General features: G+C 45.7%; 1 protein-coding gene across 1 annotated transcript; it reads left to right on the top strand.

Moving 5' to 3' along the window:
* Positions 1–92,492: 92,492 nt before the first annotated feature.
* ASPDH (aspartate dehydrogenase domain containing) lies at positions 92,493–279,150 on the top strand. Its single transcript, XM_086930103.1, has 8 exons — positions 92,493–92,535; positions 141,263–141,334; positions 194,845–194,989; positions 195,126–195,210; positions 209,169–209,318; positions 246,839–247,065; positions 271,361–271,518; positions 278,976–279,150. Exons 2-8 carry the CDS (start codon positions 141,283–141,285, stop codon positions 279,011–279,013), a joined length of 855 nt encoding a protein of 284 aa, XP_086786229.1. The 5' UTR covers positions 92,493–92,535; positions 141,263–141,282; the 3' UTR covers positions 279,014–279,150.
* Positions 279,151–288,358: the final 9,208 nt, after the last annotated feature.

Genomic DNA, 288,358 nt, shown 5'->3' with positions numbered 1-288,358 from the left:
GCAATAGACAAATTGTCTATTAGAGAGGGTCTATGACATCACAGAGAAAAACAGCAGGCAGGGGCAGCATCTATCAATCAAGCACACCTGCGGGGGCCCTGGGTGCAAATTTCCCACCAATGGCGGCACCAGCTTTGGTCGCGACGACCTGAGGGGATGAGGGGGGAGGCGGGAGGGGTTTGGAAACACATGTCAATAACACAATACACAAATAAATACATTAATACAAATATAAATAACAAGTTAAATAAACTTAACTTACCGTCCAGCAGACAGACTCCAGAGACTTCGTCCTTCCCGATTCCCGCCGTCCTCGCTTTCAAGTCCTGCAGGCAGTACCAGCACGTCATCAGGAAGGCGGCGCAGCAGGCAGCCTCCCTCTCCACTGCCGCGTTTTTCATTGGTGCGGCCGGCTGCCCCAGGCTACGTCATTTTCTCTCTGTATGCTGCTGCTGCAGCATACAGAGAGAACAGGGAGAGTTACTCGAGGGCAGGGGGGAGTGGCTTGGGGGAGTGGCTTTCCCACTGTTGGTAATACTGTCTGTTTGGGCCGCCTCAGGCTGCCCATACAGTCAGTATTAACAACAATGGGCAAGCTACTCCCCCAAGCCACTCCCCCCTGCCCTGGAGTAACTCTAAACAGGAAGTTCTGCTTTCTCGCCGTGCGAGAAGGCAGAAACATTGGTAGTTATATAATATGATAACTACCATTGTTCTGCCTTCCCGCACAGCGAGAAAGCAGGGGGCGGCGCCCAAACGCCCCCATGGAAAAACCGCCACTGCTAGGGAGACAGCCGAAAAACGCACAAACTCTTGCAACATATTCAATGGAGCTGCTTAGTGTCATTTCCCATTTTGGCGTCAACATCTTTGGTAGGTAGTCGATGTTGCATAGATACATCCTGACCCTGGAAATTCATAAAATGCCCATCAAAACACAATCCGATGTTTTCGTCACACGTTTTCCTCATAACAAACATCACACTTGCAGTGCAAAGTTTTACGCTAGTACAGTGCCACTTACTAGAGGTCTCCCGCCATGACTGCTACACCACACACAGCCACAAGAGGGATTTTACATCTGTAATGCAAGGAACAGCATACTTCGGAGCAGCGGCATCAGCTCTGGAAGATGCATGGGCTCAATGTGTGGAATACAAATGTAGACGAAGTCGGGGTGGGGGGCGTATCTTTAGGACACTCACAGCCCAGTGCCTTCTTTTATGGAACGGGTGCTTTGTAAGCCTGCGCCCCCTTATCGTGGAACGAGCGTGGGACTGAGAGCAACGAGCAAGCGTGATCAACAGAAATGCTGAAAATAGATGACCGAATACTCGTGCAGCCGTGAAAGTCGGCCGTGAAAGTGAAAGCGTGGCCGTGAGATGCGCTCTGTGGTGAGTGAGGGGGAGGGGCAGTTGTACCAAAGGGAAGGCAGATGGCCGCGAGTGCACGCACACATGAAGCATGGGAGACATGTCCGGGTGGAGCAAAAAAAAAAGCTCTCTGCATTGCTGTGACAGGGGGGCGGGGAGCGGGAGCGCATTCCTTAGAAGACTGATGCGGGGGCGGGGGAGCGGCAGCCTTTGAAGTCTGATGCCTTGAGGCTCAGACAAAGGGTATGTGTGACGTGGCTGGCGTACATGCACCTGTCTCACATGAACTGTATGGGATCCGCAGCCGGTTTGGTAGACTTTTCTTTTCCACTTACTATAATTCTCACCAGCAATGCGCAAGCGCATTGGCAGGTGAGACCTAAAAAAACAGTATAGGTCCAATAGCAAAATGGCTGCACATACTGGTGACGCCGAGCCGGGTAGCTCATGGCATCACAGTGCTTCAAAATCTCCATAGCGGCAATGATTCTTGAGAGGACATCACCTGGGATCGAACAGGAACATTGCAGAGACGCTGACGACGGGTAAGGCTGCAATGATTCTTGAGAGGACATCACCTGGGATCGAACAGGAACATTGCAGAGACGCTGACGACGGGTAAGGCTGCGCGCGCTGTGCAGAGCTCGTGAGAAAGTTGAAAAGAGCTCGTGCCAGCATCTTCAAATGGTGGTACGGCAGTTGAATAACACCACAGACAAGTCTCAACCAACAGAGAAGAATAATAGACAGAAGTTGTCTATGGTGGGAATGGGTAGCAAAAAGCACTGTTGTATAAGTAGGAGCAGAGGCAGTGGTTCTTCTCAGCTCACAAGGGTCAGAGGGTAAAGTAGGTGGTAGCTGAAATTAGTCATTCCACAGGTTAACAGCAGTTTAAGAACATGCTATCCCAAGCCAACAGGGCAGGTACATCTTGTTTCAAGGCAGCATAACATAAGAGGAACTGCACACAAATTCCAAAGTAGCTGTACAGGGACACCTCTTTGAAGGCAGCAGGACAGGCAAGTAGCAGGACAAGGAGGCAGTAAAAACTGGACACTCTCCTGGGAAACTGTACTTCTTGAAACACTGACTCAAAGTGGCAGGACAGGGACCACTGTCCCACAGGAGCAGGAAAGGGAGCAGGAAAGTAGAGCAGGGACAGGCACAGAGTAGTTGGGGTGACCGATGGAGGAGTCACTGATTGGGCTCACTCAGGGCTGCCAGTATGCTTTAAGTCTGTAGCTTGTAGTCATAGAAGGTTCTTTACCTTTGAATTTATTCAGGATGCAAGTTTCAGTAGATCATCAGGTGGAACACGCAGGTTCTTTGTCAGATCGTCGCCAAAATATTTTATTATAAAGTAATGTCCATTCCAGGTGGTATCTTCATGTTTCTTTATTAAGATGTTACACAGAGAGCCCCAACAGGAGCGGCCTCACTGCTGCTCAGCCCATCTCCAACTGACACTCACACACACGAACATTCCATTCACCAACATTCTCCCACACATGAACTCAGGCTGACAGTTTCATACATCATGGAATGTTAGAACAAGGTTCAGACTGCACTCACGACTGGACACCAGTCTTAAAACTCATGTGCTTTTTACTACTTATAATGCCAATACACATACTTCTATGCTAATCAAATACCTCCAGGTGAGCATGGAGGGTAAGGAAAACTGCTGTCTTTTTTACTGTGGTGTCATGCAGGGCTGCTAAGAAGGTCGCAGAAAGGGCACACCATGATGAACCTGGGACTTAACGGGTCTGTGACAAAGGTCATTCCAGTGCTTCTGGCATTCTTTCTCCTACTGCACTGCACTTCAGTCCATGCTGATATCCCTCTAAATGAGCCTCTGCTGCCATTCTTAGCTGGTTCTCTAAATGTCAATATAGCCAAGGGCACTTTATTAGGACCCCTCTCACAAATGATCTCTAATTCTTCCTCTGTAAATGGGGTTGACTCTCTCACTTTGTCACTCAGCCATGTTGGATATTTGGATTGTTAAAAGTATAAGCAGCATGGAATAAGATGCTGTTGTGGTTAAGGGATGGTCAGAAATTAATACAAAAGGGCTCACAACCTCTTTCTGAATGTGATTTCTTGTTTCTTGCAGTAGGTAGAGATCTCTGTCCCGCATGGAGGGGAAGAAATGTTTGCATTGGGTCGGAGCAACCGCATACAGGAGAGAAGCCTTGTATGTCAAAAAATCCCCCCAAAATTGTGTTTATGGGGAGAATTAAATATAATGAAATATTAAACATTTTTACATTTATTTTTAAATAAGTAGAAGATTTTGATATGTTTATACATTAAACAAAATTGATGAAGACATTTTCATAAATGTTAAAAAATATTACATTCTTGCAAAATGTATTCAAAATGTATTATTGTTGAATGCCTGTGTTTTAGAAACAAAATAATGTATGAGTTTTAAATATTTTTAACAATTATTTATTTGATAATAAAAAGCAAAATAGTAATTTGGTTTGTAGTTATATTAATATGCTTTTGCATAATATTTTACACTATACTACACAAAAAATGTAAGAATATGTAATATTGATTGTCTTTGTAATATGTTTTATTTCAAAGAGGATATTGAAATGTTAAACATATGCAGCATCCAACACCTTCTACCCATATTGTTAGATTGCATTGGGTATAGTAAATGTCACCTCTTTAGTGTCCAACACATTCTTCAAATTGGTTAGATTGGAGTGGGAATAGTAAATGTCACCTATTTAATGTCCAACATTTTCATTGAATTGGTTTAGATTGGAATGGGAATAGTAAATGTCACCCCTTTAGTGTCCAACACCTTCCCCAATGTGGTTATATTGGAGTGGGAATAGTAAATGACTCCCATTTAGTGCCTAACACCTTCCTTGAATTGGTTTAGATTGTCATGAGAACAGTAAATGTGCCCCTTTAGTGTATAAAACCTACCCTAATATGGTTAGATTGGAGTGGGAATAGTAAATGACGTCCCATTAATGTCCAACACCTTTCTTGAATTGGTTTAGATTAGTGTGTGATTAGTAAATGTAACCTCTTAAGTGTCCAACACCTTTCCCAAACGGCCCAAATGTGATTTTTGTTTGCTAAATTTGAGTTTTCAGGGGATTCTGGGTAGACAAACATTGGGGGATACACACAAGCCACACCTCCCTCTACTCTTTTGGGATCTAGTTTTCAGAAATGTGTGGGTTTTGAAGGTTTTCCTAGATGGCTACCGAGCCCGGGACCAAAGATGCAGGTGCCCCCTTGCAAATCCAGGTTGTTTTGTGATAGATGATTTTTATGTCTCCACAATACGTTTTAGGACCTTGACTGTCACAGGTACTCACACAGTGAGGTACCATTTTTATCCGGACACCTGGGGAAATGCTGGGTGGTGGTAAATTTGTGTCAGCCCGGTGATCTAACAACTTTCCCACACAGAAATATGAGAGAAATGTGATTATTTCAGCTAAAGTTTTGCACGTGATTCTGGGTAGGAAATCTTTGGGTAATCCACGCAGGTCACTCCTCCCTGGACTCCCCCCGGTGTCTAAATTTCAGAAATATCTGCGATTGGTAGGTTTCCCTAGATGTCCACTGAGCACGGGATCAAAAACGCAGGTGATTTCCTTGCAAGTCAAGGTCTTTTTATATTCTATAATTTTGATGTTTCCACAATACGCTTTAGGCCACGGGCACTCGGCCTACCCATACAAGTGAGATACTATTTTTATCCGGAGACTTGGGGAAATGTGGGTGGGTGGAAGTTTGTAAGTATGGGCGAAATTTGTGAATTCGCAATCCGCGAATTCGTGCAAAATGGCAAAAAAATCAGCGAGTTTGTGAATTTTCCCGCAAACTCGCGGATTTTTGTGCCACTTGCACAAATATGTGACCACGTGTGCCTGTAACTTTGCCAGCGCGCCAAAAGGCGCCGAGGTCCCTTGAGTGAGCTAGCCATTATAGTGGGGACGGGCGGGAAGACGTTTCATTCCGCTAATGTGTGGTGGACGGGGCCAAACGGGCGGGGCTTCTATGAGAGTTCACATGCATCTTGTTTATAAAGGGTCAGAGACCGAGTGTTGGACTTGGCTTTTTCCCCCCAAATTTTTCGCTTTTGCCCCCCTAATTTGAAAATGTCTCCCCCATGGGATTAAACCTGTATAGGCCATGAGTGGTGTGAGACGCCTTGTTAAAATTGTAATGCTATGTAATGATGTGAGCACTTGTAAATTTCCCCATTTTAAAAATGCACCTGACTAAAATGTACTGTGCTTAAAATGGATGCCATGGCCATGGGTTTTGCCACTGGACTGCCATAGGTCAGCGGTCTAGATAATATCGCCCAGCTACCCATAGCTTTTGGAGGGAAAGCCTGGCACCCAGGGTGCTCACCCCCTCCCCTTGAGCCAGTTTAGGCCAGCTTTGCCAACATTCTAGAAGGTTCTGGCACTGCCTGGGAGGAGGGTATAAGTAAGGGGGAAGTGTCACCAGAGAGTCAGTCAGCGCTGGGACATGGAAGAGAGGGGACCTGCTGCGTGGAGCTAGCGCCACATGGGCCTGTGAGCTGGGCCCTTCACCCCTAGAATCCCCCCTCTGCTATCCCTTGGGCCCCTGACAAGGGAGGGCCCCTACCCAGGTCCCTGACACTGTGGGGACCGGGAATTACGCCAGCGCTGCGAGGAAGAAGCGCCCAGGAGATGAGGAGTGGGACTGTCTACCCCCTCTTGTGAAGCTGTGACCCTGTGGAAGTGCTGGGTCGTGAGGAGCTGCCTGGAGGAACTGTTGCCCCTTGTGAGGTACTGCCTGGCAAGCGCTATTCTGGGGAGGTTGATGCCCCCAAGGAAGTTGTGGCCCCCGGTGGAAGCTCTGACGCTGGGAGGGACTGCCTGCATAGCGCTGTTCCGGAGAAGCGCTGGGGCTGGTGTGGCCCCGGAGTGCTGCTGGCCCTGGAAGCTGTGTGGGCCGAAGGAGGAGCTGTGCTCCGTGAAAAGCGCCCTCTGTCTGAGGAGAATAGCACCGCGTGTTGGCGCGCTGATTTGGTGTTCAAAATAATTAATTAAAAGGGAGCCTACCCCTTATTGCTGCCGGAAATCACCGCCGCGGCCCGGCGCTGTCGTGGGGACCCCCCCACTGCTGTGGGCATCGTTGCGGTGGCCCCCAGTGCCAGGAGAGTGCCGCCAAAGTGAAGATAGGGCTGCGTCAGGCCCTGAGGCTGCTGACACTCGCGTCACGTGACGGGGGCATCCGGCCGCGTCATCGGCCCGCCTCGCCAACGCCGCGCACGGATTGGCCCGCGCGGCCAGGCCTCCCGAAGGCCGCGCAGGGATTGGCCGCCGGCCGGCAGCCCGGGAAGAAGAGCGACGCGAAGCCCTGGGTCCCTGTGAGGGAGGGGGACCCAGGTGAAGTATCGATGCGGGGCCCCCATGGTCGAGGGGGAGCCCCAATAGGAACGACCGGAGTGGGAGCTCACCCCGCTGGTCTGTGGCCGCCGTAAGTGAGGAGGGGGGCCTCGAGGCACAGGATCGGTGCCTGCCCCGCCTCCTCCTCAGAAGCCGGCCAGAAGGTGCAGAGTGCCTGCGGGGCTCCCGTGAGGAAGAGGGAGCCCCGATTGTGTTGCAGGGGCCCGGGGAAGGACGGAGAGCCGCCCACCAGACTGCCCCGCCTGCAGGGCTCCGTGTGAAGGAGGAGCCCTGCCATCGAGAGGAGGAGGGGGCCTCGAGGCACTGTTGGTGCCTGCCCCTCCCTCCCCCCCCTGGCGTAATAGTCCCGGAGGACCCCCTCAGCAGAGGGGCAGAGCCCACAGTAAGAGGAGGGGGGCCACGAGGCACTCTGTTGGTGCCTGGCCCCTCCACAGTGGAAGTCCGGCTGCCAGGATGGTGTTGCTGCCTGCTGGGCTCCCGTATTGAGGAGAGTGCCCAGTGTGTTCCCTCCGCCAGCAGTGAGGGAGAAGAGCCCCGGAATAGCCTGGTGAGTGGGGCCTTATGCAGATGGAGTGGAGGGCTGGAGAGGGCAACGGGGTACATTGCCGGTGCCTGCCCCGGGGACTGTGTTGCCTTATCAGGTGCCCGTATGGCAGAGGGCATCTGTGACTTGGGCTCCAGATGTATTGAACTGCCCTGACTCTCCTGTAACTAACTTCCCTACTAGACAACTCGGGAGCTAGCGGGTTGCCCTTATTGCATATTTTGGGGTAGAGAGCCTTATCCCCCCCTCATTGCAAATATAGGTCCCTACTGTATGGGTTGCCCTGAGGTCCCCAGTTATTAAGGAAGCCTGAGGAAGGAAATATCTAAGGGAGCCCAGAAGTATAGGGCTTCAAATGGTGGCCTGCTGAATGCTACCTGCTCATGCCAAGGCTTGATACGCAGAGCCAGGTGATATGCCTAATGTAATGCACATTTTTACCTGTTGCCTGATGTTCCCTTGATTTAGGCCTGCTTCGCCTGATGTTTGATACCCCTAGTTTATGGTAGAGGACGCCTTGCTGTTTTACTACAGGTGTTCCTGGTCCAGAAGTATGGCCCTTACCTGATGTTAATACTGGGTGTTCTGCCTAATGTTGGTCTATAGGTTGGCCTGACGTGTCATTCCAGGCCCCTGATTATATCCCCCTGCTTATTTAATACAGGTGTTCCTGTTTGTTGGGATTTACTGTGATGCCCTGATGTTTTTCCCTTACAGGGGTTGGGTTGGCGTTATCGTGCATGATGTATATCTATGCCAATGTGGTATTTTGCAATTACAGCCTACCCCTAAGAATGAGAGTCTGAGTTGGCCCGGCCAGATTGGCCCCAGATCTAATGTAATTTTAAAAATTCTTCTTTATTTTCAGCTATGGACTTACAGACTCAGCCCTTACTTCCCATGTAAATAATCCCCCCTTTATACACTTGGCTCTGGCGCCAATTGACGTCCTGTTGTGACACTACTGTTTTGCATTTTTGCCTTGGAGGTTGGAAACACTACTAAACTACTTATCTTTTTCCAACTCAAACTGGTGTCCTGCCTCTTTTGTGGTGTGCCTGGTGTGTTGACTGCGGGTACTGCGTGAGTGCATCACATGTCCTCCGAAGTTTGGCCTGCCCGCCTGGTTCCATGCTACCCCCTTGGAGATTTAGGTAACCACATTTCTTACACCGAGCAAAGCAGCAGATGAGGAGAAAGCAGCCTCCTGGTCAAAAGAGCTACACGGGGATGGTGCTCGGGAAACTCATGGATGGAAAAATACGTTTGGGACAGGACCCCAGAATCCTTCAGATGTCCAAGATAGCTCTGCTGCGCGTGTTGGTACAAAGCCATTCTGATCCTGCTCAGTGGGTTCAGGCACATGTAGCTGCTGCTGCTGGACAATGTCCCATCTCATACTAAACTGCCCCGTAAAGGCAGATGCTGGCGCTGGGCAGTAGGGTGCAGTGGCATGCGGGTGCTCCACGCCTGGTACATACACATACCGGTGCCAGGGGGGACACTTGTTTATTGGTGCTGTGTAGCAAGTTATGACTTTACATTTTGACTGCACCAGATGGTGGTCCCACCTACACGGATCAGGAGCATCCAGGCACCAGACTTCATGGTGCAAGAGCATAATGGTGCTGTGCGGTACGGGTATATATGTACTGGGGGAAGAGATCTCCCAGGCAATTGAGCACGAATGATGTTCACATTGAGAGGGCTCCGGGGCAGTTCAGCAGCACAGGGGCCATAACCCCTGGACAGCTCAGCAGAGCAGGGGCTCACACCCACAGGGCAGTTTAGCAGCGCCACCCTCTGGTTCATTACTGCCACCCTCTGGTTCATCACTGCCATCCTCTGGTACACCACTTCCACCCTCTGGTTCATCACTGCCACCCTGTGGTTCACCACTGCCACCCTCTGAGTCACCACTGGCACCCTCTGGTTCATCACTGTCACCCTCTGGTTCACCACTGCCACCCTGTGGTTCATCACTGTCACCCTCTGGTTCACCACTGCCACCCTCTGGTTCATCACTGGCACACTCTGGTTCATCATGCCACCCTCTGGTTCATCACTGCCATCCTCTGTTACACCACTTCCGCCTTCTGGTTCATCACTGCCACCCTCTGGTTCACCACTGCCACCCTCTGGTTCACCACTGTCACCCTCTGGTTCATCCCTGTCACCCTCTGGTTTACCACTGCCACCCTCTGGTTCATCACTGTCACCCTCTGGTTCATCACTGCACCCTCTGGTTCACGACTGCCACCCTCTGGTTCATCACTGCCACCCTCTAGTCCATCACTGTCACCCTCTGGTTCATCACTGCCACCCTCTGGTTAACCACTGCCACCCTCTGGTACATAACTGCCACCAACTGGTTCATCACAGCATCCTCTGGTTCATCACTGCCACCCTCTGGTTCATCACTGCCACCCTCTGGTTCAACACTGCAACCCTCTGGTTCACCACTGCCACCCTCTGGTTCATCACAGCATCCTCTGGTTCACCACTGCCACCCTTGTGATCATCTCTGTCACCCTCTGATTCATCACTGTCACCCTCTGGTTCATCACTGCCACCCTCTGGTTCATCACAGCACCCTCTAGTTCACCACTGCCACCCTCTGGTTTATCACTTTCACCCTCTGGTTCACCACTGACACCCTCTGGTTCATCGCTGCCACCCTCTGGTTCATCACAGCACCCTCTGGTTCACCACTGCCACCCTCTGGTTTATCACTGCTACCCTCTAGTTCATCACTGCTACCCTCTGGTTCACCACTGCCACCCTCTGGTTGATCACTGCCATCCTCTGGTTCATCACAGTACCCTCTGGTTCACCACTGCCACCCTCTGGTTCATCACTGCCACCCTCTGGTTCATCACAGCTCCCTCTGGTTCACCACTGCCACCCTCTGGTTCATCACTGCCACCCTCTGGTTCATCAGAGCACCCTCTGGTTCACCACTGCCACCCTCTGGTTCATCACTGCCACCCTATAGTTCATCACTGCCACCCTCTGGTTCACCACTGCCACCCTCTGGATCATCACTGCCACTCTCTGGTTCATAACTGCCACCCTCTGGTTCACCACTGCCACCCTCTGGTTCATCACGACCACCCTTTGGTTCATCACAGCACCCTCTGATTCACCCCTGCCACCCTCTGGTTCATCGCTGCCACCCTCTGGTTCATCACTGCCACCTTCTGGTTCACCACTGCCACGGTCTGGTTCACAACTGCCACCCTCTGGTTCATCACAGCACCCTCTGGTTCACCGCTTCCACCTTCTGGTTCACCACTGTCACCCTCTGGTTCATCACTCTCACCCTCTGGTTCATCACTGCCGCCCTCTGCTTCATCACAGCACCCTCTGGTTCACCACTGCCACCCTCTGGTTTATCACTGTCACCCTCTGATTCACCATTGCCACCCTCTGGTTCATCACTGCCACCCTCTGGTTCATCACAGCACCCTCTGGTTCACCACTGCCACGCTCTGGTTCATCACTGCTACCCTCTAGTTCATCACTGCCACCCTCTGGTTCACCACTGCCACCCTCTGGATCATCACTGTCACCCTCTGGTTCACCACTGCCACCCTCTGGTTCATCACATCACCCTCTGGTTCAACAATGCCACCCTTTTGATCACCTCTGTCAACCTCTGGTTCATCACTGTCACCCTCTGGTTCATCACTGCCACCCTATGGTTCATCACAACACCCTCTAGTTCACCACTGCCACCCTCTGGTTCATAACTGTCACCCTTTGGATCACCACTGCCACCCTCTAGTTCATCACTGCCACCCTCTGGTTCATCACAGCACCCTCTAGTTCACCACTGCCACCCTCTGGTTCATCACTGCTACCCTCTAGTTCATCACTGCCACCCTCTGGTTCACCACTGCCACCCTCTGGATCATCACTGCCACCCTCTGGTTCACCACTGCCACCCTCTGGTTGATCACTGTCATCCTCTGGTTCATCACAGTACCCTCTGGTTCACCACTGCCATCCTCTGGTTCATCACTGCCACCCTCTGGTGTATCACAGCTCCCTCTGGTTCACCACTACCACCCTCTGGTTCATCACTGCCACCCTCTGGTTCATCACAGCACCCTCTGGTTCACCACTGCCACCCTCTGGTTCATCACTGCCACCGTCTGGTTCACAACTGCCACCCTCTGGTTCATCACAGCACCCTCTGGTTCACCACTGCCACCTTCTGGTTCAATACTGTCACCCTCTGGTTCATCACTCTCACCCTCTGATTTATCACTGCCGCCCTCTGGTTCATCACAGCACCCTCTGGTTCACCACTGCCACCCTCTGGTTTATCACTGTCACCCTCTGATTCACCATTGCCACCCTCTGGTTTATCACTGTCACCCTCTGATTCACCATTGCCACCCTCTGGTTCATCACTGCCACCCTCTGGTTTATCACAGCACCCTCTGGTTCACCACTGCCACCCTCTGGTTCATCACTGCTACCCTCTAGTTCATCACTGCCACCCTCTGGTTCATCACTGCCACCCTCTGGTTCACCACTGCCACCCTCTGGTTCATCCCTGCCACCCTCTGGTTCATCACTGCCACCCTGTGGTTCAACCCTGCCACCCTCTGGTTCATCACTGCCACCCTCTGGTTCATCACTGCCACCCTCTGGTTCACCACTGCCACCCTCTGGTTCATCACAGCACCCTCTGGTTTACCACTGCCACCCTCTGGTTCACCACTGCCACCCTCTGGTTCACTTCTGCCACCATCTGGTTCATCACAGCACCCTCTGGTTCACCACTGTCACCCTGTGGTTCACCACTGTCACCCTCTGGTTTATCACTGCCACCCTCTGGTTCATCACTGCCACCCTCTGGTTCACAACTGCCACCCTCTGGTTCATCACTGCCACCCTCTGGTTCATCACTGCCACCCTCTGGTTCACCACTGCGACCCTCTGGTTCACCACTGCCACCCTCTGGTTCATCACTGCACCCTCTGGTTCACCACTGCCACCCTCTGGTTCATCACTGCCACTCTCTGGTTCATCACTGCCACCCTATGGTTCACCACTGCCACCCTCTGATTCACCACTGCCACCCTCTGGTTCATCACAGCACCCTCTGGTTCACCACTGCCACCCTTTTGTTCACCTCTGTCACCCTCTGGTTCATCACTGTCACCCTCTGGTTCATCACTGTCACCCTCTGGTTCATCACTGCCACCCTCTGGCTCATCACAGCACCCTCTGGTTCACCACTGCCACCCTCTGGTTCAACACTGTCACCCTCTGGTTCACCACTGCCACCCTCTGGTTCATCACCTATTTGATCTCCTATTACCCACAGGCTATTCTTTATTTAGGAATGACAGAACTGACAACACGGGGGGAGGTGGTGCAGTCATCTTTAGAAACACCCTCCAACTTAAGGCCTCTCCTAACAGCTCCTCCAAAACCTTTGAATGCCTTTCTCTTGAGCTTCATTTGCAACACCGTTCACCCCTCAGATTCCATGTCATTTACCGCCCGCCTCGTAGTGGCCCTTCGTTTATGGATGAACTCACCGACTTCATCAACGACAAATACTCGCGAAGTGACAATCAGACCTTCGTTGGTGACTTCAATCTCCACTGGGGTGTACCGCAAGACTCCTCTGCGAACTCACTGGCCACTTTCCTCTCTGCAAACAATCTTATCCAACACTGCACTGAATCAACACATTCTAAGTGCGCAATCCTGGACCTTGTTATTTCTAAAGCAGGCATGCTTTCTACCACTACCCTAATTCATGTAGATTGGTCTGACCACCTCCTCATCCCATTCTCTCTTCAACTTTCACACTCTATAACTCTTGGCCAACCCAAGAGGGTCATCTCATGGTTCCGGGATGCCAAAAATATTGATGTCGGTCCCCTCTGTGAATCAGCTTTGTTATCACTTCCAAGGCTAGACCCGAACATAGATGTTGACGAACTCACCTCCCAATGCCTCACAGTTCTTGCAGCTGAAATTAATAACGTCGCTCCACTCAAAAGCAAAAGGTTAAGGCCCACTCCCTCAGCACCTTGGTTCAACAAATCCCTGTATGAGGAAAGGAAACAGCTAAGATTCCTGGAGAAACAATGGAGGCAAGTGCCCTCCACAGATAATTTGGCCACGTTTCGTTCAGCAAGATCCAAGTACCATAAGCACATCTTCCTTGGGAAAGCGACGCACTTCAAAACCCTCCTTGACTCCACCAAAAATAGACCCAAAAAACTATTCGATCTCATCAAAATGCCTAACTGCTCTCCCCCAACCTCCAAGGTGGATGATTCTACAAAGAGAGCAGCGGATTTCGCTATTTTCCTCGATGAAAAAGTGAAATCACTTGTGGATCAGGTCGCTCATCCTACCCCTCCAGAGGAGCGCAAATCCTTAGCCATTTGGCAGAGCTTTGACCCCATATCTGAAGATGCCCTTCTCAAGTGCATATGAGAAATGAAGCCCTCCAACCATTCTCTTGACCCTATCCCCAGTGCCATTGCCATTGACTTCTATACCCATTCCCTCTCCTATAGGACCACTCTGATCAACCTCTCCCTCTGGCAAGGCTCCCTTCCTGCCTCCTTCAAAACTGGGCAGGTCACCCCTCTTCTTAAAACACCCACTGCTGATGCGAATGACCTCAACAACTTCCGCCCCATCACTAACCTTCCCTTTCTTGCGAAGATCATAAAAAGATGTGTAGCAAAACAACTCTCCCGTCATATCAAGGACAATGATCTTCTTGACAAGTGTCAGTCCGGCTTCATCCAAAACTGCAGCACTGAAACATCCCTACTGCAAGTGGTTGATGACGCGTTGAGGATACTCGATTCAGGGGGGTCCTGTCTTCTAATTCTCCTCGACCTTTCCGCAGCCTTTGACACTGTCAATCACAACACCCTCCTCAATATTCTTCAACAGAGAAAGGGCAAGGAGGGCACTTTGCTTAAATGGTTTGCATCCTTCCTTTCTGGCAGATCCCAAATAATCAAAATAGCGAACAGTCTTTCACCTCCTGTGGCGGTAGGTCAAGGTGTTCCCCAAGGCTCGATACTTGCTCCCACATTGTTCAATCTCTATTTAGAACCACTGGGAAATCTCCTAAGTAAATCCGGGATTCACTATCATCTCTATGCTGACGACACTCAACTCTACCTCAAGATTGCCTCTACTCACGATCTCTCCATCCTAAGCTCCACTCTTGAATCCATTCAAAACTGGATGTCAACTCATCAACTGATTCTGAATCCCTCCAAAACCGAATTCCACCTCTTCTCCTCCTCACTCTGTCCTCCCCCGGTTCAATCATGGATGGATCAGATGAATCTACTAAACAATAAACCCATCATTGTCGACAGCGCCAAATCCCTTGGTGTCATACTAGACAAAAAACTCAATCTAATTCCCCACATCAATTCCATTGCAAAATCTGCTCGATACCAACTGCGCCTTCTTTGGGGAATCCGTCGCTTCTTCCCGGAGCGGACTCTATAACCCTGGTGTAAGCACTGGTCCTCTCCAGACTCGACTACTGCAATTCTCTTCTTACTGGCCTCCCCAAATCCCACTTGTCCCCACTTAAGTCTGTTTTCCACTCAGCAGCTCGTTTCATTTATGGGGCCAAAAGAAGCAATCACATCACACCAATGTTATCTACCCTCCGCTGACTTCCCTTTGAGGCTAGAGCTATCTACAAGACCGCTTGTATCACCCACAAAGCCCTGCACCCCTCCTCTCCTCCCTACCTGGCGAATAAACTGAAACTCTCTGGAGGCTCTAGACCTTCACGCAATGCGGAGAATCTACTGCTTGAACCTCCCACTGTCAAGAAGGAAAGAACGATGGCCCAATCCTTTTCAGGCAACGCAGTGAGAATCTGGAACTCATTCCCGCCTCAGCTTCGGACCACCGACTCCTCCCAGCCTTTAAAAGGGACCTCAAAGTTCTCCTCCTCCAGAGACACCTCCAAAAGTAACTCAAGTCCTCTCTTTTATCTGAAGGAAGACCTCCCACTACTGAAAATGTCTACTTTCCATGACCATGGAAGTGCCTTCCCAGTGTGTTCTTGTGGTTAGAGTGTTTGCCTTTTATTGAAGTATTATCAATGTACTTGGGTTTGGTACCCTCTTGCAACTTGCACTCACCACTTTGTCCCTGTAACACTCGGTTTGCTTCCTCTCACATGTTTTTTTACCTTTGATACTTGCACAAGTGCCACCTTTGCCTACGTAACGTTTGTTCTTGTGCCTGAGTGTCTAGCATATATTGCAGTATTATACCTCAAATTATACTTTGTTTTCTCTTGTAGCCTGCAAACTTGTCACTCTTTCCTCCTGTGCTCTTTTTACTACCTCATGTATTTTTGGTTGATCACAATTTTTACTACCTCATGTATTTTTGTTTGCTCACAATTATCACTTTACCGTATGTAACGTAACGTTTGTTTTAGAAATCTGTTGTTCGTGTAATGTTCTCAGTTTGTATCATTGCTGTTCCTATTGTGAAGCGCTCTGACGGCTTCTGGTAAAGTCTGCGCTATATAAAATTGCATAAATAAATAAAATAAATAAATAAATCACTGCTACCCTCTGGTTCATCACTGCCACCCTTTGGTTCACCACTGCCACCCTGTGGATCATCACTGCCACCCTCTCGTTCACCACTGCCACCCTCTGGTTGATCACGGCCATCCTCTGGTTCATCACAGTACCCTCTGGTTCACCACTGCGACCCTCCGGTTCATCACTGCCACCCTCTGGTTCATCACAGCTCCCTTTGGTTCACCACTGCCACCATCTGGTTCATCACTGCCACCCTCTGGTTCATCACAGCACCCTCTGGTTCACCACTGCCACCCTCTGGTTCATCACTGCCACCCTCGAGTTCATCACTGCCACCCTCTGGTTCACCACTGCCACCCTCTGGATCATCACTGCCAGTGTCTGGTTCATCACTGCCACCCTCTGGTTCACCACTGCCAGCCTCTGGTTAATCACTACCACCCTCTGGTTCATCACAGCACCCTCTGGTTCACCACTGCCACCCTCTGGTTCATCACTGCCACCCTCGAGTTCATCACTGCCACCCTCTGGTTCACCACTGCCACCCTCTGGATCATCACTGCCAGCCTCTGGTTCATCACTGCCACCCTCTGGTTCACCACTGCCAGCCTCTGGTTAATCACTACCACCCTCTGGTTCATCACAGCACCCTCTGGTTCACCACTGCCACCGTCTGGTTCACCACTGTCACCCTCTGGTTCATCACTGTCACCCTCTGGTTCATCACTGCCGCCCTCTGGTTAATCACAGCACCCTCTGGTTCACCACTGCCACCCTCTGGTTTATCACTGTCACCCTCTGGTTCACCATTGTCACCCTCTGGTTCATCACTGCCACCCTCTGGTTCATCACAGCACCCTCTGGTTCACCACTGCCAACCTCTGGTTCATCACTGCTACCCTCTAGTTTATCACTGCCACCCTCTGGTTCAGCACTGCCACCCTCTGGATCATCACTGTCACACTCTGGTTCATCACTGCCACCCTCTGGTTCACCACTGCCACCCTCTGGTGCATTACTGCCACCCTCTGGTTCATCACAGCACCCTCTGGTTCACCCCTGCCACCCTCTGGTTCATCACTGCCACCCTCTGGTTCACCACTGCCACCCTCTAGTTCACCACTGCCACCCTCTGGTTCATCACAGAACCCTCTGGTTCACCACTGCCACGCTCTGGTTCACCACTGCCAACCTCTGGTTCACTCCTGCCACCATCCGGTTCATCATAGCACCCTCTGGTTCACCACTGTCACCCTCTGGTTCACCACTGTCACCCCTTGGTTCATCACTGCCACCCTCTGGTTCACCACTGCCACCCTCTTGTTCACCCCTGCCCCCCTCTGGTTCATCATTGCCACCCTCTGGTTCATCACTGCCACCCTCTGGTTCACCACTGCCACCCTCCGGTTCACCACTGCCACCCTCTGGTTCATCACAGCACCCTCTGGTTCACCACTGCCACCCTCTGGTTCATCACTGCCACCCTCTGGTTACCACTGCCACCCTCTGGATCATCACTGTCACCCTCTGGTTCATCACTGCCACCCTCTGGTTCACCACTGCCACCCTCTGGTGCATCACTGCCACAGTCTGGTTCATCACAGCACCCTCTGGTTCACCACTGCCACCCTCTGGTTCATCACAGACCCCTCTGGTTCACCACTGCCACCCTCTGGTTCACCACTGCCACCCTCTGGTTCACTCCTGCCACCATCTGGTTCATCATTGCACCCTCTGGTTCACCACTGTCCCCCTCTGGTTCACCACTGTCGCCCCTTGGATCATCACTGCCACCCTCTGGTTCACCACTGCCACCCTCTGGTTCACCCCTGCCACCCTCTGGTTCATCATTGCCACCCTCTGGTTCATCACTGCCACCCTCTGGTTCACCACTGCCACCCTCTGGTTCACCACTGCCACCCTCTGGTTCATCACTGCCACCCTCTGGTGCATCACTGCCACCCTCAGGTTCATCACAGCACCCTCTGGTTCACCACTGCCACCCTCTGGTTCATCACAGAACCCTCTGGTTCACCACTGCCGCCCTCTTGTTCACCACTGCCACCCTCTGGTTCACTCCTGCCACCATCTGGTTCATCATAGCACCCTCTGGTTCACCACTGTCACCCTCTGGTTCACCACTGTCACCCCTTGGTTCATCACTGCCACCCTCTGGTTCACCACTGCCACCCTCTGGTTCACCCCTGCCACCCTCTGGTTCACCCCTGCCACCCTCTGGTTCATCATTGGCACCCTCTGGTTCATCACTGCCACCCTCTGGTTCACCACTGCCACCCTCCGGTTCACCACTGCCACCCTCTGGTTCATCACAGCACCCTCTGGTTCACCACTGCCACCCTCTGGTTCATCACTGCCACCCTCTGGTTCACCACTGCCACCCTCTGGATCATCACTGTCACCCTCTGGTTCATCACTGCCACCCTCTGGTTCACCACTTCCACCCTCTGGTGCATCACTGCCACCCTCAGGTTCGTCACAGCACCCTCTGGTTCACCACTGCCACCCTCTGGTTCATCACAGAACCCTCTGGTTCACCACTGCCACCCTCTTGTTCACCACTGCCACCCTCTGGTTCACTCCTGCCACCATCTGGTTCATCATAGCACCCTCTAGTTCACCACTGTCCCCCTCTGGTTCACCACTGTCACCCCTTGGTTCATCACTGCCACCCTCTGGTTCACCACTGCCACCCTCTGGTTCACCCCTACCACCCTCTGGTTCATCATTGCCACCCTCTGGTTCATCACTGCCACCCTCTGGCTCACCACTGCCACCCTCCGGTTCATCACTGCCACCCTCTGGTTCATCACAGCACCCTCTGGTTCACCACTGCCACCCTCTGGTTCATCAATGCCACCCTCTGGTTCACCACTGCCACCCTCTGGTTCACCACTGCCACCCTCTGGTTCATCACAGCAACCTCTGGTTCACCACTGCCACCCTCTGGTTCACCCCTGCCACCATCTGGTTCATCACTGCCACACTCTGGTGCATCACTGCCACCCTCTGGTTCACCACTGCCACCCTCTGGTTTCTCACTGCCACCCTTTGGTTCACCACTGCCACCCTCTGGCTCATCACTGTCACTCTCTTGTTCACCACTGCCACCCTCTGGTTTATCACTGCCACCCTCTGGTTCACCACTGCCACCCTCTGGTTCATAACTGTCACCATCTGGTTCATACCTGCCACCCTTTGGTTCACCACAGCACCCTCTGGTTCACCACTGCCACCCTCTGGTTCACCACTGACACCCTTTGGTTCACCACTGCCACCCTCTGGTTCATCACTGCCACCCTCTGGTTCACCACTGCCACCCTCTGGTTCATCACTGTCACCCTCTGGTTCATCACTACCACCCTCTGGTTCATCACTGCCACCCTCTGGTTCATCACAGCACCCTCTGGTTCACCACTGCCACCCTCTGGTTTACCACTGCCACCCTCTGTTTCATCACAGCACCCTCTGGTTCACAACTGCACCTTCTGGTTCATCACAGCACCCTCTGTTCCCAACTGCCACCCTCTGGTTCACCACTGCCACCCTCTGGTTCATCACTGGCACCCTCTGGTTCATCACTGCCACCCTCGGGTTCACCACTGCCACCCTCTGGTTCACCACTGACACCCTTTGGTTCACCACTGCCACCCTCTGGTTCATCACTGCCACCCTCTGGTTCACCACTGCCACCCTCTGGTTCATCACTGTCACCCTCTGGTTCATCACTACCACCCTCTGGTTCATCACTGCCACCCTCTGGTTCATCACAGCACCCTCTGGTTCCCCACTGCCACCCTCTGGTTCACCACTGCCACCCTCTGTTTCATCACAGCACCCTCTGGTTCACAACTGTCACCCTCTGGTTCACCACTGCCACCCTCTGGTTCACAACTGCACCTTCTGGTTCATCACAGCACCCTCTGGTTAACCACTGTAGATTATGGGGAGAAAGCACACCTGCCCAGCCTCAACCGGGGGCTGGTTAATGTGTTACTGAATTTGAGCTTCATGTTCGGCACCTGCTTCCTTATCCGTAAGTGCTTCCTGTTGTGGTTTAATTTTTCTGACAGCCTGGAGCATTGTGCCATACTTGTAACTATTCTCTGACCCTGCTTCGAGGGTCAGAGCAGGGTCAGAGAATAGTTGCAAGTAGGCAACAACTCTGGAGGCGCCACTCAGAAAGCACTTACAGGGTTACAGCAGGTGCCCAAGTTGAAGTTAATTTCTTTGTAACCGTTTTGTAAATGGTTACAAAGAAATTAGCTTCAACTTGGGCACCTGCTGTAACCCTGTAAGTGCTTCATGTACTTCAGTTTTTGAAAATCCATCCCGCACGTGATTTCGCGGATTTTTCAGCAATTTCACGAGATTCGCGGACCGCGAAATTGCAAAAAATCAGCAAATTCCGCTAACGGAATGGATTTTATGCCCATGCTTAGAAATTTGAGACTCCCTGCAGATTCCAGAACTTTCCTTCACAGAAAATTAGGAAAATGTGTTGTTTTATTTTACAAAGTTTGGGCTTTGCAATGGATTCTAGGTAACAACACCTGGCAAGATCCACACAAGTCACCCCATCCTGGATTTCCCTTGATGTCTAGTTTTCAAAAGTGTATAGTTTTGCTAGGTTTCTGAAGGAGCCGGAAAAGCTATGGTCCAAAATCCACAGTTTGGCACATTGCGAATAAAGGTTCAGTTGTCACTGGAAAAATGTGACGTGTTCATGTTGCATTTTGTGCTGTTTCCTGTCGCGAGTACTAGGCCTTCCCACACAAATGAGGTACCATTTTTATCAGTAGACTCGGAGGAATGCTGGGTGTGTGGAAGTTTTGGCTCCACGAAGTTTCTAGAATTTTCCATCACAGAAATGTGAGGAAAATGTGTTTTTTCCCAAAGTTTGAGGTTTCAAGGGATTCTGCGTAAGAGAACCTCATGAGAGCCACACAGGTTGCCCCATCCTGGATTCCCCTGGATGTCTAGTTTTCTAAATATACAGGTTTGCTAGGTTTCCCTAGATGCCATCTGAGCTAGGGTCCCAAATCAACAGCTAGGCACATTGCAAAAATGGGTCGGTTTTCTCTGGAAACGTGATGTGTCCACATTGCATTTTGGGACGTTTCCTGTCGTGGGCACAAAGCCTCTCTACACAAGTAAGGTACCATTTTTATCAGGAGGCTTTAGGTAATGCTGGGTGGGTGGAAGTTTGTAGATCCACACAGATTCCAGAACTTTCCATCACATACATGTGAGGAAAATATTATTTTTTATAAATGCTTGAGGTTTGCAAGGGGTTCTGGGAATCAGAACTTGGTGAGAGCCACACAAGTCACCCTATCCTGCATTTCCCTGGATGTCTAGCGTTAAAATATTTATAGGTTTGCTAGGTTTCGTTAGGCGGAGGCAGAGTTAGGGTCCAAAATCCACAGCTAGGCACACTGCAAACAACGGGTCAGTTTTCACTTGTGTGGCCTACCCACACAAGTGAGGTACCATTTTTATCAGGAGACTTTAGGAAATCCTGGATTGGTGGACGTTTGTGGCTCCCCACAGTTTCCAGAATTTTCCATCACAGAAATTTGTTTTTTTAAGTTTGATGTTTGCAAGGGATTCGGGGTAACAGAATCTAGTGAGAGCCACACCAGTCACCCCATCCTGGATTTCCCTGGGTGTCTAGTGTTAAAAAATGTATAGGTTTGCTAGTTTTCCATAGGTGCCAGGTAAGCTAGGATCCAAAGTCCACAGATAGCCACATTGCAATTGAAAACGTAATTTTTCGCTGGAAACATGTGATGGTTATTGGTGACGTTGGCTGTTGGACTGTTTCCTGTTGCAGGCACAAGACCTACCCACACAAGTGAGAAACCATTTTTAATGGGAGACTTAGGGGAACACAGAATAGTAGAACCCAGAAACCGGTCCCTGGATGCTTGTTTCCGGTTCCGGGAAGACTTGGCTTAGCAGTTCAGGCTGGACTGTTCCCATGGGGCACAAAGTCACGACTACTTTGTATATAGCTTGGTCTGAACTGGTGTGGCGAAGTGAGCTTAAGAATGATGATGGATTCATCCCAGATCTGTGACTGGGGGTGAGCGTCTGAAGGTTCCAGCGCGCCTTCCAGCATCTCCTTATGTTTGCATTGTTCGCCCTAAGTAGGCAGGGTTTGCCCATATGTGGGTCCCTTGCTCACTTTATCTCTGGAATCAAGCTAGCCTGACCGATGAAGGTTGTTAGCCAGAAACCGGCCCTAGGATGCTTTTTTATGGTTCAGGGAAGACTTTCCTTGGCAGTTCGGGCTAGACTGTTCCCATGGTGCACAGAGTCAAGACTGAGCTAAAGAATGATGATGGCTTTAACCCCGATCTGTGACTGGGGGTGAGAGTCTGAAAAGTTTCTGTGCTCCGTCCATCATTTCCTTGTGTTTGCCACAGTGGAAACACCGCCATGTAATGGCTGTCGGAAAGTGATAATGGGGGGCCTAAACCGGGCCTACGTCTGTCGCAGGCCACTGCAAAGTGACGCTGGGGGTAAAGGTGATGCCCTCACTTCCTTCCATGCAAGATGTGCCTTGCACAACAATGTGCATGGCACACGGTCCGTTTTTGTTTCTGTTGATTGAAAAATAAAAACAGAAGTTACATTTTAAATGGTACTTTGTTCATAGTTTGTGGAGGTTGAGGTTTGTGGGTAATTGATGTGCTTTACAAATATCAATCAAATCCAATCAAATGTAAAAAGTGTTTTTTAGTGTTTATTAATGTTGATTTAGTTACTCTGGAAATAATATTGTACTTTATTTTGTGTGGATTTATGTTTTTGGCATATTCTATGTTTATTTAAAGGTAGCAATATTTTTGTTTCTGATATTTTTGTTTTCAATATATGTTAAAATCCATAACATTGATATTTGCGTTCTTTATATTTGTGGTTTTTATAATTAAGCATAGGGAGTCAATATATTTGTTATCTATGCTTAATTTCTGATATTTTGTGTTTTGATATTTATTGGATTGATATTATATCAGTGGTCTGTATGTATGATCTAAAGCATAAGCATACTATGTGAAATCTTGTAGTCAAGTGTTGATAATAAAAAGTGTTTGAATGTTATTGAAAATGAAGAGGCAATTTTGTTTTTAACTAGGCCATAGCATGTCTGTTTGTGTTTTCTCTATGGGCAGTTTGATACCACAATTCATCATTGGCAAGAGACTGTCCAATAACATAAATGTTGCGACCAAATTAGCAGCTCAAGAAAACATGAGTTAACTAGTCAGTTCTGCACCAGTATAGCCAGATCTCTCCTCAGTGCCCTTCCCTGTGAACCTGGCTGCTGGAGTAGATCAGGGAGAAAGTATATATTTATGCCCTTGCAAACAGATTACAACACTTTTCAATCAATCAATCAATCAGCCAGGGGTTTGTAAAGCGCAGCTACTTACCCATGAGGGTCTCAAGGTGCTGGGGGTGGGGCGGTGCTCTAGGGTGCTGGGTCATTTGAAGAGCCAGGTCTTGAGGTCCATCTTGAGCTGGAGCAGTGTGGGGCTATGCAGGAGGTGGAGATTGTTCCAGATCTTGGCTTCGAGGTAGGAGAAGGACTTTCCACCAATTCTGGTCTTGTAGATACATGGGACGATGGCCAGAGAGTGGTTGGCTGATTGGAGGTTTCTCTTGGGTGCGTGGAAGGAGAGGCGGTTCTTTAGGCATGCTGTTCTTATGTTGTGGAGGGCCTTGTATGCGTGCGTGAAGAGCTTAAATGTTCTTTTTCTTTCAATGGGGAGCCAGTGGAGATTGCGGAGGTGTTGAGTGATATGGTTGTGATGGAGGATGTCTAGGATCAGTCTGGATGGTGTATTGTAGGCGTTATGGAGCTTGCAGAGCAGTTTTTTGCTGATTCTGGCATAGAGAGCAATGCCGTAGTCTCGTCTGCAAGTGATGAGGGCATGTGTGCTCGTGTTTCTATATTCGGAGGGTATCCATCTGAGCGTTTTTCCGAGTATGCGGAGGGTGGTGCCACAGGTAAGCATGGGTGAATTTTGCGAATTTGCGATCCGCGAATTTGCGGATTTGTGAATTCGCGATCCGCAAAATTTGCGAATTTGTGCGAATTTGCGGATTTTTGGTTTTTTGCGTGTTCGCTGGGTTTTTTGCGTGTTCGCGGGGCTTTTTGCGTCATCGCGAGCCGCTTGCATAGCGAAGTTACCCATGCAGTTGTTTATGGGAGAGGGAGAGAGAGCTAGATAGATAGATAGATAGATAGATAGATAGATAGATAGATAGAAAGAGAGGGAAAGAGAGAGGGAGAGAGAGAACGAGAGAAAGAAAGAGAGGCCGGATCTCTGAAGGGCCAGATTCCTGAGTTGCCCCTACAGAACATACAGCTTTTTATTTTTAGCAAAACGCATATGAAAATTGTGCTGTAAAGGTCTCTTTTAGTTTAACCCCTCCTGACAACTCAAAATGGGTGTATTTGCCATCCTCTCCCTTTTTCCTGTTTTTTATATCTGTAAGTGCTTCCTGATGAGGTTTAATTCCTTGGACAGGTTCCTCGTTGCCTACTTGTAACTATTCTCTGACCCTGCTTCAAGGGTCAGAGCAGGGTCAGAGAATAGTTGCAAGTAAGCAACGAGGCGCGAGGAAGCAATTAGCAGCAGGTGTCCAAGTTGAAGTTAATTTGTTTGTAACCCTTTTGTAAAAGGTTACAAAGAAAATAGGTTCAACTTTTGCACCTGCTGCTGTAACCCTTGCTTGGCTGAAAATTCGTCCCCGCTGATTCACGGATTTTACCGCGATTTCGTGAGATTCGCGGATCGCGAAATCGCGGAAAATCCGCAAATTCGCCCGCGAAACGGATTCTACGCCCACCCTTAGCCACAGGCCAAGGATGTGGCACTGATCTGTCAGTTCATGGTGAGTGATGAGTCCAAAAAGGTGCAAAGGTTTCGTGCATAGTCCGTTAGGATGGGGGGTTTCAGCGGGTGAGGGCCACCAACTGTCATCCCATGCTAATCCTAATTTAAGACAAAATCCTAACTCAGGAAAAATACTAATTTAGGACACAATCTTAATTTAGTATAAAATCCTAATTTAAGACAAAATCCTAATTTAAGACAAAATCCTAATTTAGGACAAAATCCTAATTTAAGACAAAATCCTAACTTAAGACAAAATCCAAACTTAAGACTACAAAATGCCTTCTGTGAATACCAAAAGTAGTAAGTTTAGGATTTTGTTGTAAGTGCGTACTGTGAATTGGGCCCATCATGTTCGTGCACAATGGAGGATGTTGTTATGTTTATGCACCAATTAACATATATGAATGAGGAACACTATTCAATGTTATTGGTTATTCATGGGAGGTGGATGTATGGCGTTTTGGCTCTCATTTTATTTATTTATTTCTTTGTTTATTTGAAGAGTTGTATATAGCGCTAGCCAGACCCAGAGGTATCAGAGCGCTTTACATGAGTTACAGCAAGTTACAGGTTACATAGTTACATCACTTAAATCAGAGTCTCAGGGGGAGGAGGAGAGGGAGGGAGGGAATACACAACGGGAAAAACGAGGAAAACAATGTCAGATGTCCGACTGGGTAGGTGACCGCCAAGGGGGTGAAACCAGGGCTCGACTCCTCTTTAGCTACATTTGACAGCTCCACCGCGCATTGGCCAAGGTTGCTCGTGCATCAAGGTGAGTACAAACAATTTTGACGCCCATGGGACGTCGTCAAAGTTCCAACAGAAGTTCAGAGGAATGTTATTTATGAGTTATATATAGTGCTGGCTAGACCCCTAGGTATCAGAACACTTTACGTTAGGCTACACACTGGTACAGAGAGATTGAAAACAAATAAACATTAAGTCAAAAATTAAGCAACAAATTGGGAGAGGAAAGAAAGGTGAGACAAAGAGAGAGGAGAGGGGAAGGGGGAAGTGTGAAGGGGGAGGATCAGGGAAAAGACAGCAGGAGAGGCGAAAAGACGGCAGGAGAGATGAAATAGGAAGTCTGCCCTAAGACCGAGGAGGGAATCCACAGCCCATCAACCCAATAGCTAAACAGGTAGCTCCATCGGGCATCAGTCAGATAGCTAGGTCTCAACTGATGAGGGAAAGTTCACAGAAGAAAGTCCAGTGGATAGACAGGGTGGGAACTATGCGCAAGGACGGGCGAGGGCAAAAGTCAATAGCAGGAAAGAGGAGATGAGTAGAGAGGAGGTGGATAGAGGGTATGGTGAAGAGGAGAAGGAGGAAAGGTCCAGTAGAGAGACACAGGAGAGTTTGCCCAAAGACTGGCGAGGTAGGTGATGGTCAAGGATGGAAATCAATTGCCCATCTCCCCTTTAGCTTGCGAGGTAGCTCCACTGTGCGTCAGTCAAAATGTCTAGATCTCGGCTGCTGAAGAAAAGATCTCCGAGTCAAGTGTCATGGAGGGTGAGCTGGGTCGGGTGATTGCTGATCCAGAACAGGACGATGACCAATGATTTTAGTTCAGGAGAGATACTTGATCCCGTGGAATGTCCCACAAGCTCTTTTTGGGAGTGCCCCGGTACCTTAGGAGTCCCCCGTAACGGTAGTCAGGACTGGCCCCAGTCGTCATCTTGGGGACAGGCACTGCTTATAGCGGGTCCAGGGGCCACAGAATGAAGAGAGCGCTGGAAAACTTTGAGTTCCGCATTACACAGGAACTAAATATTGCAACGAGAAGAGTGTAGATATGCATTGTGGGATATTGCGGCTGCAATTTTAGGCAGATACAGGCAGTATTTTGGGAGTGATCACTGTGTAGGGCGAATATAGCGCGACTGAGGAGGTAAAGCAGGTAGAGACTTTGCCTGTCACCCTTTTTTGGTGGCATAAGTGCACACTGACAGTCTTACTACTTCGAGGAAGAGAGGCCCCCTTCGGACCTCCCCTCCCTAATGCACCTCAAAGCTCCGGAGCCCACGAACAGCGTGCTGTGTCTCTCAGAAGCCTGTCCTCCTATTAGGAGTTATTGGCCATTTTACGGTCAGGCATGAAACTGGAGATACCAGGTATTTTGCTTATTTTTTTCACCTTGCGGCCAGTGCTTTTATCGCTGTGCCCATTATAAACCTGTCTCAAACATGGCTTTTCTAAGGGGGACCCCCCCATGGTGCTGTGTTAAACCGCTTAGTAAAGGTGCCATTTTAAAGTCAGGCATCTATTCACAGGCCCACTGGGAGCATGGAGAACACAGGTCACCAGGCCCCCACCAGCCATTTATGTCTGTGGGAGACTCATTCCAAGAGAAGAGTTCAATCCTGATTAGGGCCAAAGGGGTATACACCAAGCATCACGAGTATATGGGCCTATCAATGATAATTGCACTTGTTTGAGTGGTGTGAACAGTAGCAGCTTTGCCATTACGGTGAAGGAGCATCACCCTCTGCCAGCAGATGTAAAACTTGAAATATAAAATGAGAATAAAAGAAGTTTTTTGTAATTTAATTTTTTTCTTTACAGGGCGAGTCGTGAGGGCTGGGCCATCATGATGACAGACATGGATGAGGAGAGATGGGCACTGCTGCAAGTGCGCATGTGCATTTGGCCGACTGTCTTAGGATGGCCACAGACTTGCGAACTGAGATGTCTCCAACTCGAGTCGCATTTCTCGGTTGGAGACAGCAGGCACAGGCTCCCAGTGTTCTGAGAGCACAAATCCTGCCTACTTAGGCCAATCCCGGCGCTCCCCTTATGCTGCCAGCAGCAATAGAGCAGCGTCTGGATTGGCCATAGAGGAGTCTGGGAACCTGTGCTGCAGTGAAGCCAGAGGAGCAGAAGAGTGGCAATATGGCTGTTAAAAGGTACGTTTCTTTTTGCATTGTTTTTGTGGACCACTCGTTCCCACTACTGGGCAAGGCTGAGCCAGGCACGGGGGGGGGGGGAAGGGTCACCGCGTAAGTTGATGACGCAGCAGTGCCACCCCTTGAATGACCTATAGGGGATGTCGCCGGAGCATGAACACAAAGGGGTTGTGGGGAGCAGAACACTTTCTTGTTCTTTTGCTCTTCCTCCCCATAGGAAAGGCAGCCGGGCCCCTAGTGGTCAGTAACTTGTTTTTCCTTTTTTCGTTACAGGTTTTCGTTGCGGCGGTGTCGGTGAAGCCAAGTTCCAGAGCGGTGCCGCAGGAGCGGGTAGTCGTCTTTCGTGCAGGTTGCATTGCGGTGGTGTCGGTGAAGCTGAGTTCTGGATCGCAGCCGCAGGAGCGGTTTGTCATTGTTTGTGGATGCCGTTTTCACATTCAAGGTGGCGTCCTAAGGTGGTGGCCAGCAGGCCGTTGGCATCTGGATCCCCTCAGGTTTTGAGGTATTCTGACGAAGCGGAAAAGAACGAGCGGCTTAGGCCGGTACGAGTGGGAGCTGCAGTAGTTAGCGAGGGAGGCTGCACACATCAGATTGGTAAGGGTGCGTGTGCGCAAGGCAGCTTGGGAAGTGTGCTGGGTGCGGTCCACACGTCGGGCATGACTGGGGCAGAAAAATACTAAGCATTTTTGGTCCTGATCAGCTGGGCAGTCCAGAGTGGCAAATGGTGAGGCCAGGGGGCAGCCTTCGGGTAAGACACCGTTTTTGGGCCACTAGTCTTAAACTCCTGGTTTGCTATAAGGCCTTGACAAAGAGGTGATAAGGAGAAACATTTGTTACAATAAGCACGCATTGGGGTCGAGGGTCAGCCCCCTTTAGACAGTTGTTAAATACAGGATACCAAGGGGTGCAAACTTGTGTGTACTGGAATTTTTAAAAGGGCTTGGTGTGTACGACATTGGGGCACACTGTATTGGGGTAATCCTGCGTGATACAGAGGTGGGGGGCACCTGCTGCGGAACAAGTATTGTTGTTTTCCTTCCAATTGTAGTGCCAGTTGACAAACACAGTGAAGGTTGAGTGGACAGGGCAGTTTCCTGCTTAGCGCATTACGGACGCTGGTTGACAATGGAGGAGCCTGTTGGGAGATCTGGTGGGCAGCGCTGGCAGGCTGGCATTTTCATCGCTTCTGGGAGCCACAGAGGGTTTGAGTGGGCGACTCACCTGAATGATCAAACATAATTTTAAAATACAGGGTAGAAGAGAACTTGGCCAATTGGATATAATTGGATACATGACAGAAATGTTGGAGTGTTTTCCAGAGGTTGGGTCTGAAATGGCATGCTACCAGAATAGGATCACCGTCGGGCATGCAACAAAGGGTGGCGATGGTCGGAAAGAATATGATAAAGAATATAGAAGTGCAAAGGGCCAGGACCCGTCATTAGGATGGAACCAGACTGATATGTTCATTCATTTAAAGCATTTAGTTCAGGGCCCATCTGACAATCCATGGGGGCTGACACAGGAAAGTGGGCATTTTCAGCCCTTTCTGGCAGGCCCCGTGGGGAACACGGGGGCAGCGCAGGGAAATCAGGGGGCACGGGGAGCAAGGGTGTCTGTTTTGATTACAAGAGAACCTGTAGTAGAGCACCAGGTACATGTAGGCTCAAACATTTCTGTGGTTTCTGTGGTAACGCGTCCTACCCTGAGTCTAAGTGTTTCAAGAAATCAAGAGAGAAAGGGTTCAAGAAGTAGAAATGAGGAGGCACCCCTAGAAAAGGCTAGATCCCCTGTGAATGTCCGCACCATGATTCCCCGGTTAAACATGTACAACTGCCCCGAAGCTGCAGGGGCGATCAGGGAGGGGTTTGTAGGAGGTTTCAGAATCCGGGGCAGGACTACAATGGGTTGGCACACTGCAGGAATCAGCTCTCGGTTAGGTCCATTGAGGGCATAGCAGCAGCAAAAATTCAGAAGGTAGTAAAACTGGGTAGAGTGGCGGGCCCATTTGACAACGTCCCAATGGATGATTTTGTATGCTCACCACTGGGGGTGGTTCTGAAGATGGTGCAAGGCGAATTCCGATTAATCCACAATCTTTCAGTGCCGAAGGGTAATTCTGTGAACAATGCAACTTTAGACACATTGTGTAGTGTTAAATATGCATCTTTCGACCAGGCAGTAGACATGCTCAGGTCCTTAGGTCAAGAAGCCTTATTGGCAAAATCTGACAATGAGTGCGCTTTCAGATTACTGACAGTAAGATTTTCACCTTCTGGGTTTCCAATTCCAAGGGAAGTATTAGGTGGACAAATACATGCCAATGGGTTGCTCTGTATCCTGTGTCTATTTTGAGAAATTAAGCTCCTTTCTGGAGTGGGTTTTCAGGAGGGACATGGGCCACCAATGGGTACTACATTACTTCAATGATTTTCTTTTCCTGGGGGCACCATGCTTGGGTGAATGCAGGAGAGCATTGTGAAAATTCTGTACCCTTATGCAGGAGTTCGGCGTTCCATTGACTCCCGGTAAGACAGTGGGCCCAAGCACAAGGATTGAATTCCTAGGCATTGAGCTGGATTCTATCCAAGGGGTGTCTAGGTTACCAGCTGAGAAGGTAAATGATTTCAGAGAAGCTTTACAGCACTGCCTAAACAGAGAGAAGGTTATGTTGCACCAGTTACAGCAGGTTGTGAGACAGTTGAATTTTGCACCACGCATAATCCCAATGGCATGCCTATTTTCCCGCACGACTGCGCAGGGCATGTCAGGTCTCAGAGAGAAGCATTATCACACCAGGCTATCCGGTGAGGTCAAGCAGGACATGCTCATTTGGAAGGCTTACTGCGCAATTTCAATGGTAGGGTGGTATGGCTTAGCTCGCCCAGGTCCAGTCCTGAGTTTGGCCTGATGACCGACTGTAACGACCGGATTTTCGGGCCGGAAGATACGATTCTGGGCCGGAAGATACGAAGTTTAGCAGTTGGTCATGTTAGCCAAGGGCAAGCACTGTCCAAGTGTCTCCCATCCCCCACCATGGATCAGCTGACACACTGCAGCCAATCCCTGCCATGCAGCATGTATGAATGCAGAGCAGACACAAACAAACCCTTTCAGGATGTCACTGAATGTGTTTGTAGCACTGCCCCTTGCCATGCAGCCAAACTGCTTGAGGAGGAGGAGGAGAGCAGAGAGGATCTTCAGACAGAGGATCAACCTATTTGGAATGTCCAGCCAAGATGTAAGGGCCAGGTACCATTTCCCTCCAGAAGTCCTCTTGGATATGGAATGTGAGTGGGAGCAGGAACTTGACTCTGTGACCTGCTGCTCAAATGCAATACCAGCATATCTCAAGATCCTTTCTGCTCTCCACTTCTTTTCCACTGGATCTTTCCAAAGGGTCTCAATTGACCATGTGGGCATTTCCCAGGTGAGCCAGTCGCGGTGCCTGCATCAGGTACTGAGATGCATCACTGCTAGAGTTCCCAACCACATATAAATGCCACATACACTGGCCATGAGACAAAGGGCAGCAAGAGATTTTTATCTCCTTGCACAATTCCCACGTGTGCTGGGTGCAATTGATTGCACCCATGTGGCCCTTCAGCCACCCTGCCACATTGCACACATCTTCTGCAACAGGCACAGATGGTATTCCATCGATGTGCAAGCTGTCTGTGATGCCAGTAGGAGTTTCATAAATGTGCATGCAGTGTTCCCAAGCAGTACCCATGACAGCTTCATATTCTGCATGTCACCTCTTGCCCCGCATATGGCTGCTGGAGAATTTGCAACATGTGGCTATTGAGTAAGTACCAAGCACTAAAAATGAGTGATATGTGTCATTGAAATGTCTGAATTCCCCCCAACTTTAACCATTGTACAATAGGAATCATGGCCCAACCGACACTGCATGTACAAACGTATAGATCATGTTCTGTGCAAGTCAAAGAGGGAAACTGCCCTTTCTACCCTCCTCCTCAGGCGACGCTGGGTATGCACTCTTCCCACATCTCCTCACCCCTTACAGGCGTGCGAACACTGTACCTCAGCGTAGGTACAATAGGGCACACATACGTACTCAAGCCATCATAGAGCGCACTTTTGGTCTGTTGAAGTCGCGATTCAGATGTCTCGACCGTAAAGGGGGTGTGCTTCTGTACTCCGCAGAAGTCGTGTGCAAGACCATATTAGCCTGTTGTGTTTTGCACAACATTGCTTTGGCGCATGGCTTATACATGCCTCTGGAACCTCGCCTAGCTCTGAATCTGGGAAACCGGGCCATTGCACATGACCGACGTCAGAGCATGCAAGACAGTGATCAGCTCATTGCCACGTTTTTCACATGAGCAACCCGTGGTGTCACGGACAACATGTGGTTAGCTGTCTGTTGTCAATGATGAAACTTGGATAGACACGACAGTGTCAATAAATCCCACCCTGAGATGACTTTGCAAGCCACACTAACTGCATGCAAATCACAGCCGCTGACAGTAGTCAAAAGGTGGAGTGTGCCTCAGGTAATGTGCCCATGTCAGCGATAAGTGTAGTGGACATCCCTAAAAACAACTATTCACGCAGATGACAAACAATACATGTTCTGAGAGACATACCTGGACCTCATGAGGATGGGTCACCAAATCACAAAAGGCCATAACCCTTGCATACTCAGGCCTGTGACCTCAACAGATTTGACTCCCCCACAAATGATGGGCCCAGAATGTTAGTGATGATGTCATGGGAGAATCAGGCACCATGGGGCAGATTTACAATATCTGCTGAATCCCTGCATATCAGCAGGGATGCCCCAGTTATTGTGCGTCACGTCAGACACCATGCAGCGATGCGGTGCGCCATGGGGCAAGTATAGACAGAAGCGTGGCGTTGCATCGCAAGCGCAACGCAGCTTCAGCAAGGCTAGCGGTGACCCTATGCCTAACATGCTGCGTCAATCCTTACGCCTGCTACAAGCAGGTGCAGGGTTCTGACGCAGCATGGCCATTAAAGTGACTGAGTGAAATCTTGTAGATTTCACTCTGCCACTTTTCTGAGGTGTTCCTGTGCTGGAACGCCCCCCCCCCCCCGCCCCCCTGCGCAGGAACGTCCAACTGTGGCGCAGGGCTTTACAGCGTGACACATTTCCCATATGCGTCCGTTGAAAATACCCCACAGCATAGCGGTGGCTTTGCGCTGCTGCTGCGTCACAAAAGTGTCGCAACTGTAGCGCAAATGTGGCATGGCATACAGGGTTTGTAAATCTGCCCCCATGTGTCTGTGACATATCCACACTGCTGTACACCAATGTTACGTAAGACATCACACAACTCTGATAATGAGCACTCAATATGGACTACATGTCCCATAATGCAAAGTAGGAGAAAATTAAACTGGGGTTTGATGTTCTGTCAGCACCCCCCTGTGTGTGCAGAAATGTCATGAAATGGTATGTTACACCTTTTGTTACATATTCATGATTCACACCTGCACTGAAATTTCAGTTTTTTCTACAGCAGAACAGCAGGATGGCAGTGGATTTGATTACTGATTGTGGATGGACAGGATGAATACAAAATGGCTGCCAAATACTTCCTGTGATGTATTCCCTGTCTCCCACTTCTTGTATAACAGCTCCTGTATGATATAATGTGTTCCAGGTCATTTTCGGCCCAAAAACATAAGTTCCGGTTTCGCGGTGTAATGCGCGTGTGCGTAATGACGCTCCTGATCCGGAAACTACGTTTTTGGGCCACAATATCAGAAAATAAACTGGAACACATCATTTCATACAGGCAATGTTATACAGGAAGTGGGAGACAGGAAATACATCACAGGAAGTAGTTGGCAGCCATTTTGTGTTCATTCTGAGTCATCCTCTATCACTGATCAGACCCTAGGCATCCTGTTGCTCTCATCAAACTTATTTCCCCAAAATGGCTGAGGAGTATGAGGAGAGAGCACCCCCTTTCTCAGAAAGGGAATTGGACATCTTGGTGGAGGGGGCGCTGCAGAAATTTCCTCAGCTATATGGGGACCATGAGCACCAGCTGAGCACTGCAGCCCGGGCCAGGCTATGGGCCAACATCGGTGAGCGCTGCAGTACAGTGGGAGTGTACACCAGGAGTGCTAGGGTGTGCCTCAAGCGCTGGGAGGACCTAAAGCGCCAGGCCTGTCACAAGGCTACGGAGCTGGCTGGCCTGTCTTTCCAGCACCATGTGTATCGTCCTCACCTCTCCCCACTGTACAGGAGGGTCCTGCGAGCAGCCTGGCCGACCCTCCATGCTCAGCTGTCGATCGTGTTTGCATCCTCGCAATAGTGGGGGTGATGAACGCTGTGAGGGGTCAGGTTGAACTTGTCACCTTCATGTAAGTATGTGGGTGAGGTACTGGGTGATCAAGAGGTGCAGGTGCAGATGGTGTCTGCACATTTGTTGTCTGTGCCTGGAAAAGGGCTGGTTGTGCAGGTGGTGGAAGTGACTGTACAGAGGTTGGTGGTGGTTGTGCAAGTGGTGGGAGTGACAGTACAGCAGTTGGTGGTGGTTGTGCAGGTGGTGAGGGTGGCAGGGGGTGACAGTACAGGGGTTGGTGGTGGTTGAGCAGGTGGTGGGGTGGTGGGAGTGACACTACCGGTGTTGGTGGAGGTTGTGCAGGTGGTGGGGGGTGGGAGCGACTGTACATGGGTTGGAAGGTGGTTGTGCAGGTGGTGGGGTGCCTTTTCAGGGTGCCGGTGTGTTTGTGTCCCTTTGCTGTGGTGCTGTGCAGTTGGTGTTACAGGTGTTTGGATGTGCTTTGGATTACTCTCATCAAACCCTCCATCATCTTCATGGCAAAGGAATGGTGTCTTGCAGTCTCTTCCCTTTGGATGGATATCAGGTCTGTCATATTCCTGGACATTTCCTGCTAAGTTCTATCCATCCTATCCAAAGCTTGGCACACCCTGTCCACCACCTGAGGGATTTGGACCATGTCCTGCAGGGATCCAGATATGTCTGACAGGGTAGCCCCTATGGCACGAATGTTCTGCCTCACATCTGCCTGCTGTCGGTAGAAGTCCTGCTCCCACTGGCCACCATCACCACGTGCAGGCCCCCTCTGCAGGTGTCTTCCAGGGATAAAAATAGCAGGTCCAGCAACAAGGGGGTGGCATGTGGAAGACTGTGGGCAGGAGAAGGGTGCCCAGGGGATATCTGCACCACAACAGGGCTGGTACTTCCCACAGATGGTGGAGAGAATGGCAGGGATACACTGCATAGGGAAGAGCGGGTAGGGGAACCACCATGTCGGTCCAGGACGTGAGGGCTGTGAGGGAGTGATGTCTGTGATTGGATGTGTGAGGGCCGTGGCTGCTTTGATCTATTCAGAGGACATGGTATTGTTTGCTTTGGAGGAGGCAGACGAATGTTGCTTGGCAGAGGATGTGATGCCGTGACATCAGAATCGTCACCCACGGAGTTGATGGATATGTGGTTAACATCCTCCTCAAAGACAACGTCCTCATGATCTTCCTCCTCCTCTTGAGCATGACTTGCTGCCGACATCAATGCATGGAGGATCAGGGGATTCTCCCCTCTGATTCCCCGTCGGCCAGCACTTGTCATCGGTCTGTCATCCTCTCCCTCAGCATCATCTGAAACACAGAGGTTGCAACTGTATTAGTGATTGACCAGGTATTACATGTGGTGCAACACCAGGGTTGTAATAACTGTACTTTGCATCAGCAGATGAAGATCATGTGATCTGGTTAGGGTACCACCACAAATGACCGCTCACACCATAGCACTGAGGTTTTACACGGAGTTGTACATAATACTTGCAAACTTACCAGCTCCAGCCACAACTCTCTGTCCCTTCGCGTTCCCCCCAGGTGTATCCTGCTGCACCTGTCTCCTCATAGATGTTGTAGACATAGCTGTAGAGGGTAAAAACAACATTCTCAATGATCTGCATCACCAATTGACAGACAGGCATATGTGACACTCCTGGTTTGTATTTCACTTTGTAAACAACAGCTGTTGATTCCATGCATACGGGGATCTTGGTCTCTGTCATGGCTTAGTAATCTAAGCTGGTGACATACCTCATGCCCAATTTACCTGAAGTACAGGTGCGCGAGGGTTTCACTGCTGCAGCCAGGATGTCATGCATCCCCCTGGATGGTGTCCGCTGCAGTTGTCTCATCCTGTCAGCACCTGTGATGAGAAATACATGTCCATATTTTAGTACAACAGATTGTAGCTATTAGCCAACATGTTATTCTCATTAACCATTTGCGGATAATCAAGGACGATGTGCAGCATGTTTACCTCATTGACTTTACGTGTGGGCCCCTGCTCACAAGCAGCATTTGCCAGCTGTTACATCCATGCAGCACTGACATCAATAAGATGACACATCAACTGACAAACTTGTATGAGAAGGTTACTGATATTTCAAGGAAGGGGATAAATGACCCGGACTCATCTGCATCACACTGATTTCACCTTTATCATTGAGACTAATATTTTTCATGGGTGTATGTTGTCTGTTAACAAGTCAGAAAGGAGTTCATGTGTGAGATGTGCAGTTGTCAGGGACATGATGTTGCACATTTGTGCGTCCCTACCCATGAGGTCACACAGCTTATTTTTGAATGAGAGAATACAGATTACTAATGTCCATCTTTTGAGTGTCCTCTGTTCTCATACTCCATTTCCAACATCATGGTACTACTTACCTGACAATGGATGGTGTCTTGTGCAGCAGACATCCAAACCTCATATGTCAAACACTCACCTATACATGTGAATACGAAAGAAGGGAGGCAAGCAGAAAACAACATTTAGTTATGATCACACATTGCAGATGATGTGAGAAGCTTTGAGACTTCCCGCCTCCACTGGATTATCGTGTTGCTCTTCAGCCAATTCATTTTGCGGGTGTAACTGCATGAAGAGTCACCTTAGCAGCCTCTACACCCATCTCAAAGGTACACAACTAGTACCAGTGTGTGCCTCAGCCATACGAATTTCATTTTTATTTAACCATGTACATTTTGCAAGGGATTGATCATATCATTGAATTGCAAGCCTGTTGTGTTTTGGTCAGTTCATATGACACATTGTTCTATTGTATGTCCATTCTGCACACACTTGGCATACATTTTGTGTCAGCCTCTCATTTGCCACCAGGGTCTGATCTGCCATGTGTTCAAATGCCCTATGTGAGCATATTGTGATGCAGGACAACAGTGTTATACAACACATACGGTGGAGGTGAAAGGCACAATTAATGAGAATTCAGCCAGGTTGACTTAACTTGGCCCAGTACCGGAGCAGTGTGTGGTCCCTGGACAGATGTTACGTCCAACCTAGTAGCAGAAGTCAGTGTGCGTCTTTGATTCTGGGAGGACCGCATTGTACCTACAATGATAAGTGTGTTTTGCAACTTTACATTTCTGCTGCCACATGTGATGCACTCAATTTCTGGCACAGAGGACGAGAACAAGCACACAGCCACACAGCCACACGCCACAGCCCCTGACGTTGCCTTCCTCACAGAGACCTGGATGAACGCCTCTTCAGCTCCCGACATCGCCATCGCTATCCCAGAGGGCTACAAGATCGTCCGGAGGGACCGCAACGCCAACCAGATGGGAGGAGGCATCGCCATCATCCACAGGAACACCATCCGTCTCACGACCAGCACCGACAACACCCTCACCACCGCCGAACACCTGCCTTTCCAGATCCACACCGACCCGAACACCACCCTCAGAGGCACCCTGATCTACCGACCCCCGGGACCACGCACACAATTCAGCGAGGACATCGCCGACTTCGTCAGCCCGCATGCCCTCCCCTCCGCCGACTACATCCTCCTGGGGGACCTCAACTTCCACCTGGAGAACAACAACGACCGCAACACCAGCACCCTGCTCGACAACCTCGCCAATCTTGGACTCAAGCAGCTGGTGTCCACCCCCACCCACCTCGCCGGACACACACTCGACGCAGTCTTCTCTTCCAGCACAGACATCGACTTCAGCCACGCCACAGAGCTTCAATGGACGGACCACAGCTGCGTCCACTTCACCTTCAAGAGAACGACGACCCACCACCACCAGCAACAGGCCGCCCGCAGAAGCTGGAACAAGATCACAGCAGACCAGCTCGCCACCTCCCTGAGCCAGCACCCTCCTGCCACCCCAGCCAGGCCGCCGACAACCTCACGAAGTGGATCAGCAACTGCGCGGACGAACTCGCCCCGCTGAGGACCCCGCCCAGCAGATCCGGCAGCAAGAAAGCCCCGTGGTTCACCGACGAACTCAAGAGCTCCAAGAAGAACTGCCGAGCCCTCGAGAAAGTCTGGAGAAGGGAACCTACACCAGACAACAGGACCACCTTCAAGCTGGCCACCCGGAAGCACCACCAGCTGATCCGCGCCGCCAAGAAAACTGCTTTCAAGGACCGGCTGGACAACAACGCACACAACTGCAAGGAACTCTTCAACATCGTGAAAGAGCTATCCAACCCCAGCGCAGGAAACAACAACATCACCCCATCGCAAGACCTCTGCAACTCCCTCGCTTCATACTTCCACAACAAGATCGCGGACATACACAACAGCTTCAACAACCAACCAACGCACACCAAGACCGAACAACCACCCCCCACCACCACCCTCCACGCCTGGACCCCGATCAGCACCGAAGACACCATCCGCACGATGAACTCCATCCACTCCGGATCACCGACCGACCCCTGCCCTCACCACGTCTTCAACAAGGCTGACGCTGTCATCGCACCCCACCTGCAAGACATCATCAACACATCCTTCGACACCGCCACCTTCCCTGAGAGCTGGAAGCACGCCGAACTCAGCGCTCTACTCAAGAAACCCACAGCGGACCCCACCGAACTCAAGAATTACCGCCCCATCTCGCTCCTCCCGTTTCCAGCCAAACTCATTGAGAAGACCGTCTACAAGCAGATGGCCGCCTTCCTCGAGACGAATGGATCCCTCGACCCCTCACAGTCCGGCTTCCGAGCCAATCACAGCACCGAGACCGCCCTCATCGCTGCCACCGATGACATCCGAGCCCTGATGGACAACGGAGAAACAGCGGCCCTCATCCTCCTAGACCTCTCCGCGGCATTCGACACTGTCTGCCACCGCACCCTAGTACAGCGCCTCAGCAACGTCGGAATCCAGGACAAGGCGCTGGAATGGATCATCTCCTTCCTCGACGGAAGAACACAGAGAGTCCGCCTACCACCGTACAAGTCAGAGGCCACCGAAGTCATCTGCGGCGTCCCTCAAGGATCCTCTCTGAGCCCCACCCTCTTCAACGTCTACATGAGCCCCCTCGCGGCCATCGCACGCCAACACAACCTCAACATAATCTCCTACGCCGACGACACCCAGCTGATCCTCTCCCTGACCAACGACCCCGCCGCCGCCAGAGCCAACCTGCACGAAGGGATGAAAGAGGTAGCCGAGTGGATGACGACCAGCCGCCTGAAACTGAACTCGGACAAGACGGAGGTCCTCATCCTGGGCTCCTCACCCTCCGCCTGGGACGACTCCTGGTGGCCTCCCGCCCTGGGCACCGCACCCAAACCGACAGACCATGCACGCAACCTGGGCTTCATCCTGGACTCCTCCCTCTCCATGACCAGGCAAGTCAACAACGTCTCCTCGGCATGCTTCAACATCCTACGCATGCTACGGAAGATCTTCTGGTGGATCCCCACCGAGACCAGGAAGACCGTCACCCAGGCCCTCGTCACTAGCCGACTGGACTACGGCAACGCCCTCTACGCCGGTACCACCGCCAAGCTCCAGAAGAGACTCCAGCGGATCCAGAACGCCTCAGCCAGACTCATCCTCGACATCCCACGAACCAGCCACATCTCCGGACATCTGAGAGACCTTCACTGGCTCCCCGTCAACAAAAGAATCACCTTCCGCCTCCTCACCCACGCACACAAAGCCCTACACGACCAAGGCCCGAGCTACCTCAACAGCCGAATCAACTTCTACGCTCCCAAACGCCACCTCCGATCAGCCAACCACGCCCTCGCCGCCGTCCCCCGCATCTGAAGAGCGACTACAGGAGGAAGGTCCTTCTCCTACCTGGCCGCCAAGACCTGGAACTCCCTCCCGACCGACCTGCGCCTGACCCAAGACCACCTCTCCTTCAGGAAGAAGCTGAAGACCTGGCTGTTCGAGCAGTAGCGGCACCCCCCCACCCCCAGCGCCTTGAGACCCTACGGGTATGTAGCGCGCTCTATAAATGTCATTGATTGATTGATTGATTGATTGATTGGGCACTGACGTTGCAGAAGTGTGTCATACATAATGTAATGAGTGATCCCACATATAACTTAGAATGGGCCCACTACCTTGATGCTACCTATATCACAATAACATGCCTACGAATCCAGAGGTAAGGTCCACTATCGTGTTTTGTTGATGCCCAGAAAATAATCCATCCAATGTATGCAGTACATGACAAGCTGTGTGGACTGTGCAATTTAATGTATATTAGAAAGATTTGAAGTTGGACAGTGTATGCATTGTCAATACTACAGAGACTGGTATCACACTGCTTGTTCATCATTTCCATATCTGTGCAAATATGATTTCTCGATTAGGTCTACAGACACTATTACAATATAGTGGGCACACCCTTTTGACTTGTTGTGGCCCTCGATTACAGGATTGGTTTCCCCGGTCTGAGACTGTTGGTGAAATACATGTTGTGTACCACAATTACAAAGGTTTAATGAGCCAAGACATTTTATATTTTGTCTTTCGCTGTTCACAAATGTCATATGGTAAAGGTGAATGTCCATTGACAACTCCAATTGTAATGAAGCAAATTTTGCATCTCTAGTTGACTTACATAGGAGGGCACTATTTGTCCCTCTGTCGTCTCCTGACAATGTATGCATTTTGACCATCTCCTGGCCAGTTTGACTTACCAGTTAGTGTGGTTGTCATGCCTTCCTCTGTATGTTGCCGATTCCTCCCATTAGATGCGGTGACCTCTGCTACTGCAGTTGTCTGTGTATTCGTTGGATGTGTCAATGGTTGAGAAGAGAGGAAAGTAACCAAATGGGAAATGTGCTTGTGGAACTTTTCAGCGATTTGCCCATATCTTCTGCATGCTAACAGTGTTGTGAAGTACTGCCGCAGACGGGGCGGGTAGGAGCAGTGGTGTGTTGGGGATGTAATGGCGTGGCAGAGTGGAAAATGGACAACAGAATATGTGTATGACATATTTTGATCTGATGATACTCTCACCTTCAGATTTGTGATTTAGGCTGGCACAAGGTGATATACTTCTTGGAGAATTTGTAGCAGGTTTACAAGCCCCTTGAATAACTGACTATATTTTTATATACACTTTGGACAAGTTCCATAATCACAATTACAGTGTAACACAGACAATCTTTTCATGCACTTTTTCTTTTCATTCCATTTACCTGGTACCACGTAGCAGATGTCACTGGCAGGCAGCCCATGGACCAAGTGGGGGTGTATTGTTGTGAGGATATCCTCCTCCAGTGGGGTGAGATGGATGCAGGGAGGATCCTGCTTAATTCGATCCTGGAGTATTTCTCTTTCACCCTCTGCCTTTCATCCTGCCGCTTTTTTTATATCCTGTACTGTGCGCCTCTCCTCCCCTAATGCTGAGACAGCAGTGGCTAACTGCTGCCATAGGGCTGCCTTCTGTGTCCCACTGGTGCAGTAGGGTGGGAGTCCATATAGGCGTTTGTGGTGCCTTACTATGAAATCCACAAGCATGGTAGTCTCCTATGCTTTAAAGTTCCTTTTTCTCCTCATTTCCATTTTTTGTGGCACTGTGAGCGTTGTGGACACAAACTCTCTGTGGCCAAACCTGTTCCTTCAATGTGTGCTGCTTTTATGTGTTTTGTGGTGCTGGTCAATTAGTGTTAATTGGCTTCAGCTGGAGCGTGGTGGGGGATGGTAGACACTGGCAACATTCATCATGGTAAAATGAAGCTATTGGCTGGGATTGGCTGCAGTGTGTCAGTTGTTCCATGGTGGGGGATGGTAGGCACTTGGACAAGTGTTTACCCTTGGCTAACATGACCAACTGCCAAAATTCGTATCTTCCGGCCCGAATCGTATTTTCCGGCCCGGAATCGTAAATTACGGCACAATGCCGGAAATTGCAGGCCGGAATTGTAAATTCCGCCGCAGAGCCGTAAATTCCGCCCCGGTGGCGGAAATTAAGGCCCGTGTGCGGACATAAAGTTAGTAGTCCTAAGTCTATTCTGTGAATACCGAAAGTAGTAAGTTCATTCTGTGCATACCAAAAGTAGTAAGTTAATTCTGTGAATGCCAGAATTAGTAAGTGCATTCTGTGAATACCAAATGGTAGTAAGTTTAGGATTTAGTCTTAAGTTCATTCTGTGAATCGGGGCCTGCGTTTATTGAAGGAGATTGTTTTACAGTGTATGAAATTGAATGTACTTTTTAAAGCCAAGCACATGCCAGGTATATTGAATCATGCAGCTGATACATTGTCTTGTTTTAAAATGCAGGCATTAAGGTCACTCATCCCAGATGCAGCTATACACCCAACACCTTTCCGAGAACATCTTTGGCAGCTTGGTGCCCCCAGTTATCGGACCACGTGGCAGATAGCCTAGCATCGAGAACCAGCAGTTCGTACGAAGGGGCGTTTGGGTCTTTTTGACTTTTCTTTGGTGGCAAACGTGGGAGCAAAAGTGACACAACCCAGGGTCAGTTGTGGCGTATCTTGCTTTTATGAGGGAGCAGGGGCGCACAGTAGCAGGGGCCAGGTGGCATATTAGGACAATATCATTTTTTGCTACAGTAAAAGGAGCAGGGGATCCCACAAGGAGCTTTTTGGTGTGCCAGGCTTTGAAAGGCACAGGGTCAGACTGATTTGCATATAGCCATGTCTGAACTGGGGTGGCAGAGTGGGCTAAAGAACGGTGATGGATTAAACCCAGATCTTTTGACTGGGTGTGAGTGTTTGATTGATTCAGATGCTCCGTCCATCACCACCCCCTTTTGTAAGGCTTTGAAAGGCTGGCAACGCTTGCAGGAGGGACACCTGAATGTCAGGAGATCTATAGGACTGGAAACTTTAGCTAGTTTGATAGTAGCCCTGCCGCGGGTTTGTGAATCCACAAGTAAAGTGGCGTTGTTTCAAGCGGCATTCTGCCTCACATTTTATGGTGCCTTCAGGATAGGAGAACTAGTGCCAAAGAACACAAGGGACTGGCAGGGTGGCCTACAGGTGGGCCATGTAAACATAGGCAGGGACTCTGTGTTGATCTCCGTACATAAGTCCAAGACATATCAGGGAGGCAGGAGTGAGAGCATAGTGCTAAACAGGGCAGAGGACCATGCATGCTGCCCCGTTACAAGACTAGAGGCCTTTGTGGCACAACAGGCGAGAGACACCGAGGGCTTCTTTTGATACCTAGTGATGGGTCACCCCTCAAAAGAGTCATGGTTCTGGCCATGCAAGAAGCTGGGCTGGATTCAGCTAACTTTGGGACCTACTCCTTCAGGATAATGGAGGCCACAGAGGGTGTGGCCAGGGGTTTGAGGGACGAGCAGGTCAGGAGGATTGATAGGTGTCCTCTAACTGTTATAAGAGATATGTGCGGCTGCATATGCTTTAGCTCATTTTGCTGGTGTCTTCATGTAACTGTGATTTTCTTCACCCTGTGATTCAGAGAGAAAATGGCATTAGTCCACTATTACAGAGTGCTGTGTGCAGTTATATACGTCTGTAGAATGCCGGTGTGGCAATACACTTTCTTCATCCTGTAACTCAGGGGAGAAGGCTGCATTAGTCTCCAATCAAGAGAAAAGGAGGTCACCCTGTCAATCAGGAGGACGGTGGACAGCGAGCTACAATTGAGCAGCACAGGTGATGGCTCAAGTTTAATTTTGGGCCCAGGAACAGCAAGAAATGTGGGTTGTGGGTCATTCATATGTCCAGCATTTGAAAACTTTCTTTTCAGGGGCCTACGAGGCCAGGGCACGTCAGTTGGGAACAAAGATCACATTTTATGGACAGGGCGGTCTGTGTGTGGGGCAATTCAAAGAACTGGTGAACCACGCTTTAAAAGAAAGTAAGGGACCACCTGCAATCTGGCTCCGGCACCTAGTCGGTAACAACTTGGCTCGACTAGGGCGGAGGGTGCTAGTGGAGGACCTGCTCATTGAGGTAGGTTGATTGGCAGAGAGGTGCCCCGAGTCTATGATTGTCTGGTCTCATGTGATCCCTAGGTTTCAGTGGAGAGGGGAGAGTCAGTACGGGTGTTGAATCACACGGTAAAGCGGATCAACAACAAATTTGATAAGCTGTTCAGGACCCCTAAATTGAGGTTAATAGGATATAGGCACATCAGGCGGGTTCATTTTTTTTCTGCAGGATGGGGTTCACCTCTCATACAAGGGAAATCAGGCCTTTATAGAAGACATCTTCACTTGGGTGGAGAGTATGAGATGCAGGACATGACCTCCTAAAGGGCTGAGGGGGAGGCCAGATAGTCAAGCAACTACGCTGGCCTGTGGCGGTAAGGTAATTGTTGGACCTGGTCCTTATTTCATGGTCATCCCTGAACTTTTTGCCTTCCTCCTGTATTTTGTCTGACCTGTTTTTGTTGGTTTCATGAGTGCATATGCTCTCCCTTTTGTAAATTGATGTATGGATTAGTGATTCCATTATTGGCTGGTTTTGCTTTACTTGTCAACCCTAGTACAGTGCACTGAGTGTGCCCAGGGCTTGTATACCAAATGCTGCTAGTGGGCTTGCAACACTGGTTGTGCCACCCACAAACGCAGCCTGTAAAAGTGTGTCTAAGGCCTGCCATTGCAGAGCTTGTGTGGGTCTGGTACTGTCATGTTGACTGGGCATGTGCACCCACTTGCCAGTCCCTAAACATTCCCTTTTAATCATATCCGACACCCCTATGGTAGGCCTAAGGGAAGGGTGCATTGTAAGTATAAGGTAGGACATTTCCTGGTGTGTGTGGCATGTCCTAATAGTGAATTACAGCCATTTTCGTTTTTCACTATTGCAAAGCTGCCTATTCTCCATAGGCCAGAATGGGGAGTTAGATTATTACATCTTATAATCCTAACTGACTCCGGGAACATGGTAGAAATGGAAGTTTAGTATGCCTGAACTCAGAATGATAAAATACAACTTTTAGTGAAGTTAGTTTTAACATTCTGTGTTTGAAAATACAACTTTTAGAAAGTAGGTATTTTCTTGTCTAACTATTCAAGCCTGCCTCTGCTAGGTTGTGTATTCGTTGTCTGGAGTTTGAGTGCCAGGGCTGGGGGATTCCAGGAGACAGGATGAGTCAGCCCAGTTGTGAATAGAGAGATCTGCATCTAGATGGGAGGGAGGAGTTGCACCTGGGACCTGAATAGGGCTGTGCCTTCCCTCCACAATGCTGGCTCCACCTCCTGTGGTGTGTCTAATGCCTCTGCCCTGCACTGTGAAAGAAGAGAAGGAGTCATGTCAACAGAGTGCTGCAGGGCTGTGCCTTCCCTCCAAAATGCTGGCTCCACCTCCTGTGGGACGTCTGAAAGTTCTGCCCTGCACTGTGAAAGGAAGGAATGAGTCATGTCAACAGAGTTCTCCGGAACAGGTTTGGACTAGGCAAAAGACCCTCTGCCCGCAGAGGACAAAGGATTTTGGGGTGTAAGTACTGGGACCCTGATCCCAAGAATTTAGATTTCTTTTGGACAACAAGAAGAAACCTTTGCTGAGTAGTGGAACCAGAGAGACTGAGGAGAGACTATCCCTAAGCTGAAGTGCTGCTTGGGGAATTGGCCTGCAGTGGTTGCCTGACTGCCAAAGGAAGGAGAAAGGAACTTTGTTTACTTTATTTCAACTTGTAAGGATCTCCAAGGGCTTGGAAGAGAGCTTGCCTCCTGCTGAAGTCTCAGGGACTACAGTCTTCACCCACCAGCTCCCCAAGAGTCTTCATGAAGTGCCTGCAGTTGTGCTGGACTTTTTGAGGACTTGCGTGTCGCAAGGAGCTGGAATCGCGACTCAAGAACAGGAAACGTGTCGCCAAACTGCCGCTGTCACAGCACAACACGAAGCGTCTGGCATAGCCGGAGAAGAGGATCAACGTGGCAGCAGACGCCGCCGCATCACCAGGAAGCGTGTTGCAGGAGAAGAGGATCGACGTTGCATCAGATGCCGCCGCATCTCCGAGAAGCGTGTCACAGGGCCTGTCGTGGCTCATCTCTGGAGAAGAGGATCGAAGTCGCAGCAGACGCTGCCGCATCACTGGGAAGAGTGTTGCAGAGCCTGTCACGGCTCGCATTGTTGCAGAAGCAACTCGCATCACCAGCAGAGAGGATCGACGGCACAGCATATGCCACCGCATCATTGGGAAGTGTGTCGCAGGGCCTATCGCGGTTCGCATCGTGTAAAGCATCTCGCATCGCCGGAGAAGAGGATCGTATTCGCAGCAGACGCCGTCGCATCACCGGGAAGCGTGTCTCATCAAGGAAAAAGCACCATCTTTATTTCTTTCCACTAGATCTTCAACGCATCACCGTCCTTACGTGTAAGGGACTACTGCATCACCTTCCCTGCAACACTTTTGTTGCCCTGCGTGTCGTATCTTAAGGTACATCGATTCAAAGTGTCGCATTTTAAGATCTAAAGAGAACTAAGCTAATTCTACCATTTTAAGTACAGTATTGCGGATTTTTGTAGTTTGTAGTCTTGTGATTAGTCTATATAAAGAATACTTATTTTTTATATAAGACCTGTGTAGTGTCCATCTGTAGTGTTGTCACTTGATTACTGTATATGTCCACAAATGCTTTACACACTGCATCTGAGATAAGCCTGTCTGCTCGTGCCAAGCTACCAAGTGGGAGAGCAGGGGTTATTTTAGGAGTGTACCCCCTTACCCTGACCAGAGGCATGCCCTGGTAACCTTGCGCCTTGATTATAGCAACGCTCTGTATCTGGGGGTCACGGGTAAATGTATACAAAGGCTGCAAGTTATACAGAACATGGCTACTTGGCTAGTTCTTATGCTCCCTAGGAGGGCCTCCTCGAAGATGGTGTTAGCTTCCCTGCACTGGCTGTAGATAAGGGAGAGAGTCCTGTTTAAGGCACTGTGCGTCTGCCATCGTATCATTCAGGGGATTTGTCCATCCTATCCGTCTGATTTATTGAGGCTCTATGCTCCAATACACCAACTGAGATCGGTGGGGACGGGCCAGGTGTGCCTCCCTGCCATTAGGAGAGCTCGGATGGGCGGCCGCTCTTTCCGCTTTTTGACAGCTCAGCATTGGAACAAGCTCCCTGTGAGCCTACGGTTGGAGGGCTCGGAAGCTATTTTCCGGTCAAAGCTGAAAACTTATTTTTTCCTTACAGGATAGGCGTGCTGGGCCAGGCTGGGTAGGGGTTGTGGCAGTTTTTGCACTTTAACGCGTGGGACACACTTGCCGAGTGTAACCATGCGCTCTATAAATGCATCTATTAATATTATTTTTATTTGTCACAAGTACCTACCTGTGCCAACTAGAGACCCCGAAATCTAACATTGGTGGTCAGCATTGAGGATTCTGGACTTGCATTTGTGATTACTAGTGAGTGCAGACCAAAACGCAACCACATACTATTTTTTCCTGTTTCCATTTGGAATTTGGTTTTTGGAACTCTGGTAAGGTGTTGCGCCTGTTGGACCTTGTCAAAATGGAAGTCAACTTTTCTCAACTGTTCATCTACAAGGGAGCTAAAAGTATTTTGCAAGGAGAGGGGGCTGCCTTTGAAGAGGAGATCGATAAGGCAGGATCTTGAGGCAGTCCTGGCTAGTTATGAGGTGCTACTTTGGGAAGCAATACTAACAGATGACTCTGAGGAGGAATCTGAGGGGGAGGATCCCCAGCCACAATACCAAGAGGGCAGTGGCCCTGAGGAGGAACCATGTGGGAAATATTGGCTCGTGAAGAGAGGAATCGGATTCGTGCTCGTGACCGGAGGCTGAGGCAGCTAGCCCGGCAGTGCAAGGAAATTGAGCGTGCTGTAGCTGAAAAGAAAAAGTGTGTAGCTCAGGAAGTGGGCTTGGCTGAGTTAGAGGTGGAGTAAAGCTCAGATGGTGGCAGCAAAATTGAGTTATCTAGTGCTGAGGGACCAGTAGATATACCCAGAGATGTGGCACCTGACTTGAAGGAGGGGGGTAACATACACTAGGAGGTTCAAGGACATGAGGTAGCTCCAGTAGTGCACAGTGTCCCTGAGGAGAATGGGGAAACTGGCGCAGGGGTTCATGGTCCTAGTGGTGGGAGGGACACTCTACTGACTCTAGATGAGAGGTGCAGGGAAAGGGGCTCCCCCAAAGTTGAAGCCCTGGTATGTGAGTGTGAAGACCGCCCAGAAGAATGTGGGTTGAGTGACAGAGATAGTCAGATACTGTCTCGCCAATCTCAGGAGAGTGGTGTGGAGTACATGTGCCAGACACTGGATGGTGAAGTGAGGGATAGTTTGGTTAACCCCTGTGGGGGGCTGTGTGATCCAATTGTTGGGAAGCATATTGTAAGTCACTGTTTTCCAGAGCTATGCCAACACCTGTTGGAGAGTGAGTTCTCTGACCCCAGGAAGCTCACATGTGAGGCAGGCCTTTTGGTGGATTCCAGAGGGTGTGGAGAGGCATGAGGGAGTAACTTTGTGGGGAGTGGCTCAGGTATCTTCCAACCCAGAGTGGTGGAAGTGGTGCAGAGTAGCCCAGCTAGATCCCATTGTAGCGGGAGGGGTGTAGAGGCTCACGTCCTGTCTCAGTGGAGAAGGAGAGAGTGTGGGGTTGAATATTCCAAGGTGCCCGAAACCCAGTCTTAGAGCCTGGATGGTTCTGTATGGGAACACCAGGTGGGAAGCCTAGGCTGTCCTGATGGGCCACCCGTTGAGGGGGATCCCCTAGTGTCTGGTGAACTGGGAGTGTGTGTAATCAGGCCTTCATCAGTTCTGGTGTCTGGCAGTGCCTCTCCAGTTGGGAGGGTGCAAAGGTCCAGACTGAGGTGTGAGTGGGGGAAAGAGTCCCCAATGGAGGAACCAGTGGGTCAGGGGCCAGCCAGAAGGGCTGCATCACCAGTGAATGGCCATGGTGACACCACTTCTGTCCTGGGGGATCTTCGCTCACTGTCAGATGGACAGAGGTCGGGAGATCTGTGCCAGGCTGACTATCACACAACACATGAGTTATGTGTTAACCTCAGGGGGGGCCTGCGTGCTCCAAAGGAAGTCCTGGTGCGCCAGGCAAGTGTTCAACCTCAGGGTTTGGTCCCTGGGTTGGGAAGCCAGGTCAGGTGCTGTCTGACCTGGAGGAAGGGGTAACTGTAATGAGTGTCCAGACCGAGGTAGCTTCTAAGGGTACCACTCCAGTTGGGAGGGTGCAGTGCTCTAGTAGGGGGTGCAGAGGGAGGTAGTCCTCGTCCCTGACCCCGGTTCAGCCCATGGGTTTAGACCCTAGGTTGGAGGGCCAGGTTCAGGGTGTCCCCCCCTGACCTGGAAGCCCAGTTGCAGGATAGAACCCCTGAACTGGTGAGCAAAGTGTGCAGGACACCTGCCACAGGTGCCCTGACTATTATGGAAGGGAGTACTGCTCCAGGTGGGAGGGTACAGAGCCCCAAGGAGGAGGAACGGGTATGGGAGAACTCACCCGTGTCTTGTCCAGCCGCTGGGTACAGGCCTGGGGCTGGTGGGTCAGTGTCAGGATGTCATACCGGACCTGACAGGAGGGAGAGTGGATAAAGGGTGCCAAGCACCTGGGGCTACTGCCCCCGCTCTCTGACACCACAGAGGTTTGAGAGCCGTGAGAGGCATAAGGCCTGGGTCTCATCCCTGACTACTGTCAATGGTCACTGTGACTTGTGGCTGTCTGTTGGGACACAACTGTGAGCAAGTTAAAGTTGGATGCTGCAGAGGTGGTGCCCATAGGTGAAGAGAAGGGTTCCCGATGGATTAGCATAGAGGACCCTGAGAGTATGGACAGAGGGATTTAAATGGTTTCAGATTGGCATAGAAAAGGAAAATGCCCCTGCTGTTGCGGGCCAGATCCATGTTCTATCGCCCAAAGCAGGGAAGCCCACCAGGGTAGTGATTGGTCTCCCCTGCATTTTTGCTGGGAGGGGGTTGTGTTGGACTGGGCCCTTTTTGCAGGGTCATCCCTGAACGTTTTGCCTTCCTCCTATATTTTTTCTGACCTGTTGTTGGCTATTTTATGACTCTGGGCACTTTGCCACTGCTGATCAGTGCTAAAGTGCATATGCTCTCCCTACTGTAAATTAATGTATTGATCAGTGGTTCCATGTTTGGCTATTTGGTTTATGTAATGTAATGTAAGTATGCCCTTATATAGCGCGGCTGTCACTCCAAGGAGCATCCTGGCGCTTTAAGCCCGTAACCTAAGATGGGAGGCCGGCAAGCAGTCAGATTTGCACATCTGTCTCTTCTATACTGAGACACAACTGTGTCTAAATCAGAGTCATACAGACCGTGTCTGACAGGTTGAAAATCCAGGTTTTCAGAGCCTTACGGAAATTGTTCTCCGCAGAGATCAGGCGCAGATTGGTTGGGAGTTTATTCCAGGCTTTTGCGCCCAGTGTTGCGAGGGATTTTCCTCCTCTTGTTGCGAGTCTGAATTTAGGAATCTGTAACAGATTCAGGCTTGCCGATCTGAGGGAGCGTGTTGGTACATACCGTTTGAACCAGGGGAGAAGGTATTTGGGTCCTTTTTGGTGGAAAGCTCTGAAGGTAATCACCAAGATCTTGAACAGTATGCGCTTGTGAATGGGTAGCCAGTGTAGGGCCTTGAGAGCAGCCGAGGCAGATGATCTCCTCGGCCATTTTAACACCAGGCGGGCAGCAGTATTTTGGACCATCTGCAACTTATGCAGGACAGAGCGATTGAGTCCTGCATATAAGCTGTTGCAGTAGTCCAAGCGGGAAGTTACGAGTGCTACTGTCACCGTCTTCCTGGCTGTCAGAGGAAGGAAATCAAAAAACTTTCTGAGTCCTCTGATGATGTTAAAGCAAGACCCTGCCACTGCCCCAGCCTGCTGTTTAAAAGATAGGGCACTATCAAACTTAATCCCTAGATTTCGGGCCGTAGCGATGGTATCCGGAGGGGATTCCGCATCTAATGGCCACCATAGGCTAGGGGAAAAGGGGTTTTGGGGGCCGAAGGGTATAATTTCGGTCTTCCCGGTGTTACATTTAAGATGGTTCTCACGCATCCAGGTAAAGGTTGCGGTGAGGCAGTGTTTTAGATTTTCCTCTGCCTTTCCATTTTCCCTATCTAGAACTAGAATGAGCTGAGTATCGTCAGCGTATGATATGGTACAGATGTTAAAGGACGAAATCAGCTCAATCAAGGGGGTCATATATAAGTTGAACAGTACAGGGCTCAAACTAGAGCCCTGCGGTACCCCAGTTTGTGTGACTTTCTCCTCAGAGCAGTGTTCTCCCAGCACTGTGACCTGTCTACGATGGTCAAGAAAGTTCTTCAACCAGTTCAACACAGTGCCCGCTATACCCGCCGCTACCAGACGGCTGATCAATATTGAGTGGGACACCGTATCGAAGGCCGCCAATAGATCAAGTAAGACAAGGACTGCCTTCTTCCCTTAATCCAGGCCCTTGTCTAGTGCACTGAGTGTGCCCAGGGCGTGTAAATCCAAATGCTGCTGGTGGGCCTGCAGCACTGGTTGTGCCACCCACATAAGCAGCCTTGTAAAATGTGTCTAAGGTCTGCCATTGCAGAGTCTGCATGCAGTCTGGTACTGTCATACTAACTGGGCAAGTTCACCCACTCACCAGTCCCTGCACCTTCCCTTTTCTTCATATCAGACACCCCTATGGTAGCCCCAAGGGCAGGGTACATTGTAAGTATAAGGTAGGACAAGCCCTGGCGTGTGTGACATGTCCTAGTAGTGAATTACAGCCATTTTCGTTTTTCACTATTGCAAGGCTACCAGTTCTCCATAGGCCAGAAAGGGCAGTTAGATTATTACATCTCATAATCCTAACTGACTCAGGGAACATGATAGACATTTGAGTTTAGAATGCCTGTACTCAGAATGATAAAATACATATTTTAGTGACGTTGGTTTTAACATTCTGTATTTAAAAATACCACTTTTAGAAAGTAGGTATTTTCTTATCTAACTATTCAAGCCTGCCTCTGCTAGGTTGTGTATTCCTTGTCTGGAGTTTGAGTGACAGGGCTGGGGGAATCCAGGAGACAGGATGGGCCAGCCCAGTGGTGAATAGAGAGATCTGCATCTAGATGGAAGGGAGGAGTTGCACCTGGGACATGAATAGGTCTGTGCCTTTCCTCCACAATGCTGGCTCCACCTCCTGTGGGCGTCTGATGGTTCTGCCCTGCACTGTGAAACGAAGGAATGAGTCATGTCAACAGAGTGCTCCAGGACTGGTTTGGACCAGGCAAAGGCCCCTCTGCCCTCAGAGGACAAAGGATTTTGGGATATAAGTATTGGGACCCTGATCCCAAGAACTTAGATCACGTTTGGACAACAAGAAGAAACCTTTGCTGAGGAGTGAAACCAGAGAGACTGAGGAGAGACTATCCCTAAGCTGAAGTGCTGCTTGGGGGATTGGCCTGCAGTGGTTGCCTGACTGCCAAAGGAAGGAGAAAGGAACTTTGTTTACTTTATTTCAATTTGTAAGGATCTCCAAGGGCTTGGAAGAGAGCTTGCCTCCTTCTGAAGTCTCAGGGACTACAGTCTTCACCCACCAGCTCCCCAAGAGACTTCATGAAGTGCCTACAGTTGTGCTGGACTTTTTGAGGACTTGCGTGGCGAAAGGAGCTGGAAGCGTGACTCAAGAACAGGAAACTTGTTGCCAAACTGCCACTGCCACTTCAGAACACGAAGCGCCTCGCATCCCCAGGGAAGAGGATTGATGTCGCAGCAGATGCCGCCGCATCACCGGGAAGCGTGTCACAGGAAAATAGGATCGACGTCGCATCAGAAACCGGCGCATCTCCGAGAAGTATGTCGCAGAGTCTGTCGTGGCTCATCTCCGGAGAAGAGGCTCGACATAGCAGCAGACGCCGCCATATCCCCGGGAAGAGTGTTGCAGGTCCCGTCGTGGCTCGCATCGTTGTGGAAGCAACTCGCATCGCCAGCAGAGAGGATCGACATTGCAGCAGACGCCGCCGCATCACTGGGAACCGTGTTGCAGGGCGTGTTGCAGCTCGCATCGTGTAAAGCATCTCAAAATGCAGACGCTGCCGCACCACCAGGAAGCATGTTGCATCAAGATAAAGTAAATAAAGACAGGGCAACCCAATAATCCCCAAGGAACTGGGTAAATATGCAATATAGAAAAGGTACCTTGAGGAATTATTTCACTGTTATTTAATATTTCTCACATGCCATCAATATGTGCATTCAATTAAATAAACATCGGAACCATGGTGTCAATCATTTTTCAGCTTTATATCATATGTTAATAATTTGCAACCAAATAGAAAAAGGCAACATAAACCACACTATTACAATCAATATCCTTCCGATAGTGTGTTATACTGTTGGTACTGTATGTATTATATACATATATACATATCGTGCTCCTGAAGCCTCAGTTAGCTTATGCAACAGTCTATAAACATGAATGTTGTGGTTATTATTTGTAACCAAACAGTATACAGGCGTCGACGTTTCGGTCTTTACACAGCGATTTCCACCAAGACCATCCTCAGGACTGTATGTTGCTCAAAATATCTACAAAATATACAATATGTACAATATATTAGACCCCGTTCCTAATGTCCAATATAATTGATTGTCTGCTAACACTAACCGTCACCACACCCAGTGTGACTACACATAAAATACATTACTCACTATGTTCCAAGTAGAAAAACCTCAATCTTCATAGACCAATATGGAAGTCTTAACCATAGACCATCCACTTTCAGTTGTTCCTGTACAAACAAGTATATATCAACACTTACATATATACACTCTGAGCATATGCCTTCATATTACTACAACCGTCCAACCTTAACTCCTCTCCATACAAGACACTTGTTCTGCTTACCTCCTCAAAGAGATAGAAACATTTCAAACTGGCTAGGTGAGTTTTCGTATTTCCACCGTGTTCGATTGGTGTGGTTCCAATCTAAAGTATAGAAACGGAGGAAAACTTCCATAAGTCCCTGCACTTACCTAGTAAGACTAACGTTATCTCTGTAACCCGCCATTTGCACTTACTTCCACAATGAGTATCGAGCGGGATTCCAATTTACTCCGTCTCGCTTCGAAAGCCAGCACACACTGGTAACGGAGGAGACTACATCAAAGTCGCGGACTCCGCGCATGCTCAGAACGGGGACGTCGCTTTCGTTTATGAGGCGGCCATTTCTAAATGGTTTTCATACCTGCGCTATCCCACTAAACATAATGTAATACCCACAATCTAAAGTGTAAAAAAGTGTAACCGAATATAGATTTGTGAAAAATACTTAAAATATATACAATTCGAATCCAGTTAACGTCTCAGTGAAACCAACTATAGATACAGAAGTCGGCCTTACAATCGGGACCAGTCTAAGACAACCACCATCCACAAGATAAATTACAGTGTACTGATGACATAAGGGACATAATCACAGGGTTGCCAAATTGTGCCATTCAACATGTTGGTTAAGACCCAGAACCATCGTCCTGCACATCCATATCCATCTGTTTTCTTTAATGGTTAGCAGACGATCTACATTGGTCCTTCTTTTAGACCCCTTAATCACCTCTAATACAAACCATTTCATGTCCTGTGGACCATGTGACTTTTCAATATAGTGTTCTACCATGGGTGCTGTCAACACTTTACATCTAATCCTAGATTGGTGCTGGGTTATTCTTTTTTTCACCTCTTGGGTTGTCTTCCCAATGTAAGCTAAGTTACATGGACATAGTATACAGTAGATGACGTTCTTAGTCAAGCAGTTCGAATGATGTCTCATCGTAAATTCTTTACCGTTTAGTGTACATGATTTGGTAACAGCAGTTGTATCACAGGCTACACATTGTCCACATGGATAATGGCCCACTCTAGGTGTCAAACCCCATTGACTGTGTATGGTATTTATCCTTGGTTCTCTGTATGTTTTAACCAGGAAGTCACGTAGGTTCCTAGCCCTTTTAAATGCGAAGTATGGACATTTCAGCTGTAATTCACTTTTCTGTATTAGGTGCCAGTTTCTTGTTACAATCTTTTTAATTTCATTAGATTCAGTTCCAAAGGTAGTAATACAGGCTATGGTATTGTCTAGTACCTCTTTTTGTTTGCTTTGATCCAAAAGTGATGTCCGGTCATAATACCATGCTCGTTTGAGAGCTCTTTTTACCAGTCTGTTAGGATATTGTCTGGCCACCAGTTTTTGTTGTAGAATCTTAGCCTCCCTGAAATAATCCTCCCTTTTGGTACAGTTACGTTTGATTCTTAAGAACTGGCCAAAAGGGAGGTTATCTCGTAAGTTCCTGGGATGGTGGCTGGAATACTTTAAAAGAGTGTTACGTGACGTGGGTTTCGTGTACAAATTTACCACTAAGTTACCATTATCATGTAGGATGTTCAGGTCTAGAAAATTGACACTTTTGTTACTATATTCAATAGTGAATTTTAGGTTGTCATTTTGTTCATTTAACCATCTGTGAAATGTTAATAGATGATCCTCACTTCCTTCCCAAACTAGACAGACATCATCTATATACCTAAGGTATTTAGTAATGTGAGTTCCAAATGGGTTGTTATTATGAATGTTTTTATTCTCAAAATCTGCCACATACAGATTAGCTATGTCGGGAGCGAAAATCGCTCCCATCGCCACTCCTTTTATATATACTCCAATATCCCACAGAGAGAAGCAGTGGATATACTTGAAAAAATCCTTAACACACAGACCCGCCCTATGCAAGTACCAGTGGACTTTGTCATCCAATGTGCCAAAATAGCTCTCGAGTGCAACTATTTTCTATTCAATGATGACTTTTATGGTCAAAGAAAAGGAGTGGCGATCAAACGTAACTGTACCAAAAGGGAGGATTATTTCAGGGAGGCTAAGATTCTACAACAAAAACTGGTGGCCAGACAATATCCTAACAGACTGGTAAAAAGAGCTCTCAAACGAGCATGGTATTATGACCGGACATCACTTTTGGATCAAAGCAAACAAAAAGAGGTACTAGACAATACCATAGCCTGTATTACTACCTTTGGAACTGAATCTAATGAAATTAAAAAGATTGTAACAAGAAACTGGCACCTAATACAGAAAAGTGAATTACAGCTGAAATGTCCATACTTCGCATTTAAAAGGGCTAGGAACCTACGTGACTTCCTGGTTAAAACATACAGAGAACCAAGGATAAATACCATACACAGTCAATGGGGTTTGACACCTAGAGTGGGCCATTATCCATGTGGACAATGTGTAGCCTGTGATACAACTGCTGTTACCAAATCATGTACACTAAACGGTAAAGAATTTACGATGAGACATCATTCGAACTGCTTGACTAAGAACGTCATCTACTGTATACTATGTCCATGTAACTTAGCTTACATTGGGAAGACAACCCAAGAGGTGAAAAAAAGAATAACCCAGCACCAATCTAGGATTAGATGTAAAGTGTTGACAGCACCCATGGTAGAACACTATATTGAAAAGTCACATGGTCCACAGGACATGAAATGGTTTGTATTAGAGGTGATTAAGGGGTCTAAAAGAAGGACCAATGTAGATCGTCTGCTAACCATTAAAGAAAACAGATGGATGTGCAGGACGATGGTTCTGGGTCTTAACCAACATGTTGAATGGCACAATTTGGCAACCCTGTGATTATGTCCCTTATGTCATCAGTACACTGTAATTTATCTTGTGGATGGTGGTTGTCTTAGACTGGTCCCGATTGTAAGGCCGACTTCTGTATCTATAGTTGGTTTCACTGAGACGTTAACTGGATTCGAATTGTATATATTTTAAGTATTTTTCACAAATCTATATTCGGTTACACTTTTTTACACTTTAGATTGTGGGTATTACATTATGTTTAGTGGGATAGCGCAGGTATGAAAACCATTTAGAAATGGCCGCCTCATAAACGAAAGCGACGTCCCCGTTCTGAGCATGCGCGGAGTCCGCGACTTTGATGTAGTCTCCTCCGTTACCAGTGTGTGCTGGCTTTCGAAGCGAGACGGAGTAAATTGGAATCCCGCTCGATACTCATTGTGGAAGTAAGTGCAAATGGCGGGTTACAGAGATAACGTTAGTCTTACTAGGTATGTGCAGGGACTTATGGAAGTTTTCCTCCGTTTCTATACTTTAGATTGGAACCACACCAATCGAACACGGTGGAAATACGAAAACTCACCTAGCCAGTTTGAAATGTTTCTATCTCTTTGAGGAGGTAAGCAGAACAAGTGTCTTGTATGGAGAGGAGTTAAGGTTGGACGGTTGTAGTAATATGAAGGCATATGCTCAGAGTGTATATATGTAAGTGTTGATATATACTTGTTTGTACAGGAACAACTGAAAGTGGATGGTCTATGGTTAAGACTTCCATATTGGTCTATGAAGATTGAGGTTTTTCTACTTGGAACATAGTGAGTAATGTATTTTATGTGTAGTCACACTGGGTGTGGTGACGGTTAGTGTTAGCAGACAATCAATTATATTGGACATTAGGAACGGGGTCTAATATATTGTACATATTGTATATTTTGTAGATATTTTGAGCAACATACAGTCCTGAGGATGGTCTTGGTGGAAATCGCTGTGTAAAGACCGAAACGTCGACGCCTGTATACTGTTTGGTTACAAATAATAACCACAACATTCATGTTTATAGACTGTTGCATAAGCTGACTGAGGCTTCAGGAGCACGATATGTATATATGTATATAATACATACAGTACCAACAGTATAACACACTATCGGAAGGATATTGATTGTAATAGTGTGGTTTATGTTGCCTTTTTCTATTTGGTTGCAAATTATTAACATATGATATAAAGCTGAAAAATGATTGACACCATGGTTCCGATGTTTATTTAATTGAATGCACATATTGATGGCATGTGAGAAATATTAATTAACAGTGAAATAATTCCTCAAGGTACCTTTTCTATATTGCATCAAGATAAAAGCATCATCTTTATTTCTTTGCACCCTATCTTCAACGCATCACCGTCCTTGCGTGTAAGGGACTACCGCATCTCCTTCCCTGCAACACTTTTGTTGCCCTGCATGTCCCATCCTAAAGTACATTGACTCAAAGCGTTGCATTTTATGATCTAAAGAGAACTAATCTAATTCTACCATTTTAAGTACAGTATTGTGGATTTTTGTAGTTTGTGGTCTTGTGATAAGTCTAATATAAAGAATAATTATTTTTTATATAAAACCTGTGTGGTGTCCATCTGTAGTGTTGTCACTTGATTACTGTATGTGTTCACAAATGCTTTAAACACTGCCTCTGAGATAAGCCTGTCTGCTTGTGCCAAGCTACCAAGGGGGTGAGCAGGGGTTATTTTAGGAGTGTACCCCCTTTCCCTGACTAGAGGCAAGGGTTCCTATTTGTCACAAGTACCTACCTGTGCCAACTAGAGGCCCCCAAATCTATCAGTCGTGATTGGTAAGCATAGTCTTCGGTCCTTAGCGGTCAGCACCATGTAACTTCAGGGGCAGTGACAGCTGGTAAGTAGGCTGTCGGGTTTCGGTGCCGGGGGAGTCATTCTTCCCAGTGGGCCTCTGGCCACCCTCGCACGTGCATGTGCATCAGGGTGTCAATATGCAGAATTCTGCAGTCCTGGTGAGGGAGTATAAGGCTCAGGGCGTAGGGGGGCTCCGGGGGACAGTATCTGTCCGATAAGCTGTACCCCCTGCGCCACCTTACTCCGGTTGATTCTTTGTACTGCTTTTTAAATTTTTTAATTGTTTCAATTGCACTTTTGCGGTTTTTAAGAATTTTGAGGGGGCCTGAAGCCTTTTTACCTACCTAGGGTGTGAATGAATGAATGAATGAATGAATAACTGTTTTATTGTTTGGTTACTCAAAATCATTACATTAAAACAAACGTATAAAAAAGGAGTTACAAAAGTTAAAACAGGGAATGTGTTAGCGAAATAGTCTATGCATTTACGGAGTCTCTATTCCTTTAAGCCCTGAGTGGCCATCAACTTAGACTGTGTCTCTTGGATGAACTTCCCAAATGAGGCCATTTCTTTTACTGTAGACAGTGTATATAATTGATGGACCGCCTCCTTTACAGTGCGGGTCCCTGCTTGTCTTAGAATGGGCCTAAGGTAGAGACTGCGTGCTGCACGCAGGGCCGGGCAGCAAAATAGCAGATGAGCGTGGGACTCACGTTTGAAATTGCAAAGCCTGCATTCCAGTGCACCCAGCTCTGCCCGTTCAACAGCATATAGTTCTTTAAGGGGCAGAGGGTGTAGTCTGTAGGCTAGAATCTCATGGAGAGCTGTGCAGCCCACAGCCTGCGTGAGATGGTGCTTGGGATTGTACACAATATGCGGCAGGCATAGGGTCTCGTGTAGGTCTCTTATCGCTAGTGACTCCAAGTCCAATTCGCGGGAGCGAACCTGAACTTGGGTGTGGAGCTCTGTTCTTTCTGCCTTCCCGTCCCGGTCCGACGCGGCAGTCAGTGCTGTTGCGCGGAGGACGGGGAAGGCTTGAGCCACACTTCCGGTTCTGTGCGGGGCAGGTTAGGGGGCTAGTCGCAGGGGAGGCAGGGCCATAAAGGGCACATGCCTGAGCGAACGTGCGCAGCAGACATGCGCAGCGGGTGTGCCGCCGGCGCGCCAAAGGCAAGCCCGTCTGCGCCCGTCCGCGCCCGGCCGGGGCCTGGGGCCAGAACCCCTGGCCGGTCAGGGGTAGTCTATTGGTATTCCTCTGAATCGCTCATGGCCTTATGTCCTCCGATTATGGAGCAGTGCAAATACAGTATACTGCCTGGAAATCAGTGTCATAAGTGCAGTCACTGACAGTTTATATTAGTTCACCAACTGAAAATCAAAATGGGAGGCAAACCCCTAGTCTGTGCCAAATAAACTGCCGGTCACTGACGAAACATAAACTTGAAGTTTATGATTTCATAGAAGACGTCCATCCGGACGTGCTTTTCCTAACAGAAACATGGCTTAGTGAGGAGTCCAATCCTGATATATTGGAAGCCCTCCCTCACCACTATGGCATCATCAGGGTTGACCGAATGAGGAAGAGGGGCGGGGGAATAGCAATTATACATAAAAAGTATATCCAGTGTACCTTAGAATCCACTGAAATCAAGGATGCGAATCTGGGCTTTTCTCCATATCAGCCTCATCAGACTGCTGTCTAAAGGGTTTCCTCATTTATCATCCACCTGGTCCCCAATCTGATTTTGCCTTTAGTCTAGTTGAACATATGGTGACAATGGAGCCCAGAAAGTCCGGCAGGAGCTGGCTGACCTCCAACTTATGTTCAAATCTGACGCTCCTACCCATCAACACAGCCACTTATTGGACCCGATCTTCGCCAATTGGGATGATTTATTTATTTAACCTCCCATTCCGATTCCTTGGTTTGACCATTTCCTCGCTGGTCCACATAATACCACTACCACCAAACAGAGTAGGAAATGGGTTAATTTTTCCACGTCTAGTTTTAACACAGCTCTCACTAAGGGGGGGGGCCTCCTGGGGGCAGTGATATTGTGTCGGCATGCGCTGCTCTGGAAAATCGTATCCTAGAGGCACCGGATACTACTGCTCCTTGGTCCTCTAAAGCATCTGGCAGGCAGGGAAAGACTGCACCTTGGTTCAGCAATGATCTGAGAGTGGTCAAATCAGCCTGTAAGCACCTCGAGAGGATCTGGAGGAGAAACTTTGATGGCTCTGCTAAGCTTGAATATAGATCCAGTCTTAGGAAATACCATGCTATGATCAGGCAGGCTCGGGCTACTTTCTATAATAATAAGATTATAACAGCCAACAAAAACTTAAGACATGGCTCTTTCCAGCGAATAATTCCATTGTCTGATTTCTATTTCTTCATTTTTTTCGGATGGGACCTTGTCGCAGCGCGGGGACGCACAGGCTGTGCAACCAGGCTCTTTATAAGTTTAAATTGATTGATTGATTGAGTATTTGTGGTTTACCGGGATCGGGGGCTGCCAGTTATTGACCTTGCCATAGGCTCTAATGGGGACACGCAGAAAGTGAATATATGCATTGTTAGATTTACGGTAGGAGTGTCTTGTGTATTAGAATTTGTTAAGATTAGCCAAGTTACAGCATTCGTCTATCAATGTATCTGTACTTTCTGCGTAATTTTGTACATAAATGTTAATAATTCATGTTTTTTGATTTTGTAATAAATACGGCAAAGGGTTCACCACCCCCAATCCAAACTGGACGTGGTCTTACTGATTGTCTAGGAGGAAGGGAGGTGGCATCCATCCCATAGATTTGGTGGGTCCTAATGAAAAGGCGACTCAGGTAGTACCAGGCCATATGGGTGTAAACCTGTGATTACTTCCCTTGAGGCTTAGTGTTGCCCTCCTCCCCGTTTATTTCCATTTCTTGCATGTACATTCATGACATTCACATTTTGGGGGATCTGAGGGAAACTGCAATTTTATGGGCACCTTTTATGCTATTTTAAAGCTTGCTCAGTGTGACCACGGTTTTCCCAATTTCTCCTCTTTGGCAGGTGCGTCAGTCTTGCCTCCCTTTGACCCCACTGCTCCTGTATTACTTCCCCAGTGCACAGGCAGGGATGTATAGTGCCACCCGCCTCCTTTATCCTCTCTTTTCCTGCTACCTTCCGGCTGATGAACGAGGAAGTAAAACAGCACACCCGCAAAGGGGTTTGCTGTTCCACTGAAAGGAACAAGCGAGTTACACAGAAAGCCTTTCCCCATCTTGCACAGTACACAGGCCACGTCTGCTTAATCATGGTAAAATATTAACCTTGTGTTATACAGGGACCATTAGCGCATCTCCAGTTCCACTTTACATTCACAACCAGGCGGCCGCGCGCATGTTACATAAAGTGAACATACTCTCCAGAGCCCAGGACGTCACGTGCCGTTCAGGAAGCCGAGGCTTTCCATTCACTCTGGCACGGATGTGTTGGTAAGGGCCCAAGAGACGTATCAGGATGTTAATAGAGGTGCCCACTAAAACATGCGGAAGTCTCTCGGCATAAGGCATGGTAAACAACGACATTTGAATGAGCCTACAAGTACGAGACTCTACCGTCCTGACTCTTACAGGAATGGGCCAGAGACTCTAGGAGGCAGATTTGTCAAAATTGCGCCCCCACAAATTCACTCAAAGAGACGCAGAGCAGCACAAAGTCTTAAAAGTGTGTTTACTTTCTTTCAAGCACGTCTTAGAAAAGTGCCATGTGTCGAAATGCATGGACGGTGCTAAATTTGTCAAATAAGGGGTCAAAGTTTTTCTTTCGCCCAAGGCGCTGCTGAATGCTGGAGTTGCAGAATACCAAGGGTGCTTGGTTTTGATTCCACCTCGTGCCGCTTTTTTTGTCCACACTACACTTCCTAGGTCTTCATTTCACTTTGGAGGTTTTTTCCATCCCTACGTTCTCCTTCTGTCAATTTTTTCCCTGTTTGTTTCTCTTCCTCATTGTATCCCCTTTTCTTTTCTATGATGCTTCCTCCAAAGACATGATGAAAATTCACTCCTGGTCCCCAAAATCAGTGTCCGTGCCCACCACCATCTACCACATGTACAAATTAAACACTAGCATTGTGATACTATAAGTTGAGCACATATGACTGTTGCAGGGGAGGCCTGTTTGTTTGAAATTGGCTTACAGGTCTGTGTTGTTGTTTCAGTTACCTGTCATGATGCTTAGTTTTTGTGTAGTGTAGCAATTAAATTATTGTCCTCGCAACACTTTAGGTTCTTGCAGGAATAAAAATGCCTCTCATGGTGTTGGTACATTCAAACCTCCCCTCCCCTGCCAAGAAACTCATCAGTTGTAGTGCAGTTTAATTGAATTCTGGGGAAAATGCATGATGGGCGAATGGTGCAGATCACATATACTGGTGGCACAATTCTGTAGTCTATAATGTGATTGTACACTCTACGGAGACGCTTCCTCAGTAATGATCTTCGTTTCTCAATTGAAAACATTAACACAAAACTGCTTTTAAAAAATTGTGAGATTAACAGTAAGAGCGAATGATTGGTAATTATAAAGTATGAGGCAGTGTGACAATCAATCTGAGTGAATTTATGGAAGCAAGAAAGAGTGTTTGTAAACATGAGAGAGAGAGAGGGTGACAGGTAAATGAGTGAAAATGGGTGAGAGTGAGTGAAACAGTGAGATAGAATAAGTGAGTCAGAGTGAGACTAAGTGAGGTTATGTGAGAGTAAAACTGAGAATGAGAGTGATTAAGAGTAACAGTGAGTGCAAGTAAATTGACCGAAAGTGAGAATGTATAAGTGTGGGAGTGGGAGTGAAAACAAGTGTGAGTGAGTGAATGTAAGTGAATATGAGTTAGAGTGTGTATGAATGAGAGTGGGCCACAGGAAAGTGAGTGAGAGTGAGTGTAACTGTGACTGAGTATAAGTGAGTCAGAGTGAGGGAAAATACATGAGAATAAGTGCAAGTGTGTGAGAATGATAATGAGTGAGTGAATGTAGGTGAGCATGAGTGCGAGAGACATGTGTGAGAGTGTGAGACAGAGTGTGTGTCTGCGCGTGAGCTTATGTATGTGTAAAATCTCCTCATTTAGTGCACCTTACTGCTCATGCACTGCTGACTGACTCAAACATGATGCATCAGGAAACTCTTTCCCTTCCCCATCCCTTCTGCACTGCCACATACCTGAAGGAAGCTGTGTACTCTAAAAATGAGGTGCTTGACCAATCAATAGTTCTTTGCGAAAGTTCTTTAATTCTGTGGCTCCAGGAAGAACAAGCAATACTCATCGCAAGTATAACAGTTGTCGGTGACTATACACAATGGAGAACTGGCCTTCACCGCTGGTACATTATAGATAAGGATCCATTTTTGCATTTGTACTGATTTTGTACAGATCAGTAGAGAGAGTAAACAATCTATTTTTCTGTTTGTATTTATTTTTAATATGGAAAAATACAGAAAATAGGTTTTCTTTTGAGTGATCTTTGATTTTTTTATATCATGACTTCTAGGCCAAAAACTTGCTGACTGACACATTAGGAGAATTTAACAAGCATCTGCAATGCAATTGGTCTCTCACTTACGCAAGTCTGTGCTATTGGCATTGTAAATGACAATGCCTTTTATTTATGTTTTGTTTTCTAAAACATAAATAAAAAGCATTGCCATTTACAATGCCAATAGCTTAAACTCTCGCAAATGTGAGACCTATTGCTTTCCAAATGCTTGAAGGCATCGCTGAGTGGCCCCCTTCTGTCTCCCATGGCCCCAAAGAGCTCCCTGTTTGCTATGAGTTAAATAAATAGGCCGGTGGTCAAAACTGTGCATGAGAGACCCTCCTGCAGTAAGAGGAAAACATTAAAGAAAATAGTGCTTACAGACTAAAGAAGAAATACCGTTTAACAACTGAAGTAAAGGGGCCAGCCCTCATGGGAGGTTACAAATGAAGACAAGGTGGTACTAAGGAGGGACTAACAAGCCTAATAACGAATCAGAGGCCGGCATTTACAAAGGACAATGACACATACCAATGACAAATACGGGCAGGGAGAGGACGGAGCTTCAAGTACATACTCCAATTCAGCACAGCTCATGCGCTCTGCCCATGCTCGACCTAAAAAGGGACACATTTTCCTAATAATACTTTAAACATTTGCAGCTATGCTTGTGTATTATATGCAATGCCATGTGGGGTTTTACATAAGAGTAAATCATTATATATGGCTTGTTGGAGCACTAAAACACACAAGGCATCCAATTGGCAATGTCCTTTTATCAGTTAAATGAATGCGGAAATGTACTTGCTTCTGTAAAAATGTTCTCTGAATCACAAAACAAATTCAGATAAAAAGGGGCATAAATGAAATATAAATATTATCAGATGGAAAAACATTAACTTTCAGCATGATTCAACAGTGGACAAGCTGGTTTACATCCTCAACTTCAGGAATCAAATCCATAGGCTTCACACAAGACAAACAAATTTACATTGACAGCGATCTGTCATCTGAGAAGGGCTCTTGTCTCAAGCCCTAGAGACCTCAAGGAAGTAAGGGCTGGTAGGCTTTTTTATAAGCACATGCTTAGCCGCAGGAAGCATTTGCTTCTCACCAAGGAGTGGGAATTACTTGAGTTGGCAGAATTGGGTAACGCTAGGACAAAATCAATGACATCCAATTTAGAGATACTCTTATTAATCCCATTTTACTCTGTAATACTTCACTGAAACTATCCATGCAGATTACACCTCCCAGCAGCCTCAGTCACTGGGAGGAGACCTGCTACCTGGTTTTCCCTCCACTGCCGGCAATATCTCAGAGCGCCAACTCCTGCATCGCAGGACTTTATTGAAAACCTCCATGCAGACTACACCATCCAGCAGACTCTGCCACTGGGAAGAGCCCTACTGCCTTATTTTTTCGACCCCAGCTGGCCATTCTTGGAGAGCTGACTCAGTAACACGTGACTCATGCGGTGGGCACCCGGGCCAAGGCCAGGCCTGTCCACACCTGTCTGAGCCCGGCAGAGGCTGGGCTGGGCCACCCCTCTTTCCCTGTAGTTTTCAGGTAAGTTACCACGCCTACCCCTCTTGAATGTGTCAGCGCTCAGCATATGCCCCATAGCCTGTCTGACACTGATTTATTCTCAGTAGTCAGCTGTCCTGTAGTCTCCCTCGGCCCCATGCAGCCTCGGCCCGCTACGCAAGCCCTTCTCTGTCAACCTGCCCTCCATTCTTGCCTGATTTGCCCCCTGTCCTGCCCCGCAGACCCACCTATGCCCCCTCTGACTGTTCCACAAGCCAGTAGCCCCCCACAGTCTCACCTCCTGCCCCTCTCCCTGCCATGCCAGGTACCTCTCCTGCAGAGATTCACTACCACTCCCTCACCTGCCAGTGCCCCATTTCCCACCAGCATGGGTACCGCAGGGTTACAATGCAGCAGACGCACGCATATGGCTCACCTCGCTCATGCCTGGACCACACCCAGCACCAAGACCCCAACCCCCACGAACAGCTACTGCTTCACCTAACATAAATTTCGGGCCCTGAACCTCAGATGCCAGGAGACAACAACTGCTCCCCCTCTTCCCCAGGACCACCGAAGGCCATTTTTCCTACTGGAACTGCCACTTCACCTGCATCACGGGTGATACCACCCATGCAACACCCATCAGCCACACCACATTACACATGCACACCAACAAGGTCGATGCCATGACCTCAAGAAAGATCTACTGCTTTCTGATCAGCACATGCTCACTTGGGAAACACGCTATGGAGAATTAGGACACCATCAGGAGGCACACTCTCGATGCTGTCTTCATTACAGAGTTTTGGCTGAACCTCACATCTGCTCCAGTCCAGACATCGCCAGAGCCACCCCCGACCGATACAAGATTGCACACCAGGACCGAACCAATAGAAACAGCGGTGGCATCGACATAATCTACAAAGAGAACCTTGAATGCTTGACCACCAGAGACGACTCCACCCCCTTCATGGAGCACCTCAGCTTCCAACTCCAAATAAATAGCAAAACCACCACCTTCAGACCACTGGGACCCGGCCCTGCATTCTGCAACACCATCCCTGACTTCATCGCCCCTGTTACCATCAACGGAAATCTGTACATTTTCTTAGGAGACCTCAGCTTCCACCTTGCGAACACCGTTGACACCAACACGGCCAACCTCCTAGAAAGTATGGCCAACCTTGGACAGCTTGTCAGCGATCCAACCTACACCGCAGGACACACACTCAACTCTATCTTCTCAGCCAGCAACACAGTAAAATACACCCACATTGAGAAGCCCACCACTGCGTCCACTTCATAGTCTCAGAACCCACCAAGTCCCTGTCTCCACCGCAAGTGAGATATAGCACAGCTGGGAAAAGGTATCAGAGCAACAATGGATCAATGCCTTCAGCTTCGCCTACCCAGGACCTCTGAAGACATAGAACAAGCAGCTGATAACTTTGCGAATTGGATCAGGGTGGCAAGCGGTGACAAAGTCGCACAGAAGAAATCCACAAACCCCAAGAAACAAACACAGGAACCCAACTGGTTTATGTAGAACTGAAAATCCAGAAACGTGACTGCAGAAAGAAGGAAAGAAGATGTTGCCCCATTAAGACCATTGAGGACCAAAAACACTTCAAAGATGCCCTCAAACAATACCAGCACCTCCTGAAGAACACCAAGAAGACCGCCCAGCCACCCGCATCAAGGACAGCTCCAACAACAGCAAGGAACTTTTCAACTTAGTCATGGAGTTCACCAATCTCTCGGCCACCGAAAACATTAAACCCTCACAAGCTCTCTGCAACACCCTAAAAGGCTTTTTTCACTTCAAAATCAATACCATTTACCAAGACTTCGCTCCCCAAACCGCTGTTGAGGACAGCATTAAAGCATCACACCAACTGATGTACACCAACACCAGCACTAGCTCACCTCATGGGACACCCTCACTAAGAAGGACACTATATCCATCATGAGATCCATCCATGTTGGAGCCCCAGCAAACCCCTGCCAACGTGATACCTTCAACCTCGTCAATCAATCCATCAGCAAAAAACTCACAGGGGTCCTAAACGCCTCACTGAACACTGTCCACTTCCCCCAGAAATGGAAACGTTGACGTGATGCCACTGATAAAGAAGCCATCACTGACCCAGGTGAATCTAAGAACTACTGACCCATCTCCCTGCTCCCTTTCACAGACAAGGTCAACGAGAAAACCATTAACATCCAGCTCACTAGACATCTGGAGAACTACAACAATTTGACTTCAGAGTAAACAACAGCACTGAGACAGCCCTAGTCTCAGCCACAGATGATATCAGAATGTTGCTAGACCACGGAGAAACAGCAGCCCTTATTCTCCTCGACCTCTCAACAGCTTTCAGAACAGTATCCCACCACACACTGATCAATAGACTACACCAGATTGGAATCCAAGGAGCAGCCCTCAAGAGGATTGCATCCTACCTCATAGGAAGAACACATAAGGTAATCCTCCCTCCCTACTCCTCGCTCCCCATGAACATCACCTGCGGTGTACCTTAAGGCTCATCCATCAGCCCAACCCTGTTCAACATATATATGACACCTTTAGCCAATATTGTGAAGAGCCATGGATTCAACATTATCTCCTACACTGATGACACCCAACTCAAACTCAACCCTGACAAGCCAGAAGTTCTCAACTTTGGGAAAGGCACAGATACCCTTTGGAACAATGAATGTGAGCCATCTGAGCTGGGCTCTACCCCCAAACCCACTGAACACTCCCACATCCTTGGCATCATCCTCGACAGACATCTATTCATGAAGAAGCAGGCCAGTGCCATCTTCTTCACCTGCCTCTTCACCCTCTGAATGCTCAGGTAGTTCCACAGATGGCTCCCAGCCCACACCAGGCGAACAGTCATGAAAGCTCTCGTTACCAGCAGACTAGACTCTGGCAACTCCCTCTATGTAGGAAGCACTACCCAACTCATGACTACATTCCAGACTACAATCCAATTATAAATACAGTATGCATTTCCTAGTGTGGGATGACCAAGACAGATGGTTCCTAGGAAAGAAATATGCTCCAATAGGACATGGGCCCTCACACACCTGAATGGGTGTCATGCTTTCATCATCGGGCTAGCTACTCGTTGGGTGGGCGCTGCAATGCTTGCCAGGCAGAAGGTCACGGATGATGTGAGGTGTTTTCCCCTTTCTATGCATGCTGCAGAATTCATCAGGCATAGAAAGAGGAGAAAATGAGGAGAAATGTTAACATTTTTCCTCATTGCGCCTCCTTAACCTCATAAGTGCTGCGCCCGTCCAACGGCCGACTGCACCACTACCTCGGGAGTGCTGCCGTCGGCCTTTGGACGTTCCAACTGCACCTGCGCAATGGAACGTTCAGCACTGGAGCTGGACGTTCTATAGCAGCTAAGGTGTTAAGCCTCTCCTGGGGAGGCATGGGATACTGACACATTCCCATGTTTACAAAATGTTGTAGATCTGCGAATATGGCAGAACCCATGGGTGCTGCGTGGGACTGTAGTGTAGTTCCTATTTTCCCTATAGGCCCTGCGCATTGGAATAACATAAACAGCAGTGTAGACGTAGGACTGTGGTCTTTTAGGTCTCTACTGACTATGTTAGAATTAATTTAGGTTTGCGCCAGCTAGTTCAGAGGTCACTGGAAACTTTCTTGACTGAATAGAAAGTGATCAGCTTCCCTGGCTCAGGCAAGAAGGGATTCAGCTTCCAACAACCGCATAAACATGACAACTTTGCTCCCCAGAATAAGAGTAAATCTCTAGAGTTGTGTGAAAACAATAGACAATTATTTCACTCAGTCAGACGTGCGTTCTTAGTTTCACCAGAGTGCAGAGAAGAGAGAGACGGGCGTTTTCAATAAAGGGTATGATTTATTGAACAGTCTTCCTTCTCATGCAAGAGAAATGGATTGCCACAATTGCAATACTTAATATAAAGTAAATTACGTACAGTTAAAGGAGTATTATGAAATAATACTGTAAAAGCATTGATATGGTTTCTTAGCCATAAGATAGTTAAAATGAATAAAATATATACAATATATACATTCATATATGCATTGGCTAACGACCTCAACTGGTGCTTCTAACTACGCCTACCCCGGTGTACCTGACCTAAGCCTAATACGTAGGAGGGAGTAAGTAAGTAGCAGTTTAATTTAAGTTGGTTTTGCCAAGAGTCTGATCCAAGAATTCTCTCTAAGGGTTTAGTCAGCACCGTACCTTTGGAATAGAATGTAGAAGGTCTGGTATCTCCCTCTCAGGACCCGATATCCCAGTCACCCGCAAGGGTAGGCTGGAAATGCCGGAGCTGGATTTTCTCGGCAGAAGAAAAGACAGCGTCTTTCTCAGCGCGTCAAAGAGGAGGGGCAGTGTCAGTGGGCTTCTCGCGTCTGCTGGGCTCTCTGCAAGGGGACAGCTGTTCTGCTCCAGAGTTCACCACTGTGTGTTTGCTTAAGGCAGCGTTGGCATATTTATAGCTGAAAGGTGCCGGGTTTGATGTAAGGTTGGACATTAAGACGTCAATAAAGATGTCACTAAGAACTGGTCGTTCTTACAGTGCTCGCAGGAGTTCTATTACAAATCAAAACAAAGCAAGCGGGGCTTTCCCAGGTTGCTGGGGATTTGGTGTGTCGAAAGAACTCGGTGTGCTCTCTAGGAATCTAAGGAAGTAGCTTCTGCTGTGTCATGGACTGCGGAGGCGATTTACTGAAAATATGGCTCTGATTATTATACCATTATAGGGATATGTATTGATTATAGCCGTATAGGGGCATAAGGTCACAATATTGATCGGGTTCCTAGATAAAACACAACACCCACTCCACGGTTTAATGTCCATCAATTACTAAAAACTTAAGCAATAAAGATGCATGTGTATTCCAACCCACCCCAAAACACATTTAGCATTTGAAATGGTGTATACGAAATACATGAAAATGATAATAGGTACTGTACGTTTTAAGCAGTATGGTCATTCAGAAAAATTGCTTATGTATATCAACTGAACGATTTGCGAAAAATTACACATGAAATGTCTCTCAATACAGAAAAGAAGGGCAAGACTATTTCATCACATATAAATACAGTTGCTGTAAAATGAGCTAGAGGCTGAGGTAATATTTCGTCTCTAGATCTACTAAAAATAGAAGCTCTGTTCTTTATGAATAGTTCTACTTTAAGCAAAGTACGTGTGCCAGAAAAAAGGTAAATATTTTGGAATTTTGGAAAAAATAATTTCATGATGAGCGGGGGGAAAAATTAGTTCCAAACGCTTTTCAGTAGCTCTTGTTTATCAAAGCCTAAGGCCGAATTCAGAGTTCGACCAAGTTTGATAATGCTGTAACCTGGCAGTCGTGAGAATGATTGCTATCATCGATTTCAGGATCAGCAATGCTCACAGAGGGTCGTACCTGGGTGATGTTGCTTTCATTTCTTGCTTCACTGCCACAACCTAATCGTAGCGCAGAAGTCTCAACGAATGCCGTCATCAGGATTGGTAACCGCTGGGGACAACACGATGCATGAGCCGTTACAGGACTTAGCAAAGTATCGATATCCATTGGTACTGCTGATTGTAGTGCAAGACAGGTGTCTAACACGCATTCCTCTCCGCATAGCATACATCGAAGCACAGGTAAGAATCAGGTCTGCCATATAGGTCTGAATGTAAGAAACCAGGTCATGTTCGGATCTCTAAGCCGGGCTAATCCAAGGACTTTAGTTATGCGGTCCCGATACCTTATAGCTAGGATCGTTTCTTCCATTGTCGCTGGAGTCATGTCTGCGTTTTGGCTTGCCATATCGGAGCAGAAGGGTCAAAAATAAAATCCCTGCTACGAGTCCCAAAAGTAGTGGTAGGCCGCCAAAGACCGAATGGACAAAATTGGGAAAGATGCCCAGGACTGCTTCGAAGGGTGTTAACAGTCCCGAAAAAATTGTCTTAAATACATACGAGATACCCCTGGCATCCGACATATTTAGGATTTGGCTTAACATTTCTACGAAATGCACGGGGCAATTTGTTGATAAAAGTGTATGTATCTCTGCAGTTGTCCTTGCAACTTGGAGATCATAAGTCTCTTTTGATGACGTGATGGGCACTGTTGTCTGTAAAAGCACAGACTTCATTCTGCTTAAAGTATCAATTCGTATAGAAGAGATATTCAACGGAGGCCAAATCGGAGCCTCTGAGTCTCCAGGGCCATTTGGATACAATGCTTGCATACAGCAAGTGACCATGGAACTGACGCTTTAGAGATATGCTTTCCCTGGCACCATGCCACAACAGCTGTGGTCCTTTATTAGAACGTAACTCCCGTTAGAAAGTTGTCTAAAGAATGGCTTTATCTGTGTTGCAGGTGTGCCGTGCTGGTGGCATGAAAGGTTATTTGAATTCCCCTCACAGGCCCCATGCAAGTTAATACCTTGGCACAAAAGTATACCACTTAGTGAGTGTTTACACTCATTACCACTAAGAAATACATTTTTGTTATTGTCACTATAACATGTGTGTGTATAAGGTAATTTCCATGATGACTTAATTTATCCTTTACCCAACCTTTCATACTGGCCTGCTGGTATATACTCTTGGCAATTTTTAAATTTTTGTTAGTGAATTGTGATTATTCCGTGTATTATCCATTCAATGACAGATCTTTCTGACATTGTCAATGGTAATCTCTCAAGTTTTTCAATGCTCAGGATTGTATAGTCTGCTCCTTTCTGTGCCAAACTGATTTGTTTATCAGTAAGGTTAAAGATAGAAAACAATGACGTTGTGTTGATTAAACGCCATGGCACATAGCCTGAACGCAGGTTTTGCAACGTCCAGCCTAGCTGTACAATAGAACGTAATTGGGACTGGCCATGTTGTAACATTAGCAAGTCCTGGTCTATTATATCGATAGCAGATGATACAATGCTGTCCAGTGAATATATTCTGGAGGACAGAGTCATTAACCCATTGTCCACAACAGAAAGTGATTTTTCCAAATTGATATGATCAATTTCTCGTATTTTCTCTGCTGTCTCAATTTGAGTCACTTTCCATGCCTCGTTGTAAGCAGCGTATATACTGGCCGCTATGAAACGTTTTTGACGCTGTTTTTGCGTGGTCTCATTATGGAATTGCGCAAGTCAGCACCATCTTTAAGTAAAGATAAGTGTTGCTTAATTTCTGCCAGTGTGGATGTTTGTAGCCATTCAAGGCATAGTTTCCCTAAACTATATGTTGCTACTATCCCTGGATGTTGTCTCTGGGAGTATCTAGGGTCTGGTCTGGTCATTTTTAACCCCTGTATTTTGTTCAGGAATCTGTCTTGACAGTTATTTGTGTCTGTAGGCCAGATTAACCACTTTTTCCAATCAGGATGTGTTCTGTTTTCATGTAAAACTTGGGATACCTCTACCTCAATATCTGTGGTTACATTATCAGGTATTGGCTTTGGAATAGACGGTTTGTTAAGGTCTTTAATCTTGGCTAGGCCATAACAGGTTGTTTGTTGAATTGTGTCATTCAAGAACATTATTTGTTCTGGGATCATGCAGGCTCGAAATAATGCTTCTAGGCCTGGTACCTGCCAATCTTTTGTACCCCAGATGGTTTTTGTTTCAATGTTGTTTTTCCAGAAATCAAAAACAAATGTAATAATTTTTTCATAAAATGCTTCTGCATATATCAATTTAGTATTTGTCAGCATGGTTTTTGTCCCTGTTTTATCTAACAGTTTATAATAAAATGTTTCTGCATCACTTGTGTTAAACCGTGAGAAGTATTGGAATTTCTCATAGAATGTTTTTGAACTGCTTTTAGGTGGAGTAGCACAATGTTCCCATTGGTTATATTTAAAAACATTTCTCGGTTGAGCAGATTTATGCAAATAGTGATCTGCATAATGGGTAAAACAATACATCTGTTCATAATTCGATGAACCTTGCAAATAATCATGTTCTGTAAATTTTGCTGATAAAACGAAATCCGACATCATATTATTTATGCTATTAAAGTCCCAATCATCAGAGAATGTACTTGGTTTTACAAAGTCACTTAATGAAACCTTAAACTGATGAGGATATTTCAAGAGTTCGACCGGTCCATATATTTTGTAATCTATTTGGTCCCAAACTACCCCGCTGGGTATTGGAATGGCTGTGACATTCACTAATGATAGTTCTCTTTTCTCGATGTGAGATAACTTGTGTGGCTTCAGAACTAAGTTGATGTTCTGACTTGCTGTATCCATTGTACTGTAATACATTTTCCTAAAATGAAAACTAAAATTAGGCATAGTTGGAGTATAAGTACCCCTGATACAATCCAACGTTCAATCAATGGTGCATTTAGATATGCTTCTTGGAGTTGATGAAAGAGTTCTGTTGCTTTGTCTTAAACAATTTTGTTTTTGGCGTTTCTTCTTGTTCACTTGGATCTTCAGAAAAGTTATCGAAATTGATAAAGTAGCCAGATGCAGTTCTGTCAATTGTGGAATTGTCTTTTCAATTTGCCTTTCATTAGCACATTCAGATGCTACATCATTGTAGACTGGTGTTTCATGACGAACTGTTTCAATTTGGGTTTCAAGACGCACAAGTTCCATGGCATTGTCGCATAGTCCTTTTTTGTTCACTGTAGGTTTATCAAATGTGATTAGTCTTTCAGTTTGAACCTCTTGGATACTAGCAAATTTGGGTATTCTGTTATTTCTTGGGAGTCCACTGGGCCTACTACTTATTATTGGCCTCATGATTGTGGTTTTACCAGGTCGATTGATACAACTCGGTTCTCCTTTTTACCAGCAAGGGGCGGTAGTACCACTGATCTTGTTCCGTTGATTGCTAAGACAGGTACCGCTTTTCTGTAAGAAGGCCCAAATTCCTTCTTAACCGCTATTTTCTCTCTGACCAGATCCCTAATCTTTGGAATCCAGACAGGTCTTGCTGGGACAGGTGGTGTGTCTTCAGTGGTTGTTGGCTGTTGTTTTAACTTTTTGTTGCTCAGGGCTTTTCTTGTTTCATTTAAGTCCTGTAAAACAGCCAAACGATCTTTGATGTCAAAGCATTTTTTCTTATCTTCTACCACTGAAGCATGATTATCTAAGTCTAAGTCCTGAACATACATTCTAGTTCCGAACAATAGTTTGTACGGGCTGAAACCTTTTAGAGAATTTCTTAGCATGTTCTTAAGACTACGTTGGACACTTGTTAAATGCTGGGCCCACCCATCACCCGAACCTAATACCTTTTCCGTAATAGATTGCTTTATGTCTTGGTTTTTTCTTTCCACTACCCCGTTTCCCTCAGGATGGAAGGGACAAGAGAACCGCAACCCAATGCCCATGCTGGTCATGGCCTCCCTATAAGCTCGAGAGCTAAAAGCAGGACCCTGGTCAGAATGAAGCATGGCAACTGTGTATGTGCCGATAAAGACTCGCACATCTTTTATAACAGATCTGGCGTCAGCCGAGCGCTGGGGCCACATCCATATGAATCTCGCACAGGAGTCCACTGCGACCATGATATATTTATAGTTGCCATCCCTTTGTAAGGGACCACAGTGGTCCAGGTACACACATGCTAATGGTTTATCTGAGATGAGAAGGGGTGTCTGCGCTGGTCGTTTCACTGTTGATACTTTCATTTTTTGGCATATTTCGCATTCTAGCACATATTTCTTAGTTTGTATTCTCATGCGCGGCCACCAATATCTCTGTTTTAATAATGATATTGTGGCGGAAACACCAGCATGTGCAGAAGCAAGCCCTTCGTGTGCCGCTGTAATTAGTCTAACCTGTGTTCCATGTTTGGAATTACTCTATCCCCCACTCCAGGGATTCGAGCAAAAGGAAAATTATTCGTATCTGTACTTTTCTGGAAAGCCTTTTGGGAGTGTTTTTCTATCATCTTTTACTGACGCACTGACAGCTTGTAGTATATCGCTGTCTATTTTTGTTTTTGACCGGGTGATAGCAGCTACGGAAGCCGTTTGCACCGCTGCCTTCGCGGCTTCGTCAGCCAATGAATTCCCTGCAACGTGAACGCCATCACGTTGATGACTCAGAGTGTGTATCACGTAAGTCTTTTGTAGTTCCTTCTGTAAAAGAACTGCTTGTTTCTAAAGCATTTTATGCTTGATTGTGGCACCTGTGTCGTCTTTGTAATCATTTTGAACCCAGTTCTGCAAATCATTATTGTAAGAATTGACGCAAAAATGCGAATCGCACACGATGAGTGTCGGGAATTCACGTTCGGCATTTTCGAGCGCCATCTTTAAAGATCTGATTTCAGCTCGCTGAGCCGAACATTTTCTCAGTGATTCAGTTTTTTGTTATTTTCGGTCTGAATTTCTGCAGAGCCAGCGACCTTTAACAATCGCGCAGGCTGCATTGTAGGATTTATCATCTACATTGTAATGCTGTACAAATCTGTCTGTATAGATTATACAAGAGTACTGTTGGAGAGGGAGAATTTCGATTGGCAGAAGATATTCTTTTTCATATTTTAAATCATTCCGTTTTTTCATGTTCGGGACAAAATAGTATGTCACGTCTTCTGCAGCAAGAGAATTTTCCCACTGTATCCATTTCGGATCTAGTGCCACTGTTTTTAGATTTACTGGGCTGAATAGTGCCTCGAAGGCTGATTCTGCTGTGAAAACAGTTATTATTTTGCCTTGGGCTAGGGCTCGTTCTCTTGCTACAGCAGTTTGAACTGCCTTTACAGTATTTTCTGTGAGACTGAATGTTTTTTCTGCTTGTGTGTACAAATGTGATTTGTAAGCTATTGGTACCGTTTCTCCCTCACTAGAGGTCAGGTACGTGAATCAGTATCTTCCTGGGATGATTCGGATTACAAGGTTGCGTGTATTATCACGTGTTTCTAATTTTGTTTTAGCTAACATGTCTGTTTGCAGTGATCTAAAAATTTCTGTGTGTTTTTGAGTCCAGTTGATTGGTTTAAAATCAGGTTTTATTAATTCATAGAGAGGTTTAATCCTCTCTGCATAGTTTAGAATGTAAGTTCTTCCGAAATTCAGAAAGCCTAGAATCGATTGTAAGTTCTTCTGCGTTTTCGGTGCTTGGAGTACAGCGCACTTCTCTAAGAAGTTGTCTGCTAGGCTTTTGCCTACACTTGATAATTCGCATCCTAAAAATAGGACAGTTAGATTGGCAGTTCGTGACTTTTTAAAGTTAAATTTGTAACCCTCTGCTGCGAACCCAAGTATTATGGTGTTCACTCTTTTCAAGTGAGTATCCAAGTCATCGTCTGTGAGATAGATGTCATCGACATAAGATAATGCTTCATCATCATACATTTGTAGAAACTCTGTTACTCTGGCTGAGAATAATCCTGGGCTGTTCTTGAATCCCTGTGGGAGACTACAGAAACTTTTCTGTGACCCCATTATTGAGAAAGCGGTCAAGTACCTGCTTTCTGGTGCAATATTTTGACAAAAGAACCCATTAGAAATGTCTAGTGTTGTTTTGTATTTTTTGCGAACTGTGTTATTCATTAGTGCCGCACTGTGCGAATTTTGTACCGCAAATATTTTGCAACATGAGTTAAGATGTCTGTAGTCCAAGACTACACGATATGAATCGTCTGGTTTGGAGACAGGAAACAAAGGATTGTTCATTTGAGAGGTGCATGTTTCAATCACCCCTCGGTATTCATGTTGATCTAAAATCTCCCTGACCTGTTTTTTAGCTTCTTGCTTAATTGGATACTGCCTTTGTGCAGTTGGTTGACATTTTAACTGGATTTTGTGAGGAGGAGAGTCCTCATCCCATCCTACATGATTTTTATATAATGAAGGTGCTTGGGCTACTGCCCATTTCCTTGCATATATATATATTTAGTGTGAATTGGAATATGATTTGAGAAGGCAGGCATAATAATTTCTTCGCCATGAGGGCACTCCCTGACAAACTCTGGTGGCCAGTCTTTTTCAGCTGTGTCCTCAGTATTCTCGGCATGTTCGATTACTCTAATACTGGCTACCTTCTTTCTTGGAAATTGTAATTTTTTACTTTGAGCAGGTTCCTTGTCTTTGGACTTGGTGTGCTCTTCCCTTGGTTCTGACCGTCCTCTTCTTTCCGATTTCTGCGAAAAAGATCGAGAGGGACGTGTATCATTACTTTGATATCTATCAGGCTTTTTCAAGTTATCCCTATTTCTAAGGTTATAGTTTTTCTCAGAGGGCTCCCTCTGGGGAGACTGCTGTTCTCGATTTGGAGTTCTTTCTCTCCGCCGAGGAGACCTTCCTCTGGACTGGAAACCTTTTTCTTTGGGAGTGGATTGTTAATTTCCATCCCAGCTCTTTTTAGGAGTGTTTAGATTATTTTTAATAAATAATTTTTCAGGATTTTCAAGTAGTTGGGGTTTTACTGGTTTCCCACCCAAACTATCTCTACCTAATTCTTCATAGCATTTCTCTATGATTCTGGCAAGTTCAATTGGTTGATCTGTTATATCTGTCTCTTTCAATTTCTGGCGGATCGCCACAGATGCTGCTTCTCCCTTTATATTGGCTCATAATATAGCCGAGACCTGATTGAAGTCTTTCAGTAGTTTCATACCAAGAGTTAAAGCAGGTTCTGGACCGTATTCATTCTGAATTTGTTTTAGCACATCTGGTATTACCGCCAGAGACGGAACACCGTGTGTTTTTGTGTAAATGGAAGCAAAGACTGTGCCCCAAGTGTCACAGTCCTCCACATGTGGTGCGACCCCCATTGGAAGGCAGATAGTCAGAATTCTGTGTTTCTCAATAGGGGTAGTATTCAGGAATACTGCCTCTATTTAAGTTATTTTCTGTGCTAGCCAGAATGGAATTTGTTCCCGTTTTGCGGGTGTTTTACCAAGACATGATTGTATGTTCTGTGGTGTAATTTTATTTGTGTTCCCCTGATGAGGGGTCATCTGTGTAATATTAACAGCTGGTTGGACTGTTGCTGTCCGCATTTCATATTGGACTAACTGTGAATTTTAATCAGTAATTTTAGCTGTACTAAAAGTTCTTCGCCTGACATTTTATCAATGTCTGGATGTGGTGTGTAGCTGGCTAGAACCGGCCACGTTGCTCCTGGTCTACCTAGTAGACCGAGCCTGGTGATGTGATCATTATGTTTTAGGGCGCCTTTAAACCAGAGCAGGTGCTCTTGGTATTTTAATGGAATTTCAATCTCCTCAAAAGGAGCGTATTCTTCCGGAGGTTCCTCTATTTTGTAATAGTGGAACTCGTGTGTTGTAGCGTTAGCCGCTGGAAAGTTTATCCATGAATAGAATACCTCTGTCTGCCGATATTCCTGTGCCTCTATCAGGAAAATGACTGTACCACCTCGTGCTGTCAGTCCGTTTTCTTTAAGTTTTAAAGTTATAGTTTTTCTTATGTTGACCGGAATGAGGATAGCATTCTGGTCATTCTGTAGGAGACTCGTGTTCATCCTCTAGGAATTGATTTGCTAATATAGCAGCATCCCTTTCTTCATCACTGTCCGGCATTTTACTGTCAGAAAGTTTTTTGTTGCAGATCAGGTTTCAAGGAAACAAAGATTACGTGCACAGTATTTTGGAACACTGTATCCTTCAACGTTGACTAAACCAAAAACTCTACATAGGAAACCCTTCTTACTAAGTTCCGGCGGATTTTAACATTCACCCACTCCAGACGTCTATTGGTGTATTTACGGGAGAAAGGGTCTGTGTGAAAAAGCACGACTGAGTTACTCTAACGTCTTGCATTAGTTTTATCGCCTTACTAAACATTGGGCGCCACGTAGTGTAGTTCCTATTTTCCCTATAGGCCCTGCGCATTGGAATAACATAAACAGCAGTGTAGACGTGGGACTGTGGTCTTCTAGGTCTCTACTGACTATGTTAGACTTAATTTAGGTTTGCGCCAGCTAGCTCAGAGGTCACTGGAAACTTTCTTGACTGAATAGGAAGTGATCAGCTTCCCTGGCTCAGACAAGAAGGGATTCAGCTTCCGACAACCGCATAAACATGACAACTTTGCTCCCCAGAATAAGAGTACATCTCTAGAGTCGTGTGAAAACAATAGACAATTATTTCACTCAGTCAGACGTGCGTTCTTAGTTTTACCAGAGTGCAGAGAAGAGAGAGACGGGCGTTTTCAATAAAGGGTATGATTTATTGAACAGTCTTCCTTCTCATGCAAGAGAAATGGATTGCCACAATTGCAATACTTAATATAAAGTAAATTACATACAGTGAAAGGAGTATTATGAAATAATACTGTAAAAGCATTGATATGGTCTCTTAGCCATAAGATAGTTAAAATGAATAAAATATATACAATATATACATTCATATAAACATTGGCTAACGACCTCAACTGGTGCTTCTAACTACACCTACCCCGGTGTACCTGACCTAAGCCTAATACGTGGGAGGGAGTAAGTAAGTAGCAGTTTAAGTTAAGTTGGTTTAGCCAAGAGTCTGATCCAAGAATTCTCTCTAAGGGTTTAGTCAGCACCGTACCTTTGGAATAGAATGTAGGAGGTCTGGTATCTCCCTCTCAGGACATGATATCCCAGTCACCCGGAAGGGTAGGCTGGAAATGCCGGAGCTGGATTTTCTTGGCAGGAGAAAAGACAGCGTTTTTCTTAGCGCGTCAAAGAGGAGGGGCAGTGTCCGTGGGCTTCTCGCGTCTTCTGGGCTCTCTGTAAGGGGACAGCTGTTCTGCTCCAGAGTTCACCACTGTGTGTTTGCTTAAGGCTGCGTTGGCATATTTATACCTGAAAGGTGCTGGGTTTGACGTAAGGTTGGACATTAAGACGTCAATAAAGATGTCACTAAGAAGTGGTCGTTCCTACATTGCTCGCAGGAGTTCTATTATAAATCAAAACAAAGCAAGCGGGGCTTTCCCAGGTTGCTGGGGGTTTGGTGTGTCGAAAGAACTCGGTGTGCTCTCTAGGAATCTAAGGAAGTAGCTTCTGCTGTGTCATGGACTGCAGAGGTGATTTACTGAAAATATGGCTCTGATTATTATGCCATTATAGGGATATGTATTGATTATAGCCGTATAGGGGCATAAGGTCACAATATTGATCGGGTTCCTAGATAAAACACAACAGGACCACCCACAGCAACACCCATGGCACTCCCCTTTCAAGCAAAGTGCTGTGTGAATAGGAGCTGTATTTCCAAAGCCACGAAAAGCCACGCAGGGTGGATTTATGTGGCCTTTTAAATATGAATCATGACACTGCGTCACCGGTGCGTCAAAAAAGTGACACACTGGTGGCTTGTAAATATGCCCCAAGTTTTTTATCTTGTCCTGGGACCAAACAGGTGGGAATGATCCCTTTTGGTCCAAATCAGGGCAAGTGCCGTTTTGTGGCTCATGTGCCTTTAAGGGGGTTATATATATCTATCAATGGGGATTCTGTATTTCTGCTTGCCCTTGTGCTAGGACCTCTGCACAATCACTGATGCACTTTTTATTCTTTCGTCTTATACGTATTATTTTACACTGTTCCTTAAACCGATTTTAAGAGGTTTATGATTTATGAGAAGTGCTGCAGCAACTTGGCAGCCCTGATGTTTGTTTTAGCGTCTGCTTATTTTTTAAATCAGCGCTATGATCTAGAAAAGCCATGGATGGGCTGTAAGTTACTGCTTTGATGAGGAGCATTACTTTTTAGAAAATGACATGAATTTTAACTGTTTATTGTCTTAATACTGTACGAGTTGTTACTTTTGTTTTTTTATCTGTTGTGTTGATTTTCAGGTCTCGCCTGGGCAGCGCTTGTGCTGTCTCTTTGAGACATGCTGTATCCAGGATATGGGCATAAAGTTCCACCCACTTTCTGCCCATCTTTTTAATTGGCTCCTGTCACTGTCCTTTGTAAATGGTGGCATTTCATTGGTCAATAGGCTTAGTAGTCCCTCCATAGTACCGCCTTGTCTCTTCTTTTAACCTCCCATAAGGACACCCCCTGTTACATGTGTTGTTACTCCCTAGGTTTTCATTACAGCCTCAAGGCACTATTTTCTTAAAAGCCTTCAGGCAAGACACACACTTGGTCCTAAGTAAAAAAAAAGCCTTCAGGCAAGACACACATGTAGTCCTAAGTAAGCTGGCAGTTGTTACTTCACTCACTAGAACATCTCACATTTATATGAGACCGTCTATAAATTTCCATTCATCAGCTCCACACAGAGTACAACCTAATCCGAAATTATTGTAATAATTATTTTTTCACATTTCAAAGCTACTAATTGTATATAGGGACATAGCTATTTGAATGTACTCATAGTACTGTCTTACATGCAATGCATTATGGATAGGGTGGATTTACCATATCTTCTGCAGGGTGCAGTACCATAAGTGACCAAAAGATGTCCTCTTTTGGCCACATATGGTACTGCACCCTCCAACATGCCTAGGTAAATAACACCGTTATTATATATGGGGTAACCCAGAGAAAGTCCTAGGACCTGGGTATTGAGTGTTACAGATATGGTGGTCCTAGACGTGAACTTCCACACACAATATTTGATATTATTTCAAAGAAACTTTCTCAATTCTTATTCTACATGCGAAATCAATCCTGCAATGAAGAATTCTGGAAACAAAAAAGGGAAAAAAAATAAATAAATAAAAACACAATAGCCCAAAAACAAACAGGTGTCCAGTATACACACAAAAGAATTGTTCAATCGTTTTAAAAGTAGAGGAGAGAAGACTCTACTGTTTATTCTCAATAAAATTCCTCCTCATGGTGCAGTACATAAATATGCAGTTATTAGGAAACAAAGGGGTTACCAAAAAAGGGTAAGGTGCATAGAGTGAGAAGTTCAGTGCTCGTGTGAAAGAGAGAAAGGACCGAGAGGCCGGGGGATGATGGATTACACAATTGTCTTTGAGTCCAAGGCTAAGATAATCCTTGGTTTGGTTCAACAGGAGCCTGCCCTCAACAGTTTTTGCAAAGAAATGTCAATCTTTTTGTCTTTGCGGCGATCAATTCGCTCGGAGCTTCGTATCTTCAGAGGGGGTGAGTGGGCAGGGGCATAGGAGATGCAGGCTCAATGCAGGGGAGATTGTCGACGTTTCGACCCAAGGATACGAAGGGCAGTTTATATCCTCATGGACGGGTCTTCATCAGGACGGGAAGGTGAAGGGAAGGAGCTAAGTTACATTATACTCATGTAACCCCAGCTGTGTGGGCGAACACCTGTAACAAAAATGTAAGTGCTAAGTATTTCAAACCAACAACATGAAGGTTTTGGACTGAATGACAGTACTCCAAAGGCACTCACCCTTTAATGGTGTGCCATTATGCGAAAAGATCAATTCGGTTTATGAAAGCCGTCCAAACGTGCTCTCGAGTACTGGAGAGAGAATGAAAACACATTGCCATCAGTGCTGTGTTTCCTCAAGTACAGTTGGACATGAAAAACATGGACTGGACTGAGACAGTACTACACACAGTGACATTACATAAAAAGCGCTAGAAAACGCTGATTGCACTCACCCTCGCTGTGTAGGGCGATGGATGGTAATTGATTAGTCGGTCGAACAGTATACACGCTGTGTCTGTAGGCAAGAGTGTATAGTTCGCTAACTGGATCAATAGTCCAAAAAGAGAGAGGTTGAGTAGGAAAGCTCAAGGATGCTTATTGCCATAACATACCTCCTCAGTAGAACTGCGCGGCCTATCAATGGGGCTCTGTCTGTTGGCGACTGCTGAGAGATGCTCAGTCGGCGCCAAATTAAGTAGTGGACGTGACGGCAACGTGCACGCCACTATGACTCACGCTAGAGTCAGGGCTGTTGCCTAGCAACATATGTGGATTGGAGAGAAGACAGACTCCAGGCGTATTAGAGGTTTGGAAAACATAGTAAACAAAGGAAACAACTGTATGTAAAAGAAATAATTTACAGGGTATATGTTATACAGTACATAATTACGAGATGCAGGAAGAATTATATACATGTAGGTCACATATTCACATACAGTTTCCTAAGACTGCCCGTAACACAAGTAAAACCAGCAAGTTTACATTAACCATTGTACAGGGTAGCCATTTGCCTTGTTGTTTCCTCATACTCGTTCAGACCCCGGTTGACTGTGTCAAATATATGCATCCATTTGCATTCTCGGAGGCTAAGGGTATTTGCAAAATTCCCACCCCTTACATTCACTTGGACTTTCTCCAGAACCCACCAACGGATGCTTTCTGGCGGGGGACCGAAGGTCAGAAAATGTTCCACCAGGGGGGCGCCCTGTACCTTGCAGCGTATTCTGCTTACATGTTGCAGAATACAAGCTTTAACCTTCTGTATGGTCTGGCCAACATATAGGAACCCACAAGGACATCTGATCGCATAGATAACACCGGCCGAGTTACAGTTGGTTTGTTGGCGCATGGTGTGGGTGTAGTTGTTATGCGTACACTGTTTGATTTCCAGAGTCATGGGGCAGGCTTTACACGAGCCACATTTATAGTGGCCGATCACTGGTGGAGTATTCCAAAGGGTTGTTTGTGTATTGCTGGGTTTGCTGTGAAGCAGGGATCGGACTACATAGTCCCTCACGCTCTTCCCTTTCCTAAACGCATGCATCGGAGGGTCTGGGATCCCTATCTCATCTGCCACTAAGTGCCAGTGGCCGTTTATGATTCTCTTAATGTCACTACTCCTGGTGTTAAAGGTAGTAACACAGGTCATTCTGTTGTTAGTATCCTTCTCTCTCGATTTGGGTTCGAGGAGGAATTCTCTGTGGCAGAACCATGCTTTTTTGCGGGCCTTTTTGAGCAATCTGCGTGGATAGCCCCTGTCTGCCAGGCGCTCAATCAATAGCGATGATTCATTGAAGAAATCAACCTTCCGGCTACAATTCCTACGCAACCTCAGAAATTGCCCGTAAGGTAGGTTATCCCTGAGGTTGCGAGGATGATGGCTTGAGTAGCAAAGCAGGGTGTTCCTTTCGCTAGGTTTTCTATAGAGTGTGGTTCGCAGGTGTCCCTCATCTTCAACTATGCTGATGTCAAGAAAGTTAATCTTATTATCACTAAAGTCGAGTGAGAATTGGATGTCGTTGGATCGGCTGTTGAGCCAGATGTGAAAGTTTCTTAAATGTTCCTCACTGCCCTGCCATATCATCAACACATCGTCTATGTAACGACGCCATAGTACAATGTTGTCATGGAAAGGGTTGGTCCCGTTAAGTACAAAGTTATGTTCGTAGGAGTTCATGAAGATTATGGCCAGATCCGGGGCAAAACTTGCCCCCATGGCTACGTCCTTCGTTTGAACATAGTAGTCTCCATCAAAGTAGAAGAAGTTCTTCTTCATGGCAATTTCTAGGAGATCCAGAATGAAAGTCGTCGGGACCTGACAAGGTCTCGGCCTCTCATCCAGAACCCCTTTGATGACTTCAAGTGCAGCCTCTTGTGGGATATTGGTGTAGAGTGAGGTTACAGCCATTGTGACCAACAAGTTGTTAGTTCGGTCAAAGGGGTACTCATCCACCAGTTGTATAACCTGCATGGTATCTCTTAAGTAAGCCGTGGTTGCCTCAGCAATAGGTTTTATGAATATATCCACATACTTACAGAGGGGTTCTAACACTGAACCACAGCCGGAAACGAACGGTCGTCCCGGGGGTTTGTCTAACCGTTTATGCACCTTGGGGAGCGTGTAGATCGTGGGTAGCCTAGGGTGGCTGTTGTTAAGAAACTCATATTCATGTTTGGTTAGGAAACCATCCTCTAAGGCCTTGCTAGTGATAGATTTTATGTCAGCGCTTATCTCTTTAGTTGGATCTGCCTGTAGTTTTTTGTAGTTGCCTTCCACCCTAAGCTGTGAGATTATCTCAGACTTGTAGTCATCCCTACTCTGTATGACAATTGCCCCACCCCTGTCGGCTGGTTTGATCACAATATCAGGGTTTTGTTTGAGTGTTTCGAGTGCCCGTCTCTCTTGCTTGCTGGTATTGAATTTTGTGTATTTCTTTTTAGCTAGCACCTGGTTGATATCTCTCATCACCACTTGCTCAAATGCCAGAATTTTATTCGACATCATTTGTGCTGGTGGCGTAAAGGTGGAGGGTGGCCGTACACCGGTATTGCTGAGTATCGGTTTGAAAGGGATTTTGTTAAAATGATGTTTCAATCTCACCTTTCTGAAAAACTGGTGCAACTCAGTTTTCAAATTGAATGTGTTGGGAAGGCTGGTGGGGACAAACGAGAGGCCCTTTTCAAGTATTTTTGACTCCTCTGGTTTCAGGGCATAGGTAGACAGATTTATTATCGAGCTGCTTTGCCTAGTTTCAGGTTGGAATGCTACCACCTGTAGTGTTTCTGCCGGGTTCTGATTTCCCCATGTTGTTCCGGTCTGAAGTGGACCTGTTTCTTTCCTGTTCCACCCCTTCCTTGATTCCAGTTCGATTGTCCGCGGCCCCTGGGTCTCCCCCAGGGACGGCCTCTGCCTTGGTAACCTCCCCATTGTTCCTCCTCTAAAAAAGTGTTTGAGTAGTCAGGGTATGAGTTGCTGCTGGTGCTAGGTCTTTCCTGCTCGTTTTCTGAGTTGCTGGTGGCAGAGGAGTCGGAAAAGGTGGTGTACCTCCTGTATCCACCCCTCCCCCTAGTTGAGAACCTCCCCTGGGACTCCTGTTTGTAATAACCCTCTGGCAGATACGGGTAGACCGTTTTCTTATCGTAAAACTTCAGATCCTTCGCTAGTTTGTCTAATTTAGTCGACTGAGTGAAGGTATCGAAGTCTTTCAGTGTTTTCTCAAGGCGTTCCAACGCTTCTTTAGCGTTGTTCAAAGACTTGTCGTCTATTATCTCCTTTCTAAGGTCTGCAATTTCTTTTATCAGGCGCTCTACCTCTTCAAGGGCGGTCTCAACTCCAAGCACCATCCAGTGCCTGGAGCAATTATTACTGATAAAGCTAAATTTACCCTTGAAGTTTGGGTTGTCAATGAATATGGCCGGTTCGTTTCTCACCTGCAGACCTATAGGAATTACATTTGCCTGCAAATATTGGGTTAGTACATGGCCATGTAGTCTAGTGCAAATTAACTTTTTCTCTAGTCTCTCAACTTTATTGATTTTATCATTCAAAGTGAGGTCAATGGGAGTTGTGGAGCGCCCCAAGAAACTACCACCCTTCTGGGCCTCAATGAGTTTGTTGATATATTCCTCACTATAGAAATTGCAGACCTTAGAAAGGAGATAATAGACGACAAGGCTTTGAACAACGCTAAAGAAGCGTTGGAACGCCTTGAGAAAACACTGAAAGACTTCGATACCTTCACTCAGTCGACTAAATTAGACAAACTAGCGAAGGATCTGAAGTTTTACGATAAGAAAACGGTCTACCCGTATCTGGCAGAGGGTTATTACAAACAGGAGTCCCAGGGGAGGTTCTCAACTAGGGGGAGGGGTGGATACAGGAGGTACACCACCTTTTCCGACTCCTCTGCCACCAGCAACTCAGAAAACGAGCAGGAAAGACCTAGCACCAGCAGCAACTCATACCCTGACTACTCAAACACTTTTTTAGAGGAGGAACAATGGGGAGGTTACCAAGGCAGAGGCCGTCCCTGGGGGAGACCCAGGGGCCGCGGACAATTGAACTGGAATCAAGGAAGGGGTGGAACAGGAAAGAAACAGGTCCACTTCAGACCGGAACAACATGGGGAAATCAGAACCCGGCAGAAACACTACAGGTGGTAGCATTCCAACCTGAAACTAGGCAAAGCAGCTCGATAATAAATCTGTCTACCTATGCCCTGAAACCAGAGGAGTCAAAAATACTTGAAAAGGGCCTCTCGTTTGTCCCCACCAGCCTTCCCAACACATTCAATTTGAAAACTGAGTTGCACCAGTTTTTCAGAAAGGTGAGATTGAAACATCATTTTAACAAAATCCCTTTCAAACCGATATTCAGCAATACCGGTCTACGGCCACCCTCCACCTTTACGCCACCAGCACAAATGATGTCGAATAAAATTCTGGCATTTGAGCAAGTGGTGATGAGAGATATCAACCAGGTGCTAGCTAAAAAGAAATACACAAAATTCAATACCAGCAAGCAAGAGAGACGGGCACTCGAAACACTCAAACAAAACCCTGATATTGAGATCAAACCAGCCGACAAGGGTGGGGCGATCGTCATACAGAGTAGGGATGACTACAAGTCTGAGATAATCTCACAGCTTGGGGTGGAAGGCAACTACAAAAAACTACAGGCAGATCCAACTAAAGAGATAAGCGCTGACATAAAATCTATCACTAGCAAGGCCTTAGAGGATGGTTTCCTAACCAAACATGAATATGAGTTTCTTAACAACAGCCACCCTAGGCTACCCACGATCTACACGCTCCCCAAGGTGCATAAACGGTTAGACAAACCCCCGGGACAACCGATCATTTCTGGCTGTGGTTCAGTGTTAGAACCCCTCTGTAAGTACGTGGATATATTCATAAAACCTATTGCTGAGGCAACCATGGCTTACTTAAGAGATACCATGCAGGTTATACAACTGGTGGATGAGTACCCCTTTGACCGAACTAACAACTTGTTGGTCACAATGGATGTAACCTCACTCTACACCAATATCCCACAAGAGGCTGCACTTGAAGTCATCAAAGGGGTTCTGGATGAGAGGCCGAGACCTTGTCAGGTCCCGACGACTTTCATTCTGGATCTCCTAGAAATTGCCATGAAGAAGAACTTCTTCTACTTTGATGGAGACTACTATGTTCAAACGAAGGGCGTAGCCATGGGGGCAAGTTTTGCCCCGGATCTGGCCATAATCTTCATGAACTCTAACGAACATAACTTTGTACTTAACGGGACCAACCCTTTCCATGACAACATTGTACTATGGCGTCGTTATATAGACGATGTGTTGATGATATGGCAGGGCAGTGAGGAACATTTAAGAAACTTTCACATCTGGCTCAACAGCCGATCCAACGACATCCAATTCTCACTCGCCTTTAGTGATAATAAGATTAACTTTCTTGACATCAGCATAGTTGAAGATGAGGGACACCTGCGAACCACACTCTATAGAAAACCTAGCGAAAGGAACACCCTGCTTCGCTACTCAAGCCATCATCCTCGCAACCTCAGGGATAACCTACCTTACGGGCAATTTCTGAGGTTGCGTAGGAATTGTAGCCGGAAGGTTGATTTCTTCAATGAATCATCGCTATTGATTGAGCGCCTGGCAGACAGGGGCTATCCACGCAGATTGCTCAAAAAGGCCCACAAAAAAGCATGGTTCTGCCACAGGGAATTCCTCCTTGAACCCAAATCGAGAGAGAAGGATACTAACATCAGAATGACCTGTGTTACTACCTTTAACACCAGGAGTAGTGACATTAAGAGAATCATAAACGGCCACTGGCACTTAGTGGCAGATGAGATAGGGATCCCAGACCCTCCGATGCATGCGTTTAGGAAAGGGAAGAGCGTGAGGGACTATGTAGTCCGATCCCTGCTTCACAGCAAACCCAGCAATACACAAACAACCCTTTGGAATACTCCACCAGTGATCGGCCACTATAAATGTGGCTCGTGTAAAGCCTGCCCCATGACTCTGGAAATCAAACAGTGTACGCATAACAACTACACCCACACCATGCGCCAACAAACCAACTGTAACTCGGCCGGTGTTATCTATGCGATCAGATGTCCTTGTGGGTTCCTATATGTTGGCCAGACCATACAGAAGGTTAAAGCTTGTATTCTGCAACATGTAAGCAGAATACGCTGCAAGGTACAGGGCGCCCCCCTGGTGGAACATTTTCTGACCTTCGGTCACCCGCCAGAAAGCATCCGTTGGTGGGTTCTGGAGAAAGTCCAAGTGAATGTAAGGGGTGGGAATTTTGCAAATACCCTTAGCCTCCGAGAATGCAAATGGATGCATATATTTGACACAGTCAACCGGGGTCTGAACGAGTATGAGGAAACAACAAGGCAAATGGCTACCCTGTACAATGGTTAATGTAAACTTGCTGGTTTTACTTGTGTTACGGGCAGTCTTAGGAAACTGTATGTGAATATGTGACCTACATGTATATAATTCTTCCTGCATCTCGTAATTATGTACTGTATAACATATACCCTGTAAATTATTTCTTTTACATACAGTTGTTTCCTTTGTTTACTATGTTTTCCAAACCTCTAATACGCCTGGAGTCTGTCTTCTCTCCAATCCACGTATGTTGCTAGGCAACAGCCCTGACTCTAGCGTGAGTCATAGTGGCGTGCACGTTGCCGTCACGTCCACTACTTAATTTGGCGCTGACTGAGCATCTCTCAGCAGTCGCCAACAGACAGAGCCCCATTGATAGGCCGCGCAGTTCTACTGAGGAGGTATGTTATGGCAATAAGCATCCTTGAGCTTTCCTACTCAACCTCTCTCTTTTTGGACTATTGATCCAGTTAGCTAACTATACACTCTTGCCTACAGACACAGCGTGTATACTGTTCGACCGACTAATCAATTACCATCCATCGCCCTACACAGCGAGGGTAAGTGCAATCAGCGTTTTCTAGCGCTTTTTATGTAATGTCACTGTGTGTAGTACTGTCTCAGTCCAGTCTATGTTTTTCATGTCCAACTGTACTTGAGGAAACACAGCACTGATGGCAATGTGTTTTCATTCTCTCTCCAGTACTCGAGAGCACGTTTGGACGGCTTTCATAAACCGAATTGATCTTTTCGCATAATGGCACTCCATTAAAGGGTGAGTGCCTTTGGAGTACTGTCATTCAGTCCAAAACCTTCATGTTGTTGGTTTGAAATACTTAGCCCTTACATTTTTGTTACAGGTGTCCGCCCACACAGCTGGGGTTACATGAGTATAATGTAACTTAGCTCCTTCCCTTCACCTTCCCGTCCTGATGAAGACCCGTCCATGAGGATATAAACTGCCCTTCGTATCCTTGGGTCGAAACGTCGACAATCTCCCCTGCATTGAGCCTGCATCTCCTATGCCCCTGCCCACTCACCCCCTCTGAAGATACGAAGCTCCGAGCGAATTGATCGCCGCAAAGACAAAAAGATTGACATTTCTTTGCAAAAACTGTTGAGGGCAGGCTCCTATTGAACCAAACCAAGGATTATTTTAGCCTTGGACTCAAAGACAATTGTGTAATCCATCATCCCCCGACCGCTCTGTCCTTTCTCTCTTTCACACGAGCACTGAACTTCTCACTCTATGCACCTTACCCTTTTTTGGTAACCCCTTTGTTTCTTAATAACTGCATATTTATGTACTGCACCATGAGGAGGAATTTTATTGAGAATAAACAGTAGAGTCTTCTCTACTCTACTTTTAAAACGATTGCACATTTCTTTTGTGTGTATACTGGACACCTGTTTGTTTTTGGGCTATTGTGGTTTTTTTTTTTTTCCCTTTTTTGTTTCCAAAATTCTTCATTGCAGGATTGATTTCGCATGTAGAATAAGAATTGAGAAAAATTCTTTGAAATAATATCAAATATTGTGTGTGGAAGTTCACGTCTAGGACCACCATATCTGTAACACACAGGTAAATAACACCGCCATTTATAATGCCAATAATTCCAATTTTGTAGACATGCAGTGCTGGTGGTGTCTTGCTCACTAGGGACCTCTAGGAGCAGCTTGAGGTATTGTGCCTAGACATGCAGTGCTGATTCTTTGCTCACTAGGGAGCACAAGGAGCAGCTTGCGGTACTGCAGCGAGACATGCAGTGCTGGTGCCTTGCTCACTAGGGAATTCTAGGAGCACTTTGCGATACGGCACCTAGACATGCAGTGCTGGTGCCTTGCTCACTAGGGACCTCTAGGAGCAGCTTATGGTACGGCACCAAGACATGCAGTGCTGGTGCCTTGCTCTCTAGGGACCTCTAGGAGCTGTTGCTGTGCTGCACTGGGACATACAATGCTGGTTCCTGGCTCACTACGCAAGAATTTACAATGCACTAGGTCTCGCATTACTGAAGGTATGAGCTTTATTATTTGCAACACCAATACCTGAAACTATAAGTAATGTGTGACCTATTGCATTGCAAATGCTTGTTATCTTTTATGGTTTTTCCAACCTAATCAAGATTGATTCATTGTTTGATTCTAGATGCCCACATTAAACTTCTGGTAAACTTGAACTAGTTTTACCTGTATCTCCTTCCTATACATAGATCCATGCTTGCAATCAGGTTCTCTTTCATATATGCACTTGCACATTACTCAATCATGTATCCAACACCCACCAGTTCGTACGCTCTTCCATGCACTCACTCACCCATTTCTCGCATACATCTCTTGCCACTCACTTACTTATTCTTACATTCACTCAGACATACACCATTCAATGAATAGGCATCAAAAAAGCAGGACCTGTTTTCTTTGTAAACCCACATTTCTTCATGACACTTTGAAGCAAGCTTCTGGTGTCATTTATTCTCCTAGGTTTTAGCTTAGTTTTCAGAACAAAAGTAAAGTTTCCCTGATCTCACTTATTTTTGCAGTACTCTTCCTACACTCTCACTACAGACTCCTCAATCTCCTCTGAAAACATCAGACTCAGTTTCTGATCTTGAATCTACATATTTGTGAATCGCGGCTGTAGCTTGGTGGCATGGCATTCGTTTGCAGTTTTTATATAGCGCGAATTCGACCCGAAGTCATCAGAGCGGTTTACATAAGCACCAGTTGCATTACAAACAGACACATTCATTTTCGCCACGGGGACATCAAGTGATTTGCCCGGAGTCCCAGGATGCTTGAGCCTCCCGCCAGACTCGAACCTGTTCCCCCAGCTTCAAAGTCGGTTGCTCTTTCCCCTGCAGAGAAGCTGTTATTCTCCTGGAATTATATAATTATTAACCACTGACTCCAAAGGCCGCCCTGCTCCTCCCACAATGCTTTGCAGGTCAGTGAAGTGCACTGCCAGAACCGGCAGCAGCCTGAAGTACATACACGCTGCTTCTAAAGGTACGTTTACCACGTTGAGCCTTAAAATCCACCCCTTACATCGCATGGGGAGGTTTGCACAAGAAACCGCTGCGTCTTCGAAAACGGAGAAGAGAGCTTTCGATCGATCTGCGAGGGGTACTGTACGATCCCTTTGACTTGCATCAGAGGGATATTTGAAAGGTGCCATCCGGAGAACGAAACCCAAGCAGACATCTAGCAAAGCACGTTCTAGAAGGTTTTGCGCGGCTTTGTGAGACTAGTAGTGTTTTCTATTTACTGCATGGCCCCTTTGAGAAGCAGAATCTTAAAGTAGCTAAAGGCACTGGGCTTGTTAAGGAGGCAGCGCGCAGCATCCTTTATCAGCACCAGAAGCTACTGCAGCGTCCCGCCCCCTGCTAAAGCATGGTGCCCAAAGGGAATTATCTTTCGCATGAACAGCTTATCCCAGTAGTTGCCCCCTCACCTTATTGACCACTAGGTGCTCTAGGCAAAGAGGAGTGTGGGGCGCTAGAGGGAAACCACTGTATTGTAATGTAACTTCCTTTATATAGTGCTTCGCTTACAAGAGAATTTTGTTTTGTTGCAGTTTTATATAGAGCGAACTCGACCCGAAGGTATCAGAGCGCTTTACATGAGCACCAACTTTATTACAGACACATTCATTTCTGTAGGCATGGGGAGATTAAGTGATTTGCCCAGAATCACAGGATGTTTGACTCGAATCTGGTTCCCCAATTTCAAAGTCGGTCGTTCTAACCGTTAAGCTATATCATCTGCTGAAAGACATTATAGAGCGGTTACCACGTTACACTGCAGAAGGGGGGGTTACTTGATCCGAATAATGTTGAATGGTAGTGTATCCTACCTGGGAAGCATGTTTGGGGTTGTGTTTGAGTGACAAGAGTGGTACTCTTATTTTGTCTGGGTTGCTGTGCCTAGACACCTGATAGGTGATGAGAAGTGAGACAGAATAGGTGTACTTTAATTTCGTGTTGATAAGGTCTTTAGCATCTGACAAAGAGTGACAGAAGCAAGCAGGGGATACATTGCAGGTGCTCCATTTTTTCCCCTCAGATGACGTGCGTGACATGCAAACATGGCCTGGATACAGGCAGCCATTTTAAAGAAGCCGAGTTTATCCAGGAGTGATGAGAAGTAATCCACAGGCATGCACCGAAGAAAAGCAGTTGTCAGCGATTAGGGTTATTTATTTGGGTATCCCTACCAACTCATTACACCCACTCTGATTAGGTCAAACGGCTGTTCTGAGAGCATCCCTGTCCAAGCACTAGTAGCTGTAGAAAGAGCAGCAGACAGTCCATAGAGAAGTGTGTGATAAATCCATAGAGAACTGTGTGCTAAGTTCAAGAAGTACCAACAGCCATATAGTAAAGAGCATACTGCTATAAAATTCCCAACCAATGCAGAATAATAGGGACAAATATGATGAGCATATAATCAAATGGACATCAAGTTCACTAAAGTAAGTTAAGGGGAACCGGAGATGTGAATTTTTTTAATGTTTCAAGACGAAAACACCTTTAAAAAATCAACCACTTTGGAAAGACAAAAGTTAGGGTTGGAAAGAGAGCTAGGTGCAATGGTCCTTTAGTATTTGAGTCCTTGTTTGAGACCTCTCCTCACAGCAAAAGCTTGGAGTTAGATGTAAGGATTCTTCTTCCAGCAGGGCTGCCTTTTTCAGATAGAGTCTTCTAAGGTCTAGGAATGTTCTGAGGAGGTGATGGTGAAGGGATCAGAGTTATGCTGTGCACTAGCTAGGGACTGAAGGAATTCTACCACACAATCCTACATTTTTTCTTACAGCCCCCAACCTCTTTTTATAGCACTTCATTTTTGCTTTACGTAAAAGTTCTGTTTCAAAAAAGAGGGACTCATATGCCACCAGGCAGGCCTGTCATTAGCTTCTTGGCCACTCCTCTACCAGACAAGGTCAGAACTGGTTATCCTCCTATTGTGGCTGCAGCCTGATTAGGAGGCTCCTGGAGATAAATAGAAGAAGCACTCTTCCAGCCAAAGATGTGTATTTAAGCTCTAGAGTTGGGATGATTGGCACAACATGCGTTAAGCCAGTTCTGGCTCAGCAGCTTAAAGTACAATTTTACAAAGATTCGTTTCTGCTTGAGTTATCAAAAATATGACTTCAACATTGGGTCAGATTTTAAAAGCCAAGCAGGAAATGACTTTAAAACATTTTTCTAACCCTTTCTCAAGCAGCGGTGGAAAAGAAAAACTGTATTACCACTTAGGCCTAAAGGTCTAGCTTGGGCTACATAGCAAAATAGTTTGGGGGTTTATTTCATTGTGCCGGAACATTAATCCCAATATGCAGTGTGCTCTGTTTTTATATATTAGCAACAAAACCCCCTACGCTTACAAGGCACACTTTAGGGATGACTTATGAATATATAAAAATAGGCTTTTGCTACATGACAAAAGCAGTTTTCCCTGCTATTTGTCACTGCTGTACATTTAAACATCAAGATAGTGAGACCACGGTGGTGTTCATGACAGAAATCTATTTCTGTCATGTATGTGGGTGTTGTAAATACACACTGCAGCCCACATGTGACATTTCACTTTTTATCCCACAAGTACACTTCAGGCACCATTTACACTGGACTTGAATGTAGGGTGACCAGATTTTCCGAACGAAAAACCAGGATGGGCACAGACACAGAAATATAACTAAATGTCCTATTTACATTCCCTCACTTTTCTGTGAAGAGCTCCAGGGTCAGGCGGCAGGTGAGCCTCGCCTTGACTTATGGGCTCTGCAGCCCTGAAAGACGCTTCATTAACTCCTACAGTGCTATTTGAAAGCGACAAGGCAGCACAGCAGGCAGTCTATAGTAGCAAATTTCTGTCCCCGGTTTTTGAGTGAGGGCCGGTTGAAATGTGATAAATGTGTTTAATGTGCAGGTTCACCTGACCCTCTCTTAAATAATGGTACATGTATTTGTTTTAGAAGAAAGTGTCAGGACACCAGGACAGTCTTTTGAAAAACTGGGGGTGTCTGGGCAAATATGGGACATCTGGTCACCCTACTTATATGGAAGTTATATAGTCCCCATAGGGAATTTCATTGTACAGCACATGATTTACTACTGTTTAGCAGTGATAAAGTGCAAAAATTCCTGAAGGCAGCAAAAATAGGGTGTAAAAGAAGATGAACAGTCTGGGGTGACCGCCAGAAAAGACAGATTTGCTCCACAGGCCACCTCTAACCGAGAGCTAGGGTAGGATAATCAGTTCCTTGATGAATTTCCCTGCTCAGGTGATCGAACAAGGGCAATGTACCACCTCAACGATCACACATCCATTCTATTCACCTCCAGCCAGATATCCTGCGCAGTATAGACGTATTTTTTATGTTGAGTTTTCTACAGCGCAATATAGATCCAAAAGTATCAGAGGGATTTACATGAGTATCAGTTGGGCTACAGACGGACACACACTTTTTTTTGTTAGGTATGGGGAGATTAAGTGATTTGCCCAGAATCACAAGATGTTAAGCGTCCCTGCCGAGACTTGAACCTGGTTCCCCAGCTTGAAGGTTGACCACCATAGCCAGTGACTGGAGGAACTATATTGCACAAACATACATATTTTCTTACATCCCTCAACTCTTTATGCAGCACGTACTTACTGTAAAATTACCCAGGAGCCTCTTTTACAAGATGGTGGGACCCAGATGCTACTAGGCAATCCTGCCTTTAGCTACTTGGCCACTCCCTTATCTACCAAGGTGTAACGTGGTTGTCCTTCTGACTGTGCCTGCAGCCTAATTGTCTAGGAGGGTCACAGGAATGAATTGAAGAATCATTTCTTGGCATCTCCAAGTCGAAAGATGTAGTGCTAAAGCTACTCTTTGTTCTACCAACTGCTACTATCCACTTGCAGATAGCTGATCTCCACTAACTGGTCATCAGTTAAAATCCATTGTCCTTTCCGTTGCCCAGAGACAGGGCTTTGTCCTCTGAATTAAAATTGTTACCTGCAGTAGCTTTGGAAGTGTAATACGTTTCAGAACTAGTTTTCCCACCTATTGTGATTGGGGATTAGCTGCCTAAGAGTGTTATGGGAATAAATAAGAAAAGCACTCCTTGACATCTCCAAAAAAAAGAGGTAGTGCTAAGGCTGCTCTTTGTTCTGCTCACTGTTTCTCTCCACTCACAGATACCTAATCCCTGCTAGTGGTCAGCAGTTAACACCAACAGGCCTTTTTTGGGTCCAGAGTCAAGATATTGTCTTCTGAGGTGGAGGTGTGAACTCTCCCGTTAAGAATTTGCATTCCAGCTTTAGAGGTATGATGAGTGGCAGAACTGGTTTATGCCAGTTCTGGCTGAAACAGCCTAAATTAAAAGTTTTCTAAGTTAGATTTCTGCTTAAGGTTTCAAAACTATGACTTAACCATTATGTCAGATCTTAAAAACTCATTGTTAATCCCAAAATGCATTGGGACGCACAAACAAACAATGTTGCTGAAATTCTGTAATTTGTGATGATACAACATCTTTACATGAATACTGATTAAATAATCATCGAGCAACAATTCACCAACGGCATTTGCGAAGTTTTATTGAATTGTTATTATTGCATGTTTACAATGTTAAATTGGAATCTCCTATGATTAATATAGTAGAACTGTTTGAAAAATGTACCATGTACACTCACTTGAGTGAAAGGGCAGTGCATTAGGCTCCTGAGAAATTCTCAGGAAACTCCTTCTGCTTTTAGATCTTAAAAACTAAGCAGGAAATAACTTTGAAGCATTTTTCTAGTCCTTTTCCAAGCAACAGTGAAAAATGAAGGTTTTAATCCCACCTAAACCTACAAAGCAAAGTAGCTTTTTGGTTTTGTCCCACTCTGGGGGCACACTAACCCCAATACTTAGTGTGCACTATTTATTTATATTAAACACCCTGTCCTGTCAGCTTACAGGGTACACTGACTTATGTGTACATAAAAATAGGTGTATTATACATGGCAAAGGCAGTTATCCCTGCCATGTGTCATTGTAGTGCATTTAAACTGGAGCCTAGCCTGAGAACAGTGGTGTGTCTGGCAGAAAAGAGTGTATTTGCATCATATATATGGGTGGTGTAAAGATTCACTGCAGCCTTCATATAAAATGTAACTTTCCATGCCATAGGCATGATCAAGGCCTCCACTGCCACCAGACACTTACCGCCACCCCAGCCTTCAACACCGCCGACGCTAGCACCGGTAACACCCTAAAATACATCCTCCTAAAAATACGCTCCGTGCACAAACACGGCATGAAAATCTGGAACCTACTCCACTCTCTCTCACCTGACATCGCCTTCTTCACAGAGACCTGGACCAACGCATCCTTCACCCCCAACATCAGCACTGCCATCCCAGATAGATGCAAGATCCAGAGGAAAGACCGCCCCAACTACCCAGGAGGGGGCCTAGCCATCGCCCACAAGAGCACCCTCTGCCTCACCACCTCCAGCAAACCTTCCCCTCCGCCGAACACCTGCACTTCCAGATCCAGACCACCCCCAAAGCCACACTCCGAGGAACCCTCATCTACCGAACCCCCGGCCCCTGAATGCCCTTCGCCACAACCATCACCAACTTCATCGCACCTCACTCCATCGCCTCAACAAACTACACTTCATCGACAATCCACCAGGCGCCACAGACGGCCCCCTTCGCCTCCCAGAAACACCAGCCAGCCCAACATCTCCAACTGGACATCGATCACGGCCAAAGACACCGCCTCGACCATGAAAAACATCCACTTGGGCCCCAACTGACCCCGGCCCCCCTCCCATCTACCACAGAGCCGTGGCTGACATCGCACCCGAAGTACAATGCACCATCAACATCAGCTTCAAAATAGGCACAGAAGTCAGACCTCTGCTCAAGAAGCCCACAGCTGACCCCACCAACCTCAAAAACTATCGGCCCATCTCGCTCCTCCCCTTTGGAACCAAAGTTGCAGGGAAACATTCAACAGGAAATTGACACGATTCATTGAAGAGAACGCCGTCCTCGAGCTGACCCAATCCAGATTCCGAAGCAACCACAGCACAGAGACCGCCCTACTCACCTCCACAGATGACATCCGCACCCTCCTGGACCAAGGCCACTCTGCAGCCCTCATCCTACTCGACCTATCAGCGGCCTTCGACACAGTCTCCCACCATACACTAGTCACCAGACTACATGATGCAGGCATACAAGGAACAGCCTTGGACTGGATCCGATCATTCCTCACCAGAAGAAGCCAAAGGATCAGACTCCCACCCTTCCTCTCCGACCCCACGAGAATCACCTGCGGAGTCCCACAGGGTTCATCCCTGAGCCCCACCCTCTTCAACATCTACATGGCCCCCCTCGCAGCCATCGTCCGACAACACAGCCCCAACATCGTATCGTAAGCCGATGACACCCAGCTCATCCTCTCCCTAACCAAAGACCCCACCACTGCCAAACTCAACTTCCAGAAGGGAATGCAAGACGTCGCAGTCTGGATGACCAACAGCTGCCTGAAGCTCAACGCCAAGAAGAGAGAATTCCTCGTCCTTGGTACCATCCCTTCTGCATGGGACAGCACCTGGTGGACGACTGCCCTTGGAAGCCCACCTACCCCCTCAGACCACGTCAAGAACATCTGCATCGTACTCGACTCATCACTCACCATGAACTGACAGGTCAACGACGTCACCTCCAGCTGCTTCAACATACTCTGCATCCTCCGCAAGACCTTTAAGTGGATCTCCCTGAGTCAACAAAGACAGTCACCCACGCACTCATCACTAGCAGACTGGACTATGGAAATGCACTCTACGCCTGCATCAACAAGTCCCTACTCAGCAAACTCCAGACAATACAGAACACCGCCTCCAGACTCGTCCTTGGCATCCCAGACACAAATACATCAGTCAACACCTACTAAGTCTCCACTGGCTCCCAGTGGAGAAAAGAGTCGCTTTCAAAATCCTCACTCACGCCTACAAATGCCGACACAACAACAGACCCAAATACCTCAATGACAGAATCAACTTCCACGTAACCAGAATAAACCACCAATCTCCCAACCTTGCACTGGCCAAAACCTGCGCATCCACAGAGCCAGAGCAGGCGGATGATCCTTCTCTCACATTGCAGCCAAGACCTGAAACAAGCTAACGGCAGACATCAGACGTGCCCCCTCCCTGAACACCTTCAGGAAGACCCTCAAGACCTGGCTCTTTGGCTAAACATATCTGCAGACCCCCCCATCCCAGTCAGCGCCTTGAGACCCTCACGGGTGAGTAGCGCGCTTACAATTCCCTGGTTGATTGATTGATTTACATTTAACCTATAGGGAAGTTTAATAGACTAAATAGGGAGTTCCAATGCATAACAGATGATTTAGATGGGAAGCACAGCTACATTACTACTGTTTAGCAGTGGAAAAGTGCACAAAGTTCTAAAGCCAAAAAAATAGTATCTGGAAAAAGGCAAAATATTGTGGGTTGTCCATAAAAAAGGTATTTTTGCCTCTGCAGCCATAGCAAATGCTCTTTAGGTATACACAAGGGCAAGAGAGGAGTGGCACAATGAAGAGGGAATAGAATGTGACCCATGGTCAGCCATTGTGAATGATGTAAAGACTGTCTAAGAACAATAAGCAGTGACCTACAGGTCTTCACAGGATAAAAATTGCCATAGGCAATGCTCTTTAAAGTCTACATCACAGTGATTAGAAATCTTTTAAGAGTAGGCCACTTTGCAAGGCCTGGAGCAAGAAGAAGCCTACTGATCCATGGCATACAGTCCAGTACTCCCTTCCCAGGCCAGTCACCATTAACTCAAACATCTCCACATCAGGCACCCCTCTCTTAGAAGATTAGACACTTAGGGCCAGATGTAGGAGCCCTAATACCGGTCGGAAACGGACGATTTTGGCCGTTTCCGACCGGTATTAGGGTTTTCAGATGTAGGGCATGCATTTACAGAATCGGTATTTTACCGATTCTGTATTTACCGATTCGGTAAAATTACCGAATCGGTAAATACAGACTCAGTAAAATACCGATTCTGTAAATGCAGATGTAGCTGGCACATGTCAGAGTGCCACAGGGCTTTAAGAATCGGTATTTATACCACCCAATCCAATTGGGTGGTAAAATACCGAATCCAGGTGTCACATGCCACACAAGTCCGGAATTGGGGTGCTAGAGGGTGTCAAAGTGGCACCCCCTGCACCCTTGCAGGATTCGGTATTTACCGAATCAGTAAATACCGATTCGGTAATGCCCATTGATTCCTATGGGCTTCAATGCCCATAGGAATCAATGGGCATTACCAAATCGGTATTTCCAGATTCGGTAAATACCGAATCTTAACGATTCGGTATTTACAGAATCTGTAATACCCACATCTCCCCCCTTCATATTTACCGACTCTTAAATACCGAATCGGTAAAATTCGGTATTTAACAGTCGGTATATATGAATTACCTACATCTGGCCCTAAGTTGCTCACAATTGCCCATGGTGCAGTTTGTGTACATTGTATCTCCTGTTTTCCATCTACTACAGTGATGTTAAGTGTGAGAATTTGGCCTGGCATATGCTGTCCACTAGTTATACTGGGGACATTGCACCAGTCCAAACAACCCTTATTGATGATAGGTTTAAGATAACCTTTATTGAAAGCTATCCTAGTGGTAGCTATAGAGAGCAGCCTTCAGGCTAAGTCTTGAAGGAGTGTAAATCAGCTTGGTTTACCAGATTATAACCTCTTGAAGGACCAAATGAAATGGGAACCATACAAGGTGGATTTCAAATATATGTATTTATTACTAAACACTTTCTACTAACCTCTTTATGAGATTAGAGAACAAGATACACAATATCAACATGATAGAGCTTCAGTAAATAGCACAATATACAGTGGGCCCCAGGGGGAGAACAAACCATATATTAAGAAAGTGGTATAAGAAGCATGACTTGACTAACCGCCGTCCGGGTGCATGGGTGCCAAGTGGTGTCGGGAATCATCTCTGTTTTCAATGGTGAGTTGCTGCAAAGTGCTGCTGCTGTGGAAAGGAAAAGTGTCCAGTGTGATAGAAGCCTGGATCCGAGATGAAACTAACCTGAAAGCAGAGGGGACAGAGTCTGGGTCACTTCAGGGGGACCAAGGGCATGGCAGACCAATGCCCACCAATGTCGGGTGTTTCAGGTGCCATGAGGTGAAGCTTGACTCCACTGCCATGGGACCAGTAGACGTCAATGATGACCAGAGTCTGCAGGCGGGCTGTCCCACGAAGGATATCGAGTGCTGGGGGACTGGTGTCCATATCAGAGACCAACAAGCCTTGGCAACAGAACCCACACACTGAGAGTAAAAAGGCTCCGGGATGGACCAGCAAGGTCCAGGTGACTCCCCAAGCGATGGAGAGTCAGGACACTTCTGGAGCAACCAGGTAAGCCCGTTTAAAGTTACAGTACCCTTCTCAGCGACCCACAAGTTGAGGACAAGGGATCGTGAAGGGACCTCGAGGGGAATCACTAAATACCAGCCCACACGTCTCTCGTGGAGTGTAGGCCAGTAATCTTCGGTGGAATCACTGCTCGGGGTCTGGATTACAAGTAGCCCAAATGCACAGCTTCAGGGATCGCCAAGAAGCATATGCAGCTGCAAATGGTCACGGTGACCAAGGGTTCGGGTTGCAAGGTCCCCACGTGGGCTTTAGATCTCAGGTTTGCTGAGAGCACGGATCGGCCTCGGGGAAGTTTGGAAACCCACCTCCTGTGTTGCAAAATCTTCGGAGTCCTTCAGGAGCTGCGTAGTTGCAAACCAGACAGATGCGTCTTTGGTGCCTGCCTTACAGGGGAGTAACTCCTTTACTCCAAGGGAGATTCTTTGGTCATTCAACAAAGTGTAGATAGTTGAAGTTCTGGGATTCTGTAGCAGAGTTTTGTCCAGATAAATCTAAAGTCCTGTAGTCAGGGGTTCCTTCTTTATACTCAAGGAAGGGTAGGACAAACTGTGGGGATCCACCTATGAGAGGTTCAGGATAGAGGGGTGGTTACACCCATGTCCTTTGTCCAGTTTCATGCCTGCAACCAGTTTGAGCTGGACTATGCACAGGGACACCAAATGTTCCCACAGTGCAGACATCAAAACACTCTTAGAGTGCACCCACCCAGCCCCAATACACTAAAGCCTGTCTGGGAGGTAGTTACAACTCTCTGTGGCAGGAACCTATTGTCCAGCCTCCCACTTCCGGAGTATCGTCCAGCAGCAGGAGGCCAGACTCGTGTCTGTGGCTGCAGCATCCTGTTTGTGATGCCAGGGTTCTGTTAAGCTGGTACCGGTTGTATCGATGTAGTCACGTTTCTCCCTCTAGGAGGGTGGAATCAAACATCCGCCGCCAGGCCTGCGGGGAGGTATGATTTCAAGGTGTTTGAAACCGTTCCAAAGTTAGCATTTATCGCGAGGTTATAATGCAATTAAGAGTATATGGTCTGGCCATAACACAGAACAACCCTGGATAATAGATTCCGAAGGCTACAGAGGGGCCCTGCTCATGCATGAGCACCCTCTTACACAAAGCCCAGCACCCTCTCTTCAGGATTGATAAGGCCTGCCACAGGGGCGACTGGTTTATATGTGTAGTGATATAAGGTGGATATAGGGAACCTATATCTAAGTAAGGGGTGCATACATCACCTTACACAGGCTGCTGTAGCAGACTTGTGGTGTCATTTTGAGTGGTCTCTCAGGGGCAGCATAATACATGCTGCAGCCCCTAAAAGGCCTGTGAGGTACCTATGTCCTGGGTATATAGTTCAATTCAAAAATTGAAGGGACTTATAAGGGTACACCAGAATCCAATCTGTGGTGTACCTAAAGTACATGCAATCAATTTAGGGAGAAAGCAGATAGGCTGGGGTACTGAATAGCAGGATCCCAGCCAAACTAAGTTGAAAACCAGCAAAACACCAGGAAAAAAGTGGGGGCAACCATGTAGCCAGATTCCACCTTCCTACATTAAGAAGCCATTCCAAACAACACATCTGGTGTGGGGTACGGCTTGGGTAGAAAATATTATGCAGAGAGAACATGAGCAGAAACTTATAGTCTGGAGAGTGCACACAATGGCAGTTGCTCAGACAATGACACATTTTTAACCTACCTGGGCTTTATCCCATCAGTTAAAGCCCTCTTTAATCCAACCTTATCTGTGCATGCCTTTGAACATCCATTGACTAAAAAAGGAAATAGGTGGGGCCTGGCTCTTGATCCTTAAGTTAGCTCTGGCGGTCTGGGCCAAGCAGAGCTTGAAAGTGTGTTTTGTAGTGTTCCCTTACGAGGTGAGATTGAGGTCATGGCTATTGTTAGAAATTGTGGGGTCTCTAGTTGGTAGTGGCGGGCGCCCTGTCCAAGAAGGGACCCTTCCTTCTAGTCAGGGTCAGGGAGTTACACACCCAAGATAAGCCCTACTCACTCCTTGGTAGCTCGGCACAAGCAGGCAGGCCTATCTCAGAGGCAATGTGTAAAGCATTTGTACAAAACACACAGTAACACAGAGAAGACAATACAAATTGACACCACACCAGTTTAGAAAACAAAGTATATTTATCTTAACCAAACAAGACCAAAACGACAAAAAAGCCAACATACACAACTCAAAATTTGAATTTTGCAAGGTTTCAAGCAATTGTGTCCATATGAAGCTATAGATGCATGGTTTTTACACAAAGTACATCAAATGATTCACAAGGCAAAACAACCTCAGAGGAGAGAAGCGTTGAAAAGCATAAGGATGTGTTGGTTCCTAGGTCTTTGGGGAGGCAATGCAACAGGTCTGCTGAACACTGAAGAAGTGATGCGTGCAATCCAACAAGTAGGGGAAAGCAATGTGACGAATTTCAAGGCAACTCCGGTCTGCGGATGATACGTCGGCGATGTGTATTACACAGGTGCGATGAGTGGAAATCTAGATGCCCTGGAGAGTGATGTAGAGGCAGCAAACAGGCACTGTATCGGTTTCTTCAGCCTCAGTCCTATGATGCATTGTTTCTTTTCGCCGCACAGCAGGGCCTGCGTTGGAGTCAGTGCAGTGGTCTCGGACTTCGGAGACTGGTGCACTGAACGGTTCTTTGGGCCGCTGAAAGGCGATGCTTCAATTTCTTGAGGATAGGCCTGGTAGGAACATTGCTGTAGTTGTGTCGCGCCCGCGACACAACTCCAGCACTGTGCCAACCTTACGCCGGCTACACACATCTGTTTATCCTTGCGCCATGATGCGCCATGATGCGCCGAATTTACAATGAGGTGTATCTGTGGTGGTGCAAGGGAAATTTGTGTCACGCATCTTTCCTGGCGCATCCCTGCTGATTTGCAGGGATGCGCCAGGAAACGTAAATCTGCCCCTCAGTATTTATATATCAGGACATGTAAAACACACCTCTATATGTGCTACCGTTCAGGTACACTGCACCCTGCCCCTTGAGGTACCTTGTTGCCACCTTAGGGATGCCTTACATGAAGTAAAAGGGACGGTTAGGGCCCGACAACTGGGTGAACTTGCGAGGTCGACATGGCAGTTAAATAACTACATGCTCAGACAATGCAGTAGCAGGTCTGAGATTCATTTGAAAAGGCAACTCGTGTTGATGCCCAATCAGTGATGCAGGCCCACTTGTGGCATTTGATTTACAGGCCCTGGGGACACACAGTGCACTTTACTAGGAACTTACCAGTAAATCAAACAGGCCATTCAGGGATAACCAGTCATAATCACAATTTGCACCAGGAGCACTTCCACTCTGGCACTGATCATCAGTGGCAAAGTGCCAAGAGTATCTAAACCAGCAAAAACAAAATCCAGCACACAGTCAAAAAATACAGGAGGCAGAGGCACTAAGACAGGGGAAATCTTGCCAAGGATTCCAGGTCTAATAGCTATTCTCTCCTTTTCTCCACATCTCATGGTGCATCAGGGCTAGCATAGACTGAATGTGATCTCTATTTATTTCTCACTCTAGTTTGTCTTGATGTGCCTGTGTTAGTGTGATCCTCTCCTTCCATCCTTCCAAAGAATTCTCATGGGTTTACTTAGCGCAAATATCTGTGCTTTGGACTATTTTTACATATCAGTCAGCTTCTATGTCTCATCTACAGAAATTTTTAGCTGCTCTCTTGTGGACAATACGAATAGTTACGGTGGATACTGGGTCAGCCCTTTGCTTGACAATGGTTGCCTCTTTTGTCCATCTCATTTGTTTGCATCTTATTCAATAGCTTTCCTTCCTCTACTTGTATTTGTCCCTCCCATGGAACATAGCGTCTTTACTATTCTTTTGATTAGATGACTTGTGTACATTCATGGATCCACATCAGGGAGCTACATTTTACTTTTTCATTTGGCACGCAATGGAAATGCAGGCGTTTTCTTGTTCTCTCCACATTGTACTACTTCCGCGTCTCATCCTGCCCTTTCTGTGTTCTCTGTGTCGCCCTCCCCAGCTCATCCGTTGCTTCCCTTCCCTCTCCCCACCCTGCTCAGCTTTTTGTCTTTTTTGTTAATTTAAACACCACCCCCATCTCTTCCATCGATCCCACCCACTGTTCGCCTGCGTCTGCTTTCCTCCACTCCGACCTCCTTTACATGTGGTTCCTCCTTCTAGTGTCTTTGGCACACATTTTATCTTTTTAATTTGCCGCTTTCAGGTTAGTATCCACTGTCTTAGAATGGTACATTAAAACACAAAAAAGATGCCCACTATGTGGTGATGCACGAGGGAAAATGTGTGTTGATGCTTAGGCTGTCATACCGTCTTGATTGACATGTGCTCATGTGCGATAAAGGAAGCACACGTGCAGCACTTTTTTTCCATTTCCAATGCTGTTCAGCATCGGCTTTAACCAATTCGTTTTACTTGTTAATGCTGCATACCATCAGCAAAAACATTGAGAAAGACAATGGTTACACGTTGGCAAAGCAATAAGGCCAGACATATTTGCTTTGCCAATGCTTATTAATGTAGCGCTTTAAGCTTAGGCCAACATTGGGGGTGGCGCTTGGATGTGGACAGAGATGGAAAACTGCACTTGCCCCTTTGTTTATTCCTTTCCACTCACAGGAGAGCCACGCCCCTGCAGTAGTGCCATGTTTGTGCCAAGCAGCGCAGCAGGCACACCGAAGAGATGTACAGGAAACAGGGAAGGCTGTGCCTGCTCCTCCGCCTACTGATGGGCCTGCTTCTGGTACAATCACTTGCAAGCCTCTGCTGCGATGCCCATGAGTGGGCCTCCTGGTGGTGCAAGAGTGATGCTCTGACCCTTCCCCACACACGAGGTCTACCCTGCAATCACTCGTGCAGAGGAGAGCTGACATTCTCTGGTTAGTTTCCCAGGCGCCCTCATGTCATGACGCGCCCCGGAGTGTTTTTCAAACTTTTTCCAACACTCACTTAATCATATATGTGATGAGAATCGTTTTTTTATGAATTTCCAAGTAAAACTTTGGTTCGGCTGATTCGAATTGGATAAAGAAATTATGGAATACTGGTTGTTAGAATTTTATTCCAGCTTCTAAAAAGATTGTCTGTTCTATTATCATTTATTATGTACAGAATAAGCATGCAGAGAAAGAAGTCTGTGTAATCACATTGTGTTTGAAAAGGAGTTCCAAGTGAACATCTGTTCTTTGTTGCTATGTTTGTACTCAGGTACACGTGGCTCTTGTTTCTTCTGTACATGTGGCTCTTGTTTCTTCTGTACTACTATTATGAGCCGGGGGGCATGAAAGAGAGAGTCAAACGAACTGGATCCACCTATTTCCCAGCAGTGCAGTGCAGCAAAAGATGCAGTTAGAGGCCAAGGAAGTCAGCGAGCAGCAACCTACACTCTCTCCCCAGCTGCCTTACACCGAGAGAGAGTTCAGCAAGGGACATGACCTCAGTTGAGCGAGGCCCCCAGCCTCACATGCAGAGGAAGATCTCAGCCGGAAGCAATCCCCACATATTGCATCGAAGGGACTTCACCTAAGGGTACATATCTCGCAGTATGTATGCAGGCTAGGCAGCAGCAAACTGCAGGCACCTTGATAGAAATGGGATTTCTGGTTGGCTGAGGCTTGCGCCAAAGCCCGGCAGAAACCACCACTCAAGACAGGGCAAGGGAGTTACGTGCCAAAGATAACCCCTGCTCACCCCCGGAGTCAATGTGTAAAGGGTTTGCGTGCGCACCCAGCTACAACACCCAAGGCCCACCACAAAGGAAACTCCACTCAAGGTTATATATAAAAATAGCCTTTGAATTATAGCAAACACATTAGATAATAAACACAATTTACACTGTGCCACTGGCACAAGCGGAATTTACAAGGGATTAAATACACATGACAGGGCCACATGGACCACTGTCAGGAATAAGCACTTGGTAAAAATAGCACTTTTTAGAAATAGCACTTTGTAGGAATAGCACTTTGTAGGAATAGCACTTAGAACATAGAATAGTTGTAGCACCAAATAGCAACTGAAGCACACAACCAGTAACCACTGGTAAAAGGTAAGTACAAACTATGCAATCCTAACCACTTTAGGCATATATCACGCAGGGATCCATGAACCCACTAGCATAACTATACTAGGTAAAACAACCTCCTAAGCATAAACATAATTTAGAGGTATAGGCATAAAGGTATTCCATATTATGCATGGATCACATTAGGCAAGTAATCACATTTGCGCAAAAATCACATAAGGCATAAACATGTACCCCAAGCAAGGGCACAACACATGAAACTGTCCCCAAGCCAATTTGGCTTATCAGGGGGCTGAAACGCCCTTTGTCCACAATGTCAGGGCTGGGCTGTGCAGGCAGCCAAAGAAGAATGCGCAACAGGCCAAAACGATGCAGCTGCCCACTAAGTGCTGGGCAGCTGGGGAACTGAGCCTGGCACCAGCGTGCACCCTGGCTCTCCTCTGGGCTCTCAAATAAACAACAGTGCCCCCAAAACAACATAGGAGCCTCGTGGGCTCTGAGTCAGAAAGAATTGCCCCCAAAGTAGATCTCTTGGGTTGCGGTACCGCCTCACACCTCCCTGCCACACCGGAGCGCGGGGTGGGTTCCCGTCCGCTTCCGGCTCTTCCTCTCGGGCTTTTGCGGGTGCGGGGCTTCCCTCGGGACAGCGGAAGTCACACCCCATGTCAGGAAAGGCGCCGCCTGACTTCCGGGTCACCTTGGCGGTGATTCCTTCGGAAATAAATACGGGGTAGGAACCCGATTAAACCAAAGGTCCCTGACGGGGTGGGTACCCGCTAGGGGATAATTAGAGAAATAACAGGTCGGCAAAGTCGCGGGGTGGGCACCCGTGCAATTTAGGTCACAGTCACCACGGCGGCCGTAACGCGGGGTGGGTACCCGTGTTGTATTCCCAAACATGCAGCTGCCAGCTAAACAGCGTAGCACTTTTCCACACAGTGCAGGGTAGGCTCCTGCTTTTGGAAAATAAAGTCCCAATCCAGCAGGGCAGGGACAGAGCGCTCACCAGGAATAAATAAAGCTCTTCTTTACCTCACTACAGAAAGTAAAGCGCTTCCAGGCGCTATAGTCCAAAAACAAAATCCTTTAGAATGTGGGGGAGGGTAAAGGCTGGGCCCAGGGTCCAGCTCACAGGGCCCTCCAGCAGGGAGGCAGTCCCCTGTGGTGGTATCCTCCTTGCGCTCAGCAGCAGCAGGCCCCCCTTTCATGTCAGGAACAAGAGAACACCTTAAATGAGGTCACAGTCTCTTTTTATACACACATTCCTTTGTCTCTAGGGTGCAGGGTGGGGGAAAACCAGATGCAGCTGGTTCTGGAGCACTCTGTTGTGCTCAGCCCCTCCCCCCATTCACAGGACAGGTTAGGGACATCAGTCGCACCACAGGGTGCGGAGCCAGCATTGTGTAGGGAAGGCCCAGCCCTATTCAGGTCCCAGGTGCAATCCTCCCACCCATCTGGATGTAAATCTCTCTATTCACCAGCGGGGCAGACCTATCCTGGCTCCTGGAGCCAGGCACACAAGCCAGCTCCAGCCAATCACAAGCCAGACAGTCACTTCACATTTATTACACAGACATGCCAGCTCTAGAAGTGGCACTTCCACACTAGACACATTAACGCCGCACACATCATCGTGCAGCAGTCAATCTCACGAGTTAGCACATACCAAACTCGACCCTGCACTCCCCACGCATCAGGAAATACCATGGACACACACAGTCCCCATGCATTCCTATGGGAGGGCAGGCCAATCTCACAACATGCACTCAGAGTTCGCCCTTACTTTATACTGGGACACAGTGTTAAAGTGCGCAAAGGCCAAAAACAACTAACACCAGGTCACATGTAAAAGCAAAAAGTTTAGGGGTGAACCTGCCAGAAGGGCCAAGTCCAACACACGTTCTACTGCACAAGTGAAATACAGCACCCTGCGAGAGGCAACCACCTTCGGTTGCACAGGAAAATTTAACGAACTGCAACAAGCTCAAGCTTTATAAAGAGGTGTAACAGGAGCACATACCTTGCACTGTGCACCAGGCATAGAACAGACAGCAACCCCTGCCACTCCCTGCACTTGGAAAGTTCAACAAGAGGAATCAAGCTGATGCTACTTAGTAAAAGTTTTGTAACAGCCAATCCCCTCCTAGTGAGCTGGGTTCATCACCAGCAAGTAATCACTATAGGGTACCTGAGAACCTGCTGCACAGATGGACCTTGGCAAGGGGTGATGCTGACCTCACATAGGAAGAGAGCAGCAATGCAGCCTCTTCCGAGACCCAGAGGGAAGTACCCTACTGTAATGTAATATAATGTAATGTAAGGTGCACTTGTATAGTGCGGCTGTCACCCAAAGGGTATCCTGGCGCTTAGATTACTGAGCTGCGGGAGCATCAGAATAGGCACGGTCTACTCTCTAGGGAACAATCTGGTTTTCAATTCCTTCCTGAAGCAGGACAAGGTGTTCAGTTGTCAAAGCTCCAGGGGAGGGCATTCCAGAGTCTAGAAGCAGTAAAGCTAAATGATCTACCTCCCCTTCACACTTTCTTAACATGGGGGACGCAGATCAGGTATGCAGAAGATGAGCGTAGAGATCTAGCAGGCGAGTACCATACACATTTCATACTGTAGCATTAGACAGGCACCATACACTGCACATTGGAGAGTGCAGCAAGAAGCAGTCTCCCTACACGGCACATTGGAGAGTGCAGAAAAAGACAACCATCAAGCACCTATACCGAAAAGGTAGAGAATGCAATCAGAGGCATTCACCCTCCACCACGTAGGTGGAGAATGCATCAAGAGCCAATTGCTACACACTGCACAGTGGAGATTACAGCAAGAAACAAACACAACTGAATGCGCAATGGAAATTCCAGTAAAAGGGAATCACCCTTTATTACAAAAATGGGGAATGCAGTTACAGGCAACCATCCTTCACTACACATATGGAGAGTACAGGAAAAGGCAGTTACCCTACAGTGCACATTGTAGAGTGTGCTAGAAGTAATTTTTATCCACTGTACAATTAGGGAGTGTAGTGAGAGGCATTTTCAGTAGATGGCACAGATAGGTAAAACAAACAAGAGGCATTTGCCTTACACTACACTGCATATAGTTAAAAGTAATCACAATAGGCTGCAAAAGCGGAGAAGTCTGCAAAAGGCAACCACCCTACAAAGCACACGGTGGAATGTGTCAAGAGGTGGCCACCGTACACTACACAGGTGGGAAACGCACACAGCGACAATTTCCCTAAATCATGAAGATGAGGCGTGCAGTCTAAAGCAATTTTCCTGTATCGCACATGAGGGGATGAAGCCAGAGGCAATCTCCTTCCACTGCTGGAAGAGAATGAAGACAGCAATCGTGCTAAAACGTCAGTTTTAAATAATTCAAGTGACAGTAAGAACAGCAGAGGGATGCAGCATTATGTAGGTTAAAGAAAGGGCAGGGAACTTTTATCAGAAGTGTTTCCACAGAAAAGGCAGGAGCACTTCGAGTAAAACTGTGCAAAGCCAATTGGCCATGTCGGTCAGAAGTTTGGGGGAGGGGGCATGTTGCCTGATAGTGATAATATGGCGCACTATTGAGACAGTAATATCAGCTTGAAGATATATTGCGACCATATAATTTACTTCCAAAATATTGCCAAGGGAATTATTGCTTGTCTGTTACAAGAAACAGAGGGGCATATTACCAAGCAATAGCGATAATTATCGCTATTGCTTGATTAGAGACAAAAATTTACCGCTGCGCTGCGGCGCTTTTTACCGCAAATAAACCTTGGTATTACCAAGGTTTATCGCAAATGCGATAAAAATCGCCGCAATGCATGAATATCGCTGAAAAGTCAGAGATATTCATGCATTACCGAGCTAATGCTCTTAGCCATGTTATCCACCTACCATTGGATAACATGGCTAAGAACTGCTCAGGGCAGGTGTTAGCTTTTGGAGATATTTGCGCTTAGCGCGAATATCTCCAAAAGTTGGTAATAGGAGATAGCGATGTTAGCGACTGTTTTCAGTCGCTAACATCTTGGCACGCCCACTTTGCATATCATTAGTGATAAATATCACTCTCATGCAAAGTGGGGCCCAAGATGATCGCTATCTCCTACTAGCTGTCACTAACTGGTGTTAGCGACAGCTAGGTAATAGGGAGATCATTTTATCTCTGCTTTCTTGGCTTTTAAAGCCAAAAAAGCGGAGATAAACCCCCTTGATAATATGCCCCCTAGTTTGAGTACTTCTCCTTTATCTTTAATTTTTTTTTTTGATCATTCATTGCCTCAAAAATTAATTTATTCTCCAAACAAAAACACCACCAGCCGAAATGTGTTCCTCGAAAAATTGTGTCACTTCTTCAGGTCTGTCGTCACAAAACAAATCCACACATATATATATGCTCCCTTTGAAAGGCTTTATAAAAAATAAATGTATGTAGAATTAACTGTATATTTACATTGTTCACAATTCTTTTTCGATGGTTTGACACATAGATACTCAAAAACATTTTCCAAGGGGTTGCAAAGTACGGTTTGTGGTGTGCCCAGGGCCGGACTGAGAACCAAAACCGGCCCTGGCAAAGTGCTAGGCCGGCGGCCATTTGGGGGTGCGACCGAGCTCTTTGGCGGGCCGGTTTTCGGCCGATTTTGTTACAGGGCCCCCTGTAACAAAAACGGCCCCCACCCTTGCGGCGCACCGGAGGATTGCCAGGTGCCCGCAATGGCCAGTCCCGGACTGGGTGAGCCCGAGGGTGCAATGATGATTGCAGGATGGGAGTGGAGCTTTGTGGGTGGTCAAATGTTGTAGGATAGTTTATTAGATTCATTTCCTTTACTTTAGTTAACTTGTAAATAAAAGCTTCCCCATTTATTTAACATCTTTCTGAATGTTAGATCCCTCTGAAGTAAACAGCAGCCCAGTGCTGCTGTTAACTCAGGGGGCCGCATGTGAAGGTCAAGAGGGCCGCAGGCGGCTCTGGGCCGTACTTTGAGTATCACTATATTCTCCTTATTAGAACATTGGGTGTTGACGCTTCATTGAGACAATGGAGTACACTGGGCTTCTACTGGCTGGTAGAAGCCTGGGGAGCAACATTCTAATGTTTTTTTAATTTCACAGCTTTTGCTGTGAACAAAGGCTTCCTGAAGCCCGAGGGGATTTAAAACCCCTCGGGCTCTGTAAGGCCTTTGTTTTCACTAATTAGAACATTATGCCCTCTAGAGGAGTAATGTTATAATGGCCGTAGGACCCTCCGTAGCACGTTCTACTAGCCATTAAACCCTGCTCCCTTGTTAAAGGCCTGAGCCGAATGCTAGGAGCGCGTCTTGAATGGCCAGTAGAGCACGCTATGTTGAGCTCTAAGGCCATATTAAAACTGCCAGCCATGAGCCTATATTATTGAGCCTGCATTATTGTCATGATATAACTGAAGGTCTATATTTCCAGACAATATTGTGGTAAAATTCTTTTAGGTCGCTCCTCCAGAGCAAGTTCCCTGAAAAGTGTACAGGTTACACAAAACAAATATATCGATGTGTCTTGCAACTCACACTGGCTAAAGAGAGACTTGTTGTAATTGCAGAATGCAGAATGTTCACGGTTGTCATGAGAAGCTTAGAATGTGGTCTCCTGGGGGAAAGAGAACATTGTAAGGTGGAGACCGTTAATAGAGCTTGAGACGTGTAGAAGTAACTGTGCACTGGACCAGGATCATGAATAAAACTACATCTAACAGAATTATCCGTTGAACTGATCCTTACACTTTATTTGGCGACGAGTTGAAGACGATCCTTGCAGGGGAGAAAGAACCTACATGTGCGTGGTATGATGTACCTCTACTGACCTCATTCAAGCACTGCTCTGATACTACGCTGCTGGAAGCCTGCATGTATTCAGCTGAACAAACACTACAGAGAAGCATTTATTCTTAAATAACGAGGTACTGTACCTTTGCAGTCCTTTGGATTATTGAAGTAAGTATCATTGGAGTCTGTAACGAGTTTGGCACAACGGTTCTGCACGCAACGGCCTCCTTTCTTTCTGCTCTTCATGTACTGCATACGCAACTCAGCAAGCCCAAATTCCTCTGGGATTACGTCTATGCCGACAGCACATTATCTCACATACGGCAGCCATCTTGTGGGGAAACTTCAGGAGGGTGTACACTGGATCCTTGCTCAAGTCTAGAGTGATTTCAATTTCAGGCATCTTTAGTAAGCTTGTTGCTTCAGCGACAGGCACGCTTTAACTAATTTATTGCCTGTTTGTTCTCGGCACATCAAGACTGCATACAAAGCGGCAGGCACATTGCACTTCCAAGTCATTCAGGTACTGTATTACGTTAGGGGGTATACTTCCTTGTTCCCTCTATAAGGAAATACTTTTTGAAGCTATATTTTTTTCCTTCAGTCTTCAAGTGTATTTACCACGGTTATGCCTTCTGGTAATGGGTGGAACTTATCGCCTCCGTAATCATTTTTAGCAAATAAGGGTGAACCTTTGCTTAAATGGAAAGTGTGGACGGAGCACTTTGAGAATTATATTTCTACGTTTGATGATTACACAGACTGAACATCGGAGAAGAAGAGAAAAATGTTACTACATTGGCTAGGAGTTGGTTGTCTAAAAATGTATAATCATATACAAAAGAATCCTAGACCACAGAGTCAAGTGGACGCATTAAAAAACACACTAGAAGATTTAGACTTGCACTTTAATCCGACAGCTTGTGTATAAGTTGACAGATACAAGTTTTTTCACAGGAAGCAAAGTAAAAATGAGTACGTAGAAGACTATGTTGCAATACTAAAAAATTTAGCGTTTACATTTAGGTTTGCAAACCTACATGATGAGTTCATACGTGATCAAATTGTAATGTGTGCTGCAAACACTGGTATTTAAGATTAATTATGGACTATGGGTGAATCTACATTACAAGAAGTAATAGATATTAAAAAAGCTGAGATTACAGGTAGATTGTAAAGACATGAAATGCTGAGCATGGAACGTTATGAGGTCACTGCTGACACCCTGTTAGAAGGTTGGAATTTGAATATGTTATAGCTGGTGAGACTTGCTCAGCTGGGGATGTTGTGATGATATGCTGTTAATGAATAAACTTTACTCTGAAATGTTACATTGGAAGGTGGAGGAGTTGTATTCAGTGTCCTTGATATGTTGTCCGCTTATCACCAGGTGGACTTGCATGCACAGTCTGGGCATTTGACATCTTTTGAAACACCCTTGGGTGCGTTTTGTTACAAGAGAATGCCATTTGGCCTAGCCTCAGCCTCTGCATTTTTCCAGAGGATAATGAAGAGCATATTTGGCGATTTAAATCATGTGCTATGTTTCCAAGATGACATACTTATTGTGGGTAAAAATCTTTTTGAACTTGATAAATTGTTTTATGAGGTAATGTTGAGATTGAGTAAACATGGCATGACTGTAAAAAAAGAAAAATGTCAAATTAGAAAGAATGAAGTGACATATCTAGGGCATACTATCAGTGCCAAAGATATAAGTCCCAAAAATCCATTGTGACTGCTATTGAGAAGGCGAGTAGACCATATACTAAGGATGAATTAAAATCATTCTTGGGTCTAGGAGAGTATTGTGCTAAATTTGTGAAGGGATTTACGGAAATTGTAGAGCCCTTGAGGAAATTGTTAAAAAAAGTACTTGAGTTTGCATGGAGTAGAGAATGTGAGGATGCATGTTTACATATAAAAAAGGGTATTGCTCATGCTCCAACAATAGGACATTTTGATGTGACGGCAAAGGAGTAGATCACAACAGATGCTAGCAAAGTGGGCAGTGGGCATTGGTGCGGTGCTCACACAAATTAAAGATGGCACTGAAAACATAATCTGTTTTGCGTCTAGAAGGTTGCTAGGAACAAAGATCCCATTTTCTGTGATTGAGAGAGAGGCTTTGGGTTGTTGTTGGGGAATCAACCTGTTCAGGTTTATGTGTGGGGATTCCCTTCAAATTATGAATGGATCACAAGCCATTGACATATATTTTCAAAGGTGCAAGAGGTTTGGAAGGGAATGTTACGCCTCGTATCGCTAGGTGGTTGCTATCAGTTATGGATTATCATTTTGAGGTAGAGTTTGCGAAAGGTTGCAAGAATGGGGTGGCAGATTTTTTGTCAAGGTTCCCTGAAGACGTGGAAGTTGAGGATGAAATTGCAGAAGTTTCCAGAGCTGGAATGTTTGCCAATGAGAAATGGCTATAATTGCATAAGAATGGGCGGCTGCAAGGGAAGTGGATGTCGGAATGGATTAAGTTGAGGCGAAGGTTGTACACGGTTGGGGAGAAAATGGTGAAATGAGTGCTGAGTTAAATGAGTACTTCAAAGTCAAGGAGGAATTGAGCATAGTTGATGGGAGGTTAATGAGAAGAAGTCAGTTTGTCCCTCCCAAAAGTATTTGCTCCATAAATCTCTATATTGTTTACGGGGATCACTTGGGATGCGGTATTGTGAAAAGGAAAGTCAGGCAGTCATACTGGTGACCTGGTATGGATCTAGACATTGAGGAAAAGGTGAGAAATTGCTCAATGTTTGCAAATAGTGATAAAACCAAGGTTGTTAGGCAGCCTCCATTATTTATCATGACTTTTCCAGAGAAACCCTGGAAAAAGTTAGCCTTCGATTTTTTAGGACCTGTATCTAAGTTTGGATGAAACAGTAGATTCATTTTAATCCAAGTAGATTACCATACCAAGTGGTTTGTGTTTAAGGATGTTGTTGAAGTAAAGACTTCAAATATTATTGAGTTCTTGGAGGATGTTTTTCTGGAGGAAGGGATTACCAATGAAAATTGTGTCAGATAAAACCAGGAGGTTGGGTGGTTGTTAGGATAAGGGGATTTGTTTGTAATGGTGAAAGCAAGTTTTCTGCTCCTTGTAGGGCGAAGGAAGTTAAACGTAGTGTGGTGGTTCTGGAGAATGGTGTCACAAGGAGTATGGGTGATATGTGTGAGATTCAAGGGTTGTGCACTTTGTGCATATCATTGTGTAACTTCTTTCTCAGCCTTGATGTAGATGTTTTATCTAATTGTTCTATTCTGTTCAGTAAGTTTATTTTGGGTTTTGTTTAAATATTGCAAGGGGGAAGATATGTAAGGACATGCAATGCTGAGCATGGAATGTTCTGAGGTCACTGCTGACCTAGCGTTAGAAGTTTAGAATTTGAATATGTTGTAGCCGGTGAGCCTTGCTCAGCTGGGGATACTATGATGATATGCTTTTAATGAATAAAGTTTACTTGGAACTACATATGGAGAGTTCTTGAATCTTTACACAGATGCGCTAGAGCAGATATACCTGATTGGGGTGATAAGACAGTTGTGGAAATGCATAGCAACATATTTACAAAAAAAGTACACGAAACATAAGGCCATATATAAGAATTAACACTTTAGTAGGAAACAGACTACAGATTAAAAAAAAACCAGTTCAGACTGAGCAATCTACTTCAAAATTAAAATGTTATAGATGTGGTAGTAAATGGCATTTGGCTAATGATAAGAAGTGTCCTGCTAGGAACCAAATGTGTTTAGGGTGCAGGGTAGTCGGACATTTTGTAAAAGTATGCAGAAAGCATAAAGTGAAGGGTGTGAACCTTCTTTCACATGATTCATCCACTAGTACTGATGACTCTGATACTGAGAATGTGAACATGTGTGTTTTGAGTGTAGAGAAAGATGGTGTATCAACTGAAACCAACCATCTAAGGAAGAAACCAAAATGTGAAATCTATATAAGTGGGGTGGTTGTCACTGTTACAGCAGACTGTGGCTCACCTTATACGATAGTTAACAGGAAAGTATGGCATGAGAAATGATGCCCTGTTCTAGGGGACGAGTTATAGCCCATTAATACTTGTCCTAAAACCTTTGAACTGGGAAGGAGATCAGAATGTTAGGTGTGAAGGCAATTACATTCAATTTCAAAGATAGAGTGGCAGAAGGTAAACTGTTTGTCACTGGAGCTGGTCCATTTGTTTTGAGCTGATGGGATCAAGGTGAATTGGCTATTATACTTGATCTTAACAGCACAGAGCCCATTCTGATTGTGCAGCCTGTAGATTAACTTGAGCAGAACGTGTTTCAAGAGTATCCTGAAGTCTTTTCTGGCGCTTTTGGAGAACTTCAGGAATTTCAACACAAGACCCAGCTCAAATGCAATGCCAGTTCACATGTGCATAAGGTGAGAAACATACTTGGAGTTATAAGAGAGGAAGTTAAGAGTGAGTATGAAATATTGTGTGCAGAAGGAATTATTGAAAGAGTGGAGGCCTCACAGGGGATTTCTCCCCTGGTTTGTGCCCATAAGGCAAATGGGAAGCTTAGGTTACGTGTGGACATGAGAGATTTAAATAAGAACATCATTGTTGACAAATTTCCATTGCCAAAGATAGGAGAAATTCTTTCAGTCCCCAAGGGAGTAAGATGGTTCACCACAATAGACCTCACAGCTACCTACCACCAAGTTCCTTTACTTTAGAACAACAGGAGCCATACTACTTTCATAAGTTCTTTCGGCTTATTCAGGTATGTCAGAGTTCCATTTGGACTTCTTTCTGCTGCTGCAACGTTTCAGCTTTTAATGTTTGAATTCTTTAAGGATGTAAGTAATGGCTTTTTATTCCAAGATGGTATTTTAATCATGGGGAAGACCACAATTAAACATGACACAACTGTCAAGAATGTAATGTATATTTTGAGCTCTAAATGTTTACTGCTTCGTTTAAACATTTTTAATTTGCAAAACAAAGCGTTAAATATTTAGGCCATAAAGTGTCTATTGAAAAATAGTGTTGCTAGACGCGATAGTTAAGTCTCCAGCCCCCAGCAGCAAAGACAATGTCGGAGCCTTTTTAGGGCTAGTGGGATTTCATCCAAAGTCCATAGAAAATTTTTCTAGCAAAACATACAGCATCAGACAACTCTTCAAGAACAAACTTGAGTAGTCAAAAGACTGCCAGCAGGAGTTTAAGTTGGGGGATCAAGAAATGTGTACCATCATTCCCTTGCAGGGGTTTGATTCTACTTTGAAATCTATGATCACCACCGATGCAAGCACTAAAGGCATTGGGGCTATCGTATCACAGATTAATGAGGAGAGTGAAGAGTATGTGGTGGCGTTCGGTTGTTGCTCGTTCACCCCTACTAAAGAAAAGTACTTAGTAATTGAGTGAGAAGCTTTAGCTTGTGTATGGGAGTAAGAACATTATAGAGCCTTCATTTAGGGTAGCCATGTAGTTCTGAGGAGTGACCATAAGCCACTTACTAACGTTCTCTCAACCACGGTTTTATACTCTGCTTCTCCCCGGTCGGCGAGACTATCAGTAAAGTTACTAGATTTTTATTACAGTGTACAATATATGCCGGGACTGAGAAAAAAAGTAACAGATTTTTTAAGCAGATTACGTTTATAAAGATTGGAGGATATGGGGGATGACATTGAGCAATACAGTGTTAGTGATGAAATGAGTGTGATCACAAATGAACAATGGAGCAAGGTTTATGAGGAGAATAAAGTAGTAACCAAAGTTCATGGTAAGATTTTAGAAGGGCGGCATGGAAAGGGTAATATCACAAAGGAATTGAAGGTATACTGGGTAGTGAGACAAGAATTGCCAGTGGAAAATAATAATACAAAATTGAGGAGTGGTAGAATTATTCCTCCTTGCTGTTTACAAATGAAGATTATGAACTTGTGCCATGAAGGACACCTAAGAATAGCAACAAAAAAAAGAACCGTATTAAGGAATATTACTGGTGGCTGGGTATGAGTATGTGCGTTGGAAGGATGGAGAGAGATTGCATAGCTTGTCTGAATGCTGACAAAAGTCAAGATACCCTTAGACCACCTTTATGCCATGTGAGTGTTCCAGGAATGCCTTGAGAAAAATTGATGTTGATATCACAGGTCCAATCTTAGATGGTACAGTCCAGAAGTATCTGATAGTTGACCTTGACCATTTCCCGACATGGCCGGAGGGGGAAATAGTTGAACGTATTGATACCAATTTTGTTATTTGTTTCCTTGATAAAGTGTTTCAGAGGGAGGGCTTACTGTTATGTTATGTTATGTTATTTTATTTTATATAGCGCGCAGATGCCGCAGCCAAGAGGCGTCCCGGCGCTTTAGGAGATGGTGGAACACAACACAGCAGAGGTAACCAGACAGGAATGGGACTAAACTGCGGAAAATAGGAAGGTTTTTAATGCCTTCCTAAAAGGGAGCAGGTCAGGGATGGAACGGAGTGGGGCAGGCAAAGAGTTCCAGAGAGCTGCCGCCAACACTGAAAAAGAACGTCCACTCATTCTAGCTTTTTTAAAACGTGGAACAATGGCTAGATTTAACCCTGAGGATCGAAGGGCTCTGGAAGGGGCATAGTGAAGGATTGTCTGCGAGAGGATAGGAGGAGAGGCTAACTTAAGAATTTTAAAGGTTAAGCAGAGAGCTTTAAACTTAATTCTTTGACCTACAGGTAACCAGTGGAGATCTTGAATGGTTCGACGAGCAGAGACGAACTTCGGAAGGCCGACCAGCATCCTGGCCGCCGCATTTTGAACCCGCTGAAGGCGAGATAGTTCTGCCTGTTTCACGCCCAAAAACAGAGAGCTGGCATAGTCCAATCTGGTGAGAACCAAAGCTTGGACTATGATCTGTCTGGTGTCCGCATCAAAAAATTTGAAGATAGGTCGGAGGCACTGCAGGGCACCAAAACATGTACCAGCTACACGTTTAGTGTGGGGAGTGAAGGAAAGTTTGTCGTCGAGCCACACCCCGAGATTTCTAACTTCAGCTACGGGAGTGGGAACAGGGCCCAACTCGGATGGCCACCATTGGTCTCCCCATAGCCCACTTTCCCTACCAAAAATGATGACCTCGGTCTTAGAGGCATTGAGTTGGAGTCGATTATTCGCCATCCAGCCTGCCACAGCTTTAAGAGCTGACTGAAAGGTAGGGGCATCCATGTTGGAATCACCATTAAGTGCCACCGCCAGCTGCGTGTCATCGGCGTATGACACCATGGTGAGACCATAACTGTGGGCTACCTCCGCCAGCGGCTGAACATACAAATTAAATAGGGTAGGGCTGAGGGCCGAACCCTGCGGGACACCCTGACGAATGGGATGAGGTCAATTATTACCGATAATGATGTTCAATTCTCTGCAGCTTTTAAGAATTTTTGAATATGCAATGGCATAAAACATAGTACTGCTTCATTCTATCATCCGGCCGGGAATGGCGCAGTGAAGAGATTTAATGGAGTGATCAAAGGAGCGATCTGGTTAGCAAAACAAAACAGTTTAGAATGGGAGAATAAATTGTTCTGGACCATTTGGTCATTCAAAATTGCACCTTGCTCGATGACAGGGCATAGTCCTTTTGAATTAATGTGTGGCAGAACTGCATTCTCTCAGAATAATATTGGTTGGATACCTAATACTAAAAGAGTGGTTTGGGACCCTGTGCTCATAAAAGCTAAGATCGATAAAGCTAAAACAGATGTAAAATACCCAACCTACGGGTGGGTGACTGTGTTAAAGTTAAAAAAAAACTGGTGTCTTAAGGAGTGGACACAGCAGGTTTTCTAAACCTCATGCAATAAAGAAAATATTTTGCAATTCTGTTTTGTTGAGCAATAGGAAAGTTTGCCTTATGAGTTCCTTAGCAGTGTGGAATAAAAAAACGAAGCAGGTATGCGATAATGGGGGGAAACCCTTTGACTGGTTGTTTCTTCACAGGTAGAAAGGAACATCTCGAGTGGACATAAAACAGTAAGATTTGGAAGAGTTGTCAAGGAATCCCTCAAACTGAGTGATTATATATGTGAATAAGTCCTTGCTTAGCGAATGGTGACGTATGCTTGTGCACATTTAATGCAAATACATCTACAGCTTGTAGAATATTATATATTACTAGGACTAACTTAGGAAATATGTAATGTTAGACTTCTTCTTTTGTTATGTAGTTTAAGTAGTTTATTTTTTATTTTTTGCTTTTGTTTTCAAAGAGGAAGATGTGCTGTGATTGCAGAATGCAGAGTGTTCACGGTTGTCATGACAAGCTTAGAATGTGGTCTCCTGGGGGCGGAGAGAGCATTGTAAGGTGGAGATTGTTTGTGAAGCATGAGACGCGTAGAAGCAACTGTGCACTGTGCCAGGATCTTGAATAAAGCTACATCTAAAAGCACTGCTGCTTTGGACTAATCTTTACAAGACTCCTCTCCATATGCCCAGCGAAACCATTGGAGTTCAATCCCTTTTACTTCTTTCTGGTATTTTACCCTTTTTTATTTGGGAAGAAAGTGACATTGGTGGGAGTTTTATGTTGATGTCATGATTATTGATAAATCTTCCTGAAAAGGATTTGAATCTTTCTAGGCGTAAGAGCAGTGTGTTGCTGGATATTGATTGAAGAGTCCAGTGTGGTGAATGAAGATGGAAGAGCCAGGTCCAGTATTCAGGTGGTGGCCCAGTCACTTGAAGAAAAGACAGATTTAGAGTGTTACTGGTGAGCAGAGCATCCTCCACTAGGGGCCCTAGAAACATATCCACAATATAGGGATACATACCCCTTATCCACATATCAATGCCTCTACCATACTTACATGGTGTTTTGGGATAATAGAAGTCTGCCACCTTTTCCATACCAGCCTTTCACTGTTGCTGTAAGAGAAGAGGGATTTTTCAGATATCCCTCTACTATTTGCCCCATGTGGACTAATAGACGCTGGTGTTCGACCCTGACAGTGCTCTGAAACCTGCTAACCAGGCTCCAGTGCCAGTGCTCTTTCCCTAAAACTCTTATATGTGTATTGACAATTCCATTTGGCAGAGACGTTACCCCCGTGTACCCCTTTGTAAGTCCCTAGAATATGATATGGTACCAGGGCTCCCCAGGGCATAGAGTCCTTAGTGCCTCCCTGATTGACCCAATCAAACATTTGGCAGCAAACCGGCCATTGCAGACTGCGGGAGCAGTACAAACTGCTCAAACTCGACTGTGCCCTCACCATGTATGGCACAGTAAAATGCACTGTTTTTAATATGTCAGTCCCCCCCAGAGAAGGCCTCCTGTGAGCAGCATGCAGGGTACTGTATATTAAGAGTGCAGATATGTAAGTGCAAGCTTTTATGTCTCCATAGTGTCTTTGCCATTAAAGTATGCTATTTGTGATAGTAGGTCCATAGGATAACATGGGACTTGCACCAGACCTGGGGTGCTAGCTCCCTTATGGTATCACCTAAATATGGCCTGTTTGGTGTCAAACAACATGCCTTCTGTGCCCTGGCATGAGTCTGGTGTCAAGGGAAGCCTGGCACGCACCCAGGTAGCACCTAGACGTTGCCACCTGATTGCCCCAGCTTTGCTGTACTCTGGCTGACCAGCCTGTGCTTTTCCACTCTAGGTACCTCTAAGAGAGGATTATGACCTCCTGCCAGGCAGTGTGACCACTCCCTTGGGTCAAGAACAAAGGCTGAGCAGGAAGGAAGATCACACCTGTCTCCACCCCAGCAGGCTAGTGAGGTTACACATCAGAGCGGTGAACTTCAAAGGATGCACCACTTCTGATATGCATCTGGGCTGTCAGTTCAGTTGAATAAACTTTATTCAGCAGGTAAAAAACAGCCATAAAAGTACAGGTAAACAAAAGTAGTAAAACACAGCATAACAACATTTCCACAAACCCTCATAATACACTCAAAATAGAATTGGGCATCCAGTAGGGTACAAAACCAAGTTATTTCCAGTACATGATGCTTATTCTCCAATTTATAGCTTTCTGGATTAAAGGAAACACCATTGAAACACACTTAAGACCATACATCCGGTTAGATTCATGATCAGAAAGATATCTAATACATACCACTTTTCCTCCAGTTCATGGCTTTCAAAATAAAAAGAGCAACATTAAAACATACCTGATGGTCAATCAGTGCAAGCAAGAACTTAGGGCCATTTGTACGAACAAATTTTCCAATAGACACATAATGGGTAAATCCCTTTGATATATCTGGCCCTTAAGGGCTTCTTTATGAGTGCTGCTGTTCTGTGCACCAAATAATGGTTTCAGATAATACCGCCTAATCTGGGAATGCAATTTGAAAAATAGCATAAAGTGCAATGTTCTTTGTTTACTAATACCATCACATGGACATGGGGTCAGGTAAGAGGTAAAGGACCTCATAATAGGGAAGGCAACCAAGTGGTGCACTATTCCAAGTCTTAGCTTGGATAGGACAAAACTGTGCTGAATGTTGGTAACAAGAGTTAGGCAATTTTGGAAGCCTTCCTCAAGACTAAGAGACATGCAAAGCTCTACTGCTGACTTCCGTTTCTCAATAACCACCCGATGTTCAGCTCTATGTTGTAGAAATACATCCTTAAAGGCTCTTCTTGGATAGGGATAACACAATAGAGTGCTGAAAGAAGAATATATATATGCCAACCAATGGATACACACAATATTATCCAGTGCTAAACAATTTAAAATGATAGATTTAGTAAAACAGTTTTTTTCTTTAGACCAGATAGACAAAGAGTTAAAGCGGTCTTACTGAAATCAGATCCTCCAAATACAATAAGCCAGCCTCTCAATGAGAAATCAAAGTTGAGGCAGAGGCTGGTAAATAGAATAAATGTTTCAGGAAATTATTTTCCTCTACTTGCAAGGGCTTACATGGGGTGTAGCTTCCAAATTACAAAACAAATTAACTTTAGATTTTATGGTTTTATTAATAAAGAAAATCTGCATTTAGTTGTTTTGTGTCCAAAAACCATAGTAAACGTTTTTGATTTGTTGATCACCATTTTTGTAGAGGCCATTAAATTCTACAAAGCATTCATCAAACGCCGCAAACCGACATCAAATCAGCATCATCATCATATAACACCGGTATGGCACACGGCGCATCAGCTTGTATAGACTTGAAGGCGTTATCCACTACATGGGCGTAGTGGGCGTAGTGGGGCTACGCTAAGCTTCGTGAAGTGGGCATGAATCTACGCCCACCCACGCGCTTCGCGTAGCCCCACTACGTGCCGTCCGCCGCCTCCCTCCCGCCCTCTTCTACACCCCTAATTTGGATTTTTAATAAGTTAAAAAGTAAAGAAAAACACCTACCGTGTATGCGGCGTCCCGGGGCTCCATCTTCTTCTTTGCGCCGACTTCTTCCAAACCAAAGGCGCATGCGCGGGCGCCCGCACATTGCTCGCAAGAAATGCGCATGAGCGGCCTCCCGCGCATGCGCATTTGGTTGGATGAAGTCGGCGCAAAGAAGAAGATGAAGCCCCGGGACGCCGCATAAAAGGTAAGTGATTTTCTTTACCTTTTAACCTATTAAAAATTAGGGATGTAGAAGAAGGCGGGAGGGAGGCGGGCGGCGGGCAACTTCGCTCCATCCACGGGTGTGCGTAGTATTGCCTACTATGCCTACTTTGCGAATCGCGTAGTAGGCAACATTACGTGCACTCCGTGGGCGGAGCGAAGTGCTTTGCCCAGGGTTAGACAGCTAATGGGCCAATACACAGCTTCCTCCGATTCCTTACTTTACTTTAAAAAATTGAGAACATTTTACCTGTCAGCCATAACAAAATTTGCTTGATAGATTCTCGTACATACTTGCCAGAAAAATAATAATGGCCCTAAGTGCACCCAGCGTGAGCAATGTTGGCCACAAAAGGGCATGGAAACAAGATCAAAAGTGCTACTTAGATCAGCTAAACAAAGATATAAGGAGCCTAATTTGGCCGAGTGTACTTCCCGATCAGGAGGTCTAAGTTAACGCACTGCTCAATAGTACCAATACCCTTTCTAAAACTAAACTGGGTGGTAAATAAAATGAATGATTCCTGCACCCACTCTTCCATTTTCCGAAGCAAGATCCTTATCACTATGAGTGAGGAATCTGAAAGAGATATTGGGTGGCAGTTTTTAGGATTTGAGCGATCACCCTTCCTGTAGATAGGAATGACTATTGAAGTAGCCCATGAGGTTGGATTTGTACTAACAACTGCTGCTTTGAACAGCCTCACCAGAATTCGACCCATCCTTCTATTGCTGCTTTAAAGGCATCCAGAGGCACCCCATCAGGCCCCGGAGCCCTGCCACTGACGCTATCATGCTGAGCTCAAATAACTTCATCCAGAGTGATGTCTAGTTGGAGGTGGTCCCAGGTGCTCCTCTCCACACACCCTACAAGACCACTAATCTTGCTGCTCTTTGCAAATATTGCAGAAAAATGTGCTGTTCATACTTCGCAGGAAATCTAAGAGTGAAACTCTAGTATAACATAATTTTTTTAAAAAGGGGCATTGACCATATCCCTAAAGAGCTTGGGATCTTTAGCGTCTGTTACTGGAAGAGATGTGGTCTAAATTCTCCCTAGAAGCAATTTCTTCTTTGCTGCAAGGGCCCATCTGTATACACTGCAAAGAGATTTAATTATATTATAATCCGAGCGGGCGGCAATGTTGTGCCACTTTCAGGTGTGGAGAAGCCTGGGTGCATGAATGGTCAAACCATCTCCGATTCCGGGCTTGAGGAGAGGTAGAATTCTGAGTCAAAAGTGAACTACCAGGGCAGGTCATATAATTAAAGCTGGACAATAACCTATCAGGGAACACAACTTCCTTTAGGAAATAACTAATATCGGTGTAGTTCCTGGCTATTGTTCCCGGAGAATTGTATCTGGCTCCATTCTTGTCCATTTAACTTGCAACCCATTGGACCTAATAGGGATGATATCTTTGACTGTATGGGAGGCTACACATTTCTTACCCCAAAATAAAAAAGGCAACATAGTTAGGCCATGTTCACTCCTTGCCGACTGGATAATCTTTGGGGTACCACACAAGCGTCTAACATGGGCAGATCTCAACACTTGGCCAATAACTCATGTAGAATTTATACCTATGAAGTTTGGAATTTGACCCCTGTTAGCACCGCATTTGCTCTTCAACAACAACAGGTCATAATTGGCAATGACTGAGTTTAATACATGCCCATAGTCGTTGTGACAAAAATGTGTGGAAACCGTCCTGTCTAGATTGGTATTGTCACATACATATTTAGCTGGAAGAGGACATGTCTGAATATTAAAATTCCCTGCCCACAATGATACAAAGCTGGTGTGTATGGATTCTAGAAAGAAATCTAATCACATACACAATCTTACTACATGTGGTGTGGAAGATATTATTATGAAAATTAACCAAGACCAGGTTAGGACCCCCTTTAATGGTTAACCACATCAGTTGTGAATGTGGGCCTGTTAGAAAAAGCTTTCTACATGTTATTGTAAGTGAGTTAGGAATAAGAATCTGCAGCCCGTACTTTAGCCTGCCTAGCATTTGAAGGAATAGCACCTAAGAAATAGGAAGAAAATCCCTCAACTTGGTTAACGATTCCAAACCAAGTTTCCTACAAACAGAATATATCAAAGCCAAAGATGGTGTTAATCCATACCTGGGATCACAAATTATTTGATAGCCCCTCCACAGTCCAGGTGGCAAATTTGTACCATCCATCCAAGTCAGTTGGAATATATAACAGTTGTTTTGCTCATTGTTATGTTGTCATCTACAACCAGAATTAGCATCAGTAATCAACAAGTGTGACAATTTCAGGATAAGTAACTAGTCCAACACAACCAACATCTCCACCTAATACAGCAATCAGCAGGGCTATGATTTGATCCAGCAAATTAACTCCATGGTACACAGCCCCACTAATCAAAGGGCAAGATTGTTTATTAGAGCCAAGTCAAACATTATCTTGTAGTGAATTCAGTACCTGGAACCTGTTTGTCAAAAGGGTTGGAAAAGTTAGGATCTTGCCTCGACATTGGTTGCAGAAAAGGACCAACTTGGTGAATTGGTTGCAGAAAAGGACCATTTTGATGCACTGAGTCAATGCCATGCAGATGTCGAGAAGAAAACAAAGGGAAAAGATCCCTTTTCCTGGGGAGACGATGGGTGACACAGAACTTTCCAGGAATTCACCAGCACAAATAGGGCGTCGAAAATTAAAAACAACACAGTATCCCTTAAGTCTTTCTCCAAAGGCCCTATCCATACCACTCTCTCAGTTAATATGATTTGGTGTGCCCTATCAGCTGGAAAAATATGATTAGTGTTAAGCCAGTGAACAACTTTGTTCTTTAAGGACTTCGAGGTTTCCCTCAATCCAGGATTCAGGGGAGGAACATTGACCTTAACGGCTCACCGATGTACGACTCGCTGGAGGTAAATTACTAATCGCAGGATCCCCAGAGTTCGGAGAGAAATGCGGGTCCCTTATTGTACCACTTTCTTCTGGGGCAGCAGAGCGACCAGTTGCAAATGGCTAGAGGATAGATTAAATATAGCTCTGGACTGCTGCGATGTCGGACACAGAGGAATGTGGCTTCAGGTTACCCCCTCAAATATACTCATGGGGTGCCTTAGCATAGAGTTATGCCCCACCCTGACTACAAATTAGAATTGGCCTGCTCCTGAGAGGTAGTAGGAAGTACCACTGGAGAAACATCAGTCATATTCTGGTTAGGATTGGATTGACACAAGGCAATGACTTTCTCCAATATCCCGTCAAGTTTATCCAGTTTCTCTGTAAATGGCAATAATGTGTCTCTGATTGTAGCCGTCAGTTTGTTAAGAATAGGATCCCAGGAGGACTCATCCAGGAGTGCATGATGCTTGTCATTCCTAAGATGGACCATGCCAGGGGAAACTATTGGACAAGCAGGAACAGCTCTCCCACACTTCCTCTTAGGTTTTGCTCCTGGAGTCCAAATTAAGGTAGCAGCGGCCACTATGGAAGCGCTAGTCCTGATGTAGATGAATGAGAGGATAGAACACCTCAGGTCACACAACTATTAGGACTCCTAATCAGGCTCTCTTCCCTGCCCGCATTACAGGCAGTCACAGTCAGAGACCAGTCAATGGACTCCCCCAGCTCACTTGGCCCAGGCAGCCCTCAAGATAATCGCCGCTCGGCTTGATCAATTTCCTTGGAAATAACATCTACAGTACGTACAAGGAATGAGTCAATAGTAGTGCGATTTGGGTCCACATCAGGTTTTGCTTTTCCAGGTTTACGCATGGAACAACTAGGCCCAGATAAAATGCCTTTAGTAACAAAAATGGAACAAATAAAGGCAACCCTCTCATTTATTATTGGCGTACAATTTTATGATAGACTAGAACAGGTTACTATAGTATAGTATCCTTAACATGGGTCTCAGAGGTGTGGCCCAGCCTAGCCTTTTCCGCCCACTGACGGGTGTAGATGGGCCTGGTCTTGGCCCGGTATTTGCCCAGGTGCAAACCGAGCACGTCTCACACGGCAGCTGAGGAACCTGGGGAATATGGTCTCCTGCCTCCAACAGAGTAGGGAAGGCAACAATGATGAATGAGGCACCCAAATGGGCTGTCATCCTGAGGAGGATACAGTCCTCCTCCCACCACAAGTGTGCTTGCACTCAGGCAAGGTGGAAAATTAGGTATACAAGAGGTGTACACTTCCAGGAAGGCTGGTCACACCTCCAGAGTGAGCAGCCTGAACTTCACAGCTAAAATAGAATTCCACCATGTTTAGGAGGGCAGAAATAGTGGATTCTGCGTAGAAAAGGTGACCCCGGATGTAGTCACCTCAGTGGCGGATTAGCTGCATTGACTTGCTGCCAATTGGCTACTGCCTCCCACACCCCCTAACCTCCTTAAATATAGGACTTATAACCCTCCTGATACCAGAAGCTCAGAACCTCAGATCTCAACAATTTTACTTCAAGGAAGGACAAAAAGGAGACCTGTGTTGCCGACAACAGGACTCTGACGACTGCACCAAAGCAAAAGAGGGATACTGTGTTCCTGAGGCAGCATACTTGGAAGTGAGTGGACGACCCTTGACCTTGGCTAAAACTCAGCAGTCCCTGGGAAAATGGATCCCTGTTAAAGCCAGAAGCAGTGTCAGTCTCCCTTGGACTAGCAGGTCTAATCTTCTGCAAACTGGAGGTAAAAACACTCACCGGATCCAAAGATTTGCTGGCCATCGTGCCCTCAGTGGCATCCTAAATCCAGATGGTTCAGTGCATTGTGGGAGTTGAAGTCTCACCTGCCCTGAAGCTTCAGGCCATTACTCCACTCCCCCAGGCCCAGTGAAGTTACAGAAGCTTTTCGCTGTGCCTACCACTACCAAGGCTTGATGGTCGCCAGTCCGGTAACCGACCCCATAACTCGAAACTGCATTAAGAGGGCATTCTACAACACCTGCAACCGATGTCAGAAACAATCCTGCCCATGTGATTTTGCATTTCCTTTTCAGCAGCACAATCCCAGTGGTAATAAAGCAGCTTTACCGTGAGTCCCGTTCAGCACCAAAGACAGCCAGGATAATTCTGCAGCCGGGATCACTGACAGAATATCGAGGAGCAAAATATCGACCTGCCAAAATATCGTGGAAAAAATATAGAATGCCAGAATATCGAATTTCTATCTACAAACAGGTAAGTACAAAAATATTGAATCCAAAATATCGTTGTAAAAAATATAGACAGTCAAAATATCAAATTTTTTAAAATGTCTTAAAAGTAATTTAAAATTAATATAATAATAAATATATTGAATTTAAACATACTTAACATACTTAAATACACTTAAAATTAATAAACAATTAATGTAACTTAAAAAAATAATAATAATTTTAATACATATATATATACATATACATATTATTAATAAAACATACACAATATTTTTAAATTTACTTTTTACCACTCCAGTGAGTGCAACAGTAGAGAAAACATTGGATAGCGTTGGGGTAAAAATTACTATTCCCACTCCAGTGAGTGCAACAGTAGGGAAAGTAAATACTTCATATATGAATAAAATTAAAATTAAATATTAATACCAATTACAAATAATATAAAATAATTAACAATGTTATGTAATATATTTAGTAATCAATTAAAATTACAAATGTCTTGAAAGTAATTTAAAATTAATATAATAATAAATATAATTAATTCAAACATACTTAACATATTTAAATAAACTTAAAATTAATAAGTAAATAATGTAACTTAAAAAATAAGCATTTTAATATATATATATCTATATATATATATATATATATTATATATATAATATATATATATATATATTATATATATATATATAATATATATATATATATATATATATAATATACTGTTGCACTTTCTGGAGTGGGAATAGTAATTTCTACCCCTATGCTATCCAATGCTTTCCCTACTGTTGCACTCACTGGAGTGGGAATAGTAATTTTTAGCCCTACGTTATCCAATGTTTTCTCTACTGTTGCACTCACTGGAGTGGTAATAGTACATTTAACACTCTCGCTATCCTACGGTAAAAATATTGTATATTGTATATGTTTTGTTAATAATATATATATATATATATATATATATATATATATATATATATATATATATATATATATATATATATATATATATATATATATATATTATTATTAACAAAACATATACAATATTTTTACCGTAGGATAGCGAGAGTGTTAAATGTACTATTACCACTCCAGAGAGTGCAACAGTAGGGAAAGCATTGGATAGCGGGAGGGTAAAAACTACTATTCCCACTCCAGTGAGTGCAACAGTAGGGAAAGCATTGGATACCGTAGAGGTAAAAATGACTATTCCCACTCCAGAGAGTGCAATAGTAGGGAAAGCGTTGGATAGCATAGGGGTAAAAATTACTATTCCCATCCAGAGAGTGCAATAGTAGGGAAAGCGTTGGATAGCGTAGGGGTAACAATTATTACTCCCACTCCAGTGAGTGCAACAGTAGGGAGAGCGTTGGATAGGGGGAGGGTAAAAATTACTATTCCCACTCCAATGAGTGCAACAATAGGGAAAGCATTGATTAGCGGGACAGTAAACATTACTATTCCCACTCCAGAGAGTGCAACAGTAGGGAAAGCGTTGGATAGCGTAGGGGTAAAAATTACTATTCCCACTCCAGAGAGTGCAACAGTAGGGAAAGCTTTGGATAGCGTTGGGGTAAAAATTACTATTCCCACTCCAGTGAGTGCAACAGTAGGGAAAGTAAATAATTCATATATGAATAAAATTAAAATTAAATATTAATACCAATTACAAATAATATAAAATAATTAACAATGTTATGTAATATATTAATTAATCAATTAAAATTACAAATGAAATGTAATTATTTTAATAAATTACCTGCTAATACAAAATCTTTACCAATTAACACTAAATATATTAACATTTAATAAATAATTAAAAATTACAACAAAAATAAGCAGTAAATACATTTGAAAATGTTATTATTTATAATTCAATTACCACACGATTCTCCTATAAACGCACAACCCACTACTGAAAAGAAATTAATACAATTAACATAATTATCAATTAAACAATTAATTAAAACTAATGACCAATTATATTTTAATTAATTACCAATTGTTAATTAATTACCAATTAATTCAAAATAAATACCAATAAATCAACTAACATATTTAATTAATTATATTTAAATTACTTCCCACCCTATTCCCCTATAAACCCACAACCCACTACAGAAAATATATTAATTTAATTAACATAATTATCAATTAATCTATTCATTAAAATTAATTACCAATTATATTTTAAATAATTACCAATAATAATTAATTACCAATTAATTCAACATAAATACCAATAAATAAATGAACATATTTAATTATTTATATTTAAATTACTTCCCACCCTATTCCCCTATAAACCCACAACCCGCTACAGAATTATATTACGCAAAAATTAATTACAATTCAATTAATTAAAATGAATTATAAAATAAATATATACTTTTCACACATATAGTAAGATAAAAAACACTTAAAAAATGTATATTAACTTACTTACCTCACATTCGATATTTTTGTGGTCTATATTCTGTCCAGTCGATATTTTGTCCATTCTAGATTTTGGATTCAATATTAATGCTATTCTATTCGATATTTTACTATTCTATTCGAAATTTTTGTATTCTATATTCTGTCCATTCGATATTGTGTCCATTCTATATTTTTAACTCAATATTTTGGCCAATCGATATTTTGTATCAATATTATGACTGTATACCCTGCAGCCGGACTCCATGGGCTTGGTAAAAATTGAACTGACTTGTGGGGCCTGGTCCTGGGACCCGCACCACCTTTACCCTGCAAGGATATAAGGCAACTAGATTCCTAAGTGAGCAATTGTCACTACTAGTTTTTGCCACTGACCAAAATGGTAAAGTCTCACTGTATTTCACTGCTTGATTTTATATTGCTTTGAAAATTCATAGCTCTGGTTATATGTATGCTATTTGGTTAATTTTGGTGTCTAAATAGGATAAAAATAGACTCTATCTTTATAAATTGGTGACAGGTTTCTATCGAGTAGTGTCAATTGCTCATGAACCTTACTGGGACTGTAAAATGCTTAACACATGTTCCTCTGATAAAGCTGGACTGCTTTTTGCCACACTACCAGGATTGAGCTAAGTATTATTGTTGTTGAATCCAAGGATCATCTTTGAGGCATTGTGATAATATTACATGGTAAGGTTCCACAGCCACAACACATAGGGCCGGATTCTGATGCGGGTTGGAAAGCTTCCCAATTGAATCAGTTTGGAAATGGTTTCCAACCCACTCGGATTGGGAGAGTCCCACCGACTCAGTACGATGCATCCGGATACTTCCTGATACGATTTGGTTGGACTCTCATTGACATCAATGGGATCATATGTTCCCAACCGCATTTTAATTGGGCCCTCGGTCGGGAAGACACATTCCCGATCCGATTTGGAAGGAGCAAATGCTGTTAGGATGCCTTCCTAACCGCATCAGAATCAGGCTCTAGGTGGGAATACTTTCCTAACCGCATCAGAACCAGGCCCATAGTATTCCACTTTCCTACATCCTGCTTTGCAGACTTTGCATTTGAAATGTAGGGATGTGGATTCTGGGATCTGCCATTTTATTGGAGAGACTAACACTGTATTTCCCCATAATACTTTAATATTAAAATCATTTTAAAAGGTACAGTTCAGTATGTCTAAGTTATGTCTAAGGTTTAGGTTCTGAGATCTCTCATGTTGGTGCAGATGCTTAGTGGAAAGACCCATTGGCAATGCAGAAGTAGCTTTCATTAACTAGTTTTAGGCACCTGAGAGCACAATAGCTTCTTACTCATTGACTTCACTGCCCATTTAAAAAAATTGCCATACCTATATCAATTTCTTCCTTATCACAAACAGGCCAGAAATCACAATTAGGCCGTAACATGGGCTACTGGTAAAATTGGGAATAAGAGTATCATAAAAAAAAACCAGCATATCAGGAATTTCCCCATACACATTTCACCACGTAAAACCTGCTGAAATGTGAATGTGTAAAAGAGCTCCTTAAAAGAGAATAAAACTGCAAACTTGGGATTTCCACAGTTATTTCCCTGTGTGCACAGTAAAATCTTGTAAAAAGGAGGGATGCCTGAACACCTGAACTACTAATCCTGCGGGTTTGGTAATACCTTGGTGCAGAACATTTGACAGGATTACCGAGTAGCTCGTAATATATCCAAAATGTGCATCTAAACGTGACACCCCTGATATGTGTTTTGAAGCTATCTAAGCTAACAGCTCAGTGTGGGTCTGTGCCAGTATTCTCTGTAAGTTATTTTACATGGCCTTCACATAATTAAGAAGTTCTAGATCAATGCTCATTGACCTGTCAGAAAATGTAAATGTAAATGTGTGTGTCTTGTACAGCGCACTGCTACCCGGAGGCGTCCTGGCGCTATAGACCGCTAGGGAACCCGTCCTGGCTTTCCCTGTAAGATGTTCCCTCCTGAAACCAGGAATCCCTGGCGTTTGCGTGGGGCCATTGTGGAGATGAGGCAAGCTAATGCCCAGAGTTACCGAGTGTGATCCCTGGTTAGAGTAGGCACTGAAGCGAGAATTATCGAGTCCGCTGACCCTGGTTCACGACCCTGCCGCGTCGGGAATTGAACCCTGGTCCCGGGCTGCCCTCTGCTTCCGGGTCTGCCGCCTCTAACCAGTGAGCCACACCATTCCACTATACAGTCAATGCATTTGTCTGAGTTCTCAGCCCAATCCATATGCAATGGCATGGAGATGATCAGAGGAGAAAGATGGCAGCATCTGTGACTGGTAATACTTCTCTACTTTAAAGTCTATTGACATTGGGTTAATTCAAGAAGCTTCCATGATGATGCAAAAGGAATAAATTTCAATGCTGGACTATAAATCTATTAGATTTAATTCAGATGTCTTTTGAATAAGTGTTTTATCAGATCAGGCGTTGCCTGCCACTGTTTGAAAATTAGGTTCCTCTTACTTACTTTTACGTCAGTATATATAGAGAATACATGAAACGTAACAGTGTAATATAGACCCATATTTTACCAACAAGAGTTCTGGTGACATTTGCAAACCACAAGTCCCAAGGCCGACTTGTTTATAAATGTCACCTGAACAGCGACATGGCAATATAGGACCATATTACACTTGTTTCTCGTTATGTAGGTTTTTATATTGCATTATTTATTAATTGATTTTAGAACTCTCAGGTCTCTCCTTGCTCTCCCGAAAAGTAGCCCAACCTACGTGTGTCATTCTGAACTAGGTGCCCCTACATAGCGGACCTGATTAGGATCCATCCAGTGCTTTTATGGCATAAAATATGGTCATCGGAATATTCAACTTTAAATCGAGCCATAATTGCTAATTGCCAAGAATCCTCAAACACCCTTACCATTCCGTGGCTCAAATATGTGCCCAACTTTCCGACAGACCTCGGTCATCCTGAATATTTCAATCTCCCCGAGAGTCTGGCCAATGTGCAAAGGAAAACTTTGAAACTGAAATGCATCTCATTATTGGAGGAAATCAGATTAGCGTCTGAAATCTGTAAACCAACTGTGCTGAGGAATCAAACTATCCTGACTAGTTTTCATATGCAACCATATCTAGTTAATGTGTTTAATCCTCGTCACAGGTTTGTGCTTACCTGCTTTCAGTTGGATATTTTCCACCACTTAATTAGCTTTCCTATCACTAACAACTGGTCACTTGACCTGGGGATTTGCACGTGTGATGATATTTCACCCCAGAACACTATGCATACCGTGCTATTCTGTAAACATTTCTTAGGATTGAGACAGAAATGTTTTCAACCCTTGTTATTACAGTTAGGTTTTACACAATGTCGCCCGGCGTTTATTTACCTGCAAAAGCTACCGAATATTTTTATCTGTACAGTAATGTCACATTTATTGCTGGCCGTTACCAACTATAAGAAGCAGTTGTAAATAGTAAACATATGATTGTGCTGCGATGATAGTTTTTTAATACTTTTTAACATTCTTGCTTTTATACAGAAGAATTTTGTACCTCGTTTTAAACTTGTATTTTGGTTATTTTAAAGTATTGTCATGGATGAACTTTGTAGCTTTTATGATTCACTTTGTGATATGGAATAAAGCTCATTTTGGTTTCATTTGATTTGATTTTAGAACTCTTTAGAAAGATTTGGAACATTTGAGCATCAGTTGTTTAATGTTCATTGTTTGCCTGAGACTGCAGATATATGTGTTAATTTTTTTAAGAAATGTGTGTTTTTGCTGGGCATAATTTGCTAGATTTTTAAAATGTGTTTTATGGAACAATGTGTATTATTATCAATCAGATGTTCAATGGAGAGTGTTGTGTAAGGAAATTACTAGAAGTCATCCAAGAACTATACTCGGTAAACTGGATCGAGGTAAAACTTGGTGAAAGCGCATCCCTGTCAAGGAAAATACGAACAAATCAAAGCCTCAAACAGGGATGTGTCTAAGTTCCTCCTTTATGTAACCTGTACATTGAACAGATATCATCAATGTTTTAGCCAACTCCAGAGCCGAATAAACTAAAATCTTACACAACTTCTCTAATGTTTGCCTTGGTGAAACTGGCAAACATCCTGAGTCGTCCATCAGTGAAACCCCTAGTAGATATTATCAGGGCAAAGTGTATGCCACTATTAACCTGTGGCTGTGAGGTACTCCCAGAAGTTGGTATTAACTGGCCATAATTCAATGCTACCTGTTTAAGCAGTTTTAGCCCTTCCCTTTTCCAACTCAGCAATCCATATTCAACTGAAATTCACTTTGATTAAACTGCCAACCCTGCAAACGTTGTGTATACTAAGGGACGTATTTACAATGTAATGACGCAGTGCGCCGCCGCAAGCAATTTTGGGGCTCCGAGCTGCGTTATTTAAAAAATGCAGAGATGCACTGTATTTACGACAATGTGACGCACCCCTGTGCTCCCGCCTATTCACAAACAGCAGCCACGCACCAACGCATGCACCCTTGCACCACGGTGCAAGGTTGCCTGCAGGGATTATGTTTGTGCAGAAAGGGAGACCTTCTTGCAGAAAAACAGTCATTAATGGCATTTTGCCCCGTCTATGTGTGCTGCATCCTCACAGCAAAAACGAGGAGAAATAAAAGTATTTCTCCTCTTTCCACCACTTTAATGCCTCCCTTGGAAAGGAGTTCGTTTTTGGCGCTGCCTCTGATTTACAAATCCTTTTAAATCTGGGGCAGTGTCAAAAAGCCATTTGTGTTTCCTGGGACCACCCACAGCAACACCCATGACACGCCTCTTTGACAGAGAGTACGGTGTGAAAGAGAGCCAGGTTTACAAGGCCATGAAAGCCATGCAAAGTGGCTTTGCGGGGCCTTGTAAATATGGGCCAGCACACAGCACCACCGGCATGTCAAAAAAAGTAATGTTACGGTGGCGCTAGGGGCTTAATAATGTGCCCCTATGTTTCTGGCAATGATATATAAATGTAAATCAGGGTCTGTTATAATCTCTTTTATGAATGGAAATTAGGAAAGGGTTAAAAAGCAATCAAAGACAACATAGGACTCTCTCTAGTTCACTTGATGTATCTTTTACAAATGCCTGAAGCATGGGAATCGTCCTTCCCTTTGCCTCATGTCGAGGTAATAATGAACATATAAATGCATGCTGCTTTCTCTGCATTTGATATCAGAACATGCCAGACATTAAAGCACTATGATAACTTAGTAGAATCTTATATTAAAAGACGACTGTACTCATAACCTGAGGAGTACTTCTCATTAAATTTTAAACAGAACTATACTGGACTGATTAGAAGACCCATAGATTGCCCCTAGTGGTTGCATTGTTGGGAGTCATGGAAGGTGTTAGCGACAACATTGGCTAGTGGACTCCTCGGGTATAGGGGTGGCTTTGGCAAAGAGAGACATTGCTAAATGGTGGCGAGCGGCTTCCCATCTCTAATGGCTTCTTGGAGGCAGGTGATGGACTGGTGAGCCACGCAGGAGAGAGTGATCTACATATACCGGGGTTGCTCCAAGAAGCATGAGAAAATTTGAGGGAAATGGTTGACATGTCTTGGGATGCTTTGACAGGAAATGTCTTATATTGTGCAACATGTGGTTTCATTATCTGTCTGTTTAATTTTTTTAAAAAGACATTAACTACAGTTTGATTTGGCCAGTTTGGCACTAGAGGGAATTTCTTTTTTTTTTTAAACTGCTTCACATACATGCCACAGCAGGCCCTTCCAGTATGCACCGGAAACTCTGGCCCATATTCTATTGCAGCCTGCATAAAAAAGAAGGGACATTGTTAATTCCATCCTTCAGTCACTGGGGATTAGAACCTGTCCCAAGGCAGTGAAAAATGCTTTAACACTGAAGACATGCAGCTAGCCAATGGGTTCATATAGCCTTATAGCTCGACGAAGCGGGCTATACCGGCTATTAAAGGCCCGCTGCAGCGTTAAAGGCCAGAGCCGAAGGCAAGGGACTTTAACAAGGCAGCGGGACTTTAAAAGCCGGTATATCCCTGCTACAAAGGGATATAAGGCTATTAGAACATTCTGCCAAATAAACCAAAGCCTTCAGGGAGCGTGAGGGGATTGAAATCCCCTTTGGCTCCCTGAAGCCTTTGCTCACAGCCAGAGCTGTGAACAAAGAAACATTGGAATGTTGGAGCTCCGGGCTTATACCAGCCATTATAAGCCAAGAGCACTCCATTGTTTTCAATGGAGCTTCCAACGTTCCAATGTTCTAATAAAGTTTTTAAAAAGTCTGCCTTGGTGCTAGGAGTATAATCGCATCATATACTGAAGTCTAAGTCTACATGAATGTCCACTAAAGCGATAAGTCAGGCTGAGGCGCTGTGATTGAAATCCATCGGGAGAATTCAGTATCCAATTTGATATTATATATCTGTAATCTTAGTGTTCACTTTTATTATGATGTAATTTATTACCTCTAATCTGTTAGTTGAATGTTTTGCAAATGATTTTATGGATTTACATATTTTGATATTCATGCGTGTGCATTAACATATTTTTTAGTGGCTTTTATTAACAATCTAATAAAGCATTATTATTATTATTACTACTCATAATAATACAATTTTGATAAATATTACTATTATAATTAATATTGTTATTCTTAATAATTATGATAAAGTAATCGTATATTCTAAAATGCGTTTTTCTTTTGTAATATATTGTTGCAACAAAGTATGTTTAGGAAGACATATATAAAGAAAGTAAAGTGCAATGTGGAAAGGTGTGAGTTTTTGAGAGAGTTTTCTGCGTTTACAATGTTTATTTTCTCACACTGGGAGGGATTCATAGGTAGATGTTTGCATGAAGAGTGGGCCTGCAAGAGTGAGCTTGCCAGGCGTTCTGATTAATGCTCTGCGAGCAGCACTGACTTTGTGGAAGCATTTTCAGCACTGATTTTTTCATTTGTTTAGAGCATCTAAATAGCCTGCTAATCACCTAGGCATTGTGAATTATGGGAATTCATTTACAGTTAAAACCGTGTTTCTCTAAAATAGGAGCTTTAAAACACTGAAAAACAGATGTTGCCCCACTGCCATATTCAGATTTTTTCGTGGCCCAGTAGCTGCACTTTGCAGGGACAAGACTGATTTGCATGTGGCTGGGTACAAATAGGAATGGCACGGTGAGCATAAAAACGATGGGTTTAGGTGCGGATCTCTGTACTGGGGTGAATTTATGCCATTGTTCTGCCCTCTGTCCATCAATTGTTCTTTTTGCATTTGTCACCCCGAGTGGGAAGGGTTTGCCCAGACGTGGGTCCCGTGCTCTCCATGCCTCTGGAATCAAGCTATCCTGGCTGAAGAGGGGTGAAACCACAAAACCGTCCTAGGATGCTTGTTGTTAGTCCAGGGAGGACCTGGCCTGGCAGTTTAGGCTGGTCTGTTGATAACGCTTTTATTTCCCAAAAAACAAATTACTAAGAAATAATACATTTCTGAATTTAACTTATTTAGAGAAGGTGGGCATGAATTCTACAGGAGTTGACCCTTCAGCTCAATCTAGCGTTACAAAAATTGTCAGCTTTTCGCTTCAGTTTACATTTTGTCTGCTTTAGTTTTTAGGTAGCACTGAGGGGAATGAGGTTTTAGGACAATGAAACATACACAGTTCTTTATGAGTATCTACTGTGAATGTAGTCAGGTACAGCCACAATTGAAATATTGCAATTCATTGAAATAACTGTGGAGCATGATGCTGTGAGAAGATGCAACTGGCTGACCAAGCCATCTGCTGCTCATACCTATTTTTTTATGTGTAATAGGTTCACTTAGTATTTCTGGATTTACATGGTTGTAATAGCTTGTATACTTTTGAAAGTAGTTTTAAATTGCATAGTTTTGCTTCTTAGAAAGTTTATGGAAAAGTAGAACTACATGAACATTTGTGAAGGAATGGGGTCAGTGGTCTGCACAAATTAAATGTGCACCTTTTTTGACCATCACAACTTGAAAAGTTGTAACTCTTGATAGAAACGCTACATAATTGGTACTACGTATTTGCATTTTTGAGTGGTGAATTGACCACTCTTCTTGATCACTGCAAGACAAAACTCTGATGACGGTGTCGGCACTCGTTCATTCGCAAATGTCATGATTGTCCAAATCCAAAGGTGTATGTTTGAAAAAAAGAACCTATCACAGCTTCAATTGAACCAAGTCTTTTTGATCTGCTCCAACAGGGCTGGGAGCTGTCTATGCAATGTCGGGTCAAAAGAAGGTCAAGGTTGGAATCGTCGGATATGGACATCTGGGTAAGTTGTGTTAGTTAAATGTGCTAGTCTTCTAGGAGATTCCTTCAAATTGGCTTCTTGTAATAAAGCACATAAAACATTACTTTCCTATCTTGAATGTCTGTAATTGGAGTTTGTGTCTAGGAGCCCATACAGGGAGGGGCATCGAGCCCTACACACAGGGGCATTCGGTATCATAGTTGTGTTCTGCGACTCCTGTGTCAGAACCTTCCCAACATGGGCTTCCTTCCTCGCAGTTACTCTTAAATCATCCTAACTTAGAAGATCTGACTTTCATTTGACCATCAGTTTGGAAAACAAGAACAATTCTGCCTTAACCCTCTAGACTATTTATCCAGATAAAAGCTTTCATTTTCAAAAGTTATGTTTGACCAGGAATCCAACTGTGTAGGACCTTCACTGCATACATACGAGAGCAACGTTGCGTCCCTGTATTAGAGGTAGTGTTTAATTGATGCTGGCAGGTAGTTAGACCTGAGACTCATTTTAACCTAGACCTTGACTCAGACCAAGAAAAAGAAAGAAAAAACAGGGAGCCAAAACGAGGATAAGAATTACCAGAAAAATGACAGAGAGAAAGCAGGGATTGAAATGAATGTACCGCACTGACATAAAGAGGAAGGAAGTTTAGTGTGGCGGAAGATAAAGGCATGGTGTGAATCCAAGACTAAGCAGCCTGAGTCTTCAGCAACCCTGGCACCCGGCAGTGCCGGCAGTTGGCTCCTAAGAAAACGTATTCACTCCTGCACTCATATTTTGTTTACAAAGGAAGCTCTGCTTAGAACCCTGCGTAGTTGGACCTTCACCTGATAACCATTCATAAATGGAATTCTTAATCATGCACCCTTTCTGTGTTAATGCCCACTAAACAAAGGATGTCTGGTTTCAGCCTAAGAATCAAAGCAGCAACATTGCTGTTTTATATACCTTGACTTAGTCGTAGCTTTTTCACAGCAGAACTTCACATCCTAATACCTATTGACTCATAAATGGGGCCCACATTTCTGGGCGACTGATATGGGCTCTTCTCCCATTGCTTCCCCGTCGGTAAAAAGCTTCGGGGTCACCCTCAACACCGACCTGTCGCTTAACCTCTCCCCTGCTGATGACGGAACCGCTCCGTCATCAGCTACGGTTGGGCTGTGCTGATGACGGAGCGGTTCCGTCATGGCCCGGCCGCCGCGCCTGCGCGGCGCTGATTTCGCGCCTGCGCGGCAGTCTTAATGAGCGGGGCGGGTCATGACGGAACCGCTCCGTCACCAGCACAGCTCAACCGCGGCTGGTGACGGAGCGGTTCTGTCACCAGCATGCGGCCCCCGAGTGGCCGCCCCGTCCACTTAGCGCTACGGCAGAATAGCTGCCGCAGCGAAAGGGTTAAAGGACAGGTGGGAGCTGTTGTCTCCTCTAGCTTTTTCCAACTTCGGAAAATTAGAAAAATTGCACACCTAGTGACTCACACTGCACTCATATAGGTAGTGATAGCCCTGATACTCTCGCGCCTGGATTTTTCAAACGCCCTTTATCTTGGCCTGCCACTGGGTTTGTTAAAACGACTCCAGATGGTTCAAAATAAGGGGGAAAGACTCTTTTGGAAACAACCTAAATGGCAGTCAGCTAGACCGGGTATGTCAAAACTACACTGGCTACCGATGGCCCAAAGGGTTGCCTTTAAGACGGGTTGCATAGCTTTCAAGGCGTTGCATGGCAACAGCCCCAAATTTATAAGAAACATGATTGACAACTACAAACCCCAGCGTAACTTACGCTCTGCCCATCTCCACTTGGTAACTATTCCATCGTTCAAACGAAAAAAGCAAGGAGGAAGTTGTTTCTCCTACCTTGCCGCCACTTTCTGGAACTCCCTCAACCTTGTCACTTAGGAACTGTGACAATCTCTTGGTCTTCAGGAAGTCCCTGAAGACATGGCTGTTCGATCAAGCATACGCCTAGGGATTTGGTTACGTCTCTCTGCATCAGCGCCATTAAACCTGTGGGTGTACGTGCGATTTACAAACGGTTATTAACATAACATAACAAAATAACAGAACAAGCATTGGCATAGCCAATAGGTCTCGCTTTTGGGACCTTATAAGTATTTAGTTATGCAGCACAATATCCTTGGTGCAAGAAAATCAACTGTTGCATGGCTAAACACTTACAAGATCCCAAATGGGAGACCTATTGGCTATGTCAATACTTGTTTACCTTTGGTATTAGAATCGTCTTCTTTGGCACAAATTGTATATTTAAGCAAAAATCAGAAGCAGGCTAGGTAATCTGACATGTGCAATACTTTCAAACGAAGTACTCTGAGAATCCTGGGCATTATGACAGAATTAGAGGAGTTGACCAGATCTGTGTTCAAGATCAGTATGCAACAGAAAATGTAGCACGGATTTACATTGAAAGTTGCATCAAGTTAACATATGACCTCATTCATTTCACCTTTCTGTCCACTCCAACCATTCCCTCTACAGTCACTTACCAGCACCCAGTCATAGGTGAAATCATCTGTGATGGAAATGTATGCAGGGTGCCAGAACATAAAACCTGGAGCCCAGCCACATGCATCAATATACCAAAATATTTCTAAGTTAGTCTCAGGTTAGTGTGAAGATTTTCTCTGCAGGTGATGTGTTGTAGATTTTCACTTAGACTTGACAAACTTACTGTCACTGCCAAATTGTGCCTTCTTGTCAAGCGAGAGCAAAACTGCACTTGAAGTCGCTAATAATGGTTGGCAAAGAATACTGAATGTATCGATAAACTGAGCTCTGAGTGAGTTCGGCACATTTCTTATGTGAATATTGAAGCAACACTTAATGTTCATAGAGAAAAACGTCAAGAACTAATGACACAAGAGATAAATAGTACTTGCCGTCTGTTGTGCAGGGCTAAGAAACTGATGTCAGAGTAATTACAACAACCACACAACGCAGGCTGGCAAAAAGCAATGAAATATGAGACCGAACCAAATGAAACAAAAGCCAAAAGTACAGTGCATGTTTCTAGTAATACCCAAGACATGCAGAAGAAAAAGAAACAACAAAGGTGAAGAGGACTAGCCACTTATTGATAATCTTCTAGACTTTTGGCTCTTCACCGAAGGCTGTAAGGACCAGGGACAAAAATCAGAGGAGTTTAAGAGGATATTAATGAGCGGGAAAGGCTATTCTCTAAAATAGGGCCAGGTATGCAGAGAAGGTCTCTAGTCTTCATGTTTAGCAGCTCCAACATGACCGCTAATCAGATTCAGTATGGAAGTACCAACATAAAATCCTAACCATATGTCGATAATGATACAGCCAAAAACCAGGAAGAAAGGTCACAGGTGCACTTAAAGCCCTGTACTGCAACTCCAGTATAGAAAGGGTGCCCTGATTTCTTCGGCCCGGCTTGCTTGAATCCTGATGGTGCAGTGAGCAAGGGTAGCTTGTTTCCTTCCCAGTATAAGAATTGGCTTGGTAGTTTGGTCTGCCCTGTTCCCATGATGCACTGGGCCAGGGACAGACTAATTTGCATGTAGCCAGGTTCTGAGCTGGGATGGTGCAGTGAGCTAAAAAACGGTGATGGATCAAGCCTTGATCTGTTGACTGGGTAGGAGTGTTCTGCTTAATTCAGATACTCTGTCCATCACCACCCCCTTTTCTGAATCCTCCCCTTATTGGCTGGAAGTCTTGTTTACATCCGAGAATCTATGAACCAAGACACCCCTATTTACTCTCTAGTTCACAAAGAAATTCAGTAGCATTACAACTCACCCTGACTTGAATGCGCGTCTCTGGTATGCTTTCATATACCTTCCTGTAGTAAATGACCCACCAACATGTAGGAACAGGAGCGAAACGCACATCTCACGGGTTAGGCACATGCTTTTCATAATGTTTTTAACATTTTATGATACCTACACATAAATTAGATCACAAAGCACAATACAAGGAACTAATAAAGACCACAATGTTTTTAAGAATGAGTCGGTATGATGGATTTGGTCAAACCTCGACTGACTGCGATTCATAGTTCAGCCTCTATATTGAGGTATGTATGGGTTAAAATAAGAAGTATCATTACTCGCATATCGGCACTGCTTCATAAAAGGAGGTGTAAAGGTTCACAAATGACTAAATTACTCCCCTTCCTCTCTTCAGAAGCACTTTGAGAATGGATATAGTATGAGCGCCCCCACACCCGCTTAAAACCAATGTTGTCAGATAAGGTCCGGTGGAAAAGTCTGCAAGCACTTCACCAGTTTCATCCCAATTTGGGAAAGTCTGTGATTAAAATGCCATCAGTGATTTATAGTCGAGACCAAGTTATAGCCAGCAGGAAAATTCCGTAATAGAAAAATAAATCTTGATTGGTGCTACTGATGCACCTCTTGGGGAGAGAGAAACCAGCAAACACATAACATGTGGTCGGGATTGAGAGCATTTACTATGGCGCTGTTCGATAGTGCAAAAAATGACAAGCCTAGACTTAGAGGAAAAACCAAAGGAAGTCTGCAGTTTTGCAAGGAATTCCGGAGACGAATTTAACCGTTCGAACACATTTGGCAACCTAGTGCCTCGGAAAGCCAGAGGGACTGCATGAAAAAAACAAGTGGGAGGGGTGGGGGAGTGCGGCCGAGAGCATGGACACACAGCGTTTACCTTGCGGGAGCAAACGCAATAATTGCTAACACATTGCCCCGCTCGCTCCCACAGGGGAATCGCCAAACGTGCACGTGTTGCCATTCAAAGCAAAGCAATGCATGCACGTTTTTGCCCTCAAGGTCTCCTCCATTGCAGTGTATGCACGCTGCATAGGCGAGACCCAAAAAGAACCAATAAAATTCACATAATATGAATTGGGTTGCCCACAGGACGTACGTGATTTACTGGAGGAGCCATGTGGACAGAGGCCACTTGAAGCTATCAGATGGCCCTCCAGAAATAGATTTTCTGCTTTTGAATCTTGGAAACTTGGTCTTCCTGTTTCAGAGGATCCATACCATAGGCCCAGTGGTTCAATCTTACACATTCAACCAGGGTCTTCTTTGCTAATGAACCTAGAAGTATAGACTTATTTTCAAAGCACTTTACAAGCAGGAATTACTGCTCAGAGTCGTATACACAGGGTTCCCCTCGATAGATACACAGTAAAAGCTTGCAAGGTAATCGACAAAAGACCTCATTCACACTTTTTGTTAACTTCATAGTAGTATTCATATACACAGGGTTCTCCTGGATAGGAGCACAGTAGAAGCTTGTAACGTTATACTGCACAATGCAATTATATTCTTGTAATTTGGCTGCCAAAGAAGCCAAGCCAACCATACTGTCAGAGTCCTGCCCCCACTTTCAGATAGCATACTCACCGGGGGCATAAGGTCAGTCTTTAACTTAAATTGTGTTCCCCACAAGAATTGTCTAAAATTTTGTACTGCCCAGGTGCATACTAAAACTCTTTTTCGAACACAGCGTACGTTTTTTCAGGAGGTCTTAGTTTTGTGATGCAAATGATAAGACCCATTGTTTGCTCTTATTTCTCTACATCAAAACCCCAACTAATCCCATGCTAATCGCATCCACAGTCACCACACATTCCGAGACTAAATACTGTGTAAAACAGGATGCTCTCATGATTTCGTCTTTTAACAACGTAAACTCTCTCTGTTGACTTTCTCCCCATCCAAATTTCAAGTTTTTCCATAACAAACACCTGAAGAGATCAACTTGTGTAGCATAATCTGGTACAAATTCGGCATAAAACTCTGTTATACCCCGAAACAATAATAATTGGTCCTTAGAGATAGGTGGAGGAGCATGTACAATAGTTTCTACATTGTTCCGTTTTGGTTTTATGATTTGATTTGATTAATAAATTTGTATAGCGCACAAATGCCCAGGGGCGTCTTGGTACTTGAATCGGTAGGACAGAGTGATGCTGGACTGGAATACTTGCTGAATCAGTTGGAGAAGAGCCAGGTTTTCAGTGCTCTGCTAAAAGACATAAGTGATGTGCTGCTCTTTATCGAAATTGGAAGAAGGTTCCAAGTTTTAACTGTCCCTGATAGTAAACTTCTCCCACCCCAGCAGACCTGCTTGAACGTGGGTGTTTGTAGAAGCTTTGAATGAGCTGATGTCAAACTACTGGCTGGCACATACCATTTCAGGTGTGTCCTCAGAAACTGTTGCCCTATACCATGCAGAGCTTTAAAGGCCGAGCATTGTGATTTAAATTTAATCTAATTTAATTTATACCACTTTGAGAAATTTTATGGTGTAAATAGTCAAATTTTCCTTACAAAAATTCAATTTAGAAACTTGTACAGTCAAACATCAATTGGAGCTTTTCAATACCACACATAATTTTTTTTTCATTTAATAGTATTTTATTGATTTTATATTGAAAGACATTAGCATTTCTGTTACAGGATTAGCTATACGTGGCTTGTATGACAGTGTATGACAGTGTTTACAATGGCTTCAACACATGTGCTTGGCTAACCCTACCTGCCCCCACCACATTTTCAACAGAGCCACCAACACCATTGCACCCACCCTTCGCCACACCATCAACTGTTCCCAGGCGACCGTGTCCTTCCCCGATGACTGGAAACACGCCGAGGTCAACCCACTCCTGAAGAAGCCCTCGGTGGACCCCACCGACCTCAAAAACTACAGACCCATCTCCCTGCTCCCATTCCCAGCGAAAGTCATCGAGAAAGCCATCAACAGCCAACTCGCCACTTCATCAAAGAGCACAACATCCTCGACTCCTCCCAATCTGGCTCAGAAAAAAAACACAGCACAGAAACCGCCCTCCTCACCGCAACAGATGATATCTGCTGCCTCCTGGACAGAGGAGAAAGAGTAGCCCTCATCCTCCTCGCCCTACAGTCTTCCACCGCACCCTAACACGCAGACTCCACAACACAGGAATCTGGGACAAGGCCCTCGACTGGATCCACTCTTTCCTCTCTGGCAGATCACAGCAGCTCAGACTCCCTCCTTTCCTCTCGGACCCTACAACAACCCCAAGCGGAGTCCCCCAGGGGTCCTCTCTCAGCCCCACGCACTTCAATGTCTACATGGCTCAGCTCGCCCCATCGTCAAACCCACAGACTCAACATTGTTTCATACGCAGATGACACTCAACTCCTCCTCTCCCTATCTAACTAACCCAACACAGCCAAACACAACTTTCAAGTTGGGATGGAAGCTGTCGCCAAATGGATGAAAAGCAGCTGCCTAGAACTCAACACTGAAAAAACGGAAGTACTCATAGTGGGCCCTCACCCCGATGCCTTGAACGACACTTGGGGGCCTTGCGCCCACGGAAGCCCACTCATCCCCACAGACCACGCACGCAACCTTGGAATCATCCTGGACTCCGAGCTCAAAATGGACCCCCTCGAGCACAGAAAGACCGTCACTCACACCATCATCACCAGCAGACTCGACTACGGCAACACACCCTAGGCCGGAATAAACAAAAACCTGACCCACAAGCTACAAAACATCCAGAACACCGCCGCAAGACTGGTCCTCAACCTGCCAAGACACTGCCATGTGGCCCAGCACCTGCGCACACTCCACTGGCTCCCCATCGAGACTAGAATCACCTTCAAGATCCTCATCCACGCACACAAAGCCCTCCACAACACTGGACCAGCATACCTGAACAGCTGAATCAAATTCCACGCACCCCAAAGGACACTACGATCAGCCCAGCTCTCCTGCTCTCCTACGCCATGGTCCTCCGCACCAGAAAGACCAGATCAAAAGGTCGCTTCTTCTCCTTCCTCACGGCCAGAGCTGGAACGCCTTACCACTCCACCTCAGACAGACAACATGTAATGTAATGTAAACTTAATTTCTAAAACACAACTTATGCCTGGGGGTGTCTTGGCGCTGTGGTTTTCTAAGCAAAAAGAGCAGCTGAGCAAAACAGTGAACTGGGGCGAGAAGGTTTTATCTATCCTATGTGAAAAGCCACGTCTTTAGTGTTCACAAGAAACCTCAAAACTTGGCTCTTCGACAGTCCCCCTCCTTGGTAGACTGGAACCTGCACCTCCCCTCCTCCCCAGTGCCTTAAGACCCTTACAGGTGAGTAGTCGCGCTTAACCAACACGTTAAATATCATTTTCCTCTTAGGTCTTTCAAAACACCAAAATAGCATCTTGAAATGCTACAGCACCCTTAATACCCTTAAGAGTGTGTTTCATTCATTTTGAAAAACCAATACAAAACTAGCAAAACCAAAAGGCTTTCACAAATACGCCCACATGATTCTGGCCGCCCATGGACCGCCACACTGGTAATCGGGCCCATAGTCATAACTCACTAACTCTTTGATAGAGATCACTACTGGAGGCAACCATGGTGAAGACACATTTGCTTCAAATAATACATTTTTTTTTAATACAAAACTTCCAATATTATTTTCAATTTCTCCCAATAGATCAAGGGCCCCTTTCTTACCTTATGCTTGACTGGAAATACTCCATCTATGCAAATTATTTTGTGTTTACATCCCACCCTCCCCAAATTTTGCTACCTTTTCACAAAAAAATATCAGTGTGTAATGACTTTAACTCAATTACAAAACGTGAGCCATACATATCCAGCATCACTACATACACATTGGGAGATGCATTCAGGTCAAGCTTTATACCCAGTTCCTGCTAATGTGGCCAACTCAAGATAGAATCCCCCTTTTTTGCCACATACATTTTTGCTCTAGTTGTTCTCCCATTAACCTCCAAATCAGCCAGAAAATATCCTTCCATCTCAGTTTCATGTGCCAAGTAACCACTTGGTTGAACATCAGGAGCCAACAGTATATTCCTCCCCATAACTCGCAAAACACAGATGTTCTAATAGTGGTATTATGCACATGAATCTATCATCACAGAAATTTCCTTTCCATACGTTTTTCAAATGCATTTAGGAAACCCTATACACTTTTGTCGGTCACATGAATAATTTAATTAATATTTCCAACTTCTTCCCAGCATTCCTCACTAGTTAACCAACTGACTTTTTTGATCAAATGGGCTTTGCAGACCCTGGAAAACTGTCTCCTTTTTTTACAATTCAAGCATATTTTATCCACCGCTGGACAACCTTTGAATTCTATGTCAGGACAGGGGGCTCCGATTATGCTTTCTCATTTCTTTTAATAGAAATGCTCAGCAGCCAATTAGAAAACAGTAAATAAAAAACAAACCACAATACCCATGAACACCAGGGTATCACATGACCAACTATAGAGACACTAGTATAAAAGGTCATCCAGAGAATACCAAATACTCTTTCTTTGCTTCTCCGCAGCCAGTTAAGTGCATTTTTTCATTCTTATTGCTTTACCTGCTATTTGATTGCCTTATTATGCCTTTTGAGCTTGTTACTGCTGGCGCTTCTGCTCGCGCTTTGTGCGTGCATTATCGCTGTTTTCTGCTGCCCCTGTACGGCGTTTTTTCATTGCCGCTTCACTGCTTTGTTCCCTTGTTGCCACTCGCCGCTTTTTGTTGTTTTCGGCGTTGCGGGGAGCATGTGGACACCTCCCCGGTTCGGGCACTTTGCGCCCGCACCTTACTTGTTGTGTGGAGCGGGAGACTGGGGCTAGGGGATTCGCGCGCGGTGCGCGAGAGCTCCTCTTTACTTGATAACAGGCAGCCGTTACCGCACATGCGTGGCAGACATTTTGTTTGTTTTTCTCCGTGATTTCACGGAGTTTGACAGGAAGAGAAGCGTCTTTGGTGTCATTTGCCCACTGCCTGTTGTATCTTGGCCCCATTTACGCCCATTTGCCTAAATACAGCTTTGGGCTGATAAATCTTCATAGGCTTTGCCTAGAGTGACTATTTTTTGGAGCAAGCCCTCCCTCCACATTTGACTGTTTGCAGTTTTCCACAGGTTCTGCCTGTACTGCTGGCTTGGTGTGGGGTTTGTTCACTCCCCCTGCATTGTGCCTTTGGCCACCTTTGGATTTTGTCATCTCTTTGGGCATTATTATAACACTTTGTGTGAATATGGCAGATTATTATGAAGATGATGACTACTACTTGTTCGGCGATTACTCCCTTGAAACGTCATTTGTCTTAATATGCAAAACAGGAAGGCTGGTTGCCGTCTTCTCGTGCTTCCTCTAAGTCTCCTGTTAACCCTCATAAGTCAGATTTTCAGAAGCTTGCAAAAGCTTTGTCCTCTGAACAGTCTTCCACAAAGATGTCTGTAGGGGCTTCTACTTCCTAGGTTCAGCTCACAGATACTGATGACACTCATTCCTCTTCATCGTCTGATCAGGATGATCCTCTACCACAGAAGAAAGCTCGTAAGGAGCATTATGTTAATGCTCCCACGCATCCTCCTCTTCTCACTTTTGAGCCTTCTGATATCATTCATCCGAACTGGTCTTCTTGGCTTCCGTCCCCTGCTGTGGCGAAATATTTTCAGGCACATATTCGCCAGCCCTTTGAGAAGGATGTCAGGGCTCGCCTTAGGTCTGAGTGTCCGCATCCTGATTTGGCTGACAATTTGGCTGACACTCCGGAGGTGGACCCTACGATGGCCACGTATCTTAAGAAATATGCCAAGGACCCAAAGAAGGGTATTGACAGGGCTTGGCGTTCCTGCCAAGATAAAATGCTGGATTTACTGGGCCCTCTTACTAAGATCTTGGACCTAGGTTTTCAGGCCAAGGAATCTTCTGCTCTTGTTGATCCTGACGAGTTGATTGAGTGGTCCCAACGGGCTATTTGTCAATTGGGTAATGCCAATTGTGCGATTTCTTGTGAGCGACGCCGCTCCATTCTTCTCAAATTGGATCCTAAATTGACGGAGCTGTCCTCCGAGTCTGGTCCGCTGGCTCAGGGCCTGCTCTTTGGCCAACCTTTCCTGAAGAAACTGACAAAGTTCGTAGCCACTTTTAGTGGACTGGATAAGGCTCAGGCCTCCCTCCGAAGGTCCTTTCACCCGGTTTTTGCCAGGGCCGGACGTCAAAGGGGAAAATCGTTCAGCCGCGGCTATAACCAGAATTCCCAGCGGGGATTCCAGTCCCAAAGAGGTGGAGGACAGGATTTCGGTTACAATAACCGCTCCAATTTCTATCCCTCTATCAAAGGGAGAGGTCAATTTAAGAAAGGAAGTTTCGGCGGAAATCAAGGAGGGCATCAGGATTCCAACACTTCAGGTGAGGTTGATTCCGGCTTCGGAAGTGGCTTCGGGGGGAAGGATTCAGTATTTTCTACAAAATTGGCGTCTGATCTCCAACGATGCATGGGTGTTGGAGGCTGTTCGGGGTTACAAGATAGAATTCTACCATCCTCAGTCTCAGTCCCTCCCTCCTACACCGAGTTTTCTCCCTTCAGATCAAGAATTCATTTTAGTGGAGATCGATTCCCTTCTGAAAAAAGGGGCGATTCTTAGGACTTCACGCCATCCCAAGGGTTTTGTGAGCACGGTTTTTCTGGTCCAGAAAAAAGGGGGCGTTTCCCAGTTGGTCCTGAATCTCAAAGAGTTCAACTAAGGGGTGGTTTATCGCCACTTCAAAATGGAAGGCATTCATCTTTTACGGGATTTTCTTCGAGAAGGAGATTGGATGATCCGTCTCGATCTAAAAGACACATATTTGCCCATCATGATTTACGGTCCACATCATCGGTTTCTGTAATTCCAGTGGCAGGGGAATTGGTTTGAGTACAAAGTTCTCCCGTTCGGCCTCTCGTCGGCACCTTGGTGCTTCACGAAACTTCTGAGGCCCGTCGTGGAATCCTTGCGTGCTCAGGGAGTATGTCTGATTATCTATCTGGATGACATCCACATTATGGCGGATTGTCCTCAAAAGCTGATGACGCATTTGGAGTGGTCCATCACTCTCTTGCAATCTCTGGGTTTTCTGGTGAATCCTCAAAAAACTATTTTTCTCCTTCTCAGGTGATCGACTTCCTAGGCTTCCAGATCAAATCCCTCTCCTGCCAACTCCTCTTGCCCAATCAGATTTGTTCCATCAAGAGGGAGTTGAATTTGGTTTTATCCAAACAGAATGTGTTGTTGAGGTCTATAGCACAGGTTGTCGGCCTGTTGGCTTTCTCGATTCAGGTGATTTTTCCGGGTCCCCTCCATTACCAGGCGCTTCAACGTTTGAAGATTCGACATCTCCAGAAAGGCCTTCGCTATTCAGATCTGGTCCCTCTTTCAGAGGAAGCGAGGTGGGAGATGCTATGGTAGTTGGACCACATGGAAGCCTGGAATGGGCGACCCCTGTTCGGATCATCCCTGGAGGTGGTGATAGAATCCGATGCCAGCCTGGGGCGCTGGGAGCACATTGCGGTCTGTTGTCGATGGGAGGTCGGTGCTCTCGGGAGGAGTTAATTCTTCACATAAATTGCCTGGAGTTACTAGCGGGATCTTTTGCGATCCATTGTTGTCTCCACGTCATACCAATTATTACATACTCCTCCGCATGGACAATGTTTCAGCGGTTCGGTATGTCAACAAGTTGGGCGGAACGAAGTCCAAGATTTTGGCGGAACTAGCCAAGGACTTTTGTCATTTTTTCCTACAGAGGAAGATCACTGTTATTGCAGAGTATCTCCCCGGCCGCAACAATCTGATTGCGGATTGGAACTCGCGACATCTTCAGGATTTCAGCGATTGGAGGCTTCATCCTTGCATGTTCTGTTCTCTATCCCGTGTTTGGGGCCAGTGTCAGATCGACCTGTTTGCGTCTCGTCTCAACGCCAGGCTTCCCCTATTTTATAGCTGGAGACCAGACCCGGAAGCCCTGGCAACGGATGCATTTCTGCAGACCTGGCCATCGCTCCTATGTTATGCCTTTCACCCGTTTATGAAGATTCCCAGGGTTCTGGCACGCACAAAGCATTATCAGTCGGAGTTAATTCTGATCACTCCTCTGTGGAGGGCTCAAGCTTGGTTTCCAGTTTTCCTAGAAATGTGTTGTGCAGTGCCGCTCCTTCTTCCCCTGCATTGAAACCTCTTGCTGGACCCTCTTGGGAATCCACATCCCCTGATTGAGTCCGGCCACCTTCTCCTAGTATTTCGGAGACCGCTGGCAAGTCCCAGGCCTTTCGCGAGACGCTTCCAGATTTATCAGCGTGGCTTGGTCACCCAACACTCACAAACGTTATGCAGGGTCTTGGAAACGATGGTGTGATTGATGTGCTTAACGGGAGGTGGATCCCTCTTCAGCAGATTTCTCTCTGATCGTTAATTTTCTGGCTTCCATCGCTCCCTCCGGTTTTGCTTATCGAACGGTTAATAATTTCCATTTAGCAATTTCGGTAGGTCATTTCCATATTGATGACAAGCCTGCGGGTGAACATCCTATGATTTCCAAATTGCTTAAGGGTATTCGCCGAAGTGAAACCACCTTGTCCGAAATACGTGGCCCTGTGGGATGTTTCCCTTGTTTTGCGTTTCTTGGAGGCCTGGCCTTCCAATTCTCTGTTGTCCCGCAAACAACTTTCAGCTAAACTGACTATGCTGTTATGTCTTGTTTCGTGCAAACACGTGTCTGATGTTCGTGTACTGGACCTGGCAGGTCGCAGTTTCACGCCTGAGAGTGCTACTTTTGTTATCTCCAAACGCACAAAATGTAACACTGCTTCTGTTACCTAACAATCTTTTCCCAACAATCCCAAACTTTGTGTTGTTCAATAGGTCAAGGATTATGAGGCGAGTACTGCTCCTTTTCATCAGGATATGCGAGGTCAATTGTTAATTGCTCTACAGAGCCCTTTCGGTCTGTCACCCCAGCTACGCTGGACCGTTGGGTCAGATGGCTCATGACTGAGGCTGGTATTGATGTCTCTATCTTTGGTGCACATTCCGCACGGGAGCTACGGCTTCTAAAGCTTTTTCCATGAGAGTGACTTTAATGGACATCTTGAAGGTCGCTGATTGGTTGTCCGATTCTGTGTTTAAGACCTTTTATTATAAGCCAATTGTGCATATTGCTTCTGTTGTGGTGGATCAGCTTTGAACAAGCATAATCGGAGCCTCCTGTCCTGACATAGAATTCAAAATTTGAGAACATACGTGACAAGAATTTTCAATTCTATTAAGGACAAGGAGGCGATGATTATCCCACCCATCTTTCTTGCATTTTGCATGTGTTACCTTGTTATGGAATATTGCTAATTGCATATGGTATTTTGTTTATTGCTTCCTTGTTTTCTCCCCCCCCCCCTATTTCTTGATCTTTTATGCACTGGATGTGTATTACGGCTCTATATCTCTTTTCAGGATCTGACCCGAAATAGAGGTTTATGTTCAGCTTGGCTTATCCTGCCTGTCGGTTATCTTCTGTTTCCAGTAGTCTACGGCTGAAAGTATGCATTTTCTTCTTCATCATGGACTTTTGATGCCGCTGGTTTCTTCCTTTCCTTATGTTCATCATTTTTGGACTGCCTGTTTTCATTTTGACCTGTTTTCATCGCCAAAGAAAGAGGATTTGGTATTCTCTGGATGACCTTTTATACTACTGTCTCTATGGTTGGTCATGTGATACCCTGGTGTTCATGGGTATTGTAGTTTGTTTTTTATTTACTGTTTTCTAATTGGCTGCTGAGCATTTCTATTAAAATAAATGAGAAAGCATAATCCTCGCCTCCTTGTCCTTAATAGAATTGAAAATTCTTGTCACGTATGTTCGCAAATTTTGAATTGTCCTACGTGATATTTACTTCCACATCTGACACACACTGGACTTGTCTTCCTCTCAAAGGCTCTATTGTCAGAACGCTTCCTATGTTTGACATTGGAATTACTCCTCATAACATTAACCTCATTGCTCATGCCACTCAGTTTGATGGAATGTCCTCTGATTTCACTTACAAATTTCTCACAATACTCTATACCTATAGCAATACCAATAATGGCATTTAAAGTTGTTTCAGCACCTGCCCATACTCTTTCTTGAATCTTCTTGCTTTTTGTTTTCATCATTTTTTGGTTCCATAGAACCTGGTCAAAACTAATAGTTTCAAACTCACCAAATCTGGTTAATTCACTTAAAGCTGAAATGTAATCCTCATTGGATTAATCATTCTTTTGAGCATGTAAATAAAACTTGAATATTTCAATCACCGTACTTATTTTGCTTTCCAAATCTAATTCTCATTTTCATTATTTCCTGCTCAAAAACAAACAAATCACCATATCCAAAAGGGGTAGATTGTTGAACTCCTCTAATCTCATATCCCTAAAGCGGTGTTTAAGTAATGCCAACAACTTCTGCGCTGAGCATTCCTTCTCTTCCAAAACATCCACATAATCTAAAAAAACACGGACACCGAAGCTCCCATTTCATTGGCGGTTCACCTACTGTTTGTAAAAAGGCAGTTAATTCCACTAGGGCAAGGAGAAAAATACTTCAAATTACATTAATTCCATCTGAAAAAGTAAAAAAAATCTCTTGAACATACTCTATTTCCAATACAATCCATGTTTGCTGATACTAAATTCCCCGATTCAAGATGACTGCCGTTGATAAGGAAACATTTAGACAGAAGAGATTGAACAGCTGGGCTGGCTGGTTACTAGATCCCCAAACCAAAATGGCCACCAATTATGACTACATTTCAAATAGCATAAGATGGCCACCAGGTCTCAAAAACAGCCCAAATTAAAATGGCCACTCTCAATTGGTATTCTTTCCCAAGAATTAATATAGCAACATTACCAGGTAACACTGATCGATGGTATGCTTGCCAAAGAGTTAAAATGGCCTTTCACACACAAACGCATGCATCGCAAGTCCCCTGTATACCACGTTTCTCATGATGCAGTGGGCCGCATCAGATAACAACGACTATCATGCATCACTTGTAGAACACGCAATTGTCAAAGCAGCGAATCCCACCAGATCGGTTCTCTTATAAACACAGTGCTTCCTCCCAAAAGAACGTAACCCATTGAAGTTCCAAGAAATGCATATACCAATACATATATAACAGATAATGATTTTCTCTTCTGAACGCTATTAAAACCTACTTATTTTAGCTAATATATGTAGTCCTTTGGAATGTACAGTAGAATTAATGAATTGGCTTCATAACTTTGAGTAATACACTTTGGCAAACCCCCTCCAAGCCCTCTTGGAAAAGGTGGAACTCTCTCACTAGCCCCCTCCCTAGTGCAATATATGGCTGAAACTGAAACAACTTCCAGGGCTGCTTTCAGCTATCTACCCAGTCATCTGGCAACCCGGCGCCTCCGAGCACTGTAAATGGAGACACCTTGTCTCTAAGCATGCCCTGCACTGTAAATATTTCATACTAGGCAACCCTTGAGCCATCAACTCCAACAAACGTGGAAAGAGCACTGGCAGAGCCTTGCCACTCTCTTCATATGTTACAAGTTGCACGGGCCCGAGGGGTTTAAGCCCCAGCAATAATTCATGCTTGGGGGCTCGACGTGTAGGCCCAGAATAACAAAGTGTCAGGTGCCCTTTCACTTTGTTAATCCTTGCCTGAGTAGTTCGAGGTTGAAGGGGAAGTTCTATATTACAATATAGTAACAATGTAACAATGAAGAAAGCCTTAAGGAAGCCATTTTAACTGGAGTGTGAAGATTTTAGATGGATGAGTACACATGCCTGCAACATAAAGGCAGATCTCTCCCTCTTCAGAGTCTCGAAACAAAAGCATTAACCCTTTAAGGAATATGCTAAAAAATTGTACTAAATGAAAAGGCCCTTTTAATGATACCATGCAAGCTTCTGCATCTGTTAAATTATTCTTGTCACATGTTTGTGTTTGCTAATATTTATTTTGTTGACTCATTTTGTATACCTTTCAAGCTGTCCGAATGCCACTTTACAGCACTAGTAAAAGCATAACATGATCACAAACCTGCCATATCCCTCAACAGAAAACTGCACTTAAATCATATTTTCAACGATGTATCAGAAAGAAATGCTTTTATTATGATATCACTGATATTATCTTGAAAAGTTCCAAATACGTTAGAATAAGATTATGAAAATGCACAGTTCTTTAAAGCAATATTTCCATTGCTTCCTATGACGGTGCTTCCTCTGAAAAAGACAGAGGGCCAGAGGTAGGAAGCCTTTTGCTGTTTGTAAACGGCCCATAGGGCCATTAGCCACCGCAGAAAGCATTTTGCCATGCAACTCTGTAACTTGTTACTGAATCGGGCGCACAACACCCTTTGGACTCACTGGGCTTCAGCCCCCCCCACCCCCCGTCGTGTGTGGCAGCCCGGATGAGACAGATGCCGGGCACACACAGAGCCGCACCCGAACGTTTCACAGGTCTTTAAAAGACCATTTGAATGTTAATTAGGCCTGGCAATTGTTTCACTCCTTCTTAGAGCCCCAGCAGCTCCACTCTGCCTACTGATTAAAAGTTCAGCCCCCCCACCCCCCGAATTTTTTTCTTAGCCCCCCCCGAAATTTGGCTCTAGTTGCGCCTCTGTACTGAATCGCATTTTGCTTTTGCGATTCGGTATTAGGATGCGGTGTGTTTAGGGCGTCCCTTCCTAATACCGAATAGCACTGATATGTATGAATGTTTTGCGACCAGAAATGGGGTTGGAAAACATTCACAGTTACCACAAACTTCAAGTTGGTTGTAACCCATTCGCAAATAGGAAGGGGTTCACATGTGGTAAATTTTATATTTATCAATCAAAAAAGGCTAGCTAGTTTAAGGGAAATGGTTTTGAGACTCAGGTACGTCAGCAGTAACAATATGTGGAAAAAACACTGTTTTCCTTTGAAAGCCCTCACCCACCGACCTAGTCGGTGGCATGCTTCATCATCGGGCCCACCACAGTGGCACCGAATGTGCCCCGGGTGTGCTTCAACGCCAGGTGACTGCGGAGCTGGTATTTTGCTGAGTGTGCAGTGAAGGGGTGTGAAGGTGAGAAATTAAAATGCTATCCAGGAGGTCCCAGCACCCGAGGGTTTAGCAATATTTAATAGACTGGGCCTCTGTTAGCAGGTTAAAAAGGCAAAAGGACGTTTTAAGGGAGAGTTACAATGACCTCCAGCGTCCAGTGTGGTCTACATGTTTCGCCAGTGCCTTTTGTTGTAAGCTGGCTTTCCTCAGGACCAAAGAGGTGTGAAAAGTGCAAAATAATAATAAACTATATTTTAAGTGAGTGTTGTTGTTTTCTCTATGTGTCGCGCACGCTAAGGCGCTGTAACTGTTAGAGGGGGATTCCCTCAAGCTTTTCTACACGAAACACATAGGACAGAGACAAGACGTACAAGGGAGAGTCATGTTAGGGTTGCATTAAGTAAAAGAACCACTTTTTGCCGACTTATAAGGTGGTGTTCGACCTATATGCGGCTATGGTGAGCTCATGGGGGCTCCATAGAGCTTGTGAGGGTATATTAAACCGTTAGTGAGGGGTGGTGGGCTAAAAACGAAATCACAAGGTGAGGTACAGGAAAGTAATGGTACTAGGTCCTCACTCTGTTATTTCTATGTAAAAAGCCTCATGGGTCGCCTGGCAGAGAAAGAGACCCTGTAGGGATAAAAACGAGATATGCAAGGCTTTCTAACCTGTAGGGAGAGAAGGTGCTTACCCCAATTGCAGGATTAGAGGGTTACTCACGAGTAGTTCGGTCTAGTTCCTCCTGGGACCTATTCGACCATCCGCGGCGCCCGAAATGCAGTGAATGGGCCGCATTGTATGTCTTTTTATACTCTCTTCGTAACCTATTACACCTGGTTACAATAGAAAGAGAAGGGGGAATGCGCATAGATCGCCATGTCATGCTGCGGCGATGTGCTCATGTGCAGGGAAGCAGCGTGTTGGAAAACATTCACAGTTACCACAAACTTCAAGTTGGTTGTAACCCATTCGCAAATAGGAAGGGGTTCACATGTGGTAAATTTTATATTACCGTATCTGTTTTTGCCATATAATTACAAGTCATAAGGATAGCTCAAATGAGAGGCAGAGTCCGTGGTATCTGAGTCATACGGGCCTTTAATATAATGCTTCGAAGCATGGGACATCGGGTTCCATCACCACTCAGGTTCAGGAAGGGACATTCAACATTTTATTAGCATCACACAATATATATAGTAAAACAGTATACATGGAAGTGAATACAGTAGGCGTAACAGGTGAAAAGAGAGGTGATAAGAACACATGTGCGTAACAGGAGGCGTGTAAGAAGGCGTACACATGGGCGTGCACTGGACATGTCAGAGAATCGTCACATAAAACGTCACAAGTGGGTGGATGTATAGAGAAAGTTGCAGAATCAGCAGAAACCTATGACCTGTATGCGCGCGCAGCTGAGCATGACGTGTAACCGGGGAGAGCTGGGGGCTTTGACTTTTGCACGAGTAGAGGAGACTAATGTCTGGGGTGTCAAAACGACCTGTACCTATAGCATATCTGATATCGTATATTTTGAGGATGTAGTGTCTGGAGTAAAAGGTCTCTCGGGCAATGGCCGTTCAACACTGAATGCGAGTGCGTGCATACGGATCTTCATGTAGAGTGCGGGGGCCATGAACCTACCATGGTAACAGGAGCAGTAAATTACTTGCCTGGAGACAGGAAGGCAGGGCCCTTTGCTCTGCAGCCGGGAATATGTTTACCTATTTCACTAGACTGGAATGTGTTTTCGAGGAGGCTGAACAGATAACTTGTAGGTAAAACATCATCTTGGCAAGCGAACCAGGCCGAGCCGGGCACCGCTCGTCTGAGACAGGAAGTAAGGCAGAGGTCAGGGATGCATACCTAACGGCAGCATTCAGAGGGAGAAAAGAACTCGGAGCCTCGTTTAGGGGCCTAACTTGACTGGGCCAGATGCACCACATGAACCATTATGTGTGAACGGATAAGGAAAGAGAGGCAGAGCTCCCTTGTATTTCTGATAAGGCGGGAGTCGGCCACATACCCAGCAATTGGTGGCATTGCTGGCCTGATGAGTATGGTGTAACATACGAATGAATGTATTGTTGCGCATTGCTAATCGATAGGAAAGTTCATGTGGGGGTAGGTCACTAAAAGAGTGCTCTACAGTGTCATTAGAGGAAGCATGCATACGTGAATCAAGAGGGAAAAAAATATGTAGCATTAAACTTATACATATGATCGTAAGACTCAGAAGAAACATGAAAATCAAAGCAATTACACATCGACTGTGTACATTTTTACAGTATTGTTCTCGTTTCTTGATACGCCTATCTCTCTGACTACTTGGGTCTATCTTGTACATGTCAGAAACCTGTCTAACCGCTTCACCCGAGGGGGACTTAAACAATTAAACGCTGTCTGACTTACTAGACCTTAGCTTGGAACAGTACTCCTGTTGAGGAGTTTTCTCTATCAAGGGGAGTTTAGAATCAGAGTCCGATAGGGGGCAGTCTTTAACTGAAATGTCTGGACACAGTCCGTGGAATTTTTTAACGTGGCTCGAGTGTAGCCACCCTTTTCTTCCTTTCAGCTTGACCGCAGTCCTCGTCGTCATCAAAACCAACTTAGGCTGTTTCCACCTCGGCTCCAGCGGACTTGAACGGTCAAAGTTCTTCACAAGCACCAGATCCCCCGGAACGACTTTGTGTGATTTTACTTGGGTGTTGTCTGGGAAGGCAGCTGCAACCTGTGAACGACATGATTGTAGTGCAGACATCAAGGAAGCTAGGTAATCTGTCAGCATATTACAGTCATTAGAATTGGATAGATGCACAGCTGGTTAATGGTAGTTCAATTATAATAGTTTGTCAATTCGTGAAACTCCGCGGAAGGAACGGAACTCCGTTAGCACCCTCCGTGAAATATCTCGGATGTCCGAACTAATACACCACGGACCGCTGTGATCTGACAACCTTTTAAGTGTCAATTCCCTGATGAAGGGCCTACCACTAATGCCCGAAATGCATTGGATGCTTTACAATGACATTGTCTGAAGTGTGAAAATATGAGAATTATCAAATAATGGATAACTAACCATGCTTCATATTGGTTCTATGAAAGTTCAAAAAATAAAGAATACATAAGCAACTGAACCCTGGGAGTGAAAGTCTTCTTTTAATGGGAAGACAATATAATGTGTGCCCGTGAAGGGATGACTCTAGAGCAACTCTAGTTTCACTATTCAAGCATATTACAGTCAACATCTGTTATTCTACGAGGCATAGGCGTACCCCACATATTGGGAGGCCGCCCGAAAACCACCTCATAAGGAGATAGTCCGGTTCTGGAATGAGCAACCATGCGCATATAGAAGAGGGCAACTGGCAAAGCTACTAGCCAATCTACACCTTTTTCTGCACAGATCTTGGCTAAGCGTGTTTTCAGGGTCTGATTATGTCTCTCTACGAGACCAGCTGCTTCAGGGTGTCGTACGCAGTGGAACCTCCACTGGTAACCTAACAGGAGTGAAACCTGCTTCATGAGCTCGGACGAGAATGGCTGTCCATTATCTGAGTACACGACACGGGGCAAGCCGTATCGCAGGAAGAATTCACGAACCATCTGCTTGGCAGTGGTCGCGGCAGTGTAATCTGGGACTGGATATGCTTCTGTCCATCGGGAAAGAGCACATACAACTACGAGGACATATTTAAAACCTCTACATCTGTCCATCTGGATATAATCCATCTGGAGGACTTCAAAAGGATGGTCAGGAGGATGGAATCCACCTTGTTCCACGGGAAAGCCTTTGCCTGGATTGAACTGACAACAGATCATGCAGGTACGCACTTTCTGTTTTGCTGCTGCTCGTAAATGTTTATTGAACCAGAGGTTTTGAATACTGTCTAACATGGCTTTTTCTCACTAGTGTGCTGGACTATGTACTGTGTGAATGATTACTTGAACCATAGAATCGGGGAGGAACCATGTGGCTCTTCCCTTCGTCATCCATCCCTGATCTGTCTGGATCCCTCCTTGTTCAGTCCATTTCTTGATTTCGTCGGGAGTAGCATGTGTCTGTATGTCGAGAACGTCTAGAATGGGATCCTTCACTGTCATACAATGTGTCTGTGATATTACTTCAGTCTTTGTCATGTCCGTTAGGATGTCTGTCTGAGCTGTGAGTTTAGCTGTTCGGTCTGCCAGGTCGTTACCCTGAGAGATAGTGTCGGTGGCCTTAGTATGTGCTTTGCACTTCATGATAGCAATGGATACAGGTAAGTGTATTACTTCTAACAGAGCTTGAATGAGGGGACCGTGTTGTATCTTGGCGCCGTGAGAAGTTAAGAAACCTCTCTCTTGCCAGAGGATACCGAAGTCGTGAACGACTCCGAATGCATACTGTGAATCGGTGTATATGTTTACTTTTTTGTTCTTAGCTAGTATACAGGCTTGGGTCAGAGCAATGAGTTCTGCTGCTTGAGCAGACAAGGTGTCAATACGATGTGTTTCTATGACTTCAGTTTCAGTGGTCACTGCATAGGCGGCCACTAACTCTCCTGTGCTTGTTCTCATACATGAACCATCCACATAAAGTGTCAGGTCAGGATCGGGTAATGCAATATCTGTCAAGTCTTGTCTGGGCTTCGTTACAGTATTGATGACTTCTACGCAGTCATGTGGTGTTGAATCAATTGTGCTTGAGGGTAACAATGTGGCAGGGTTTAATGTATTGCATCGTGTCTATGTGTGGCTGAAACAATGTCAATTCATATCCTGTCAGTCTTGCTATGGTCAAGTGCTGAGTCTGGGTTCGGTTCAGAAGAACTTCCACGGAGTGTGGAACTTGTACTGTCAGGGGATGTCCTAACACTATGGAATCGCTTTGTCTGATTGCTAGAGCTGTCGCTGCAACTGATTTGAGGCACGCAGGCAGAGCCTGGGCCACTGGATCCAATGTACTAGAAAAATAAGCACAAGGCTTATGGTGTCCTGCTTGATCTTGTGTGAGCACAGATAATGCTGTGCCATCGCGTTCAGTAACAAAAAGCGTAAAAGGTTTTCTGTAACATGGTGTCGCTAAAACTGGTGCTTGACATAAGGCTTTCTTTAACTCGTCAAAAGCTTGTGTATGTTCCTGAGTCCAAGGGAGGACAGTCGAAGACGCTGCCTCCTGTGTTGTCAACTGTATGAGTGGTTTAGCTAGAAATGCGTACTGGGGAATCCATTGTCTGCAATACGAAGTGAGGCCAATAAAGGCCCGTACCTCCTTTTGTGTCTTGGGTTGTGGCAGATGTGCGATTAACTGAATGGGGTCTGGTGTCAGCTTTCTCCCCCATTTGGACAGCAAGTGCCCAAGATATACCACTTGCTGGGCACAGAATTGTAGCTTCGAAGGGGACACTTTATGCCCCTTTTCGGCCAAGAAATACAAGACTGTCAGTGACGCGCGCTCGCAGTCACGTTCGGTCCGTGCTGTGATCAATAGATCATCGACATATTGGAGCAGAGCAGTGTCAGTAGGCATGTGGATACTGTCTAGTTGTCTTTTCAGTGCTTGGCTGTAGATGCTAGGACTTTCCGTGAACCCTTTAGGTGCACGTGCAAATTTGAGGCTTCGGCCATTTAAAGAGAATCCGAACAAATACTGGCTTTCAGGATGAATAGGAACACTAAAGAAAGCGTTCTTGAGGTCAATTACAGTAAAGAACGCTGCTTCGGAATCAATAACCGTCAAAAGAGAAGAAATGTCTGGCACTACCGGGTACTGTGGAACAATGCATTTATTCAATTCACGAAGATCAATCACCAATCGGTAGACTGGTGGTGCATTTGGGTCTGTACGTTTAAGAACCGGAATGATCGGGGAATTACATACATTGGAATCGGTTTCAACAACTACTCCTTGGGCAATGAGCTCGTCAATAATTTTCAGTAGGGCTGTTACAGCCTGAGGTGGCAATTTGTATTGTCGAATTCGGGGTAGTACAACTCCTTGCTTGAGAGTGACACGATAGGGAGTAATGTGCATACAACCTACATCAGTTGGACCTTGTGCCCATAAATGCTGTGGAACATTTTTCAATCTTGCATCAAAATCTCTCAACACATAGTGACCCTTAAAGTCACGTAGGAACAATCTTACTCCTTCCGGAGAACAACATATAACAGCACCTAGTGCTTTCAGCGTTTTAATACCAAGCAAGTTTTCGGGACATGATTTCGTAAGTAACAGATCTGTAGTACGGGACAATGGACCAACTGCAAGGGGAACTGGCTTTGATACTTCGTTAACAATGGGCTTTCCGGAAAATCCAAGGGAAACATTCTGTGAGCCTGAGAGGGGTGCCCCTGGAATCTCGTCATGACTAATGGTAGTTCTGCTCGCCCCTGTGTCAATCAAAAATTTTCTGTCTTTCCCTAATACCTGACTATGTACATAGGGACCATCTTGATCTACAGGAACCTCGATAAGGGGCAAGCCAACCTCCCTCTCTAGGCTGTTTCATGTGTACTGCTGATAATTGGGATAATCTGACTGGGCATACTGGTACATTTGCTGTGTGACATGTTGCGTGGCAGCAATAGGTTGGGGTTGGGGTACAGCTACTGTCTGTTGCTGTGCATCCTGTGGATGTTGCGTATTCTGTGGAATATTCTGCGGAATATTCTGTGGAACGTGTTCTGGTCTAGGCGGACATGGTCTCTCTTTCGTTTTGCCTGAAGCAATATTGTGTTTCAAAACCAAACACTCATTTATGTAATGTCCTGGCTACTTACAATTGTTGCAGTTCCCTTTAACGGGAGCTGCAGATTGACCTGGCGGTGCTGTACCCTTTTTATGACCGTCAGCTGGAACAGATTGGGCAACTAGTACTTTCATTTTCGTGTCTCTCATACGTCTCTGTTCATGATCGTGTTCCTCTCTAATTCTGTTCTGGTGATACTGTAACATTTGTAACATCTGGGAAGGGGTATTTGCTTGCCATGTGCTCTCGACTTTCAGAACTCTATTCTTAACCTGTGGTAAGGAATTCTCGACTAATTTGGTTACAAAAAGATGTGGATATGATTCGCTACTTGTTTTCAGGCCACTATTTATAATGAAACATTTCTCGAATCTAGAATAAAAATCACTAGTGTCTTCGTCCTGTTTCTGTTTGCAGGCTGAGATTGCATCCCAGTCTTCCTTTTTAATTGTCAATAACCTCGGCAAAACCTGTACTAATAATCCTGGTAATGCTTTAGCTTTTTCCCCAAGACCTAAACCTGGGGTACGTCTATTTTCTTCGTCTTCTAATTCAGTCCAATTAATCTTTTTATCTCCCACCTCCCATTCTTTTTCTTTCAGTTTTTCGTAAATCCCTGCCGGCAACAATACTTTTAACATTTTAAGAATGTCGGAATACGTGTAATCTCCCATGAGTAACATGTATTTTAATTCACGGTGGAATCCTGCAGGGTCTTTATCGTGACAAGGTACTATTTTCTTCATTTCCAATAATTCCATTTTGGTCAAAGGAGTGTATAGGAATACGCGCTGAAGCGTACCCCCTGCGGCCTGGACGGGGTGCACTTCTCGTAAGGGATTCTGTCTATCCATATGAAACGGTTGTCTTACTGGGGGTGGGACAGAAACGAAGTGTGGAGTCAAGAAAGTTCTGTATTTGTGACGTTGTTCTAGAATGGTATTAATTAAATCAGTACCTAAACCTCCCCATCTTCTCAGGAGTAAATCTTGCAATATATTATACAATGGACCTGGATCAGATTGCTGATTTTCATATAGTGTAATGAGATGTTGGATCATGTATATACCAGCTAGTCGCTGTTCTTCTGGAGTAAGGCTCAAAAATGTTTGCGCTACTGAATCATCTTTATATATACTGTCATTCCCAGCCCATTGGACTGCTGACCGGGCTAGTTCCTGATCACGCATGGTATTAAGTTCATGATAACCTATTCTTTCTTTCAGTATTTTATCAGTGTCTTGGAATACATGTTCAAGAGAACATTGTTCTGGTATTGGAGAAAGGAAACGTTTCTTGTTTTCTAGACGAATGGGTCTCTCAAAAGGTTTGTCAAAAGAATACTGTTTAGGGAGTTTCACTCTACCTACGTACGCTATTGTGTCTTGATTTTCTACTTGATTATCTGTTTCTTCCTCCTCTGAGGATTCATTCTTGTCTGACTCGGCTTCCCTTTCAGCCTTCTGTCTTTCATGCATTGTTACTATTTCTTTACGGATCTTTCTGGACATGGCGTCTATACAATTCTGTTTATCATGTTTACAATCTGCAATATTCTGACTCCATTTTGTCAGTGCATCCATCTCTTCTTTGACAACACCTGGCCGATCTCGTTCCCTTATCAAACAATTTATCAAGAATCGTAATATTAAACCTTGTGTCTCAGCTTTCTGATATGCCATGGCCTCGCGAATACATTCTGGTCTCTCCCCCGTTCTAATAAAATGATATATATTGTCTAAATGGTTTGTCATTTCTGGTAATAACATCAAATAATCGGTAACACATCGTAGACGTACGAGGCTAACATCATGTCTCCTTCCTTGCCGGGTACTGGGTCATATCTACAATCGGTAATATACTGTCTAAGGCTTTCGTATGTGATCGCTTTCGGCGTACGTTGCGTTGCTAATTCTCTGATTGTCATTCGTTTTAATTGTGGCGGGGTGCGAAGATGACCTCCTGCGGCACCTCCTGAGGCGGAAGCTTGGGCGTGAACTGACTGGACTGAAGCTGCGGGAAGAGGTGGCATATGTACTGGAGGCGGACTCTGGGTCACATCTGTCGCGAAAGGATTAAGAGGACCAATAGTAGGTGGGACAGTAACAGTAGCAGTAGCTGTAGGGGAAGTAACAGCAGGCGCGGGAAGCGTGACTTGGGAGCGTGTAGGGGTCGTGGCTTGAACAGTAGGTTGAACAGACAGAACAGGCTGCTGTGCATTATTAACGGGTGGTACGGGTACGTTAGTATATGCTGGAGCAACATCATCTAAATAGGAAGAAAGGAAAATGTCAGCTACGGTCTGTCTGTGACGAAGTTTAGTCGGAACCAATGGTGGTGGCAAGTTACGGGGTACTTCCGGGGTCGCCTTGGGCAGGCCCTCGGCCAGAACTGGATACAGTCCTGTAATAAGTGCATTTCTCTGTCTGTCTTGGTGTTCTATTCTGACTCGTTCTCCTTCTTCTAGTAGCTCTTTTTCTCTAGCTTTTTTGGATTCTTCTCTACTTCTTTCGGATTTTCTGAGTTCTTTTTCTGTTCTTCTATGCGCTTCTTTACACCATAATTCTATGGCATCTTTCTGGGATTGTCTGGCTTTCTTTTTCCATAAAGCTTCTTCTACTCTCATGATGCAATCAGCATCCCATGTCCCTGAGACAGGCCATCTGAACTTCTCTTCCAGACCCTTAGTGTAGTCTGCCCATAAATCTAGGTACAGTATGGCATCTAAGCCATGCTTATTATACATAAAATGTCCAGGAGTGTCCCTAGGTGGAACTGGAACTGCTTCTTCTAATATCCCTTTCCTGGTCCCTATCTGACGTAACTTCGAAAACAGTGGCATGGTCGGAATACTTTAAACGTGGACACAGTAAAACACAGAAATGAATAGCAAAACAGTCATTCATACCACAACATTAAAACCACATAAAAACATTTTACCTGATACATAGGAAACACATAAGCACTGGAATCTCGAGTTGCAACACTAGAATACTGAATCACTGAATTACTGGATTACTAGATGCACTGCTAAACAGTACAGACAATACCGGTCCCTTAAAGAGACACGTCGGACCGTATTCACCTAAGTGAACACGTCTGTACCAGGCCTGTGTACCCAGACCTGTCTTGACCGGGAACAAATTAATTAACCCGTCTAGGTGCGTTCCCAACAACGGTACTCACCGGGAAGCAAAACTGAAGGCCTCGGAAGCTGGACTGGACTGGACTGCGTCAGGTGACGTTTCTCCTACGCATGCGCTTCGGAACAGGTGGGCCTCTGGATACTTCAGACCTTGCTCTCTCGACTAGGGGCTCTGGTCGGGATCCTCCGCATTCCTCACCGCCTCGTCTGGATGCTGGGTCGCAGTCACCGTCTCCTCCGTAGGCCCGAGGGAGAATAGCAGGAAAACCCACAGAAGTGCACTGATTCCGTCGCGGCTGTGGAAGGGGTCAAGGCCTGCGGGACATCACCGGCGAGTGGGGAAGGGGGGGTCCCTATTCGGGCGCCAAATTATGTGGTAAATTTTATATTACCGTATCTGTTTTTGCCATATAATTACAAGTCATAAGGATAGCTCAAATGAGAGGCAGAGTCCGTGGTATCTGAGTCATACGGGCCTTTAATATAATGCTTTGAAGCATGGGACATCGGGTTCCATCACCACTCAGGTTCAGGAAGGGACATTCAACATTTTATTAGCATCACACAATATATATAGTAAAACAGTATACATGGAAGTGAATACAGTAGGCGTAACAGGTGAAAAGAGAGGTGATAAGAACACATGTGCGTAACAGGAGGCATGTAAGAAGGCGTACACATGGGCGTGCACTGGACATGTCAGAGAATCGTCACATAAAACGTCACAAGTGGGTGGATGCATAGAGAAAGTTGCAGAATCAGCAGAAACCTATGACCTGTATGCGCGCGCAGCTGAGCATGACGTGTAACCGGGGAGAGCTGGGGGCTTTGACTTTTGCACGAGTAGAGGAGACTAATGTCTGGGGTGTCAAAACGACCTGTACCTATAGCATATCTGATATCGTATGTTTTGAGGATGTAGTGTCTGGAGTAAAAGGTCTCTCGGGCAGGGGCCGTTCAACACTGAATGCGAGTGCGTGTATACGGATCTTCATGTAGAGTGCGGGGGCCATGAACCTACCATGGTAACAGGAGCAGTAAATTACTTGCATGGAGACAGGAAGGCAGGGCCCTTTGCTCTGCAGCCGGGAATATGTTTACCTATTTCACTAGACTGGAATGTGTTTTCGAGGAGGCTGAACAGATAACTTGTAGGTAAAACATCATCTTGGCAAGCGAACCAGGCCGAGCCGGGCACCGCTCGTCTGAGACAGGAAGTAAGGCAGAGGTCAGGGATGCATACCTAACGGCAGCATTCAGAGGGAGAAAAGAACTCGGAGCCTCGTTTAGGGGCCTAACTTGACTGGGCCAGAAAACGTGGACAAGAACGTGAAAGTGCACCATGTAAAGACGTTGGCACCATAGGCCTAGAAGCCTAATTAACAGGATATTTATGCATGGCTGGATAACTGACATGTTAACGTTGGACGCAAATGTATTTGCGTCTTTCTAGCAGGCACAGAAAAGAAGTTACACGACATACAAGGAACATGGGTGCATGGATAGGGTGCGAGTGGGGGACACATTATTTACCAGAAAATTTTCAATTACCTCACACAAAGGAACCCTCTTCCCTTTGTGAATGTGACAACATACTTTAAGGACAGGAAGTGGTCCCAGGGAACACAGCCTGCTCTCAAAAAATGAAAAAATTTAGCTTTTCATTTTTGTTTGCGAATGGCTGCATAGTTCTAGGACTCACGCCAAAGAGTTCCAGACCTAAAGTTTTGATCGGCACGTTCCTCATGAATGGCTACACCCAAGAGCCATTGGTTAGAGAGGATTGATAAAAGTCTAGAGCGAGGTCTGTCCCTGTTGATTAATGACAGTAAGTTAGATAATTACAGAGAACAGCCGACACTTGTCTCGCCCGATTAGCCAGCAGGCCGAGGGCTTTTTCAAGGCTGATATTTACAATAGACCACAGTGTTTTAGTGTGAGACCGAGACATGTCCAAGATACTAATAGTTCAGAAGCAAATGAGTGTTAATGATGTACAAAATAATTACCAACAAAAATTATATAATCAATGCAAAACCACAAGAAAAGGAAAGTTAGTTATGTTGAGAGCAGTAATAGACAGAACAAGTGAAGCAAGAGAAAAAAAAGTTGAAAGAAGAAAGAAACTGGAGAAAATAAAACGATATATACATGTTAAGGATGTGTAAACCTCATACAAAAAATCATAGCTCATTTCACAAGAATAGCAATATGTTTGCCCTACAACATGAATTAAACAGTATATTATATTGGCTATTAAGAACAACAAACAGCCCTTGTCACATCCACATGCAGGAGTCACAGATTGTTTCTGTATATGGGCAGACATAAAACCCTTCAGGTCCCAATTTGATTGAGAGAGACAGACATACTCATATTATCATCATAAACGAGCGAATCGCTATCACTGTCAAACACACTGTTGTGCATCGCAGTTTGTGATTTCCTAATAGCGAATCATTAAATTTCGATATTAGGACATTTCAAACAGGTTTGTTTTGCAGGACTTGTTCTCCACTTCCCGGGTTGAAAGGATGGCATGAACCTGAGAAGATGGCGCTATAAAAAATGTATAAAACATGAATGATTTAAGCAGGTTTCAAGGGTTGGAGCATGCAGTCATTCCCGGATATTATTTAGATTGTTGGACATATTGCACTTGAAGTAATTAAACACTGCCCCCTATCTAAAGTACCGGATATGTTGCACATGCCGAACATTTCATTTTAAACTCCGGCCTACCCTGTCCCAATTATTTGGTAACCCTGTATTCCAATGTCTTCCTCGCATTTTAACATTCGAAGAATTTATTTTTTTATTTGTAGACAAGGTCGAAAAACAGCTGGAGCTAGAGTAAGGGAGGGTACCTCTAATGCAAGTGCTGCTGAATTGAGCTTTGACCAGGGCTTTAAGTGGGCCAGGTCTCATCGGGTGCTGAACAACGGCAGTTTCTTAAAGGGGCCTCGAAACTGTCTCGATCAAGCTCTGTTTTGTGCCCTGGCTCAGGCTGTCCGTTTTTTTTTTGCTGGACTGCAGTGACAGAAGGCACATCGATTTGCGCCTGCTCACACTGCTTACTTCTCACAAGTGGAGGTTACGCATGACGTCATGCTACATGAGCTTTCAGGGGAAGGGAAATCCTTTAAAGAGAGTCATTTTCTCTCTGGATTTCCTTTCTCTTTTTGAAACTCAGGAGCAGCAACATTGTCGTTGTGTCACCAGGGCTTATAAGTCGAAGCACGTTCAATATTATATACAAGCCATAGTTGCTGCTTATTTATCGTATGCAACTAACAAGCATTGATAAAGCCAATAGTCCAGCATTGTAGGTATGATGTAACTTGCTGTATCATATATCTGGATGCAATGACAAAAACAGCAACATACAATTCGGGCGGCACACTATTCTAAGCACAGACTTTAACTTATGTGTTTTTAAGCCGCTTAAAGCCCTGGGGCCTCATTTACGAAAAGTGACGCAGCGCTGCTTGAAAACAGCGATGCGTCACTTTTCATTAGGCCCTCCTTGCGACACCAATGATGCATCATATTTACAGTATGACGCATCATGTCGTAAGGAGTTACAGATACGTCAGTATTTCTGACGAATCTGTAGGCGCAAAAGTGATGCATTGCTGGAGTGTGTCACAAAAGTGACGCAACTCCAGCAATGTGTCCTTTCACATGGGGCAAGCTCCATGTGAAAGGGACTGCGTCAGTCTTACGCCTGCTGCAGGCGTAAGATTTTGACGCATTTGAGTCCTAGAAGTGGCGCAGTGAAATCTCATAGATTTCACTGCGTCACATCCATGACCCTTTCTTGCGTCAATTGCCCCCTTGCATACATTATACCTGGCGCAGGTATAATGTGGCGCAGGGGTTTATAAAGTGACGCATCTACTTAGATGCGTCACTTTGTAAATATGGCGCAACAAGGCGTATTTTTTACGCCACTGGTGCATCACAAAAAGTGATGCACCGGCGGCGTAAAAGTGAAGCAAGGCCTCATAAATGAGGCCCCTGGGTTTGACACAGGGTCAGGTTCTGCGCGCCACTTTGACCCTGAAGCCTTTTGCTTAGCTGCTACGAATGATGTGCAATATTTCAGCGCTGGGAAGGAAGGTTGGCTGCAAGGGCCAGTGTCACACTCCTCAATGCCAGGCAGTTCTAATGAGATCATGCGCTGTCAATCCAAACGCAAGTTTGAGGACATTGGGGCGGCAATGTCTCGCGATACGCAGGAAATTGGAAAAAAAATAACATAATGTTTGCTATGCGGATTCAGGAGGGAGGGAGGCAGCCATAATGTGAGTCGAGGCACAGCAGACATGAGCGGTGCCACTGGTACATAAGCATGTAAAAACTGTATTCTGTTGTCATTCTACTCATTTGGCGAGTACCTGCACGTATTTTTTCCTATTTAAGGCACTGGGGGCACAGAGAGGTTCTATACAGAACCACAGAATCGTGACTGCATTCCAGGCAGCGACATTTTAATGAATGGCTGTAGGTGGTAATTACCCCAGCTTCTCCATTTCGTAAGGGGCATAGGTCAAGTGCTGATCGACTAGATTTCGTCTGTTTACACTCCGTATTTGCGCAGAGTCAATTGACTTTCAATAGAAAAAGTAACCTGTGGCGCTTACCAATGGGACGTTGCTGCCACCTAGTGACAGAATGTACAATTTTCTGTGTGCTGGACAGTGCACGCCACTCTGCCCAGCACCGACGATCATGTGACGGCCATGACTCATCTGATCTTTGTGCTTGTTATCGCACTCCTGCTGCTTCTGCAGCCATTACCCACTGAGGATGATGTCTGCAGACAGGCCAAGTCGCGCAACAATGGCAGCGCCGGCAGTCTCCAGGGCCTATTTTAAGGAAACGCGTTACAAGTCAAAGGCACGAGCGTCTGAGCAGTGCTTTGTGAAGCACGTGTTGAAAGGTGTTTTGTTCGCAGCAGACTGTGCATTGCAGACTTTTGAAGGGGCAGCGTGTAGCCTCTTCCCTCGATTGCTTTCTTCTGCAAAGTTGGTCAAGTGGAACATTTTGCATGTCCTGCTCTGTCATATTTTGGGATTGACAGGTGCCCAGTAATAAAGATAATTATATTAGCGTGTCCTGGAAAGAATCTGTGCAGTCCAGGCATGTAATTGTCCAGCATTTACCCAGCTGCTTCCTTTCCTCTCCCGTGCATAATAGGGCGGGGGGAGGGAGGGCAGTGCAACTAGCACAAAGGAAATATGTTGAGAAGTGAGGACATTATGATTTAACTAAGGGGCATATTTACAAGGGCTTTATCTCCTCTTTTTTGGCTTAAACTGGATTCAAGCTAGCCTGGCTGATGACAGCTGATTAGCGAGAAACCGGTCCCTGGATTCTTGTTTCCGGTCCCGGGAAGACATGGCTTGGCAGTTCGGGCTCGACTGGTCCCATGAGGCACAGGGTCAGATTGATTTGCATGCCATGTCTGAACTGGGATGGTGGAGTGAGCAAAAGAATGATGATGGATTAAACCCAGATCAGTTGACTGGGGGTGAGTGTTTGATTTATTCCAACGCTTCGTCATTCATCCCCTTTGGTATTACTTTGTTCGCCCTAAGTTGGCAGGGTATGCCCAGACGTGAGTCCCTTGCTCATTTTGCCACTGGATTCAAGTTATCCTGGCTGATGACAGCTGATTAGCCAGAAACCGGCCCCAGGATGCTTGTTTCCGGTCCAGTGAAGAAATGGCTTGGCAGTTCGGGCTGGACTGTTCCCATGAGGCACAGGGTCAGACTGATTTGCATATGGCCATGTCTGAACTGGGGTGGCTGAGTGAGCTAAAGAATGATGATGGATTAAACCCAGATCAGTTGACTGGGGGTGAGTGTTTGATATGCTCAAGCGCTCCGTCTTTGGTATCACTGAAAAATCATTTGATGCACTGCGTTGGCCCTACCTCTTCAAAGTACTTAGGCTGTGAGTGGGGTGGGAATTCCAAAGGTGGGTCTCTCACCTATTCAAGGATCAATTGGCTAGGGTTCACACGGGCATGGATGTCTCAGACCCCTTAGCTATACACAGGGGTACTATGCAGAGGTGCAACACTAATTGCCATCTGGGCCCATTTGCCATTGTCTCCCATGGGGAGAATTCCAATATCCAAGATGCTACATCTCCTGGGTTGTTATATGATTTCTAAGCACTGCTGGTGGTATTGCCCAGCACCTTCTTTGGGAAACTACACTCACTATTAACGTCATTAATCTAGGGAGGTGATAGACGCAGAGTGGCCCTGTTAAAGTTATATGCTCATCTTGATGGTGGGGGACTGAGAACCTCCAACTCTCAACTCTACTATGCTTCAGCTCAGTTACAAAGGGTTGCATGTTGGCTGGTGTAGTTTGAGGGGCAGGAGCCTGAGGACGTGCTCAGGGAGCTGGTAGAGTTTGGTATCCTAGACTACCTAATGGGTATGGCCTTGGTTATAAATTATAAAAATAGACAATAAGTTATGAAAAGTGGCCGGGATATGCTGGGAAAAATACATCCGTACATGGAGGGGTCAGCTGATATATTAGCTGAACCTACTTATATGGCCCCTACCCCAAACCCGGTGATTTAAGACCTAGTATCTGATGGAGGGTTGGACAGAGGTGGGGAAGACATGCTGGGGTGACTTGACTGACAACAGTCACTGGCACACATTTGATAATGTAGGTGAAGCACACGGACTGAGCTCGATATACTTCCTGTTATTAGGGCACTATCCATTCTGAAGAGACACATTTAGGGGCCCACAAAGGGTGCCTGAACTAGCACTGGGTCTGACAGTGTTGCTAACTCATGGCCACCATTGCAAGACAATCACTCTTATTTATGGTGCACTAAGGAGCCAGTCTCCGAACCCGAGGAAGCAGGTGAAAATTTGGTGGGGTGTTTATCCATATTGTGTGGCAATGCCTTGAGTCTGGAAATAAGATATCAATGAATGCTAGGCTGAGATACAGCCAGTTTAATATCATACACCACACTTATATGACTCCGAAGAAGGAGGTACATGTACCCGGGGACGTCCTCTGCCACCGCTGATGTGCTGATACAGATGCGGATTTCCTTTTTATGCTGTGTCACTGCCGGTGATTATCAGGTACTGAAAAGAAGTGTTCCTTTACATGAGGGAATTGACCATGGGACACTTTCCCCTCGACCCTATACCAATGTTATTGGTGATGCGCCCAACATCAGCAAAGCATAAACATGTTAATGGTTTTGTGAATCTGGCCCTTGAGTTGGCAAAGCCGGGTATGCCATGGCGTGGAAATCCAGAGCTGCGCCCCCGCTGCAGTGATGGAAAACTGACCTACTGAAGTGGGCTAGAGCAAAAGTGACTGTCTGGTCTGTCATATGGCATCAAATGAGGGAAGAATAAAGATATGATCAATAGGATGGTTTTATGGAAATACTGGTAATCAAATCAACCCACTGTAGACGTGGCCCACACTTATGACTGAATTCCTGGTATGAGTAGCCAATGTTTTCTGCTCAACTGTGATGTGAAGGGGATGCCAGAAATTGTATGGTGATCTTAAGAAATCCAAGAAACTCTGTCGCTCCCTTGAGAAGGCCTGGAAAAAAGACCCAACTACCAGCACCAAGGACGCCTTCAAAAACGCCACCCGATTACACCACCAACTGATCCGGAATGCCAAGAAAGCCGCTTTCAAGGACCGACTAGATAACAACGCCCACAACAGCAAGGAATTATTCAACATCGTCAAGGAATTTACCAACCCCTCGGCCAACTCCAACGACATCACCCCCTCTCAAGCCCTTTGCGACTCCCTAGCCTCATTCTTCCACAACAAAATTGCAGACATCCACAACAGCTTCGACAACCGACCCGAAGACCAACCCACCCAACCCCCTGCAGGACCCCCCATCCCCCTGAACATCCTCAATGACTGGAAGCCAATCTCCACGGAGGACACCATCCGTCTGATGAACTCTATCCACTCAGGATCCCCCACAGACCCATGCCCTCACCACATCTTTAACAAAGCAGACTCCATTATAGCACCGCACCTCCGAGACGTCATCAACTGCTCCCTCAACTCCGCAACCTTCCCGGAAAGCTGGAAACATGCCAAACTCAACGCCCTCCTGAAGAAACCCACAGCTGACCCCACCAAACTCAAAAACTACCGCCCTATCTCACTCCTTCCATTCCCGGCCAAAGTCATCGAGAAAGCGGTCAACAACCAGCTTGCTGCATTCTTCGAAACCAACAAATCCCTCGACTCCTCACAATCCGGCTTCCGAGCCAAGCACAGCACTGAAACCGCTCTCATCGCAGCAACAGACGACATTCGAACTCTACTGGACAATGGAGACACAGTCGCCCTCATCCTCCTCGACCTCTCCGCAGCCTTCGACACGGTCTGTCATAGCACCCTTTTACAACGCCTCAGAAACGTCGGAATCCAAGGAAAAGCACTGGAATGGATCACCTCGTTCCTCACCGGAAGAACCCAGAGAGTCCGCCTCCCACCATTTAAGTCAGAGGCCACTGAAGTCATCTGCGGCGTACCACAAGGATCCTCACTCAGCCCCACCCTCTTCAACGTATACATGAGCCCCCTCGCGGCCATCGCACGCCAACACAACCTCAACATCATCTCCTACGCCGACGACACTCAACTGATCCTATCACTCACCAGAGACCCTAACACTGCCAAAACCAACCTGCATGAAGGAATGAAAGAAGTAGCCGAATGGATGAAGCACAGCCGTCTGAAACTGAACTCAGACAAAACAGAAGTCCTCATCCTAGGCACCTCCCCCTCCGCCTGGGATGACTCTTGGTGGCCAGAGGCCCTTGGAAAAGCACCCATCCCGACGGACCACGCACGGAACCTGGGCGTCATCCTGGATTCCTCACTCTCGATGAACAGACAAGTCAACGCCGTTTCGTCATCTTGCTTCAACATTCTTCGCATGCTCAAAAAAACATTTCGCTGGATCCCCACCGAAACTAGAAAAACAGTGACCCACGCTCTGGTCACCAGCCGACTGGACTACGGAAACACCCTCTACGCCGGTACCACCGCAAAACTCCAGAAAAAACTCCAACGCATCCAGAACGCTTCAGCCAGGCCCATATTAGACATCCCGCGTAAAGAACACATCTCTGGTCACCTGAAAAACCTCCACTGGCTCCCCGTCAATAAGAGGATTACTTTCCGGCTCCTAACCCACGCACACAAAGCACTCTACGAAATCGGACCCGAATGCCTCAACACACGACTGTCCTTCTACACCCCCTCCCGCCAGCTACGATCCTCCAACCAAGCCCTTGCCACTGTACCTCCCATCAACAAAACCACCATGGGAGGTAGATCCTTCTCCTACCTGGCAGCTAAAACCTGGAACTCACTTCCCACTCACCTTCGCCTTACTCAGAACCACCTAGCATTCAGAAAGCAACTTAAAACGTGGATGTTTGACAAGTAATTCCCCACCCTTCTTCAAGCGCCTTGAGACCCTCTGGGTATGTAGCGTGCTATATAAATATACTGACTTGACTTGACACTGATAGTGTGGAACTGAGGTATGTGTATGTATTACATATTTTCTGTCAGCCTGGATGACTGCAGATCTCTATAATAATGTCCCTGGTATACTTGTTGCCTCTGACCACCCTACTAGCTACTAACTGATTGCTTTCCTTGGTTATTTGTATTGTTGTGAAAACTGTCATAAAGATATACATTAAAAACAGTTGATGATGTTGCTGAAAGAATTTTCAGAGACAATCTGAACTATCTAGTCAGGAAATATATTTTCCAGCCACTTAAATTTAAAATTTGATTCATTACCTAGATCATTTATTTCCCCATGAGGTTTGAGGAAAAGATTGAGAAAGGAAAGGATTTGGGGATCTAATACTAATTCGAGGATGATTATACAACATACAATGACATAGTGAAAAGGGAAATATTGATACTGGTATTGATTTTTAACATCTGACTTGGGCCAGTACTTTGCAGCACAGTATATGTATATATATTAGGTATAATATTACCTACTTGCGGTCACCAATAGGCAGTTACAGTTAGGACCTAGATCCCATAGGAAAAGCGCTTTTGACATGCCCACATATTTTGCCGTGGTTGACAAATCTTTAAGGAATTTTACCAAAAAAGTGTGCCCTGATTCTAGTTGTGCATGGAGCGTTTTGGGGCGATCCGTCAAAAAGAAAATGAGGGGGTCAAGTGTGTTTCTTATGTTAATTCCCACAGAGATTTGGAACACGTCTTCAGCCCGAACCGCTGAATGGAATTTCACTAAATTTGACAGAAATGTAGCTCTTGGTCCACAAAGAGTGCTTTTTATTATTTGGTGTAAATCTGTTCAGTCATTTTAGAGTAATTGAAAAAAATGTATTCAATAAATATATATATATATATATAAGGTATAATAGTACCTGCTCTCGGTCACCAGTTATATTAGTTAATATATATATGAATCCTTTTGTGTCTGCAGAGGCACCATGCAGATGATACCTAAAAGTAATATATTAGCTAATATATATATATATATATTCCTCCTACATCAGGGAGTTTGCCTTCCGGGCTGCCTAATCGCTGTTGGTGCCAAACAAGCAGTGCTTCGCCGCATGCTGCAATTAAATAACGCTCGGGGAACACAGGACTCGTGACACACGCCGTGAGGGTAACGGCTCATTCCTACCTGTCCCTACTGCCGTGAGCGCAACAGTTAGTGACAAGGAGGGCATTTGTCAATTGTGTTAAGGGGCCAATTCGAGACTGATTTTGGGGGGTTATTGGCAAATCTGTGTGTCAGCGGGTGGCTGCGACTGATCTCTACCGTGGGTAGTGCTCTGATACCTTTGTTTACTCTTGTTTACTCACTCGCCAGTGCTAGAGACCTACAGACGATTAGTCCGTAATAACGATGGCTAGTACGGTTCAAAAAAGGTCCTCCAAGCACACTATGTGTACACCCCCAGACTTCTCTCGAATTAGCAAAACAAAGGGAATCCCGCCCTCTCTTCGTGATAACCCAACAGCAATAGACAGAATGATGCGTAAAGCGATAGGGGAAGTGGCAAACGAGATTGAGCGAACAGAGAGACGCCGCTCACTAACCCCCAGATAGACTTAACAGCTTCGCAACAGGATGGGGACATAGAAGTTCCAGCAACCCCACCACACATTTCACTAGACTCTGAGATAACTGACATTCCCTGTGCACAAGGGGGGACTTCATTTGCAAAGGAGACATCCACAAGGAGGGAGACACCACAAACAGGGGGAAACATCCTTTACAACGCAACTTTTACAACGCACTACCATTACGACGCAACTTTTACAACGCAAGTCATCACAACAAATTGCGCTGGAGGGTGCTCTAGGACAGGGAATAGTTTAATTACTATCCAACACCTCCCCTACCATCCACAGGGACTGGAGTTGGAATAGTAAATTAAACTATTCAATATCCAGCGCCCCCCAACGCAAGTCGTTGTAACGACTTGTGTTGTAAAAGTCCTGTCGTAAAGGCATGCGTTGTAAAAGCATGCGTTGTAATGACATACATCCCAAACAGGCAAGTCAAATAATTTATATAGCGCGCTACATACCCAGAGGGTCTCAAGGCGCTAGAGGAAGGGTGGGGAATTACTTATCGAATATCCAGGTTTTAAGTTGCTTTCTGAATGCTGGGTGGTTCTGAGTGAGGCGAAGGTGAATGGGAAGTGAGTTCCAGGTTTTATCTGCCAGGTAGGAGAAGGATCTTCCTCCGATGGTGGTTTTGTTGATGCGAGGTACGGCAGCAAGGGCTTGGTTGGAGGAGTGTAGTTGACGGGAGGGGGTGTAGAAGGAAAGTCGTGTGTTGAGGCATTCGGGTCCAAGTTCGTAGAGTGCTTTGTGTGCGTGGGTTAGGAGGCGGAATGTTATCCTCTTATTGACGGGGACCCAGTGGAGGTTTTTCAGGTGACTCGAAATGTGGTCATTACGCGGGATGTCTAGTATGAGTCTGGCTGATGCGTTCTGGATGCGTTGGAGTTTTTTCTGTAGTTTTGCGGTGGTACCGGCGTATAGGGTGTTACCGTAGTCCAGGCGGCTCGTGACCAGTGCGTGGGTGACCGTTTTTCTGGTTTCGGTGGGGAGCCAGCAAAATGTTTTTTTGAGCATGCGAAGAATGTTGAAACAAGATGATGTAACGGCGTTGACTTGTCTGTTCATCGAGAGTGCGGAGTCCAGGATGACGCCCAGGTTCCGTGCGTGGTCCGTCGGGATGGGTGCTTTTCCAAGGGCCTCTGGCCACCAGGAGTCATCCCAGGTGGTGGGGGAGGTACCTAAGATAAGGACTTCTGTTTTGTCTGAGTTCAGTTTCAGACGGCTGTGCTTCATCCACTCGGCTACTTCTTTCATTCCTTCATGTAGGTTGGTTTTGGCGGTGTTCGGGTCTTTGGTGAGTGAGATGATCAGTTGAGTGTCATCAGCGTAGGAGATGACGTTGAGGTTGTGTTGGCGTGCGATGGTCGCGAGGGGGCTCATGTATACGTTGAAGAGGGTGGGGCTGAGTGAAGATCCTTGTGGCACTCCGCAAATGACTTCAGTGGCCTCCGACTTGAATGGTGGAAGGCGGACTCTCTGAGTTCTTCCGGTAAGGAAGGAGGTGATCCATTCCAGTGCTTTTCCTTGGATTCCGATGTTTCTGAGGCGTTGTAGGAGGGTGCTATGACAGACTGTGTCGAAGGCTGCGGAGAGGTCGAGGAGGATGAGGGCGACTGTATCTCCATTGTCCAGAAGAGTTCGAATGTCGTCTGTTGCTGCGATGAGTGCGGTCTCAGTGCTGTGTTTGGCTCGGAAGCCAGACTGTGAGGAGTCGAGGGATTTGTTGGTTTCGAGGAAGGCGGCGAGCTGGTTGTTGACAGCTTTCTCGATGACTTTGGCCGGGAATGGAAGGAGCGAGATGGGGCGGTAATTTTTGAGTTTGGTGGGGTCAGCTGTGGGTTTTTTCAGAAGGGCGCTGAGTTCGGCGTGTTTTCAGCTTTCCGGGAAGGTGGCGGAGTTGAGGGAGCAGTTGATGACGTCTCGGAGGTGTGGTGCTATGATGGAGTCTGCTTGTTGAAGATATGGTGAGGGCATGGGTCTGTAGGGGATCCTGAGTAAATGGAGTTCATCAGGCCGATGGTGTTCTCAGTGGAGATTGGGTTCCATTCATTAAGGATGTTCAAGGGGGGTGAGGGTACGGCAGAAGGTTGGGAGGGTAGGTCTCTGGAGGCAAGGGCACATGGAGGGGGCGAGTCAGACACAAAAGCGCCCCCAATGTGGGTAGCCCAAATTATATCCGACCTACAGAACCATTTAGAGAAACTGATTGCTAACCAAACAAAACTAATTCTCAGTAGGCTGGGCAAGGTAGTAACTTTGATTAAAACAAAGGGGCTTGGTGGCGGCAATAATCCCCCCCCCCATGTAACACCACAGTAGGGGAGTCTATTATCATAAGCCCAGACACGCTACCAACAAGTCACCCCCCAAAAGGACACATCACTACTGCTACATGCCCCTGCCCCCTCTAAGCATACAAATGCCAAGCTCAGCCCAGGTTCCCAAGGGTCACCCCACCATTATTGGGGAGGTTACCCGGGGAGCGGCAAAAGGCACCCATCAAGTCATGGTCCACAGACAATCCTCTCCATTACCTGTGACCCGGTGTCAAGCTGAAAGACCAACCCCCAGGTCACCCACTAATACTCCAGTATGTCTTATTTTACCCCCTGATGCAGCCCCATACGTAATTATTCTAACAGGGGTACCGGAGCTGAGACCAGGCCAGATAGAGCTCTATGACAAGCTCAAAAACAAAACCATGTTCTGGCTAAATAAGTGTAGGCCTTTAGTAGGCAATGAACAGGGGGAAATCTTGATGGTACGCAGGGTGAATTGGGTGGGAAGTAGGCCCAAGGTATCATCATCTTCAGAGGGGAATGATCTTTTTGACGCCATAACCTGAGATAGTGTTGAAAACATACAGGATCTCATTTGTTTGTGAATTAGACTTTTGATTGCCTCATTTCCCATATCAGATACAGGGGTGCTAGCCTCATCTGGGCCTGTGTCAGACATTGTGTGAAGAGCATTAAAGGAGTATATCTTCCTTTTTTAATTTTTTTATGCCAGGTACATAATTTGTCCCCTTTTAAAAAAAAATGTTTTAATAGATATTGAGGATAGGTTAATTAAGGAGAGGAGAGGGTTAATAAGAGTTGGTGGGAGAGAGTACTAAACTGAGTAGGAATGACCCAGGGAGAGAGCACTCAATGGAGTGATTACAAAGCCAAGTAATCGCTAATTTGTTTTAAAAGATCCAGGGACAGCTTAAAAGCGTCTCCGATCACGAAAGAAACAGCTGATCTGCGCGCCGAGCAACTACCTAAGGGCTCGAGCATGATTCAGCTGTGTTTGTTGCTACGACACGCTTGAAGAGTGAGAGAGGGAAGAGAAAAGGAGCCTTGGCAACGCGGCGTTGCTCCATGCGCGTCGCCAAGGGTATTTCCTCTAACGCTGCCCGATTTTTTGAAGAAGAGCTATTTGAGGTGAAATGGGACAGATGTCAGGAGAAGAGAGATCGCGTGTCCCTGTATGTCGGTAGGGGGACAGCAAAAACTAATTTGGCTGCCAGGAGGTATGATAAGTGGACAGAATATTATGAAATAACCGCAAGGTGAGTAGAGCGCCACGCGCGATGCCAGCGCGAGAGATTTGAAGCAAAATAAGCCAAGATAAGCGTTTTAAGGCGCAATTAAAAAGGCAGAACGACATGGGGGAACAAGTGGGCAAGGTCGGGAGCCGGCCTCTATAAATTGGAGGTCGGGTGACCGAGTCAGGGGGGGGAGCAAAACACACAAATGAGACATGATAAATGTACAGCAAGGAGACCAATGTATAGTAAAAACACTATCAAGCGATAAATTAATAAGCAATGGCAAGATAAGATATGAAGGTAAACATGAAGATCAATCAGTAATAGCAATAAAAATAAGGACCTTATCTGCTTGGAGACACATTTAAAAGAGGTGGATTGTTATGTCCTCATGCCTTTTATTTGTTTGCTAATGTTCTATTGTGGAACCTTTGCTTTATGATGTATGCGGCTGCATTAAAATTGATATGCATAATGGTAGCCTCCGGTCTTGTAATGAAATTGCCTCCTTGAAGATTTCGGGGACAAGGCCCTCGGACAGTGACTCGTTCAGAAGAGATAGAGCTGTACTTGGAAGAACGGTGAACATTTCTTTTAAAATGCCAGGAGGGCCGCAAATCCTGGGTGAGCCTGATTTTAATTTAGATAGATGATCCAAAAATGTCTGGTTGCTTATTGTTAGGAATTGTGTGAATTTGCTGTTTTTTTTAGGTGTAATGTGATTAGCGTCAGGGTTTGGTCATGCCGGAATGCTGGCCTTAATTTTTATAATCTTGTCAATGAAGAAAGTATTTGGAGAGTTATATAATGTTTGAGAGGGAGTGGGTTTGATTGTAACTCAGGATTGGACAGCTCATTGACAATTGAGAGAATCTCCTTGGACCTATCGGTTGCAGTCAAGATTTTAGTGGAAAAGTAGGCAGCTTTGGTGGTCAGAATAGCTTTTTTTCTAGGTTTTCATTGTGTCTAAATAGATCCTTTTGTCTTCTGATAGGAAGTTGTGTCTCCACTTCCATTCAAGTTGCTGAAGAGCTAGTTTTCGGGCTTTTAGGTCGAAGGAGAACCATCTCAGAGCTTCATGACGTCGGGCAAGGTCCGTGTTTCCTAAGTGGTGCTTATTTGTTGCTGGCTGCTGATAGTCATGATGTTAAATTTCCTTCCCTATGATTAATAGAAGGGTGATTGGGTGGAACTGAGTTTTACCAGTGTATTGTGGAATAGAGGTTTATCAATTTTGTTCCATTTCCTTGTTGTTCCCCCTTCAAAGGTGGGGGTTTTGGCATTGGTAATGTCATTGATGGTAAATTTAATTAGATAGTGATCACACCGCTGAACAGTCACAATATTGAAAGAAAATATCTGGACAGAATATCAAGTTTTTTATATAGGATGGACAGAATATCGAATCGCAAAAATATAGTGGTGCAGAATATCGAAATTCAGGTAAGAAATACCGATTTTCATAATATCACAGTTAGTAATATCGACAGTCATAATACAGTTGTTAAAAATATAATACATTTTTTTATAGTGTTCTAAGTGTTAGTATATGTGTTAAAGTATGTAATATTTTTGTAATCTGTGTTTGAATTTTTTTAAAGTAATGAATTTTATGTTATTTAATTTTTGAGTAATTTAATTCCGTAGCATATGGTGGGTTTATAAGGGAAGTGGGTGGGAAGTAATTTAATAAATTAAATATTAATTTGTAGGAACTATTAATTATTTTAAATTTAATTGTGCGTTTTAATTCTATAGCTGGTTGTGCGTTTATAGGTGTATAGGGTTGGGAAGTAAGTTAATTGTTAATAAGTAATTATTTATTTTTATTTATTAGTATTGATAATTCATTTATTGTTAATTACATATTAATTGGTAAGTAATTTTGTTATTAATTGGTAATTAGTTTTTATTATTGATTAATTGATATTTATATTGTATTATTTGTTATTTGAAGTGGGTTTCAGGTTTATAGGAGAATAGGGTGGGAAGTAATTTAATTGTAATTAAGTAATTATTGAAAATATGTTTGTGTATTGATAATTAATTTTCTGTTTATTAATTATTAATTGGTAAACATTTTCATTACTTATTAATTTTTGGTATTGAAAATGAATTGGTTGTTAATTAATTATGCATAGGTAATTACTTTTGAATAAATAATATGTATTGGTATTTATAAATAATTAATTATTACATATTTTCTAATTGGTCATTAATGTTAAGTAATTTTTTTATTGGTATTGATATTTTTTTTAAATTTAAATATGAAAACATTACTTTCCCTAGTGTTGCACTCACTAGTTCAAGTTCAAGTTCAGGGATTTGTATAGCGCACTACTCACCCCGAGGGTCTCAAGGCGCTTGAGGAAGGGGGGGTTCAGTTTTTGTCGAATAGCCATGTTTTGAGTTCTTTTCTGAAGGAGATGTGGTTTTGTGTATGGTGGAGGTGAGTAGGGAGTGAGTTCCAGGTCTTGGCTGCAAGGAAGGAGAAGGACCTGCCACCCATGGTGGATTTTCGGATGCGCGGGACTATGGCGAGGGCTTGATTGGACGATCTAAGTTGGCGGGTGGGTGTGTAGAAGGACAGTCGAGTGTTGAGGAGTTCGGGTCCTAGTTTGTAGAGGGCTTTGTGTGCGTGGGTGAGAAGACGGAATGTAATTCTCTTGTTGACGGGAAGCCAGTAGAGGTCTTTTAGGTGTCCGGTGATGTGATCTTGGCGAGGGATGTCCAGTATGAGTCTTGCTGATGCGTTTTGGATGCGTTGCAGTTTCTTCTGTAGTTTTGCTGTGATTCCGGCATATAGTGTGTTACCATAATCCAGTCGGCTCGTGACCAGTGCGTGGGGGACAGTCTTTCTTGTTTCGAGGGGGTTCCAACAGAAGATCTTTTTGAGAATACGAAGTACGTTGAAGCAGGAGGATGAGACTGCGTTGACTTGTCTGGACATCGAGAGAGAGGAGTCTAGTATGAAGCCCAGATTGCGTGCGTGCTCAGTGGGTGTGGGTGCTGTGCCCAGAGCGGAAGGCCACCATGAATCGTCCCAGGCAGAGGGGAATGATCCTAGGATGAGCACCTCCGTTTTGTCTGAGATGAGTTTTAGGCGGCTATGTTTCATCCATTCGGCTACTTCTTTCATGCCTTCGTGAAGATTGGTTTTGGCGGTGTTAGGGTCTTTGGTGAGGGAAAGAATTAACTGGGTGTCATCGGCGTAAGAGATGATGTTGAGGTTGTGTTGACGGAGCAATGGAGGCGAGTGGACTCATGTAAACGTTGAAGAGGATGGAACTGAGTGATGATCCTTGTGGTACTCCACAGATGACTTCAGTGGCATCAGAGTTGAATGGGGGAAGTCAGACTCTTTGAGTTCTCCTCGCGAGGAATGAGATGATCCAGTTCAAGGCTTTTCCTTGTATGCCGATGTTGCTGAGGCGTTGTATAAGGGTGTTGTGGCAGACTGTGTCGAATGCGGCGGAGAGGTCGAGTAGGATGAGGGTCACTGTTTCTCCGTTGTCCAGTAGCGTTTGGATGTCGTCTGTAGCTGCGATGAGGGCGGTTTCGGTGCTGTGTTTGGCTCAGGAGCCAGATTGTGAGGGGTCGAGGGAGTTGTTGGATTCAAGGAAGGCGGCGAGCTGGCTGTTGACGGCTTTCTCAATAACTTTGGCGGGGAAGGGGAGGAGGGATATGGGTTGGTAGTTTTTTAGTTCAGCGGGGTCAGCTGTGGGTTTCTTCAAGAGGGCGCTGAGTTCGGCGTGTTTCCAGCTTTCTGGGAAGGTGGCAGAGTTGAACGAGCAGTTGATGACATCGTGGAGATGGGGTGCGATGATGGAGTCAGCTTTGTTGTAGATGTGGTGGGGGCAGGGGTCGGTTGGCGAGCCAGAGTGGATTGAGTTCATTAGGCGGATGGTGTCTTCGGTGGTGATTGGGTTCCAGGCGCTGAGGTTGTTAGTTGGCGGTGTGGGATCTGAGGAGGGTGGGGAGGGTAGTTCGCAGGGAGTGTTCTCGAAGCTGTTGTGGATGTCTGCAATTTTGTTGTAGAAGAAGGAGGATAGCGCATTGCAGAGGTCTTGGGAGGGAGTGATGTCGTTAGATGCTGCAGCGGGGTTGGTAAATTCTTTGACAATGTTGAAAAGTTCCTTGCTGTTGTGGGCGTTGTTGTCGAGACGATCCTTGAAAGCAGATTTCTTGGTGGATCGAATCAGTTGGTGATGTTTGCGGGTGGCCGCCTTGAGGGTGGCCATGTTGTCGGTAGTTGGGTTTTTTCTCCATGTTTTTTCTTTAGGGTGCGGCATAGCTTCTTGGAATTTTTAAAGTCACCATTGAACCAGGGGGCCTTTTTATTGCCTGAATTGATCTGGTGCTTTTTCAGGGGAGCTAATTCGTCAGCGCTGTGGGTGATCCATTGCTTGAGATTGGTGGCCGCTTGGTTTGGGCCCTATGAGAGGGTGGGAGGGTTTTGGTTGAGTGATGTGAGGAGTTGGTCAGAGGTGATTTTGTTCCAGTTTCTCCGAGGAATAGTTTGTGTGCAGTTGTGGGTCAAGGTGGTTTTGTAGCTGAAGTGAACACAGCTGTGGTCCGTCCAATGGAGAGCTGTGGTGCAGTCGAAGGAAATGTGCTTGCTGGAAGTGAAGATAGGGTCGAGCGTGTGCCCGGCTACGTGGGTGGGTGTGCCCACAAGTTGTTTGAGTCCGAGATTGGCCAGGTTGTCCAAAAGGGAGTTGGTGTTGCTGTCTTGTTTGTTTTCGAGGTGGAAGTTGAGGTCTCCTAATAGAATGTAGTTCTTGGAGGCGAGGGCATGTGGGCTGACGAAGTCAGTGATGTCATCACTGAATTTAGTGCAGGTTCCTGGGGGCCTGTAGATGAGGGTGCCTCTAAGTGTGGTCCTGGGGTCGGTGTGGATCTGGAAGTGGAGATGTTCAGCGGTAGCAAGGTTATCGTCGATGCTGGTCGTGATTTTGATGGTGTTCCTGTGGATGATGGTGATGCCTCCTCCTGTTTGGTTGGTGCGGTCTTTTCGGATGATCTTGTAAGCGTCCGGTATGGCTATAGCGATGTCGGGTGCTGACGATGTGTTCATCCAAGTTTCAGTGAGGAAGGCGATGTCCGGTGATGCAGTGTCGAGTAGGTCCCAGAGTTCAGTGGCGTGTCTGTGGATCGAGCGGGTGTTTAGCAGGATGCACTTCAGGTGGTTAGATTCGGAGCTATGTCTGGAGGAAGTGGATTTGGTGAGGGTCCTGGAGCAGGTGAACTTGCAGGTGCGGCAGGCGAATGGGCCGTGGGTCCGTCCTGGGGTGGCTTTGCAGCATTGTGGTGTGCGTCCAGGGTTGAGGGTGAGGAGAGTTGCGGCATCATATGTGTATCTTGTGGGCTGGGTATTGCGAAGGCCAAGGGGTCTGGCGCTGGGCGCGCACCAGGCGCAGACGGGCGTAGACGGGCTTACCTTTGGCGCACCTTCGGCGCGCATGGGGTGCGTCCGCTGCGCGTGGACGCTGCGCGCAAATGCATCTGTCATAAATGGATAGTGGAGGGGGAGGGGCGAGGGAGGGACAGCTGGGAGACCGAGGGCGGGGTGTAGGTCCGAGCAAGGAGGCACAACAACAAACGTGAAGATGGCTGCTGGCAAAATAACCAAATTGGATTGCGCAGTACTACGCTATGCAAACATGCATTCACAATAAATTAAATAAATTAAGGCACAATGCGGACTCGATTTGTCACTTTCTAGAATCCGGAAGCAACAGACACCAATGAGCGTGCTCGAGTCAAATTAATTAAATTAAATCGATTCTGCAGCGTGGCTAAGTAAGAGCAGCACAGTTTAAAAGTACGAGCAATGCGAGGAGGCAGCAATCACAATAAATGCCAAGCGCTACGATACCACTGCAGTCGGGGTGGGGAGCTGCGTGGGGGAGCGGCCGCCTCTGGAAGGATCAGGACGGTCACAGAGGAGATGGCGGAGGGTCGGGGCAGGAGACTCAGTGCGAGGGAGGGACAGCTGGGAGGCCGAGGGCGGGGTGTAGGTCCGAGCAAGGAGGCACAACAACAAACGTGAAGATGGCTGCTGGCATAATAACCAAATTGGATTGGGCAGTACTACGCTATGCAAACATGCATTCACAATAAATTAAATAAATTAAGGCACAATGCGGACTCGCTGACTGCGCGCTTCAGATTTCTCACTTTCTAGAATCCGGCAGCAACAGACACCAATGAGCATGTTCGAGTCAAATTAATTAAATTAAATCGATTCTGCAGCGCGGCTAAGTAAGAGCAGCACAGTTTAAAAGTATGAGCAATGCGAGGAGGCAGCAATCACAATAAATGCCAAGCGCTACGATACCACTGCAGTTGGGGTGGGGAGCTGCGTGGGGGAGCGGCCGCCTCTGGAAGGATCAGGACGGTCACACTGGAGTGGGAACAGCTGCGGCCGGCAGTGGGAGTACCTGCAGGGCCGTGATGTGGGGAGGGGGAGGGAAAGGGTGGGGTGTAGTAATATATGGATTACGGAGTTTTTACAGATAAGTAAACATTTAAATAAATAAAACGAATTTCGTTGAGTGCACTGCATCCCCAAATGCGATGCAGTGCGCGCAACGAAATTCGTTTTATTTATTTAAATGTTTACTTACCTTTAAAACTCCGTAATCCATACATTACAACCCCCCACCTTGCCCCTCCCCACGTCACCACCTTGCAGGTACTCCCACTGTCAGCCGTGGCTGAGTGGGAATAGTAATTTTTACCCCTCCGCTATCCAACACCTTCCCTACTGTTGCACTCTCTGCAGTGGGAATAGTAATTTTCACCCCTAAGCTATCCAACACTTTCCCTACTGTTGCACTCACTGGAGTGGGAATAGTAATTTTTACCCTCCCGCTATCCAACACTTTCCCTACTGTTGCACTCACTGGACTGGAAATAGTAATTTTTACCCTCCCGCTATCCAACTCTTTCCCTACTGTTGCACTCACTGGACTGGGAATAGTCATTTTTACCCTCCCGCTGTCCAACGCTTTCCCTACTGTTGCACTCCCCGGAGTGGGAATATCAATTTTTACCTTTCCGCTATCCAACGCTTTCCCAACTGTTGCACTCCCCAGAGTGGGAATAGTAATTTTTACCCTCCCGCTATCCAACGCTTTCCCTACTGTTACATTTACTGGAGTAGGAATAGTGATTTTCACTCTTCCGCTATCCAAAGCTTTCCCTACTGTTGCACTCACTGGAGTGGGAATAGCAATTTTTACCCTTCCGCTATCCAACGCTTTCCTTACTGTTTCACTCCCCAGAGTGGGAATATTAATTTTTACCCTCCCGCTATCCAACGCTTTTCCTACTGTTACACTTACTGAAGTAGGAATAGTAATTTTCACTCTTCCGCTATCCAAAGCTTTCCCTACTGTTGCACTCACTGGAGTGGGAATAGTAATTTTTTCCCTCATGCTATCCAACGCTTTCCCGACTGTTGTAATCACTGGAGTGGGAATAGTAAATTTTACCCTCCCCCTATCCTACGCTAAAAATATTGAATACTTTTTATTAATATTAAGTTCATATATATATATGTATATGTATTAAAAATAAAAATGCATGTTTATTTTTTTTACTTACAATAATTATTTATTAATTTTAAGGTTATTTAAGTAGTTTTAAGTATGTTTTAGTTAATTATAATCATTATTTCATTAATTTTATATTACTTTTAAGACATATAAAAAATTCTATATTTTAACAAACTGTATTATTTACAACGATATTTGGATTCAATACATTTGTACTTACCTGTTTGTAGATAGGAATTCGATATTCTGGCATTCTATATCTTTTCCTCAATATTTTGGTAGGTCGATATTTTGCTCCTCGATATTCTGTCAGTAATCCAATCCTACCATGTGCACGGTGAAACCGACATGGCGGACGTGACAAAGTTGGCTGTTCAGACCTGGTCAAGTGTGTGCCATTTAATGTGTGTGACGGAGGACACCTGATTAGTAAGATTTAACCCTGTGAGTAGCTCGGATAGTTTGATGGATTGAGGGCTGCCTAATGTGTCGTTAGACCAGTAGTTGAAATCACTGATCAGCAACATATTTGCATGATTGATTATTAAGTGAGCTATCTCTTTGCCCAAGGATTGTGGGAAGAAAGGCATGCTATCAGGGGCTTATAGAGCAGAACACAGATCGGATTCTAGTTTGACAACAAGGTTATCTACTGACGGTAGATCTAGCTGCGTTAAGGCATTACATTTCCGATCATGGAGTATTATGGCTGCTACTCCTCAGCTCACTTTCCGCTGAGAGCGGTAGTGTCGGAGGATGTAGTAATCCTTGGGTAGTGCTGCCATCATGTCAGGGGAAAAATCCTGAGAAAGCCAGGTTTCTGTTAGCAGAAGGATGTCGGGGTACTTGAACTTTAGTAGGAGAAATATATCCAGCTGATGCTTTACCATGAAGCAGGTGGGATAGCCTACGAGCTCCATTTCCCTCTTGTGAATGGGGGGTCCTGCACTATAGTTAGGCATTGTAGTTCAAGAAAGAACATTCTATTACAATAAGCCCATGTTTGACCAGGCTGGAGCAAGTTGATGGATTTGGTATGAGTTTGTCTGAGTGAAGCTGTTTAAGCTCAGCTGAGGAGTAGGATGTAATTTGGGTAAAATAACTGTTCCATGGCCCCGGACGTCCATGGACGGGCGCAGATGGGCTTGCCTATGGCACGCCCACTACGCACGTCTGCTGCGCTCCCACACTGCAACCGGCATTAAATGGCCTGTAGCTGCCTTGGCTCAACCCCCTCCTCTGTGATTGGGCGCCCGGGTGGGCCTAACACCAGGAAGCATATATATAGATATATATGTATATTCCACATTTTAATTAAAATATTTTTTTATAAATATTGTATTTTTTTAATTGCATTTCATATATGTTTTTCATACATATGTATGTTCATTTATACTTCGAATTAATTGTTAATATTTTTATGTCATCTTTTTTAAAAACATTCTTAAATTATTATTCTCATATTTTAGAGAAACAAATCCATACCTATAAATAGGGACATGGCATGAACAAAGATGGTCTATCGGAATTATAATTGAGCAACACCTCTGACACGTGATATGGAGCACTGTGGGGGAAAGCCTAACCAGACCTATTCGCTCTAAGTGAAAGACATGGAAATGTAAGCTGACGGGAGCCATCCATTGGTCGTGCAACTGTACCACACCTGGAAAAAAGTACAATAATTAATTGAACACTATAATGACCTAAAGACCAATAATGTTAATAATGGCAATATGAATACAATACCTATCTTGACTGTGACAGCAAGAAGAGGGGACCGCTTGAGCTCAGTCAAGAGTACTGTATGAATTTCTTGTTTCTTGTTGATGTACTACTTTAACATTCCCATTGGCCAGTTTGGTTCCTTGCCCTTCAGGGGTAGTGTAATTTGTTCTGTTTTTCTTGACTGCTGCAGTTTGATTAAATCGAGAATAATATGAGCCTCTGCTCTTGAAATAAAATCATGCAGAACAAATGCAGTTGGAGTCCAAATGGCAATACATGATTAGTTGGGCCCTGTCTAGATCATATGTGCAGCTCCAGTGATGCCAGACACTAGGTGGCACGTGAGATGCCACACATGCCAAACTACAGACCCACAGATAAACCACTCGTTTATTGTTTTTGTAGCACTACACCTGATAAGTTGGCCTTTTCATGAAATGAATGCACCAATGGGTGCCCATGGTTCTGCATATCTAATTATTCATCGGACTTTTGTGAGTAAAAAATAGGTATGAGTTCATAGTCTAGAACCTTCATTAAGAGGTCAGTACATGCATGGAATCAGTAATTGTATTACTTCAAATGGTGTTTGTGCTATTACTATAGGCATAGATTTAAATGGAAAATAATGTGGTGCTTGTTTCTACGTAGCTTTGTTAGGTCCCGACACAATACCAGTTAATCTTCAAATCTTCACACATTTTGCGTTATGCTTGTTACTCGAAATTCCCAAAATTACATCACTATGCCACGATGCGTAATTATCGCTGTGGAAGTATGGGAACACTGCGAAGAACCAGAACACCAGCGACAGTTGTTCATGGCACTTGTTATTTTTGCAATTTTTGGTTAGTGCAAAATGTGTTGTTCCATCCAAAATAGAAATGAGAACAAATTCCACACTCATATATAGCACTAACTACTGGGTTTGCATTGTATCCACAATAGGTGCATAACAATGCATACCAGGGGTTGGGCATTTGTCGCTTATGCACTGCAAATACCCTTGTGGCTTACAGGTGCATACTGGGGGTGGGCTCCTGTCATTTTTTGTGTGGGGTCCATATGGAATATAGGCTGAGGAACTCCACTAAAGCAGATGCTGACTGCCCTTGGTGGCCTCAAATATCGATTCCAACTGCTCCTAAAATGCTCTGTATGTGTGATTGCGTCATACTCATGGTTATGCGCAGTGACATCGTTGCACCTTGTCGAAATATCTTTCAACCTTATGCCCCGCACCCAACAGATCATACTATATCCAGCAATCTGATGCACATTGGAACAATTTGTTGCCTGGTTTGGGGTACGCAATGCTATATACATAGAATACAATACAATACAATGCAATGCAATACAATGCAATGCAATACAATGCAATGCAATACAATACAATACAATACAATGCAATACAATGCAGTACAATGCAGTACAATGCAATACAATTCATTTAAGTGGAAAAATGATGTAAAATGTGTGGTACTCTGTGTAATACAGATTTATTATAATGTTCTCAGTGTACCAGAGACTTCTGTTTTTACGGTAGGAGGGGTTAGGGCTTCAAGCTTTTGCCACCTCTCCCCCTCCCCCCCGCCCCCCCCATTGTATGACCCTGTTTTAACTGAGTGGTATGAGTATGTGACTGGCCACTGAGAAGAGGATCTGTGATTTGTCACTCCTAATGGTCATGGAATGGCTTCCTCCCTACGGCTTTGCTCTTAATAAAGACTATTCTTTCTATTTTCTTTAGGTCAATATCTGGTGGACAGACTATTGAACGAGGGCTCCCGGAGTCACCATGAACTGGTGTTTGTTTGGAATCGGGATCTTAAAAAAATGGATGAGAAGGTGCCAGCCCAGCTACAGCTCCATGACCTTAGTGAATTCAGAGAGAGGTAAATGAACACAGGTCTAGGATATAACATGGGGCTTGGAGTTTTGGAACAGGCATCTTTGGTCCTACATGTCTCACTCTCAGACTCCTTATGTTTTCTCTTTCTGCCTTGTCTTTGATTGGTTTCTCCGCTTCAGACAGGCAGATCTCATTGTGGAGGTGGCCCATCCATGCATCACAAGAGAATATGGCGAGAGATTTCTTTCCACGTCTCATTTTATGGTATGTTATTCGTCCTTTTTCTCATCTTTTATTCTTCATTTTCCACTGACCAGTACTATGCTGAAATCAAGTAGAGAGAGCATTACCTTCATTGCCTGCCTTTTACATACTGTGATCCCTATGTATTTTAAGCCTCACGGATTGTGCAACTCCTCCCTCTACACACATTTCACCCAGAACTAAAAATGTCTGTTATTTTCCCTTCTTTACCACATATCATGATGAATAGGCACCTGGACACCTTGTCTGCCACTTGCCTGTGGACTTCAGCTCATGCTTGTTCCAGACTGATTCAGTGACACCTCTGCTGCCCGGGTTTTTCTGCTGGGGTTATCCCACCCCGGTTTTCCCACTCACCCTTCTTCCCACCAACAGAAGCCCATCCCACCCCAGGACCTACGTAATTCAGGCCGTAGTGCAACAGCGCAGTGGGCACAGCCCTGGTGTGCCAAAGGCAAACCCTTCTGTGTCCGTTCATAGCTGGACCATGCCCAGAACCACAACCCCTGGCCCTCCCACTCCTGAAGATACACCATCGCCGAGATATACAACCTTGACCCCAAATGCCCAAACAAACACTGCCACTGCACGACCAACACTCCACGATTGAACCTTTCCCCTGCACTCATTGCCACTTACCCTGCCACAGCACACACACCAGCCCATTGACCAGCCCCACCGTGAATAGTTACACCACAGATACCACGTGAACAAAAACACCAACTCGAAGGCGCCCTTCTCAAAACATCCTCAGTATGCCCCAGACATTGCCACAGCAATCTCCGATGGATATAGAATCACTCACCAGGAGCACACCAGCAAGCCGGGAGGAGGAACAGCCATCATCCACAAAGAGACCATACAGTGCACCGCCACCACCATCGACAACACCACCAACCCCATGGAACATCTCAACTTCACACAGACGACAAGTCAGCCATCAGAGCCACCCTCACATATAAACCTTCAGGCCTGCGTTCCAGCTTGTGCAACACCATTGCAGACTTAATTGAGCCCCTAGCCTTAGACTCCAAGGACTACATCTTCCTCGGAAACCTAAGTTTCCACATCAATGACCCGAACAACAACAACACCACACCTCAGCAGTATGAGCAGGCTCGGAATGACCCAGATCGTCCATGACCCTCCACACACCACAGGACACACACTGGACCCCCTTTTCACCTCCAGCAACCACGTCAAGTACAGCCATGTTACAGAACTCATATGGACCAATCACTCCATCATCCAGTTCAGCATTTCTAGCCCCTGCACTGCCACCCCGAAGACGACAAGCACCCCCAATGGAGGTGGAATAAAATCTCAGAAACAGCTGGACAGACGCCCTACACCTCCAATCCCGCTACCACCACCAACCTAGAACAAGGAGTGAAGAATTTCAATGCCTGGATCATCAATTGCACCAGCAGCATCATCCTTATAAAGAGCAACATCCAGAGAAAAGCCCATAAAAAGGCCTGCTGGTACACCCAAGAACTCAAAACAATGAAACAAGCCAGCAAACAGCTGGAGAGGAGATAGACTACCAGCAAGGACACCTCCAACAGGACAGCCTTCAAGACCTCACACAACCTCTGCCACCACCTGCTTAGGGCAGCAAAGAAGACAGCCCTAGCCACATGCTTCAAAACCAGCAACAACATCAAGGAACTTTTCAACATTGTTAAGGAATTTACCAACCTGGCTGCCAGCGAAAACAACATCACACCCTCCCAGGAGCTGTGTAACAGCCTCGCCAACTTCTTCCATGAGATAACAACCATATACAGAAATTCCGAACCATATCTACGGTCTTCCTCAACAGATACGCCACCACCGCAATCGAAACCAACCACAGATTGATCTCCACCCAGGACACCACCTCCACCATAACAACCATCCACTCAGTAGCTTGCAAAGACCCATGCCCACAACACATCTTCAACCTTGGAAAACAAAGGATCGGCCAGGAACTCACCACCCTCCTCAACACCTCTATCACCACCTCAAAATTTCCAGATCCCTGGAAACACGCCAAAGTGAGCACTACTCAAAAAATCGTCCACCGACACCAACGCACTCACAAATTACTGGAAAATCTCTGCTTCCATTACCAGTGAAGATACTGGAAAAGATCATCAACAAGCAATTCATTACACACCTGGAGCGGAACCAGCTACTTGATGCCTACAAATCCAGATTCAGCAGAAATCACAGCACAAAACCGCCCAGATCGCAGCCTCTGACGACATCTGAACCCTCCTCAACTGAGGAGAAAGAGCAGCTCTGATTCTACTTGAGCTCTCTGCAGCCTTTGACACTATATCTCACCTCACGTTGATTGAAAGGCTCCACCAATTCGACATCCAAGGTGATGCACTCGGGTGGAGCACATCCTTCCTTTCACCTTGAAACTCAAGATCACCTATGGTGTACCCAGGACCCATCTTTCAGCCCTATGCTCTGCAACGCATATATGACCCCGCTGGCTCAGCATCATTTAATGTGCAGGTGACACCCATCTCATCCTTCCTCTCACCTACATTCCCACCACCACCAGAACCAACTTCTACAGATGCATGACGAGTGTTGCCTACTGGATGAAGAACAACTGCCTGCAACTGAACACAGACAAGATGAAAATATTGATGTTCAGCAACAGCAGTAACACATGGAATGACTCCTGATGGCCATAGTGCGCTCACACGTGCCACTCGCTGCGCCCCACTGCATCATTCCCAAGGAAAATGGACAGAGTCATTACTGTGGTTTAACCAAGGGCGTAGCCTTTTAATCACATAGACACAACGCATTGTGGAATGATAAATGACAACCTTCGTCATAGTAAGGCATACATTGTTATGAGCACACCGTTCATAAGATCAGCCAGATCATACATAATTGTTTAAAAAGCCGAGGCAGATGAACAGTTCATCGATTGTGTAAGCAACACATCAGTATCTCAACCTTCCTCTACCAAGGAACATTTCCAAGGGTAATGGCAAGTGCCAGCAGGCCCCTTTACCTTATCCATCGCCCTCACCTTCAACAAAGGGTATACATTTATTAATAACTTCCAGGGCACCGCATCGCGGTCCAACCCTGCCAGGGGATACCTACCACTAGGCAAACTCCCCCAAAAGGTTCAACTTTCGGACATCCCGGGGTAGGGCAGAAAGGTGCAGGACCGCCAGCAGGCCAGCCCCCCTCCTGCCGGCCCAGTGCTCATATTAATAAAAACCCCCTTCCAAGGGGAAAGTCCAGTAAATCAGTCCACATTTTTGGGGTAGCCCCCATTTCTGCTGCCAGAAATTCCGCCACAGGGCGAGTCGGCTACTGTCGAACTCGCCCTCCCCCCGCTACCCCTAATGGGTCCCATTAATACCACTACGATTGTGCTGTTGCCCATAAAGGAGTTGCTGGCTTTATCCGAACTAGGGGCTAATAAGACTCTACACCTGTTGAGTCCCTGGTAGATATACTCTTCTGCGTCCTCTTGCCATCCTCATATCTTACCTACGATTTAGAATCCTACAGATGTGCGTCCCTGCCACTGATTGATATGCTCAGCTTACCTGACCCTAGCGTCCTTCCTTTGCCTGCTGGAAACCTAGCTGCCGACCCAGTCGGGCCGTGTAGTTATGAGAAGGGTGCAGGCTGCGGAATACTGAATACTTATTGAGTGACCTCGCACTCGGGTCTGGAGTCCCATGGACAACAGATCCAGGTGCTACCACTGACTCAGCAAGGGTTGACTCACCACATTTCTTTAGTGCGTCAGCAGCACCTTTCACCTCCCCCCCGAGTCAATTGCTTCCCCCTATGTCCCTAGTGATTCACCCTCCTGGCGTAACAATTACCTTGGACCCCAGCGGAGCTCTGCAAGAAGGAAGCCGAATTCTACTGCAACCTTAGTGTCATCAGCTAGTCCTGACTTTCCTTTATAGAAGGCTTGTGGGCCCGCCTACTTACGACTCTCCACCCTTGGATGCTCCTGCCCGTATCGCGACTAAGGGCGCCCCTCTGCTATGCGCCGGGTGCGCCTTCATCAGACCTAGGACCCTCACATACTCCCTCTGACAACGCCAGAAACCTTCGAATTATCATTGAAAGCAAGCTCACCAAGAAATCACAGATCAATGCGCCTGGATATCTTTTTGGGTGATTAGACACGCTTTGTAAATCCTGCTTGACTGATGATCTCATGACTAATAAAGGAGGAGCCGTGACAAAGTAGTTCCTGTTTGTTATTCTGTACCATTGTTGCCAGATCAAGCCCAGAGTTACGTTTTTTTATTTTATTAATAAATATCAATGTTTTATTGATTAGGCCTGCTCCAGCTGCGTTGTCTTTTAAACACCATGAGTGTTTTCATTGATGGGTGTCTTTTTGTGTTCATCAACTGAGCAATTAGGAGTGCGATCGAAATATTTATCAGTTTCCCTAGCTTAGCGATTAGGAATGAGTTATTCAGGCACCCAGCTGCTCACATCCATTGGCCAGATGTTGGTGTTCATTTCAAAGGCTCTCAAGGTTGTTGCTTAACCTTGCATTTGGTTGCTGGACCACAAAGATCAAGCGGGCTGCGCTTTTTCCATCATTGCTTAGGACTGCTTCCGCAGGCTCCCACGTTTCGGGTGCTAGGCAAAAAGGTCACTGGAGCTATTTAAATGTGACATCCATAATCCTCATTTCATATTTGTAACTGAGTTGAAACATTTTCTGCTTGTCTTACCTTTCATTTCAATGGATCCTCCTAAGAAACACCCTTCCAAGAGGAAGAATTTGGAGTCCTCCTTGGAGGAGGAACTGCCCCAGTTCCCTAACCCTGAACCTCTCCAACCATATATAGATTTATTACAAGACATGATAAATAAAGCAGCTGTTCCTACTTTTGGGGCTAGAGATGGCTCTTCTCATCCAAAAAAGACAAAGTTTGCTATGGACATTGACGTGTCGCACGCGCAAAGAGAACAGAATGGAAGATATATTTAAGGATCAGAACTCAGGGAGGTTTTGAAGAATTTGAGGGGGAACCTCTCCTTGTCTTCCACTTATCTGAGAAAGGAGGAGAGATTTTTTTTCCTCATTATCAACACAATAAGAGAATTATTGCCTAGAGACTGGGCATGTGGAGAAGTCAACTTTCCCACAATTCTTTTCAGAGGTTTATTCTCTTGACAAATTTTAGAATTCATTTCCTTCAAATGTTAAAGTGGACTCTCTGGTAAATGGGCTTGCTTCTAGTGGGTCCATTATACTAGAGGAAGCATCTTGGTATCGATCTACGTTTTCTATAAAAAATCCTATTTTGTCTCTGATTTTGCCATTCAGGCTGGGCTTACATGACTTATATAATCCAGTCACTCCTTCGAGATTTTCATACCTTAGCAGAGGAGCTACAGCATGGGGAGGATGCTTCTGCACGTCTGACATTGATGAAACAACAGGTTTTGATTCCTATCGGACAAATACTTTGATTCTCTATGTGCAGATGCTTCGGCTTCAGATTCAGAAGTGGCAGCTGGAAGACACACATGGATGAAATCCTGGAGCATGAACAAAAGCCAGAAATCTCTACTAAGTCACCTACTATTTTTCATAAAACTTTTTATTAGACATCATCAACAAAATACACCAGTTACATTCACGAGCATGGAACCATACAATGTTTTGGATTGCAACATGAGACATAATAAATCTAAACCCAATGTACTTTTTAGAGTATTTCAAGTGGTTTCAAGAGTTTCAGTATCTTGTATTGGAGCTGGTGGAACACAGATATCTCCTCTGTATTGATTCTACAACCCCCACACTCAATTCCATTTCCCAGGGCATCCTCTTGCTGTATAGACCGATTTCTCCCTGAACATGCACCAGTCAAGACCCTCCTCTCATTGTCTCAGTGTAGGTGACTGGCGTGCCCCCCAGCAGGGCCGTTTCTAGGTATTTTGCCACCCTAGGCGAGAATTGAAAAATGCCGCCCCCTCCTGTTTACTACTATCACTCCACATCTCTCTCTTCTGAAGTTCATATCGAGCCCTCCCTTTAGAGCTCCCTACTCTGCACCTCTCACCCCTCCACTGGTTCATTAACTCTCCCTGAGTCTATCGCCTATTGTTCCAGTGTTTCTCGTTCCCTTGCATTTCTCCTCTGCCTCTCCCCACTACTCTCTCTGCAGTTCTCGATTGTCCCTCTCCCTCCAGCACTCCGTGTTGTTCTAACCCCCACCCCCGCCCTGGCCCTATTCAAAAGGCCATGTCCTTCGTGTTTCACCAGCTCGCAACTGCTCCCATGCCCTGCACTCCTGATACTTCCTATCATACCACCTTCTCCCTCAATGATTCCCTCATCGCCTCTTTCATCTCAGCTCTTGGTGTCTTTTATCTCCACTGAACTTAGAGTACCCAAAATTCCCCCTTTTTTAACCCATGCATCCCCGTCACCTTTCATCAATTCCTGATATCAGTGGTCCTCACCTTTCGCCTTAATTCAACACTTACCCCTCCCCCGCTTCTCTAATATACTCCTTTCTGCAGAGCTCACCCATTCTCTCAGCTGTGCCCCCAGTGACATTGGTAACCCCCCAATCCAGCAGCTTAAGCAGAGCCAGCACTGACCCCATGGAATGGCGAACTTGTCCCTACTTAAAAGTGAAAAGGTCGTTTGAGGGCCTCTTCTTCCTGCAAGTAAAAATACAAGCGTTAGGGAATATCAGGAAAGAGGGTGGATGTGTGAAAGGAAGGATGCACACATGCAATAACAGATGGATGGATGGAAACAGTATGGTTGAATGGGGCAAGAGGTTAGTGTATGGAAAGGTGAAGGGGGTGGATGGATGAGTAGAAGGGAGGGGGAATGGATTGACCCTCCAAAGGAAGATGAAAAACTGAAAGGAACTCTTTTAAGCAGGGTTGGATTTGCAGGCTTTGCGAGCTCGGTGTGATTAGAGGTAAGTTACAAGTGAGGGGTCTTTTCATTTTCTGGATACTCACTTGTGTCCCTTCCTTTAGCACCCCTGCCCTCCATTCACCAGGTCCTGGTCACCCTTTCTTTCTTGCCTGCCATCCCCCACTAGCTTCTCCTCTCCCTGCTTCTGTGCGTGCCATCCCTTCCTTCAGTAGTTCCTGCTCACACCCTGCTTCTTTCGTGTTGCATTGCCCTTCCTTGCTTCCCTAATACACCAGATGTGTCCCTGGTTCTTGCGTGGTTTGCTCTATTCCACTCACTCCTCTTTAGCAGTTCTTGATTTCGCATCTATCTCCTCAGCTCTCTCACCCCCTTTCTCGTCTGCCACCGCCTCGAGCACCTCTGCCTCTCCCACATGCACCTGCAAACCATTCTCCACTTGCTGCTGCCCTAGTCCGCTCATTTAGACCCCACACACCCCCTCCTGCCTACTAGTGCCTTAGCAAGGGTGCCAAGGGCCCTACTGTGAGCAAGGAAAACATACCCCGTGGAGTAAGAAAAGGAGCTATATTTGGACCCTTCTGTGTCTCGGTGCCACTGCGCCCACTGCACAATTAACAGCTAGGCCTCTGCTGCCCATTTCAGCACCCCTTCCCTCTCCCTCTGTCACTGCAACGCTGTGCTTTCTCTGCCTTCTCGGCCTCCTAGAGGAAAGGAGCTCCGTGGCTGGAAGGGCTGGAGCGGTAGGCCTGTTGCCTCGTGGACTGCCGGGGCAGAGAAAGGCAGGGCGGGTTAGGTGGGTCACAGGAATGGCAGGCCATGTTAAGTGGGGGACCAGCGGAATAGTGGATGCAGGCGCTTCTGGTGGAGGTGGAGGGGGTGGGCGAGGGCTGCGAGTGTGTGAAAGTGTGGGGAGCAGTGAGAGGAGTGAGCAGCAGATTATGCGTGAACATTGGGAGAAAGTTGTGACTAGCAGAGAGCAGAGTGAGAATCTGTGTGTACACTGGTACCGCCGGCCGCTCCACACACCACTATGCTAGGGTGCACTGCGCAGCATGGATGTACAAGCAGGTGCGCTTGCAATCACTCCCTTCAAATTTAAAAAAAAATCCCCCCTTTTGCCGCCCCAGCCCTTTTGCCGCCCTAGGCGGCTGCCTAGTCCTGCCTAATGGTAGAAACGGCCCTGCCCCCCAGTGCTGTGCAATGTCCCTTTTTGCAATCATTAAAGCTAGAGTAGCCCACAATGTAGTATAGGAGTTGAGGTCTGTAGGTTTCCAGATATTTAGGAGGCATCTATGGGCCTCCGGCTGCATGTTCATTTTCAGAACCTCTCGTAAAGTTTGATGTATGGCTTGCCAATAGGACTGTATATGTACACAGTCCCATATGATATGTTTAAATGTGCCAACGTCCCCGCACCCACGCCTACACTCCCTCGTTTCTGCTCTACCCATATGAACCAAGTTCGGCCTTGTATAATAAATCCTGTGCAGAATTTTGAGCTGTACCAGTCTCAGTCTTACCTGGATCGCCACTTTTCTCGGAGAGGAGACCGCTTCTTGCTAATCTTCCTCATCTAGCTCTATACTTTCGCTGACCCATTTCTCCCTCAGAGATTGTAAGGGATCTTCCATGTTATTGATCAGCTTTTTATAAATCAGGGAAATGGTTTTCTCCGGGAGGTGGCCTTCGAATATCCTGTCCTCCAATGTGGATTTACTCCTAATTTGTGTGAGTAGGGCATGTCGGACCTGGAGATACCGGAAATATTCAGTAACTGCCAGACGGTACTGCTGTTGAAGGGAGGCAAAGGGAAGAATAGTCTCCTTACTTCAAATGTCTTTGATACGTGAGAGTCCTATCAGATCCCATTTGTCGAAACCCTTGTATTGCCACAGGCTTCCCAGTCTCTCAGAGTTCCACAGTGCAGTTGCCAAGGTAAGCCTGCGGTCCCATCCCAGCTGCCCCTAGCCGCATGCCAGACATGAACCGAATGTGCAGTGGGTCCTGTGAGGGGATACCTGCGGGGCTTGGCCCTCGAGCGCTCTGATATATTTACCCCCAGAGAGCAGCCATTGGTCCATGGCGTACCCTGGGTCATCCGGTCGACCGTAGATCCTGTGATTGATAGCTGCCAAATGAGACGCCCAGTAGTATTTTTTAACATCAGGGAGGCTAATACCCCCATTGTACCAGGAGGTCTGCATTCAGTGTGATGAAAACTTTCCGACACTATTTGATTTGGGCAGCCCCTTGGAAGGTTAGGCGGTGCTCCCTGTAGGACATACACTACAGACTTAGACCAGTTGATGGTGAATCCAGAGAATCCCCCATACACCGCGAGAATGTCAAGGAGGCCAATCATGGAGGCCTTTGGGGAGGTCAGGAACAACAAAACATAATCTGCATGTAGTGATATCTTATCTTCCCACCCCGATGACCACTGCATCCCGCGAAACTATGGATCCATGCCGCCAGGGGCTCCAAGGCCAACGCAAACAGGAGTGGAGACAAAGGGCAACCCTGGCGCATGCCACGGCTCAGTTGGAAAGCTGGTGACTTGCAGTTGTTCACGACAACCTGAGCCATGGGATTGGAATACAGCAGACGGACCCAGCTCTTGAAGTTTGGTCCAAAACCTAGCTTGTCTAATATGGCAAAGAGGTAGGGCCACTCAACCATATTGAATGCCATGGTGGCATCCAGGGATACCAGTATGGCGGGTTCTAGGATTGTTGGCATTCTACCGAGAGCACCATGTAACCGGCGTAAACTAGGAGTGGTATTCCGGCGTGGCATGAAGCCTGACTGGGCGGGGTGCACTAATGTGTCAATAACCTTAATCAATAGTGTAGCTAGTAATTTAGCTAGAATCTTAGGTTCTGCATTCAGAAGTGATATGGTTCTGTAGGACATGGAGCTGGTATTGGATTTACCCTCCTTGTGAATGACTGCAATATTTGCAATTCGTTGGACAAATGGAAGCATCCCCTTGTCTCTGATCTCTAGGAACATCGAACGGAGGTATGGAGTCACCTTCTATTTAATGTATTTATTTACAGAGTATTATATAGCGCAAATATCAGAGCGCTGTACAAATTTCAAAATAAGTGAGGACATAGAGAACAAAGGCAATAAACAGATAGAAAAGCAGTTATGTTGTATAAATATATAATAGGTTGTAACAGTAAAAACAGAAAAAAACAGGCAAGATACAAAATGTATACCGTGAAACCAAGCGAATTCATGCACTCAGGTTATATAAATGTATATAGACAAGATAGTTTGACCTACAGGAAATTAGGACAACTGCTGAAGGTATTTATTCCGCCGCAAAAATTAATGGCAGCAAGTTGTTCTTTCCTTAGTTTGAGGAACTTGTAAAGAAATCTGCATGAGACCATAATAATCTGGGGTCAATTCTCCCTGTGGGAGAGGGAGAGGATTCAGTTATAGGTGGACTTTTGGTCAATCTACCCCCAAGGAATCATGACATCCCATTTGTGGCATGGGACGTGCCGGGGGGGATGACGGGGGGTGGGGTGGTTCCTCTACTATAGCAGGTGGACGCCTCAGATGCCTGGGTCCTCCAGGTTGCCCGTGAAGGTTATCAAGTTCAGTTTTCCCCAGAATCATAGAATGTTTTAATCTCTACACATTCACCTCGATGCCCGCTGAAAGGGCAAAGATTAATGAAGGGAATTTTAGATCTCCTCAACAATGGTGCCATCCTTCCAGTGCCAGAAAACAAGAGAGGTCTAGGATGTTAATCTATCAAGTTCCTGGTACAAAAGCAAAGAGGAGACTTCTATCTTGTTGTGGATTTGAAAAACGTCAACAAGTTAATTCCTTACCAATGATTGAAGATGGTTACTTTGCAATCCATCCTTCCTCTAATTTCTCCAGGAATGTTCTTTATTTACCAATACAGCACAGTACAGTTCTCAGAAGTTTCTAGAATTCCATGTATTTGGAAATCACTTCCAGGTATGTGTCTTGCTATGTGGACTGGTTTTGTCACCCAGGGTGTTCACGAAGATTCTGTGGTGGGTAACCTTCATTCTCTTGATATATTTTGATTTGCTTTCCTTGATTTCTACCTTTTCTTTTTCAAAGGGTAAGGAGGCATTCCAACTGGTCTGCAAAGTTTTATTGTCTAATGGGTTTCATCTAAACAAAGCCAAGTCTCATTTTAAACCAATACAGAGGCTGTTTATAGAAGCCCTCTTGGGAAGGTGTTCCTTCAACCAGCAAGGTAAGAGCAACTGAGGAACCAGTTGACTCATCTGCTCAGTCACTGAGAAACCTCAGCAAGACTGTGGTTAGCAGTTCAGAGAGACGTGGTGTCCTTTTTGTCTTTGGTTCCCTGGGCTCGTCTTCACCTTTATACCCTGGTGAATTATCTTCTGGGTCACTGTGGTCCATTGTCACAGAACTACAAACTCATAGCTCTCATACTACAGGAGATAGTGCCCAAGCTGCAATGTGGTTGTATCCTTCCAACCTGATAAAGGGGGTTTTGTTATCTCCTCCTCTTCTCGTTACAGTGACCACAGAGGGTAGCAGTCTGGGTTGCAGGGCAATAATGCAGACACACTCTGTTCAAGGTGTATGGTCCAGGAAGGAATACAGCCATTCTTCCAACAGGAAGGAACTCACAGCAATATATTAGCTTTAGCTCCCTTCCTCAATGATCAGGCAGTCAGAATTTGCACAGACAATCAAGTGGCAGGGAGAATGTACAGGCAAACAAATTGAGTTGCCCATTGGCATCATCAGAGCCCATGACTATGATTCTCTTGGTTCTTCTGAATATTAAAAACAAAATGAGAAAGTTGTGGTTGGACCTGTTTGCTTCCCCACACAACACTATTCCCTTTAAGTTTTGCTCGCTTTGTCCACATCCTCAGGCCTGTGGGGTGGACGCTATGAGTTTCTGGTGGCTCAAGGGACTTATGTTTGCCTTTCCTCCATTTTCTTTTCTGATGAAGGTCTTAGTCAAGATCAGGAAGGAATGAGCAGAGTTTCTTCTGGTTGCTGCACAATGATGTCACTAACTCTGGTTTACTCTGTTATCTAAGTTGGAGGTGAAGACACCATGGATATTTCTCATATCACCTTATCCTCGCAAGTTCCATCTACTTCCACAGAAGGAGCTCAAATCTCTCTCTCTCTGTCAAGCATTTGAAAGGCAAAGATTAAAAGCCTTAAATTGCTCTCCTGAGGTCTCTATCCGGAACTCCAGAAAGTTAATTACTTCGACGAGAGACACTCAAGACACTTTGATTCTTGGTGTATCTCCAAGGGTTACATTGACTCATCCTGTCAGGGCTCCCTAATTTTGGATTTTTTGAGAGATGGGTTTCTAATGGAGTTATATGCTTCCACAACCAGTGAGAAGCAATGAAAGCCATTATGGGTTCTGACATAGATACCCTTGACATGCAGCTTTCTAAACTTCTGAGAAGATTCTTCATACAAAGACTGGGGTTCATACTTATATCCCTTCCTTGGATCCGCCCTTAGAGCTTTTGGCACTCCAATATTCGCCTTTTGAACCTTTAGGCTCAGCATCTCTAATGTTCCTGACCCTTAAGGTTTTTTTCTTGTTGCCATCTCCACTGGCATAGGCTGGGTAAAATTGAGGCCCTCTATCAAGCCATTTTTGAATTTTTTTTCATGACAAAATGGTTCTCAGACCTGACTCATCCGTTTTCCACAAAGTCACATCGTCTTTTCATTTATCCCAGAATTTAGTGTTGCCTACGTTTTTTTCTTTTTCCTTCTAATAAGCAGACATCTACTTTGCACTGTTTAGATGCTCATAGAGCCCTTTCTATATATCTACAGCGAACTGCCTCAGTTAATGTAGTAGAATATATATTTGGGACATTTAGACTAACAAAAAAGGGTCACCATACTTCTACTGCTAGATCATAATGACTGTTTATTTGGCATATCAGAAAGCTAATGTCCCTATCCCTTTCTTGATCCAGGGTTTTTCAACCAGAAGCATGCCCTCCTTATGGGCAGCACTGAAAGGGGTTCCTTAAAGTATGTCTGTTGCTTCAGCAACTTAATTTTTATTTCACACTATAAATTAAGAAAGAAGGAAGTATTATTTTCTTCTTTTGGTTCTGCAGTTCTCTCCACAGTGCAATAATTTTGTAGTCACAGTTAATACATTTGTCTATGTCTGAAATTTGTGTATTGATTGGTTATACTCTGTGATGTGGAAGACGGGTGAAGGAGATAATGCTTGGATTACCCACCAGTAATCTTCATTACTCCGAGTCATAGTGTTCCTCATCACAGTCTTAATTCCCTCCCTCCCTCCGCTCCCTTGGGGGTATGTTGGAGGGTGGTTAAAAACCGTACGTGGTTTTTAAAGTGTGCTGCTTGTTTTTTGAGCACTTTGTCAAGACCCCTCAGTTATCAGCCATATGATCATGTCACATGGTAAAGAAGAGCAAATGAAACAAGTTTTTATTTAGGGGTGAGATCTGTCAACCGAAGCAGTTGTTCACTCAGCGAGGCCCGCTTGGAGGAAGACTATGACTCAAAGTAATGAAGATTACTGGTAAGTAATGTGAGCAATACTACATGTCTCATTCCAGAGGTGTTACATATACATGTTCAACACATATTACTTTGATAGACAGTGGATTAACAGAACACTGCATTCTTAGGATGAGACACAGTGGATAGAGCAGGTTCATAGGCAGCACAGCCACCACAGTCCAGCCAGCACTCTGATAGAGACAAGGCCCACACCTAACACAGTAATTGCACATAAAGCATGTCAACACACAACACAGTGATCAGAAGCTGTTAAATGGATCCATCCCATAGATAGTGTTTCCTCATGGAAGAGAATTAGACAGAATAGTAGTGCACACTGCACAACCACAGCCAGCCTTGTCCTGCAGACCAGCACAGCTCAGACCATAGTCCAGGTTAATGGCTATTGGCTATCCATTTTCTGAATTCAGTTTTTTATTAAATAAGGGTTATGGTCTTGTTTTGCTCTTCTAACCTCTCCTATTAGGTTGGATCCCCCACGGCCTTGGCTGACCCAGCGACAGAGCAGTCCCTGCGGAAGGCAGTGGCATTGCACCAGAATACACTGTACATCCCGCGTGGGGCCTTGTGGGGTGGAGAAGATATTCAAAAGATGGCCGACAGGGGAACTCTAAAGGTGAGAGATCCTAAAGAGCTTTACTAAACTTATGGTACATGTATGTGCCAGATTCGCCAATAAAACTCTAATCCCTTTGTTCAGTTATCCTTTTAAATTATCCCTAATGGTATTATCCATCCATTGGAGCTTTAGACATCTGTGTGCTGTAAACCTATCAGGAAAGGAGGGGAGGTCAGTAAATGAGTTGCTGATTTACATAGTATGATGCTGAATAAATGTAAATGGTTCTTTATTAATGGAAGATCTTTGACCTGGAAACATCTCCAAAGCCTTTAAAAAACTGGCAAAAGAGGTAGCTTTACTCAGGAGCATAATGCATTATTCCCGAGCTCTGCAATATTCTCTAGAATGACCAAAATACAATGGTCCACTTTTTGTGATACCTGTAGCTCATGAAACATCATTAGGAAATAATCATGTAAGGATTGTGGGCATAATCCAAAGCAGAGTTGACATAGAGCCTCATTATGAGTTTGGCAGTCTTATAGCAGGCCGCCACACCGCCGCCCTGCTCTGAGACTGCCAAAGCCATAAGAAATCGCCTGCCAGAGTGCGACTTATAAAAATATTTCTGGTGGGCAGTTCTTTGGCCATGCCTTTGAAAAGGCACTGTAATAGGAGCGTCAAAGGCACTTCTTGCAAGACATGGACTTACAAATCCATGCTGTGCAGGAACTGAGGGTGCGTGCAGACAGGGGCCACAATATGTGCCGCCCTGCATGTACCCGTGGCGCAGAGGCACAAGGTTTCCTCGCCACCTACGCCATGAAACATGTGGCAGTGAGGAAACTCATATTATGCTTGGCAGGGCTGCAGCGGCTCAGCCAAGCATATAGCGGCCTCAAGACAGCTGCAAATCTGCCAGGGTCCTCTGATCCCTGGTGGCTGCGGTGGTGCTAATGCGGTCTGACTGCCCAAGTTGTAATGGGGGTTAGACTGCCGGTGCCGTGCTGCCCACACTGCCATCGTGGCTATGGCTGTCCGATGAACTTCTGTAATCATAATAAGGCCCATCAGCTTCTGCTCCAATGTCTAGAAGTGTTTGGACTCTATCACTTACTTTTCTCGTGAGAGATGGAAGAAGATACTTGTAGACACTGAAAACACTTAGGGGGATAATTGGAGCTTGGCTGACCGTGTACTCTGCCACAAACATGACCCAGTATCCTATCTGCGAAACTGATGGTCCTCCCATACTATATAGATACCATAAGCTGTTACGCTTCTGCTGGTAGAGGCCCTTCTGGGTTCGCCATTGCAAACCTCAGAGCGACAACCTGACAGACATGGGGCGGACAGTGAAAGTACCTCAGACCATCCACCCCATTTAATGAGGACGTCCTGGTGTACTCTTATCCTGTTAGGGACCATCATGAAAAGCCTGGTAGTCTCAGACAGAAAAAAATCTACATGATTACACACCTGGGAGTAAACTCCGAAGTTTTTTGCTTTTCAAAGACAAGCTCTCTCTTGAAAGTTTGTTTTTGAAAAGCAAAAAAGGCTGGCTGAGCCATGACTGCAGCTGCTCTGAAGGCTTAGAGATCTCCGCCCTGAAGACAGAGATCTTTAAATATGGCGAGCGGTAATCTGTGTAGGTGGTGTATACTATGACCGCCATCCTCTGGTGGATGGTCGGATGCCACCATGAATCTAAATAACGTCCTGGTTCTCATGGATAAAAAGTGCTTGAGTATTACCCTTATGGTTTTTTTAGGTCTGGTCTAGAGACAGCCTTAGCTATTTGACAGCTTCATGCTTTCAAAAAAATAAATTATACAAAAAATACATGCATGTATAGATACATACGGGGCAGTTGGTAATTCCTTTTCATCCAATGATATGTTCGTGTCATTCAAATTGCAAGCATAGACAAAGTCTCAGTCCACTCCAGCCATTAGTTGCATCCGACTCAAGTGAGGTGATTTTGCTTCTGCACACCTGAGTCCGGGGCTGGTCTCAGGGCTAATAAACCAATATCTACTTTTATTGCTGATTGTATTTCATGTTATTATTTTATGTTTGCAGTCTTGCTACAAACACCTCCAGCTGTCTGTGACAGACAGCATTGTATAGAATACTCCACAGAGCAAATCGTTGCTCAAGGTTGGATGGCTCTGTGTTAGTCTTAGATGCCTTGCTCTTATTTGTGACTTTCAAACGCATCCATTTCTTTGTTTGACACACACACAGGAGCTTTCTGGTTTCGCCAGTGGTAGATTTTTCTTTTCTCCTGCTCCCAACAGTAACATTGCATTTAATAAAATAGAGTAAGGTTTAAGCATCAACCGTTTGCTGCATTTTATGGCCACCTGGTGGTTGGTAGTAAAACTGCAGCAGAAATGTGGATGATGCAACATTGATCTTGACAGACATTGAAGACTTCTTTCTATAACAAGCATTTGCAATGTAATAGGTTTCGCATTTATGAGAGTTTGAGCGTTTGGTATAGTTAATGACAATGCCTTTTATTTATGAGTTGTTTTTAAAACAGATACATAAAAGGCATAGTCATTTACAATGCCAATAGCTTAAACTCTCTCGAATGTGAGACCAATTGCATTGAAAATATGTTGACGTCCGTGCTATAAAAATAAAACAATAGTGTTAGGAAAGAGTGTGTCCACAGAGCTATTTGGGAAAAAAAATTCTCGGAGGCTGTCATTAAAGCCTACAGAGTAACAGCACACTTAACAAGGGGTGTCACAATGGGAGGTTACAAAATGAGACAAGACGGTACTAGGGAGGGACTACTTAGCCTATTGACCAATGAACAGCCACAGTTTACAGTGGAAATGACACAAACCACTGAAAAATATTGGCGGAGAGTGAGCGGAGCTCCAAGTCCCTACCTGAATTTAGCATGCCTCGCAGAGCAGCGAATGTGCTGCCCAGGTTCAACCTAAAAAATGTACTGACAATGCTAGTCAGTCTTCCATGTGCATAAAGGTGAGTGAGACTGTCACACTTTAATGCTGATTTCATATTTTTGCCCAAACAAATGCATTGTAGGTTTGCCAAAGCCAGACTTATTGGATTTGCCAACCCTTTAGCTGGAAAACTATGTTGATTTGCTGTCAAATAATGAGGGTACTAAAGAGGTTATCTTTAGTGTTAAGAAACTAGTCTCTGTTTTTGATTCAGCCAGCTCTGTTTAGCTAACAAATTATTTCCTAATGGCCTATTGTCACAATGCTTTTGATACTGACTATTTTTAGGCTCATGTCTGTCTTGGGCATGTTTGAATAAATCTGAATTGTAAACTGTTTGATTAGCATTCCTGAGGCCTGACAAATACGCTCAAACATCATGGCAATGGCATTAGCTCATCAGGACTACATTTGAAACCTGGTGACGGGGATACAAGTGGGCCTTCCCACAGAAATGTGACAGACCAGCTGGGTGATCTGATCTGCACTAGCAATGAATTTAAGATCACCACCCACAGACAGTTCTGGTCTGTGGGAGTGCGTCAGAAAACTTGCTGCACAGGTGCGATGCGTGGAAATCCAGGATGCGCTGGAGAATGATGCAGTGCCGGCAAACAGGCACTGTGTTGATTTCTTCAGCCGCAGTCCCCCAATGCGCCGATTGTTTCAGCTGCACAGAAGGACCTGCGTTGGTGTGGTGATCTCGGACTTTGGAGATCGTTCCACAGGACGCGGCATGCGGCATAGCTTGGAAATGTCTCCCTCTCTGCTTTCCTGCTGTAGAAACACAGGTGCTAGAAGGGCGATGCATCGATTTTCTTAGTTTCTTCAAGTTCTTTCAGGTCCCAGCCACAGGAACAACCTCCAGAAGCCTAGAACTGGAACAGGCACCTTCTGGCAAGTCGGAATTCCCAGCAGTAGAGTTCAGGGAAGCTGGAGGTGAAGTCTTTGTGGCCAGGAGATTTCAGAACATGAGCCAAGCACACATAAGCCCTTGGAGATTCTTCACAAGTAGGTTCACAGCAAAGTTCCAGTCTTTGTCCTCTCCTTGGCAGAAGCAGGAACTGCAGACCAACCCAGCAAAGCATCACACAGCAAAAGGGCAGTATTCCTCCTTACAGCTCTTCAGCTTCTCTTCCTTGGCAGAGGTTCCTCTTGATTACAGAAGGAATCTAAAGTCCTGGGGTTTAAGGTCTAATATTTTCGCCCAATTTTCTCTTTGCAGTCTTTGTTGCAAGAGTCTCTGAGCTCGGTAAAAATCACTTCTATCCTCTCTTACCCAGCTTCACTACAGGAGGTGGAGACAGCATTGTGCAGAGCAGACAGCCTATTCGGTTGCTTGTGACAACTCCTCCCACCATTCTAAATGTGGAAAGGTCTTTTCAGCCTGCCTATGAGTCATAGGAAAAGCAGAATACACCTCAACCCCCTTGTGACTGTCTACAGTTACTGCACATCCCCAGCTCCCGTCACGCCAAAACCAGACAGTGAATATACAACAAGCAGAGGCACACATAATGGCTGAACAAGAAAATGCCTACTTTCAAAAAGTAAATGAAACAAATGATGGATGAAATGCTGGAAAATTCATACATACACCCTCAGACTCAAAGATCTGGGTTTAATCCAAATTTTCTTTTGCTCACCATGCCACTCCAGTTTAGACCAAGCCATATACAAATCATTCATGGAAACAGTCCAGCCTGAAATGCCAAGCCCTGTCCACCCTGGACTGGTAACAAGAATCCTGGGACCGGTTTCAGGGCATCACCCCTCATCAGACAGGCTAGTTTGAATCCAGAGCACTGTCAGGTATATCTTTCCCAATTCGGACAACAAAAGCAAAAGGAACAAATGATGGACGGAATGCTGAACAATACAAACATTCACCCCCAGCCAGAAAGATCTGGGTTTAATCTATTGTTGTTTTGCTCACCACACCACCCCAGTTTAGACCCATCCATATGCAAATCAGCCTTGACCCTGTTCCTGATGGGAACTACCAAGAGAGGTTCTCCCTGGCCTGGAATCAAGCATCCTGGGACCAGTTTCGAGGCATCAACCCTCCTCAGCCAGGCTAGCTTGAATCCAGTGGCGCAGTGGGCTTACGTCGGCACATGCCCTTCCCATTTAGGGCAACAAAAGAAAAAGGAACAATATAGGCCCAGGTCTCTGTACTGGGGTGAATGTATGGCATTGTTCTGCATTCTGTCCATCAATTGTTGTTTTCTCATTTGTCACCCCGAGTGGGACGGGTATTCCCAGACATGGGTCCTGTGCCCTCCATGCCACTGGAGTCAAGCTAGCCTGGCTGATGAGGGGTGATACCTGGAAACTGGTCCAAGGATGCTTGTTTCCAGTCGAGGGAGGACCTGGCCTGGAAGTTCATGCTGGACTGTTGCCATGAGGAACGGGGTCAAGCATGATTTGCCTATGGATGGGTATAAACTAAAATGGCATGGGGAACAAATAAAATGATGGATTTAGGCCCAGATTGCTGTACTGGGGTGAATGTATGACAATGTTCTGCATTCTGACCATCAATTGTTCTTTTTGTACTTTCTTGAAGTGGCATTTTTAAAAACAATTTAAAAACCTCCTTTACTAAAAGGTGTGTTATTACATTCAGAGTTCAGATAGTCTGAACTCCATTCCTCTATCTTGTCACAATGGAAAGTCTATAGAACAGACAGCCTTTCAACAGTGAAAAATGAAGGAGACTATTTCACTATCAGAACATGTAAAACACATGAGTACATGTCATACCTTTCACATACACTGCACCCTGCCTATGGGGTTCTTTGGGCCTATCTTAGGGGTACTTTATATGTAAGAAAAGTGAAGGTTAGGGCCTGGCAAATGGGTGCACTAGTCAGGTTGACAAGGCAGTCTAAGACTGCGTGCAAAGACACTGCAGTGTCATGTCTGAGACAAATGTTCTACTCATGTGGGTGGCACAACCAGTGCTGCAAGCCCACTAGTAGCATTTGATTTCCAGGCCCTGGACACACTCAGTGCACTTTTCTAGGGACTTACCAGTAAAGCAAATATGCCAATCATGGAGAACGAATCATAATCACAATTTACACAGGTAACACTTGCACTTTGGCATTAAACTGCAGTGGCAGATTGCCCAAAGCATCTAAGCCATGAAAAAAACTAAATCCAGCACACAGTCAAAAAGGCAGGAGGTGGAGGCAAAAAGTCAAGGGAAACCACAACAAGGATGCAAAGTCTAACACATAACAAAACCATGATGGACCCAAGTCTCTTTCTCTCTATGTCCATGCAGCCAGATGCCATGGTTTGAACAGAATCCTTTGACTTAGGGCACTATGACATGGTTGCCCTGCCATGTGTGTCAGAGAGAACGTGGTTGCATAAACATACATGTGTATGAATGGAATATATGTGTACGAGTGACTGAGAGACCGTGTTATATGTATTTATGACACAGGACATACCTTTCGCCATACGTGGCACCAATACATGTTTAACATGAATGGGGGAAATTTAAAAAAAAATCTGCAAAAATATTCAGAGTATGAAACATTTTTTTTGCAAATTTCTCCAACTTAAAAGAATGTCTGCATTTTTCAATTTATAAATATGGGATGGTATCGAGAAAATGACACTTAAGAGTTAACTTTGTTTATGTGGATTCCATAAAGCTCATCATTAAGATTTTCTCCAATTTTCCAAGTGTAATATTTATAACATTAAAATACATTTGTTTAAATGGGAGGAAGTATAAGTGAATTAACATACTTCATAAAACATTAAGAGATATTTAGCTTAAGTGAAAATGGAGAAAGATATGAATACTTAATGTTTCATAGAAAACATTTTCTTCACTTTAAATTTCTCCCATTTGAAAAAATGACTATTTTTCATTTATAAATATGGCACAGTGTCAACTGGTCACTGGGAGCTAACGGCCTGATACTTGTAAGACACTTTAAAAAGGGAGTAAATTAAAATGTATCATTAAGGTAACTTTTAATTTTAATTTTCTGTCATTTAAAAGCATTCAGAAACATAATTTGTTCTAGCACTCCAAAATTGAGTTGAGGAGGAATTTTATTTGAGACTTAAATACTTCAGTGCTTCAGTTCTTCAATGCTCATTATCAGGCCCTGCTTACCTGTAGCCTCATGATAATAATGCAAAGTAAATACAGCATTCCCTTAATGTTAAAAGAAAAATGTAACCTGGTGCTGATTTAAAAATTAACTTAAATGCTCCAAGTTACTTTAAAGGTGTCTGAGAGCTACTGGTAGCTTACGATCAACTGGCTGGGGACACCAGCACTAAATGATGTCTATGTCTTTGGCCAGCAGGTTGGAGTGGCCCTCCCCTCATTGTAAGAAGTGAGGGTGGGACAATTTTTGCCACCTTTATTTTGTTTAATTTATTTGAGGATCTAGGTGAAATGGTTCACCTGAAAAGCAGGTGCTAGTATTATACTTGTATTAGTGCTTTGTGGCTCTAATCAGTATATGTAACCATGTATTTTTCCAAATAGCCTGCATACGTCCATGCCTGGATACATGCATACCCGGATATGACTGGCACGGGAGCCGCAGCCTCAACACCTGACATGACGCTCACTAAAGCAGCCCTAATGGGCAGCCAGAGAGCCTTCAAATCAGAGCTCAGAGACGAGCTGAGGCAGAACCTCTCTGCAGGTTTAACAAAACTTCATTCAGACTTACCCATGAGACTTACAGACTTGCACACAGCTGTAGATGCAGTGGTCCAAAGGTCCCTGGACACTGAAAAGCAAGTGGAGGCCCATATGACTGCTGAGAATAATATGACAGCCTGATAAGAAGCATAGGAGGAAAAGATCACACATTCATTTGTCTGTAAAAACCTCTAAAGAAGAGAGAACTTACGGCTCAGTGAACTTAGTGAAGAGGTCATTGACCATCGGCCTGTGTTATTGGCATGTTCCCATCCTTGTTGTGTGACAACCATTCAGAAGTCTAGGTGGGCAGAGTCCACCATGTGGACCCAAAAAAGCAGTCCCAGTAGCAGAGACCAAGAGTTGTCTTGATCAAGTTCCATGTTAGAAGCAGGAGTTCCCATGCGCACCGTTGTTGTCAAGTGCACGACACGGACCTCCCCGCTCCCACTTTAGGCCAAGAAAGGACACCGTCCGAGACAGCCCTGCTCACTCCCTTAGTACCTTAGTAGCTTGGCACGAGCAGCCAGGCTTATCTCCAAGGCACAAGTGTTCAGTATGTGCAACCACACCCACAGCAATCCCAATTATGTCACCACAAATGGACTCCACACGAGTTTGCGTAAAACGAGTATACTTTATATAAAAAGATATACTAACTGACCACACGATACAACTCCCACATATATGCACCCGGTAATATTGTGTCCGGTGGGTTGGGCGGTTCTAATCCCCAACCACAGTCAGTCTCTAACCAACAGTTATGCTGACTTTTAACCGTTCTCAACTAGATTCACACAAATTGCAAAATACAAGGAATACTGCACTACTTAACGATGGGTCCCTGTACAGTGCCACTGTTGCGGGGATTCTGCTCATACACAGAACTGTGCACAGAGACCCAGGACCTCAGTGAATTGTGGTGTACCAAAAAACTCACCTCAGTACCTAGAACCACTAACAGACTAGCATCAGTGTCTCATTAGCTCTCCGCACTATAGCAAAGTTAACAATAATTAGACAACCCAGAACATGCGACTTAGGATACTCTAAGATATGGTGGGAATCAAGAACACTCTTTCGTTTTTATTCTCATACGAGTCCACAAAGTGAGTAAATAAAGACAAGGAAAAGTTTTAAATGTTTATTTTAACAACCTGCTATAAGATGCAGTATTTTTGCTAACTTAAGCAGGCATATGATTAAAAATAATATGATCAGCATTGTTACAATTCCATAAAACTCAAAAGGAGAAATCATATTATAATGATAGTGGAAACAGGTCCTATAGTGCCTCCTGTACCACCCTCCCTTGCTAAGAACTAGGTTTTATAATAATAGGCGGTCTCTTAGGCTTGAATAGGGAACCCCATACCTCAAAGATCAGTAGAGGTGAATCACATCAGGATCATCATAAGCTCTCTCTCTCTGGAAATCATACATGCAGTGGAATATTAAAGGCGCTAGAATTTCAGTTAGCTGCAGCTGTGTGCATTTTGTGTCTAGAGCGTGGGCCGATGAGCCTGATTAACAGCTAACATTGTTTTGGTAACCTTGGAGTCTTCTGTACTGACTGTGCAGACTAAGGTTGCGATGTAAGTCTAGGGATGTTGAAAACAAGCTGCTCTCATGTGAAGGAAGAAATCTAATCAGCCTAACCTTCACCAACAGTTACATGCAGTGTTGTGTGCAAAAGCAACAAAAAGGTAAAATGGTGTTTAAACTTCTAATAAGCCTAGGGTAACATAGCAATGGTTGCAAGCAGGGCCTTGCTTTCACTACACCCTTACTTGATCGGAACAGGCACAAGAAGGGAGGCAATTTAGAAACGCAGAGTTCAAGTTCGAGTGAAACAGAACCAAGTTCTAAATTTGCCAAACTGGATAATTGGGAGTAAAAAATTCCGAAGCAGTCAAAAAGTTTTGGGAAAAAGCAACAAAGGAGAGTGCACTACCCAAACTGTAAAGTTTTAAAACAGTAGAAAATTGTTCAAGCACTGGACGTGGTGTAGATGTATTAACGCCAGATCAGTTCAGCAGCATATAGGCACAGTGTGTTGCAACAGCCTCCAAGAGTAAGTCATTGTTATCATCAGAGAACATTTCAGCCATCCAATTAAGTAATGGGAAGGAACATACATGTTCTTCGATAGCAGGAGCCTCTAGCACCAACAGAGGACAACTCGGATGTTCTTCGATATAACTGTGTGCCAGGAAATCTTGTGTTCCCTAGGACTCCATGCATCACTGCAAAGGCCATAATCCTGATGCCAGAACATTCCAACTCATGAGCTACTATGGACTCATTAGTTGATCGCAATCAGGGTTTGGAGACACCGTATTGCAGAGATACAAATCCAGAGGCCATTCAAAACAGCAATCTAGGCAATGGAAGACAGGCTGCACGCATGAAAAGTAGGAGAACCGGAAAGATAATCCATAAGCTGCACTCAAAGTGGGCAGAGGCAGCGTTCCGTAGTATTCAAGCATCCAGTTGCGAAGCTGAAGCTGCCAGGGCACAGACGGTGCAGCCATTTCTGAGCAAGCAAATTAAAAGCAGAACACTGGCAGCCAAGGCAAGAATTAACGGTAAACCGCCAAAGAAACTGGAAAAAATAGAATGAAAAAATCCGGTATCACACCAAATATAGTTTAGAATGAAGTCACAAGGCCAGAACTTACTACTTTGAAAAAATGTGCCAAGCCTGTGGTCGACGAGGCATTGAATATGTGTGAATCAAAGCACCAAAATGCAGGAGGAGATCAGTATTTAAAAGGGCATGTACCTTGGTGCGGGTGTTTGTAACATGAAGGACAAATGTTTCACGGGAAGACTTAAGGGCAACTTCTTTTTTTGACAATGGAACCCTTATTCGACTCATCTTGTTGAACTCTGCTTTCAAGTTCGGAATTGGAAGGCCAGATGCACACATCAAGCTTCCCATGCAGAAGAGCAGGTGGGAAGAGCACATTCTTCCAGCAGACTTCACGTTGGGAGACAGTTACAATGTACGGAATACCTGCCAGCATACCACAGCAATCTTCATTATTTAAAAGCAAATAGCTACCATTAGCTAGCAATGTGAAAGTTGGTGTTATAGCCGGGGCGGGAGTACCCTTTAAAATGCAGGCCAAATTTGGTACGTTCAAATTACAAGAGCCGTGCAATTGTTTGTTCTTGCAAAGTAGTGAATTGTCAGCTGTGAAAAGTGCACTCTTCATCATTTAAATAAACTTCTTTACCCTCCCTCAGGACCTATAGGTAAATGGCAGAGACCACACTTCATGGGGATAGGCACTACCCAATGGTTCATATCTGCCGATGGCACAGTGTTTCATGCATTAACTGAATTTGAACAAGGGGAAGGGCAGCGTTATTAATCCATGAATGAGCCAAACAGCTGAATTGGATTTGGCAACAGAAAAAGTTAAAAGTTCCAACTTTTCGATATGCAAAAGTGAATATGCAGCATCCTTCTTAGACATAAATTGTTGTTTTTTAGTCAAATTAAACGGTAAAAATAGTGATGAAGTGTTCATGTAGTGCCATGGAACTTTACCATCTTTTAAAGTTTGCAAAGTCCAGGCAAACTGCATAATGGAACGTAATTGATTTTGACCATGGTACAATACAGACACTTCATCCTGGACAATATCAACAACAAATGAAACTATATTAGCTAATGTGTAAATTTGGGAAGAAAGTGTGTTAGACCTGACATCATTGGCTTGAGTCTCTCCTCCATTTTTCTGTTTGCCTCTACTGTTTTACGATGTTTTGCTGGTATATGCTTTGGGCGCCGTGTCACTGCTAATCAGTGCCATAGTGCAAGTGCTCCCGATGTTAAAATGATGTATCTATTGTATCCATGTTTGGCTTATTTGGTTTACTGTCAGTCCCTAGTCTAGTGCACCAGGAGTGCCGGGGCTTGTAAATACAAATGCCGCTCGTGGGCTTGCAGCACGTGTTGTGCCACCCACAGGAGCGGCCTTGGAAAAGAATGTCTACGGGTCGGTCATTGCGAGACCCACGTGCAGTCTTGTACTGTCACGCTGGCTGCGCAGGTATACCTACTTGCCAGCCCCTCCAACCTTCCCTTAACTTCATGTTAGTCACCCCTATGGTAGGCCCGTGGGCCGGGTGCATTGTAAGTGTAAGGAAGGACACGCCTGACCAAGTTGGCATGTCCTGGTAGTGAAGTACCGCCATCTTCGTGCTTCACTATTGCGAGGTAGCCTGCTCTCCATTGATTAGAATGGGCCGCCGGGATTATTAATGCTATGATCCTAGCTGGCTCGGAGAGCACGGTGCAATGTCGAGTTTGGTATCCCTGAACTCGGGGTTTAATTACGCATCCGTTGGTGTGGATGGTTTTTGGACTCTGGGTTCGAAAATAGCACTTTTAGAAAGTGTCTATTTTCTTGCCTAACCATATCTGGTTTCTGCTGGTCTTGCGTGTGTGGGACAGGAGCTGGGTGGCTCCAGAGGTCTGGATGAGTCAGTGTGGGATGAGTGGGACATTTACGTTGAGAGTAGGGGGAGAGTAGCTGTTGATAGCCTGCTCCTGCCAGTATCAATGCTGGCTCCACCTCCTGCGGGGCGTCTGAGTAAGCATGGGCGGAAAATCCGTTACGCTCGCGGATTTTGCGGATTTTCGGGAAATCCGCAATCCGCGAGATTTGCGAATTTCCCGCAAAATCCGCATATCCGCGAGCAGCGGATTTTGCTCGCACTGCTCGCACTGTTCGCGTGAGTTCGCGCCCCGCGAATAAGTGCAAAATTGCAGAAATACGATCTTAGCAAAACTGAAAGTAACTACTTACCAGGTTCAAAAGTTCAGGCACATCATTAGTAGCCATTTCCTGTAGTGCTTCCTGAGGGGCCCCTCCAGAGTTCAGTTGCCAGTTGAAACTATTATGTGACCCTGCTCTGAACCTCAGAATAGTTACACATATGCCACAAAGGTCCTGAATTACAGCTAAGGGAGACAAGCAGGAGCCAGGCTGGAAGTTAAAATCCATTAATCAGCCCCTAATTCATTATTGTCAGTTGGGGCAGGGCAGGTGTTGTAACTAATTTTGCAACAATGAAAGCACTTAGCAAGTGCAAAAGATCACTAATCAGGGCGCACTAAGGAAGCAGGTGCCAGCTAAAAAAATATTCTGTGACACATTAATCAGCCCCAAATTAATTCAGGTCACTTGAGGCAGGGAAGGTGTGCTTTGCTTTGCCGAAAATAATGTACACTGGACAACCAGAGGGTGTGGTGATGAAACAGAGGGTGGCATGGGTGGGCCAGAGGGTGGCATGAGTAGTCAGAGAGTGGCAGTGGTGACAGAGAGTGGCAGTGATGAAGAAGAGTGTCCCAAACAGGCTGGACACGTAGAAACAACAAGTTCGCGAAACTTGCGACCCGACAGGTAAGTTCGCAATTTGCGAAAGTGTACAAAACGCTCGCGAACTGGCAGAAACACGGGCGAACACACAAAAAAAAAAAATCCGCAAATTCACGGGAATTCGCGGATTTTGAGGTTGCGAATCCGCAAATACGCAAAATTTGCCGATTGCCAATCCGCAAAATCCGCTCATGCTTACGTCTAAGGACTCTGCCCGGCTCAATGAATAGGCCAGGTGCTACTGCCTAGCTCCACCCACCACAGACCCAGGATGTTGGGAAACCCCCGGCATAGACAAAGGGATCAAAGACGAAAAGGGGTATAAGAGAAGGACCCCTGAACTAGGAAATCAGATCACTTCTGACAAGGAACCCTGTAACCAAGGACAAGAAGCCTGCTGATCTAAAGGACTGCCTACCCCTTCTGCCAGTGTGCTGTTGTTGGGGGAATCCTGCAGTGCTTCTTTATTTTTGCCAAGGAACCAGGAGAGAGGAACTGTGTGTGTACTCTCACGCTTGGTAAGAAAATCTCCAAGGACTGGAAGAGTGCCAGTCTCCTGCTGAAGTCACAGGGCTAAAGGACTTCATCTGCTAAAAGTGCTATTTGCTGGAAGTGTGAATCCAGCACCTCTGAAAGGAACAGCAATCACGACGACCGGACGCTGGGCCCAACCGACGCCAGCAGCAACGCCAGTGAGTAGGAGTACGGCTCTAACTCCAGAGGACCTCGTGTCTGCCCCGCTGCTGATCGCATCAACCGTGTGCCCTTCGACGCCGTGAGCGCTGCTCACTCTGGGCAACGACGCCTGCTGAGGCCTGATCGACACCGAAGACGCGACGCCGGTTTGCTCGACGCTGCTGATCATCGTGTGCTTCATTTTCCTAAGGTACTGTGTTGTTGGGGGTCCGTGTGACTCCGGGCTCGACGTAGCGCTCCTCGCGGTCGACGCCGAACCTGTGGATTAACTTTGCCTCGACGTTGTATAACTCCCGTGTGGGTTACCCTGTTGCTAAGAACTGTGTTTCCAAGAAGAAGATTTGCTTGTTACTAAAAGACTTTTGTGCTAAAGAAGAAACTACCTTTGAACTATCCTTTTTCCTTCCCGAACGTATTTATTCCGATTGTGTACAGTTTTGCCGTTATTTGGTCTTGTGCTAAGTCTTATATAAAAATACTTATTTTTATAATACTACTGTGTCGTGTCCATTTGTAGTGTATTCACTTTATTACTGTATGTGGTCATAATTGCTTAACACACAGCCTCTGAGATAAGCCTGTTCTGCTCTGCCAAGCTACCAAGGGGGTGAGCAGGGGTTATCGAAGGGTGTGATCCCCTTGCCCTGACTAGAAAAGGAGTGTCCCTATTTGTCAGAAGTGTATACCTCTGCCAACTAGAGACAGCCGGTTCTAACATTGGTGGCAGCGGTGGGATTTGGACCTTGCATTTATGACCCATGTACAGTGATTAGTGTGCGCTACGTAGTGAAAGCAGACCATAGCGCAGTCACAATCTGATTCGGAAGGATCCTATTTTTGTTCTCCGCTTTTCTGAAACTTGATTTTCTGAACACTGCCAGTTGTAACCATGAGTGACAACAGAGTCACTGCCCCTGCTATCGTTGTTGTTGAAGAGTTCGAGAGGAGTAAGCTAAAAAGATACAAGAAAGATGAGCTGAAACACTTTTGCAACCAGTTTGAAGTTCCTACCACCGGCCTCTCGAGAAAAGATGATTTTTATAAAGCATTACAGGCCTGGTGGGAATCCAGAAATCCCTCTGATGTGGTGGTGGTACCCACAGAGGAAGGGGATGAGGAGGTGCCAGTGAATGGACCTGTGCCCTCTCCCGGAAGCAGTGTTTCCTCCAAAGGTCTTTCCCCTGAAGAAAGAGAAGAAAGGGCGAAAGAGCGAGCTTACAACATGGAGATGGCAAGGCTAAAAATAAATGGGCAGTTGGAGTTAGAAAATGCAAGAGGTAGAAGGGAAGCTGACTTAGAGATCAAAAAGTTGGAGTTTGAACGAGAGAAGTTAGCTTTGGAGCGTGAAGCCAGGTTGAGGGAACTGGATATCCAAGCTAAAAAGTTAGAGTTGAATCCCTCTGGTGGCAGCGTTCCATCCGAGCCTGCAGAAAGTAAGTTTTACTTCCCGAAAGATGTGATCAAAGATTACAATAAGAATGAAGATATTGGTCAGTGGTTTAAAGCATATGAGTTAGCATTGTTGGCCCACCAGGTCCCTGAGAAGAATTGGGGAGCGGGGTTGTGGGGTCGCTTTGTGAACGAGGGAAGAGATACCCTGTTAGACATGCCTGTTGCAGATAGGATGTCGTATGCTCATATGAAAGATGCTTTAATGTTGCGATATGGTTTAACCCCCGAGCAGTACAGACAAGCTTTTAGAGAATGCAAGAAGTTGCCTGGTACGACGTGGGTTGAATATGTGTCTTATTTTTGCAGAGCCATGGATGGTTGGGTAAAGGGCAGCAAAGTGGAAAGTTATGAAGCTCTCTATGATCTGTTTGCGTGGGAGCACTTGTCTAATAACTGTTTTCCAGAGCTGCACCAGCACCTGATTGATAGCAAGATATCTAACCCTAGAAAACTTGCTGAGGAGGCGGACCGCTGGGTCAGTACCAGGGTCCACAAGGGTCCAGTGGGAGACTCAGCCAAAGGTGGGCAGGGTCCCCAGCAGAAGAGTGGGGGGGACAAGGGAAAACAGAAGGAGTCTCAGAAAGGGCCCCAAAGTAATCCCCAAGGGAACCCAGGGAAAGGTTCCCAGCCTCCCCCTGAGAAGAAGCCAGGGTCCCCGACGGGTAAACCTGTTCATAGGGGCCCCCTAACCTGCTACGGTTGTGGGCAGGTGGGACACCGGTTTTATGACCCCCAGTGTCCCAAGAAGGATTCGAATGCACCGCCGCGTGCGCCCCCTCGTCAGTTGGCAAGTGTAGCCTTGGGAGGGGAGGAGATGGTTGTCCATGATGGGAGGGGTCCCGCAGAAATGTCCCTGGTCTCGCTAGGAGACATGCAAATGGTCCCTCCACCCCCTCTGCCTAGTAACACTAGTAAATATAGGCAGTGGGTGGCCATTAATGGCCATAGAGTGGAAGCTCTCAGAGACACCGGAGCGAGTGTGACAGCTGTCAAGTGTCACTTGGTGTCCAGAGAGCAGGTGGTTCCCCACGCATTCTACCCCGTGATAGCTGCCGATAACTCCCAGAAAGAGTGTGAGGTGGCTCAGGTTTCCTTTGAATGGGGGGGAGTTTCAGGTACTCTTCAGGTTGCTGTGAGGCCCGCCATGCCTGTCGACTGTCTCCTGGGCCATGATTTGGAAGACTCCCCTTGGGCTAAGGTGGAGAGAGCGGCGCACTTGAAAATGTTGGGTGTGCCAGAGTGGGTGTGTGCAACCACTCGATCCATGACAGCGAGTAAGGGTGTTGATGGGGTCCTGGAGCCTGAAAGTACGGCCCAGGACCCAGCTGTGAAGGGAAGAGGCAGGAGGCGCGGGAAACCGGCCCCCGTCGTTCCCGTGGTCCAGAAGGAGGTAGACCCTGAGGGGGATGCCCTGGAGCCCACAGGGGAACAAATTGCCGAACTGGGAGATCTGCCCGAGCTGACCCACTGGCAGCAGGATGGTGGTCCCTCCAGGGAGGAATTCTGTGCGGAACAGAAGGTGTGCCCTTCTCTTGTGGGCATGAGGCAGCAGGCCTCAGCCCAATCCTCAGGTGATCAGTCAGGGTCACATTTTGTATACTGGGAGAACAACCTCCTGTATAGCGAGCCTAAGGCTGCTGAGCCTGGGTCAGCCCGTGTGCTGGTGGTACCCCAGCGCTTCAGAGCCTTCCTACTGGGTTTGGCTCATGACGTACCGTTAGCTGGACATCTGGGGCAGGACAAGACCTATGACAGGCTTGTCACCCATTTCTATTGGCCTCAGATGCGTAGGGATGTAGACATCCATTGCAAGACTTGTCGCACTTGCCAGGCAAGTGGGAAAAGCGGAAGGAAGCAGAAGGCTCCCCTCCAACCTTTTCCAGTGGTCAGCACCCCCTTTGACCGGGTGGGTATTGACATTGTTGGGCACCTGGACCCCAAGACAGCCCTGGGCAACAGGTTCATCCTGGTCTTGGTGGACCATGCCACGAGGTACCCGGAAGCCATCCCTCTCAGAACAGTGACGGCCCCCGTGGTGGGACGAGCACTGATGGGTGTTTTCTCCCGGATGGGGTTCCCCAGAGAGGTGGTATCCGACCGAGGCACCAACTTCATTTCGAACTATATGAAGTCTCTGTGGAAGGAGTGTGGGGTAACCTACAAGTTCACCACTCCTTACCACCCTCAAGGAAATGGGCTAGTTGAGAGATTCAACCGGACCCTGAAACGTATGATTATGGGTCTTGAAGAACCAATGAGGCGGAAATGGGACGTCCTCTTGCCATGCCTGTTGTTTGCTTACCGTGAGGTACCGCAGAAGGCTCTAGGGTTCAGCCCCTTTGAGCTCTTATACGGTCACCCGGTAAGAGGGCCTTTGAGTCTGGTCAAGGAAGGCTGGGAGCAATCTCCCAGGAAACCTCCCCAGGATGTATACAGTTACATGCTGGCCTTTCGGAACCAGACTCGGCGCTTCAGGGAACTTGCTCAGGCAAATCTGGAGGCCAGCCAGGAGGAGATGAAGCGTTGGTACGACCGGAATGCCACTCTGGTAGAGCTTCAGCCTGGTCAGGAAGTGTGGGTCATGTCCCCTGTGGAACCTTGTGCGCTCAAGGACAGGTGGACTGGACCGTTTAAGGTTGTGGAGAAAAAGAGCGATGTCACCTACCTGGTGGACTTGAAATCTCCCAGGAATCCCTTGCGGGTCCTGCATGTCAACCGTTTGAAGCCCCACTTAGAAAGGTCCGAAGTGGGCATGCTCCTAGCTACAGATGATGGAACGGAGGAGGAGAGTGAGCCTCTTCCTGACCTCCTGTATGCTAAAGAGCAAGACGGGTCAGTGGATGGTGTGGTCCTCTCTGACACACTGACCCTTGAACAGAGACAGGATTGTCACCAACTGTTGGGGCAATTCCCGGATCTGTTTTCCTTGGTTCCGGGTGTCACGCATTGGTGTGTCCATGACGTTGACACCGGAGACAGCCCTCCTGTGAAACACAAGGCTTACAGGGTGACTGACAAGGTCAGAGCGTACATTAAGGAGGAGGTCTCCAAAATGTTCGCGTTAGGGGTGATTGAGTCCTCTAGCAGTCCTTGGGCCAGCCCAGTGGTCTTGGTCCCGAAGGCTGCAGCGCCTGGTGCTTCACCAGAACTCCGGTTCTGCGTGGACTACCGAGGGCTCAATTCGGTCACGAAGACTGACGCGCACCCCATCCCCAGAGCTGATGAGCTCATCGATCGGTTGGGAGCTGCCCGGTACCTTAGTACGTTTGACTTAACGTCTGGGTACTGGCAGATCGCCTTGACCGATGGGGCAAAAGAGAGGTCAGCGTTCTCCACACCAGATGGGCTATACCAGTTCCGGGTGATGCCCTTTGGGATGAAGAATGCCCCCGCCACCTTCCAGAGGTTGGTCAACCAGGTCTTGGCTGGACTGGAGGACTTCAGTGCCGCCTACCTGGACGACACCGCAGTGTTCAGCGCCAGCTGGGAGGAACACTTGCACCACCTCCAGGAAGTGTTGTTGGCCCTGCGCGGTGCAGGCCTCACAATCAAAGCCAGTAAGTGCCAGATTGGGCAGGGTTCTGTGGTGTACTTGGGGCACCAAGTAGGGAGCGGCAAGGTTGCCCCCCTGCAACCCAAGATTGATACCATCCTGGCTTGGGCGCCGCCCAAAACCCAAACGCAGGTGAGAGCCTTTTTAGGACTCACGGGTTATTACAGGAGGTTTGTCAAGGATTACGGTAACATTGTGCACCCCTTGACTTCGCTGACTTCCAGGAAGCAGCCACGAAACGTGATCTGGACTGATGCTTGTCAAACGGCCTTTGACACCCTGAAAACTGCAATGTGCACAGCACCTATACTCCAGGCACCCGACTTTTCGAAAGAATTCATTGTTCAGACGGACGCTTCAGAGCATGGCGTGGGGGCTGTTCTAGCTCAGGTGAATGAAGAGGGCCGAGACTTGCCTGTAGCCTTCATCAGTAGGAGGTTACTTCCCAGGGAAACGAGGTGGAGTGCGATAGAGAGAGAAGCATTTGCTGTGGTCTGGGCGCTGAAGAAGCTAAGACCCTACCTGTTTGGGACTCACTTCCGGGTTCAGACAGACAACAGGCCCCTCAGATGGTTGATGCAAATGAGGGGTGAGAACCCAAAACTGTTGAGGTGGTCCATTGCTCTACAGGGGATGGACTTTACGGTGGAACACCGCCCTGGCACAGATCACGCCAATGCTGATGGCCTGTCCAGATTTTTCCGCCTTAGTGATGAGGACTCCCTAGGTTAAGGGTAGTTCTCCCCACATTTCAGCTGGAGGGGACACGTGTTAGACCTGACATCATTGGCTTGAGTCTCTCCTCCATTTTTCTGTTTGCCTCTACTGTTTTACGATGTTTTGCTGGTATATGCTTTGGGCGCTGTGTCACTGCTAATCAGTGCCATAGCGCAAGTGCTCCCGATGTTAAAATGATGTATCTATTGTATCCATGTTTGGCTTATTTGGTTTACTGTCAGTCCCTAGTCTAGTGCACCAGGAGTGCCGGGGCTTGTAAATACAAATGCCGCTCGTGGGCTTGCAGCACGTGTTGTGCCACCCACAGGAGCGGCCTTGGAAAAGAATGTCTACGGGTCGGTCATTGCGAGACCCACGTGCAGTCTTGTACTGTCACGCTGGCTGCGCAGGTATACCTACTTTCCAGCCCCTCCAACCTTCCCTTAACTTCATGTTAGTCACCCCTATGGTAGGCCCGTGGGCCGGGTGCATTGTAAGTGTAAGGAAGGACACGCCTGACCAAGTTGGCATGTCCTGGTAGTGAAGTACCGCCATCTTCGTGCTTCACTATTGCGAGGTAGCCTGCTCTCCATTGATTAGAATGGGCCGCCGGGATTATTAATGCTATGATCCTAGCTGGCTCGGAGAGCACGGTGCAATGTCGAGTTTGGTATCCCTGAACTCGGGGTTTAATTACGCATCCGTTGGTGTGGATGGTTTTCGGACTCTGGGTTCGAAAATAGCACTTTTAGAAAGTGTCTATTTTCTTGCCTAACCATATCTGGTTTCTGCTGGTCTTGCGTGTGTGGGACAGGAGCTGGGTGGCTCCAGAGGTCTGGATGAGTCAGTGTGGGATGAGTGGGACATTTACGTTGAGAGTAGGGGGAGAGTAGCTGTTGATAGCCTGCTCCTGCCAGTATCAATGCTGGCTCCACCTCCTGCGGGGCGTCTGAGGACTCTGCCCGGCTCAATGAATAGGCCAGGTGCTACTGCCTAGCTCCACCCACCACAGACCCAGGATGTTGGGAAACCCCCGGCATAGACAAAGGGATCAAAGACGAAAAGGGGTATAAGAGAAGGACCCCTGAACTAGGAAATCAGATCACTTCTGACAAGGAACCCTGTAACCAAGGACAAGAAGCCTGCTGATCTAAAGGACTGCCTACCCCTTCTGCCAGTGTGCTGTTGTTGGGGGAATCCTGCAGTGCTTCTTTATTTTTGCCAAGGAACCAGGAGAGAGGAACTGTGTGTGTACTCTCACGCTTGGTAAGAAAATCTCCAAGGACTGGAAGAGTGCCAGTCTCCTGCTGAAGTCACAGGGCTAAAGGACTTCATCTGCTAAAAGTGCTATTTGCTGGAAGTGTGAATCCAGCACCTCTGAAAGGAACAGCAATCACGACGACCGGACGCTGGGCCCAACCGACGCCAGCAGCAACGCCAGTGAGTAGGAGTACGGCTCTAACTCCAGAGGACCTCGTGTCTGCCCCGCTGCTGATCGCATCAACCGTGTGCCCTTCGACGCCGTGAGCGCTGCTCACTCTGGGCAACTGCATCATCGACGACGCCTGCTGAGGCCTGATCGACACTGAAGACGCGACGCCGGTTTGCTCGACGCCGCTGATCATCGTGTGCTTCATTTTCCTAAGGTAATGTGTTGTTGGGGGTCCGTGTGACTCCGGGCTCGACGTAGCGCTCCTCGCGGTCGACGCCGAACCTGTGGATTAACTTTGCCTCGACGTTGTGTAACTCCCGTGTGGGTTACCCTGTTGCTAAGAACTGTGTTTCCAAGAAGAAGATTTGCTTGTTACTAAAAGACTTTTGTGCTAAAGAAGAAACTACCTTTGAACTATCCTTTTTCCTTCCCGAACGTATTTATTCCGATTGTGTACAGTTTTGCCGTTATTTGGTCTTGTGCTAAGTCTTATATTAAAATACTTATTTTTATAATACTACTGTGTCGTGTCCATTTGTAGTGTATTCACTTTATTACTGTATGTGGTCATAATTGCTTAACACACAGCCTCTGAGATAAGCCTGTTCTGCTCTGCCAAGCTACCAAGGGGGTGAGCAGGGGTTATCGAAGGGTGTGATCCCCTTGCCCTGACTAGAAAAGGAGTGTCCCTATTTGTCAGAAGTGTATACCTCTGCCAACTAGAGACAGCCGGTTCTAACAAAGTGTATAAATGCTATTATCAACAACTGCAAGCACTTTTTCTAAATTGGCCTGATCAATAGCCCTTAATCTAGAAGCAACTTCGATTTGAGAAAGTTTCCAAACTTTGTTGTAAATAGCATATATCCATCTTTTTGACCTGCCTCCGGCCGGGCCCTTAACAAAGTCACTCAAATCAACATCGTCAGTCAATTTGGACAAATGAAGTTTAACTGCTGCTAAAGTGGAATGTTTGAGCCAGTTCTGACATAATTTGCCTACTGAATAGGTAGCAACAGAATGGTCGCTTTCAAAACGGGGATCCACGCTAACCTGTGTGTAACCAGGGGCCAGACTCAGAAAACAATGTTGGCATGAATCTGAACTTTTCGGCCATATTAACCAACCTTGGGAATCCAAGCTAGAAATATTAAATGAGGAATTTATTATCAGGGACTGTAAATCATCAATGGAGCTATCGGTGTGATTGTACCATGTAGGGTATTTTCCCAAATCAGATATGGAAGGAGCATTTAATTTTTTAGACATAGCCAATCCAAAGCAGGTAGTTTGAGAAATAGTCAAATTCAAAAACAATATATGGTTCGGGATGAGACATGCACGATGCAAAGCCTCGGTCCCTTGCACTTGCCAGCTTTTAGAACACCAAACAGATTTAAGATCTATAGTATCTTTCCACAGCTCATAGCCCCCTATATCTAATTGATTGATAAAGGACTTTGAATATAGTAATTTAGTGTGGGTGAGTCTAACTTTGGAAGAGGACTTATCAGTCATCTTAAAATAAAATGTGTCAGGATTAGATTGATTAAAATCAGTAAAATCAGTGAACTTTTTAAAAAGAGTTTTTGAGCTGCCTTCAACGGGAGCTGGACAATGTTCCCATTTAGTGTAATTAACCACATTTCTAAACATGTTTGCTTTATACAGAAAATTATTGCCATAATGTTGGTAGCAGAATAAGTCTGCATAATTGGCCGAGTCTAAATAGAAATCTTCAGCATCAAAAGCATCATAATATTCCAAATCAGAAAAAGGAGCCTCTGCGGCTTGGACATTCCAATCATCAAAGCGTATGTTTTGTTTCACTACATCCCCCATTGAAACACAAAGTACATTGGGAACATTTATAACCTCTGTAGGGCCATGGATTTGTAATTTGACAGCATCCCACACAATCCCATCTAAGACAGGCCAAGCTGTGATATTTACAAAAGTCTGGTCCCTCTTCATGATGTGGGACGAGGAGTGGGGTGCCAAAGTTACATCAATTAATCTAATTGAAGTTATTTCTTTAACATAATGTCCATGAACTAGATGAAAAAACATACCTACAAATCCAATTGCCATGAACAAAAACATTGAAGAAAGCACCAGGCAAATGTAAGTCCATGTGGGTATTAAAAAATGCTTTCTAAACCAAACAGCAAAAATAGAATCTTTCGATGGGGACTTTGATGTTGTAGAGTCAGTGTTAAATGAAAAGCGTGACTGGTTAACTGCACTTGTTTGCACACCAGGCAACAACACATCTGTGGGGTAAGTATACTCAGTATCATCAAGGGGATCACCAGCCGGTGGATTCAATAAAGGTTTAGTAACTGTATGCATCTCAATGGCAAAGTCAGGCCAAACCAGAATTTCTCAGCATTGCCGGACAAGAGACCGCAGGTGTCATACTAAGAAGAATCAGCCATTTGCTGTAGTTTGGCATTGTCAATGGAGATGTACCTGTTATCCTTGCGACCAGGAAGTGGAGGTAAAATTACTGTTCTTGTGCCCTGCACAGGTACTGGTGCAAGATATGAGGGGTCAAACTTCTTTTTGTTCTCCACATTCTCATGGACCAGGTCACCGACTCGGGGTAGCCAGCCAACTACTGGAATCTGAAGAGCAGCATCAGTTGTCGAGGGCAAATGTTCCTTTGCAAGACTGTCATGAGTCTTTTGTAGGTTCTGTAACACAGCAGAATGATCATCTACGTCAAAGGGTGAGGCAGACGCCGCCATGTCTAGGTCCTCAAGGTCCGTAACAAACATTTTGATGCCAAAGAGCATTTCGTATGGGGTCTGCCCACCCAGAGACCTTCTAGGGAGATTATTAAGTGCACGTTGGACGCTATAGACATGGTCCAGCCGGTTCCTGCCAATACATAAAACCTAGCTGTCAATAATTTCTTTAAGTCACAGCTCATTCGCTCCACAATGCTATTACCCTCAGGTCTGTATGGAGACAAAAATTTGACTTGGACCCCCAATGAACCCATGACATCCTTGTACGCCTTAAAGGTGAACGCTGGACCCTGGTCTGAATAAAGGGTGCCACATGCAAAAATTCCCACAAAGACACGCAAATCCCTGGTGACAGTTCGGGCATCAGCACGTCAAGGCAGTCAGAGCCAAATAAAGCGTGTGCACGAATCCATTTCAACTAAGATGTACTTATACGCAGTATCTGAGGAGAAAGGACCGCAGTGATCTAAATAAACACACCCAAGTGGTTTATTAGATATGTACATCTGCTGGCAAATGTCACAATGAAGGACATAATCACACATTTGTTTGTACAATCAGCACCACCAGTAACGCTGCTGTACAAGAGATATTGTCGCTGAAACGCCGGCATGCGCCGAGGCCATGCCCTCGTGAGCTGCTGTTATCAAGGTTTGCCTGTGGTCCGCTTTGGGAAGCAATCTGTCTCCAAAGTTGTTAATTCTCACATATTGAACTTTAGTAGGACTTAAATCATAAGAGTATTTAGAAGGGAAACCTCCCTTCTCTGTTGCAGCAACGGCTGCCAAGATGTCATCATCAATCTTACTTTTGGAACGTGTAACTGTTGCTACTACATATGCTGCTACTGCTGTCTTTGCTGCTTTACCAGCAAGACAGTTACCAACAGCTTGTACCCCCATGCGTTGGTGACCAAGCATACGAATTACAAACACGAGCCGCAGCCATTCTTGTAGCTCTGCCACTCGAACCCATAGCATTTTGTGTTTGATTGTGCTACCTTTGGAATCACAAAATTCATTTTGAGTCCCAAAGAATAAATTGTCATTGTACGACTGAACACAGTAGTAAGAGTCACTTACAACAAGAGTAGTCACACAAGGGTCAGCATACACCAGTGCAAACACCAGAGGACGTAGCTCTGGCAATTGGGCGGTATAGTCCACTAATGTCTGTGTATGCACGACATCGGACTCGAACTCTCCATTCACCACTGTACCCACCACTATTGCGCAGACCGCTGAATAAGCATGCTTTGAAGCCATCGTCGGCTGCGCCGATCCGTCACTGTAAATGATACAATGGAAATCCTCCAGTGGGTGCAAAGTCAGAGGAGCCGGATGAACGAATTCATACTGCAAGTACTCCTGAGTTTGCACAGAGGAATCAAAAATAAACGTGACATCTGGACACGTCAAGGATGTGGCCATATTGTAGCCAATGGGGATGCAAATCTTTTGAATTAGATACAGTGGCTTTCGTCACTGCCTCCAGTGCAGGATACGGTGTAACATCTAACTTGCGCTTCACCTGCGACAGCGCTCGTTCATTTAGAATTGACATCTGCACTGCAGTCAAAACATTTTCGACAGTGGAAAAATGCATTTCAGCTGAAGTGTACAACTGTGACTTGTAAGCAACAGGCACTGTGTCACCCTCATTAAAAGTCAGGTACGTGAAACCCACTGCTCCTGGCACAATTCTTATTACCAGGTTGCTCTGGTTGTCACAAGTCAGTAAGAACTTAGATTCCAAAAGATCAGCCTGCAAAGATTGCAAGATAGCTGAATGTTCAGGCAGCCAGCATGACTTGGCAAAAGTAGGTTGTATCAAGGCATAAAGCGACTTGATATGCTGGGCATAATTGGGAATGTATGTATGCCCGAAATTTAAAAAACCCAGTTAAGATTGTAGTTTTTTCAGAGTTGTAGGAGCGCGCAACTGTGTGCATTTCTCCAAGAAGTGAGGTGTTAAACCTCGACCTTCATTGTTGAGCTCATAGCCCAGGAACAACACTGTGTACTCTGCAATGTGTGATTTTGCAAAGTTAAATTTGTAACCGAAGTCCGCAAACATTAAAATGATGCGGTCAACAAGACACAAATGTGGCCAAAATTAGATGTCTGTGAGATAAATGTCATCAACATACGAGCACACATCAGGGTTGAGTCCCTCCAAAAGAGAGAATATGCGAGCGGCAACGACGCCTGGACTGTTTTCATAGCCCATTGCTAATCTTCTGAACTATTTTTGTTTGCCTCCACAGGTAAACGCTGTCCATTGACTACTAAGTGAGGACAGGTTATGGCTAAAAAAGCCATTGGAATGTTGATCGTGGTTTTAAACAGTTTACGCACAAGACTATCCATAAGGGCAGAACTGTCAGTATTCTGTACTGCGCAGGTCCAACAATGAGAGTTCAAGTGCCGGTAATCCAATACCAAACGGTACGCGCCATCAGGCTTGGTTACAGTAAAAAGAGGATTATTAATCGGTGACACACATGTCTCAATCACACCTTGATATTCCAATTGTTCAAGGATTTCTGCAACATGGGCTTTCGCCTCACGTCGCATGGGATATTGAGGTTGAGGCTGTGGCATAAACCGTAATGGAATCTCATGTCTGGGTGAAAGCTTGCCCCATCCACATTGAGTACGGTACAAAGCAGGCAGAAGCACCTTAGCCCACTCTTCTGCAAAATTCAGCGCCTGCTCTTTCGGCACAGTATGAGTGAAACTAGGGAGGATTACCTCCTCCCCTCTCGGGGCAGCCAGTACCAAGGGTGGGGCCCTCTGCTAACAATATGTCATAGGTAGAAGTTAGATTTTCCCAAAAATTTCCTTTTATTTTACATTATATGTCACCTTCAATTAAAAGGACTATTTCATAGAGTCTGTCAGGGGGAGCCACTCTAGTGGCAGCTGTCTCAACAGCAACAAACTTGTCAGTTGCTATTGCCTTCAGATATGGACGCAATGCTTCCCGCACTACTGTAATTTCTGCTGCGCTGTCTAGCTGTGTTTGAATCTGTGTTCTCACTATCCGTGGCGTACCTTGCAGTCAAGGCGGCAACTTTATTTTTCTGAAACTGGGGTCCTTGACGTTGAAAGTTGTCCTGCTTGCCTTTACCTTCCGTCTGGCGGGGCTGCTCACGTCCTTGGGGGGCACCCTGTCCTCTGCCGCGGTCTCCTCCACCGGCTTGTGAGACCAATGTTTCCTGCAAAGAGCGAGGAGAACGTTGATCAGGAACCTGAAATCGATCAGGTGACTTGATATCAGCGCGGTAGCGCAAATCATATGTGCGCTCAGAAGACACAGATATTGGCGATGTAGGACGTGACCCCTGTTTCTGTTGCTGTTTCCCCTGTTATTTATTATTCCAATTCTTTTTGGGAAAATTCGGGCGATCATCTTAAGAAGACTTCGCCGTCTGAGTTTGCGGTTGAGCTGTTATTTTAGCAAAAGGCTTAACACCCAAACTATTGCGGCCAATGGTCTTATATGCCTCCGCAATGATTTTCGGTAGCTGCCGGGTCTTATCGGCATTCAGGACATCGTGTAAATCATTAGACACCTGAAAGTTCTCCGCATCACCCTTAACATTAGCATGGATGAGATCGGAAACTACGTCAAACACCCCAACGAGTCTCATTCCCAATTCAGCAGCCGCCACCGGACCGTGTTGATCCTAAACACGTTTGATCACGGAGGGCAGGACCGCAATGGACGGGGTGCCGAAGCACTTAGCATAGACTGCCTCAAACATTTTACCACAGGTCCAAAAAGGCATATCATCCTTATCTTGGTGGCGCTTGCCCATTACTGAATTTACCATGACGGGCCGGTCCAACTGGATGCGCCGCAGCACCAGGTGCTTCCACCTGGATGTTGCGGGATACGTATTGCACTAAAGCCTGATGCACTCCAAGCAAGAAGGTGTAGACTACATGTAACTCAGCTATAGTGGCTGTCAGATAACGCGTATGCAGTGTGTACCCGGCCAAAACCGGCCACGTGGCCCCAGGAATAGACAAAGGACCTAACTGAACTGCTGTTACCGAGTGGGGAAGGGCATCATTAAACCAAATTCGATGCTGCCAAGCAGAAATCAGAATTTCCAGTGTCCTATATGGAGTGTAGTCCATAGGCATGGCAGTGGGAGAGTAAACATGAAACGTACTACTCACCGCATTTACTGCAGGAAAGGTAACCCACAAGTAGAAAAGCTCAAACCGTTATGCAGCTTCAGCACTCACCACAAAAAGAGCCACCATGCCTTCCAAGGTGACGGCAAATGTCTGCAAAGGATTGCGGACGGCCACCCTACTATGCTGTGGGATCTCAACATCAGCCATAAGGACACTGAAATAAAAACACAATTTAAATGAAATGTAGCACAAACGGGTTGTAATCCAAACTACAAACCTTTTTTAAAATATCAAGCTTGAATAAACCTATACTTAAACCATATGGGTAGGTTAATCCGTCACCACCGTCAACCGAAAACAGTAGTGAGGGTGTCGTGGACTGTTATAAGCACTACTCGAGAGTCTCAAATACAAGATCACATTGTTAGGTGTGCCATGTTGCAGGGATTCTGCTCATACACAGAACTGTGCACAGAGATCCAGGACCTCAATGAATTGTGGTGTACCAAAAAACTCACCTCAGTACCTAGAACCCCTAACCGCCTAGCATCAGTGTCTCATTAGCTCTCTGTACTATAGCAAAGTTACTAAAAATTAGACAACTCAGAACATGCGACTTAGAATACTCTCAGGAATGGTGGGAATCAAGAACACTCTTTTGTCTTTATTCTCACACAAGTCCACAATGTGAGTAAATAGAGACACGTAAAAGTTTAAAATGTGTATTTTAGCGACGTGCTCTAAGATGTAGTATTTTTGCTAACATAAGCAGGCATATGATTAAAAATATTACGATCAGCATTGTTAAAATTCCATAAAACACAAAAGGAGAAATCATATTATAATGATAGTGAAAACAGGTCCCATAGTGCCTCGTGTACTACCCTCCCTTGCTAAGGACTAGGTTTTATAATAATAGAAGGTCTCTTAGGCTTGAATGGGAACCCCATACCTCAAAGATCAGTAGAGGTGAATCACTTCAGGATCAGCAAAAGCTCTCTCTCTCTGGAAGCGGATTTTCTCCAAGTGCCCTAAGCATGCATGCAGTGCAATATTAAAGGCGCTCGAATTTCAGTTAGCTGCAGCTGTGTGCATTTTATGTCTAGAGCGTGGGCCGATTAGCCCGAATAACAGCTAACATTGTTATGGTAACCTTGGAGGCTTGTGTACTCACTGTGCAGACTAAGGTCGCGATGTAAGTCTAGGGATGTTCAAAACAAGCTGTTCTCATGTGAAGAAATTCAATCAGCCTAACTTACAACAAGTTACATGCAGTGTCTTGTGCAAAAGCAGCAAAAAGGTAAAATGGTGTTTAAACTTCTAATAAGCCTATGCTAACATAGCAATGGTTGCAAGCAGGGCCCTGCCTTCACTACACCACAGTGAAACAATGCAATGCGTAGCATCAAGATCATGTACTGAGTCAACACAAGATAATGCAACTCGATTGGCTACCAGCATGCCCAGTCCAAGAAGAAATACAGCAATGCATCACGCGGCAATTATGTACAGTGTGATAGCAAAAACAATGCAATGCGTATCACCACCAGCATGCCCTGACCACCAGCATGCCCTGTGCAAGAAAGTAATAAGGTAATGCGTCACAGTGCTATTCAGCACCGTGCAGTAAACAATCAATGCAGTGCGCTACACTATGATCCTGTATCCTGCAAGAGAAACATAACATAAGGCGTAGTGCACTAACCCCTGAGTTCGTTAAGCACCTCTAGTGTCAGACGTTGTTCAATAGTTCGATAGTTCGTTAGCAGCAAATATGCAACGTGTTATTCAACTGTTTTTAGGAATTGTGCGACTGGTTGCCCCCAACACAGATCAACAATGATACCCAAGTTCCACTCAAGGCCCTGGCCCCTGTACTGCCCCGTCCGCGACCAGCACGGACCGAGATCTGGGTCGAAGCAACAGGCGCACACAGCTGCTGGCAGTGAGAGACTGAGAGAGTGTCCCTCCGAGCCTGCACCCTGCCCCAGGCGATGATCCACTTTACCTGGGAGGGCGCGAGCCCACTCTTCTCTCCTAACTCAGCGGCTTGGCCTCACTCAAGAACCTTGTCACCACGGGCAAGGTGCGCTCGGGCTGGTAGTTCAGCTCCTGCGGGACTGCCTGTCAGGGCTGCCAATGTTCAGCACAAACTCCTTCCACAAAGCCTTCCACGTGGGGCTGTTGCTACCTCACATTGCCTTTGAGGGCCCGATCCCTTGGCTCTCCTCTCCAGCATTGTTAGGACTTCTTCACTCCCTGGTGCTCACCGCTCCTTCGTGGCACCTTCGACACGCACCCCCTGGCGCGTCTGAGACTCACTTCGTCTCCTGGTGCACATAGTCTTCTGGTGCTCTCCACTAACGCCCGAGCCGCACCACGACACGCACACTGCGTGTCTGAGTCTCTCCTCTCCACCACATGCCGATCCGCGTGTCGGATACTCAATCCTTCTTAGTGCCCACGATGTCCCGACACTCTTCACTAGTGCTTGGACTGCACCACGATAAACACCCCCTGCGCGTCCCGAATCTCTGCTTCTTTCACGATGCCCACAATTTACAGGTGCTCCAACACCTGTAGCCGCACCAAGACACTCACCCTGAGTGTCAGAGTCTTGATTCGCTCCGGGTGCCCACGATCACTTTAGGCACCCCTTCGGAGGTCTCAGTCTGCCACGACACGGTTCCACCACAGCGCCACTTGAGACTTCCAGGAAACTTTTATTTTATGTTCCTGTGTTTCCAAACAGGGAGCCATCTCACCTCGGGCCCTTGGGGTACAGGAAGCAGCACACAGCAAAGACCTGCTCAGGAAGAAGGGGGGGCATGACCCACTGCAGCACCCCTTCAGCCTCTCCTCGGTCAAGAACTACAAACTGCCTACAAGCCCCAGATCACAAAGCAAGGGTCAAATGTCTCCCGCAGCCTATTCAGCAACTCTTCCTGAGGCAGAGGTTTTCTTCCCGATCGCGGACAGGTTAAAGCCACCAGAGGCTCGACCAGTCCACGGCGTCTTCAAAGCGCTCCCAGCACTTCTTTGAACGATACCGAGACCGTTCTCGACTTCAAAGTTAACATAACCGCACCAAAGTCTTGGAATAACCGTTCTTCCAGTTATACCCTTCATTGTCTTTGAAGTTTCCTTGTGCTCAGAGGTCTCCGACCCCTCCCTAAATCAGTCTTGCATATCTCCCCACAGTGTCACCATTCTCTCTTTGAGACTGGGGGCCTGGATCTTTAATCACTCAGAGGGAGATGGGTCTATTGTTTTATGGCTCTGATCCAGGCCTCTTCACCTCGCAAAGCCTTTCCTTCTACCGGCTCCAGGTGCAGCGCAGCCTGGAGCCATCTTCACCCCTCCTCTGGGGCATGACTTCCCTCAGCCTTTCTCACCTCTCCCAGATCCAGGCAGGCAATTCAAATTCTGCTGAGACACACAAAAAGGTCTAAAGCACAAACTCAGCCATTTTCCCAAAAAGCGGTTTCTAGACACACAACAACAAAACCATCTAACCAAAAAGATGTGTTATGACACTGTCAATTCAGACATACCAAAATTCACTGTTCCATTTCCAATTCTTGGGAAACTAGGCTAACAATACTGCATCCAGCCCCCCCCCCATTCTGTCCTTTGTGCAAGATGGCCTTTCACCAGGGAAAATGAAATTGAGCATTTTCCACTGTCAGGGCCTTGGACCCACACTGGCACAGGTCCTGCCTTTTCACCTACATTGTACCCTGCCTAGGGGTTACTCAGGATGTCCTACAGTGGTGCCTGATGTGTTTGCAAAAGGGAAAGTAAGGCCTAACAAGTGGTAGCTCTTGTCAGGACAACATGCTTATTTAGTATAATGCGTGCAGGCCATACACTGAAGACCTGTGTTCCCTCTCTGCGCATTTCTTTAGTACTAGCTCTGGCACACACAGTGCACATCACTTAGGGATCTTGCTGGTAAGGCAAACATACAAATCAGAGACAACCAAACACCACTACAATTTATACAGGGAACATATTTACTTGCACACTGATTAGCAGTGGCAAGTACCTCCAGCATCTAACTTCACAGCTCTCTGTCAGGAAAACGGTCTAGGGGAAAAGCAAAAAGTTTAAGTGAACTTTAGCCAACAAGGCCAAGTCTAACATTCCACTACTTCTCTGAGAAAGAGGAAATCCTATGCCTTGTCAGAAAATTAGGAGCAGTAGGATATCAGGACTTTTGTTGCATAGTATATAATGATGTCTCTCAACTCACGCTACAGAGATGACCTGAGTTTCGCCCAGGTACACCGAAGCTTCGGGATGATGGCATTCACTATAGGTGGACGTGTCCATTTGGCCTCTCCTTTGAACATAGAGACCAGTGTTATACTTTCACAGATGAGTGGATGGTCAAGGCCTTGATGGGTCTCCTGCTCAAATGCTTATTGGGACCGCTGGGGTCAGATGCCGTGGACCTAAGCAGCTCCCAGAACTCGCACCATGCCTGCTGGTGCCCGCCAGTCAGAACCGGGGCACTGGTCCAGGGTCTGGGTGAAGCCAACCACTTATCCGATTAAAAACTTCCTTTGTTATATTCTGAACCGCACAAGAGTTCGTACCGGCAAATCTCGTAGATGGCCTTGGGGATAAAGAACGACTCAGATACTTTTACAGCCTGACGCTCTAGTAAATGAGGAGATGGGCAGATCTCCTGCATCTGTCTTTACAGTGACAGCCTTGTGTGGGTCCTTGGAGCCTTGCTGAGGTTTTAAATTTGTCTCAGTTAACCAGGATGAATGTCACTACTAAAAGCACCTGGGATCAGGGGGTGTTCCATTGGGGGGCTGAGGCACGTGCGGCCACCCAGCTGAAGGGCCACACACTGACCATGGAAGCTAACTAGCTGAGATACGGATGGGGCATAGCAGGAGCGGGAGAAGTACCATATACTTTCCTGGGGGTAATAGATACCTACCTGACCTGTGCTAGTCTTGGGGGCATCAACCTACTCAGTGGAAGGGACCTCCCTTGCCCTGATAACGGTTTTTGAAGGCACACTGTGCCCTTATCTGTCAACTGTTGGAGAGGGCTTTTTTCCTTCTCCTGGTTTTGACTATGTTTAATTTTATTGATGATCAGCTTAATTCATGTTTATCTTTTTGGTTTGGGGATTTAGAGGGGAAGGTCTATTTCAGTATAGACAAGATTGCAATGTTTGCTTCATTTCAGTTAGTCATAACCTACACAGCCTAGTTTAATTACCAAAACTACGATCCAAGTGATCTCGCTAAATGTGTGGGGTTGAACTTCCCTAATAACCGGGGGGCCATCTGGTGCATGCCTCAAAACCTTTGCATACCCCTTGGCTATCACTCCTTGGCATCAAGTAAACAGCGGGGTGTAGCTATATATGTAAGAAGTAATTTACCCCTAGTGTTCTCACAGATAGAGGCTGACAGAGAGGGAAGATCCCTAGCCCTGGTGGGCTCACCGGTTAACACCTCATCACTATAGGGACGGTATATGCACCAAACACAGCTCAGGACTCCTTGATTTCAACATTTCTGGAGGGTCTTGCGGGGTGGACCAGAGGGGAGATTATACTCACTGAAGACTTGAACATGGCATGGGATCCCCATAAAGACAGAGAGGGAGGCTATTGGGCACAAGTTCCAATTGCCCTAAAAACCTGAAAAATCTTGACCTTCGAGATGTCTGGCGGGAGCACCATATCATGGACTTTAAGTTTACCTTTTACTCTCATGTCCATCCCACACACTTCCGTTTTGACTAAATACTGCTAAGTAACTCACTTATTGGGCTACTCTGTTCAGTATAGATAGGACATATTGCCATCCCAGATCACACGCCCTCCCTAGTTGCCTTGGGAATGGCACAAGATGCAGCTCCCCAGACATTGGTGACTTCACCCCTTTCTCCTGAGAGATCTTACTGTTCAGCCGGAAATTGGCACTTGCATTGATGAGTTTTTTTATCTTAATGAGGGAGTGAGGGTTGCTATACCAGGAGTCTGAGACGGTTTCAAAGAAGTCATGTAGGGCCTCTTTATAGCGGCAGCAGCTGAACCACAGACTCCACAAACTAGATGTGCAACAGATGGAGATTGGGATCCAAATATTGGAGTAGGAATTTCTCAGATGCTCCTCATGTCATACCACTGATTGCAGCTTTGTGTTAGTTATGCATGTACTATGTGAACAGAGTCAAGATCTCACTGCAAAACCTTAGAAAACACTTGTACATTTGTAGCAGCAAAGTGGGCATGCACCTAGCATGCATTTTATGGGGCAAGAAGGAAAAGAAGTTTACCCGGGAATTTCTTGACAGTGCAGGGACCCTCCTCATGGCTGACAACAAGAAGGTGGAAGAAAGCCACAGTTTCTATCAGGTTCTTTATAATAACGCCCCCTCCTCCACAGCTGAAGGGGAGACCCTCCTCGAGCAGGCTCTGCCACGGTTTACGGGGACACAGAGGGAAGCCCTGGAAATCCTTATTACTGCTGAAGTGGTCCGTCTAGCCATTAAATCTTTCAAATCTAATAAAGCAATGGATCCAGACGGTTTCACAGCCCAGGTTTTTTTTTAATGTACTTACCCAGACTGATTCCTAAACTCATGCCCCTATTTAACCACTGTGCAAAGTCAGGGGCGATCACGCAGTCCATGGGGTAAGTAGAGGTGATGGTTATACCGAACCCAGGAAAAGATACATCTCACTGTGCGTCATATCACCCTACAGCCATCCTGAACTTAGATGCAAAGCTTTTCACAAAGATCTTAGCCTCGTGCCTCAATGATGTGCTGCCCAGCCTGAAATACTAAGCCAGATTGGGTTCTTACAAGGCCGGCAAACGCATGACAATCCTAGATCAGCTATCCACCTTATGGAGAAGATCTCCCTGAAGCAAGTACCGATGGTTTTCTGTCATTGGACACTGAGAAACCTTTGACATGCTTCAATTAACTTTGAAAAATAGGTATGTGCTCCAATTGGGTGAAAATGATCTTTGCAAATTATGCAAAGCCCATGGTGAGGATCCCTCTTAATGGACACAGTGCATCATCTTCACAGTCTCCAGGGGAACAAGGAAGGGCTGTACCCTCTCAACTCGGTTATTTGCCCTTTTCATTGAGCCTCTAGCCTACCTGCTATGGCAGTCTAAAGAGGTGACTGTAATACAATTCGGTCCTCAAGAATTTATAGCCTCGCTCTACACTGAGGACATCCTCCTGACACTATGCTCTTCAATGACCTCGCTACCGGCAGTTATAACTTTTCTTCAGGCATTTGAGAAAGCTTCCGGCTATAAGATCAATATGGAGAAGTAGGAGATACTTACACTAACTCTAGACAAGGAAGAACAAGTGGAGGAGACACCACAACTTCCCTTCTGCTGGGGCAAGTCCTCTAATAAATACCTAGGCATACACTTAACTAAATCTGTGGGAATCCTTTTTGGTGCCAACTACACACATTTGATGGCAACTATAGAGTTGGACTTGCGGTCTTGGGGGAAACTGATGCTTTCCAGGCTGGATCGGATAATTGTGGTAAAGATGAAGGGGCATATTACCAAGGCCGGCAAAATGAAATTATTGCCACTTTTGCGGCCGTTTTCGCCGCAAAGCGGCAATAATTTCATCGCCCTATTAGCAAGCTGTCGCTAACATCAGTTAGCGACAGCTTTTAGGTAATAGCGAGCAGTTTGGGGCCCGTTTTGCATGTCAGCGATATTTATCGCTAATGACTTGCAAAGTGGTCGTACCCAACCTGATAGCGACAGAAAGCAGTCGCTAACATCGCTATCGCCAATTATAAATGCAGGCGTAGCGATTAAAATATTCGCGCCAGCACGGATATCGCCAATTCCTAACGCCTGCTCAGACCACTTCTTAGCCTGTATATCCAATGGGAGGTGGATATTCAGGTAAAGTCCCTATTAGCTTTAATGCCGGAATATCGCTGAATTTCCAACGATATTCAGCATTTCGCCGCTATCGCCGGATATTTTATCGTTTCGGAGACAAACGTTGCTTATAACACGTTATCTCTGCGTTAAAATCCGGCGATGCGCGGCGATAAAAAAAAAATCGATAAGCTTATTCAGCGATAAATATTGGTAGTTGTTGAAAATATGCCCCGAATATTCTTCTTCCTACTATATTTAATCATGAGTGTACTTTCATACTGTCCAGCCCCGCCTATGTCATTCGTCTGGAAGGGCAAAACCCCCAGACTCCCACAAAACTTGAAGATACAGCCGAGAGATGCAGGGGGCCTTGGAGCCCTGAGCATACTGCACTATTATGCTGCAGCCCAACTGCTCACCATGGTAAAGTGGTCCATGTTGAACTCAGAAAAGAACTAGCATGGAATGGATCACACAATACTCTTGAGACCTTTCTGGGACTTAGTCCAGTTGAATCGACTTAGTAAACCACCTAACACACCAGTACACCAGTGGCCTCGGATGTGTATGCAGAAACAAGTGGGCAGGTGCAGTACCCATCTCCCTACACTACCATCCTTTACACCCAGGCCTACACCTCTGCCATGGAGGGACGTGTCTTTAATAAGTTGCGGTGGGAGGCTGCCTGAGGGTTTGGGTTATGCATGATACTGCTGTCCCAAAATGTTTCTCCCATTGTAGAACTGAGTTTGCCCTCCCAGAGTCTTGGAGCCTCCTATGCAATCAGATTCGGCTTTGGATAACACATCCTGTTTTTCCAGCAGGAGCTACTAGAGCTCAAATAACGCTCGCGTCAGCACTTTCAAAGCTCATAGGCACCCGAGGACCATCGCCACGCTGTGTTATATAAACTCCTCCTAGGGCAGGATAGGCCACAATCATGGAAACATAACCGGGGTGTGAACAGTCCATAGGCATACTGAACACAGCTATACAGTGGGCAAGATTATGTAGTGACACACACAAATCTTTTACATCTACCCTAGGGAGAAAAATTCACTACGATGTCTGCTATGAATGGCACTTCATCCCCCACAGGCTACACCATATGTACCTGGTGTTCTGGTGTTAACATGGGCTTCTATGGGAATTAACAAGGGCGTATTATCAAGCCCATTATTGCCGTTTTATCGGCAGTTTCCTGCCGATAAAACAGCAATAATTTTAACACCGGTCCTTGATAATATGCCCCATAGTCTGTTAAGCATAAGAGGTTTCTTAATTCAAGCATTTGAAGGTACTCTCTTCTGTCATAATGAAGAAAAAGGAGACTCGGATTTTAAATATTTGCCTAGGATCACAGAATTTGTTCATACAGATAAGCCAGGATGGACCCTCACATTTTCTAGTTCCACCCTGTGCAAATCAGGAAGTAGATGGGTATGTCTTTCTCTCACTCACTTTACATCTGGCCACTGCTTTGTCGTTAATTCTTGGTGCATGAGTTTAGAACGTGGGGGGGGGAGTGGGGAGCAGATACCACGAAAGCTCAGCTTGTTTTGGGCTTGAGGGTGGGTCCACAAGGAGCTTGATATGAGCCAGAGCCAGGCATCTGGCTTAAGATTTCAGTAGCTCGTCCACCTCTAGGACATGGCCTGCAATTGCAGACTGACCTATGAAGAAGGAGTGAGGAGCAGGCAGGGTTGAGGGCATGGATCAGATTGGTCTCTTTATTATTCCTTCCCTTCCCTTCTTGCTGTTTTAAGTTTGTGGATGGGTATAATGTTGCTGATGTTGCCTTCTCTCTATTCTTCACTCTTTCCAATCTTTTTGTCTCTAGGGTCTAAAGGTCACCATGACAAAACATCCCAGCAGTTTTAAACTGGAGGGCCGGCTGCGGGATCTTAACCAGGAAGTCAAGAGCAAGCGAACAGTTCTCTATGAGGGACCGGTGCGTGACCTCTGCCCCGTGGCACCCAACAACGTGAACACAATGGCTGCAGCATGCATGGCGGCTCATAACCTGGGTTTCGATGGCGTGCTCGGAGCCTTGGTGGCCGATCCGAGGTGAGAAGCCCCATGTTCTTTCTTGTTTTCTGGTACCATTTCAATTTCACTCTGGGTGTTAAAATAAAGGATTTCTCTATTTCATACGGGCTCTCTTGTCTGCACTCCTTCACGTTCAGGCAATAACCATTCCACGCTGTATGTTAGCATAAAAGGCCATTTATTAGGACAGGGTTGGCAACCATATATAAACTCAACATCAATAAACATCTAACAATCCCCAACCTCAGGTCTTTCATCCATCATCCATTCCCACACTCCAGTTAATCTCTCCCGATTAACTCAGCGACCTCTTGTCTTATACCATTAGTTTCCTCACTTATCTTTCAACCTCCTCCAGCATCTCCAGCCATTGCACTCCTGCATGCCGCACACCCATCAAGCACCTGTATCACCCTCCCCGGAAGGGTGAGTATGCCCGTCATAGACTCCCCACCCCTCCAAAGTACTGCTAGCACCACTCTCAAAATGTCCTAAACTGGCAAGCTCCCACCCCTAAAAACATGTAGGGGTGGGAGGGTGGTCAAAACTTTCTTAACCCTTCCCTAATGCGCTGAGGGCAGGAAGAGGATGAAACTTCCGCTCCTGCCCCGTATAAACCCTACCTTAACCCCACCCCTAAACCCACCCCATAACCTTTCCTAACACCCTGTCCTAACTGTCGCGCAAACACCCCGGGGGAAGACTGGTCTGCTATCCTCACATCCCCCCGGGGGCCTCATTGCGCAATAATCACTCCACGCTGTATGTTAGCGTAAAAGGCCATTTATTAGGACAGCTTTGACAACCATATTTAAACACAACATCTATGAACATCTAACAATCCCCAACCTCAGGTCTTTCATCCATCATCCATTCCCTCACTCCAGTTACTCTCTCCCGATTCACTAAGCGACCTCTTCCCTTATATCATTCGCTTCCTCACTTATCTTTCAACCGCTTACAGTATTTCCAGCCATCGCACTCCTGCATACAGCACCCCCATTATGCACCTGTATCCCCCTCCCCGGAAGGGTGAGTATGCCCGTCATAGACTCCCCACCCTTCCAAAGTACTGCCAACCAGGAAAAACCCCAGGAGGGTGGTTACCTGCCCCACATTGCTAAAGTGCACCTTTCGCCCACAAACCCTTCGGCACCAAATGAACTCGTTCCACAATTTACTGATGACATCCCTCATTTCCATCATGTAGTGTGCATTACTCATGTGTGAGAGGTGCACTCCATCATCGTGAAAAAGCAGTGACTCCTCAAGTCGCAATCCCACATTAGCAATCACTTTAATACCGTTGTTCCCACAAAAAGCTCTCATTGCGCGATTCAATTTTTGTTGCGCTTTTTCGTCTGCAGCGGGCTTCAGTGCCCCAAGAGAAATCCTTCTCGGTACAAACTCGGTCCATACAATACAGACGCCTGCCATTTTGCTCTTCATGGCCTCCAGATCCTGTTGCATCAAATGTAGAAGGGATGCGCCGGATTGCTTGATTAAGTCATTCTACCCCAAGTGGTTAACCAACATGTCCGGGCAGCCCCTTTGAGCCACCTTTTTCTTCAGCCAGGGCAACAATGCTCCCCAGCACATCCCACTCTTACCCCACCAGTGTACCTCATGGTGGCTGCTCCGCAGGCCAAGGCTACGGCCGTACACCTTCCTGTCCGCATACTTTGATGCCCAATGTACAAACGAGTGTTCGACAATCCAGGTAACTGTCTTGGCTCCCGGACCCCCAACGCAACCTACTAAGAGAAACAAATATTAATACAACTGAACCAACACACAACTACCCCTCTAACACCCTTACGGCCTACCCCGGCACCTGACTCATTTGCGCAAATAGCGTTCCCAGCAGCGAGACCTCCATCGCCCAATCCATTTAATCTTGTGCCAGGACCAATCCAGGCGTGCTGCTGCCATCGACGGGCCAATGCGAAATGAATGCGCCCCATACCTAGCAGGGTCCCTGCCCATGCGCCTCAATGCCATTCGTAACACCGCCAGTAACTGAAAGCAATCACCTGCTTCTGGGAAGCATGACAAAAGATTTCTCCAGCTACCCTCTGTGTCCTTCAACAAAACTCTTGCCACTCCCTCACCGGGCATGTCTCCACGCATTCACCCTAACCCAGCCACACCCACTTGCCCCTCCCAACCTGGTCCGTCTTAGTACAACCCAACCAAATACCCAGACGCGTCCCATCCTGGCGCACATCCTCATACACCCTACCAGCTTTGCCCCTTGCCCCCACCTATTCTGAAACCCGTAAAGCCCCAAAGAACATCCAAATCATACACAAACGGAACAATGCCACCTCCTACTCATCATAACAACAATGCGATAACTCAGCCAACAGGTCAAAAGTAATCGCCTCTCTAGGCGCCTCCCCCCCTCCCTCGCCCCTTTCACGCCCCCAACCTTTCAACATTCTACTCAACAAATCACTTTTTGCAGGATCAAAACCCATGTACAACGTGCTGTAAAAAGAAATCCCAGCCAATTTCCCTGCAATCGTAGTCTGAGACAACCCTTCATCAATGTAGTCCAAATCAAAAAGAATGACCCCCAATTCACATCCTTGTCTGGACATGCGCCATGTCTCACTGTTCCATCCAAGAAACGCACCTAATTCAGACCACTCCAACCTGTAAGAGCGCCTCATAGAGTTAGCTATGGATTTCTCAACCAGGCCCACTACTCTCACTCCCCCAGGCCACATACCATCCGGCACCTTGGTCTTGCAAGCCTACGCTCCCAGCAACAGACGTCTGAAACGCTGCCACTGCGTTCCACAATGTCATTGCTTACACCTGGGACATGTTGCCCGTAAAAAAGCACATTAAAACGCAGGCATTGCGACATAAAACTTTGCAACAAGCACGGCTCACGCAGGTCCCTTGCTTTCTGATTGTTCACCAAGTCCACTACTGTCCTGTTGTCCACGTGGAACAATACCGACCTCTTCTGGAACTCCAGGCCCCATAACTCTAGTGCTACAAAGAGTAGGAAGAATTCTCGGAAAGCAATGCTCCTGCCTTGTTCCAACCAATGTCCTGGCCACTTCTTCTGCTCACCACCTCCCGTCCCAGAAGACCCCAAAACCAGAAGCCCCTGCGGAGTCAGAGAAAAGTTGCACGTGCCAAACCATCTTGTCATCCACAAAATCCAGCGATACACCATTGAAGTCAGACAGGAAACTCTGCCACACCCGAAGGTCCGCCCTGACCCCCATCGAGATCCTGACTCTGTGAAGAGGGAGCACCCACCCTGACATGACCATGCCGAGACGTCTGCAGGAAGTCCTCCCAGCGCGCACCACCTGACACGCAAAATTCAACAACCCCAGAAGTCGTTGCACCAACCGCAGATCGATCTTTTTCTCCCCATTCACTTGCAGCAGAAAAACCTGCATGTCAGTCACCTTCTGCACTAGCAACCTGGCCATCCAAGTGACCAAATCCAACTCAATGCCTAGGAATGTCAGACTGCAGCTGGACCCAGCTTTTTTTTCCGGGGCTAATAGAACCCCAAAGTCCCGGGCCAGGACTTGAAACTGAGTAAGCGCCCACTCGCACTCACCAGACCGCACTCTCCCAACAAACAGAAAATCGTCCAAGTAGTGAGACACCTCACAATGACCTCTCCTGCACGTAAATTCCCACTGCAGAAAAGAGCTGAACATCTCAAACAAAGCACAGGAAATTGTGTAACCCATGTTCAAGACCTTGTCAACAAAGATGGCCCCTTCCAACTGCATCCCCAGCAGGGAGAAATCTGCAGGGTGAATGGGAAGGAGGTCAAAGGCTGACTTCATGTCACATTTTGCCAATTCCGCCCCAGCCGACACACCCGGGTCAGACTGATCACGTTGTCAACTGAAGCGTACAGAACTCTGTAATCCTTTTCAGCAATGAAATCATTCACAGATCTCCCCTCCGGCCAGGACAAATGAGAAATCAGTCTGAACTAGCCAGGCTCCTGCTTGGGCACCACTCCCAAGTGTGATATAATGAGGTCTGAGACAGGCCAATGATCAAATGGGCCCACTATCCTGCCTTCTAACACCTCCTTTTGCAATTTAGCTACAACCCTACTTGGCAATTCCTTTCGCTGACTTCAAATTCTACGCCCATCTCTGCTCCCCGGGGCCCTGGTATCCCACCCAAAAACCCTCCGTAAACCCCCAATGAATCGTCAATCCGGCCTCTCTATCAGGGTACCTAGAGAGCAATGGACCCATGGCCTCAACATCAACTGGGATAGGAGCCCTCGGGCCCAGCTTGCCCCACCCTTTCTTGACCCGCCACTGTTAAGATGGTGTGGCCAACGTGAAACATTGCGTGAGAGGATGGCTTCCGCCACACTTGGAGCACTCGTGCTTGAATTTGCAGGGGTGCCACATGCAGAAACCCTTGTTAAAGTTCCAGCATGCACCTGTAATAACCCCTGTGGGCTTGGGCGACTGTCCCGTTGACCCAGTGTAAGTGCTCTGTCCTCCCGTTCCGGTGTAAGAGCCATGCCCTCCTGCCCCAGTCTGGGCAGGACGGGACTGAAAAGGCCAGTTTGTGACTGGGAGGGTACTGGCCATGTGTGTAGATGCCAACGACTGAGTGCAGGACATTCACTGCATCCAGAGTTCCTGATCTACCTCACCCCATGGCTTATCCAGATTGACGCTAATCCTAGCCCTAAACTCCTCGTCGTAACTGAGCCACGCAAAACCACCGAAATGCATCTGGGCTTACTAGATGATATCCATATACTTAAGCAACGCTATAGCCCTCTCTAAATGCTTCTCGCAATATATATCCGCGTAAATCAGAAATGCCGACATCCAGTTCTCCATATTTACCGGCACCCTCGGCCACCTAGTGAGTTGCCACTCTTCCTCCTTAGAACCCTCCTTGGCCTCTATCTCTCTGTGCAATAGCTTGAATATGTCTACATGCTCGTGCTTCCATAATATTGACCTAGTCTTTTCAGATAAATGCGACCCCAGTGCCATCACCAAACCTATGTACGGTAACTTTGTGCGATGTTTATCATCCCCCTTCTCATCCTTCTCTTCTTGTTCCTCAGTCTTGTCAGTCTGGACGCTTGCTCCCACCAGTTGTTTATCCCCCCACTGGTTCCACCGCCAATTTGGCAGGCAATCCCGGGTCCCTCACAGATCCCTCACCCACACCCACTGACCAGCAGGCCTTCTTCCGCCCCCCCTTTTGGGCCATCATCCCAAGCCACCCACCAGGTACCCTCGCCTGATAAATTCTTGGGCACCTCTTGGTCCTTCCCTCTGGTGTCTGCCATCTTCTGGCTCACCTTTCTGCTCCTGTTGGTGCTGGACTGTGGCACCTGCAACACACAAAACTTTCCTGTTGCCGTCTTAGCCCTCTCCCAATCCACACAGTCCCGGACTTCACCCTCCTCCAAATCATTGCTTTATAATCCAATTGTTCCTCAATCTCACCTCAACAGGCGCCCCCAGCACTTCACACACCGCTCTCTTCAGACCTTTCTCTTTCTCACCAGGCACTACCTCACATTCGGCGCCGCTAATGCCCGCTCCCTCTGTGGAGGCAGGGCCAGACTGGAAACCAAAACTGGCCCTGGCAAAGAGCTCTGCTGGCCCCCCTGGGAGCGACCAAGCTGTTTGCCAGGGCCGGTTTTGGCCGATTTTGTACAGGCCGATAATACAGTTGTGCTGCAAAAACTGCCCTGTAACAAAAACGGCCCCCAGGGGCCCAAAATCGGTCCCCACCCTAGCGGCCCACCAGGAAAATGCCTGGTGCCCGCTATGGCCAGTCCGGCCCTGGGTGGAGGGAAGGCCGCAGTGGACCCCCCTGCTGCTTCTGCCCAGCGTCTAGAGGCCCATGCCTCTGCCAGCCTCCAACGCTGGCTTGTGCCTACCCTCCCGAGACCATCTAAGCCTGAGGTGGCCCCAGCACTATCAGGTCTCTGCACCTTCATGGCAGTCCCTGTCCCCCCCAACGGGGCCTCCCCTCTTCCGCCCAGACCCACCTGCCTCGGGACCGAGAGGCCCCTCGGCCCAGGCCCTGCTTTCTCCTCAAAAACATGTGCCGGAGGAACTTCAGAAAAAATCACATCTATGTTAGAATAATAATATTGTGACTTTTCAGTTCTATAACATAAACTAGCTAAAACACTACAGGAATACGTCAATGGTAAATGATGGTATGTTACACCTTCTGCTACAGATGTCAGTAATTTCATACATACAGAGCAATCACTAATTTCCATGGTCTCTACATAATGTATTAATAGGTTTGCAAAAACATTTAGATCTGTTTCATTTTAATTCACAGTGTGATGTAAATCTGTCTCATCTGGTGCTTCTAAATCTACTCTGTCTTGTTTAATGTTAGCCACTTTTCCAAGTGCATTAGTGTCATTCTGTCTGTTCACAGTCATTAGATAGGGGATGGCTTTTGTCAGTACCAACCATACTATAAGTACTAGAAATGTGTTACATATACATATTCTACTTTTTTATGTAAACAAGGGAACCCAATAAATACCTTTGGACCATGGGTAGTTTGCTATTTTAAGGAGAACAACGGTCCTCAGGACAATCAATTACTGGAAAAATAAACTTATAGCCCACAATGAGCACTAAAGTTCAACGTCCTGACCCAGCCGGGCGAGGAGTAGTTTAATTCAAAAATAGAAAAAGTACATTGACCTTAAGAGGGTCAGATATAAACATTCAGATAGGGCACAAGCCTGTACCTATCCAAAGAGTTAGAAAGAGCGTAAAGTAAAGAAGGGTACGTGAATCAAGAGGAAAATTTCTTACAGGCAAAAGAGAGAGTTTTTTGGAGCCAACTGTCGTTTGCAATATCATAATCAATGTAAGCAAATTCCGACATACAGTGTATACAGATTAATGTACAACTTAGTATCATGCAACTCTGTTATAAGCGTCAACGTTTCGATCCCTAGGCTCCTAGTGAACTGGGATCATCATCAGGACTGTATTGATCACTGCCTGTTTCTTTTAAGGACGCCTGTCCGGTCTCTATGTCGGTCTTGGGCAGACGTAGTTGGTTGTTCAAAGTTTAAAGTATCCGGGGGCTGAATTGCCTTTTGGGGGACGCTGGTACAAGGGTCGTAGTATAACGAATCCTCATTGGGACCCACGCTGAAGAAGAGCAGGAGAGAGACCATTGCGTCTCCTCCCACCCACCCACGAGCAATTCCGCCAACTAAGCGACTTAACCGCCCACCCAAGCGGCTTCTCGCCCGACCGAGCAGGGAGCAACAGACTCCCTCATTCTGAGTCCCTAACCCAATGAGGATTCGTTATACTACGACCCTTGTACCAGCGTCCCCCAAAAGGCAATTCAGCCCCCGGATACTGTAAACTTTGAACAACCAACTACGTCTGCCCAAGACCGACATAGAGACCGGACAGGCGTCCTTAAAAGAAACAGGCAGTGATCAATACAGTCCTGATGATGATCCCGGTTCACTAGGAGCCTAGGGATCGAAACGCTGATGCTTATAACAGTGTTGCATGATACTAAGTTGTACATTAATCTGTATACACTGTATGTCGGAATTTGCTTACATTGATTATGATATTGCAAACGACAGTTGGCTCCAAAAAACTCTCTCTTTTGCCTGTAAGAAATTTTCCTCTTGATTCTCGTACCCTTCTTTACTTTACGCTCTTTCTAACTCTTTGGATAGGTACAGGCTTGTGCCCTATCTGAATGTTTATATCTGACCCTCTTAAGGTCAATGTACTTTTTCTATTTTTGAATTAAACTACTCCTCGCCCGGCTGGGTCAGGACGTTGAACTTTAGTCCTCATTGTGGGCTATAAGTTTATTTTTCCAGTTATTGATTGTCCTGAGGACCGTTGTTCTCCTTAAAATATACATACTCTACAGCATCTCTTTATACAGTTTTGTTTCGATTTTCCAGCAGCTCTATTGTCAGCCATTTTAGACTAAGAAGATTTCTCCCCTCTTTTGAAATTTTGTAAGTTATACAACCTGGGGAATTGTTTTTCTTCAAGTTTGTCTCACTTCTTCGTCAATTCGATCAGCATTTAATTCTTCATTATCATCTTCACTTATTTCAAGATTCTCAAAATCTTCAAGAATTACATATGTCCACTCAGGACCCTTGAATTTATTACTCAGTCTTTTCAATCGTGGACTTCTCCTTCTTGGCTTTTCAGTGGACGGTCCAGATTGGCTACCTACTTCATTTACTTGGCCAGGCTCTTCATTTATTGTCTTAAGGCGATATTCCAGTCTCTTAATAACACTGGGCCAATTATCACCTTTCCTGACACTTTTAGCTTGCACTGCGCTTTCAGCTTCTTTGAGAGTTCTTTTATTTTCATTGATTCATGGCACGACTTGATTATTTCCATCTTCTGAATTTCTTTCTATCTGACCTTGTCCAGGGCTTATCACCTTAGCCGTTTCTACCTGGATGAGTTCTTCTTTTCTAGTCTGACTCTGTTCAGGATTTGTTTTGATTGGTTTTTCTTCTTCTTCTTCCTGAACTCATTTTTCTTTTCCTAACTGGTTCTGCTCAGGTCTTCCAATCTCTTGATTTTCTTCTGCCTGGGCGTGTTCTCTAAGACCTATCTGTCTCTCCTCAGACTCATAAATGAGGCTTTTATTTTCTTCTGTCTGAGTAGATTGCTCTCTCCTTATATGGTCCTGCTCAGGTTCTTTTATAGCTTTACTTTCTGTTATCTGAGCGTGTTCTTCTATTCCTAACTCATCCTCACTCTTGTCCTGTCTTTCTAATCGAGTTTGACTTCTTGTTCTCACAATTACTTCAGGTATGTCCACTACTGGGATCCAGTCATCCTGACTAGTGCTAGGTTGTGTTTGATCAGCTACTTCAGAATCTGTTATTCGTGATCCTTCAGCCTTACAACCGTCAACAGCCTCAACTGCTCGAGTTAATTGAGGATTTACTTTGTCAGGTGCTGGTACTCTTTTTGTATGGCTTGCATAAATCCAATTAGGCAAGGCTGCACATTTTACAGCTGTTGTTGTAACCAATATAACCTGATGTGTTTTTTTCCACCTTGGTGCTAGGCACTATTTTCGAGTGTGATTTTTCACAACTAACCAGTCACCGGGATTCAGATCATGTGCTTGGTTTGGCTGCCTGGCAACAGCGTCTTCCCCCAACCTGGTGAGAGATAGAACCCACTTGTCAGCCAACTCTTTGCAATGCTCCAGTACCAGTACCAAATCATCAGATATATTCAACAGCTTGTGTCCAGGTATACATGCCTGCCTCATTGCCCTTCCCATGTGTATTTCATGGGAACTCAGACCAGTATTTTTATCTGGGATGCTTCTGAGTCCCATCAGAACAAGAGGTAAAGCATCAGGTGACTCCAGCGGGGTGGATGTACACACCTTTCACAGTCTTAACTTGATTGTGCCATTCAAATGTTCTACCACTCCAGAAGCTTCTGGGCGGTATGCACAGTGCAGCTTTTGTTCAATTTTAAATGCTTCACAAATCAATCAAATTAATTCATTATTAAAGTGTGACCCTCTGTCTGATTCAATAGTTGCTGGAAAACTGAATCGAGGATTGAGTTCCCTCAATAGGAGTTTGGCCACTGTTAAGCTGTCATTTCATCTGGTCGGGTATACCTCCACCCGCTTCAAAAATAAATAAACTATGACAAGTATATATTTCAGTCCTCGACAAACTGAATGAAATCCATTTGAAGTCTTATAAATTAAACCTCTGCCTTTCCAATTCTTCCTGTGCTGAGTACTGTTTTCCTGCCTGGATTCATTTGTTGACATGTTAAGCATCTCTGGCAAAGACTCTCTGTGACATTCCTGAACCTTACATTGAACTAATCTTGTTTAAAAAGTCTAATCATAGCATCTCTGCCTATGTGATTGTCACTATGATACATTCTAGCCATGGGTGCAAGTATACAGTCTGGCATCACTGGTCTTCCATCCAGATAAACCCACATACCATCTTCAACCCTTCTCTGACACCCATTTTCAACCACTCCTCCTTTTCTTTTATGTCTGCTTCATCTTGTAGGTCTTTTACTTCCTCCCATGTTCCTATACCCCCAAGTAACTTAAGTTGACAGCTGATTCCACATGTTTCAATTTTCTTATTTACTGCTATTTTTTGCTTAGCACAATGTTGGGCAACTTGGTCAGCATATTGATTACCGGCTGTCACACGGTCATTTCCTGATTGGTGAGCAGCGCATTTGACCAGTGACACTTCTTTTTTTTAATATGTTTTTATTGCAGTAAATACAAAGAATACAATCAAGCAAGTCTACCGACAGGCACTTATAAAGGAAAGGAACAAAAATGATCATACAGGAGAATACACAGCCATGGCCCACAGCCCGGAGGCAAGGCGGCGTAAAGGCAGAAAGTGCCAAAATATACGAACATAATCATGTGCATGAAATAAATGAACATCTCCAGTATCCGCTATTTTCAAGGTTGGCCACCTCCCTCCACTATCGTTAATCCTTTCTCTCATCCTCCGGTAAAGTCCTTGTGCGTATAAAGATCACCCTCAAACATATAACAACAGAACAAACCCCCCCACACACTTGGCATCGCTGGAAAACATGTATAAACAGTTTGGTTCCCTACTGAGGGCTCATTCGGGTGCAGACATCACAGTTAAAAAGCAAACCTCTGGGAATCAAAGCAAATCACATAAAAGGACAATAAGGAACCAACGTACGCGTCTAATAAGGCTCTACCTTGGACCAAGTCCCCCCACCCCGCCTCCCGCCACGTCCTCTTCGGAGCCAGATTCATCAGGGGTAAACAATTCAGCACTGGTGGCATCCGAGTCATCGCCAGGCAACCCCTCAGCACACATCATCCTCCAGGCTAATGAATCATCCTGGAGCCTCTCATCTCGGCGTGTATGCTGCATGTGTGTTTCCTCAGGTCCACTCCCTCACATCCTTAAGCCACAGGGAGAACGCAGGGGCCCTCTGCCCCATCCAAATTCCTCTTTTTGGGCTTAGGGACTAGGGCCAACAGACAATGGAGCGGGGTCAAGGCAATCCGGAGGCTCGTGGCACGGCCAGCGTGTTCCACCACCTCCTTCAAGAAGCTCCCCACCAGTGGGCACTCCCAGGCCAAAAGTAGGAATCCGGCTTTCCCCATCCCACATCTAGGGCAGTCATCCCGTCTATCCACGGAGATCCGGTGCAGGGAGACGGGGGTCATATAGGTGCGATGTACAAAATTAAAATGGATCAGTTTAAACCGTGCGTTGCAAAACACTTTCCGAGTCAGGAGTCCGATACGTTTATGCTGTCCCGGCTCTAAAGCAATCCCTAAGTCCGCCTCCCAGGCCTCCCAGGACGGCGAGACCGGCGGGGCGGAATCCCGTCGCATGGCCGAGTACAGCAAGGTGATCAGCCAGCTTCCCCCTGCCGTAGGAGAGAAGGATGTTGAGAGTGTGGGTCAACGGGGGTGCCTCTGGGAACTGGGGCCAAGTTACCTTTGCCATCTCCTGGAGTCCCCTATAGTGTAGGTACTGCCCCCTGTGCAGATCAAAAGCTTCCATAGTTCGCTCGAAGGACACAAATGTATCGTCTGGATAGAGGTCCGCCAGAGTCTCGCAACTGCCGTCCCGAAAGGACATGGTCTCCTCCATAAGGATAACCGGGGCCAAAATCCACACCGGCAATTCCCTGTGAAAGGGGGCCCGCCGCAAGATTTTCTCCACAAACCGCTGCCAAGTGCCACTTCTTTTGGCAATTGAATTCCTTCAATCAATTCTTTTACAAAATTTCAATTTTTAATAGGGGATCCTGAAGAAGTCATGAAATCTCTCTGCATCCACAGTGTAAGCAGCACTCATTTCTCCTTCTTCATGGCGCATACATGAGCCATCTACAAAGAGCTCATGTTCTGCATTTTTCTTCCTGTATGTCTGGACGGGGTTTGGTACTTAGTTCAGTGATGTTGAGACATTCATGATCGACTTCATCTTTCACCTCTTCATGGCATGGATTTGGCAATAAGGTAGCTGGGTTTAGAACAGTACACCTGCCTATTGTTACATTCTCAGCCCCTAGTATAACTTGTTCATATTTTGTCAATGGACTAGGAGTAAGGTACTGAGTTTTTGTTCTTGTCAACAGAATTTCAAACGCGTGTGGGACGTACACTTTTACAGGAAGTCCCATTACAATTGTTCGCTTTTTTCAAACACATGCATGTTGCAGCTACAGCTTTTAGACAATCTGGCAATGCAGATGCCACGGGGTCTAAAGTAGCAGAACAATATGCCACAGGTCATCGCATCACGCCTTGTCTCTAGGTTAGGACTGAGAGTGCACAATTATCTCCATCGTAGCAATATAATGCAAACTCTTTTGAGTAGTCTGGTATACCAAGGGCAGGTGCATCAAACAAACAGTTTTGTAATTTCAAGAAAGCTGTCATGCTTTCATCGTCCCATTCTACTGGATCTCTTGCTCGTTTCTTAGTCATTTGTATAAAAGGCTTTGTCAGAACTGCGAATCCCACAATCCACTGCCGGCCTACGACTCCAAGAAACATCCTAATTTCTTTTTGGGTCTGAGGTAACTGCATATGTCTTACTATTTTTATTCTTTCTGTGGTCACTTTTCTAACTCCTCTTTCTATTTGGTGTACCAAATATTTGACTGAATTTCGGCAACGTTGTAATTTTTCTGGTGACACTTTATGTCCACCTTTAGCCAGGTGATTCAGTAATGCAATTGAATCAGTAACACAGTCATTTCTAGTTTCAGATAATAAGTCATCAATGTATTGTACTAAGACTGATTGTCTGGGCAACACCAGAGATTCGAGACATCTTTTCAAAATTTGGTTAAAATGTAAACCCGCTCCTCAAATTTAAAATAAAATAAAAATTGGCTATCAGAATGCAATGGGATGGAGAAAAAGGCATGGCATGAATCAATTACAGTAAACCATCCTGCCGTCCATGGTATCTGGTATAAAGTTACTGCTGAATTTGGCACAATAGGGCAACATGGTACAACAATCTTATTAATCTTTCTCAGATCTTGAACCACCCTATATTTCCTGTTCGGTTTCTTTATGCCAATTATGGGTGAGTTACAAGGACTACTCATTATTTCTTTCAGAATGCCTTGCTCAACCAATTGCTCAATTTCTGCTGCAACACCAGCTTTAATTTTTGGGCTCATTTTGTATTGTCGGGTATTTGGGAAAACTGCACCTTCTTTTACAGTTACTGTTACTGGATCTACATTTGCCATTAATCCTGCCTCTTTTCCAGTAAAATCCCACACTTCAGGATTTACAGTAGTTTTTACCTCATCTGGTAGCTCATTTCCTGTCATCATGGAAAATATTGTATCCACTTCTGTTCCCTGTTTGGCTTATATGATTTTGTAAACACAGTCTTCATCGGGGGTCTGAATTGCAACACCATCCGGTGTGCAAAATATTGTGCAGTTCATTTTGCACAATAGATCCCTTCTTAGCAGGTTTACGAGACTTAAGTCGCACACAACGAACTTGTGCATCTTTCTAAAATTGCCAATACGTATCTCCATTGGTTTTGTAATTGGTGTCCTAATTTGTTTATTAGAAACGCCCACTACTTGAATCACTTCTCCGGAGAGGGGTAGGTTCGGGATGTCTGCTGTTCTCGCAGTAGAACGGGTAGCACCAGTATCCAATAAGAATTTGATGTCATTTCCTTCAGCCTTACCATTTATAAATGGACCTGACTGATCTACCGGCAATTATGCGCTAAGTACGCACTCCTCTTCCTCCCCTCTCAGGCGCCGTCATTGTATATCATTATCAAAATAGGAATCCTACAAAATAAATTGTGGTGTTACTAGATTTTTCTTACCACTTCCCTCCTGGAATCCGGTGTCCACACTGTACTTGGCTTGACTCACAAAATTTGGCATAGGGGCAGGTGGCAACTCTCCAACCCCAGCACAAACACCAACAACATCCCACCCTTGCAAGATCTGTGCGACTCACTGGCCACCTTCCTCCATCGCAAGATTACTGACATCCACGACAGCTTCAACACCTCATCCGCCCGACCGCAACAGACCCCACCCCGCACGCCACCTGCACCAACCAGCTGACATCCTGGTCCCACGTCAATGATGATGGGACACGCAAGGTCAAGAACTCCATCCACTTATGATCTCCGTCAGACCCCTGCCCACACCATGTTTTCAACAGAGCTGACACAACCATCGCACCCCAACTACGGAAGGTCATCAACATCTCCTTTGACTCAGCCACATCCCGGAAAGCTGGAAGCACGCCAAAATCAACGCCCTCCTCAAGAAGCCCAAGGCAGACCCCAAAGACCTCAAGAACTTCCGGCCCATCTCCCTGCTCCCCTTCCCAGGGAAGGTCATCGAGAAAATCACTAACATACAGCTGACCCGTCACCTCGAGGACAACAACATCCTAGACCTATCCCAGTCCGGATTCAGACGAAACCACAGCACCGAGACAGCCCTCATTACCGCCACAGATGACATCAGGCGCCAACTAGACACTAGCGAAACCTCAGCCCTCATCCTTCTCGACCTGTCAGCCGCCTTCGACACAGTCTGCCATTGCACACTAAGAACACGCCTCCAAAAGGCCGAAATCCAGAAGAAGGCCCTGGACTGGACCACGTCCTTCCTCTCTGGCAGAACCTAACGAGTACGCCTCCCACCCTTCTGATCTGAAGCCACTGACATCATCTGCGGTGTACCACAAGGCTCATCCCTCAGCCCCACCCTGTTCAACGTCTACATGGCCCCATCGCACAAGTGGCCCGCCAGCACAATCTGAACATCATCTCCTATGCCGACGACACCCAGCTCATCCGCTCCCTCACCAAGGACCCACACACCACCAAAACCAACCTCCACGAGGGATTGAAGACCGTCACCGAGTGGATGAGGAACAGCCGCCTGAAGCTGAACTCGGACAAGACAGTGGTCGTCATCCTCGGCCCCACCCCTTCTGTGTGGGACAACTCCTGGTGGCGGACCACACTGGGAACAGCTCCAACACCGACGGACAAAGCACGCAACCTAGGATTCATCCTTGACTCCTCCCTCTCCATGGTTAAGCAGGTCAACGCCATTTCCTCCTCCTGGTTCAACACCCTCCGCATGCTTCGCAGGATCTACAAGTGGATCCCGCCAAAACCAGATGAATAGTGACCCAAGCCCTAGTCAGCAGCAGGCTGGACTACGGCAATGCACTCTATGCAGGAATCCCGGCCAAACACCTACGACGACTACAACGCATCCAAAACACCTCCACCAGACTGATCCTCAACGTCCCCCGCCGCAGCCACATCACCTCCCACCTAAGAGACCTGCACTGGCTACCCATCAACAAGAGTATCACATTCAAGCTCCTCACCCATGCACACAAAGTAGGCATGGGCGGATTTTGCGGATTCGCAATCCGCGGATTTGCGAATTTGCGGATTTGCGAATTCACAAAATCCGCGGATTTTGCGAATCCGCGGATTTGCGGATTTTGTGGTGGGGGGGGTCTTCTGTGCCAGTTCACGTGCCTCTTATGTGTATGGTCAGGGACCGATCAGAGGAGCAGATTAGGAGAAAGGAAGTTCCTGGTCATAGCAACTGCATGTGGATTGCGCTCGTGAAAGTCAAGGATGCAAGTGGCTCTGTCCAGCATCACAGCGGATTTTCGAAGGTAGATGTGGGGAGAAAGCAGACCTGTGCCCAGCCTACTCATGTAACTATTTTACAATGGCGCCAGCAAGCTGCCAGTGCCGTTGTAAAATAGTTACAAAGTTAGCTTGCACAGGAAGCACTTAGATAAAATAAAGCAGCACCTGCTTCGTTTTATCTAGTGGTTCCTGTGCAAGCTAACTTTGTAACTATTTTACAACGGCGCTGGCAGCTTTCTGGCGCCATTGTAAAATAGTTACATTAGTGGGGGTTCAACATTTGAACCCGTTACGTCCGCAAATTTTTTTTTGCGGATTTTGTGGGAAATCCGCAAAATTTGCGGATTGCGGATTTCCCAAAAATCCGCAAAATCCGCGGGCGTAACGGATTTCCCGCTCATGCCTAACACAAAGCACTCCACAACACCGGACCAGCCTACCTGAACAACAGACTCAACTTCTACACCCCCGCCCGCCAACTCCTCTTCGCCAGCCTCGCCCTCGCCACCGTCCCACGCATCCAACGAACATCGTACGGAAACAGATCCTTCTCCTTCCTCGCTGCCAAGACCTGGAACACTCACCCCACCCATCTACGACAGACCCAAGACCTGCTCACCTTCAGAAGGCTCCTCAAGACCTGGCTCTTCGAGTAGTAGCAGGAACCCCCCCCCCTCAGCACCTTGAGACCCTAAGTAGCGTGCTCTGCAAGTTCATCGATTGATTGAACCTGCTGTGTTTGACTCTTTAACACCTCATTCTGCGTCTGTGGATTTAAATTTTGATTTTGGGTGTTATTATTTCTGTATAAGTTTACACTTGTTTTTCCAATGCCCCAACTTTCCGCACCCATGACACAAAACATTTTCTTTGCCTCTTCTCTGCTCAATCGCCCCCTTGGTTTACCTCCATTATTTTTGCCTTGTCCTTGCCCTTTTCCATGGTTTTCTGCCTGATTATTTAGCTGGAGTTCTTGCTGTTCTGCTAATTTAACTTGGGCCCACATTACTTTTTCCTCTAAATTTTTCCGTCTGTTATCGATTTCATCCCCACAGTACTTTGCATACTTGAGAATTACATTTATTGGTTTTGCTTGCCAGCATAACATATGCTGTTTGATCATTTGCGATATTTCAAACCTCAATCCAGACACAAACCAATACACAAAATGGGTCATGTCTTTGTTTTCAATATTCTCAAACCCACTGTACTGCTTGAACACCTGTAAAACACGTTCATAGTAAGTTTGTACTGACTCTTTCTTTTCCTGGGTTGTTCTGTCTATTTTTATCCAGACAGTTTCTTTTGGGGGAATTGTTCCCTTCAAGAAAGCGATTACCTGATATTTTTTCATTACGTCTTCTGTTCTGACGGAGCATCTGTCTTTGCATCCCTCGGGTATTCATCATTGGGCCAATCTACTGTAATTTTACATTCTGTCCACAAATCAGCCGGTACAACTATGTCAAATAAACCATCCAAATCTTTCAACAGAACTTGTAAAACCTTCACAAACCGTTCAACTTGCCTGTACCATTCTACTGGTTTTTCTCTAAGCTTTGGTAAATCATTAGTAAAAGATAAAATATCCCGTTGAGTCCATGGGACATGTACATAACCTCCTCCTGGAACTTCTCTCATTGGGCACAATCTTTCCACCTTTTCTGCTTCTTTCCTTAAATACTCAGATTTATGATTCGCCCGTGCTTCTTCCTTTTTCTTTGTCCACCTAGTTTTCCACCTTTCTAAGTCTCCATATTTTTGCAACAATGTTAACAATTCTTTTATCTGTAATTTCCTTCCTGACACGTTCATTATTTCTAAATCCTTATCAGAAAATTCTCCTCTATATGGTTTCTGCAATACTTTAGATTTCCTGTGTCAATTCCCTTTTCTGAGGCTCAATTCATCAATTTCTCATGAAATATTTTAGTATTTCGGGTGATGCCTCTGCATATAAATAGCAACTCTTCCTGATTAAAGGCGTTTAATCTTTCTATTCCTACGTTCCCAGCTATCAGTTCTTCCAGTTCAAATCTTAATTTAAATATATCCAATATTTTGGGTTGGGGTTTTTGGTCTATCTATTTCTTGTGACGATCTTTCTATTTCTTCTGGGGTTACCATTGTGGCACTTCTTGTTCCTTTAGATGTCTCAATTTGCACTTCTTTCTAACAACTCGGAGTGACTTTTCTGGCTGAATCATTTATCTGCTCTCTTATTGGCAAGTCCATTAAGGAAAATATCGGTTCACATTCACTGGCTTGATCATAAATTACTATTTTTTCTTTTCTGCGTTGCATGATCGGTGTAGTCATGACCGGTGTTTTAGGACAGTTTTGCTTATCCCCATATAAGGGAACAACGGGACATATAGTTACAGGTATTGTTAGTGCTTCAGAATTTGTGTTCAGCTGTGTTATTTTCTGAATTAATTCACTTCTATTTTTCTTTATTGCTTCCATTTCTTTTTCTTAAGTACCCTTTCCATTGTATTTTCGTATATAACCTGTGGGACTAAATGTGTTTTCAGAATCGGGGCACTAGGGGTAATTCTATTTGACTTTTCTTGGTAAGGTGGAGGATTTTTCATTAAAATATCTTCAAAATAATCATCTTCTGAATCTCTACTACCGACCGGTCACTAAATTTTTTGTTTTCTCTGTACATTTACCTCCTGTCTGTTCTTCCATCGTTAGTACAGGATATAATCCTTCCACCACCATGGCTTGTCTCCATTGTTTCATCTGACTATCTCGAGTTTCTCTAGGAAATTTGGGATAAAATGTACTTAGGTTGCTGTTACTTTGTGATCTATCAAGCTCGAATGCTTCAGTTTCCCATTCTTCTAAAGCTTCGTACTGGGTCAATCTAGGTCTTTGTTCTAACTCATTCATGCACCTTCTTAAATTATGTACCATTTTTCAATTAAATGTTCCGTACTCAGGAAATGCTAACCCTCCATTATCTTTTGTATATTCTATCCAATTGTCTAACCATACGCCTATGGTGATAGCCTCTTTCCATCATCATGTATGATGCAGGCGTTTTCAGGGGAGGGATAAGAATTCCTTCCCTAGTTTTAATGGGTTTCTCTTTTTTTTTAAATGTTTTTAATTTTGTGCATGAATGTCATTTTTCTCTTTTCTCCATACATTTTATGTGAATTTCCTTTAATATACTGTTTGTGAGCAAACCCTAAAAATCTTCTATCTGAACTAGTCCCTATTATAGATGGATCGTGTCTCCACATACAAATTCCACTGTCTATTATTATCGGGACTTTTATTACGGCTTTTACTCTAATGCTTGTCCTATACCAGCATGTCTTCTATTATAGTGACCAAACAATTTCTCTTTTGCTTATTCGCTTAACCAATGCATGCGCAGCTTTTTAGTGATGCCAATTTCACTCCTCTCTACTGACTCCTCCTTTTACAATTTTCGCATCATCTACACGCCCGCTGACTCGACCAATCCCAAAGCGGCTCTCAGTGACGTCAGTGCAGCACCCGCAACTGACCCCCTCCTTTGCAAGGTGATGCCAAACTTAAATCCTTACAATTTTACTTATACATTTCATTAATTAACAATGTAGAAATATTCGTTACTGTGCCTGATTTATTATTTTCAAAGAAAAGTCAATTTCTTCTACTGCGAGTAAACGTTTTCCATTTAACCTTCACACTCTACGAGTAAAACTTCTTCTGCTTACTATTCACTTAAGCATCAAAGAACCTGTTACTCCTTCAGTATTACCCTTTCTAGGTGATATAAGACCAAAGTTTCACCAGCGAACTCTTATTCTACCTTTTACTCTCACTTGTATACAAGAAAATAATCCCTAACTCGGTGCTTCAAGTTCTGCATAACTTTTCACAATTTTTTTCATCAAGGCAAGCAACCTCACTGCAGTATGGCTTCCATTTACCACCCGCTATTCAATATTCCTGGGAATTTCCAGACAGCATAAAACAATACATACGGGTGTTGGTTAATACATAAATCAATATTTCAATAAACAATTTTGTACCTAACTTAACCCCTTCCCCGTGGGGCTAATTCCCATGAGGTGCGGGTGGAGAGGGAGCTCTCGAGGCGCCGCGGTGCTTGTGACGAGTTCAGCTCGTCACCCTGCACAGTGGAGCTGTGCTCATGACAAGTTGAGCTCGTCACAACTCTACCCATTTAATGGAACACCCAGCACCGCATGGGAATTATCCCCGTGTGGGTGTTCCGCAGCAGTTATGTTGAGCTCAGCTCGTCATGAGCACAGCTCCACTGTGCCTCATGACGAGCTGAGCTTGTCATGAGCCTCGAAGGGGTTAACTAAAACCTAACCATAGCTCTGCTACTAAGTAAAGCTGACCCAGCGTGGTTACCAGCTTGGGTTACTCAGAAATTACCATACTCACCTGGGCCCATAACATTCACACGTGAGCCGATATCCATTGCTGCGATTAAGATTTTATAACTTCCTACATGGTGAATTTACCTTTACACCAATTCTTACCAACCCTATCACCTTGGATCTTAATTTCCTCTGGTCAATAGATCAGGTTGCTAGCAGAATAGGTAGAAATTACATTTACCTTTATTTCTTTAAATGACCACAGACTCGAGAGATAGTTTTAAAAGTTTTATTTATTGAATAATTTTGTGAGTCAGATACCAATACATGTCATACACCAATTTCTTTAAGGAAAATGATCAAGAGTAAGACACAACAACTTAGTTCAATCTCAAGAAGATGGTACCTGGAAAGGGTGGAATCAAAGAACAGTACAAGGACATACTACACAGAATTACATTTACCTAGAATGGTGTGAGGACCAACCCCTGGCCAAGGAGCTGGGAAGGGGACTCCCGAGTTGTCAGGAGCCGACAGTTCAGGACAGGTTGAGGAAAGGATAGGTGACCTCTTCTAAGTGCAACGCCAGCGTCGCACCCCTTTCTGGTACTGCTCTTCCCGATTCTTCCCCTTCTAGATGGACAGATTCGTCTTCTTCCACAATTTCTCTGACTCTTCTCTCTCGATTCTTCTCTCAGAGTGCTCGAACAGTGTCTCTGACCTCTAAAGCATCTGCCTTCTTCTGCGTATGATGGGTCTGTGACAGGTCGGTGACAAGTCTGACATCTAACTGACTAAGTCTACCTTAGTTATACTATTCTATGAGTATGTACCACCCCCAATGTTTCAATAATCGTGAAAACCCCTAATTCTGATTGGACAAAGGGATGAGGAGAGGTCATCACACCATAATAATGTAATGCTTTTTTTTCCTTAGTTCATTGTTCAACTTTCCCAAGCTTTATTCCCGCCCGCATTTCACATTAGAAACATATACAATGTATGCAAATGTTGTCTTCTTTTCCTTCTCTTCTTCGAGACGAGAGGTGAAGTTCCCAAGCGCTTCATGGCTAAAGCGTTCTTGGCTTGGCTTCAAATAACACATTATGGCTTCAAACAAGTGTTGGTGAGCGTGCGCACGGATTAGGTGAGATAGGGATTTCAGTCACTTTCCAGGCCCAATTACGAACTAATAATAAAGTCAAAGAAAGACATATTAGAGCACAGAAATAAATGAACGCACTGTATATCACTTATCCCTACTTTAATCCCATTTATTTATTTAATCTTTTTGCATTAGCAATTTAATAACACATATGAGGTTTAGTTTAAGCATAGCATGTGCATTAACATGTGAGTTTCAAGAGGCCATCTTAATAGTTACTGCACAGCTGCAAAGATTTCCCTCCAAAGCAAAGGACATCATACTACGTAGATGTAGTAGACGCATGCGCAGAACGTTCCCGAGTTTTTGGCAGCCATTTTTAGACACTCGGGTTACTTATTAGTAAAACACATAGGCAAGCTTCCCCTAGATTGTGTAAAAAGGTGTAATGTAATCATTAGTATTTACAAACATGTTGGTTACAGTATTACATGTTACTTGAGAGGATTGCATCCAAGCAAGTTTCTTTACGTATGAAACCTTGCTCCATCTGTGAGTCAAGGGAAAGAATATGAACGAACAAAACTCGGATAGATCTTGCTTGCATCATTGCATTATTTTGCACTATCTTTTAGTGCAAAAGTATTCTCATTCCCAAAATACGTGTATTTCACATGAAAAAGTATGCACAAAATGCTGGACCGGCATGTTTTCTTTTTCTTGAGCACTTCACTTATTTCTGCAATGGAAATTATGTGAAAAAACTGAGGGACTTGGCGATCAATTTGGGACTAAGGAAAGAGTGGACCTCTCAGTTACCAGCCCGAAGGAAACCATCAAGAAACTCTATTGGGAGTGGATTCAAGCTAGAGACATGAAAAATCCAAAGGGGGGTCTCTTAACTGACCAGTTCTAGGACCATAAGCCTGAGAGGAAGCTAGAACCCTTTCTTGATTTCATTAGTAATCCGAGAGACAGAACACTGTTTTTGAAATTGAGATATGGAACGCTACCCTTGAATGCCTTTACTAGAAGCTGGAGAGGATCCTCTCACCATCAAGTTACCTGTCCGGGGTGTGCAAATCCCACTGAGACCCTTGCTCACTTTATGTTTGCTTGCAGGGCGTACAGGGGCCCCAGAAAAAGATGGTTAAGACCTGTTTGCAGAGAACTGGGAACAAGGCATTATTCATAGGCCCTCCGCATTTTAACAACAGATACCACATCCATGATGGTAATCTGCGGAGTTGCAAAATTTCTGGGGAAAGCATGGCAAATACGTACAAAGCTTGCTAAACTAAGTACGGGTAGGACATCAAGTGTTATAACTGTGTAGACATATTAATTAGCATTTTTAGTATCTCTTTTAAACCAACTAGATTTGACCTGTTTTTATCATTGATGTGTATTTTAATTGGTTTTTAAACCTGCTTTTTCGCTTCTATATCCTGTAACTTGTTTTATCTAATTTTACCTTCTGTGATGAATTTGTATTTAGTTTTATGATACTCTGTTATCGAATAAAGTATTACAACAACAATTATGTGAATTTTGTCCTGGCCTATTAAAAGTACAAATATTCATACACTCTTTGGCTACGATGTAGCTTACAAACGGTTCTGTTTTACTATACTATTAATTATATTGATGGGAAAAAAATCACTTCTAGGGAGATGGTTCTGGCTGAGTGCTCTACTTATTATATGATACTCATGTGTTAGCTGTATTTGGATTTCTAACCATACATTGATGCCCGAAGGGGTGTCTTAACTGCTTGACATCACACTTGACACACAAACCCTAAATACGGGGTTCTTGACATTTCAGGAAGTGCGCAGTGCTTTCCAAACCCGCAATTTATTGTCATAAGGTTTGCCCAGTTGCTCTGCCAAAAGATCAGGAGATCTGGCATGACAGGTGAGGGCATCTGTCCTAGATCTGTACTTGTGGGAGGCAACAACCTTTCTCCTGTGTCTATCCTTTCTGATTCCTTCATTTTATTGTGTGGACTTCTGCCTTGCCTTTGGCTTGGCAGACTGAAGACCTTTCTCATGGGTCTTATTTTGCTAGATAATGGGATCAATGCTGTGTCTGTCCCTGGTAGTAACTGCCTATGTCCTGGGTCCACCCATGGGGAGATTGCTTCTGTCTTCTGTCCCAGCTTCTGGATTTAGGGCTTGTGCCGAGGACATTCATTGTGAGGTTATGACCTCTGTCCTGGACATGCACTTGTGTGTTGAAGACCCCTGTCCTTAACCAGTAATTGTGGTGTGTGACTCTCTGGGGCCGATTCACAGAACTAACTTAAGACAAAATCCTAAACTTACTACATTTGGTATTCACAGAAGTTAGGATTTTGTCTTAAGTTAGTTCTGTGAATCAGGCCCAACGTCTTTGATCCTTGAGAAATGAGTGACTTTGAACTGGACTTGTCCTGGGGCTTTTCATGGATTGTGAGGTCCTCTATACTTGGTCGGTTCATGGGTTGTGAGGGCCTCTATCCTGGGGCTGTTCATGGGTTGTGAGGGCCTCTATCCTTAGTCTATTCATGGGGTGTGAGGGCCTCTGTCCTGGGGCTGTACATGTGTTGTGAAGGCCTCTATCCTTGGTCTGTTCATGGGTTGTGAGATCCTCTATCCTTGGTCTGTTGATGGTTTGTGAGGGCCTCTGTCCTGGGCCTGTTCATGGGTTGTGAGGGCCTCTGTCCTGGGCCTGTTCATGGGTTGTGAGGGCCTCTGTCCTGGTGCTCTTCATGTGCGGTGTGGTCCTCTGTCTTTGATCAGCCCAGGAGGGAGAAATGGCTCTGTTTTGGACCTGTCCTTGTGCAGCAAGTACCTCTGAATCGGTGTACTGTCCTTGAACTGTCCTTGAGGGTAGGTTACTTTTGTCCTGAGTCTCCAGGTGAGTGGAAAACCTTTGTGCCAGGACTGTATGCGCCCCTATCCTTTCTCTAATTCAAGAGGTTAATATCGCTTAGGCACTCTGCAGGCTCTTGTTGGCCACGCTATGAGACTTTAACAATGTTTGTTCTTTACAAACCTCTCTACAAAGTTACACTGAAATAAAGGCACTGACACTACCTGAATAATGAAGCTGAACACCTCTGACATAAGCCCTGCTCTCTTTCAGCCTCCCGGACTGGCACGTGGTGGACATTGAGGTTGTGGGGCCTGTGGACAAAGAGAGTGGGCATACGTTCACTGTGAACACCAGCCGCCGGAACCCTGCCATGCCAAGCGCTGTGACTGGCACCGCCACCTTCTCGTCCTTCTGGAGCAGCCTCCTAGGTAATGGCGCGTGGTCTGCTTCTTCAAACCTAGGCCGACACCGCAGTCATGTGCAACCCATTCCTGATGACTTCCCTCAAACACACATTCTTAACACATACACAAACACCCCGACACATGCACAAACATACATGTGGAGGAGTGTGGCTCAATGGTTAGAGTGGCAGACCCTGATGCAGAGTTCTGGCCAGGGACCATGGTTCGATTTCCGCCTCGGCGGGGTCTGGGGCCCAATTTCCTCGGACCTGTTAATTCTCGCCTCGGTGCCTATTCTAATCACGGGCCCCACGCTGCAACTCTGGGCAATAGCTTGCTTAGCCTCCACACCGGCCCCAACAGCGATAAAGATGCCTGGCTTCACTCTGGGGGTGCCCAGGAGTAGACACTTCACAGGGAAAGCCAGGAGGGGTTCCACAGCGGTATGAGTATCAGCGCCAGAAAGCCGAATAGGCGACACCGCAAGGTGACCGTCTGGTGACAGTGCGCTCTATAAGTACCATGACATTTACATTTACATGTAACAACCCACAGTCATAGTCACATACATTCACAGCACACACATAATGCACACACAAGGACCCACTATCACACAGTTACAAACATATATGTAACAACCCACACACAACCTTCAAATACAGTCCTAGTCACATACATACCACACACACAAGCACCGACAGTCACAATCACAAAGTTAGACACATGCACATAACCATATACACAAGCACCCACACACACCCACAGTCACAATCAAACACATTAATGTCACACACGCAAACACCAAGCCACGATCACATAGTCTCTCATACATACATACAATGGATACACAAATTCTCACAGTCAAAGTAGAATCATGGACAAAATCACATACACATGCACAATCACATACATATTTCTAAAGCAGTCAAAAACATCCAATTGCTGTGGGTGTCATACATGCCTTAGGGAGTAGTATCTATTTATTTATCCATCTGTCTATCTTTCTGTGACTCCTATTTTTACAAACTTTTGATAATTAAGAGTGCATCTAAACACACTACTTAACACCTCCAGTTGATATATCTAGGTAAGTTGGTACGGTATGTTGCTTCTTCTGTTGATTCCAAGCATGTTTCAACTACCAAGAGAAATTACACAAGACATATTTTTGTAGGGATTTTGCATATACATTAGTTCTAAGTGTGTTATTCACTAGGCATCATTCACTAGGCATCATAACCCATTCCTTAATGTCACCCAAAACAGATTGTGAAGGGCGCCATTTACTCTGAATTTCTGAGGGAGAAATGCAAATATACAGACATGCCATTCCTGAGGAATTCTCACTCCAAAGGAAAATGTCTTAGCTTTGTTTATGTGAATGCGACAGAGGATAAATTACCCCCTACCGTAAGTGCTAAGGTTATTTCAAGGCATGGATTCGCTTTTAAACCATATAGAGGAACAAGGCCAAGTGCCAAGTTCCTGTATAAGGTATGCAGTGCCGGCAGAGCTGTTTGCCAGGACCGTTTTCGGTTCCCAGTCCGGCCGTGATGGTATGAAATTCAGAGGTGACTTGCAATTTCCGTATCAGGTACTTTATCACCTATGTTTGAAGTTAGTGTGAAAAGCAGGAGGAAGATGGCACCTCTCTGAGGTCACACCCCCGATGTAAACAAGTTCAAATGGCAGGAAGCTGGCACTACTTGTCTTTCAGGCTTTTCTTGCTGTGCATAGTGTTTGGTTTTTCCCTCAGGTTCGGTCCAAGGCATTCCACAGCCTAGTGCCCTGGACTCCCAGAGGTATGGTACCTTTTTTCTCCTCAATACCATATAAGATGTGCAGTTAAGTTGACAAGTTGGTGCAAATCTTTAGCTGACCAGTGGCATAGCCAAGGCACCATGGGCCATAATGCATTTGGGTGAATGGTGTGCTGGAATGCCAGGCATTGTGCTGGCCCTCCATTTTGTATTGGCCCAAGTGCAAGCAAGGAATTTGAACCCCCATCCCATAGTTTGCTCACAAAAAACAGCCACTAACTGTGGTGAAGGGCGTCCCTCGTATCCTGTGCTTAATTTGTAAAATAAACAAGCGCTAGGGCTCACGTCAGGAAGTCACTGCAGCTTGCACCACACATTGCCCCTGTCTGCGTTGTCAATGATAAAAAATAACACAACTACTATCAAACTCTTACAAGTGTGACAATTTGGACTACTCCAGGCTCTCAACGCTGTAAGAATGGCTTTGGTGGCAGGTATTAGTCTTTTTAAATTTATAATGAATTAATAATTGACTGTTATTGTGATCATCCCAGACAGCGGCACCTTATGACACACCTCCACAAGCGCCGGTGTTGACATTTAAGTGCTGGCTCCTAGCACCGGAAACCACTGGCTCAAATTAGGCACTGATCAGATCCTAGTGTCACTGCATTAGCGGCACTAGTGAAAGCTGCGCTCCTGGAGTTGATCGAGTGTGAGCTGAGGTGTGCAGCACTTGTCAGATGTAACTGCACTTAAACAAGGATAATGTTTAGAATTTCTTGCTTAGCTATTGGAGAAAAACAATTGATTCACAGTCCTTAGGATTTCGAACAGACCCAGTTTCTGGAAGTGTCTTACACGAACCGCATTCCTGAGAGTCTGAAGCACCAGTTGTGTGTTACGCTCACCGTCTTCCTAGGGCACCAACCAAATCTTATTCATTTTGGTCATACACAACATCCTGAGGGCACCGCTCACAGTCGATGGTGGAAGTAGCTGCGCTGCTCTATGGCTGCATTGTGGACTAATGGGTAGTTTCCTTCTTCTGATATTGATAAACCATCTAGGGGATGGATCCTCATGAACACATCTCTCACTTTCTCTTCCTAACACAGGATTCATTCAATTATACTCTTTTGCCCTCTCCTGCCCCAGATATGTTCCTTGAAGACAAAGGCACAGTGCTAAATGCTACTCCTTCTCTATCATAGTCCTCAGTGGCATCAACTTGAAATGAAACAAACATTGGGCAGTAGGACGAGGCATTTCGGTTGTGAGGGTTGTACACAGGATGGAAAAATGGCAGATGCAATGCAGATTACAAGAGACAACAAACTCACTGCATGAGAGCAGAAGGGACCATGGCAGCTTGGCTCTTGTATGGCTTCATTTTGTATTCCTTGCTCCCTGGGCCACTCCCATGCATTCTACTTCCATACTGCTTGCTGATAGTTTAGAATATTTTGAATATATATGGATAAAGTTCTTCATGCTATACACTATAAGGATATTGCAAGTCACAGAGGAATTATATGACCATATAGAGAAATGAGGAGGAATGAGATCATGGAACTTCGAGGTGACTTGCAAAATCCTTGTAACGTAGAGCAGAGGGTATTTTATTCCTCATAATAATGGTCACACCATCAATCATCCCACAAACCATTTAAACACTTGGTATCTTGCTTTTTTATACAAAAGAGATTGTATGTTTGTAGACATGAATAATAACAGTAGAATCTACAATATGAACTTAAACATAAAAAGCTAGTATTTTGTTGCAAAAAAAATTGTATTAGTATTATGTAAGTCATATTAAGTAGCTCTGATTTTGTAGAAACATATAGAAGTTCTATTCTTCCTGCAATGGCTTATAGTGTGTGAAAGAGATAAACAGTTCATGATCTCCTTAGTGTTGTTAATTTTAGAAAAACAGATAAGAATAACTAGACGCCATCTCGCGGTTTATTTAAACTGCAGCTGCACTTATGCTCTGTGACTTATCTTGCACCCTGTCCTCTGGCTCAGCAGGAGGCATTGTGGCATCACAACTCAATTGTAATCATTTATTACTGTTGAATAACTACACAATGTCTTTGTTAAAGGTGACTAGAAATGTCACAGCTCAACTGCAATAAGGATATTGTGGACAATTTATTATACAGGGATTGCAGGTTCCCATTTATTATATGATGGGTGGTTGCTTAGTCGAAGATGTGACAAAGATTGAGAATTGAAGACGATGCTGTGTGAATGTTTTATTTGCTTGAGGCAACCTACATTGTAATTCTATCAATCCAAATCATCACTCCATCCGTCTTTTCTCCCCTGCTGGTACCTGTAGTGCTGCTTGTTTTCTTAAGCATAATGGGCCATATTTACAATGAAAGTGACTCTGTATGTGCCGCAAGCCATTTGGCTGGGCAACACTGAATCCCTTTCAAAGCACAGTGATGCAACATATTTACAACAATTTGTCACTTCCCTGTGCTTTCCCCAGTGCTGGCACACAGTCGGCTGCCACACATCGGCACAGGCACCCTTGCACCATGGTGCAAGGATTCCTGCGCCTTGGGGGGATTGTTTTTGTGCAGGACAGGACACCTTCCCGCACAAAAACAATCAATTGAGGGGATTTCTTCTTTCCATGCATTCTGTAGAATGCAGCAAGCATTGAAAGAGAAAAAACAAGGAGAAATGTAAACATTTCTCTTTGTTGCAAATTGCTACCCCACCCCTGCGGTGGCGTAGCATTCCGACAGATTTCCAGGTTTACGATTTCTTGTAAATTTGGGAATAGATCAGAATACATAGGTGTTGCATGGGAACACCCACAGCAACACCCATGTCATGCCCCTTACACGTAAAGTGTTGCATGAGAAGGGGCGATATTTAAAAGCCCACATAAAACCACATAGGGTGGATCTACGTGTCCTTGTAAATATCGGGAAACAGGTTGAGCCTCTCGTGTGTCACGCAGCGTGATGTACCAGCAGTGCAAGGGGCTTGTACATAAGCCCCTTTGTTTCCAATTAGGTGCACATGCATAACAAAAACTATTCTGAAAGCAAACAACACTTAATTTAAGCAGCCCTTGCTGCTAAAGGATAAATACAGGGCCCATGGAGGTTTTACACTAATGAAGAAGTCGAGTGCTCCTTTATGTTTTGCAGTGGGCAGTAAAGTAATGTCCACACCTTAATTAAGTGCAAAATTGAAAGTCTCAGTAACCAAGGATGCATTATTTGTGGAAAGGACAGCACGGGACTGGCCCCAGAAAAGCAGTGCTTGTCCTCTGTGTGTTTCTAAGCCAAATAGAATATTGGCAACTAAAGTGTAATAAGTCTAAGAAGGAACAGGAAATTGTATCTCTCTGAGAGCAGAGTATTTCTCTAAGAGGAGAGGCACATTTACTATTTTTTCATGCTCTATGTTATGTGAAAAGGGAGAGCAGGGCAGCATCATAACTACAAAGGTATGGTACTGCTGCTGTCTTTCCAAGCACTGGAGCACTGTCTGGCTAGCACCACACATACACACACATGTGCACCATAGTACAAAGGTAACTGCTTGAGTCTACCATATGTTTGGTGTGGAAAGGTACATTCCCAATAGTATCCTTTGACCTACTTTGAAACTTTGCCGACTTTATGTGTAAACTGTACAGTATGGCGCAGATGCTAAATAAGAAAATAACGCTTTTCTCCTTCTTTTTACCTATTTCAAAGATGTGTAATATTTTTGTGCAAGGCCCTGTCTACACATTTTAGTAGATCAGGCTTTTCATCAAAAACCAGGGATGGTTGCACAGGAACCCCCAAGTAGCACCCATGGAATGCCCTTTGAAGCAAATCAGTGCTAAATGAGTGCATTGTACCACTTGGTAGTATTTTCAGGCAGCTATCCAGCTTTGAAAAGTAAACACCAAATCTATACTTTGCACTGGTTTGCATCACTTTTGGTGACTTAGCACCAGCAGAAACGATTGATAAATCGGGCCCTGTGTTTTGGAATGGCAACCCAGAGGACTACTGACTTTCCCAGGTTGCTGTGCTGACAAACTGCAAATCTCTCTAAACATCATTAGAAGAATGTTAGTTTTTAAAAATGCCTTAGCACTTCAATCATAGGATTATTTCCAAATATCTGGGAGGACATATCTGAAGTGTCTTCCCAGAGTATGCTGTGTGCACATAAAGCACGGATTGAAACTCTGGAGCACTCACTACTCAAAGGAAAACAATATTCTGTGGAAAAGCAACTGTATTAGGACACACCCACAAAGATGGAATTTGAAATCTGTGAGATAACTACAGTACTAATATTACATGAGTGGCAGAGTTCGACTCCCTTGCCAGTCAATCCTGGCTCTTGTATTTGCCCGTGTAGATGTAAAAGGGATAAATGCCCTAACCCATAGTTCCTGGTGCTTCGAACACCCTATGGTGATCCCAAATGCGAACAGTGTCAAGGAAGCCAATGACTGAAGTGGGATGAACCATCCCTGCTCTGTGTGCTTTGGGCTGCTCCAAAATGTTCTTGGCACTTCAAACATGTAAAATGCAAAAAGAACAGTTGATGGACAGAATGCAGACCAATGTCATACCTTCATCCAAGTACAGAGATCTGGGCCTAAATCCATTGTCTTTTTGCTTCCCATGCCATTCCAGTTTGAGCCCAGGCATATGCAAATCAGTTTTGATCTTGCGCCCAATGGGAACAGTCCAGCCCAAGCTGCCAGGCCAGGTCTTCCCTGGACTGGAAACAAGCATCCTAGGACCGGTCCTGGGGTTTCAGCTGTGTTGTGTTGTACAAAATATTGATAAATTTAGCCCCATGTCTACCTAGTCTGGTTCCACCTCATGCCTATTCCTTTCACCTCCTCACACTTCCTGTCTAATTATTTCCCTTTTGCTGTTGTTTTCTCTTCTTCTGTGCTTTCTCCCTTTGTCACTATTTTAGTCTCTTTCACTTCTCCTTCTTTCTCCCATTCTGCCTTCCTGTCTCCTGCTCTGGGTCAAAGTCAGAGAGTGAAAATTAATATGTGAACCTGAAACCTGAGGGCCCAGGCCCACCTCTTGCAACCAACCACCTTCACAGTTTAGGCTCCAATTGTACATGATGGCAGCAACCAGACTGTTTAACTCTGTTCTGAGCTAATTCTTCACTCTTCCCCTGTGTCAGTATCTGAAGTGTGTGTTTGTGGCATCGTAGAGAAGAGCAAAGGGGATGCTCCCCCAATGTCAGCTGATGCACACCCTGCTAGAATATAGAGATGTGACTAAAGTGTTACACATAAGCACACTGTAAACATGAAAATGTTGCATGTAAGCAAACTAGAAATGCCAGACTTCAAAGGTTGTAAACAGAAAGCACATGGCTGGAAACACGTGTCTGGAGATAGGGCCGGGGGATCACTCTAGCAATGGCATCTTTATTAGAGGGATTTGGTGGCCAGTGACATTCAAGGACAAAACATGTCCCACGAGAGTCCAAAACTAGCTGTAAACAAGTAACATGCAATAGTCTAAACTGTGATTGCAGGATGTGATGGTCATTTGTGGCCCCTATGGTACACCATGCCTAGTGCTCGCACAGTGGGACCACTGTGAATTGTACATCACCGTAGACGCTGAGCAATAATCTCTGATGCAGGTCCTGGTGCACCTCTAATGTACCCTGATGCTACTGATTGCCTGCTTCTTTTGCTCCTAACAGCCTGCACTGGCCACGGAGGCTGTGTTCACCTTTGCTGATGTTCCGGGAGCTTCCTCATGGTGAACAACGTGGATATGGGGTGCTGGAGCCATCAGTGGAGGACAAAAGGGTGCCACGCGCTTCAGCCACCAGATGCCCTGATGGGAGCGTTCTCACGTGTCTGCGCATAAGATGTCATATGACCTGCATCTTGTGATGCACATCTGCAACCTACAGATTTAAAGAGTCCCTCTCCTGCACCCACTCATCCCCACCCCACTCACCCTCACATGGCACTGCAGTGTGCCTCCCTGTTCCTCAAACTACATGTGTTTAGTAAAAGAGCTATGGTCAAAGTTCTATGGGTAAGTTATGCACTGTGCAGTCTAAATATAAGAGGCCTCAGCTGAGCAAAAACCAGGGATAGATACAGGCGAATGAAATCCCCACCTCTATTTGTAGAGAATGAACAAACATACACCTTGGCTGAAGCCCTATGGTCGCTTGGAGGTGTTCTCTGTGCCACTTTCTGCCCCAGTTTTTGGAAGCTTACTTTATACAAACACTGCCACATCACATACACTTGTAATGTGGTATCAGTATGTTTTTAATCCTTGATCCTGCGGGCATCATTCTCTATCTGAGAAAGGCCCATGGGGCACGGGGGGGTTCTTTTAGGCTTTCAACTGCAATAATACAGGTTCACAATTGAAGCTTCTTTACACAAATGTGGAGAGGAAACGTGTATCATATATATTATTGGCTTCAAATGCCATACATTAGACATGAATAGATGACAGGAGTGACGAACCTTCCAACAGATGACGTAGTTTTCAAATGCTTTTATTGTAATTCATAAAATCCACAGCCTACGCGTTTCGCCCAACGCGGGTTTCTTCAGAGCTCCTATGTCGGAGTCTTCCTTCTCGGGTCCTCGTTCCAGAAAGTGTTTATGTTCACCATTGACCCCTCCATTGCTAAAAGATGTGATAAGATGACAATTTTGGACTTTGAAACTGATTAAGGACCACCATCAGACAAAACGCATTAACAACTGTGAGGATTTGGGTGTATTTTATGGTGCGACTGTACATCCTCAGCGTGTAATACACTTTTGAAAACTGTCTTGGGTCCAGTCAGGCTCATTTGTAAACCTAAAGCTCAGCCCTGGGTAGCTATGGCTTTGAGCAGAAAGGTTTAAACAAAGAAATAAGAAAGCCGCTCAACACGAAAGAAATCCAACACTAATGTATAAAAGTAGATCACATTTTAATAAATCTTTAGAGTCTAATATCAGCTAAGTCCACCAGAGGGTTCTGGAGAAACAGATTTTTTAATACAACTTGAATCTCAGTGTGAGGATCTAGACCTTAGCTTAAAGTATTTAACAGTAACAAACTAACCCTGGGTGTAGTGGGCGTAGTGGGGCTATGCAAAGCACCATGAAGTGGGGGGAAATCTACGCCCACCCACACACTTCGTGTAGCCCCACTACGCGCCGACAGCCTCCCTCCCGCCCTCTTGTAAATGCCCTTCAAATAATTTAAAACATTGTAAAACTAATTAAAACGACTTACCTTAGATGCGGCGTCCCGGGGCTCCCTCTTCCTAGTTTCTCGCTGACTTCTTCCTTACAAATGTGCATGCACGGGCGCCCATGCATGCGCATATCTCGCTAGAAATGCTCATGCGCTGGAGCGAAGGGGTTAAGAGAAGTTGGGGCTTTGCCATTGGTTTGAATGTTACCACAGGGTGGCACAATCAGTGCTGCAGCCCTAGGTGGGCACTCTGCCTTACATGCCCTGGGTACACTGGGTCCCATATACAAGGGACAGATTGGCCATACCAGGGATCAAGCATTTCCCCAGAAGGCTGGAAGGGTGGGTGCCAGTTTTGTTACTGGGGGACGGTTTTGTAGCTGTGCTGCAATTTTAACCCTTGGAGCCAGCCAGTGCTTAACACTTGCACCCCCACCCCCAAAATGCCTCTTGTAGTGGTCAGGCTTGTTCACTATGCACTGGTTGGGGGCCTGCCTGACAAAATTGCCAGGGCTGCTTTGGGTTTCCAGTCGGGCACAGAGTAGGGACTTAAGAGTAAGTCAATCTCTTCCAATTGGGGGTAGCCAATTCGACATACACTTTGTAAGGGGTCAGAACACTAGCACTGAGGTCTAGTTGGTAGACCTCAGTACTCTATCAGAGTCAGAAAACCAGCAGAATTAGTTAAAAAATGTGGGGATGAACATGCAAAAAGAGGCATTTCCTTACAGCAGACAGCTGTTAACTCTTTAAAAAATGCACCTTGCACCTTTTAGTCTGTGAAAACACTTTTCAAATGTATTCATAAAATACCATGCGTATTTATGAATTGTATTACTTTTTAGTAATTTCTAAGCGCTATAACTCATTTCTATGTTCAAAACATCCATGTGATTTCAATAAAAAAATCTTTAATATTTCTGTGTCACTATATGTAATATTTATTTTTTGCAAAGCACATTTAAGATGGCTGATAATCCAAACACCAGATCACTAGATCATGCACCAGGTCACATTTTTTTATGTACCATAAATAATACTTTTGACATCTAAAGTGGTCTCTAATATCAACTTTATGAGTTCTAAATATAAATGAAAAATTCAAATCAGCCTAGCTTCTTAATCAGTATCTGCATTACTAAACCTATACTTCATTACGCAGGAGGAATATACATTTTTCAATTATTCAATGTAATGTATGGTTAAATGCTTATAAACCATGTATTATGCATTGTCTCATTGTCAAAAACACTAAGGGGCAGATTTACAAGCCCCTTGCGCCTCTTTTACGCTGCTGTTGCATCACTTTTGTGACGCAGCGGCAGCGCAAAAGATGCGCCATGGTGTGGGGTATTTACATCGTGACGCATCTGGGAGATGCGTCACGTTGTAAAGCCCAGCGTCATAAGGAGGCGTTCCGGCGCAAGGGGGGCGTTCCTGCGCAGGAACGCCTCCTAAAAGGGGCCGAGTGAAATTTCACTCAGCCACTTTTAGGTCAATGCTGCGTCAAAACCCTGCGCCTGCTTGAAGCAGGCGTAAGGCTTGACGCAGCATTGGAAAGATCGGGCCCCCCAGAGCAGTGTTGAAGCTACGTCGCGCTTGCGACGCAACTCCAGCAATGCGCCGCCTCACCGGCACAGATGCGTCACGCATCTGTGCCGTTTTTGCCCCATGGTGCGCTGCATTGTAAATGCGGCGCACCATGGGTGGTGGAGCTGCGGCGCACAATAACTGCTGCATCCCTTGGGATGCGCCAGTTATTGTAAATCTGCCCCTAACTGCTTTATATTCACATACAACAAGCATGTTTGGTTTAGAAACGAATGTACACATTGTATAGGTTACAATCATATATCACGCATATGTATAGTACATAAAAGATATAGTAAACCCTATTTCAGCCTGGACTGTAATAGCTGGTTCGCTTTTAAGTGATGGATCGAAGTGCAGTGCCAACGCTTCCTGTTTCGGGTAAAGTCCACACTATATAAAAACGCATTTAAAAAATGTGGCGCCATATGGCATAGTGCCTTTGCTAATTAGGCCCCTCATTAATGTTTATGACTTACCCCCTGACTAGGGTGACCAACCGTCCGTAAATTTCACGGACAGTCCGTAATTTTGGCTGTCTGTCCGTTGTCCGTGAAGGATTCTTTAACGGACGCCATTTGTCCGTAATTTTAACCAGGCACAGCTTGCCCCCACCTCCCTTCTTGACTCCGATGCTGTATGAAAGCTCAGACCCCCAGCAGCACCGTAGAGGCCCAGCGGGATGGCAACCCTCACACCTCCAGCCCTTGATGAGCTGTTAAGAGTTGCTTGAAGGTGACAGAGGGAGGGTCTGCAGGTTCAGGAGCAGAGGGCATCCATTCACATGCAAACAGCCCTGAATGCGTCTCGTATCTGCTATTTAGAGGGGGGCTCACACATTCCATTTCTACCCAGGGCCCCAAACATCCTAGACTCGGCCAGATTACACCCCTGATTCACCGAGGCAGCACCTGCTTCTCTTCACCGAGCTTAAATGCTGTCACTAATTTGTAAGCAAACCTCGGTTCTTCAAACATGTATAATGTAATACAATAAAGAAATGGCACAATCGCACCCACACTGATTAACAAAGTATGGAGGACAATCAGTTCAATCAGTTCTCTTAGAGTATCTCCTGTAAGTACTGTATATCACAGTGGGGGATGGCATTTTGGACAGAGAGCCTGTCTTCTCGTTGTCTTGTGCAGGAGGGGGCGAGAAGCCCAAGATGATACTAGAATACTGCATGCCCACCCCTGTGCCCACCCTGGTGGATCACGTTCCCTCTCCTGTGATGACTCCTGCTTGTCCCCCATGTGGTGGCTCCAGTCCACCCCCCACCTGTGATGGCTCCTGTCCCCCATGTTGTGACTCCAGTCCACCCCCCGCCTGTGATGGCTCCTGTCCCCCATGTTGTGGCTCCAGTCCACCCCCACCTGTGGTGGCTCTTGTCCCCCCTGTGGTGGATCCTGTCTCCGCCCTGGGTGGCTTCTGTCCCAGTCCTGGAACAGCCCCTGCAGCGAGGGTGAAGTTCTTGATGGGCCTCTTCTCGTAAGGGCTCAGCTCAAAATTAATATGGAAAGGTGGGCGAGTAAGTAAGTGAAGGTATGTGTGAATGGCTGGATGAATTAGTGAAAGGGTGAATGGATGAATGAAAGATTGAATAAATGGATAATGAGAGAGGATAGAAGGATTGATGAGTGAGGGGAAGGATGAAGAGAAAATGTAAATAGCTGGATGTATGGGTGGAAGGGTAGCTGGATGATTGATGAGGGGAAAGATGGATGAGGGGAAGGATGATGGATGGAGGGGAAGGATGGATGGATGAGGGGAAGGATAAATGGATGAGGGGAAGGATGGATGGATGGATGGAGGGGAAGGATGGATGGATGAGGGGCAGGATACATGGATGGGATGGATGGATGGGTGAGGGGAAGGATGATGGATGAGGAGAAGGATGGATGGAGGGGAAGGATGGATGGATGAGGGGCAGGATAAATGGATGGGATGGATGGATGGGTGAGGGGAAGGATGGATGAAAGGAAGGATGGATGAGGGGAAGGATGGATGGATGACGGGAAAGGATGGATGATGAGGGGAAGGATGGATGGATGGATGATGAGGGGAAGGATGGATGGATGGATGATGAGGGGGTGGGTGAAAGGATGGATGATGAGGAGAAGGGTGGATGGATGGGTGATGAAGGGGTGGGTGAAAGGATGGATGGATGGATGATGAGGGAATGGATGGATGATGAGGGGGTGGGTGAAAGGATGGATGGATGATGAGGGGAAGGATGGATGGGTGATGAGCGGAAGGGTGGATGATGAGGGAAAAGGATGGATGGATGATGAGGGGAAGTATGGATGGATGATGAGTGGAAGGACAGATGGATGGATGGATGGATGATGAGGGAAAAGGATGGATGGATGATGAGGGAAAAGGATGGATTGATGATGAGGGAAAAGGATGGATGATGAAGGGAAGGATGGATGGATGATGAGGGGATGGATGGATGGATGATGAGGGGAAGGACAGATGGATGGATGGATGGATGATGGGTGGGTGAAAGGATGGATGGATGGAGAGTGGGTGAAAGGATGAAAGGATGGATGGATGGATAAGTGGGTGGGTGGATGGATGGATGGACAATGAGTGGGTGGGTGAAAGGATGGATGGATGGATGATGAGTGGGTGGGTGAAAGGATGGATGGATGAGTGGGTGGGTGGATGGTGGGTGGGTGAAAGGATGGATCAGTGGATTGGATGGTGGGTGGGTGAAAGGATGGATGGGTGGGTGGATGGTGGGTGGGTGGATGATGGGGGGTAGGTGGATGAGTGAAATGATGGATGGATTGATAAGTGCAAGGGTGAATTAATGGACATATGAGTGAAAGGGTGGGTGTAAGGAAGGATGAGTGAGTGAAAGGGAGGGTAGATGGACAAAAGGATGAATAGATGTGTGAAGGACTGAAATGATAGATGGATGAGTGATGGGGCAATGGATGGATTCATGAGTGGATGAGTAGATGGAGGATGGGTGGGTGGATGGATGGATGGAAGGAAGGCTAAGTGAAAGGGTCGATGGAGAGAGAAAGGGAGGATGGATGGATGACTAAAAGAGTGGATGGGTGGAAGGATTAGTAAGTGAAAGGATGGCTGGATTGGTGAAAGGGTAAATGGCTGAATGGATGAGTGAATGGATGAATGGGATGAAGAGTGGATGGATAAGTGTACAGATGGATAGTGTGAAAGGGTGGATGGATGGATGGATAATGGAGGATGAGTGAAAGGATGGATGAGGGGATGGATGAAGGGATGGATGAGTGAAATTATAGATGGAAGGATACATGATGGAGAGGTTTTCAAATGGTTGAATATGTTTGGAAATGGCTGGGCTTACTTATATACTATTGCGCGACCTCTGATGTGTCTGTAAAACGTACCTATTATCTTGAAGTTTTGTCCTGAATTTTGACCTCCTGTTCTGAATTTGTGTCCTGAATTTTGACCCTTTGTCCTGAATTTTTACACTCACCGTCCTGAATTTGCACCAATGCCAGTTGGTCACCCTACCCCTGACCCTCAGCCCCATCACAAAATCACCAGGGCGGTGTTCACATGCAGCAGGTTCGGTGCACATTTCAAAATTTGCAAACATTCGTGACAAGAATTTTCAATTCTATTAAGGACAAGGAGGCGAGGATTATGCTTTCTCATTTCTTTAATGAAATGCTCAGCAGCCAATCAAAAAACAGAACTACAAATCCCATGAACACTTGGGAATGACCTCAGGAAACAGTATAAAAGGTCCATAAATCAGTCTTTCTTCCTCTTTCTTTCTGTACCAAGTTCGATATCAAATAACAATCCCAAATAAAGTAAGAGAATCAGCTCCAGGCAGGCTGCCGAAATCCACAACATCTTCCACGCAAAGGAGGTAACATCCGGGGTCCGTGCACACGGAGACAGGTGAGGCTCATGATGTAAAACCAAATCACTTCTGGTCGGAACCTGAAACAGAGACAGAGCCGTAATATCCCAACATCAAGGGAGTAAGAAATATAGGGGAGGGAAAAAATACAGAATTCTTCACAACTGTAACAATACAGATTCGATATACAGTACATGCTAATATAAAATTAAGCATAGTCCGGGTGGGATAATCCTCGCCTCCTTGTCCTTAATAGAATTGAAAATTCTTGTCACGAATGTTTGCAAATTTTGAATTCTATGTCAGGACAGGAGGCTCCGATTATGCTTGTTCAAAGCTTGTCAATTACAACAGAGGCAACACTAGCAATAGGTTTATAATAGAATTGCTTAAAAACAGAATCCGAAGACCAGTCTGCAGCCTTCATGATATCAAACAAAGTTACACCCATAGAGAAGGCTTTGGAGGCCATCGCCCCTCTAGCAGAATGCGCCCCAAACACAGAGATATCAATGCCTGCCTCAGACATAAGCCAGCGCACCCAACGAGCCAATGTAGCTGGTGCTACGGGGCGAAAAGGCTTCTGTAAAGCTATCAACAGCTGACCTTGCAAATCCGCGCGTAAAGAAGCGGTACTCACCTCGTAATCTTTCAAACATTGCACCACACACAGGTTGGGATGATCAGGGAATGAAGGATAGGAAATGGATGAGGTGTTGGTTTTAGTCCTTCGAGAAAGAGTAAAAGTAACACCTTCTGGTGTGAAGGAACGGCCCGCTAGGTCCAAAGCCCTAATATCTGAAACACGTCTGCAAGACACTAGGCATAATAACATTGTCAGCTTTGCAGACAACTGTTTTCTAGACAATAGAAGATTAGAAGGCCAGGCCTCCAAGAATCTCAGGACAATCGAAACATCCCACATAGACACATACTTCGGTGTGGGAGGTTTCGCGAGGCGGATGCCTTTCAGAAGTTTGGACAGTAAGTGATGTTCCCCAACAGGTTTACCATCAATATGGATGTGACCTGCCGAAATCGCCGACCTGAAACTATTAACAGTCCGGTAGGCAAGGCCCGACGTGGCCAAAGAAGTCAAGAAATTTATAACTAGACCAACATCTGCCGAAACGGGATCAACCTCCCGTTGAGCACACCAATCACTCCAGCGTTTCCAGGCTCCCCGATACCGCTTGTGGGTATTGGGAGACCAGGCGTTACTGATAAAAGTGGCAGCGTCGCTAGAAATGCCTGGGACCGACCAGCGATCCCCGAAATTCGCCACGCCAGTAATTGGAGAGTGCCGGCAAGAATGAGGGGATGCGGAGACCCGAGAGGATCCTGCAATAGAGTCCGCTTCTGGGGAAGAAGGAGAGGAGGGGCGCAGCACATTTCCAGGAGAACCGGGAACCATGCCTGAGCTTTCCACAAGGGAGCAATCAGAATTAGCTCCGCCCGAAAGCGTTTGGCGTAAGCCAGGACTCTGGGAAGCATCATGAACGGGGGAAATGCATAACAAAGAGTCGAGGGCCACTGTTGGAGAAAAGCATCCGTGGCCAGAGCTGATGGGTCCGGTCTCCAGCTGTAAAACTGGGGAAGCTGCGTATTGAGGCGAGAGGCAAACAGATCCAGGTGACACTGGCCCCAATGATGAACAAGGGCACGGAAGACTCGAGGGTGAAGCCTCCAGTCGCTGTAGTCCCGAAGATGACGGGAGTGCCAGTCCGCCACTTGATTGTTGCGGCCCGGAAGATACTCGGCAATAACTGTGATCTTCCGATGAAGGCAAAAATGCCAAAAATCTTTGGCAATCTCCGCTAAGATCTTGGACCGTGTCCCGCCCAGTTTGTTCACATAACGGACTGCCGACACGTTGTCCATCCGGAGAAGGATGCAACAATTCGCCTGCAGGGGGGGAAAAACACCGGATCGCAAAGGACCCTGCCAGGAGTTCCAGGCAATTGATGTGAAGGGACAATTCTTGGGGAGACCAACGACCCCCCGTCGAGACGGACCCGCAACGGGCTCCCCAGCCCCATTGGCTGGCATCCGATTCTATCACCAGTTCCGGAGAAGACCCGAATAGGGCTCGACCGTTCCATGCCTCCATGTGGTCTAGCCACCATTGCATCTCCATCCGCACTTCCTCCGAGAGAGGAATTTGATCTGAATAGCGGAGACCTTTCCGAAGATGCTGAATCTTCAAGCGTTGCATCGCCCGGTAATGTAAGGGACCCGGGAAGATGGCTTGAATGGAGGACGCCAGAAGGCCCACTACACGCGCCAACGACCTCAACGACACAGTCTGTCTGGAAATAACAGACGTCAACTCTCTCCTGATGTAACGGAGTTTCTGATTGGGCAAGAGAAGTTGACAAGTCAAGGAATCGATCCGAAACCCC

This window comes from Lissotriton vulgaris, chromosome 7, assembly GCF_964263255.1.
Source record: "Lissotriton vulgaris chromosome 7, aLisVul1.2, whole genome shotgun sequence".
Lineage (NCBI taxonomy): Eukaryota > Metazoa > Chordata > Amphibia > Caudata > Salamandridae > Lissotriton > Lissotriton vulgaris.
Note: the sequence above shows the minus strand (reverse complement) of the source record. Positions and strands in the feature narration are given on the sequence as shown.

Coding starts and splice junctions, on each gene's coding strand:
- ASPDH (XM_086930103.1), top strand. CDS start 141,283: ATGTCGGGTCAAAAGAAGGTCAAGGTTGGAATCGTCGGATATGGACAT. Junction 195,211..209,168: donor TTTCCACGTCTCATTTTATG/GTATGTTATTCG, acceptor CTCTCCTATTAG/GTTGGATCCCCCACGGCCTT. Junction 247,066..271,360: donor GCCTTGGTGGCCGATCCGAG/GTGAGAAGCCCC, acceptor GCTCTCTTTCAG/CCTCCCGGACTGGCACGTGG.